Raw genomic sequence first — 288358 nt, forward strand, 5'->3', positions numbered from 1 at the left:
TCAGGGAGCAGGCTGATTGAGGCTCCCATATAACTCCCACCCAGGACCTGGTAACCTTGTGGAAGCAACAAGTCTATTCTCTGGCATGCATCCACGATCCTTCCTGATCTGCTTGAATTCCTTGGCACCTTGACCCTTTGGCTTTTGGACACTGACTTCTGATTCCAGTTTGTGATTTGTCTTTAGTGACTTGGCTCCTGCTTGACTTCCTGGACTTTGTCCTTGGACTGGCTTTGGACTCCTGCCTGCCTGCACCCTGAGAATGTGACAATAAAGGTGAAGGCTGGCAACCGGGAAAAGCCAGGGTAAGAAGTAGATGGAGGAGGGAGGCTGGACCTTTCTTAAGCACGGGAGGGAGAGCAAAGGACAGACAGCCCTGAGAGTGAGTTTCCACCCTCCTTTTATCACTTCCAGGAAGAGGCAGGGCTGAACCCTGATTGGAGCCACAGGGTCAGAGAGCGAGAGGGAGCGAGGGTGTGCTCACGCGAAGCGAAAGGAGAGAACCAGGGTGCCTGAACCCCCTTCTCCTTCCCAACCCATTCAGGATGGCAGAGGGTGGGTGAGCCAGAACAACAAAGGGGAAGAGCTGCATTTACTGAAAGAAAGGCTGTTTCCAGGAGACCTTCCTCTCCCCCACAACACACACCCTGTGAGGCAGGAAGGTCTGAGAGCTTAGAGAGAACTGTGACTGGTCCAAGGTCGCCCAGCTGGCTTCATGTGGTGAAGGAGTAGGGAATCAGACTCAGTTCTCCAGATCACAGTCTCTGACACTCTTAACCGCTATACCAAACTGACTTAACCACTACATTAAAAAAGGACTCATGATGCTGTCTTATTCTGAGTCAGACCACTGGTCTATCAAGGCCAGAAACGTCTATTCAGAATGGCAGGACCTCGCTAAGATTTCAGGTACCAGTCTCATTAGCCTGACCTGGATGGGCCAGGCTAGCCTGCTCTCATCAGATCTTGGAAGCTAAGCAGGGTCAGACCAGGTTATTAGTTGTATACGGGGTGGAATTCTAGCAGGAGCTCCTTTGCATATTAGGCCACACCCCACTGATGAAGCTAATCCTTGAAGAGTTTACAAAAAAAGAGCCCTGTAAGCTCTTGGAGGATTGGCTACATCAGGGGTGTGTGGCCTAATATGCAAAGAAGTTCCTGCTAGAATTCCACCCCTGTTTGTATAGGAGACCACCAAGGAGGTCTAGGGTCTCTACGCAGAGGCAGGGAATGGCAAACCACCTCTGAACATCTCTTGCCTTGAAAACCTTACAGGGTTGCTGCAAATCAGCTGTTAACTTAATGGGCGCTTTTCACCATCAATCTCATTTCCACAGTCAATAGCCCTTTAGGCCTAATAAAGCATGCAGGGATTGCTGCTGGCTTCCCTCTGTTCATTTCATCACTTTTCCTGAATAATCTGTTCTTAGTTTCAATGGATCTCAGACAGGCGATGGTGCAACTTGATGGCATCACAGCTGTTCCTTTCTTAACCTGGACTACTGCTGGGGGAGGGAAGTGTTTTAGAATACATATTAGTTCCCAAAAACTATTTTTCTGTTGTTTGAAGTAATATCCTAGCATCTAAACATGTGCACAGTGCCACAATGCAAGGAGGAGGAGGAGGAGGATATATTGGATTTATACTCCACCCTTCACTCTGAATCTCAGTCTCACAATCTTCTTTATCTTCCTCCCCCACAACAAACACCCTGTGAGGCAGATGGAGCTGAGAGAGCTCCCCCAGAAGCCACCCTTTCAAGGACAACTTCTGTGAGAACTATGGATGACCCATTCCAGCAGCTGCAAGTACAGGAGTGGAGAATCAAACCCGGTTCTCCCAGATAAGTGTCCACACACTTAACCACTACACCAAACTGGCTCTCAGTACTGGGCAGGGAAGGCCGGGTGGGAAAAAATGAAGGACATGCTGGGACTGAAAATATTCCTTCTAAGAGATCTGAGAATTAGTTTCCAGTGAGCATTGTGGGACCTTCAGGGTGTTGGGCATGAATCCCAAGGCTGCCATAAATGGCTGATATCAATCCCAAACTCTCCCTGGATGTTTTCTGCTCAGAAGGGCCTTGCTGACGTTTGTGCACGTCATGTCTGTCTCCTCTTGGCTGCCTGGAATCGTTCAGGTATGAATCAGTTCTGGAAAAGGCAAGATGATAACTCATGTTTAATAGCTCTTTCTTGGCTTGCACGGGCCATTCTGACTCCTGGCAATGTGGCAAGAAAGGCTCTCCCGGGCACTCTCCCTTAGCTGGCAGCCTGGAAAGGAAGAGGGGCTGTCCAAGGTTGCATTGGAGCAGGCATATCAAACAAGCGACCTGGGGGCCAAATCAGGCACCCGGAGGGCTCCTATCACGCCCCCAAGCAACTGGCTGTCATCTCTTCCTTCTCCCTCTCTCTTGCTTCATTCTGCATCATAGCTTGCTTTGCAAGGCTTGTTCAATCGCACAAAAGCTACAGAGCAAAGCTTCTAATTTCTCCATTCCACTCTCATTAAGACCTTGTATATATAATTTAAAACAAGTTGACTCATTGTCCCATGTTCTTCTTTACTGTCCCCTACATGATATTATACGTCTTAGGATTCTGGATCCAATTTTGTCCAATACGACAGGCTGCTCAGATGCTGTAAAGGTTTGTCGTCTTCTGAATGATTTGTCATCTGAAATAACTGAAAAGGTTGCTTTATTCTTGAGTTTGGAAATCAAGGATCAATTGTCCAATGAATAGCTGTATATGGTTGTTTTTGTTATTTCTGTAACTGTTAATTTATAATCTGATATATGCCAATAAAGGCTTTTGTTGTTGTAAATTAGTTTGACATCTCTACGTTGGAGTGTCTTCAGAAAAACAGGTTGCTTACCTGTAACTGATGATCTTCGAGTGGTCATCTGTGCATTCACACAGGTGGGATACAGCGCCTGCGCCGATCCCCGGATCGGTACCTAGAAAGCCTGAGGTTTTTCGCATCTAGCACCCCATGAGCATGCGCAGAAGCCCCAGTACGCTTGCTCACGAGGGCCAGCACGAGGATCCCACCAGTTCCTTCTGACCGTTGGAAGCCCCTATATCAGGGAGACCATCAGCAGTGGAGAAGGAGGACAGGTAGTGTGAATGCACAGATGACCACTCGAAGATCATCAGTTACAGGTAAGCAACCTGTTTATCTTCTTCGTGGTCTCTGTGCTTCACACTCATGGGAGATTAGCAAGCTAAACATACCTGGAGGCGGGAGCAGACAGTCAACCAGAAGAAACAGCTTGCAACACCACAGCTCCCAACCGAGTCCTCTGCTGCGTACGCACATCCAAGGCATAGTGCTTCATGACAGGATGAGGAGAGGACCATGTGGCCACCTTGCAGACATCCAGCAAGGAGACGGCCTTCAGGAATGCTGTCGATGTAGCCATAGCCCTAGTAGAATGCCCATAGATGGGTCCAGGCAATGGCTTCTTAGCTAACAGGTAGCAGAGTTTAATAGTCTCAGTGAGCCATTTGAAGTCTTTGAGAGGAAATTTTGCACCCCAACCTAGGGGCAGCATAAGACACAAAGAGATGCGGGTCCTATCCAAAACTCTTGGAATGACTCATGTAGAAGAGCAGCGCATGCTTGACATCTAGCGCTTGCAGACGCCACTCCTCCGCCAAGGTAGGGGTAGGGTAAAACGTGGGAAGCCATACCTCCAAGTTGAGGTGAAATTGAGAAACCACCTTAGGGAGAAAGGAAATGTCTGGGGCTAGGGATACACCAGACTCATGAAAAACTAAGTACGGGTGGTCACAACGCATAGCCATGAGTTCCTCCACCCGTCTGGCTGACGGGATCGCAACAAAAAATGCAGTCTTCCAGGATAGCAGTTGCAGGGAACTGGTCACCATAGGTTCAAATGGCCGTCTAGTCAGCCTATCCAAAACGAAGGGCAAGTCCCACAAAACTGGAGGCGCTTTAGATGGAGGATACAGTCTGAGAAGCCCTTTTAAAAATCATTTTGTTTGCAGGTGCACAAACACTGAGTGTCCCTCAATTGGCACATGCAGGGCAGATATAGCTGACAAATAAACCCTGACTGAGGAAAAGGTAAGGCCGACATCGATGAGAGACAAAAGAAAGTCAAAGATGTGAGGCAGGGTAGCCAATCGGGGCAGGCCTTCCTTTCCAGCCATAAACTTGACAAACCGTGCCCACTTCCTCTCATAGGAAAAGCAGGTAGACAACTTCCTACTGTTCAAGAGGACCTGTTGGACCCTGTCAGAAAAATCTAGGGGTCGATGAGCCAAGCCGTCAACTTGATAAGAGGTGTGTTGTGATGGAACACTTGACCTCCCTGAGCTGAAAGGAGGTCCGGCTCTACTGGAAAATGATGAAAGGTTCCTTGAGCGAGCTGGAGTAAAATTGGGAACCAATTCTGACGGGGCCACCACGGTGTTATCAGTATACATTTCAGCTGTTCCCTCTGAATCTTGTTAACTACCCTTGTCAGGAGAGGGAGAGGTGGGAACATGTAGAAAAAATGATCTGTCCAAGGGAACAGAAGTCCGTCTTCTAAGGAGGCTGGATCCCTCCCTCCTTTGGTGCAGAACTGACCGCACTTCTGATTCAGAGCAGTTGTGAAGACGTCAATGTGGGGATGCCCCTATTGCCGAAAGACTGGCTGAAGGTAATCCCATTTGATTTCCCATTCAGCTTGCAAGCTGAGAACTCCTGGGAGGTGGGAAGCCTTCACATAGATGTTGAAGTCTAGGCACTCCAGCCACATTTCAATAGCAAGGGCACAGAGTTTGTGAGATACTGTCCCACCCTGCCTATTGTTGACATAGCAGAGAGCTGTTGTATTGTCCGTAAGTACTACCACAGCTTTGCCTATTATTAAAGGATGAAAGGACCAGAGCGCAAAGTGGATCGCCAATAACTCCAGATAGTTTATATGGCAGAGAGTCAGTGGTTGAGGCCATGGCCCTCCCACACACAGGGAATCCAGGTGTGCACCCCACCCCCATAGGGAAGTGTCTGTAGTGATCGTGACTGTCATTGCAGGTAGGTGGAAGGGCGTTCCCTGACAGATGTCCTCCCACCCCACCACTCCAGAAACTGTAGTACTGAAGGGGGGATCCAGAATTTCTTCCAGGGTGAGTCCTGTAACAGGCGAAACCTTTTTAGGAACCAAACTTGGAGTGTTCACATGTGAAGTTTTGCAAACAGCAGTACATTGGTAGTTGCTGCCATCAGATCCAACAGCCTCTGCAACTGTTGCGCTGTGTCCCACTTTCTGAGTTGGAGAAGATGAATGAGAGCTATAACATCCATTGCTCTCTGGTGGACCAGGAAGGCACGATGCCGCTCTGTATCCAGGAGTGCCCCTATGAATTGAACTTTCCAGGAAGGAGCAAATGGGACTTTTTTGTGTTGACTTGCAGACCGAGGGTTTGGAGAAGTTGAAGTGTGGTAGAAAGGTGACCGGATAAACTATCTTCCGAATCTGCAATCAGCAGCCAATCGTCAATATATGGAAAAACGGTGATACCTTGGAGTCTGAGATGGGCGGCTACGACAATCATCTCCTTGGTAAATACCCTCGGTGTGGTACAAAGCCTGAAGGGGAGAGCTTTGTATTGAAAATGGGCACAATTGCAAACTGGAGGTACTGTCTGAAAGATGGGTGGATTCTGATATGAAAATAGCCATCCTTGAGGTCGGATGGGAGGGACAGTGGCTCAGTGGTAGAGCATTTGCTTGGTAAGCAGAAGGTCCCAGGTTCAATCCCCGCCATCTCCAACTGAAAAGGTCCAGGCCAATAGGTGTGAAAAACCTCAGCTGGAGACTCTGGAAAGCCACTGCCAGTCTGAGTAGACAATACTGACTTTGATGAACCCGGGGTCTGATTCAGTAGAAGGCAGCTTCATATGTTCACCACAGTAAGGGAAAGAGCTTGTGCCCTGCGCTTCACTAGATCCCCGTAGGATTTAAGGTTTTCCGACAGGGAAATAGGGAGGTCATCTGCAATATGAGGGTCAGGTGATGGTTTGATCTGTGTCTTGTCCAAGTCCTCATCACCAACCTCGAAGTCTGACGTCAAGGACACCTCTCTCATGTCAGAGTGCTCCGATAACTGCGGGGTCGAAGTGTGAACAGAGGAATGTGTCAAGTGTTGATGGTTTCACTTGGGGGTCTCCAAGCTTCTCCTTATGCCTGTCTGGGGGGTTCGATACCGACACCGAAGGTGTAAGGCGTGATGGCGAATGGCACAAAACCCTTGAGAAATGCAAAGCTGATCCCATTCCAACGGATCGGGGGGAGGGTACTATGGATATAGATTGATACAGGTAAGCCCCATAAGAGTATGGCCACGGGTGCTGTTCCCAAATAGGGGGTGGCAGAGGTCTACGGAGGAGAGCTCTCAATTACACCTCCCGTTCCTGCGAATGTCCTCTAATCGGTCGAAGTGGGACCAGCGGTTCTGTTGGAGCGGATGCATCGATTTCCAATACCGATCCGCTGTTGCTTTGTCGACAGGAACCCGACTGAGAGGAAGGTGTCTGTCGGGTTAGGTCAATTTCTTGCTCCAACCCTGAAAGGTGGATCGGTTGAGAGCCAAGTCTGCCCAACACCAATGGGCTTCTCCGATGGCTAGGCAAAGCTAGGAGCTTTCGCAGTGGAACAGTCTGCACCACCACCGGATCTAGCATCGAAGCGTCCTTGCATGGAGAAGGCGTGTGAGAGAGTCTATCTTGTCTCTTGCACTTTTCCTTAGACTTGTGTTTTTTTGGCAGCAGAAGCTTGGATTCTGAGTCATCCCAATGCTTTTTTGTCGGGGTGGATTCAGCTGGAGTCTCTACTGCCCGCTTCTCAGCACGATCACGATCGGCGGGAGTAGCTTCGGCTGAAGATCCCATTGAGGCTGTAATTATGGGCTGGGTGGACTCGCTCATTGGTACCGAAGGGCCCGACACCATTTTAGGCAGTCAAAGAGCCAATTCGACTAAGGTCGCCGACAACCTGGCCGCTCGATTTTTCCTTTTTTGTTTGGAAAATTTCGAGCAATGCGGGCACGAGAACACAGTGTCCCTTGCCCAGGCACAGAAGGCAGAGAGAGTGACTGTCCGGGGGTGCAATTTTGCTTCCACACTGCAAGCACTGTTTGGAAAAAACCCAACGTTTTTCCATAGACAACGGCAGGAGCAGGACGAGTCTGGGGGGGAACTGCCCCGAAGGGCAAAAGTCCAAAACTAAAGTCTTTTTTTTTTTAAGAGAACAAAGTTCAGGAAAAAAGGGGAAGCAGAGAAAACCAACGGACAGGGGAAAAAACCGAGAAAAAAACCGATAAGTACCGACCGGCGTACTGACGAGGAGATCCTTTCAGCGTGGCGGTCAAAAAGGAACTGGTGGGATCCTCGCACTGGCCATCGTGAGCATGTGTACTGGGGCTTCTGCGCATGCTCATGGGGTGCCAGGAGCGAAAAATCCCGGGCTTTCTAGGTACCGATCCAGGGATTGGCGCAGGCGCTCTATCCCACGAGTGTGAAGCACAGAGACCACGAAGAAGATTGTAGCCTTTCCTTCCTTCCCAAAGCACTCAAGAGCTCTGACTACACAGACACACACCCATGATCCCGAGTGCCTCTGGTGCTCTTTTCCACCAGTCTCCAGCTATACATCAGGAGCCTTAGGATGAGCTAACCGTACACAAGTCAAACCAAAGGTCCTTTCAGCTCCTCTTCCCATCTTCCATCAGTGACCGGTCGCATCCTGCAGACAGATTTGCAAGCTGGGGGCTCTGGTGAAATTCATACTCTGCTATTAGTCTCTAGAATCTGGCAGTCAGACTTACGACTTCTGCATATGGAAGTCATATATAGTCTTGTGTAGTGGGTGGCAAGCTAGAGACGTGTCTCCTCTTCTTAAAATAACAGCAGCCACTGCAATTCTCTGGGATCTACAGCTTATCATGTGATGGGTAAAGAAGTACTTTCTTTTCACCTTAAATAGAATCCCTACCAGGATTGCTGTTTTAGGATTTTTAGAGTTTCTCAAGCTTTTATATGGGAGGTCATTCCCCCCCCATACATTTTTTTCTACACCCTTCCCAAATTTATACCCTCTTATCATATAGGGTTGACAACTCAGACTTGGGTAATTCCCAGAGCTATGGGAATGGTGCTTTGAGAGGGCATAGTTCAAGGAAGGGACCAAGCTCAACAGGGATGCACAGGCCTTAGATTCTGCCATCCAAGGCTTTTCTTTTGTGACAAGACCTCCTTTGCATATTAGGCCACCCCCCAGATGTAGCCCATCCTCCAAGAGCTTACAGGACTCTTCTTACAGGGCCTACGGTAAGCTCTAGGAGGATTGGCTACATCAGGGGTGTGTGGCCTAAGGAGTTCCTGCTACAAAAAAAAGCCCTGCTGTCATCCAAAATCAACAGTTCCTCCAGAGGAACTGTTCCCTGTCATCTGGAGATCAGTTGTAATTCCAGAACTACTTATAATTTTTTATTTATACCCCGCCTTTCATCCCAGTGGGGGCCCAAAGTGGCTTTCATCCTTCGCCTCTCTTCCATTTTATCCTCACAACAACTCTGCAAGGTAGGCTAGGTTGAGAGTTGGTAGGCTGAGGTAGGCTAGGCAGCAAGCTTCCATGGCACAAGTGGGGATTCAAAGCTGGATTTCCCAGATCCTACTCCGACAATTCAACCACTACACCATGCCTGCTCCAGACCCCACTTAGAAGTTGTCTCCATCATGTTTCCTCCCTCAATCATCTTTCTGCTAAGGAAAAAAAAACAGCAAGGGTTTTAAGGATCTTTACAGGGAAAGTTATTCTTAGTACCTCACCTCATACATATTTTCCTTTCTTCCTTTCGTTCTTTCCTCTCTTCCTTTCTCTTTCCTTCCTTTCCAAATTATGCTCGTGCTTTCATTTTCTGTCATGGAGGCTCAACTAGTTTTGACTGGCAGAACCAAGGAAGGAGCAGGACCATACAGCATACCTGGATTTTGCTCAGAGGCTGGTGGCCTCTTCCTTGCCCTGAATTAAGTTCCAAGGTACGCAGCACAGGGAATTCCAGGGTTGGTAGTGTGGAGTTGAAGAACCTTGTAGCGCAGAGTTAGGCTGATTCCACACTCCCCTTGCTCCGGGGCAGCTAGAGATTTCGCACCAGCTGCTCCATGCCGCCATTTTGTCCCAGGGCAACCCACAATTTGCCGCACAGCAGCGTAAACCTGTTTTTTCAGGTTTACACTGCTGCACAGCAAATTGGGGGTTGCCCCAGGGCAAAATGGCGATGCGGAGCAGATGGTGCGAAATTGCCAGCTTGCTCCACACAGAAACGGAAGCCTGATCCGGAGCAAGACGAGTGCGGAATCAGCCTTAATGTGAACAGGGAGCTACTGCTGGGGGCGGGGGGGAAGTTGTAGTGGAAAGGCAAGACAAGGGTTGAACACACAAGTCTGAAGAGGGGCTGTGGCTCAGGGGCAGAGCATCTATCTGCTTGGGACCAGGCAGCAGGTGATACGAAAGAGACCCTGAAGAGCCGCTGACAATACTGACCTTGATAGACTGACGGTCTGATTCAGTATAAGGAAGTTTTGAGGAGGAGCTGTGGCTCAGTGGAAGACACCCTCCTTGGCATGCAGAAGGTCTCAAGTTCAACCCCTGGCATCTCTAGTTAAAAACGACCAAGTAGTAAGTGATGTAAAAGGCCTCAGCCTGAGACCCTGGACAGCTGCTACCAGTCTGAATAGACAACACTATCCTTGATGGACCAAGGGTCTGATTCAGTATAAAGCAACTTCATATATGTTCAAAGGCAACCGAACAGTTAGACCTCACCTAGAGAATTCTGTTCAGCATTGGGCACCGTGATTTAAGATGTATATACGGACAAGCTGGAACGTGTCCACAGGTAGGCAATGAAGATGGTGAGGGATCTGGAGACCAAGTCCTATGAGGACAGGCTGAAGGAGCTGGGTATGCTTACCCTGGAGAGATTACTGAGAAGTGATATGATCCCCATCTTCAAGTACTTGAAGGGCTGTCATATAGAGGATGGTGTGGAATTGTTTTCTAAGTTCTTAGAAGGTCTGACCAGAACCAGCAAGTTCAAATTAAATCTGAAGAGTTTTCAACTAAACAGGAGGAAGAACTTCCTGACAGAGTGGTTCCTCAGTGGAACAGGCTTCCTCGGAAGGTGGTAGGCTCTCATTCTTTGGACGTTTTTAAACAGGGGCTAGATGGCCACTTGAAAGCAATGCTGATTCTGTGAATGTAGATCATGAGAAAGAGGGCAGCAAGGGTTGCATCAGTGCTTAGTTCTTGTGGTTCTTTCTTACACACCCAAGGAATGCTATTTACCACATGGGGGGCAGGAAGCAATTTTTCTCCAGGCCAGTTTGGCCAGGGGTCCTGGAGGGTTTTTTTTTTTTTTTTGCCATCTTCTGGGCATGGAGCAGGGATCACTGGGGGGTGTGTGAGGGGAGGGATTTGAGAATTTCTGCATTGTGCAGGGGGTTGGGCTACATGACCCTGGAGGCCCCTTCCAACTCTATGATTCTATTAAACACACCTGACTGTGCACGTGTACATGGATCCTCCACTCCCTATGTCAACCATGAGGGATTTGATACATGCATGGACACGTAAAGTAGAACTTCAGCCTTATGGAAGACAAACTATAGGACACAATACCTTTTATTGTACCAAATGCCCCAATTCATAAAACTACTTGGAGTGACTTTTCAAGTCACACAGAACATTTCTTCAAGGCCTTCATCAGCAATAAAGAAAAGAAAGAGGGGAGCTGGTCCTGGTGATGCTGGTACCAAGCCCAAAAGGGAAAGATCAGAGAAAGTGTAAGGCATACGTTGCAAGTGATGGCACAAAAATTACACAATGCAAATTAAGATGAAAAAGGAGCATTAAAACATCGTAAGGAGACTCCAGATGATTAACTCAGTGTGCCTCTTCATCAGCTGCGTGTAAAAAAACATTATCACTTTATCCAGGATAATATTTCTGTACTGCAGGAGGTAACTGAAACCCCATCTAACATCTGCAGAAAATTACTGCAGGGGAATAGTCCCGAGACCATGAAGTCCTGCAGAACAGTTTTATCTTCAGATGGGTAAATTGCTGTTTAAACTCTGCGGCTAAGGTCACTGGAGAGAACAATTCTCTCAGCTTTTTATTAGACCAAACTGGTCCGTTTGTAAACTACTTGAAGCCAAGCACATTTTCAGTTGATGCCGAACATTTCTTCTTGCGTACAGGTAGGAGTTCCGGCTGATATTAATCCAGCAGAGTCTAGGGCTCTTCGGAACAATGCGGCAGAAAAGTGATGCAGGGGAATTTGTTAATTCTATAGCCTATTTTTGCTCAAAGGAATCAGGTTACGCTTACAAAAAAGAGCCTTGTAAGCCCTTGGAGGACTGGCTACATCAGGGGTGTGTGGCCTAATATGCAAAGGAGCTCCTGCTAGAATTCCATCCTTGCCCTTAACAAACAGGAGCAAAAAAAGGAGGAACAAGATGCTAGCGAGAATAGTTTATTTGACCTTTTAGATCAAATTTGGCTGTATTTGTCAAGGGGATGAATTAGAGGAGTTTCGGATTGAGATTCCCTGAAGAAGCTCATTGTGAAATGCGTCAGGATTTTAAAAGTCAAATAAACTATTCTCCCTGGCACCTTGTTCTTCTGTTGTTTCTCTCCTACTTACCGGGTGCAACCTCGTTTTCTTCCCAATTGCACTTCAAACATGCATGCACGCGCAGCTTTCATTAACGCTAATTCAGAACAGTGACAAATGTAAGCATTGAGTGAGTCAGAGCAGACAGGATTGGTGGCTAGCGCGATTATGGTTTTATTATCAATTTAATGCTATCAATGTTCATATTGCTCAAGTTTTTGTTTTGTTTTTTAAAAAAAGATATGTCATTGCCCTAAGGGGCACATTGCAGAGATTTTGACAGTGAGCAAAACAAAGGAAAGGGGGAAAGATGGAAGTGAGGATAACGGGAAGATGATGCATAAATGCGGTCTCGTGCATAGGGATGGGCACAAACTGCATTTTTGCAGTTTGATTCGTGACCAAACCATGAACCGATATGAACTGGGAGGTTGGTTTAGGAACCAAACCAGTTTGTACAGTTCATGAGCCATGTAAAGTTTTAACCTCTGCTTTCTTCTCCCTGAATAAAGGGGCAGGAAGTAGAAGATGGGGTTTAAATGGCTCCCTCCAGAGGTGGAATTTTTGCAGGAGCTCCTTTGCATATTTGGCCACACACCCCTGATGTAGCCAATCCTCCAAGAGCTTACAGGGCTCTTTTTTGTAAACTCTTCAAAGATTGGCTACAGATTGGGGTGTGTGGCCTAATATGCAAAGGCGCTCCTGCTAGAATTCCACCCCTGGTTCCCTCCATTACACACTCAGCTTTCTGCTTGCCTTTTGGCATTTTAACCTCCTGCTTTTCCAGGCGTTTCACTCCCAGATTTCTGCAGGCTATGAAGTCATGGCCAACAGAAATCTGGGGGTGAAATTCCTCCCAGCTATTTCAACTCCCAGTTTTTGGTGGCTGTGATAAGCTATGGCCAGCAGAAAGCTGGAGTTAAAAATGGTTCCAAGCTATTTAAACCAAACAACTGTTTGACTGTTTTTCATGAAGAGCAGAAGGCAGGGGTTTAAATGGCTCAGAGCCCATTAAATCCCTGCTTTCTGCTCCTCACGAACCACCACAAACTGCATCAAAATCCATGGAAGTGTAGTGGCTCTTCAGTTCACAAAAATTGCTTTGTGAACCACGAACCAGCCCGAATTCATGATGGACTTTAGTTTGTGAGCCGCTTCGTGCCCATCCCTACTTGGGTATTTTGGGTTAACTTCTGATGGAGGTAGAGACTAAAGTATTAAGCCAAAATGGGGCTTTGGGGCATTCTTTCCAAATAGAGCCAAGCAGTTTTGGGAAAGAATGTATGATGAGGACGGAAACCTGCAAAGAGGACATTTACAACATGCAGTCACATGGAAGCGCCAAAGAAAAGGGCTCCATTTTGGAAGCCAAAGAGGACAGGAAAAATTTCTGAATGGAAGTAGACTGAGACAAAAGAAGCCTTAATATAACTACCCACCATCCTACTTATCCGCCCTGCAAGGGGTGGGGGACAAATCCTGCATCTGTGCTCTGGATGAGCAAGCACAGCCCTTATCTTCAGGTTGAGAGGTGAAGAGAGAGGTGGGTCAGCGTGTGGGAAGACGGCTCAAGACAGAGGCCCGGGAGACTTCGCGGTAAGCATTACGCAGCAGCACATAAGGGAAGCAGGTCTCCAGCATGTCGGTGGTCAGGAAGGATGACTCCTCCACGAGCTAAGAGAGAGAGAGACCACACAGAGAGAAGGGGGTGGTTAAGGGGCTTGGAGGAAGTGTGCGCCTGGTGAGTATCTGGCATTTATCAGGCATGTCTCTTAGAGCTCTGTGCTCCAATAGGACAAGAACATCCAGATTCTGCATCAGGTAAATTCTGCACCCTGCCTGAAGATGGATCGTTCCGAGAGATTAAAATGGTTTGAAAGAGGATTGCCACCTGTGTACACTTGCCTCTGCTAAACACATTTTACAGATTTTTGTGCAGTGGGGACATGTGTATGTCGGGGCTGACGATTCCAAAACTGGGAAATTCCTGGCAAATGGAGGCCTGCTCGGTATTTTCTCTTGTTTGTAATCTCTGGGGAAAATAGATTCCACAGCTTGTCGAGTCAATTTCATCATTTCCAGAGCAGTCTGTGGGATCATCTTCCCCAGCCTGGGCAGATTGGGGAAGCGCAGCTTGCTGGTCCTTCGACCCAAGAACCACTGCGGTGGCTGGCGTGCAATAGACCAGCCAACCACCTGTGTTTCCGGGCCTGCCCTCACGTCTCAGCAGGACCCGTGCAAACGAACTGCCCCTTCCTGTCCTAGGACCAGCCTTTCCCCATCAACAGCAGCTGCTAGTACTCAAAAGGTGTGAGGAGGAGGGGTGGGGTCACACCTCCAAAATGGTATCTGTGAAACCACCTTGCCCCTCTGTGACAGGGGCAGGCAAGTGTGTGCCAACGCTGGCTGGCTGCTCGCATGGCCTGGAATGAAGCATTTTGCATTTAAATTGCTTTGCTACACAGAGCTGTTTGCCCGGCGAATATCAATCCGCTCGGGGGAAATCCAGGCCCTCCCCAACTCGGCCGTCTCCTCCCATCAGCCGAAGAATCAATAACCATCTCCTGTTGCCAAGGGTTGCTCTTAATGGAGATGTATCACCAGCGCCTGTTTCTGGCCCTGATGCGTACGGTCTTTAAGGCCGCTCTTCCCAGCGGGCAGAAAAGCCCAAGTCAAAAGGCATGCAGCAGGTGATCCCGGAACTGTCTGGGGAACAATAGTGTGGGTCTGGACTGATAGTATATCTCGCGTTTCCTTTCGCTGCTGAATCCACCCCAGGAATGGTCCAACTGCAGCAAAACTGGCCCACGTGAAATTAACATGGGGCTCATCCCCCTGTTCTCCACATATTAAGGTTCTGGAGCACTTGCCACCTACCCTACATCCCCCCCCCCCCCAACATGTAGCTTGACTCACGAGCTTGATCTAGAGGAGAATAAGTCCAGAAGAGGGCGACAAAGATGATGAGGGGGTCTGGAGACCAAGTCCTATGAAGAACGGTTGAAGGAGCTGGGAATGTTTAGCCTGGAGAGAAGGTGGCTGAGAGGTGATATGATCACCATCTTCAAGTACTTGAAGGCTGTCATATAGAGGATGGTGTGGAATTGTTTTCTGTGGCATCAGAAGGTAGGACCAGAACCAATGGGTTGAAATTAAATCAGAAGAGTTTCTGGCTCAACGTTAGAAAGAACTTCCTGACAGAGCGATTCCTCAGTGGAACAGGGTTCCCTGGGTGGTGGTGGGCTCTTCTTCCTTGGAGGTTTTTAAACAGAGGCTAGATGGCCATCTGAGAGCAATGCGGATCCTATGAATTTAGGGGGAGGTATTTGTGAGTTTCCTGCATTGTGCAGGGGATTGGACTAGATGACCCTGGGGGGGTCCCCTTCCAACTCTATGATTCTATGGTCTACATGAGCAGTCTTCTCTGCTGGTGGACTGCTGATGAACTGAGGTGGTGTAGTGTTGTATCAGGACAAGGAAGACCAGGGTTTCCAGGCCCTCACTCTGCCATGAAGCTCAATGGGAGACTTTGGGCTGGTCAGTTTGGCCTAGGCTTACCATCCGCAGCTGGGGGAGGGGGGAATCCCATTTTTGTCTGCCTCTGCCCACTACTGGCCAGCAGAAGGCAATCTTCCCCAACAATGTTATGCAATGTGCCTACATCACCTGGAAGTTAGTTGGGGCACACTGTGGGTAACACTCTGGTTTTGTGGCAAAACTGTATGGTTTGAGGGTGATTTTACCACAGAGTTTTGCCACAAAACCAGAGTGTAGCCCCTGACACGCCTACATCACTTCTGGGTGACATTGGCATGTCAGAGGTGATTCTTCTGGCTCCCAAAACTCCAAACACCCCCCCAAGTTTCACAACAGACCTGGCAATGCAAGCCTGGCCTTCTCCATGAATTTGTAGGGATGAGGTGGGGGTGGGGGAGCCATGTATGCTACTCAGAGGCTTGTTGGAGGAAGGGTGGAATCAGGGGCTGAATATGTAAAGCACTGAAAACACTCTGCATTGTGATTCCACCCAGGGCATTTCTTGTAGCAGAACTCCTTTGCATATTAGGCCACACACCCCTGATGTAGCCAATCCTCCAAGAGCTTGCAGGGCTCTTAGTACAGGGCCTACTGTAAGCTCCAGGAGGGATTGGCTACATCAGTGAGGTGTGGCCTAATATGCAAAGGAGTTCCTGCTACAAAAAAAAGCCCTGGGTGGAATCACAATGCAGAGTGTTTTCAGTGCTTTACATATTCAGCCCCCATTTAACCCCCCATCAACATCCTTACCTTTCAATTGTTATTATTATTTATTCAATTTATATTCTGCCCTTCCCACCAAAGCAGGCTCAGGCAGGTTCCAATAAGAGTTAAAGCAATTAGATAACAATAAATACAATAAAATAGATTAATATATCTTAAGATGCAACCATCTTAACTCGTCCCTGCTATAGAATCTGCTTTCCATTGTGGATTTTGTGAAGTTTCCTTCTACCCCCATCCAAAGAATATTTCCTATCATAAGTGGTGTGCAATCTGCAGAAGAGGGCAGTCCTTAAACATTAAGCGCTTCCTGAAACTTGGGGTTTAAGATACAAATCAGAGGGTGTCCCCTAGCCAGCCTCCGAGATCACTGTCTGGCAGCTTCCATCTGCGGCCTCATCAGAAAGCGGCTCCTTCACATAGTCTGGGAAGGCAGCCCAAAGGACTGTCTGATTTCTCTGACACAGCGTTTGTCAACTCCTTAATGATTCCCTGCAGCCCAATAAAATAGCTTCAGTGAAGAAAAAATAAGTATGGATCTTCCTGACTCTACAATAAAGACAGACATAATATGAGGAAAGTTCATTGCGTGTCCCTCAGCTGTGGGCCGTCTCTAGCTTTTTTAACTGAAATGACAGGTCTACCTAGGCATACCTCTCCCACATGCTTCAGGCAAGCACATTTAAAAAAATGTAAATATCTGTGGGGCAGTATAAATCCAAATAAAAACAATTCTTTTTTCCACTCACCAGTGTTTTCTTTGTTCTTTTGCTCCATCCCTGGTGTGGTCGTCTTCTCCTTCATGTTATCAAACATCACATCTTTTTACTGATCACTTTATTCTTTTAAAAAAAAAGATTCATATTTTTAAATGCGCGGCTCTGCTCTGGTGGGAAGTTTCTTGATGATCCCAGAGAAAGGGCAGTACCGTTTGGGTTCAACTTGCAAAACTGCTTCGAAGAAAAGCAAGGAAGGAAGGAAGGAAGGAAGGAAGGGAGAGAGAAAGAGAGAGAGAAAGAGAGGAGAGAAAGAGAGAAAGAGAGAGAGAAAGAGAGAGAGAAAGAGAGAAAGAGAGGAAAGAAAGAGAGAAAGAGAGAAAGAGAGAAAGAAAGAAAGAGAGAGAGAAAGAGAGAAAAAAGAGAGAAAGAGAGAGAAGAAAGAGAGAAAGAGAGAGAGAGAGAGAAAGAGAGAGAGAAAGAGAGAGAGAAAGAGAGAGAAAGAGAGAGAAAGAGAGAAAGAAAGAGAGAGAGAAAGAGAGAAAAAGAGAGAGAGAAAGAGAGAAAAAGAGAAAGAAAGAGAGAAAGAGAGAGAGAGAAAGAGAGAGAGAGAGAGAGAAAGAGAAAGAAAGAGAGAAAGAGAGAGAAAGAGAGAGAAAGAGAGAGAAAGAGAGAAAGAGAGAAAGAGAGAGAGAAAGAAAGAAAGAAAGAAAGAAAGAAAGAAAGAAAGAAAGAAGAAAGAAAGAAAGAAAGAAAGAAAGAAAGAAAGAAAGAAAGAAAGAAAGAAAGAAAGAAAGAAAGAAAGAAAGAAAGAAACTCTGGGCCTAGAGAGTAGAATGTACAGCCAGCTCCATAACTTTAAAAATGTACTTCTTGCACAAGCAATGCTACATAAACTTTAGTTGTAATCTGTGGCCTCAGGGTGTAATTGCAAGGAGAGCAGACGAGGACACACCTCTTTCCCACTTGAGAATGTGGTGATGCTTCATGCTGCTGTAAAAGCTTCTAGGTAGGCATTTATTTATTTATTTATTTTATTCTATAACTTATATCCCGCCCTTCCCATAAAATGGCTCAGGGCGGCTCACAGCAAATGATAAACAATAAAACAAAGTGCAAAATTATTACATTTAAAAAGTCAAAGCATTTAAAAATCTAAAAACCTTAAAATCTTAACATTAAACTATACAGTATATTTCACTGAAATCTGATAAGCTACCTTTATCTAGTCAGGCGTAGGCTAACCGGAAGAGGGTTGTCTTACAGGCCCTGCGGAACTGAGTAAGATCCCGCAGGGCCCTCACCTCTTCCGGCAGCTGGTTCCACCATGTGGCGGCCATTGTAGAGAAGGCCCTGTCTCTGGTTGTCTTGAGACGGACTTCCTTAGGCCCGGGGATGGTGAGAAGGTTTTGAGTCCTAGACCTCAGTACCCTCTGGGGAACATGTGGGGGGAGACGGTCCCTCAGGTAGGCAGGTCCCAGGCCATATAGGGCTTTAAAGGTAATAACCAGCACCTTGTACCAGACTCGGTATGTTATTGGAAGCCAGTGCAGGGCCCGAAGACCCGGCCGAATGTGCCCCCACCTTGGGAGGCCCAATAACAGCCGGGCCGCGGCATTCTGCACCAGCTGCAGTTCCAGGTCCGGCACATAGCCCAGGTTTGCCTGATCTCATCTTGCAGTTGCTGCAGTATTCAAATCTCTGAAGCAAAGCAGGGTTTGCCTGAATGGGAGACCACCAAGGAAGTCCAGACTTACTGTGCAGAGGAAGGCAATGGCAAACCACAGTTAGTCTCCTGCCTTGGGAACCACCCCCACCAAGGTTGCCAGAAGCCAACTGCAACTTGATGGCACTTTACACGGGCACACAAAACTCAAACCCTTTTTCATCAGCCCAGTTTTGGTGCTCAAACCATGCATAAGATGAGAATGTGCTACCTGCAATCTTCCTGATACATGAGGCAGCATGGCTGCCATTTTCTGTGAATGTGGTTATGAGTATTTCCCAGCTGCAAACAGCAAATCTAGATGTGTTGCGAGCATCGAAATACGTGCATTGCCCAATTCACACGAAATACCAAGCGTGTGTATCGGGAGGACGGCGGGAAGTGCAATCTCCCTGCCCATGTAGTTTGAGTGTTGGAAAAATAGGTACAACCCGAAAGAGTTTTTTGTTGGTTGATCCAAGTGGATGACAGCACTCTGCTCCTACCTGCAGACCTGCCTTAGTTCAAGCTTGACGTAGATGACGAAGTGCTCTCTCTATAGGAATGGGTGTGAAGTGACCCCGGTTAATTTTAAGTGCGCTGGAGGGGAAACACCTGTCCAAGCTATTTCTCCTTGAGGACACTCACCAAGTGCATCAGTAGCGAGATGGACTCCTTGTTCTTTGCTTTCATCTTGTCAATGTCTTGCCCGAGCTGCAAGAGGCTCACAGAGGCTAGCTGGAGGCAGAGAGAGAGAGAGAGAGAGGGAGAGAGAGATCAGTCCATTTTCTTGTGATTGACAACAGTTGGGGGCACAAGGTTTAATTGATGAAGAAGATGATGATTTATATACAGATTTATACCCTGCCCTTCTCTCTGAATCAGAGTGGCTTACAATCTCCTTTATCTTTCCCCCCTGCAACAGACACCCTGTGAGGTGGGTGGGGCTGAGAGAGCTCTAACAGAAGCTGCCCTTTCAAGGACAATCTCTGTCAGAGCTATGGCTGACCCAAGGCCATTCCAGCAGGTGCAAGTGGAGGAGTGGGGAATCAAACCCGGTTCTCTCAGATAAAAGTCTGCACACTTAACCACTACACCAAACTGGCTCTCACACAACTGCTACACCAAACTGGCTCTGATTTAACTTGTGCCCTTAAAAATCAGGGATTAGGCTGCAGTTCAATGAAACATCCAGCTTCAGCAGGTCCCCAGCTTTACAGAACAGGTCCTTTCCAAGTGAAAATTATGTGCCCAGAAGTACCCTTGTTTTGAGGAAAGGAGTACAAAGTCCAAAGGAAGACATCTTAGTGTCCCCTAGACGAGGCACACAATTTATGCCTGACTGTAGCCCCCGTTGAAAAACAAAACAAAAATAGCCATAGATAGGGTTGCCAGGTCCCCCGCCCCGGAGTAACCGTGGGGGACAGAGGGGGTAGGGGGTTGCCAGATCCAACTTGGAAAACCTCTGGAGTTTTGAGGGTGGAGCCTGGGGAGCACAGGGACCTCAGTGGGTACAATATCATACAGTCCCCCCCACTTTCTCCAGAGTAACTGATCCCTGCAATCTGGAGATGAGCTGTAATTTGGGGGGATCCCTAGGTCCCACCTGGAGGCTGGCATCCCTGAAAGGCTGCAGCCTTGAGTGGGTGGGAACAAGGTGCTTAACCCCTTAGAGCAAGGGTGGCCAAGGGTAGCTCTCCAGATGTTTTTTGCCTACAACTCCCATCAGCCCCAGCCAGCACGGCCAATGGCTGGGTCTGATGGGAGTTGTAGGCAAAAAAAATCTGGAGAGCTACCCTTGGCCACCCCTGCCTTAGAGCCATTTCCTCCATCTCCAAATTCCTTTTCTCTCCATGAGGAAATGATACAGAGCCGTAGCCAGGATTTCAAATTTGGTGGAGTCACAGGCAGGATTTTTTTAGGGGGGCCAGGCTCTCAGTGTCAACTCTCAAAATATCCTATGAATGCCCCTAAAAAACCCAAATGCCATATTATCTTTTTTATTATGCACAAGCTTTCACCTTCCCTTGCATTTTTAATCAGGCTGGAAAAGAAAGGGGTTAAGGCCTCTGGAACAGAGTGGCAGTGAGCAACAGGGGACTGATTGGTGGGGCCAGAAAGATCACGCAGGCTTTGATTGGTGGGACCTGGACCCCTAAGCTGCAAGCCTGAAATGATACAGGCCCTTATCAATACTCCCTCTAAGCTGTGGGGTCTTGTAAGCAAAAATTCTGCTTTGTGAGTTACTGGCATTAAAGTTGCGAGCAAGCAAATTTGGCTACTGCAAATTAGTTTGCTCTGGAACCATCCTTCCTGTGTTAAGACAAAAATGTGTGAGGCAGTCTAAAAAAACTGTGAGCCAGCTCATCCTAACTCAGCTTAGAGGGAACACTGGCCCTTATAACTGTTCCCTGGGTGGAAGAAAAAAACCAGAGGGTTGGGAAGAGGTTGATTTAGGCCGTTTTCGCACTTACCTTAAGCCGGAGCGACGTCCCTCTTCACCGCGCAGCGTCTGCACGGTTTTCGCACTAATTGCTGCGGAGCACCTGGAAGAGCCGCAAAGTCCCGCGGCTTTTGTGGCGCAAATGTAAACCACCAAAAACCGGTTTACATTTGCACCGCAAAAGCCGCGGGACTTTGCGGCTCTTCCAGGTGCTCCGCAGCAATTAGTGCGAAAACCGTGCAGACGCTGCGCGGTGAAGAGGGACGTCGCTCCGGCTTAAGGTAAGTGCAAAAACGCCCTTAGAAAAATAACCCAAGAGGGAAAGAACAAAGTAGAAGTCAGGTAGCACCTTTAAGACCAATAAGGTGTTATTCAGATTGTAAACTTTCATATGCATGCATATTTCTTCAGGCGAGAGAATGGGGTACAGTGAGCAGAACTAAATATAACTGGTGGGTAGTGGTTAAGAATGTCATACAAATTTAGGATCCAGTGGCAAAATAGTATAGTAAACAAACTTGAGAGGCCATTTGGTTTGGATAGCATTTATGTGGGAAACCAATAAAAGGTAATAAAAGTTGCCTGTGAATTGCTCTTGCTACAAGTCTGGGTGAAACAAAACGACCTATATTTCCTAGTTCAATTTCAATTTATTTACTATATTATTTTGCCATTGGATCCTAAATTTGTAGCACATTCTTAACCACTACCCACCAGTTATATGTAGCTCTGCTCACTGTACCCCATTCCCTCGTCTGAAGAAGTCTGCATGCACATGAAAGCTTACAATCTGAATTAACACCTTATTGGTCTTAAAGGTTCTACTGGACACCTACTTTGTTCTATTGCTTCAGACCATATATATCTACCAAAAGGGAAAGGTTATCCAGGCTTCCCCTTCCTTTCTGGCCTTCCATTCAAGATTCAGACTCCCAAGGCTGCTTTTTAAGTTAAACAAGATGAGATGGGGGAAGGGGAATGTATCTCATGTGTAGTTTGGCCCTCGGCTGCAACAGATCCCAAAGGAAAAAGATGATTGATGCTGCTGGTGTGGCAACAACAGACCTGGCAACCCTCTCTATGGCAGGGGCACCTGGCAATTCTATGTATGGCCAGGCAAGCCTCACCCTTTTGCCAGTGGTTAACTGGCTGGTGTGCTTGAAACAGCTGCTTCAGAACACTAGCTGACTGCAGAAACCAAACCACGGCACTATCCGCTCCAGTTGTTTTTGGAAGGCAGCACGTCAGACTTAACAGCTCTGAGAGGCTGGGATGCATTTGCCTGTTTCGACAAGTACGATGAAAATAAAAGAATTGCTCCTTTCCTTTAAACAAAAAGCACTTAAAGAGGGTGGAGGGGGGGAAAAAACCAATTACTGAATGTTAAACAGAAACTGGCACCCTTCCCGTGAATTTTCGAAAAGGCACCTTTTATTTTGAGCGATATGTAAATGTTAATCAGATCCGTCAAAAGCCAAGAAATCTTTTAACCGGTTGGCAATTAAAGCAATCAGCAGGTGTGCATCTACCACTGCACAGCAAAGTAACTATTTGTTTTTAAAAAGAAATTATTTGCTGACTTTTCGGCACAATGAGGGCACTAAAAACAGCTTCCACCTCACAACTTGTAGCAGCAATATCCTCTCCAAATAGAGGCTGCTAGCCCCGTGGCGCAGAGTGGTAAAGCTGCGTACTGCTGAGTCCTCTGCTCACGATCTGAGTTCGATCCCAGCAGAAGCTGGTTCAGGTAGCTGGCTCCAGGCTGACTCAGCCTTCCATCCTTCCGAGGTCGGTGTGAAAACGTTGTGAAAGCAATATCACCCCAGAGTCGGAAATGACTGGTGCTTGCGCAGGGGACTACCTTTACCTTTTTAGCCTTATTCTGTACAATCCCAGTAGTTGAATTCCTTTTGGGAATGTTCGGACACAGGAGACAAGAAGAGAACTTAAGGAGCTTATGTACCACTAAACAAACGAATTAGTAAACAAATTAAGTAAAAGGACAAATAAATAAGAAATATGACCTGCAAATTTTTAACTGGTATTATTAGGTATCTTACTGATTGCAATCAGGTCTTGAATTCAGCAGGCGCTCACAGGAGCACAGCTCCTGAACCTTTCTGAACCCCCCTCCTCCTCCCCACCTACCTACTTTGTCCACTGAATAGTAGGTGCAGCTGCATAACAATCCCTAGATGAGCTCCACCACTTATTTTTCTACAAAATGACCCCTGATTGTGATACTGGATAATCCGACTGCTCTATCTGTAAAAATGTATTTTATATGTTATGTACATATAATCCTCTTATCTGCTTATGACCGATTGGTCTGTAGACATTAAAAATGAATAATAAATGAGTACGTTCTGGCAGCAGGAATTCTGCTAACAACACCCTTTTCCTGTGACAGGGGAAAGCCGAACCAGTTGCATTGCTGCATGTTGTGAAGAAGAGAAGGTGGCACAATGACCTCGAAATTCATCTGTCCATCTCTGGTCTCGTCTACTAAGCTACTTCGGACACCTCCTTTGCAGCGAGCTGTAAGGAACCCGTTCCAACCGGCGAGATGGCGGCAGGGATGTTAACTGCCACTGCCCCTAACCGGCAGATCAATCACATCAGGCGGCCACAAGCCAGAAATAAGAAAGCGATGGTGCTTAGCGGTGCCTCTATCCATCACTCACAGCCAGCGGGATCAACTCTCCTTGGCGCCCACAATGGAACAACAGTTTTGCGAGATATGGGAGCTGTCTGATGTATATATATATATATATATATATCTGCAAGGAGAAAACTCTCTGCAAGATGTGAGATTGCAGGCCTGTGGTTGTTCTTTCCCCTACTTGAGCAGATGGGCACTTAAAAAGTCCGCGCAGGACCCAGCAGCAAATAGCACTCTCCTCCCATCTGCCGTCTCGGGGCTCCTGGGAGTGCTGTCTGCCAAGTCTCAAAGATCCAAAGCAGAGGATTCCGTCACACCTGTGAATTCTTTGTTTGTTTGCCAGGTAGCAGTCTTTGGAGGAGGAGGAGGTTGGCTTTATACCCTGCCTTTCACTACCTGAGGGAGTATCAGAGGCTTACGATCTTCTTTCCCTTCCTCTCCCCACAACCAGAGCTGGCGCATGGGAGTCGGCAAGCTAGGTGGCTGACTGGGGTGCCACCTTGCTGTGGGGGTGGAAGGTGGGGGCAGGCACCCTCTCCCCGTCCCGTCCCCACTTGTGCCAAGGAAGCTGGCTGGGCAATCTGGAATGGAGGAAGAAGCATGCAGGCGGCTGCTGCCCAGCCAGCTCCTTCTGAAGCGGAGGGTGGGGGGAGACTGCTGGGCGAGGGGCAGGCCAAGTGAGAATGCTTGGCCCATCCTTGCCCAGCCCTCTCCCCCCGTTCAGAGGGATCAGGCTAGGACAGCAGAGCGCACCATCGCGAAGACATCACTTCAGATGACGTCGTCTTGCTGCACGCACAAAGCACATGCGATTAGAGTCCGGAGGGCGGGCTGGAGTGTGGGGTTCTGCCTGGGGCTGCAGAATCCCTAGTGCTGGGCCTGCCCACAACAGACACCCTATGAGGTAAGTGGAGCTGAGAGAGCTCTTCTGAGAACTGTGACTGACCCAAGGTCACTCAGCAGCTGCAAGTGGAGGAGTGGGGAATCAAACCCGGTTCTCCCAGATTAGAGTCCACGCACTTCACCACTACACCAAGCTGTCTGTCTGTTTCTGGCCAGAAGGGACATTTCAGAAGAGGCTGTGCCCAAACCTCTGTTTCTAAAGGTCAGCTTCTTCTCTGCAGCAGGAAGCAGGGTAGGAATCTGATCCACAGAATCATAGAGTTAGAAGGGACCTCCAGGGTCATCTAGTCCAACCCCCTGCACAATGCAGGAAACTCACAAACACCTCCCCCTAAATTCACAGGATCTTCATTACTGTCAGATGGCCTCTGTTTAAAAACCTCCGAAGAAGGAGAGCCCACCACCTCCCGAGGAAGTCTGTTCCACTGAGGAATCGCTCTAACCGCCAGGAAGTTCTTCCTAATGTTGAACTGGAAACTCTTTTGATTTAATTTCAACCCGTTAGTTGCAGTCCGACCTTCTGAGGCCACAGAAAACAATTTGCACCATACTCTAGATGACAGCCCTTCAAGGACTTGAAGATGGTGATTGTTATGTATGTGGACTCAAGTGAAGACTTTGGGTGTGCCTGCCAGGCTCATTGGAGCCATACGGACTGAGCTTGGGGACTTGGGAACAAAGGGTTGCAGGATCCAAATCCTAGACCAATCACAAGCCCCCACCAGTTTGAATGACCCAATGATGTGCTAGCGCAAGAATCCAGAGATGTATATAAGTTGGGCCGGTAGGCCGCCATCCCGTCTTGTAATGTAGCCCTATCCTGTATCATGTCTATTAAAGAGCTTGTGATCACTCAGCTGGCAACTCCATGCACAGAACCCACTATATTATAGTGATCCTATCACCTCTCAGCCGCCTCCTTTCCAGGTAAACAGGCCCAGCTCCATCAACCTTTCTTCATAGGACTTGGTCTCCAGACCCCTCACCATCTTCGTCGCCCTCCTCTGGACCCATGCACCTAGTGAGGTTTCAAGGAGGCCAGGTTGCGTTTGACACGAGCCAGGGCCTTCTCGGTGGCAGCACCAGAATTATGGAATGCTCTCCCGGAGGCCATAAGGGCCCTGCGGGACCTCCCTACGTTCCGCAGGGCCTGTAAGACCGAATTGTTTCGACAGGCCTTCGATGTTTAACTGAGAGAGAGCTGCCACCTGACATCAGTTAGAGTACTCGGTGATCACCGTCCGAAAAGCAGAACCACAGAACCGCCAACATAGTAATGATACAGCACCATGAAATAGTTTTTAAAATATTTTAATTGTATTAACGTTGTATTGATTTATTGTTCTTGATTGTATAAATGAATGTTGTAAGCCGCCCTGAGTCTGCTTGCGGAGAGGGCGGGATAAAAGTTTAATGTAATAAATAAATAAGTAATAAGTTCTTAGCACAAGCCTGACCTTGTGGGCCTCCAGCTATTGGTCCCCCAGTCCCTTGATGCCTGAGCTGAAATGGATCTTTAGTGGAGCCACTTCAAGCTTCCTTCTCCCAGCTATGGAGGGCAGGAAAGGAATAAAAAAATCCCTCACCTTAATAGTGGTAGTGGTGGAGGAAGAGGAAGGGAGACAGCTCTTTCTGCAGAATAAAAAAGGTGACTCTGGCCCTAGATGGCTGTGCCCAACTTTCTTCTCCCAGTCAAAGAAGAAGACGACTGCAGATTTATACCCCGCCCTACTCTCTGAATCAGAGTCTCAGAGTGGCTTATAATCTCCTTAGTCTTCTTCCCCCACAACAGACACCCTGTGAGGTGGGTGAGGCTGAGAGAGCTCTCACAGCAGCTACCCCTTCAAGGACAACCTTTGCGAGAGCTATGGCTGACCCAAGGTCATTCCAGCAGCTGCAAATGAAACATGCTTAAAACATTAGCATGTGTTGGTCTTAAAGGTGGTTTCCTTTTATCTCTCCCAAGCAATCCAGGTTCTCTTAGTTGCAAAGCAGAGCTACTAAGCTCTCTTTCTTCCATTGGCTGAGGCTCCTCCCCCGCCTGATCCCCTGGGGAGGGAAGGAAAGAGCCAGAGCTTCCTTTGGAGCAAGCTATCCCTCCCCCTGCTTCCTCCCCAAGGAAGGAACCTCAGCTGATGGAGAAGACAGAGGCTTTGCACTGTAGCTCCTGTGCAATTGAGCAAGATGTGATACAAAAGGAAGTAAGAGAGGGAGAAGGAAGCAGATGACAGCCAGTTGCTTGGGGGCCTGACAGGAGCCCTCCAGGGGCCTGATTCAGCCGCCGGGCCGCATGTTTGACACCCCTGTTCTACCTGATCCTTTTAACCGGAGATGCTGAGGATTGAACCTGGCACCTTCTGCCTGCCAAGCAAATGCTCTGCCAGTGAGCCACAGCCCCTCAAATGTCATTTAAAGATTTTTTTAAAAGACCTACCAATGCTGAAATAAACATATGAGGCAAAAATTAAAACCAGCACGTCGCCTTAAAATAGCCTATATTGCACGCTTGTCCACATGCATTTGTCACTGTCTTTCCTGCGACAAAAGGGCACATATTCCTCAATAAACAACCTCTCCTCACTAACAAGTAAAAAATTACATTTTCTGTAAAATAGATGAGAAGGGGAAAAAGAGGAAGGTGCCGGGGAAAGAACTACCTTGTTCCTCTAAAAGGAAAACGTAATAGAGGGCAATCTTCCAGGACACCTGCACCACAAATGCAATGGCTTTGGTCATGCGTGGTGCTCCCCAAGCATCCCTACAGAATGGCAGAAAAGGCATTGCCAGAATCGGAAGGTTGTAAATATTCTCCTTCCTGGAAGGACACCGGACAAGTCATCAGCTGTGAGATCAGGGATGCAGTTTTTAAATTTCATAAGATCTTGCAGTTCATAGACATCCTTCTATCTCAGGGGTAGCCAGACTGTGGCTCAGGAGCCACATGTGGCTCTTTCACATATACTGTGCGGCTCTCAAAGCCCCCCTACCCCATCAGTTGGCTTGGAGAAGGCATTTACCTCCTTAAATCTCTTCTCCAAGCCAAGGTGCCTGAGAAAGAATGACCTCGTTCCTCCAAGCCAAGCATGGAGAATGCATTTAAAGTTGCTTTCTTTCTACCGCCCCATCTATCCATCTGTCCATTTATCTTCCTTCCTTCCTTCCCACTCTCAAAAATCTGATGTTCATGTCTTGCAGTTCTCAAACATCTGATGTTTATTATTTGTGGCTCTTACATTAAGCAAGTTTGGCCACCCCTCTTCTATCTGATTTTAGCAAACACAGGAAGTGAGCCTAAACAGGCCTGCTCAGATATAAGTCCCATTTTTTTCAGTGGGGTTTGTGCCAAGAAAAGCATTCTTCGGATTGCAGCCTCAATGAAATCCCGCTGAGCCAAATGGAATTTATTTCTGAGTATACCCAAGCTTAGGTCGGCACCGTTAGGTCGACCAAGCTTAGGTCGGCCACCCACAGAGGGTGGGTGGACAGGCTACGGAAAAATCTAAAAATGGTAGCAACAAAACGGAGTGGGTGAGGGGTTGCTTGCAACCAGCTCTCTCCTAGCTGCTGTGCTGGTTACAACTCCTTCTCCCTGTTCTGTTCTGCTTTCAGCTTAAGGAGAAGCCGAAGATCCATGATCAGGCAAGGTTTGCTGTGGAAAAGGAGGGCAAATCGGGTGGGGACCAATACTCCCTCTAAGCTGTGGAGTCTTGTGAGCAAAAATCCTACTTTGTGTGCTACTGGCATTAAAGTTGTGCGCTCCTGCATAAATTAGTTTGCCCTGGGGCCATTTTTCCTGAGCGAAGGCAAACGTGTGAGCTGGAGGCTAAAAAACTGTGAGCTAGCTCACAGTAACTCAGCTTAGAGGGAACATTGGTGGGGGCCATGGTGCTGGGGGAAGATGGATTTACAGTCCCACTGCAGGCAGATTTATGCCATTTGAAGTCCAATGAAATCAATGAGCTTAGAAGGATCCCACTTTGGGCTCAGGATAATTACAGAGGGTAGCCGTGCCGATCTGCTGTAGAAGATTCGAGTCCAGCGGCACCTCAAGAGACCAACAAAATATTTAGGAATAGATCCAGCTGTATTAGTCTGAGACAGCAGAACAAATTTTGACACCCTTAAGGTTTATAGGTTTATTGGATTTATATCCCGCCCTCCCCAATGAAGCAGGCTCAGGGCGGCTCACAACCAATGACCAACAAAGTTTTATTCAAGGTGTTAAGCTTTCTTGGGTGTGCACATGAAAGCTTACATCCAGGGCTATAGCCAGGATTTCATGTTCGGTGGGGTCCACATTTTTTGTTTGGGGGGGGCAGGGGGCCACCCAGTTTGGCCCTAAACACTTTCTCGGCTTCTCAATTAAAGTGACAGCCCCTCCCCCATTTGTCTAACTCAGTAAACCTTCCAGGGGGATCTGGCTACAACCAGGCTTCTGGGCTCTTTTTCTAGCAGGAGCTTTTCTGCATATTAGGCCATGCCCCCCCAATGTAACCAATCCTCCTGGAGCTTACAGTAGGCCCTGCACTAAGAGCCCTCTAAGCTCTTGGAGGATTGGCTACATCAGGGGGGCATGGCCTAAAATGCAGAGGAGCTCCTGTTAGAAAAAAGAGCCCTGGGCTTCTCCCCACCCACCCCCATGCTAACCTGAAGCCCCTCCTAGCTGGTCTCTCTGGCCAGGCAAAAGCGAAGCCTCCTTCCTGCCCTCCCAGAAGGAACAGCAGCACCCCTCAGATTGCAAGGCCCCCAGTACCTCTGGCTGCCAAGGATCCAGCTAGCACAAGGAAGATGCTCCAACCTCCAGCTGCAATACTGCAGTGTTAACCTCTGCTCACAACCTGAGTTCGATCCCAGTGGAAGCTGGGTTCAGGTAGCTGGCTCAAGGTTGACTCAGCCTTCCATCCTTCTGAGGTCGGTAAAATGAGTACCCAGCTTGCTTGGGGGAAAGTGTAGATGACTGGGGAAGGCAATGGCAAACCACCCCGTAAAAAGTCCGCCACGAAAACGTCATGATGCGACGTCACCCCAGAGTCAGAAACGACTGGTGCTTGCACAGGGAACTACCTTTACCTATGTACACTGTAATTACATATACCATTTAATCATTCTAGTTGCCCTTTTCTGGACTTTTTCCAATGCTAGAATATCTTTTTTGAGTTGCAGTGACCAGAATTATACATGGTATTCCAAATGAGGCTGCACCATCGATTTATACAGGGGCATTAGAATACAGCGAGAACAGGAGGAAACCAGGGCAAAGGTCCTGTGTAAGGAGTATTGGAGATTATACGGATGAAGGGCTTCACTCACCATGAGGAATTCCTTCAAGTGGCTCTCGATGTTCTTGTTGTAGATAGTGAAGAGGGCAGCTGAGACTTGGATGATGGCTTTAGCTAGGCAGTGGATGTTGTTGTTAAAACCTGGAAAAAGAGAGATCTGCATTAGTACCGACATTTGTAGAAACTGCGGCTTTGAACCCTGACTGTTGTGGATGTATGAAGGACTTAAAGCAAGGATGGAAAAAGTCAAGGTGACTTGAAAAAAAATGGATCCGTAATTGAAACACAGAGCTGGAAAGGGTCTCAAGGGTCATCTACTCCAGGGGTGGCCAAGCTTGCTTAACGTAAGAGCCAGGTAGAATAAACATCAGATGCTTGAGAGCTGCAGGACATGAACATCAGATGTTTGAGAGAAGGAAGGAAGGAAGGAAGGAAGGAAGGAAGGAAGGAAGGAAGGAAGGAAGGAAGGAAGGAAGGAAATAGATGGGGAGGGAGGGAGAGGTGGAAAGAAAGCAATTTTAACTTTGAATGCATTTTCCAAGTTGCCGGCTGGCTTGGCTTCAAGAAATGATTTAAAGAGAGAAATGCCTTCTCCAAGCCAGCTGATGGGGTGGTGGGGGCTTCAAGAGCCACATAGTATGTTTGAAAGAGCCACATGTGGCTCCTGAACCACAGTTTGACCACCCCGATCTAGCCCAACCCCATGCAAAACACAGGGAATTCACTGCTACCTGTCCTCACTCCCTCGGTGACCCCTGCTCTATGCCCAGAGGAACGCAAAAAAACCTCCAGGATCCCCCGGGGCAATCTGGCCTGGAGAAAAATTCCTTCCTGATCCCGAAGTGGTGATCAGCCTTCCCCTGGGTTTATAAGAAAGAGCCATGAGAGCTGGCACTGGCTCAAACCTTTCTGCCCTCCTTCTCACAGATTGGTGCCTGTGATTTCTGAAGGCTAAAGTAAGTTTGTTTCCTAGCATCTTTCAATTCAGTACTGTCTATGAGGACTGATTGATTGATTGATTTGCTTCGCTTATAGCAGTCTGCCTTTCTAGCTGAGACTCAAGTTGGGATTACAATTAAAAATAAGGCAGGAGAACCAGCAAACTGTAGCTCAATCCACACATGCACAAAAAAACCCACAATAGAATAATGCAGGGAATAAAAGCAAGCTTACAACACAGGAGAACAATACAATGAAGCATTATATGATGTGCATAATAAACAGCAAAATAACAGTACAATAAGAATCAAGTATGACATGCACAATGAAGACTGTCTTAACAGATCAGAAAGCACTACTGAGAAGAGAGTCTCTCTCCTGTCACCAATAAGGCTCGGTCCCTGTTTGCCTCTCCCTTTCCAAACTGGCTCCTGGAAAATCTTCCTGGCTCTGAAGCTGTTGCAGAAAACAAACAGACAAACCAAAAAAAGAGAGAACCCACTACTGGATGAAATATCTTTAGCAGATTCGCTCTCTCTATTCTCACACAATCGGAATCTATCTGAACAAGCGTGCTTGCACACGAAAGCTTATATCCAGAATTAAACGTTGTTGGTCTTAAGGTGGCATTGGACTTTGTTCTATAGTCAGAACAGCAATTATATTGGTCAGCCATACCGACCCCAAAGCTTGATGATACACCCGTCATGCAGCCAAGGTAGATGGCAACATATACTAAAGCCATCACCTGTTTGTGCAATGCTATCAATGCAAAGAGGAAGAGCCCCCTGGCGCAGAGTGGTAAAGCTGCAGTACTGCAATCCAAGCTCTGCTCATGACCTGAGTTCGATCCTGGCAGAAGCTGGGTTCAGGTAGCCGGCTCAAGTTTGACTCAGCCTTCCATCCTTCCGAGGTCGGTAAAATGAGTACCCAGCTTGCTGGGGGTAAAGTGTAGATGACTGCGGAAGGCAATGGCAAACCACCCTGTAAAAAGATCCAAGTGGGCAGCCGTGTTGGTCTGAAGCAGTAGAACAAAGTAGGAGTCAAGTGCAGCTTTTAAGACCAACAAAGTTTCATTCAGCTTACGTTCTGAATAAAACTTTGTTGGTCTTAAAGGTATACTTGACTCCTACTTTGTTCACCCTGTAAAATGTCTGCCGTGAAAACGCTGTGAAAGCAACGTCACCCCAGAGTTGGAAACAACTGGGGCTTGCACAGGGGACCACCTTTACCTTTTTCTCAATGCAAAATCAACATATGAGTTTGCAGTCTGGAGATGTTGTAATTCCAGGAGGTGTTCAGGCCCCACCTGGAGGTTGGAAACCCTACTTGAAATAGATACTGCTTCTGTTATCCTCACCACTGAATGAAGGGAGGCGCTAGGCTACAGGGTACAACCTCCTGCAGCTACCATGATAAACACTTGCAGGCACAGATGAAGCTGGGTAGCCACGTTAGTCTATCTGTAGCGGTAGAAAAGAATAACAGTCCAGCAGCAGCTTAAAGACCAGGGCTTTTTTTTGTGCAGGAACGCACAGGAATGCAGTTCCGGCTGGCTTGGGGTCAGGGGGTGTGGCCTAATATGCAAATGAGTCCCTGATGGGTTGTTTCTACAAAAAAAGCCCTATGTGGAACAATAGTGCCATCAGGGGGTGTGGCCTAATATGCAAATGAGTTCATGCTGGGCTTTTTCTACCAAAAAAGCCATATTAAAGACTAAAACCCTGCTGCAAATTTTGTTTGTCTTTAAGGTGCTGCTGGACTCTTACTCTTTTCTACTTGCAGGCATGTGGAGAGGACGCATGCACACCTGACAAGTAGATCAGAAAGGTGGGTTCGGGAAAGCTGAAAGGCTGTGTGCCTTGTATCTTACCGTTGATCGCAGAGGCATAGACAGAGGAAGGGTCAGTGGCCAGGAGTGGCAGAGACACAGCTACGAAGACCAACAGCAGACAGGCAACCTTGTATTCCTCCTCAGGGGATGAGCCGTCTGCAACCTTGTATTCCTCCTCAGGGGATGAGCCGTCTGTCAGGAAGGCAAAAGGAATGATGTACGGTGAGAGATCTCAGGAATAAGCTGGGTTTATGCTCTCGGTTCCTTTCCCCGGCTTGGTTGGCTTGGCAGACTCACCCCAAGAAAATGGTGGGGGGGGGAGAGTTCTAAAAAGCTGTAGCGGCTGTGACAGACCGATAAATTATCTGATGGATGGAGACAGCAGGCTGAACAGAGCTGACACCACTTGGCTCTGCTTGAATCAACAGGCATGTGCAGGGGAAAGAGGAAAAGAAAGGAAGTTCACTGCTAGAATTTGGGAGAGAAGGGTCCCAAACAGTCAGCATTCCAGGCATGTCCTGCTGCTGGGACTCTAGGCTACGCCTCCAAAGGCCCCCAAGTAGGGGGCAGTAGGTGCTGGAAGTCTTGGGGATCAGGGGAGGACTGTTGAACTCATTTGTTATGAGGGCTGGATCTGACATAAATGAGACCTTGTCAGGCTGGGCCATGTGTGTCAAAAGAACATAAGAGAAGCCATGTTGGATCAGGCCAATGGCCCATCCAGTCCAACACTCTGTGTCACACAGTGGCCAAAAAAACCCAGATGCCATCAGGAGGTCCATCAGTGAGGCCAGGACACTAGATGCCCTCCCACTGTTCCCCCCCCAACCCCCCCCCCCAAAAAAAATACAGAGCATCACTGCCCCAGAGAGTTCCAACAATACGCTGTGGCTACTAATGCACCTCTGATCCCTAAAATATGTCGTAAAATGTAATGGATCTCTGCATCATAAAATGTAACGCTGGGTAGTGAAAATATAAACTTTATAAAGGACACAGACAAACACAAAGTTTTTTTTTAAGCAGAAAATAAAACATGCTTAAAGTATTAGCACTGTTGCAATATTATGGTCAGTATCAAAGCAAGCCTCAGCCAATGAAGAAAATAGAGGCTTTGCTCCGTTGCTCTTGTGCGATTGAGAAAACCTGCCAAAGGAAGTGGTGATGCAGAAGGAAGCAAGAGAGAAGGAAGCAGACTTGCTTGTGGGCCTGATAGGAGCCCTCTGGGGGCCTGATCTGGCCCCTGGGCTCCACATCTGACACCCCTGCGAGAGGGTCAGAGAGAGGGATCAGCCAAGAAGAAGATGATGATGATATTGGATTTATATTCTGCCTTATACTCTGAATCTCCTTTACCTCCCCCCCCCCCCCCCGCCGCACAACAGACACCCTGTGAGGTGGGTAGGGCTGAGAGAGCTCTTACAGCAGCTGCCTTTTCAAGGAAAACTCCTACAAGAGCTATGGCTGACCCAAGGCCTTTCCAGCAGGTGCAAGTGGAGGAGTGGAGAAATCAAACCCAGTTCTCCCAGATAAAAGTCCTCACACTTGACCACTACACCAAACTGGCTCAGTATCCTTCTTCTCTTCTGGTGCTGTCCCTTTGATGCGTAGATTGCTACTCTCCAGGAATCTCCCCTGCTTGCCGCTGATACCTTCTCTCTCTGTCTTCTTCTCCATCTTTCCATCACCAGAGCAAGAAGGGCTCTCCTGAATCTCCATCCACCCTAGTTAGCTAGCTAGTTTAGAATACTGTCTCTACACTATCCTGTCTAGAATGGAGTTCCTCATAATAGAAGACTCTTTTTTTTACATTATCTGTAGCCTCCCTTCCTCAGTGAGACTCAAAGTGGATTACACAGAGTGAGTCAATACAATCAACAGGATGAGGTGCGTGATAAATGGTGAGATAGTATTTAGACTGTAGAAGCAACCAGAAATCTAAAAAAAACCAGAACTGAAGAAGATGATGATATTGGATTTATATCCTGCCCTAAACTCTGAAAGAGTCTCAGAGTAGTCACAATCTCCTTTACCTTCCTCTCCCCGACAACAGACACCCTGTGAGGTGCGTAGGGCTGAGAGAGCTTTTACAGCAGCTGCCCTTTCAAGGACAACTCCTGCGATCCAAGGCCGTTCCAGCAGCTGCAAGTGGAGAAGTGGGGAATCAAACCCGGTTCTCCCAGATAAGAGTCCGCGCAATTAACCACTACACCAAACTGGCTCTCTCAATGAGACTCAAAATGGATTACACAGAGTGAGTCAAAGCGTGTTGACATGGCACATTAAATGATGCAAAATTACATAGCAGGATCCAGCTTACAGCAAGCTATCACTGTAGTATCAACGACATTCCCTAATAATTTGTTCAAGTAACTCTGTGAATCATTTGGCACAGTATAGCCTGCACAGAAAAACCCTTTTGAATAATTTAGTTTTGCATAGTTTGTGGAAAGACAGGAGAGTAGGAGCTTCCCTGACCTCCTCAGGCAGGCTATTCCACAAGGTGGGGACTGCAACAGAGAAAGTGCATATTTGATTTTGCCCATCTTGGTTTACTAAGATAAAGATGACTCTCTCACGTACACACACACACATTCTATTGCATTAGGCATGCAACAGTACATTCCAAGGACATACCAGCAAACCCTCCCATGCAGGGCCATAGCTAGGATTTTCTAGGCGTGGGAGAGGGCTTTTTAAAAAGCCAGGGGGCACCTGAATTTTTAAGTCCCCTCCCACCAAAAAAAATCCCACCGCAGCCTCCTGGCCCCTGCCAGCAATTTAAATCAAGCAGGGCGGGCAGAAGCAGTCGTCCGGCTTCCCCTGCGATTTAAAGACCCCGTCAACCAGCTGGGATCTTCAAATGGTGCAGGAGGCATGTGGCTGTCTTCTGCCAGCCCTCCCGCATGATTTGAATCGCTGGTGGGGGCGGATCTCAAGCCCCTGCCCCCAATGGCGATCCAAATTGCACAGGAGAGGCTGCAGAAGCAGCTTCATGCCTCTCTGCATGATTTTAAGACCCTGCTAACCAGCTGGTCAGGGAGGCTGGTGGCTGCTTCTGTCACCTCTCCCACATGATTTGGATCACAGGGAGGGAGGAGGCTGTGGCAGGGAGCAAAGGCTGCCAGTTTAGGACCCCAAGTGGGGGGGGGGGCACCTAGAATAGGGCTGACAAGTTCCCGAGCCGGGTTTCCCCCACCCTGGAGGTTTCCAACCTGCCAGCCCCCATTGGGCCAGCGGGGGGGATCTTCCCCCGACATCGCCGGCGTGATGACATCACTCGCAGTGATATCATCATGCCATCAACATCGCACTCCAGCCACTCTACGAGCTTCCAGAAAACTCTATGGTTTCCTTGGATGCTCTAGCATCCTATTGTACCATAAGAGTTTTCCCTCCCAAATTGCTAAAGCATCCAGGAAAACCACAGAGTTTTCCTGGAAGCTCCTAGAGTGGCTGGAGGCTGTGTGGGACTTGGCAACACTAGCCTTGAAGTCAAGGGCAGGCCCCATAGGCTACGGGCCTGCTCCCACATACACCTCTCTTTTCCAATTTGGTTTGTGAACAACCTACCTACCCCCACCCTGCACCCCGAACCAAGTAGAACCAAGTGTTCCCTCTAAGTGATTTTTAGTTGCCAGTTCACAGATTTTTAGCTGCCAGATCACAGCCCCTTGATGCGAGCTCCTTCTTATGTGGTGGGGACTCTTAGGAAAAGGGGACCAGAAATCTTCAACAGTGGAGACTGTTCATTGATACCCTGCCTTTCTCCCCAGTGGGGCTTCTGTCATTCTCCCCTCCTCCGGTTTATCCTCACAACAACCCCGTATCAGTTAAACTGAAAGTAGGTGGCTGGCCCACGGTTACCCAGCAAGCCTCAATGGCAGAGCAAGACTTCATCCGTGGATCTCCCAGATCTTAGTCCAACGTTCTCAGCATTACGCCACCCAGGCTTTCACCTGCATTTATTTTTGCACCCCAAAATAAGCTTTGGATCACCACATATCATATATCCCACATTCAGGGGACTTCCAGGCAATGTTCCCTCTAAGCTGAAGAGTCTTGTGAGCAAAAATTCTACTTTCTGAACAGTGTTCCCTCTAAGCTGAGTTAGTGTGAGCTAGCTCAGTGATTTTTAGCTGCCAGCTCACAGATTTTTGTCTTAGCTCAGGAAGGATGACCCCAGAGCACAATAATTTACGCAGCAGCTCACTTTAATGCCAGCAGCTCACGAAGTAGAATTTTTGCTCACAAGACTCTGCAGCTTAGAGGGAACACTGTGAGCTATTGGCATTAAAGTGGTGAGTTACTGCATCAATTAGGGTGCTCTGGGGTCATCCCTCCTGAGCTAAGACAAAAATCTGTGAGCTGGCAGCTAAAAATATGTGAGCTAGCTCACACTAACTCAGCTTACGGGGAACACTGCTTCCAAGTAGACCCATGTTTCCTGGGTTTTGAGAAATGTCCTGCGCCACTAAGAAATGGCCAGCTTGTCCAGCACAGTGTGAATGAGAGTATTTATTTATTTGGTGAATTTATATTCCACCCTTTCCCAAAAGGGCTCAAGGTGGATTACAACCAGGTAAAACCAGTCAAATACAATAAAACAAATAAAATGCAATTAAAAACAAAGCAACGCAGTCCTATAACAGAGGTGGCTGGGCTTATAGTGTAGGTTAGAATATAATCAGTGGTCTAGATATAATAATTCAGATTATGGATCAATGTGGGGGAGGATAACAGATGGTACAGGCAATAAGGAAGACACCCGCTTGCCTCAACCAAACACCTGGTAGAACAGCTCCATCTTACAGGCCCTACAGAAAGGGAACAAATCAGGTAGGGCATGAATCAACATGGGGAGCTGATTCCACCAGTTGGAGCCAGGGCTGAAAAGGCCCTGGCCCAGACAAGACGGACATCCTTTGGGGCAGGGATGGCCAAAAGATGTTGGTTGGCAGATTGCAGCAACCTTCCGGGCTCATATGTACCAGAGCATTTTGTCTACAGAGAGACCTGCAGAGACACATCTCCACAGGCCTTATGAAAGGAATGAGTGGGCAGAGAAAGACAAGTGGGGGGTCAGAGGTTAAGACAAAGAGAGATATTCCTCTCAAGGAGATAACACTTATACATTCTTAGAGTGACACAGCGCCCCCTGATGTCCAGGCATGCTGTGTGGCTCACTCCAACTGTCGCCTGCAGATCAGTTTGTAATAGTGGGAGATCTCCAGCCACCACCTGGGGCTTGGCAACCTCACAGCCAATATTGATGCTGCCTATGGTAACCATTTGGATTTCAAGCCAAAATAAAGGAAAGAGAGGCAGGAAGCCGACAGCTTCCCTTGGGAGCTGCTCCCTGCCTGGGAGTGGATAGATGGTGCTTCAGTTAATGAGGGGTGGTAGGATCCTGGTGGAAGGAAGAGAAGCTTTGTAACTGCATGCAAGAAATCAGCGGCTGTCACTTCCAACCAAAGGAGGCTTTAAAAAGCAAGATCAAGGAAGCCGACATTCTTGGCGAAAGCCTGCGAGTGGGCCTTTAACACAAACAAACCAGTGAAAGCATCCAAGCAGTGACAGCTCCCCAGAGACAAGAGTTAAATATTTATTACCACTGAGACGACTCACAGCACTGGAAAGATTTCCCCCCTCCCGTGCAGTTCCCTGCCAAGTGAAGATTTCCTGATGCTCAAAGAGCTGCCATAAAGGGGGGCCTTGCATGGATATCTTTCAGTCCCTGCAGTTTTTGTTTTATTTCTTTTAAATATTTTTATGCCACCTTTCTATCTGCTCGGGGACCCCAAGAAGGTGACCATAAAACCATTAAAACATCTGGACCATTAAAAGCAGCATATAGACTGCAGATTTATGAAGACTGAAGGTTTATACCCCGCCCTTCTCTCTGAATCAGAGTCTCAGAATGGCTTACTATCTCCTATATCTTCTCCCCCACAACAGACACCCTGTGAGGTGGGCAGGGCTGAGAGGGCTCTCACAGCAGCTGCCCTTTCAAGGACAACTCCTAAGAGAGCTATGGCTGACCCAAGGCCATTCCAGCAGGTGCAAGTGGAGGAGTGGGGAATCAAACCTGATTCTCCCAGATAATAGTCCACACACTTAACCACTACACAAAACTGGCTCACCAAACTGGTAAAAGCAGTCAATAACAACACCCAGGGCTTTTTTGTAGCAGGAACTCATTTGCATATTAGGCCACATACCCCTGATATAGCCAATCCTCCTGGAGTTTACAGTAGATCCTGGACTACAAGCCCTGTAAGCTCCAGGAGGATTGGCTACATCAGGAGTGTGGCCTATTATGCAAAGGAGTTACTGCTACAAAAAAAGCCCTGCCTAAATGTACTGCACCAAAATCAGGGAGAAGGGCAATACCATTATGGGGGGAATATGCCAAATGAAACAACAACAGTCTTCCCTAGTTGGCAGAAGATACCGATAGAGGGACAGAGACAAATGTTCCAAAATTCTTGAGCCATGACCAAAAAAGGTCTTTCTCAGGTGGCCACTGTCTAGCCTCAGATGGTGGGGGCGACCAAAGCAGGTCCTCTGAAGATGACCAGAGTGAACAGGTAGGTTGATATGGGAAAAGGCAGTCCTTAATGTATATTGGCTCTAAAGGTCAATATCAGCATGACTTAAAATGCCACAGGAAAGTTCACAAGCTCGTTTCCTTACCTTTTTTCAGATTGGAGAAGGCAGTCACCAAGGCCGGATCGATATCACAGGGAGACCCAGCAGCTGTGGCCAGTTCGAAGATGCTCAAGGTGACCTAAAGGGAAGGTGACAAAGGGCTGAACTAGATGGTGCCAGAGACACAGAGCTGTCGCCAGGGGTGGAATTCTAGCAGAAGCTCCTTTGCATATTAGGCCACACCCCCTGATGTAGCCAAAAAAAGAGCCTTGTAAGCTCTTGGAGGATTGGCTACATCAGGGGTGTGTGGCCTAATATGCAAAGGAGCTCCTGCTAGAATTCCACCCCAAGTTATCACCAGTCCACATCATTTAGTTCTCCTTCTCCTATAATTTATACACTTCATTTATGCTTTGCGTTTCCCCGTGAAAACTCAAAGTGACTTACATCATTCTCTTCACCTCCATTTTATATTCACAGCTCTGGACAGCAGGTTGGGCAGAGAGTTTGTGACTGGCGAAAAGGCCACCCAGCCAGCTTCCATGCAGAGTGGGGGTTCATACCTGGGTTTCCCACATCCTAATCCAAAACTGTAGCCACTACACCACCCTGAATCTTGGTAATGTCTACTGCAATGTCTACTATGCCACCATGCATAACCTGAAGTACAGTTCTCCACAATGACCAAAAGGGACAGAGAGACTCATAGCATCATGATGTCATAGTGGATGTCACAAAGAACAGACAGCAATAAGATACAGAAGAGGCAGCTACCCGATTTTCATATGTTCCTGTCAAAACAGGTCTCATCATTTTAAACTGTGAACAGGGGAGCAAGACTGTTCAAAGCAGGGCTTTCTTTGTAGCAGGAACTCCTTTGCATATTAGGCCACACACTCCTGATGTAGCCAATCTTCCAAGAGCTTACAGGACTCTTTGTACAAGGCCCACTGTAAGCTCCAGGAGGATTGGCTACATCAGGGGTGTGTGGCCTAATATGCAAAGGAGTTCCTGCTACAAAAAAAGTCCTGGTTAAAAGTATGTATATAAACAAAAAATGCATGATTTCTTGATGCCCAGTTTTAAACACCTTGAGCAGATACTCTTATTGCGCCAACAACACATGGAGATGCATCAACAACTAGGCCAAAAATTCAGAGGATCCAAGCCCAAACTTAAAAACCAAACATAAACACAGAATGCACCCCTATATTAGCAGCACCAATTAAAAATATGTATCAGGAACTAGTCCCACTGACTACCTCTAAATAAATTGCTACCCCAATGTAGCCAATCCTCCTGGAGCTTACAGTACACCTGTGCTAAGAGCCCTGTAAGCTCTTGGAGGATTGGCTACATCAGGAGCGTGTGGCCTAATATGCAAAGGAGCTCCTGTTACAAAAAAAGCCCTGAGTGTCATCCTAAGCATAGCTAGAATCCAGTTCAATAAGCTCTGGCTTTTTCCTTCCTTCCCCAGGGGACCAGGAGGGGGAGGAGCCTCAGCCAATAGAAGGAAGAGGCTTGGCTCAGTAGCTCTGCTGTGCGATTGAGAGAGCCTGGCAAATCAAGCTCTGCCTCCCCCTTCCTTCCCAAGGGAGGACCCTCAATCAATGGAGAAATAAGAGATTTCGCTCTGTAGCTCCTGTGCAATTGAGCAAGCCTTGCAAAGCAAGCTGTTATGCAGAAGGAAGCAAGAGAGAGGGAGAAGGAAGAAGATGACAGCCAGTTGCTCAGGGGCCTAATAGGAGCCCTCCAGGGGCCTGATTTGGCCCCTGGGCTGCATGTTTGACACCCATGATTTAGATGCACTCACTGACAAAGGTGACAGGTTTGAAGTTTACCTGCAGACTCCTATAGCAGTCACAGCCACAAAGCCAAGGTTCCAAGGGTGAGTCAAAACCCTAACACAGAACACCAGCAAAGCAAAACCCTTAAAAAGCAAAGACAGCAGCAGCTCTGCCCTTCCCTTCCTTCTCTATCATCTGACAGCTTTTCTTCTGTATCAGACTGTCCTGGATCTGAGAGACCAGATGACTCCCTTGTGTTTCTGTTCCCCTGTGGCAGAGACAAACAAACACAATGTCAGTCAAGAGAACCAACACACAGGAGAAAAGAGACAAGTATGGCCAGCTAATAATATATTTTTTTTTAAAAAAGAAAGACTTCTGCTTTGACAGCAAATCACAGCTTGTTGTTAAGACTGATCCATGAGTGATGGGTAGCTTCCACTCTTCCTTGAAAATCATAATTCAGCCAGCATTTAGAAATCTGGCTTGTAAGGGAGACTGCCAGCCATGGTTTGTGGATTGAACTTTAACTGTGGTTTACCAGAAAGCAAATGTTGTTCTTTTGTTGTTGTTGTTCAGTCTCACAGTCCAGCTGTTTGGGACCCCATGGACCAAGTCACTCCAGGCCCTCCTGTCTTCCACCATCCTCCAAAGTCTGCTCAAATGTGTGTTTGTTACATCAGTAATGCTGTCCAGCCATCTCATCTTTTGCTGTCCCCTTCTTTTGCCTTCTGTCTTTCCCAGCATCAGGGTCTTCTCCAGGGAGTGCTCCCTTCTCATTGGGTGGCCAAAGTATTTGAGCTTCAGCTTCAGCATCTGACCTTCGAGGGAACAGTCAGGGTTGATTTCCCTTAGGACTGACTGATTGGATCTTCTTGCAGTCCAAGCGACTCTCAAGATTCTTCTCTAGCACCACAGCTCAAAAGCATCTATTCTTCTGCGCTCAGTCTTCCTCATGGTCCAGCTCTCACAGCCTTACATTACTACTGGGAATACCATCGCTTTGACTATACAGATTTTTGTTGGCAGGGTGATGTCTCTACTTTTTAGTATACTGCCTAGGTTTGCCATAGCTGTCCTCCCAAGGAGCAAACATCTTAATTTCATGGCTGCAGTCACCATCTGGAGTGATCTTGGATCCCAGGAATGTGAAGTCTGTCACTACTTCCATGTCTTCTATTTGCCAAGGTGTGATGGGGCCGGATGCCATGATCTTAGTTTTTTTGATGTTGAGTTTCAAGCCTACTTTTGTGCTCACCTCTTTGACCCTCAACAAGAGGTTCTTTAGGTCCTCTTCACTTTCTGCCATTAGAGTGGTGTCATCTGCATATCCTAAATTGTTGATGTTCGTTCTTTAGGTGGCAGCATATTGGGAGTAAGGTGGGGGGCAAAAGATCCTCAGAATCTCCCAGGATCACATGGACCAATGAAGCTGCCTTATACTGAATCAGACTTAGTATTGTCTAGTCAGATTGTTCATAGGTCTCCAAGGTTACAGATGGAGCCTGGAATTACAAACTGACCCCCAGATTACAGAGAACAATTCCCCTAGAGAAAATAGCTTGGAAGGTGACTTTATGGCATTATACCCTGCAAGGTCCTTCCCCTTCCCAAACCCCACCCTCCCTGGGTTCCACCCCCAAATCTCCAGGAATTTCCCAGCTAGAAGCTGACACACCCTTGTCTCTGGTAAAAGTCTCTCTCATCACTTGCTACATCATTCTTCAAACTGGAGATAGCAGGGATTGAAACTAGGATCTTCTGCATGCCCAGCAGATTCTCTACCACTGAGCCATGAAGGAAAAGGAGGAGGAGAAAGAGGAAATTGACTTTATACTCTGTCCTTCACTCAGAGTATCAGGAAAGGAAAGGTCCCCTGTGCAAGCACCAGTCGTTTCCGACTCTGGGGTGACGGTGCTTTCACAACGTTTTCACAGCAGACTTTTTTAATGAGGTGGTTTGCCATTGCCTTCTCCAGTCATCTACACTTTCCCCCAGTAAGCTGGGTGCTCATTTGACCGACCTTGGAAAGATGGAAGGCTGAGTCAACCTTGAGCCGGCTACCTGGACCCAGCTTCCACCGAGGATCGAACTCAGATCGTGAGCAGAGCTTAGGACTGCAGGACTGCAGCTTTAACACTTTGCACCACGGGGCTCAGAGTATCAGAACAGCTTACAATCTCTTTCCCTTCCTCTCCTCACAACAGACACTCCACAACAGAGCAATACTCCCTCTAAGCTGTGGAGTCTTGTGAGCAAAAATTCTACTTCACGAGCTACTGGCATTAAAGTTGTGAGCTACTGAATAAATTAGTTTGCTCTGGGGCCATTTTTCCTGAGCTAAGACAAAAATGTGTGAGCTGGAGGCTAAAAACCTGTGAGTTAGCTCACACTAACTCAGCTTAGAGGGACCACTGCCTGTGAGGCTGGTGGGGCTCAGAAAGCTCTCAGAGGACTGCTCGAGAGAACAGCTCTCTCTCAAACTTGTGGTTGACCCAAGGCCATACCAGCAGCTGCAAGTGGAGAAAGATTATTCACCCAGTGAAAATAAACAGGGTTGTTTTCAGCCTGAATCACAATTGTGACAGCCGAGGCAGGTACTCTGTGGAAAAACCCAAATGCCCAGACTGGCACGATTTCCTTTTTCTTTGAGAAGCTGGAGCCGCATGAATCAGGCCTCCACACGGGGCATTGATTTTGCACATTATACTCTGCCCGCAGGGTGCGATGGATGCCCATTGACCTTCAACACTGGCGTTGGCATCTGGCATCCAAGTTGTTTTCCTCCTTTTCGGCGGACTGGAGAGAGCGAGTCTCCTAGAGTGAGTGCTATGAGTTTCTGCTCTTCTGAGCGCCAAGGACGTTACCATGGACATCAGGAATTGGAGATAAGGCTATGAAGGAAGAACTGTACATGAGACGGAAAATTGGAGCTGAAAGAAGAGAGCCATAAGCTGGCAGGGCGAAGGAGGGGGAAAGGCTCCTATTTTTCTTCTGTAGATATGTGCTCATATTTTGTATATGAACAATTTAAATGTGTCTTTCTTAGACCCATTTTTTAATGGACAGGGCCATCTTGCAACAGTGGAGCATCAGTTTTTCATGAAGAAGGACCCAGGTTCAATCCCTGGCATCTCTGGCCAAAAGGATCAAATGAGGGGTGTCAAATGTGCAGCCCGGGAGCCGGATTAGGCCCCCAGGGGGCTCCTATCAAGTCTGCCTCCTTCTCCCTCTCTCTTGCTTCCTTCTGCATCACAGCTTGCTTTGCCAGGATTACTCAAGTGCAGGGAAGCTACAGAGCAAAGCCTCTATTCTCCCTATTGGCTGAGGCTCTTCCCTCAGGGAAGAAGGGGGAGGAGAGATTGATTTTATATTGATCACAATATTGCAATAGTGCTAATGCTTAAAAGCATGTTTTAAGGTGTTTTTTTAACTTTTTGTTTTTCTGTGTCCTTTATAAAGTTTAAATCTCCGTTGCGTGGCATTACATTTTATGACACACATAGCCCGGCCTGACAAGGTCTCATTTATGTCAGATCCACCCCTCATAACAAATGAGTTTGACACCCCTGGATCAAATAGTAGGCCATGTGAAAGCTCTCCACCTAAGACCCTAGAGCAACCTTAAAAGTACCTTATAAAAAGTCCCTCAAAGAATCTGCATGTTAAGATTTGATAACTTAAGGGTTATGACCAGGGCTTTTTTTGTAGCAGGAACTCCTTTAAATTAGGCTACACACCCCTGATGCCGCCCTGAGCCTGCCTCAGCGGGGAGGGCGGGATATAAATAAAAGGTATTATTATTATTATGATGTAGCCAATCCTCCAAGAGCTTACAGGGCTCTTCTTACAGGGCCCACTGTAAAGCTCCAGGAGGATTGGCTACATCAGGGAGGTGTGTGGCCTAATATGCAAAGGAGTTCCTGCTATTAAAAAAAAGCCCTGGTTATGACAGTAAAAAAGAATTTTAAAAGATTGATTTTATCCTTTAAACCATTTAAAAGGTCACTTTAAAATTTGTTAAAAGATTTGCAGTTTGAACACAAGAGAAGCCACGTTGGATCAGGCCAATGGCCCATCCAGTCCAACATTCTGTCACACAATGGCCAGAAAACGAGATGCCATCAGGAGGTTCATCGGTGGGGCCAGGACACTAGAAGCCCTCCCACTGTGCCCCCCCCCCCGGCAGCACCAAGAATACAGAGCATCACTGTTTTTGTCCTATTTGTCTCGCTTTCTGCGTTCCTTATAAACCTGGGAACAGAACCTACCCACCTGCTTTTATTATCCCAGACTGAATCTGTCCTCTCCCCAAGCCCGCCTTCCTCAGGCTCCACCCCTCAAATCTCCAGGTATTTCCCAGCCAGGAGCTGGTAGCCCTATCGCAACGGGCTCCATGAGACGGAAGGGAGGGAAGGTGACCCTTTTGCTCACCAGGCAAAGAGAACCCCTGGCCTACTAAATGTATGAACCAGCAGGTACCATCCAGGAAAGAGGAGGTGGGCTGAGAGTGAAGAGAAGAGAGCAATAAACAAAACTGCAAGCTTGATGCAGATTTCATGTAAACTGACAGCAAAGGCAGCTGAGGGAGGGAGCAAAAGTTTTAAACATTCATAGCTGTTAAAAACAGAAGGGACCAGCCTCTGTGGCTGCCTCCAGCCCACTCTTGCCGGCTCGCTGAGAGGCCTCCTGGCTGTGAGTGACAGGGAATCCGCCCCCCTCTCCAGGCCGCCTGTGCCAATTAATCACCCTCGCAGCTTAAACAGTGTCACGGCTCCTAAATATTTTCTGACTGTTAATTCCCGGCTGTTCCTTCCTTCGCATTCTGACTTCTCCAGCGACAACAAGATTCAAGAGATCTAGGAAGGCTCTCCTGGAGAGCTCCCAGAACCAGTGAAAGTGGCCTACCTGCTTCTCCTCAGAATATTCAAAAGAGAAGCAGGTAGACCACTTTCACTGGTTCTGGGAGCTCTCCAAATGAACAATGTATAAGTAGAAAAACTATACAATTTTAATTCATGTACCCTACCCTTTTCCCTTTCTTTCTATTTCCCTTTCCCATTGCTTTTCACCTAGAAATCTAATAAATCTATATAAATGACAAGAAGAAGAAGAAGAAAAGAAAGTGGTCTACCAGATCTTCTGGGAACCAAATTACACGTAATGCTATTCTCTCAAAGAGCTTGCAAATAGGAGGCTGAGTCTTTCTGGCCAAGTTTGGTCCTAAAAGAGGTGGTGGGGGAGACTGAGATGCAAAAGCAGAGTCAAGGTGTTGCACAGATGATAGACAGCAGGGCTTTTTTTGTAGCCGGAATGCCTTTGCATATTAGGCCACACCCCTAATGTAGCCAATCCTCCTGGAGCTTACAGTAGGCCATGGGCGTTTTCGCACTGACCTTTTACTGGCGCGACCACCCTCCTCACGCCGGCGGATCTGCAGGGATTTCGCACCAGAAGCGCCAGCGCAGCCAAAAGAGCCGGCTACTTCCGTTGCGAAACCCGCTCAAACGTTTTCCTGCTTCTTGGCGGTTTCCGTTTGAGCTGGTTTCGCGACAGAAGTTGCCGGCTCTTTTGGCTGCGCCGGCGCTTCTGGTGCGAAATCCCTGCAGATCCACCGGCGTGAGGAGGGTGGTCGCGCCAGTAAAAGGTCAGTGCGAAATCAGCCCCTGTACTAAGAGCCCTGTTAGCTCCTGGAAGATTGGCTACATCAGAGGTGTGTGGCCTAATATGCAAAGGAGTTCCTGCTACAAAAAAAAAAGCCCTGATAGACAGGACTGTAAGTATGCTTGAGGAGCAACTGAACTAGCATCACATTTAGCTCCTTTCATTTCTTGAGAAAATTAAAATTCTAGCCCTGATGGCTCAAACCAGGGCTTTTTTTTTTTTAGCAGGAACACACAGGAATGCAGTTCCGGCTGGCTTGACATCAGGGGGTGTGGCCCAACATGCAAATGAGTTCCTGCTGGGCTTTTTCTACAAAAACCTGTGTGAAATAATGGTGCCATCACGGGGTGTGGCCTAGTATGCAAATGAGTTCCTTCTGGGTTATTTCTACAAAAATAGCCCTGGCTGAAACCATGGGTTTGCAAATGTCTGGACCACCTCGCCTATCTACCTAATACATTCTTTACCCCACCTCTCCTCCAAAGACGCTCAGAGAGGCAAAGGCTGCTGAAGTTTCAGAAGCCAGAGGAGGTGGCTCAGTAAGGGCTCACTGGCTTGAGGTGGCATCCTAACCAGGTCCTTTCTCCCCTCCATGATTAGCAAAATCGGGAAAAAACTCTGAAAAACAGGAAAAGCTGCAGAAAGGATTGTTGAAAGTCAAAAATTATGAAAACTGCTCAATGTGCTGCATTTATACAGGCCACTGGAAAAGACAATAATGCTAGGAAACGTTGAAGGCACCAAGAAAAGAGGATGGATGAATTGTTTCGATAAAGGAAGCCGTGGCCTTTGGTTTGCAAGACTCGAGCAAGGCTGTTAATGACAGGATGTTTTGGAGGTGGTAAGGGTGGTGAAGACTTGGATTGATGCTTCACCCTTCACTCGAGTCTTAGAGTGGCTTACAATCGTCTTTCCTTCCTCTCTCTGCAACAGGCACCTTGTGAGGCAGGTGGGGCCGTGACTGACCCAAGGTCACCCAGTTGGCTTCATGTGGAGGAGCAGGAAATTAAACCTAGTTCTCCCAGATTAGCGTCTGCTACTCTTAACCACTACACCAAACTGGCTCTCCTAGGATTACCCTAAGTTGTTGGTACTTTATGGCACTTATGGGTTCAGTACCTCACTACAGGATTAGTAATGACTGGATGTGGGATTTTAATATTTCTTTTACTAAGGAGAAAGCACAGCCCTAGTTACACCTTTAGTGCTGCTTCCTCTCACTTGAAACCCTGTGCTGAACTTTATAGGAGTCACAACTTAAAACAAGTGACTCCTATCCTCAGGGGGGTTTTTGGTAGCAAGAACTCCTTTGCCTATTAGGCAACACACCCCTGATGTAGCCAATCCTCCTGGAGTTTACAGTAGGCCCTGTACTAAGAGCCCTGAAAGCTCTTGGAGGATTGGTCACATCAGGGGTGTGTGGCCTAATATGCAAAGGAGTTCCTGCTGCAAAAAAACCCCTTGGCCTTTGATCTCCTTTTCAGGGGCAACATTTCCATTGGTGCAACTGGGTTAGGCACTAGATCTAACACAAGGTTGGTCATGCAACACCAGTGAGAGTACACCAATCGCATCGGTTCAATGGCATGGATTTACAGCCACGCAGCTTGAATGCAACCACCTGCATACACACACAATGATATTTTCACTTCATTTCCATTCCAAGAGTAAATATCAGCAATGCTGACTGGCTCTTAATGGTAGAGCATCTGCTTGGTATGCAGAAGGTTCAGTCCCCGGCCTCTCCAGTTGAAGGGATCCCGCAGCAGACGATGTGGAAGACTTCAGCCGGAGACCTTGGGGAGTGGCTGTCCTTGAGTAGACAATACTGATCTAGATGAACCAGAAAAAAGGTCTGATCCAGTAGAAGGAAGCTTCCTATGTACGTGGACAGGGTAGGAATTTAGCATCTTTTAGACCCACTTTCTACCCCTGCTTTGGATTACAAAAGTACAAAGACTATTTATATGCGAACCACAGGGAAATTCTACTACAAATCCCATTCATCAACATGATCCAGGAGCAGATTCTCAGACTTTTAGCCTGTGTTGGATCTATGGCTCCCTTTCAAATTATCCTATTAAAATTTAATGGGACATTACACATGAAACAGGAAGCAAAAGTGAAAACCTTAATGCTGCATTACTTACCTAGCTTTGTTTCTGCCTTGCTTTTCTTCCCAATGGGAATCCAAAGCAGCTTACGTTGTTCTCCTCTCCTCCATTTCAACCTCACAACAGCCCTTTGCACTAGGTTGGACCACAAGTGTGTGACTGGCCCAAGGTCATCCAGCAAGCTGAGCAAGAGGGGATTCAGACGGGGTCTCCCACAGTGTTCTCTCTAAGCTGAGTTAGCGTGAGCTAGCTCATGGATTTTTAGCCTCCGGCTCACAAATTTTTGTCTTAGCTTGGGAAAAATAGTCCCAGAGCACACTAACTTATGCAGTAGCTCACAATTTTAATGCCACTAGCTCAGAATTTTAATGCTAGTAGCTCACAAAGTAGAATTTTTGCTCACAAGACTCTGCAGCTTAGAGGGAACATCTTCCACATCCTAGCCTCATACTCTAACCACTGCTACACCATGCTGGCATTAAAGATGACTTACCTCCTCAACAGGTCCAAAATAGCCACAGATCAAAGGACTTCTACATATTAGCTTTTCTTGGTGCTAAATTATACACACTCACCACACAGGGAGGACCAAAGTGACATAAGAACCCAAACCACATAAATAGCGATGGTTTCCATCTGCCTGGCACGCCTGTCTCTTGCCCTCCCCTACCCCAGGCAATGGCACACAGAATCTTTAACACATTCTACTTATTCCATTTCTACTGGTTTTAATTATGAATATATGTTTTTTATTGTTGTACACTGCCCTGAGCCCTGTTTAGCCCTGTCTAGAAACTGAAGTCAATTAAAAAAATATCAAATAAAGATGAGCAGGCAACAAGGTAACACACGCTTAACTCTCCAGGCATGCATTTTTGCATATTCAAGAAAGATAATCAGTTGAACAAGTTTCAAGAGTCCAAAGTGATGCCTCAGACAAGGTATCTTTCTACGTTACATCCTGACTTACAATTTCAAGTTAGTCTGCCGTATCCATCCTGATAGCAACAAATAAAGATAAAAATCTACTGCTCGTCCAAATAAGACTAAAGGCAAGTGCCCACCTGAGCAACGGATTTTTATGCAAACTTGTCAGACCAACGACTCTTAGCTGCACAGGAAAATAAAACCATGCTTGGTGCAGATATTTTTCCACAACAGTTCATTATTTGTGAACGATCAATAATAAACCACTTAGCAGCATACACACCACTGTTTTAGACAGGTATTACTATCAGAATTTTTTTTTTTTTAGGTGAAAGCTGATTGGGTTTCAGAGGTAAGAACAAAGCACTGGACACAAAAGTCATAAGAACATAAGAGAAGCCATGTTAGATCAGGACAATGACCCACCCAGTCCAACACTCTGTGTCACACAGTGGCAAACAAAACAAAACAAAACAGTGCCATCAGGAGGTCCAGGTTTCAAGACTCAGTTCTGCTCTCTCACAAGCCATTTTCTCTTGGTAAATAGTCTCCCATTTATAAAATGGAAGCTAAAGTGGTCTGCCTCACTGGGCTGTTTAAGATGAAGACAATAAAACCCTTGTAAATTAAATATATTGTAGAAGAGGTGGATCACACTGGAGTTAGGGGAAGCTAGGTTATGGATGGGAACAAATACTGGGAAGAGAGAGGTGCTAATTCCCTTTTCCCCATTCTGCTTGTGCATGAGTACTGCTTATTTTTTAATACCCTGCTGCTCTCCCTATGGGAGCCCAAAGGAGACTTCATTCTCTCCCTTCCTTCATTTTATCCTAACAGCCACCCTGTGAAGTAGGTTGGGCTGAGAAACAAAGTGACCGGTCCACGGTCATTGACCTGGCTTCCCTAGCAGAGCGAGGATTCAAACCTGTGCCTCCCAGACCTTCACCTGACTCTTTAACCACTACACCGCCCTGGCCATCATGGGGCGAGGGAGAGTTACAGTGCCCTCATAAGAACACAAGAAGAGCCCTGTTGGACCAATGGTCCATCAAATCCAGCATCCTATTTCACACAACGGCCAACCATGGATTCCACTGTTGGATGGCCATGTGCGACAGCACCACCTCGTGGTTGCCTTGTTATGACACGAGGCTTGGACGGGACATCCCACCGAAGAAAACACAGTTAAAACAGCCCCTTTCAACAGGGCGATCTTTGTTTGCTCCTTTCTTTTAAAAAAATTCTGGGTTGGAGGGAGGAAAAGGAAGGGAGATTAAGAAGCAGCTCGCTCTTCAAAAGGAAAAAAAGAAGAAGCCTGCACAGCCAGTTTTGCCTACATCCTTGGAGAGATGCTGCTTTGAAAGAAACCCAAAGAAGAGGTCATGTCTTGAAGCAGCTGAAAGGGGACTAAGTAGCAGAACGGCAGGGAAGCTCGGTGGTGCTGCATGTAGCTACGCAACGAGGGCATTAGTTCCTTCCAGCTGGTGACAGAGCTGGGCAACCGCACCTAGGCACGCAGCCCACCTGGGGTGCCTGAACATGTTGGACCAGCGAATAAACAGACTCCTGGAAGTCATCGTTGACACCGCAGTGCCGAGGGCTGGTGCCGCCGTACCTGCAGAGCTGGCCGGTGTTGGTAGCAGTGAGCAAGCGAGTGGACGCATAACGCACACGCACCTAAGTTAAAACGGCAGAATGGTTGCCAAGTAATACTTTCTAAATTTAGGCACTTGCGGGCTGCAGAAAAATCAGCGAGCGTTAAGAACTGGAAGCTTGAAAACCCAATTAGAATTTGGCCTCAAAGCAAACACAGAGACATGCAATAAGATATTTGACATCTTTGCACGTAGAGTTTTATTTAGGTGTTCGGGGCGCGTGGAGGCTCTGGAAGGGGGAAGAAAAAGCATTATACTGGATAGTGGGAATCGCAGCGGTGTGTAAGCTTAGGATCCAGCCAGCAACTAGGATAATTAGGGGGGCTGGCGTACCTTCACTTTGTGGAAAGACTGGAGGATCTGGGAAGAGATGAGAAAGGGGGGATATGATAGAAGTTTATGAAATTATGCATGGGGTGTTGACAAAGATCTTTTCCTTCCATCTTCCAAAATACTAGAGAGGATTCAATTAAACTGATGGGCATAAGATTCAGGACAAATAAAAGGAAACTGAAGAAGTGTGCATGCACAAAAAAAGCTTATACCGCGAATGAAGCTTTGTTAGTCTTAAAGGAGCCACTGGACTTAAAGTTTGTTCTATTTCTTTACACAGCAAGTGATTAAATGTAGAATTCACTGCCAAAGGACACACTGATGGCCACAGCCATTAGCAGTTCTAAAAGGAGATTAGACAGATTCATGAAGGAAAGTTCTATCAGTGGCTGCTAACCATGGTGATTAGAGGGAACCTCTGCATTCAGAGGCAGTCAGTCTCTGAATCCCAATGCCAGGAGGCAACATTAGGGGAAGGCCTCAGCTTCTACGCCCTGTTGCTGGCCCTCCAGAGTAGTTGGTGGCCACTGTGCGAGACAAGAAGCTGGACTAACTAGATGGACCATTGGTCTGATCCAGCAGGCCTCTTTAAAGGTTCTTATGACAACCAGTGTTCCCTCTAAGCTGAATTAGCGTGAGCTAGCTCACAGGTTTTTAGCCTTCAGCTCACACATTTTTGTCTTAGCTCAGGAAGGATGGCCCCAGAGCACACTAATTTGTGCAGTAACTCACAACTTTCATGCCAGTAGCTCACAAAGCAGAATTTTTGCGCACAAGACTCTGCAGCTTTGAGGGAACACTGATGAAAACCCAAAGGTGCCCTCACTGAGACAGATATAAACATTTCTTTATTTATTTGGCTTATATCCCACCCTCCCTGCTGAAGCAGGCTCAGGGCAGCTAACATGTCAGAAGAGCACTAGAAAATATCATCCAGTTATATCCAGTGTAACGTAACATATACTTTTCATGCAAAGTAGGTTTTGCTGGTGATTTATTGTTGTAATTTCTAAAAGAACTGTTAGCATTTGCATAGTAATGCATGGCCACGAAATCACAGAAAGCACAAAGCTAATATATCTGTTATATGCCACACGATCAGCAATCCAGGAAAGAGTGATTTGCTTATAATCCTACAGTGAGTCTTTTGTTGGTTTAATTAATGTAACTGCTCTTCCCCTCAAGAGACATTTCAGGCAGAAGATTATGGAGTTATAGACTGTGGGAGCATTCCTAAGCAGGTCTACCTGGAAGCAAGTCTCATTTCATTCAATAGGGCTTACTCCCTGGAAAAGTGTCCTTAAAATTGCTGCCTGTGCTGGCAAAAGTGTGGGACAAGTAATGGCAATTAATCAGTGCTTTAGCTATTAACATGGGAAAATTCCTGCCTGCGAATCCCTCTTCTCACATGATGCTGCCTTATACTGAATCAGACCACAGGTCTATCACAGTCACTACTGTCTACTCAGACGGGCAGTGGCTTTCTGCAATCTCCGGTCGAAGTCTTTCATATCAATTGCTAGAACAAAGTAGGAGTCCAGTAGCACCTTTAAGCCACCTTTAGGGGAGGGACGGTGGCTCAGTGGTAGAGCATCTGCTTGGTAAGCAGAAGGTCCCAGGTTCAATCCCTGGCATCTCCAAAAAAGGGTCCAGGCAAATAGGTATGAAAAACCTCAGCTTGAGATCCTGGAGAGCCACTGCCAGTCTGAGAAGACAATACTGACTTTGATGGACCAAGGGTCTGATTCAGTAGAAGGCAGCTTCATATGTTCATATGTTCAAGACCAACAAAGTTTTATTCAGAATGTAAGCTTTCGTATGCATGCGTACTGTCACGACTCAGGGGGTATTACCAATTGCTGCCACCACTCTAAGTTAAGAGTTCCCCTTGAGAAGGCCCAGAGTTCCCTCTCAAGCCCTTCAGGCCTTCTGCAGCTTAGCCAAATAATAGGCATGAGGACCAGACAGAGGGCACAACAACAACAACAAAAGGTTTATTTTAGTGCAATATAAATTAACAAGGCACATTAACCAGAAAAAGGGTGAAGGGAAAATAAACAAATGCCCTAACATGTCTATCTATACAGTCCCTACGTAATACCAACACTCACCCCTTGCCTTGGATGAGGGAGCTTTCTCCTGCTCAAGCTCTCCAGGCACAGCCTATCTCCAGCTCAGCCTTCCAGGGAAAGAACACCCAATTCCTGGGCTTGCCCTTTATATATTCTCTTCCCAGGCCCCACCCCTCTCTGGGCCTGTTTCCCTCCAAAACCCTCGCTACCCAATCAGAGGGACAATTAACAGACAGCTTTTATTATCTTTTATTTGTTTCCCAAGCAAATGCTATCCAGACCAAATGTTCTTTCAATTCCTTAATTACACTATTCTGCCATTAGATTTTAACTTTGTACCACTTTGCGTTCTAAACCACTGCCCACCAGCTATATGTAGCTCTGCTCACTGTACCTCATTCTATTGTCTGAAGAAGTAGGCATGCACATGAAAGCTTCCATTCTGAATAAAACTTTGCTGGTCTTAAAGGTGCTACTGGATGCCTACTTTGTTCTACTGCTTCAGACCAACATGGCGGCCCACCTGGATATATCAACTGCTAGTTCATCAAACAGGAGATGATGGGCATTGAACCTAGGACCTTCTGCGTGCCAAACAGATGCTCTACCACAGAGCTATGGCCCCTTCCTTCCCACACAGGCATTCATTACCTAATAACCCATAAAAGGTATGTATCTTTCTGTGTCCCAAGGGAAAAATACTCTGCATGTGCCCAGACTGTGCAGTTTTGGCATTCAAAACAGGATTTCATCTTGGCTGCTTCAAATTTATTTAGATGCTCCTGAAAACATTTGTGTTTCTGCACTGAGATGTCAAGAGACTTAAGACTGCCAACATATTGTCCCCTTTCCCCTGGTTCTTCTGCAGTGACATACTTCTTTTTTCTAAAGTGAGAGGTGCAATGGTTTAAGCATGCCTGAACGTTACACCCTCCTTTGACCCTAACCCCAGATTTTGGGAGAAAGGAGGGAGCAGGAGCTTGGCAGTAGTTCTCCACCGGTGAGTAAAAGGCATTCTGCACATGGTCAGTGGCACACATTATTTCACACGGGCAAAGCTGCTGCCAAGGGGCTCACAGTTATGGGCTAAAAACAGATACCTAGCTCATTGAAACAGCAGCTTTTTTTTTTTTTGCTCATCTCCCCCAACCCATAGCCCAACCTATATCTGAGGCAGATTTCACACTGCAAACTCAGGAGACAATACTAAGTAGTATAAATCTTTTGTTGGGATGTGGACATTCTTCCCCCAATGAACAACTGCCAGAGTAAGGGCAGATGCTGAAGACCAGAGCTTTTTTTGTAGCAGGAACTCTTTTGCATATTAGGCCACACTCTCTGATGTAGCCAGTCCTCCAAGAGCTTACAGTAAGCCCTGTACGAAGAGCCCTGTAAACTCTTGGAGGATTGGCTACATCAGTGGTGTATGGCCTAATATGCAAAGGAGTTCCTGCTACAAAAGAAGCCCTGCTGTCGACCAGCCAGTTGACATCTAGCAAAGACTCTTTAGGACTTCCAGACCCACTGTCCAGATACGTGATTGGTAATGCAGGGGAAAATTCTCTCAGGGCTGCCAAGCTGGCTAGTGGCACAGGGGTGGAGGAAAGAGGTGGCCTATGCCAGTCCAAGGCAATGGTTTGTGCTGGCTTTTTCTGACCTCAGGTGAGGGTGGTTCCCCTCATAAAAAGGTGAAGAATGGCAGGAAGGCAGGGGTTTTTTTGAGCAGGAACGCACAGAAACACAGTTCTGGTTGGCTTGGCTTCAGGGGGTGTGGCCTAATATGCAAATGAGTTCCTGCTGGGCTTTCTCTACAAAAAAAAAGCCCTCTGTGGAATAACTGTGACATCAGGGGGTTAGGTCTAACACAAATAAGTTCCTGCTGGGCTTTTCCTACAAAAAAAGCCACTCAACCTGCAAAACTGTCTTTAAAACCTGGAAAAGGACAGGCCAACAAGGAAGCTCTGTACATTCGCGGAGAGGAAGGCTCATCAGACGCTCCCTCCCCCAAACCCACTCCAAAATTCTGCCTAAATGTTCTGCCTGCTTATTGTCGCAGACAGAAAGACAGAAGCAAGCTAGAAGCAAAAGGCCGAGGCAGAAAAGAATACGGAACAACAACAACAACAACAAAATTTTATTTGTATCCCGCCCTCCCCGCCGGAGCAGGCTCAGGGCGGCTAACAACATAATTCAGGTTTAATTATACAAACAGATAAAATTACGTTTAAACATCATGAACATTTTAATTAAAAATCTGCTTAAGTTTTAAAAATTAAATTAAATTAGTAAAAGTGCTAATGCTATGTTTACTTTTTATGATGGCGGTTTCCTTAGCAATTTCCATTTTCATCAGCGAAAGCCAGTCGGAAGAGGATGGTCTTGCAGGCCCTGCGGAACTGTTCAAGGTCCCGCAGGGCCCGCATTTCCTCTGGGAGTTGGTTCCATAGGCTTGGAGCTTTGGAGGAGAAGGCCCGGTTATCGGTACATTGCAGCTTCACCTCTCTCGGTCCGGGAATAGTCAACAAGTTTTTCCCGGCTGACCTCAGTGCTCTCTGGGGTTCATATGGGGAGAGACGGTCCCTAAGGTAGACAGGTCCTCGACCATCTAGGGCTTTAAAGGTAATGACCAGCACTTTGTAACGAACCCGGTATATAACTGGCAGCCAGTGCAGTTCGCGCAGCCCAGGCTGTATGTGCTCCCATTTAGGAAGCCCCAGCAACAGTCTGGCCGCTGCATTCTGCACCAGCTGCAGCTTCCCGGTTCGGTACAGAGGCAGCCCCATGTAGAGGGCATTACAGTAATCCAGTCTCGAGGTGACCGTTGCATGAAGCACCATTGCCAGATCTTGGCGCTCTAGGAAGGGAGCCAACTGCTTTGCCCGCCTTAGATGGAAAAAGGCTGACTTGGCAGTGGCTGCAATCTGGGCCTCCATTGATAGTGCAGGCTCCAGTAAAACTCCCAGGCTCCTAATCCGGTGCAGATGAGAAACTCCCAGGCTCGTAGCCCGGAACAGAGCAGATGAGAATGAATTTGGCCAGGAAAGAGTTAACTGACCCATTCCTTCCCAGCTGAAGAAACTTTTAGATTTGACCATGTATCTCCACATCAAACACAGCTGCAGATTTTGTTCTTTAAATGCTGGGGATTCAGAAGGGAATGTGGCATTTTGGGGGGGATTCAGAAGGGAATGTGGCATGACAGGGCCGGACCTGGGGAGGGGTGGAGGGGACACTTCCCCTGGGCGCTGCCAGAGGGGGGGAGCACCAAATTGGGTATGGAGTCCATTCTATTCCATGGTCCCATAAGATAGAGTGGGCCCACAAGGGGGCATCATTTTTTAATCCCCCCCTCAAAAATCATGTTGATCCGGTCCTGCCCAATGACCCCTGTGGCTGTGGTGTAACACAAACAGGAACGAGTTAACTGACCCATTCCTTCCCAGGTTTGTTTGTTTTTATAACCTGCTTGCAGATCTGCCCATACATATCCACATCAAAAAAGGCTGCAGATTTGTTCTTTAAAAATGGGAATTCAGAAGGAGGAGTGGCACATTTCTAAGGGGGCACAGCTCTCCATGCCCCCTGTGGCTGTGGAGCTGGAAGGGTGCTTTTACATGGACGGTGTAGCATAAAGGGCAGCAGTAAGCATGCGGGAAGGCATATATAAAAGGGGGAGCGTTACAGGTAAGTGTGGGTGGTTGCTAGGTAGCCAAATTTATGCTCTGTACCATTCTCCCTTGATGAGACTTAGCTCAGAAAAGTGTCGAGAAAACAACCGCCGGGTCACCTGCACTAACAGACTCCTGTGTGGTCAATTTCTTACTGCAGCCCTGTTTTCCTACAAATCTGTCGGGCTGGATGTCTCCAGACCAGAGTCTGATTTGCGCCCCAATTGTCATTCCATGCAGGAGAGACGCTCACTAACTCTGACACCGTCCAATCCGTTTCCCCCTGCAAACCGGCTGAGGATGCAAATCAGGATTGCCCTATTTCTCTGCAGGACCTTACCGCTAATAATAATTGTAATTAACTCTGAGGCAGCGGGGAGGAGGAAGTGGGTTTAGGCGGAGAGGAGCGCTGCCCACACAGCCTTGGAATTAATCAGCCTCATCATTTACATTCTTCCCTCGCATCCTTTGCCTTCCAGGCTTGTCAAGGTAAGCTTAGGGATGGCAACGGGCTCCAGAGCCAGAACGGCGGTGAAGAGCTGCCCCTAGTGGCCAGACTCAGGAAGAGTTCAAAGAGCCGTACAGGTAGGAGACGACGTCAATGACCAAAAGCAGGAGTCTGCATCTGTTCATGGTTCTTCCTGGCAGGCCTCATTTTGGGCAGGAGCTCATAGGAGTGGAGCGCTGGAACCTCTAAATTTTTACTGTGGTCTTTCTTTCTTAAAAATACAAAGGTAGTCCCCTGTGCAAGCACCGAGCTGTTACTGACCCTTGGGGTGACATCACATCACGACATCTTCTTGCAGGCTTTTTACAGGTGGTTTGCCATTGCCTTCTCCCCCCCAAAACGCCCCCCGCAAATACTTGCTTCTGGGGTCCAACCCCCCTATGAGAATTTTGCTGAACTCTAAGATTGGACGAACTTTCTAATATCCCCCCCACACACACAAAAAGGGAAAATAACCAAAACATATAGAGCAGACAGGTAGAAATCTTCATCTTGCCACTGTGACCACACAGGAGAAAGTAATTTTAAAAGCATGATGGGAACAATGTTCCCTCTAAGCTGCAGGGCCTTGTGAGCAGAAATTCTACTTTGTGAGCTACTGGCATTAAAGCTGTGAGCTGCTGCATAAATTAGCGTGCTCTGGGGTCATCCTTCCTGAGTTAAGACAATATATATAATGGCTTTTGTTGATCAGTACATAATAAGTGCTCTTACTTGGATGGCCCAGGCTAGACTGATCTTGTCAGATCTCAGAAGCTAAGCAGCTGGAGGCTAAAAAATCTGTGAGCTAGCCCATGCTAACTCAGCTTAGAAGGAACACTGGATGGGAGTCAGGTTTTATTATGACAATTGTAATTCAAGAAGCATTTTAAGGTAGATGCTGAGCTGATATAATTTAGCACACCGTCCGGTGATGTCAGAAGTGTGTGGCATATGCAAATGAGTTATGCAAATGAGTTGTGCTAATGAGCTCTGGCACCTCTATTTCTACAAAATAACCCCTACTTCCTGCCCTTAATGCTGAATAGCAGAACAAAAAAAAACAGGTTGCTTTCCTGTAACTGATGATCTTCGAGTGGTCATTTGTGCAGTCACACACATGGGTTTTCCCGCTGGGACGAACCCGACCTCGGAGAATTCAAAGCTAGCCTAGGCGTTTATTTTGGTGTGCATTCCCTCCCGCTCTGGGAAGCAGGCATCCACTGCGCATGCCTGGAGCGAGGGGAAGGCGCTCCACTCACCCAGTTTCTTTCAAGCCACTGTATAGTAGCAGTATAAGTGTAGACTAAATTAAAGAAACCAGCAGCGGGGATGGATGGGTGGTCGTGTGTGACCGCACAGATGACCACTCAAAGATCATCATTTACAGGTAAGCAACCTGTTTATCTTCTTCATGGTCTCTGTGCAGTCCCACACATGGATGACTAATAAGCTGAACTGCACGGAGGTGGGTGCTGGTTCTGAAAAGAAACCTCAGAGGTTAAACATGCATATCAGTTAAAGACATCCAAGTAACACAATATAATTGCACTCACCGATGGAGAGACTGCGGGCTTCAATCAAAGATGGAGCGGAGTTCAGCCTGTCCAAAGGACGAGTCTCGCCGTGCACGAACATCTATTGCATAGTGCATGGCGAACGTCGATGTAGAAGACCAAACTGCAGCAGCACAGATGTCTTCCATAGGCACGCCTCTGGAGAAGGCAGAAGACGTAGAGAGAGCTCTTGTGGAATGGGCTCGTACATGTTCTGGGGCAGGTTGCTTAGCCAGTTGATAGCATAGTGCAATGACAGCCACCAGCCACTTAGAGAGTCTCTGGGTAGAAATTCTTTGTCCTTTTTTATGGGTTCCGTAAGCTACAAAAAGCCTCGAGTCTTTACGAAAGGATCCTGTCCTGTCTATATAATAAGCAAGGGCTCGACGTACATCAAGATTGTGTAGAGTTCTTTAGCCCCTGTCAGTAGGGTTTTGAAAGAAGGACGGTAGCGTGGTCGTTTTCCCTAAATGGAAGGGTGACACAACCTTTGGAAGAAAGGCAGGGTCAGGTCGAAGAACTATCCTGTCATGGTGGAAGACAGTGTAAGGAGGGTCTGCTCGAAAGGCGCATTTATCACTGGCCCTTTTGCCGGATGTAAGTGCCACTAGCAGTGCTGTTTTCCACGATAAAAGATGTAGTGGAATAGATGCCATTGGTTCGAAGGGAGGTTTCATTAGTTGACTTAGGACTAAAGATAAACTCCAGGTTGGGTGTAACTGATGGATTGATGGCTGGAGGTGTAGAATGCCCTTAAGGAATGATTTCGCAGCAGGATGGGAGAATACTGTGCGTCCTTCTATATGTGGATGGAAGGCCGAAATGGCTGCTAGATGAACATTCAGTGATGAATAGGTAAGGCCGGATTCTGAGAGGGAAAGGGTGTATGATAGGATTTGCAATATAGAAGATGATGTAGGATGGAATTTATGGTGAGTAGGGTAATCAGTGAACCACTTCCCCTTTAGGGCATAAGACTTCATAGTCGATGGTTTTCTGGCATTCAACAGGACGTGTCTAACTTTCTCAGGAAAGTCTAAAAACTGATCCTCCATGCCATCAGTCAGAGGCGACCTGGGTCGTGATGTAGGACCTTGCCACTCTGTTGTGAGAGGAGATCCCGAGCTTGAGGGAAGCAGGGGAATACGCTGTTGGAGAGGAGGAGGAACAAACACTGCGAATGGCCGTCGGATGATGGGATTTTCGCCCCGCAATGAGTACACTTCTTAAAAGTGATTTTAAGATCCTTTCCTTCCATACGCCCGGGGGGGGTGGGTGGGTAGGGAAGGAAAGTAAGACGACAGAAAAGCGGGAAAAGATTTATTTATTTTTTACGATACCAGTAGAAGAAGAAATGAAGAACAGAATCGAGATCGGACGGAGGTCAGTCATGGATAAGGTAAGGATGAGGTAAATAGGCTAGGTTGACGAAGGAGACGCAGCGAGGAAGGACTATCCCGGGCAGCGGTTAGAAAGAAACTGGGTGGGTGGAGCGCTTTCCCCTCGCTCCAGGCATGCGCAGTGGATGCCTGCTCCCCAGAGCGGAAGGGAATGCATGCCAAAATAAACGCCTAGGCTAGCTTCGAATTCTCCGAGGTTGGGTTCGTCCCAGCGGGAAAACCCATGTGTGGGACTGCACAGAGACCATGAAGAAGATCAATAATATCGCAAGCAAACAATGCAAGGGCAATCAGGGCTTTAAGATATATAATTGCTTTTGTTGATCAGTACATAACAAGTGCTCTTACTTGGATGGCCCAGGCTAGACTGATCTTGTCAGATCTCAGAAGCTAAGCGGGTTCCACCCTGGCTACTATTTGGATAGGAGACCACCAAGGAAGTCCGGGGTTGCTACACAGAGGCAGGCAAAAGCTAACTACCTCTGTTCATCTCATTGCCTTGGTACTCCACCTTCCTCCCCAAAGCAGCTTACACAATTCTCCTCTCCTCTGTTTCATCCTCAAGTACACCTGTGAGGGAGGTTCAGCTGAGACAGAGTGACAGGCCCATGGTGACCCAGCAAGCTTCATGCTACTGCTTCCCATCTGGGGTCCATCCACTGTAGGTTGCAGAGGTGCTTTCTCTGTCCGCCCCCCCACCTTAGACAGTGCTGACGGGGGAAGAGGAGGGCACTTGGGGCAACTCAAAAGCTTGCACTGGTCCTGCTGACATAACCCTTTGCAGTATTTACAACAGTGGTGGCCAAACTGAGGCTCAGGAGCCACATGTGGCTCCTTCACACATATAGTGTGGCTCTCAAAGCCCCAACCACCCCTCAGCTGGCTTGGAGAAGGCATTCATCTCTTTAAATCATTTTTCCATGTCAAGCCAGCCAATGGCTTGGAGAATGCATTTAAAGTTGCTTTTTTTCTATCTCTCCCTCCCTCCTCCTTCCCCATCTATTTTCCTTCCTCCCTTCCCTCCCCCCTTCCCTCTCTCCCTCCATCCCTTCCTTCCTCCCTTCCCTCCCTCCCCTTCCCTCCTCCCTCCCCTTCCCTCCTCCCTCCCCTCCTTCCTCCTTCCCCTCCCTTCCTTCCCTCCCTCCTCTCCCTCCCTTCTTTCTTTCCTCCCTCCCTCCCCTCCCTTCCTTCCCTCCCCTCCCTCCATCCCTTCCTTTCTCCCTCCCCTCCCTCCCTTCCTCACTTCCTTCTTCCCTCCCCCCCTCCCTTCCCTCCCCTCCTTCCTTTCTTCCTTCCTTCCTTGCTTCCTGTCTTGTGGCTTTCAAACATCTTATGTTTTTTCTATGCGGCTCTTACATTAAGCAAGTTTAGCCACCCCGATTTACAACACTTCAGTGTATTATCTCAAGAATCTATTTTCAACCCTGAAAAGGATATCTGGATCAAGGCCAGCATCAGGATATGGAGAAGCAGGGCAACTGCTAGGGCCTCGAGTTTCCAGCGCCCCCTGCCTTAGTAGTGCTCCACTACCACCGCCTTCCCTGCTGTACTCACTGGCCAGTGCCAGAGGGAAAGGTCTGCAGCTGCCAGCAGGGGCTGTGGCAGTACAGATGCTTGTGAGCAAACTAGATGGACCACTAGTCTGATCCAGCAGGGCTCTTCTGATGTTCCCGTGAAGGTCTCAGCCTCTCTGCCCTGTGGCTGGCCTTCCAGAGGAACTGGTTGGCCACTGTGTGAGGCAGGATGCTGGACTAGATGGACCACTAGTCTGATCCAGCAGGGCTCTTCTGATGTTCCCATGAAGGCCTCAGCCCCTCTGCCCTGTAGTTGGCCCTCCAGAGGAATCGGCTTGGCCACTGTGTGAGCCAGGATTCTGGACTAGATGGATTATTAGTCTGGTCCAGCAGGGCTCTTCTGATGTTCCCATGAAGGCCTCAGCCCCTCTGCCCTGTAGTTGGCCCTCCAGAGGAATCGGCTTGGCCACTGTGTGAGCCAGGATTCTGCACTAGATGGATTATTAGTCTGGTCCAGCAGGGCTCTTCTGATGTTCTTATATTCTGGGCAGGGGTGCTTGTGGCTGACACTGCACTGCACTGCAGAACGCCTTGCCTACATTTACATTCTGCAGCTGCTGGAAACAAAGCATACAACAAAAAATCAAGTCGAAGAAGGACTACTGCCGTCCCTAGTTTCCCAATGTTCTCTGATGGCTCATTCCTGCTAAACTGCAGAACCTTTTACCCCAATGCTCAGATTTCCCCCCCATAACTATCTCCTCTCTGCAGGGTCGGCAGTGGCGTATCACTCAGAGCTCAAAATACTCCAGAAATTCTCAAGGTCGTAGTATCAATGCCACGACAACATCAACCGGAGCAGAGCTGGATAAGTCACGCCGCGTCAAAGGATAATCGGCACTGTGGGAGACGAGCGAAAAGGCACCCCAATTCCTCGGCAGCGTGGAAAGAATCGAAATGGGATGGAGTCAGAGCTTTGCCACATTGGGGGTGGGGTGGAGGGACTCCAACATGCTCCAACTATCTCAGCTGATGCAAAGATACGAATCTGTTTCCTCTGCTTCCTGCCCCCCTGGCCGCCGTTTACTGCAATTGTGTGCCGATCCAGCCGTGCAGAGTATACACAATCAGAACGACGGCACAGCATACATCTTAAAGCTTGAGCCCTCGACACTGGGGACAGGAAAAGTTAACGTAAAGCAGCAAATTCCCCAAACTCCCATGCAGAACGTTCATTGCAACAGTAGTTCTAGACAGCCTTGTATACGGCTCCTCAGCAAGACTCACCTAAGCTTAAATCTGCAAGTGCCGCATCACAGAGCTTCGGTCACAGCAGCTCCAAGACAAGCAACGCTGCCCCATATCCATTCATTCAAGGTTAATGTGATTACATTTTAATTAGGATATCTGCAATTCTGTGCTACGGTTTTTAAAAAGACTCCCCCCCCCCCCAAATCTTCTGATGTTCTTATATTCTGGGCAGGGGTGCTTGTGGCTGACACTGCCCTGCAGAACGCCTTGCCTACATTTACATTCTGCAGCTGCTGGAAACAAAGCATACAACAAAAAAATCAAGTCATTGCTGTTGAGGGAAATGGACATCACAGGCTGAAGACAAAATACAGGACTCAGACAGCATGACAGTTTGTAAAGGAAGTCTTGCAAAAGAGGTCAAGCAGCACTGTTTTGACTTCCCTGAGCCACAACAGCGCCTGTACTGGACAGAAAAGTAGGACATCTGGTCTGTCTGTCTGTCTGTCAAGTAGGGATGCTGGTAAATTTCACAGCCCCCAACATTTCAGCTGGCAAGTCCCTGCTTTGAATCCACTCCCCCCCCCAATTGTATGAATTTTAACCCACAAGTCTTTATTCTGGTGACCTACTTTGTTTCCCCATATCGGTTTCCCCCACTCAGTTTACCGAGTTATAATGTACTTTTTGATGCATGAATTGTGTAACAAACAATCCCCTTCCCCTGTGAGGAAATCTCATCTCTTTCTCACACACACACACACACACACACACACACAAAGCTGCCTTATACTACATCAGACCCTTGGTCCATCAACACTCACATAGTCATCTCAGACTGGCAGCGACTCTCTGAGCTGTCAAGTAGAAGCATTTCATATTACCTACCACCTGCCCCTTTTAACTGGACATGCTGGGGACTGAATCTCAAGCCTTCTGCATATCGAGTAGATGTTCTACCACTGAGCTGTGGCCCCTTCCCTGTTGATACCCATTTCATCCCACTTTCATCCCCCCCCCCTCCACAACCCCCCTGTTTTCAACTCCCTCCTCTACCCACAAAACCACGCTATTTCCTCCCCCTCCCCATGAATCAACTGACTACCTGGATGAATTTTCTTACTTTTTGCTTGCTGTTGCTGTTTTTACTTTGTCCCTGCGGCATCTTGAGTTGCTAGGCAATCCATAATGTTTGCCACTTTTTGGGGGGGCGGGGACATCAATGCAGTCATTACTCATGAGAGTTTTAAAGCCACTCCCTCCTCCTGAGGTTTTTTAGTTATTTTCTGGCAACCTGAGGACTCCCTCAGTCTTACACAAAAATCTCCCAGTCTTATATGACCCCATTATGCATACTTTTTATCCACACATTGAGGGCTCAATCAGGCATTAGATCTATGAATGCAACATGTAGTGTAAATGGTGTTAGAACCAGCAGAAAAGAAACAAGTGAATTGAGATCAGCAATGAAAACAAGCTGAACAAACAATTCACAGTGACAACATGTGAAAGCAAAAAGAAGTTTTAAAAGGCATAATTCCTACATCCCTGCAAGGAAAGCTGTTCCTGCAACCACCGGTGTTCCCTCTGGCTGAGTTAGCATGAGCCAGCTCACAGCTTTCTCGCCTCCAGACATTTTTGTCTTAGCTCAGGAAGGATGACCCCAGAGCACAATAATTTATGCAGTAGCTCACAACTTTAATGCCAATAGCTCATAAAGTAAAATTTTTGCTCACAAGACTCTGCAGCTTAGAGGGAACATTGCCACCATCTCTGCCTACATAGCCAACAATGATAGCGTCCGGCTCACAGCCTTCCAATCCACATATCCTTTTGTATGTGGATGGTAACTTGCAATTGGGAAATCCATCTGTCCTTAAACTGATGTGATTGTTCAGCATGCTTGACATTCCTCCTACAGATCTTCAGATGTTCCTGGAGCCACCAACATCAGTGATTCTCAAATTGGCATAGACGTACCACAGTGCAAACGTGTGCACATCATGCCGAGGAGGCCCTGAGGTGTACCATTCACTGTCCATGATGCAGAACGGACCCCCACAACAGCAACTAATTATCTCACTCAAATATCATCTGCAATACTTGCAGCATGTCTCCAGTGTCTCAGCAAAGGTACTTCCTGCTGTCACTATCTGAAATCCTATAAATAAGGATGCTGCGGAACACGAGACTTTTCAAATGCACCACTAACAGTGCCGTCGTCGTAAGAGAGTTACACCCTTCTAAACTCAATGAAATCAATCAGCTTAAAAATGTGTAATCCCGTTTTTAAGATTGTTCTGTAACTTACAACTTCTCTTACTTTTACTTCGTCTCTTAAAAATACTGCTTCCCCTTCCCTACACTAGAACAAAGTAGGAGTCAAGTGCACCTTTAAGACCAACAAAGTTTTATTCTGAATGTAAGCTTTTGTTTGCATGCATACTTCTTCAGATGAGGGGAAATGTGTTTCTGGAATGCTATTGTTGTGGACCCGTGTTCCTGCCTGGCTCACTGGAGCCTTTAGGACTGAGCTTGGGGACTCAGGAACAATGGGCACTAGGATCCAAATCCCTGCTGCTGAGCTCCAGTCATAGCCCCCCCTGCTGGTTTAAATGATCCAATGGCATCCTAGCATGGGAACATTGAACTGTATATAGTTGGCCCCATTGGCCCAATTGAGTAGTCTTTGAGTTCAGCCGTTACTATGCTGTACTGAATAAAGAGAGCTAAATTCACTGCAACCGCGTCTCCTTCATGCGTTGAACCCACTATATTATAGCTACAATGCAGGATAATAGGTGCTGTTAAAGTTCAAGAGGGGAAGGGTCTCTGGGTACCACACAAAACAATTCCCATCATGTCATCAAATGAATTTTCCCGTACATGCCACCTGGACTAGGGAGTTTCCACTGCAGTTATAATTCAACAGTAAGCATTATGTATTCTCGCACCATCTGTGTTCTTACAACAATTTTTAAGTCTTTCATGCAGAACCAGCTGCTGCTATAACCTCATCAAATCTCAGAAAATCAAACATGAACTAAAGCAAATTTAAAAGGAGGAAGTGCTTATGTAGGTTTAAATGACATACCCCGTGAAAATGGAAAATATGCTTAGAATAATTGATTGTGCAGCTTCAAGACGAGCAAATTTACAAAGCAGTGCAATTGCTAGTGAAATATAATCAAGAATAATTTTGCTGGTGTGGTCTTGAGACTATAAAATGCATTAAACACATGTGCTTTATATAAGTACGTACATACACACAAAGAATATATACCAGAATACCACTTTGTGTTAAGAAGTATAATGCATCATGCGGCTTGTAGTCTTAATTTCATAAACATAATGAAATTTTAAGACTACTAGCCCCATGATGCATTGCACGTTTAAACCCAACTGTATGTAGACAAACAAACACCTGGGGCTTTGAACTAAAGTGAGAAACTGACATAGTACTGAAGGAATGGATAACAGAAATCATCTGAAATTTGAATTGGTTATCTAAAAGAAACATTCACCAGAAGGCAAAACAAACACACCGGTTTCGCACTCACCTTACGCAGCTCCCACGTTCCTCTTCTCAGCGGGGCTGCCTTCCAATTTCCCACTATCTGCCCTGGGGCTGCAGCTAGCATCGGCATTTTCACACAGCAAACAGAAACCTCTAAAAACCAGTTTCTGTTTGCCGCGCGAAAATGCCGATGTTACCTGCAGCCCCTGGGGCAGATAGTGTGAAATCGGAAGAAAGTCCCGCTGAGAACACGAGAGTGGCATAAGATGAGTGGGAAATCAGTGACACACACACACACACACACACAACAACAACACAGATGTCTTCAGATGTTTTTACACATAAGTTTCAAAATGTCAAAGTGAAGCTTATTGTACAATAACTACCTCATTATAATTAAACAATTCCATCCAACATGAACCTTAACTGGGTATGGTCAGGTTTCGAAAACCTGTTCATAGCTGCTGCATTTGTTTCTCTATGCAGAGAAATCACCAGAACTAAGAAACCTGAGAAGACAACAAGTTATATTCTAAATTGTTATCCTGGCAGTTTTCATAACAGCAAAGATGTACTGAATTTTACCTTTATATCCAAATCTGCGGTAACAAATTCCTTCAGGCATTCAATGGGGCCCATCAGAAAAGGGCAGTGATTGGTGAAGACCTACAGAAGTCACAATACAAGAGATATGTCATAATGCTGTATAACCTGCCCATTCCATTGCCTCCATTTTATTACATTTATATCCTGCCTTTCTGACATGGAACTCATCCACAGATTCCAGTAAGTCTCCTGCCAGGGATGCCAGCCTCCAGGTGGGACCTGGGGATCCCCTGGAATTACAGTTCATCTCTAGACTACAGAGGTCAGTTCCCCTGGAGAAAATGGATGCTTTGGAAGGTGAACTCTAAGGAACTGTACCTCACGGAGGTCCCTGTCCTCCCCAGGCTCCATGTCCAAATCTCTAACTATTCTACACCCCATCCCCCTCTGATGACACAGATGCAGGGGTGGAATTCTAGCAGGAGCTCCTTTGCATATTAGGCCACACTGCCTGATGTAGCTAATCCTCCAAGAGCTTACAAGGCTCTTTTTTGTAAGCTTTTGAAGGATTGGCTACATCACAGGGTGTGGCCTAATATGCAAAGGAGCACCTGCTAAAATTCCATCCCTGCGGAGAGTACCTGGCGATTCTATCACCTGCCCAGGATCTGACCAGCTTCAGAAAGCTTGCTGTAACAACCTCTCTGTTAATCTGCGCCTATCATCTTCTATCCAGCACCACCAAAAGAAAGCCACAGAAAGGAGTGCGTATGATCTCTGCATAAGTGTGACTGTGCACTCATGCGCAAAATACACGACTACTCACATCTTGAAGGCCCTCCTGAGCCAAAGACCGGAACCAGAGAATCTCCCCAACGATGGTCATCCTCTTCAACACATTTTCTATGGCTGGAGAGAAGAAAGGGTTGATGAATTTTAATCCTTTAAGCGCCACAAAGTTTGTCCTAAAGAATCATTTGGGGGTGGGGGGGAAGGGGAGGAGAAACCTGAATGGGTGTAAACATACTTCTGCAAGAATATCAACTCATGATGTTTAATGTAGTTGTGCTTTTATTTGTCCTATTTATTGTTCACCTTTTTCACTAAGACTTAAAGGCCGATTACGCAGGGTAAGTCAAACGCTATCAACAGGATGGGACATCCAATAAACAGTGCAATAAGGTTTGAACTGCAGGAATCTGAAAGCAAGCAGGAATCTGAAGCAGAGCTGAAAACAGCATTTAAATATAAAACGTTAAACGATGCAGAAATTACTTAGTAGGAGCATACTCAACACCAACAGAGAGGAAACAATAGTAAAAGTCTACCGTCCCTATCGCTTTACCAAAGCATCTTTCTGAACTGTTTCATTCTGTGGGGAGAGCAACATCTAGGACTCTCATGGCACGGCCTGTTCCTGTGGTTTAATGAACATATGCCAAGCTGCAATCCTTCCTTGTGTATCTGCAACAGCTTAATAGCTCTTTGTTGCTCTCCAGCAACAAAAGTTTTCCTTTCTCCAGTTGTTGCTTCAGATGTGATGTAAAATCACTCGCCCTGCATTCCTCCCCACCAATCAGAGGCCAGATTAACAATTAGGCCAAATAGGCACTGGCCTATGAGCCCCCATGCCTTTAGGGGCCCTGGGCTGACTTTTCATCCCATCCCCCCCTTGCAGCCCTCCCAGCTTGCACAAGCAGCCAGCAACTGAGCTGCTCTTTGCCTGACTTGCCAGGTGCGACTGCTGTTGGCGTTGTCGCCAAGTTTGCCTCTCTCCTGCAGCGTAGTAAAAAGGGCTTTTAAGAAGGTGCCGGCTGCAGCGGGGGCCATGGCTGTTGGGGCAGGCACTCAGACTCTGATATAATCTGTGAGGGGCCCCCAAGATTTTGACTGCCTAGGGGCCTCCACAGGGTTTAGTCTGGCACTGCCACCAATGGCCACTGGAGGGGAGAGCTATACACGACAAGACTGTAGGATAATTGTACTTACATGTGAGACGGGGCAGAAGCACTGCCATCTGCTCTGCCTGGTAGAAGTTAGAGCGGATCTGAACTAGGACATCCATGTTCTCAGTCACCAGTTTCTAGAAGAGGGAAATGTAATTATTATACATAGAAACTTTGAAAATGTAGCATAGAGATGGAGTCCCGACAAGACAGTTCACACCAGCAACAATTTGTCAAACTACAGCAAGCTTTAAGCATCTTACCAAACACTTCATGGGAGTTCTGTGGGGTTATCCCAGAGCTCCCAGGGGTTATCTAAAGTCAAGGCTTTTTTTGTAGCAGGAACTCCCTTTGCATATTAGGCCACACCTCCCTGATGCAGCCAATCCTCCTGGAGCTTCCAGTAGGCCCTGTAAGAAGAGCCCTGTAAGCTCTCGGAGGATTGGCAACATCAGGGGTGTGTGGCCTAATATGCAAAGGAGTTCCTGCTACAAAAAAAGCCGTCTAAATGTGACTCTTCAAACATGCTGGGCCCTGGGTTTAAGTCACCACCGCGCCATGTCATTTGCCCGACTTAAAACAGCCATGGGGAGCCCCAGTTTGGCCCTAAATGTGAATTAAAATTAAGGTTTGTTTAAAAAAAAACACCTCCCTAGTCAGTGTTTGAGCAAGAGACCACCATGAAAGTTCAAATCCAGAATCACTGCACAGAAGCAGGCAATAGCAAACCACCTCTGAATTTCTCTTGCCTTGAAAACCCCATCAGCTGTGATTTGACAGCTAAAACAAAACAAAACAAAAAAACAGAGGTTTACTACCTCTGAATGTGGTGGTTCCTGATAACTAGTAGCCACTGATAACCCATGAATCTGTTGAATCCCTCTTTTAAGGCTTTCTCTGCTCATGGCCATCACTACAACTACTGGCAGTGACCTCCACAATTTCATTACTAGTTGAGTAAAGGCGGCTTTCCTTTCATCAGTCCCCAGTCTATGTGCCCAACGACTTCATTAGATTCAGGAAGGACAAAAGGGAAATCCTTCTTTATTCTCACCCATGTCCTGTTCTGCTAATCTCAGTACATTTATTTATGTTATTTATAGTCCACCTTTCTCACAGGGACTCGAAGTGGATTACACATAGTGAGCCAGTACAATTACAGAAATGGGACATTTAAGAACCAAAAGCATTCTTGAACAGTTTTGTTGTGCATAGTTTGCAGAAAGCCAGGAGAGTGTTGAGGTTGAACTGATAGACCCAGAGTCAAGGAAAAGACAAGTAGAGTTCAAGATCTTTATTCCAGCTTCATGGGCATACACACGCGTTGGAACTGACCTTCCTGCCAGTCCCTCCAACTTATAAACCTTTGCCCTGACGGTTATAATTCAAGCCAAAGCCTACCAAGCTAAAGCGGGGGTTTTACCCAGGGTTTTTAATAAACTCTCATCACCACAGATGTCGATATCAGTTCCTGGGTCGCATCTCCTCCAGTCCTCAGCCTTGGTTACATAGCAACTAACCAGCTCCCAGACATACCATCCTCCCTTTAGATAAGTAGCAAGCAACGGCCTACATCAAAGCAGCATAACTAGCACAAGCATAGCGTATAATTGCATACATATGACAAGAGGAACAAAATGGAGTGACTCTTGACATGGATTAGATGACCCTGGAGTTCCCTTCCAGCTCAATGATTCTATGAGACTGGGAGCTTCCCTGATCTCCTCAGGATGGCCATTCCACAAGGTGGAAGCCACATGCCTAGGATGATCCACCAGAAAGCAACTCTTTTTACCTTTAGCTCCACCATTTGTGAGGTGATATGCCACATGAGGTTATCGCTGAGGAACTTCATCCCATAGGGCCCGAGGAGTCCGGCTAAGGCACGCATCTCTGCATAGGGGGAAAAGCAGCCATCAGTTGGCCCTCTTTCCAGTACTGTAAGACACTGCTGTGTTAAGTCAAGTTCTGGCTCTTCCCTTTGATTATGGAAGCAGAAATCTCAGATCACTGAATGAACAGAAAGGCATGAATTGTCCTTTGATCTGGGCCGCATTTCTTTGCCTCCAGCAGAAGTACTTGGGCTCTCTGCTCTGACTGACTGAAAACATACCCTCAGACTTCTGTCTGACCAAGACTCATATATGTAATTTCCTTTCTTTTTAAAGCAGGGGTCCCCAAACTTTTTTGATCCTGCAGGTACCTTTGGAATTCTGACACAAGGTGGTGAGTACAGCCACAAAAAGGGTACTGCAAGAAGTGGAGCCAGACACAAAATGGCTGCCATAGTTTTCCTTCAGTCACGCAGCAAAGATCCTTGTGTTTATGGCGGCAGCTGCTGCCATAGCAACGCCTCTGCATAGCCAATCAGATCTCTAGTGGCCAACCAGAAGACCTTCTGGGCAAAAGCCCCATATAACCCTGGCCCACCTAGCAGGCACCAGGAAAAGTATCCCCACGGGCACCAGATTGGGGATCTTTCTTTTAAAGGATATGTCAAATCCCAATCCTGAATATTTTTCTGGAGACCATCACCAGCCAGGCAAAACTACGGGACGCCTCTCCGCCTGACTTGACTTCCCAAGCCTCAGCTATCATCTTGCCTTCCTTTCACCCCTCTACTATACACTGCCTTGCTGAATTTCATCACCTGCTACAACCTGAGAACTCAGAATTCATTTCAGCCCACATGGATTCCACACCCTTCCATGGGACAGCAAGGCCCAAGAACCTCTTGGGGGAATATATCTGCTCATTGGCTTGATGATGGGTGTGATTCCAAGTCAAGAGATCCTTGAGCAAGAGCAATATCTACCAGAGACATCAGAGTACTCTTCTGCACTGAAGGTCGGCTCTCCCTCTTTGGGCAAATTGACAAAAGCACGCATGCCGGGGGAGAAGACAATGCTACCCATGCTTGCTTGGCGTAGGAGTGACTCCAAATACCTGGGAAGAGAGACAGAAAAGGATAAAATGTATGCTGCCCTGAACATTTCCAGCTTCCGCCTGTCCACATTAAAAAAATTTATTTAAAACATCTGTACCCCACCTTTCTCCCCAGTGGACTCAAATCTTGCAATCCTACATCTGGAATCATAGGAAGCAGAGGCCTGAGTTTTACAGCACAAATGTCTTGTACGAAACACAAACCATTGTACATGTAAGTAATAAAAAAAATGCATGTACACATGTTGGTAGCTGTGACACCCGTCTTCTGGGCTCAAGTTTTTCTGGGAAGGCTTTCTTGTTGACACCTCCTCTTCTTTCCCTTGCCAGTTTGGTGTAGTGGTTAAGTGTGTGGACTCGTATCTGGCAGAACCAGGTTTGATTCCCCACTTCTCCACCTGCACCTGCTGGAATGGCCTTGGGTCCTTGAAAGGGCAGCTGCTGTGAGAGCCCTCTCAGTCCCACCCACCTCACAGGGTGTCTGTTGTGGGGGGAGAAGATAAAGAAGATTGTAAGCCACTCTGAGTTTCCAATCCAGAGAGAAGAGTGGGGTATAAATCTGCAGTCTTGCCCCTGTTGGTCTTTGTGTGTGCTTGTGTGTTAACTGCCCTCAAGTCGCTTCTGCCTTATGGTGACCCTATGAGTTAATGATCTCCCAGTCATTCTGTCTTTAACAGCCTTGCTCAGGTCTTGCAAACTGGTTTAAGGGACTACTGGACTCAGATCTTGTTCTTCTACCAACCAACATGGCTACCCATCTGCAACTATCTAGATTTATGTCTGTAACTGCTCCTTGGCTGGGGGAAAGCACTCTGCACTTACTCAGAAAAACTCTCTAATGCCATGAGGGCTGACCTTTAGTGTTTAGAAGAGGTAGTGAGGTGGAACCTGAGGTCACATATTCCTTCCCATGGTCACAGAAAACTGTCCCTATAAACCAAGGGTCCCCAACGTTTTTGATCCTGTAGGCACCTTTGGAAGTCTGATGCATGATGGTGGGCACAGTCACAAAATGGCAGCCACAGGAAGTGAAGTCAGCTGCAAAATGGCTGCTGCAGCTTACCTTCCAGTAAGATCTTAAAAAAAAAAAATTCACACAGCCAATCAAATCTCCAATGGCCAATCAGAAACCTTGCTCAGCAAAAGCCCCACCAATTTTCTAAAGACACTTGGTGGGCTGGGCACCAGGAAAGATGCTGGTGGACACCATGGCTCTCACAGGTACCACACTGAGGACCCCTGCAATAACCCTTGCCATTTCCCCCCCCTTCTATCAACCATGCCTTGACACATACCAATTTGTATAGAGCGTGGTGAGGGTCTGTTCACCAGCAGCATCCAGGGGCTGGGTCTGTTGCAGAAGCACGTTACGGAGCAGGCGCCCGGTGTCCAGTCCCAAGCGATGCATCAGGGAGACCAGGAATGTTGCATATGCTTGTACGCCTGCCAACACTTCGGAGGGGCGCGCTAACTCTGTAGAACCTGGGCTTGCCTGCGCCAGTCGCACCAGGGCCCTGGAGGAGAAAAGAAGTAGATGCTGGAGGGTATACATCTGAACGGCAGCTCCTGTCAATTTCCCAATTCAACATGTATCTATCATGATCTACCTGTTCTGGTAAGACCTCACCTGGAGTATTGTGTTCAGTTTTGGGCACCACATTTAAAGGATATAGACAAGCTGCAACGGGTCCAGAGGAGGGTGACGAAGATGGTGAGGGGTCTGGAGACCAAGTCCTATGAGGAAAGGTTGAAGGAGCTGGGGATGTTTAGCCTGGAGAGGGGGTGGCTGAGAGGTGATATGATCACCATCTTCAAGTACGTGAAGGGCTGTCATCTAGAGGATGGTATGGGATTTTCTGTGGCCCCGGAAGGCAGGACCAGAACCAGTGGGTTGAAATTAAATCAAAAGAGTTTCCGGCTCAACATTAGGAAGAACTTCGTAACTGTTAGAGTGGTTTCTCAGTGGAACAGGCTTCCTCAGGAGGTGGTGGGCTCTCCTTCCTTGGAGGTTTTTAAACAGAGGCTAGATGGCCATCTGACAGCAATGAAGATCCTGTGAATTTGGGGTAGGTATTTGTGGGTTTCCTGCATTCTGCAGGGGGTTGGACTAGATGACCCTGGAGGTCCCTTCCAACTCTGTGATTCTATGATTCTATCAGCATTCACCCCAAAGAAAAAAAAAACAGTTCCCCAGCTGTGTTATACTGCATCATTTAAAGGTAATTTCCAACTCTTATTCCCCTCACTCTCTCAGTTGCTGGAAACTAATCCCCACGTCTTGCCCGCAGCCCCCCAACAGGGGCAAACAATAAAGTCAGGTCAAGTTTGGCCCCTGGGCAGATGCCCTCCTGATTCTGAAATACGACCTCATGACTCCACTTTTGTGTCAGCTGGTTCCAACTTCCTTGGCATTTTTTCTAAATAATAACAAAATCACAGAAACATCAAGATGAAAGGAGCCCAGCAAGCCGCTGAACACAACTGCCTGCCCTGGAAATTAATCTCTCCTGACATTTAGGCATCCAAGGATTGAGCTGATGAGAATAAAGCCGAAGCACTTCAGCTGTTGAAGTGCTTTGCAATTTAGCCTGCCCTTAAAGTGGGGGCTCGGATCCTCTTCAAGATGATTTAATGCATAAAATATTGATTTGCGATGATCCTGCAGTTTCAGCTCTTGGATCCTTGACCTTTCTAAAACTGTTGCTACAGGAGAACAGAGGCCTTTTAACAAACATGGCAAAGTAAGAGAGAGAGAGCTCAGATTTAAGGTTTTTGAAAGGAGACCTGGAAAAGGTGTCATCGCTGGGACATAAGCACTTAGCCATTACAAGGATCAGGACAAGATAGGACAGGTGGTAACACCAGCAGGTGGGTAACTGCCTGCCCTTTAACACATTAAGTAAGACCTACAAGCACTTAAATAAAGATGGGAGTGAATTCTTGGCAGCTGCGATGTTCCATTTTCTCTCTCCTATACACAGTTCTTCCTGCCCACCCCACATGACTAAGCCAGATATTAAAGCAGGGGTGGCCAAACTGTGTCACAGGCGCCACATGTGGCTCTTTCAGACATATTGTGTGGCTCTTGAAATCCCCACTACCCTGTTGGCCAGCTTGGAGAAGGCATCTGTCTCTTCAAATCATTTCTCCAACATAAGCCAGCCGGTGGCTTGGGGAATGCATTTAAAGTTGAAGTTGCTTTCTTTCCACCTTTCCCTCCCTTCCAATCTATTTGCCTTCCTGCCTACCTTCCGGCTCTCAGACATCTGACATTCCTGTCTTGTGGCACTCAGACACCTGACATTTAATCTATGTGGCTCTTTCATTAAACAAGTTTAGCCACCCCTGTATTATAACAATATATTTATAACCAGTGTTCCCTCTAAGCTACAGTTAGTGTGCGCTCACAGCTTTTTAGCCTCCAGCTCACACCTTTTAGTCCAAGCTCAGGAAGGATGGCCCCAGAGCACAATAATTTTTGTAGTAGCCAAATCACTCACTCACAACTTTAATGTCAGCAGCTCATAAAGTAGGATTTTTGCTCACAAGACTTCATAGCTTAGAGGGAGCATTGTTTATAACGCATTGTTTTAAAATATTATTGTTTTTATCTCTAAAACTGATCAGAGTTTATTCTGTGCCTGTTACCCACATCACTCAGGAGAAAGGCAAGCGTACAAATATTTAATATGAATGAATGAACGAACGAACTAATGAATGAATCATTTGGAGCACTGCTTGTGGCTTCAGGTCAGAACCACTGTTACTTCTTGACACATCCTGGACTTCCTGTACCTGCAGAGACGCGTCTCCAGCTGGCTGCTGAGGTACTCCGCTGGGGTCACTGTGTGCTCGAAGACCAGGAAACTCGGCACATAGTTCAGGGTCCAACAGAGCTCAGTCAGCATCAGGTGCAGTTTGTCCAGACTGGGCAAAGAAAAGGTTAATGGTCAGGAAGCCACTGATAGCAACTGCCGAGTGCGGCGGGATAAAGGACAGCACTGCAGGCAGAGTGGACCAAGCAAAAGCCTGTTAAATCCAGAGAAGCAGTGATATTCTCTGTTAGAGTTGCCAGTCCGGGTTAAGAAATACCTGGAGATTTTGGGGGTGGAGCCTGGGGAAGGCAGAGTTTGGGGAGAGACTTCAGTGGGGTATAATGCCACACAGTCCATCCTCCAAATCAGCTATTTTTTCCAGGGGAACCGACCTTGATTGTCTAGAGATCAATTGTAATAGCAGGAGATCTTCAGGTGCCATCTGGAGGTTGGCAACCCTTCTTCCAAAGTAGCCACCCATCGGAACTGATCTCCATAGCCTGAAGACCAGTTGCCATTCTGGCACTTCTGCCACAGCTTGGAGACTGGCAACCCTATGGCATCAATACCCTTGGTTCATGTAGCACCACAATCGTCGTTAAATGTCTTCTGCTTTTTTCATTGTTTGACCCTACTCTGTCCTAGAAGCTTTGGGTAGTCTGCAAAGACATGGGGGGGGGGGGGGGGGGCATTATCCTTGAAATGTAAGAAAATTGAAAATATTGTATTATTATCCCAAAGGATATTACCGTTGTTATATTAGGGTTGCAAGAGCCAGCATGGTGGCAGGTGACTGTAACATGGTGCCAGGGGAAAGGGGGAATCAAGGTACTCACCAATGCCTTTTCTGATACCGTTTTTAGAAAGTGGGCGGGGCCTGTTGCAGCTCTTGCCAATCAGAGTTTCTTCACAAGCCACTTTGAGTGCTCATTGGGAAGAAAAGCAGGATATAAATCATCTTAGCCAAAATACACTCCAGGGGCCTTACTTGGTGACCAAGCTGCGGTCCTTCCGGTGGCTCTCTGCACCCGGCTTGTCCCTCTCCGGCTCTCCCTTCTTGGACACTGCTTTACGGGCTCGCTTGTTCCGGGCCTTGCTGATGGTGGCAGCACAGTGCTTAGGCAAGAGCTGGCGAATACCAAAGATGCAAGGGTGGTGAGTGACAGACCAATGAGACGGGCTGGGTTCCAAAGGACAATGGCAGCAGGGGAGAAACATGTCAGGGACCTACCCTACTTCATTTGCAAGAGCAGAAGCAATTGAGCCAAATTGCTGTAAACTGCACTGAGCCTTGTGCAAGCAGGAAACGTCAATTTTTTAAAAAAAATCTAATGAATATATATAAAATCTAATAAATAAATAGAAATAAAATATCATGCTTCTGGGATGGGGGCAGACAAGAACAGGAGCAGAAGGAACAATAAGTCATTAATACCTCCCCTCCCTCCCCAGACTGGCTTGTTTCATCTAGATAACAGAGCCTATAAACAGAGAGCACTGTGCCAAGGTAATTTGTCTTTGCAGGTGATTCAAGTCAGCCATGGACAGTTTAAGGCAGTGACCCCCAAAATGACTCCCAGGGGCATCATTACACTTGCTGCTGTGTCTTCCGGCACTCAGCCGCTTCTTCAACCAACTATCTCTTTCCCAAAGCGACTATCTCTTTCCTCGCTTTAGCAGGAGCTACTTCTGAAGAGTTCAGGAGGTATCACATGAACATCTGACGGGAGCACCCATTCAGAATCAGTTGCCTCCCTCTTAGGCAAGGAACCTCCAAACATATTGTGATTGGTCTTGCCTCCCAGGACAATCGTTTTAAGGTGGCACCTGCCCCCTTCCACTCAAAATCCCCAAATGCCCAGAGAGTCAACAAATTCGGGAGGGGGGGGGGACTGTTGTACATCTGCCATCATCTAAAGGGGGCTATAGTCTCTGGTACCCCTTTGTCATGACGACAAACCAACCATTCTTCAGTTTAACTGCCAGTTCAGGGAAAGAGGCTGGCAGAAAGATCGATTCTCTCCATTCCCACCTCTACTTGTTTGCATGCTAGAATTTCTGCAACAGCAATACTTGCATTTCTAATAGGCTGCACCGTACTGAACTTTCCAGACGTTCTGCCCCTCTCCCCCTCTTTCTCTTCCCACTCTCAATATGCCTCCTACGTCTGCCCTCCAGCATCCCCCCCCCCCCAAAAAAGGTTTGGCTTCTCACCTGTTCGCTCAGGTTACGCTGTTCGGCGCAAGTATCCAAGATACATGAAGAAGTCTGCTGGGCTATCTCTTCCAGGAACTTGTTACACAGGCCCAAGGCACAGTTCTGCAAGTGAGGGTACTGGGAGGGGGAAAGGGAAGTCAGAAATGCTATTTATTGCCTTCCTAGGAAGCTTGCTCCTGCACCGATCCCTTTGTTGACAAAGGCACTGTTCTAGTCTATTATCACAGCACAGGGACAAGAAGATGTTCTTCGAAAGGAACACTTTTGCAGCAGTCCCTGGCAAAAGTGATCCATGCATTGACTAAAGGGCTAACGACCCTTTAGAGATGTAGTAGAAGGCAATGGATTCCCTGGACATAAAGGCAGAAAGATATCTACTGTATTTACCATGCTGATCTACAGTCCAAGTCAATGGACTTAGAAGGGCTTAAGTCTGCATAGGAAAGAAGTGAGAAGAAGACGACCATAGATGTATACCCCACCTTTCTCTCTGAATCAGTCTCAGAGAAGCTTACAATCTCCTTTACCTTCCTCCCCCACAACAGACACTCTATGGGGTAGGTGGGGCTGAGTGAGCTCTCCCAAAAGCTCTCTCTACGAGAGCTATGGCTCACCCAAGTCCATTCCAGTGGCTGCAAGTGGAGGAGTGGGGAATCAAACCTAGTTCTCCCAGAGTCCACACACCTAACCACTATACCAAACTGGCACCATTAAATTTAGAGTGGCCAGATCCCTCCTCACCACTGGAAGGGAATTTGTGGGGGCGGGGGGCATGAGGAGGGTGGCTAGGTCCAGGTTGGGAAACTCCTGGCGATTTGAGGATGTAGCCTGGGGAGAACAGGGACCTCAGTGGAGTACAATGCCACAGCCCACCATCTAAAGCAGAGGTTCCCAAACTTATTTGGCCTAATGCCCCCTTTTCAGAAAAAAAAATTACTCAGCAGCCCCCCTGGAAATCTACCTTCAAGAAGTGAACTAAAAGGGCTTCCGGGGTTGGAAAGATGGGGAACTGACGCATCTCCCTTTCGTGGAGTGGACCAACGCCTTTGTTCTGGGCATAAAAGGTGTTTTTATCACCTGCTGCCTTCCCAGTTATGGGAAGAGTCCAAGACATGCTTGCAAGATTTTGAGGACTTTAACTTTGGCTGGCGAGGAGTCCCGCTGGGGCTCCTTTTCAGCTTTGAAGAATCTCCCGTGAAAAATCACATAACAACGTCTACAAAGGCTTTTTGGAGTAATTAAGTTGACATAAGTTCACCCAACCCCAACTTTTGATGGACTATAGAATACTGAAGATTGGAACAATCGGTGCAAGGAAGTTTTGGACACTTGATAAGGTACAATTCTTATCTTTCATTCTGGGACTAAAAGAACGTTTTTAAACTAAAGAAACAAAGATTTGGAACTATTTGCAAAGAAGTAAAGCTGTGTTACAGAGGCTGGGGGTGAAATCGTGGCTTTGGGACTTTAATAGGCGCTGTAAAATTTAAAAAAACCAAGATTTGTTTACCTTTGTGGCTTCTGCAAAAAAAATCCCCCGTCATAACAAAGCCTTGGCTTGCAACTGGGAAACAGGAAGTGACAATCAAACTATCGCGAGAGGGGAACGGGACTTCATTTCCAGAGAGTCAGGAAACAGCGCTGGGAGAAGAGGGACACATCCTAGACCTCCAGGCCTACTCTAGCCTAAAAAATCATAGAGTTGGGGCCTGAAAAAGTTGTGGCCGCCATTTTGAATGTTTACAAAACTTTAAATATTAATATCCTGGTCCAGGAAGTTCTGAGGACAGCGATTTTGGGCTTGCTGAAGAGTGCATGCTCTAATCTATTAAACCCTGTTATCGGTTTGTAGTTTGGTGAGGTCAGCTTGGGGTCTATTATATGCTATGGGAAGACTGATGTCTGATCCAAAATACGAACTAAGAACGTGTGGAAGAGCTGGCTCAGTAGAGGGCAAAATGTCTAAGATTGCCCAAGAACAGCTGGATGCTATGGAGGCCAGATTAACAAAGGCAATGAAAGATTTGATAACTACAAGTGAGAAAAAGTTGACTAAAGAGACTAAAGAAATAACGAAAGAGATAACTAAGGAACTAACAAAAGAAATAAATTCCAGTGCTGAAGCTGTAAAGAAAAAGATCAAGAAAGAAATTGAAGATCTGAGGAAGGAGTCACAAGCAGCAACACAGAAGATGCAAGAGGTGGAAAATAGAGTTACAAATCAAGATATTACAATAAAGAAGATTCAGGAAAAAGTTCTACTACAAGACTGTAAGCTGATGGAGAACTTTGTACGTCTGAGGGGGGTGCCAGAAAACAATCAAGAGGACTTAAAGAAATATATCATGACTATTATTGCTGAATATTTGGGTGAAGATCCAGAGAAGACTGAAGATCAATGTGATTACGTGTACAGGGTCAATTCAGAGTTTGCCAGAAGGCATAAATTGCCAAGAGACACAGTAATTAAATTTACTACTAGAGATATAGTGGGAAGGATCTTGAGCCAACAATTTGCAAAAGAATTGGTGGTGGAGGAGAGCAGAGTCAGAATAATGAAGGAACTACCAAGGAAGGTCATCAGTGACAGAAGACAATTTAAACCTTTGATGGATAAATTAGGGGCAAAAGGTACAAGATATAGATGGATTTTACCAGCCGGACTTACTTTTGAGTATAAAGGGCTGAAGTATTCTATAATATTCAAGGCATGGAGGGGTTTTTGGTGGACAATAAGGATTTTGGGGACACAGCTTAATTGAAGAATCATTATGGATTACAAATTAATTTCTTGGAATGTTAATGGCCTAAATTCGCCGCAGAAACAAAGAGCGACATTTATTGGATTACAAAACAAAAATGTAATATAATTTGTTTACAAGAAGTACACATTAGACAATTGGATTACAAATTTTTATGTAACAAATTTTTAGGGGAAGAATTTGGTTCATTGGCTAAAGAAAAAAAAAGGGGAGTGATTTTTTACATAAAGAAGGAGCTGGAGCCAAAACTGATTTTTAAAGATAATGAAGGTAGATATTTGGCAGTAAAAGTTTTTATGTATGGCAAAAAGACTCTGTTGTTAGGACTTTATGCTCCTAATGGGGCTAAGAGTGACTTTTTTCAATGATATTATGAAACTACTGGATCAAGTAACATACGATCAGATAATGCTTATGGGTGACTTTAATGGAACTATCCAGAACTCCTTAGATAGATCTGGGGGGGGAAATGCAGATGGGAAACTACTTAAAGCATTTTTTGAACTAATCAAACAAGAGAGCTTAGAAGATGTGTGGAGAAAATTCAACCCCAGGGTACGAGACTATACTTTTTTTTCAGCCAGACATAATACCTTTTCTAGGATTGATTTTTTTATTGGCTACAAAAGAGTTGGGGTTGATCACAAAAAAAGTAGAGATTCTTCTGAAAATAAGTGCAGACCATAACCCGTTGATGTGGTTGGCTAAAGGGAGGAAAAAAGAGAGGAGGTGGAGAATAAATGATGACTTATTATAGAAAGTGGAGGTAGTGGCATCTCTAAAAAAAGAAACTAAAGCTTTTTTCCAAATAAATGACAACCAAGAGGTACAATTTTAAACGGTTTGGCATGCCTATAAGGCTGTGATGAGAGGAACATTAATTACATTGAATAACAAGGACAGAAGGGCAAATGAAAAGCAATTGTTGTACTTACAAAAGGAAATAAGAAAAAAGAAATTGAATTAAGAAAGAGACTGGGGGAAAAGAAAATTTTGCAAGAAATTACAATTTTACAGAGTCAGTTAAGTCATTTACTGAATAAAGAGGTGGAGTGGAATTTGAAAAGACTCCAACAAAAATCTTTTGAAGGGGCAAACAAACCTGGAAAGTATTTGGTGTGCGAAATGAAGAAAAGAAGGGAAAATAAATACATAAACAAGATTAAAACCAGTGGCAAAGAAATTGTAGACCGGGAGGGCATTAAAACGGAATTCTACAAGTACTATGCTAACTTGTTTAAAGGCCAGCGAGTTGATAAAGAAAGAATAGAAGCTTATTTACAAAATGTGAAGGTAAATCCAACAACAGAAATGATGAAAGAAACATTGAATGATCCAATTGAAAAAAGTGAAATAGAAGCTGCAATCAGTTCAATGAAAATAGGGAAAGCAGCAGGACCGGATGACTTTTCAATAAAATTTTACAAAGTTCTTATAAATATATTAGTTCCAATGCTCCAAAAATTGATGAATAATATCCGTTTGGATGGGCAAGTGCCAAATACTTGGAAAGAAGTAGTTATTTCATTGTTACCAAAAGAAGACAGAGATGCTACAAATGTGAAAAATTATAGACCGATTTCATTGCTTAACAATGAGTACAAAATCTTTGCAAAAATTTTGGCAGAAAGGCTAAAACAATACCTGCATAGGTTTATCTGTGAGGAGCAAGCAAGCTTTCTCCCGAAGAGGCAAATTAGAGACAATATCAGAATAGTGGTGGACATTGTACAGTATTATGAAAAACATCCGGAAAAAGAAGTGGAACTCCTTTTTGCTGATGCAGAGAAAGCCTTTGACAATCTTAACTGGGACTTTTTGTTTGCTGTGATGGAAAAAGTAGAGTTGGGAAAAGACTTTATAAGAATGGGAAAACGAAATATACTGAACAGCGAGCTAAGCTATGTGTTAATTCAGATTTAACGGAGCAAATGTTTGTCAGCAAAGGTACAAGACAAGGTTGCCCTTTATCCCCATTGCTATTTGTAATGACTCTAGAGATTTTGTTGTTGCAAATAACAGAAGATAAGGAAATAGAGGGGCTAAAGTTGAAAGGATGGAATTATAAATATAGAGCCTTTGCAGATGAAATGATGTTTATTACTGAAAATCCAATACAAGTATTACCATTGTTATTGGAAAAAATTAGAGAATATGGTGACCTTGCTGGGTTTTACATAAATAAAGAAAAATCACAAATTTTAAGTAAAAATGTATTATTGTGCAAACAGAAAGAACTTCAAAATGCAACTGGATGTGAAATCACCTCAAAAGTAAGATATTTGGGTGTAGAGATCACGATGAAAAATATAGATCTGTTTAAAAATAACTATGATAAACTTTGGCGTAAAATTGAAGCCGATATGTTGAAATGGAATAAACTGGTCTCTTTGGGGCAGGATAGCTGCTGTGAAAATGAATCTCTTACCAGGAATGTTGTTCCTCTTTCAAACAATTCCAATTGGAAAATGTTAAACAATTCAATAGATGGCAAAAAAAGATTTCTGAATTTGTATGGGCAGGGAAAAAAACAAGAATCAAAAGGAAAATACTAATTGATGCAAAAGAATGAGGAGGCTTTCAACTGCCGGATCTTAAATTATATCATGAAGCAGTATGTTTAGTATGGCTCAAGGACTGGATAACTTTATCCAACCAGAAGTTATTGGCGTTAGAAGGTCATTGAAATCTATTTGGTTGGCATGCATATTTGTATTATGGGAAGGAGAAGATGGATGGTTTTTTCCAGCATCATTTTATAAGAAGAAGTTTGTTGAATACTTGGAAAAAATATTTTAAATATGGTGATGAGAGGAAACCACTCTGGATTGTACCAATGGAAGTTATAAAATGGATTTCTGACTCACAGGAAGACAAATGGGCTACATACAAACAATTGCTAAAAATTAAGGGTGGCAAAGTAGAATTAAAAGTGGAGGAAGAACTGCAAGACAAATTTAATTGGTTCCAGGTGCTACAAATTAAAAGTTTAGTGGATAAAGATATCAGGACTACAGGTATAAGGCAAGATCAGACAGAAATGGAAAAAGTGCTATTAGGGGAAGATGAAAAGTTGATTGCAAAGATGTATAAATTGTTATTGAAATGGTCTACAGAAGATGAAGTAGTAAAATCTCAAATGATTAAATGGGCAATAAATATGAATAAAGAAATTTCAGTGGAGACATGGGAATACCTAAGGAAGAACTCTATGAAAATATCGACATGTAATAATATAAAAGAAAACTGTTTGAAAATGCAATACAGGTGGTATATGACACCTAAGAAGTTAGCAAAAATGAACAAGCAGGCATCTGATCGGTGTTGGAAATGTAAAAAGCATGAAGGCTCTTTTTACCATATGTGGTGGACATGTGAAAAAGTGAGACAATTTTGGCAAATGATTCAACAAGAGATGTCGAAGGTTTTGGGATTTGCAGTTAAAAGGGCACCAGATACCTGTTTGGTAGGATTACAAATGGAAAGTTTTCCGAAGCAAGACAGAACTTTGGTGTGGTATATGTTGTCAGCTGCAAGAACATTGTTTGAACAAAGGTGGAAGCAAGTTGAAATACCAGATAAATGGGACTGGATTTTAAAAACTTTACATTGGAGTGAAATGGATAGACTTACTAGAATCTTGAAAGACAGTGATGCAGAAAAATTTAAAGATGAATGGAAGAAGTTTCAGGACTATATTGAAAAGCAATGGAGAGTTAAGAGACATTTGGTTGTTTCTGAAAGTATAAACTGAAATTGGGGAAAATGGAGGAGACAGATGATTAGAAAGAATTTTTTGAATCAATATACAATAGCTCCTTTTAATAGCAGTTAGAAAATATAGTGATAATTACAACAAACAGCTATAATTGATGTGATAATAGAGTGATGAAAGATAAGTGTAATACTTAAAAAGATTTAAATAGCTATAACTGGTGTGATAATAGATGAAAGATAAGTGTAATACTATGGGTGAACTAAAAGGTTAAGGTGATATGATTTAGTATATTAAAATAAATAAGTTCAGGATGTGCTAACAATGTCCTGAAGGAAAGCTAGAAGACCGAATTATAAATAGAGATACAGAGATGTTATTAGATTTTATGTAAGTTTTATAGTGCAAGATTCTAAATCGGATGGTACCTTAATTGTTTTTTCTCAATAGCTTGAAGCAGTGATGGAGGTCAAAGAAAAGAGGTGGGGAAGTGAGAAAAAAAAGAAAATGTGTAATGTATTGATAAGGATTGAAATATTGCTTTTTTTCTTTTTTTATTATTTGAAATGCATTTCAATATATTGCAAAAATTTAATAAATTTGGTTAACCCAAGAAATGGACTAAAAGATGCAGTGACATATTTGCACACAAACAAAGATGTTGTAAAGAAGACACTTTGAAGTGTGAAATTCTAAAATTATTTTATAAAATCAACTATAGTAACATTCGTATTCACAGAGAATTTTTGAAATTTCAATTCCAACGCACAGGAGGCCATCTAGTTTGACAGGTATTTGACAGGAGAAGATTTAGATGGGCCCAGCTAAATTGGTTGTTTTGTACCAATGACTGGTTCCACAATTCTAACACTTTGACAGCCAGTCAGGGATATAAGTGGATAAGTAAAATATCAAAACTCAGGAAGAGAAGACCAGCACCAGTGCTCGGGGTTCTACCATCCTAGGCAGAACGCCACGCCCCCCCCATGTGCTCCTAAGGGGGGATTTTCTTCGCATGCCGGTGATGATGCCATCAAGCCAGCAAGCAGGCAAGCCCAGAGCCCCAGGTAGTGCACACAAGTGCTGCCGCAATGCCACTTTTCTTCACAGGGCAAAGGTTGTCTGTGCTTGTCAGAGCCTTCAAAGAAAGCCTCCGAAGAGTGCCGAGTTTTACTGCTGCCTGCTGCTTTTGGATTGAAAGCAATTGGGTGGGTGGCACCTTCCCATTGCGTTCATCAGCTCCAACTAGTGCAATGGGAAGGTGCCGCCACGCAGCCACTTTTAACCAGAAAGCGGCAGGCAGCAGTAAAATGGGGCGCTCTTCAGATGCTTCCTTGGAAGCCTTCGACAAGCCAGGGCAGGCAACGTTTGCCCTGTGAAGAAAACCGCCCAGGGCTCTCAGCTTGCCTGCTGGCTAGCACAATTGTGCCACGTGGGAAGGGGGAGTAAGGGGGCACCCAGCAGTGCCTCCTGGTAGGGTGGCACCCTAGGTGGTGCCTACCAGGCCTACTCCCATGCTCTGTTCCTGAAGAAGACACTGTGTCTGGGGCACTGCAGTTGGCTGAAATCAACAAGCAATCAACTGGTAACCAGAGGACAGTAAGAAGTTTGACGCTCTGCAGAAAACTTTGTAAGGAGAAAGCCACAGGTTGGAAATCTTCAGAGAGGTTTGTGCAATTGCCTCAGTGCTTCCACTGTCCTGATTTAAACTGTATTGCTGAGAAAGAAACTGCAAGCAACCTTGAGAAGCTGCTAACTGTAACAAGTATTGGTTAGGATAGACTAGTAAGGTTTTTTGTTTCTGTGTTTCTTGTTTGTCTGTACATCTCTATTTTTTAGTCTGTCTTTTAAATAAACTGCATCCTTCTTATATTTTAATTGGACATGGTTCTGGTCCTCATTACTAGTCTAACTGGGTGAATTCACACTAAGTAGCAGACAAAAAGGAACCCTTTTTTTGTTAATTGGAATTTTTCTCTAAATTAGAAATTCTGGACCCAGAAACGTGATGTTTTGACACCTCCCACCCTCTTCTCTTCTTCCTTTATGCTTCCACCGTCCCCTTATTTTTATTCACCGCCCCACAATTGCACCCAAGGCTACCACTGCCCTCCTGGATTGTTCCAACACCCCCAGGGGGCAATATCGCCCACTTTGAGAAACACAGCTCTAAAGCATCAATTTTTCCCCCAGAGGGACTGATCTCTGTAGTCTGGAGAAGAGCAATAATTCCAGGGGATCCCCAGGTCCCCCTGGAGGTTGACAACCCTGGTTACATTACTCAAGACCAGGATCCGGGCAGCCCACATATCAAACAATTCTAAGCCTCAACCACACCAGCCACAAGTGCAAACTTCCATCGGACAGCAATGCTGATTCTGAATTAGGCAGATCACGAGAAGGAAGGCGGGAAAGGTTGCATCAATGCTTAGATCTTGTGGCCCTGTCTTACCTGCCTAGGGAAATGTTGATTGACACTTTGGGGTCAGTTTTCTCCAGGCCGGTTTAGCAAGGGATCTAGAGATTTTGCTGTCTTCTGGGCATGAGGCAGGGTTCACTGGGGATGTATGTGTGTGGAGGAAGTGTTTGTGAAGTTCCTGGACTAGATGGCCATGGAGGGTTGGACTAAATGACCGTGGAGGTCCCTTCCAACTCTGCGATTCCTTTTGCAATCTGATTCTGCCTAAGAACTCCTCCACGCTTTGCTCTACCCAACATGAACAAGCACGACCTGAAAAGGCAGGGTTGCTCACTTTGCCACCAGCTCCAGTCGCCGTGCTGTTAACAGCAGTCAGATGTGCAAAACGTTAATAAGGGATAAAGGTTGCCTCCCCGTGGAGAAAAAAACGTTGCCTGTTGTTTACTGAAGATCAAGCAAAGGCACTACCGGCATTTTGCCAGGAATCTGAGTTTTTTGTTTTTTTCTGGTCAGTTGGAACTTGGAAGCTTTGCCTGAACGACTGGTGGAAATTCTGAAGCTGTAATAATCTGTGGGGATATACTTATGACAATGATCATCCATCTTCCCCTGACGTCCTAATAAGAAGGGCAAAGTCCACCCCCTGCTTACCAGGACTTCACTTTTGCTCTTTCCACTTCCTCCCTGAGCTATGCTGCTTAGGTAATGATCATTATGGCTCTGCAGGGGGCTATCTGATACCTTCTTTCATTCCAATTATAGATAGGCCGCCAGTTCTCTTGCCTTTTTGCTAAGGACACTGTCTGCACAAAATGTCCTTGACTTGCAGCCACCCTATGGTGACCTCAGCAAGGGGCTCTCAAAGCAACTGAGAAGCAGAGGTGGTTTGCCACTGCTTTCGTCTGCAGAGCCTTCCTTGGCGATCTCCCTTCCAAGTACTGACCCAACTTAGCTTCCAAGATCTGATGAGACTGGACTAGACCAGGGGTGCCAAAACTGCTTAACGTAAAAGCCACACAGAATAAACGTCAGATGTTTGAGAGCCACAAGACGTGAACGTCAGACGTTTGAGAGCCGCAATACATGAATGTCAGATGGTTGAGATCTGGAAGGAAAGCAGGCAGGCAAAAAGATGGGGAGGTTGTACTGGGTGAAGCACCTGGTGTCAGGATGATTTTATCTTTCTTTTTCATTTTTTTCATTTTACAGGTTTTATTAAGTTTTACAGAGAAAACTGGGGAATTGGGGGAAGGATCAGGGATAGGGTACAGAAAATAAAATACTAGATTGCAGTTATTACTACAAAAAAAAACAAAAGAAAAAGGATAATTAATTATACCTGCAAGAATTAGTACACAGATATACCTTTGAATTCTACAAACGTTTTATGATCTTCTGATATTACTATAAAATCCTACTGTTTTACAAACCATTTAGTGGCAAATTCCAGATTCTTATCTTTCATGTCCATGATCATACAAAACCAAAACGGTATTATCTTTAATCTACATAAAACAACAAAAGAAAGAAGGAAAAGAAGATTCTGGTCTTCAGTACACGTTTATTAACCGAAAGTTCAGTATAGAGCGACAGCAGCTCTATTTCTCTATCTAAGTTGCAGAGGAATCATTTTTAAAAACAGACAGTGAAAGCAAGCTTGGAAGTGTGCAGCCCACTGAAATCTCAGAAACCAGCCAACTGAATCTTCCAGCAGTCCAGAGACAGCTTTTAAAGCCCTGCACGGCTCTTTCCCCCTCTTGTGACCAACAAGAAAGCGGACTAAATTAGGTGAAAAGAGTACATGAAACCCCACAGAATAAATCATTTAAAATAAGCTGAAATTATGGACATTTGGTTTCTTTACATAATGTATGCCATTTATAATTTATGCCGCTCTGAGTACAGTGTTTTGGGATTGCTCTTGGAAGGGGGGTGAATTTTTATGGGGGGGTGAATGCTCATTAAACAAAACTGAAACAACACAGAAAGGCAGAAAAGTCTAATTCAGAGATGGCCAAACTGACTCAGGAGCCACATGTGGCTCTTTCACACAGATTATGTGGCTCTCGAAGCCCCCACTCCATCGGTCGGCTTGGAGAAGGCATTTCTCCTTTTAAATCATTTCGCCAAGCCAAGCCAGTCAACAGCTTGGAGGGTGCATTTAACATTAAAATTGCTTTCTTTCCACCTCCACCTCCCTCCTCCCGCCTGCCATCTATTTGTTTTCTTTCCACCTTTCCTTCCCTCCTGTCTTGAGGCTTTCAAACATCTGACGCTTATTCTATGTAGTTCAAACATCTGGTGCTTATTCTATGTAGCTCTTACGTTAAGCAAGTTTGGCCACCCCTGGTCTAGTTGATGTAGCTCAGGAAGGGCTTCTCAGTGGAGTTCTACCCTGGTCCGTTCACAGGGGTCATTTTGTAGGGAAAAAGGTGCAGCTCAGTGGTATATCTCATTTGCATATGCCCCGGGATCTGTGGGCAGCAGGGAGAGAACTCCCCACTGCATGCAGACCCTGGCTGGAGGTTCAGCTCTCATGAGCTCCTGCTGAATTCAAGCCCTGTCCATTCATACCCATCATTCACTCCTCTACCCATTCCCCATCAGGGCCCACTATATACACACCTCTTCAGGGCACAAAGAATGGGTGGCATGGCTAAAGTCAGCACAAAGAAGCGGGAACGCAACAGAATAGCGCAGCATGGAAGGTTCCTCCATAGTGGATGCAAAGAGCTTCTCCAAGAGATGCACATAGAAGCTGTCAAAGGAATAGACATATCAGCAACCAGGGAACAAGCGGACATCCTCTTAGACTGAGAAACACTAGTATTTTGAACATATCTGCTGCCGGCATATGCAACACCTAGTGCAGCGATCTCCAATCTATTTGAGCCTGTGGGCACCTTGGGAATTCTGATGCAGCACAGTGGGCATAGCAACAAAATGACTGCCGCAGGAGTAAAACAGTAGATCCTTGTGCTGTGGAGGCAGCTGCTGCCAAAGCAATATTTTTTTTGAAAAATCTACACAGTCAATCAAAGGGAAAGGAAAGGTAACCCTGTGCAAGCACCAGTCGTTTCTGACTCTGGGGTGACGTTGCTTTCACAATGTTTTCACAGCAGACTTTTTTTTTTTAACGGGGTCTTTTGCCATTGCCTTCCCCAGTCTTTTACACTCCCCCCCCCCCGCAAGCTGGGTACTCATTTTACCGACCTCGGAAGGATGGAAGGCTGAGTCAACCACAAGCCAGCTACCTGAAAACTCAGCTTCCACCGGGGATCGAAGTCAGGTCATGAGCAGAGCTTAGGACTGCAGTACTGCAGCTTTAACACTCTGCGCCACGGGGCTCTTCAAGTCAATCAAAGATCCAGTAGTTAATCAGTGGCTTTACTGGGCAAAAAAACCAAATCTAGCCTCACCTATTACCTAAAAATACTTAAGGACACCAGAAAAGGTGTTGGTGGGCACCATGTTGCCCATGGGCACTATGTTGGGAGCCTCTGATCTAATGTATAAGAGAAGCTCCTACAAGGGATGACAGATGGGAAAGCTAGTCAGATAATGATACCTTCTTCCCTCTGCTAAATGGCATTTCCTGGATTGTCCCCAGAATGGAATTCTTTAGTTTCCCCTCCTGCTTCCTCTTGCATTCTTTGTCTCTCCCCTTCTTCACCAGACATATAGTTAGGTTGCTTACTTATCTCTTCTTCTTCTATGCAGTCAGCAATGTTAGTTCCTAAAATAAACCTTTCTCTTATTCAATTGCCTCCTGCTTCTCTGTACACTAAATAGTGATTCTGCAGATGCTATGAATGTACATTTGACCCAATGTTTAACCTAATCCTCTATCTGGCAGCAGCTCTCCAAGTCTTAAGCATGGGTGGGGTGGGGTGGGGAGTCTTTCTCAGCCCCACTGCTTTAGATAACGAGAGATGCCAGAGTATGAAATTGGGACCTTTTCAATGCAAAGCGTGAGCTATCCCTCTTCCCGGGCTCCCTGTTTCCTCAGAGTTAAAAGACTCTTTGCGTGTGCAAAACAGCCTCTGCTTTGTGGCTTGCCTCCCCTTCTCCTTCCCCAAGCACTTACCAGAAAATGGAGAGGTCAGATGTCTCCAGTAACAGTTCTTCTAGAGAGTCGAGCATCCTGGTGTGAAAGACTATAAGGTTCATCACTTTGGCCACATCAGGATTCTCCCGTAGTTGCAAGGGGGCCTTGTTGACACTGGTATATGCCTGGAAAGAGGGGTGGGGTTGACAATGAAAACCACTTGGGAGAAAGAAACTAATTCTTTACCCTGAATGCTCTGGAGAGGACAATGTTCCTCTGAATTATGGGGTCGTATATTCAGGGCTGCATGATGCATCACACACATGTTGATTACTCAGAACTCAAAAGGCTTTGAATGTGTGATTCTCAGTTTAAGTGCAAGTAGGATCCCGTAAAAAATCTGCCGTGAAAACATTGTGAAAGCAACATCACCCCAGAGTCGAAAATGGCTGGTGCTTGCACAGGGGACTACCTTTACCTTTTTAGGATCCTGCTATGTGATTTCTGGGTACTCATTTTACTGACCTCGGAAGGATGGAAGGCTGAGTTCACCTGGAGCCGGCTACCTGAACCAGCTTCTGCTGGGATCTAACTCAAGTCGTGAGCAGATGGCTCCAACTGCAGTACCGCAGCTTTACCACTCTGTGCCCAGGGGCTTGCTGGGGGGAAAGTTTAGATGACTGGGGAAGGCAATGGCAAACCACCCTGTAAAAAGTCTGCCGTGAAAAGGTTGTGAAAGCAACGTCACCCCAGAGTCGAAAACAACTGGTGCTTGCACAGGGGACTACCTTTACCTTTTTATGTGATTTCTACGTCATTTAAAGTGTTGCTGTACTAGTACATGTGCTTTGCTTCAGTTCTGTTAGATTTCTGGGTGGTTCTAGATTCTGCAATCCTAGTCCTATTTCACTGTTTATTTGATGTCCCATCCTGTTGATTAGATTGATTCACACTGTGCGATCTACCTCAAGTCCCATGAGAAAGGCAGGCTATACAAGATGTGTATACTGGTAGCTTGAAATGAAGACCCTTTGTTGGAGAGGCTCCCTGCAGCTGCATTCAGATTGGCTGCCCTTGCTGAACCAGCCAGTCAGGTAATATCCATTTGAATAAAGCCCATTGTTTGAGAGGCTCCCTGCAGCTCCATTCAGAGTGGCTGCCCTTGCTGAGTCAGCCAATCAGGTAAACTCCATTTGAATTAAGCCCATGCAAATGAAGGTTCCAAGCACCTGTTTTTCTATTGGGCTGTTTATTGCTTGAGGTGTTTTGGGTGGAGTTTCTGTGTATATAGTTGCGGCTGGCCATGTGTGTTTTCAGCTGGGTTTTCACTAATAAAAGAGCCATGCTGGAATCACTATAGTATCTGACCCACTACTTTTCAAGACGTAAACGATAAATAAATCATTTAACATAATACTGCTAAACTTTGAGTTGTCATTGATATGAAAGTTTACCTAGCTGAAGGCTGCCTTTCTCTCTAATGGGGACCCACAACAGTATATGACTGTCACCCTCCCCTCCTTCATTTTATCCCCACAACAATCCTTTGAGGCAAAGGCAGCAACTGAAAGTGACTGACCCAAGATCAACACACAGACTACCACGGGAGAGGAGGGATTTGAACCCGTCTCCCAGCTGGAAGTCCAACATTGTACTCACTATGCTGTGGTGGCTACTTGTGCCAACTCACTTCTGCGAACTCATTCACAGACCTGCAAATGAGCTCTCAGACTAGAAAACTACAGCCAATGGTTGGTGAATATTCAGGAGTGAACTGTCTCTCAGTGTTGGAATATTCAGCTAAGTAGCAAAGGCAGCCACACATGTGCATTAGTTTAAGGCAGCGGTGGCCAAACTGTGGCTTGGGTGCCACATGTGGTTCTTTCATATATATTGTGTGGCTCTCGAAGCCCACCCCGCCTCGTCGGCGAGCTTGGAGAAGGCATCTTTCTCTTTAAATCACTTCTCCAAATCAAGACAGCTGGTGGCTTGGAGAATATATTTAAAGTTGCTTTCTTTCCACCTCTCCCTCCCTATCTATTTCCTTTCCTCCCACCCTTCCTTCTAACATCTGACGTTCATGTCTTGCAGCTCTCAAACATCTGACATTTATTCTATGTGGCTGTTATGTTAAGCAAGTTTGGCCACCCCTGGCTTAAGGAAATTACTATATAAAGGAGAAAAAGGGTTACATTTGGAAGTAAAACAACAAACATCCTGTCTAACTAGTTCTAAGTTCCATGTTGACTGTTTGGATGCTAAACCTTGTGTGTGAGAGAAAACGAAAGAAATAATATTCCCTAACAGTCCCCTGCCCCCGCTTCCTGTGGACCGAGGTGCCCAAACAGACATAGCACCCCAATAAAACATGATCAGCCAACAGACAATGTACAGCTCTATTCATTAGGAATATTATCATCTTCTCTCTGGTGGGAACTATTGTGTAAGAGCTATTTAGCCCTAAGCTAAATGGCTAGCACCAGCATGCATACATAATCAAGTTAACTCTTTTATGACTGAAGGATGAACTTGCAAGCTCCAACACTCAGGTTAACTGAGAACTTCAAAAGTAATACTTTGCAAAGAGACAGCTACCACTGGGATGGCCTCTTCCTCGGAGGTTTCCAAACAAAGACAGGGCAGACTTATGAAAGCAATGTTTGGGTACAGGAACCTTGGCTGGAGACCCCAGAACACTGATCTTGCTAAATGATGCCTCCTCCAGTGAAAACAAAGATGCAAGCAAATGGCTCTTCAGTTCCTCCCACCCTAGTGTGAGCATCCAGGTGGGCAGCCGTGTTCAGGGCCGGCGCTACAGGTTCTGCTGCTCCAGGCAGACCCCTGCGTTGTGCCCCCCTGTGTCACGCCCCCTCCCGCACATGCTCCCCTAAGGAATCCATTTCTTGCGCACGCAGCGCAATGACGTCACTAGTGACATCATCGTGCAGGGCAGCATGTGGGGAGAGAGCGACTGGCGGTGCACAAGAGTGCTGCCATGCCACCGCTTTCCCTCTGCGCCGCCTGGTCGCTTTCAACCCGAAAGCAGCCAGCGGCACTAAAACACTGCGGTATTCAGAGGCTTCCAAGGAAGCCTTCGGAGGGTGCGGCGGTTGCTTTCGGCTTGAAAGAGGCCGGGCAGCACTAAAATACCACGCTCTTTGGAGGCTGCCTCCGAAGAGTGCAGTGGCCGAGTAGCACCTTGGGAAGGGGAGTAAGGGGGTGCCTGGTGGCACCCCTAGGCGGGGTAGTGCCATAGGCAGCCACCTACCCCACCTACTCCCACACGCCGGCCCTGGCCGCGTTGGTCTTAATTTTCATTTTCAAGGAGTTTATCACATCAGATTTCTTTGCCTATGTGCCTCTCAGGGCTGTCTGCCACATGACACTAGCAGTGAACGCAGGAGGAGATCACAATCACACCAGGAAAATGCTGCTAACCACCTCTCTGTGTCCATTTTTTTTTTACTTCCTCTTATCTCTCTTGTTAGCAAGTCATTTTCCCAGCTTGTTGCCTCCTCAATCACTAGCAGAAATTAGCTGCTATGGAGACAAACAAGCAGAGACGGGAAAAACTGACCTCTAGTTTCTCCTCCTCCAAGCATTTGACAGCTTCTCTCCAGTTTTGGGGGTTTTTTTGTTACTTGGTTTATTTATAGTCCACCTTTCTTAACTGGGACTCAAGGCAGGTTACACAGTATAAGGGAGGTGGTGAACTCCCTCTCACTGACAGTCTTTAAACAGTGGCTGAACAAACATTTGTCAGAGATGCTTTAGGCTAATCCTGTATTGTTTTATTATTATTATTATTGTTATTGTTATTCTATCCCGCCCTCTCCGCAAGTGGACTCAGGGCGCTAACAATCAGATCAAAACTTCACACAATAAATACAATTAAACAGTTTAAAACTTCAAAACTTTTGAGCATGGGGTTGGACTAGATGGCCTGCATGCCCCCTTCTAACTCTGTGATTATATGTCAAGTACAGTAACCAAGATGGGGCACCCAGTGAACAGTACAATAGGGTTTGGACTACAGAAATGTAAAACAGAGCTGAAACAAACCCAAAAGAAAACATAAGCATTTAAATGTGATATGCCAAATCAGGGGTGTCAAACATCACGCCTGTGGGCCAGAATTGGCCTGACCAGGGCTCTAAAAGCAACTGGTCATTACCTTTATCACCAGATGGCCAAGGTGGTTCATTATGTCCCTTTATTACAGGGGTGGCCAAACTTGCTTAACGTAAGAGACACATTAAATAAACGCCAGATGTTTAAGAGCCGCAAGATAGAAAGGAAGGCGTATGGATGGGGAAGAGAGGGAGAGGTGGAAATAAAGCAATTTTAACTTTGAATGCATTCTCCAAGCCGCCAGCTGGCTTGGCGATTTAAAGAGAGAAATGCTTTCTGTAAGCTGGCCGATGGGACAGTGGGGCTTCAAGAGCCACATGTGTGTGAAAGAGCCACAGTTTGGCCACCCCCACTTTATACTGTCCCAGAGTAACGAGTGGTGGAAGTGGGAGGGTGGGCATCAGGGAGATGCTTTAAGGAAATACTGTAAGAATGCCAATGTTTTAAGCACGTTTGTATTTTTAATTTAAAAAAATAACGGTATGAATTGGGTTTGCCTGTGTCCTCTATAAAGTTCATATCTCCTGTACCTGGCATTACACATGGCCTGGCCTGACAAAGTGACATTTATGTCAGATCCAGACTCCAACATATTTCAGCACCTCTGTGCTAAGTGGTGCAGAAACTACCTAGTGTGAAGCCCACTTACAGTGAGAGGCAGCAATATAATATAATCATACAGACCACAGCCTCTATACCTTTAACCAGGGCTACTGTGTGAATTATTTCACGACAGTGCAGTCCTGTTTACCTGGGCAAAAAAAAGCCCTCTTGAATAATTCCACTTTGCATAGTTTTTGCATTACACACTGGCCAAGAGGCTGCTCGCACACAGAAGATGGGATCTGTATTGGCTGATGCAGTTAAACAGGCCGCATGAAACAACCAAGCAGGTTTTAAGGGAAGCTGTATAGATAGTAGGGTTGCCAAGTCCAATTTAAGAAATATCTGGGGACTTTGGGGGTGGAGCCAGGAGACATTGGGGGTGGAGCCAGGAGCAAGGGTGTGACAAGCATAATTGAACTCCAAATGTGACCATCACATTTAAAGGGACCGCACACCTTTTTTAAATGCCTTCCTTCCATAGGAAATAATGAAGGATAGGGGCACCTTTTGGGGGGGGTCATAGAATTGGACCCCCTAGTCCAATCATTTTAAAACTTGGGGGGTATTTTGGAGAGAGGCACTGGATGCTATATGGAAAATTTGGTGCCTCTACCTCAAAAAACAGCCCCCCCAGAGCCCCAGATACCCGCAGATCAATTCTCCGTTATTTCCTATGGAATAAGCCTCCATAGGGAATAACAGAGTTCCCAGCAGACATTTCTCTCCCCACCCCCTTTCTGATGACCTTGAAGTAGGGGGAGGGCCTTCAAACTGGGGGATCCCCTGCCCCCCACCTGGGGATTGGCACCCTAATAGACAGGGGGAAGGAGAAGAAGAGATGGTAAGACTAAACTGTGGCCTTACCTGTAACCTGAACCAATCCAATCTCAGCCCAGAAAATTCAAATTTTGTCTTTTCATCGACTGCAGGGTGAAAAAAAAATCAACAGAGGGTAAAACAACTGGGGAGGGAGAGGGAAGTGCTGGAACATCTCTCATGACCTGGACCTCACACAAGGGAAAAACCAGAGTGAGCTGAAGTGGGGAAACAAACTTCACATTCTAAGAGGTATCATTTGCTTCTGAACAGCTATCTTTAGATAAATTGGAAGTTTTACCCCATAGAAGTAGTGGGCTCTACAGGTATATACAACACGCTGGCCTTATATGCACACACACAAAGAGGTCTTGCTCAAGACTCAGCAGCGTCTATTCCAGTGCGCACACACCCTTGAAAATGTGCAAGGACTGCAGGGTCAAATCTCAGAAGCTAGAGGAGACCAGATCAGAGCTTCCTTTGGGTGGGGCACTGTGTCCCTTCCCCAATAGCAGACTTTCCCCAACCCCTTCCAATTGCAGCTGACCACAGGGATTTCAAGGCTAGAGGCATTCAGAGGTGATGTGCCATCGCCTGCCTCTACCTAGTGACTCCGGGATTCCTGGATGGTCTCCCATCCACATACTAACCAGGGCCCACCCTGCTTAGCTTCAGAGATCTGATGAGGTTGGGCTACCTAGACCATCAAGGCCAGGGCTTAGCAGAAAACAAAAACAATCTATACACAACTTTCATAATATATTGGAATTATAGCAAATGAAAACTTTTGTTAGTTCATCATGTGAACAATCCTTTGCACAGGGAGGATTAAACAGGTGCTCTACAGATACCCCTCCTCAGGGCTTTTTTTGTAGCAGGAATTCCTCTGCATATTAGGCTACACACCCCTGATTTAACCAATCCTCCTGGAGCTTACAGTAGGCTCTGTACTAAGAGCCCTGTAAGCTTTTGGAGGGTTGGCTACATTAGGGGGGTATAGCCTAATATGCAAAGGAGTTTCTCTACAAAAAAAGCCCTGCTCCTCTTCCCGGCCTCTATTCCCCCAAGCAGTGCTGCATTATGGCTTTTGTGGGTCCTAGGAACTTTGCGTTTATGGGCCCGCCCACCATAATAATATCAATATTGAAAATTATTTCAGATATAACTTCAATACTTCAACATTTTATTATTATTTATTATACTTCAACATTTTATTGTTTTAATTTAAATATTTTTGTGGGCCCCTAAAAGTATAATGGGCTCTAGGTACTGTGCCTACTGGTCTTAATGAATAAGTTGGCCCTGCCCCAAAGTTACCTTGTTTGACAGACAGGGCTGAGAGTGAGCTGACAAACGATGACATGATCACTGACTCTTCTTCAGGGCACACGGTCAGGTCCTGCAAGCGGGCACACACACAAAGGGGCGATCGTTATTTTGGATGGTGTGATTAATGAGGGAGCAGTGCTTTGGGTTTTAACATAGTACGTAGTCTCAGATGCGTTTGGGAAAAGAAGCAACCCAGAAACACAAGAAAAAGAAAGAAAATAAAAGAAGAAAAGAGAAACTTCACAGAAAGGAAATTATCCCAGACTCCCCCTTCCCCATTTTGATCTGTTTGCCAGTCCCTGACTTCCAAGAGTCTTCTGTCATATTGTGTCACAGCAGTAGCCTTGCCTTCCTCTCTATATTTCCTCTTTCCCATCTTGCTTCTTCCTCCAAAACTTCCACAGAATCCATAGCTGCAGTACATTTTAAATTCCATCATTCCCACGGGGAGTTCTTGGAGGCATATAGGCTTCTCTCCTCTTTGGTTTTACCCACAGAACAAGCTTATGAGGTAAGTCAATCTGAGGGCGATTCTTGTGAGGTGGCCATCCAGGGAGCTTTGTGAGAAAGTGGAGAGCTGAACCTGGGTCTCCTAGATCCTAGTCATACACCCCCACCCACCCCCCCAAAAAACCATTGGTGGCTACAAATTAGGGTTGCCAATCCCTAGGTGGGGGCAGGGAATCCCCTGGATTAGAGGCCCTCCCCCCACTTCAGGGTCATCAGAAAGCAGGGGGGGAGGAGGGAAATATCTGCTGGGAACTCTATTATTCCCTATGGAGACTTATTTCCATAGGAAATAATGGAGAATTGATCTGCGGATAGCTGGGGCTCTGGGGGGGGTTGTTTTTTTTTAGGTAGAGGCACCAGATTTTCAGTATAGCATCCAGTGCCTCTCCCCAAAATGCCCCCCAGGTTTCAAAACGATTGGACCACAAGGTCCAATTCTACCAGCCCCAAAAGAAGGTGCCCCTATCCTTCATTATTTCCTATGGAAAGAAAGCATTTAAAACGTGTGCAGTCCCTTTTATATGTGATGGCCAGAACTCCCTTTGGAGTTCAATTATGCTTGTCACACCCTTGCTCCTGGCTCCACCCCAATGTCTCATGGCTCCACCCCCAAAGTCCCCAGATATTTCTTGAATTGGACTTGGCAACCCTACTACAAATTGATGGGTTTTATGCACCTCTTGCTCCTCAGATGGCTACTGACAGCCAGCGAAGGAGAGTTGTATATTTTTATCAGCCTAAGGAGGAAATCTTAGCTTCCAGATTTCTCCCTCAGGCTCTTAAGAAGGAATCAAAACTTAATATTAAGGAACTGGCTGGCTGCCCTCTGGCCCTTGTGTCTCACTGAATGTATGCCCATGATCTGTATATTGTATGCAAACAGTTAATGCTACAGTTAAAATTCTAGAAGACGGGGCAGTTTTACTTTAACCGAATAAGAGGACATCATGATACATGAATGGTTTTCTCATATGTGTCTGTTAAGTAAAAAAGGCTATTTAAAAACAGTTAAGAGGCTTGAAACTCAAGGAAGGGGCCTAGAACAGCCCTGGAGGGTGAGCACCTCTTCTTTCTAGTATAAACTCTGGAAGTGTGAAATAACGAAATACAGCAGCCTGAGGCGTTAATTAAATAGCGAAATTCTTCAAAGCATTCTACCTTAGCTTCAAAGAAAACCTGACTAATCTAATACAAGAATGGCCTCTGCTGGCTCTTCATCCAGGGTCTGAAGCTACACTCAAGAAGTCTCCTGTGGTTTCTATACTCCCACAGAGAGGAGGCCAAAAGAACAGAATCCTCTTGAACTAGAAGTTACTTGCTAGAAAGTTCTGCCTGGATGTTGCTTGGATGGGACCATCTCCTCACCGGGTGTCCTTGGCCCAGTTACCCTCTCTTAGGACTGCTTCACACATCATAAAACTGCTCATGGTCGCCATAAGGACTTTCAAGAAGGAATTTCTGTCCTCAGGAATGAATTCAGAAGCATGCACAGGCCCAGTTTGGATTAGGACCTTGGAATGTCAAGAAGAAGAGGTTTAAACCTCCCCTCCCCCTGTGCCATTTTCCTAATCTGGAATGGTCCTGGAGAACCACTACTTGTCCCTTTGGGGAAACCAACACATTGATGGCTAATATGTAAGTTTCAAATGGAACAAGTACTTATTGGAGCCCTTTCAGATCAAGAAAGCAGCATGAGGGGAGTGGGGGTAGAACTTAAGTCTCCTTTGCCTGTAGTCCCAATGTTTGGTGTAGTGGTTAAGTATGCGGACTCATATCTGGAAGAACCAGATTTGATTACCCACTCCTCCACTTGCACCTGCTGGAATGGCCTTGGGTCAGCCATAGCTCCCGTTGAATTGTCCTTGAAAGGGCAGCTTCTGGGAGAGCTCTCTCAGCCCCACCCACCTCACAGGATGTTTGTTGTGAGGGAGGAAGGTAAAGGAGATTGTGAGCCACTCTGAGATTCTGAGTGGAGGTCAGGATACAAATCCAATGTTGTTATCTTCTTCTCAAAGTGGCTTACAATTGCCTTCCCTTCCTCTTCCCACAACAGACACCTTGTGAGCAGTGTTCCCTCTAACCTGAGTTAGCGTGAGCTAGCTCACAGACTTTTAGCCTTCAGCTCACACATTTTGTTTAGCTCAGGAAGGATGACCCCAAAGCTCACTAATTTATGCGGTAGCTCACAAAGTAGAATTTTTGCTCACAAGACTGCAACCTAGAGGGAACATTGCCTGTGAGGTAGGTGGGACTGAGAGAGTTCGGAGACAACCACATAAGAGTCCAGTAGCACTTTGAAGTCCAACAAAAACTGTGGCAGAGTATACGAGTCACTGCTCACTTCTTTAGATACAGCTAGAATGTGACTCCATCTCCCCTTATATCTTGGAGAGTGGAAGTGATTTCAGGTGCTGAATGATAATAGCAGGTGTGATATACAGAGGGGAAGTAGGCATGCAGAGAGCACTATTGGTAACAGGGCAGGATACCAAGGTTTTGATTCAGTCCAGGAGGATGCATTGTCTTGAGCTTCGTTATCAGCTGCAATTCAGCAGTCTCTTTTTCTCATCTCCCTTTGAAAGTCCTTGGTAAGAGAACTGCTAATCTTAGGTCAGCAGCTGAGAGAACTGTGAGTGGTTCAAGGTCACCCAGCAGGCTTCATGTGGAGGAGTGAGGAATCAAACCCGGTTCTCCAGATTAAGAGTCCACCACTCTTGATCACTAAACCTTGCTGACCCTTGTAGGAGAACCCTTCCCTTCTTCCTCCTCACTGCCATTTTCCATACCTGGATGATGTCGCTGAGCACCAAGGCATCGAAGCGGGACAGATACTGGACGTAGTAGCGCTGGAGGAGGCTCTGGTAACGGCGAACCAGGCGGCGGAGCTCTTCCATCAAGAACAGAAGCTCAGCCAGATGGCTGTGGGAGGAACAGATGGGATTCAGGACGGAGTGAGACCACCGGGCATGTGCCTGTTTGTGTGAGAGGGTTCATATTTCCTGCTCCAAGGCTGACTTACCTAATTTCCTCACATCTGTGCCACACCTGCCTGGATTTGGCTAAAACACTTTCCTCCATCCTAGGAGAATTCACCTTCTTGTCAGCAGGGCTTTTCTGGTAGCAGGAACTCCTTCGCATATTAGGCCACACACCCCTCATGTAGCCAATCCTCCTGGAGCTTGCAGTAGGCCCTGTATGAAGAGCTCTGTAAGCTCCTGGAGGATTGGCTACATGTGTGTGTGGCCTAATATGCAAAGGAGTTCCTGCTATAAAAAAATCCCTGCTTGTCAGAGAAGAAGACGAGCTCCTGGGGAGCATTTTTAAGACAAGGGAAAGCAAGGTGGGATTATCCACGGGATAGCAAATTTTGTGAAACGCTGCATTCCTTGGCCCTCATGCCGGCACAGACAAAGGGAGGGAAAAAGGAAGAGTGGAGTTATATAGGATTGTAGCTTTTTAAAAGGTGCTCTAGGACCTTAAAAGAAATCAAAATAGCCTCCATTAACAAACAAACAAAAAGCAAGGTGGCTGATTGGCTTTCAGCTCTGTCAGTCAGCTCAATGCATGGGAAATACTGATTCTGTTGTTCCACATAGCCATTTACGCTGCATGACATCCACTAGCATTCTGCATGGTCATAGGGACTCCAATCAGACAACACAGACTGCTAGAGAGACTTCTATGAAGATGGACGGGCCTATGCCGGGGTGACGAACTTGCTTAGTATAAGAGCCAGATAGAATAAACATCAGATGTTTGAGAGCTGCAAGACAGGAATGTCAGATGTTTCAGAGCCACAAGACAGGAAGGAAGGAAAATAGATGGGGGAGGGAAAGCAACTTTAACCTTAAAAGCCTTCTCCAAGACACCGGCTAGCTTGATAAAGTGATTTAAAGAGACAAAGCCAGCCGACATGGTTGGGGGGGGGGGCTTCAAGAGCTGTACGATGTGCGTGAAGGAACCACATGTGGTTCCCAAGCCACAGTTTGACCACCCCTGAACAATACCTTTTGGCCCTATTCGATGTACAGCAATAAGCATACCTGAAGGATTCAGGGGGGGAAATCACACCTTCCTTGCTTGGGCCTCCTTTTGAATATCCATTTGAGGCCTCAGATTTTGCTTCAAGGCCCAATGGATTGGTCCGAATCAGAAGAAAAGGCCAAACTGGTCCTTGACCAGCTTTTGCCTTCCACTCAGACATGAGAATCCAGTCCTCTAGAACCATCTAAATGCACAAAGACTTCCTTGCACCACACTGAATCTGGATCTCTATGTGTTCTCATTGTGCAGTCTGAGAGGTGGACGTGCATGCCTTGGAGTGACGTTCTTTAGGATGATCAGATACCAAAGAGGACATGCCTCTTGTATCTTTAACAGAAGAAGGAATTTCGGTAACTGCCTCTCACCACGCATGGGTAAGCAAAGCTGAACTGGCATCAGATTAATAAAGAGTGTCACATGAGACTGCCCACAGTAAAGCCACCTCCCCCCCTAGCAGTACCTGCCACCTCCAACTACAGCCACTGCTGCCCCACAGCTCATCCCAGTTGCCACTGCCTGGAACAACTAATGCTGCTTCTCTTCTGGTTTTCCACTGTGCGAGATGGAATGTTGGACAAGATGGACCACTGGTCTGATCCAGCAGAGCTCTTTAGATGGTGCCCAGGCATCCTTAAGCACGGAGCAACAAGCTGTCTTTGCCCAACACAACTTGCTGAACTCTCATGAAGCTCTACTGGGCACATGTGTTTTGCTGCCCTGTGTTTTAAGATGCCCGCAGAAGCAGGAAGGGATGCAGCACTGGTATTTTGGATCCTGGGCAGAGATTGACACAGCAAGGTAACAAGTTGATATGATGTGACAGGGAGGGGAGGGGGGGCAGATGATGGAGGCTGCTACCCCCCAAAACTCACCACCTGAGGCCACCATCTCACCTTGCCTCACTATGAGCTGTCCTCGATAAAACATCTTCTTTGGCAAAACTATGAACAACACAGAAACTCTGACTGATTTCCCACTAGCACTGCTCCACCCCCAGGCTTCTGTTTCCCTAGGAACAAGAGATAGATTTTTCACTAGTTGCTCTGCGGGTGCATTCGGATCTGTGGCAACCTCCAATTCTAGGCACGGCAACATAACCCTGAAAACACAGCATGTAAAAACGGCGCAGGAAACTGCAGGTTGCTGCAGCTCAAAAATGCGCTCACAGAGCAACGGATGGGAAATTGATCACATGAGCCAGGTGAAAACATCAGACTCGAGGCAGAGCAACACGAGAGGGAAATCGGTCTCTGCGTGGTTCCAGACTGGACAGTGGTTGCTTCTGCACTCAGAATATTGGCTAACAGGGCTGGCATCAGCATACCATGTGGCAGGGCACTGCCTTTGACCCTCACCCATCTCCGCTACTACCTGCCTGCATGCCCTTCCCCCACCTGCTTGATTTAACAGTTCCACCCCCTGTGCTTTCAGCTGCCCGACATCATTGGGGAAGGGCGTGTGGGTAGTGTGCAGGTGACAGGGCTTGTTTTTGTGATATTATTTTAATGGAATAGGGAAGGGAATAAATCCAAAATTAAATTAAAATTAAATTACTCTTGTCCGTGGTGTTGGGGAAAGGGTGTACAGGTGGCACATATGAAGCTGCCTTATATCGAATCAGACCATCAGTTCAGTATTAACTCAGACCGACAGCAGCTCTCTGGGGTCTCGGGCAAAGGTCTTTCACATCACTTCCTGCCTGGTCCTGTCAACTGGAGACACCAGGGATTGAACCTGGGACCCTCTGCATGCCAAGCAGATGCTCTACCACTGAGCCAATGGCCCTGCCCTAATTATGAGCACACATGAAACTGCCTTATACTGAGACAGGAGACTGGTCTATCAAGGTCAGTCTTGTCTGCTCGGACTGGCAGTAGCTCTCTGGAGGTCTTTCACATTACCTACTGCCTGATCCGCTAAACTGGACAGAACCCGAGGAGGTGCTACCAGAGGGGTTGTGAGCAGGAGAAAGGTGCGCAGGCAGGTGGGACACATGCAGGTGGGGGGAAGAAAGAAGGCATGAGGGGGTACCCGGTAGCAGGCAGCGAGTGGCCCCTGCCCACTGACTGTCCCCAATAAACCTGGAACCAGCCCTGTTAGCCAGCATCTTCTCCACCGTGGTTCTTATTCTTAATTTGTCCATCATCATCAATACCTGTCAGAAAAGTCTTCTGGGTTCTTGCCCTTGCTGACGTGCTCGCTGTGGCGGCAAAGCCAGGTCACCTCGTCCCGGCAGAACGACAGCGCCATGAAGACATAAACAACCTAGTGAGGTGGAACGAGAGAGAACTCCAGGTCAAGATACTTTCTCAGCTGGCAGGCAATGCAGTCGGTTTGCCTGGCTCCTGAAAAAGGCCCTCCAGGAAGGCCCGGGGAGTCTGTTATCCAACTACCAGTTTTTGTTCCGGTCTTTAAACTTTTTCTCTTTCAAAGTTGTCAAAATTTTCTGGTTTAACACTGGCCTGGGGCATGCAGCCTCTTTCCTTTTTTATCTTTAAGCACTTACAATACAATCCAGACTCCATATAATGAGTTTTGCCTTACCATGGGCTTGGGGTGGAAGGCATTTGGGATCAGATGGGGAACAGGCCCTCCATAGAAAGAGTTTGGGGGATAGCAGGTTTAATTTTTCTCTGGTTTAAAGAGGAATGGCGGGAGCCAGGCTGAGATGAGCTAACTGAGCTGCTTTTTCAAGTGATGTTTGCAAGAGGGGTCTTCTTTTGTTTCGGAATTTTTCATCTGCATTTCCTGCATCGCTAAAACAACCGGAAAACCTACGTTGTAACATGTATTCCACTTAAAAACCAACCTGCTGTGAGGTCTGCAATGGATTAACAACATTCAAGAGCAACACCTAAGAGGTTAAAAGGTATTCTTCAGGACAAACCACGTGCAATAAGAACAAATATTTCCCCCCCTGGCTGGGCTCCAATACCGGAACGAAGTCCCCACGAGGGGAAAAGCAGCTTGTGGGGATAAGTTGGAGAGACAAGAAGCAGTCTGTCTGCAATGAAGCATGCAGGCTATGTTGAGGGCTCACCCGGCTGCAGATAAAATAACATCTGGTTAATCTAAGGACATTTTTATAATTGATACAAAGGACCAACTGTGTGTGACATTGCCAGACTTCTATCTTTTAACCAAGGTCAGCCCCAACCATGTGTAAAGCAGGCAGCGCTGGTTTTTTTGAGCAGGAACGCAGTTACGGCTGGCTTGGCCAGTGTTCAAAGGGTGTGATGTTTACCCATGCAGGGCTGGGGTTCTGGTGTGCTGAGGCTCGTTCCCTCACCCTCCCACTTCTTGCCACGTGTGTGTGGCCCGATGATGTCACTGGAAGTGACGTCATCAGGTTGCGCAAGCTATACGCGAGCGCTCAGCCTGGCCTTCCTCTGCTTCAAAGGGAGCTGGCTAGCTCCCTTTGAAGCAGGGGTGGACCAGCCTGAGCACTTCCGGGGAGCGTCTTCGGGTGCAGGGAGGCAGGCGCGGGAAGGCGGGTGGCACAGAGAGGCGGATGGCAGCAGACGCAGGGGAACAGACGGCAGCGGGCACGGGGAGAAGGGGTGCCTCATAGCGCCCCTAGGCCAAGTGGTGCCCAAAGCGGCCACCTACTTGGCCTACTCCCACGTGCTGGCCCTGTACCAATGCTAGTTGTCACATTGACATTCCTGCTTGGCTTGAGGGTAATGGCAGGGCACAGTGTCTGTCCCAAGGGCCATCAAACACTACACTTTCATGATAAAAAAAATCAGAAGCTTCTCTTCCAGGGGGGAGGAGGGAAGATTCTATAAAAATCCTTGTTTACAGGGCTTTTTTTTTAAGCAGGAATGCAGTTTCGGCTGGCTTGGCATGAGGGGTGTGTGTCTTAACATGCAAATGAGTTCTGCTGGGCTTTTTCTACAAAAAAAGCCCTGAAAGCAGGTATGCTTTTCATCTCTACTCTATATTTGATTGGGGCAGACATGACTTGAAATATACAGGTCCGTTGATGCCACACTTAGCTTCTCCCTTTGTATCAAATGTGAATATCCTCTTAGACTAGCGAGACCCATGTTTATCTGCAGCCAGGGGAGCTGAAAATGTGCTTGCTTGTTGGTTTGTTTTTAAAAGCTGGATCACAAGTCTCAATGTTTTGAGAGTGTACACACAAACTGCCATTATTTTTAGGTTCCTTCTGCTGAGTGCTGCACACACAGTATCAAACAATATAGGCGATGGGAACCACATACATATTATTTATTTATTTATTTCCTTAAATTTCTCTCCTGCCCTCTCTGCAGGTGGACTCAGGGCAGCTAACAGTCAGTTCAGACGTTTATATTTACAATTTAAAACCAATAAAATAGTTACAATTAAAGCCATTCCATGGTGCTGTACCATTTCACTTCTCCCCTACTACCTGCATGCATATGGAGCAAGTCAAACACATGGGTCAGTACAGGCAATACACACATGCCATAGAATTACAGAGCTGGAAGGGACATCCAGGGTCATCTAGTCCAACCCCCTGCACATTGCAGGAAATTTACAAATATCTCACACACACACACACACACAGTGACCCCTGCTCCATGCCCAAGAGGTGGCAAAACCCCCTTCCAGGATCCCTGGCCAAACTTGCTTTCACAACGTTTTCACGGCAGACTTTTTACGGGGTGGTTTGCCACTCACCCCCAAGTGATGATCAGCGTTTCCCTGGGAGTGTAAGAAAGGGCCACGAGAACTAAGCCCTGATGCAACTCATCCTGCCCTCCTTCTTGTGATCTGCCTAATTCACAGAATCAGCATTGCTGTCAGATGGCCATCTAGCCTCTGTTTGAAAACCTCCAAAGGAGGACAGCCCACCACTTCCTGAGGAAGCCCGTCCCACTGAGGAACTGCTCTGTCAGGAAGTTCTTCCTAACGTTTAGCCAAAACCTCTTTTGATTGAATTTCAACCTGCTGGTTCTGGTCCAACCTTCTGGCCATGCTCACATTCAGGCTCCCACGCATACAGACAGAGGTAGATATACCCACCCATGCTTGCACACATACACTTGTGCATTCATACAACTGATGTACAGCATGAATATTGGTGCACTTGCAGAGAGTCTTGTTGCACAGACACCGCACTTCCCTCTTGCTCATTTCCACTTGCCTTTGGCCCCAGCAGCCCTGGTTCATTAGCCAGGATGGCCTCCATCTCCCGCACAGCGTTCCGCAGGAAATTACGCCGGCCCCGATGCAGCTGCCCGCTGTGAAGACATCGGCTTTAGGGTTGGAGGTTCCAGTAAACTCACACACTCCCCTTCCCCAAATCTATGCCATAAATGTGTACCAGAGACAGGGAAACAACACGGCTCGTGGGATATGCTTTGCAGGTCTTATCCAGGCAAACAAAGAGAGCCAGTGTGGTGCAGCAGCCATTAGACTAAGATCTGGGAGACCCAGGTTTGAATCCCCCCTCTGCCATGCAGCTTTCTGGATGGCCTTCAGCCAGCAATGAGAGGTGCAGCCCAAACTGGACCAGAAAGAGGGAAGGGATGGACATTTATACCTCTGTGTCAGAGCGTGTTCTTTGCATTCCTTGATATCAGCTATACGTTTCCCATAGCTGCAGAAAGAGAGAAACAAGAACTTAAAAAAATTAGCCCTGCTGGATCAAGAGTGAGTCATCTAGCTCAGGGGTACCAAACCCCGGGCCGTAGACTGGTACCGGTCTGCGGCCTGTTAGCAACCGGGCCATGCAGCCTCACCACCCCCACCACCCCCCATGGCACCACGCAGCTTCGCCGCCCCCCACCCCACAGCACCTCCTCTCCCTTCCGTCTTCACAATTTTTAAGGCTTGGGAAGGGGCAGTGAAGCGCCTCCTGGGTTCTTTAAAGGCCAATGCCCCCTCACTGATCAGCTGATCGGCGGGGAAAACTGCAGCGGTGGCAGCATCGAATGACCTGCTGAAATAGTGGTGCTACTCTTGCCTCCTCCCATGCCCGGAAAGGAAGTGGGGAGGAGGCAAGGGCACCACGGCTATTTCAGTGGGTCGCTCGCCACAGCTGTGAGAGCCCTCTCAGTCCCACCCACCTCACAGGGTGTCTGTTGTGGGGGAGGAAGGTAAAGGAGATTGTGAGCCGCTCTGAGACTCTGAGATTTGGAGTGGAGGGCGGGATAATAATCCAATATCATCTTCCTCTCCTTCTTGCTGCCGTGGATCAGCTGATTGGGGGGGGGGCGCCAGCCTTTAAAGAGCCCTTGAGGCGCTTCACTGCCCCTTCTCAAGCCTTAAAATTGTGAAAATGGAGGGAGGAGGAGGTGCCACCAGGGGGGCCAAATTTGGTGCCCCCACCCTGTCGGTCCTGGGGCCAATGTGGGCAGGCCAGCCCTGGAGCCGGTCCCTGGTGCCAAAAAGGTTGGGGGCCACCGATCTAGCTCAGTAACTTGTTTCACACTGTGATCAAAAACAGTTGCCTGGGAAAGTGAAGAAACAGGGCTCAGAGGCTGAGACTAAGGATGCCAATCTCCAGGTGGAGCTTGGAGATCTCCCACTATTACTCTGTCCAGAAAACAGGGATCGATTCCCCTGGAGAAAATGGCTGCTTTGGCGGGTAGACTCTATGGCATTGTACCTTGCTGAGGATGGTCTCACCTCTCCCACAATCCTGTCCTCCCAAGACTCCACCCCCAAAAATCTCCAGGTGTTTCCCAACCCAGAGCTGGTGACCCTAGCTGAGATCTTCCCTTGCTGTTGTCTCCAAGTACTGGTATTTGGAGTGTTACTACCTCTGAATTTAGTACCCACAGAAAGACCCATCCTCCATAAATCTGTTTAATCTCCCTTTTAAAGGTGTCTATGGCCAGGGTCATGATGCTGATGCAACCAATGGCAAACCACTTCTGAACGTCTCTTGCCTTGAAAACCCCAACAGGGTCACCACAAGTCAGCTGTGTCCTGATGGCACTTCCCAGCACCACCTTGCCTGTGGCCATCACCAATGTTCCCTTTAAGTTGCAGAGTCTTGTGAGCAAAAATTCTACTTTGTGAGTTACTGGCATTAAAGTTGTGAGCTACTGACATTAATTAGCTACCACATAATTAATTAATATTTTAATTAATATTGTTATTAATTAACTAGCTATTGCATACTGTGAGCTACAAATTAGTGTGCTCTGGGGTGATCCTTCCTGAGCTAAGACAAAAATGTGTGAGCTGGAGGCTAAAAATCTGTGAGTTAGCTCACACTAACTCAGTTTAGAGGGAATACTGGCCATCACTACATTTTCTGGCAGCGAATCCTATATTTTAGTCATTCATCGAGTAAAGCAGAATAGTAAATACAGAAGTACAATTCAGTAAATTAGAACAAGAAGACAGAAAGATTGAGGCCACGGCATCAGATTCACAACATTGTATTTTGCATGCTGCTTTACTCATTTGGAATGCAGAGGCACACACAAGTGGAAGTCCTTGGTCCACACAATGTTTCAACTAAAACTTCAGGTCAGGGTTGTAGCCAGTGGGGGGCGGGGGGATGGCACACAGGGGCAGTGCCCCTCATACAATCTGCAGCACCCCCAGCTAATATTTCCCTTCCCATAAAAGAGAAGACTGGGTGGGGGAGCTGCAGATTCTATAGGGGACACCACCAATGTCCCTTCTAAGCTGAGTTAGCGTGAGCTAGCTCACAGATTTTTAGCCTCCAGCTCACACATTTTTGTCCTCGCTCAGGAAGGGTGATCCCAGAGCACAATAATTTATGCAGTAGCTCACAACTTTAATGCCAGTAGCTCACAAAGTAGAATTTTTGCTCACAAGACTCTGCAGCTTAGCGGGAACATTGGACACCACCCCGTCCCCCACTGGCTATGGCCCAGCTTCATTTTCTCTTGCAGCATATGGGGTGACCGGATGCAAGAAGGACAACATGCTTATATTTTTAGCAGGATTTTCATGATTTGTCTCTTCTGCAAAACTATTTAGAAGGTGGGGATTCTTTGCTGGGAAGGGGGGCAGGAAAGGTGCATAACGTAACCCTTTCAGCAATTACTGTATAGATATGGTCCTCCCCTCTGCACCTTACCCTTTGACACTGCCAAAGGCTTCCTCGGTGACTTTGTGAATTGGAAGGATTTCATCTCGTACGAGAGTGATGTACAGTGAGCCCCGGAGAGCTGCCCGCCACAGATCCAGGCAGCTCTGGGTGGAGCCCAGGCAGCTGTGGCACAGCAAGAACCCAACTGAGGAAGTGGAAGACAATCAACCGTAAGAGGAGGAACACAAGAGACTAGTCCTCAAGATGCTGAATTAACATTAGACATTTTGGGGAAATCTAGGTCCCACATCAGCTCCAAGGAGAGCTGCCAGATCTTCACCTGGAGGCTGTGCTAGGGTGGCGGGCCATGTGTGTTCGTGTGCCAGATTAAGCTCTCCCCACATGACTTCAAATAGAAAAACAATTATTTGCATTAGGAAGAACTTTCTGACAGTTAGAGTGGTTCCTCAGTGGAACAGGTTTTCTTGAGAGGTGGTGGACTCTCCTTCTTTGGAGGTTTTTCAACAGAGGTTAGATGGTCATCTGACAGCAATGCTGATCCTGTGAACTTAGGGGAAGATATTTGTGAACTTCCTGAATTGTGTAGGGGTTGGACTAGATGACCCTGGGGGCCCCTTCCAACTCTATGATTCTATGAATAGCTGCTAAAGGGGTCTGAGGCTGGGGAAAGGGTGTCAATGCGGGCAAGACTGGACAGATGCAGACTTTCCTGTCCACATGAGTGCCACCCCAGTTTTACTATGATTTTCTCCAAAACATCATAGCAAAGCAGGTTTTGGGATGATCACAGGAAACGCATGGAAAAGTCAGGAAGTGCATGGAAGCACCACTAAGGCTGTGGAGACTGGAAAAAGGCCAGCTTCTCAACAGTATCAGAGCCAAGACAAACAACCCATGACCATAGTCCCACTGAAACCTATGAAAACAGCTTCAGACGCTTTAATCAATTTCAGGCTACATAAAGACAAATGCCCAGATGGGAGAACTACTATTTTCTACCTAAGATGACAAGCTTAAGATCTGGCTGGGATCCACTCTAGCCCAAGCATAAGACCGACATGGCAGAAAAAGGCAACTTACTCACAATCCATCGCTCAAGAGACTCCAGAGAAAGGTATTCACAGGCCATCTGGGAAGGGGGGAAAAATTAAAATGTGCTTTTATGCCTGCGTAGATCCATAGTGTCTCACCCCAAGTATTTAGAACAGAATTGGGATATCTACAACCTCACCCCACCCTCCCACCCAAGAACTTTTGACGCAACAACTTTTCCCGGGCCATCTAGAGTTATGAGCCTTTGAGGCGTGCTCATGCATCTCAAACCACTGTTCACCATCCTAGCTCAAAGGCTCAGAGAATTAGAACCTGACTATGAGTACAGTGCTGACATCACATCCTTTTGGCGCAGATCAGTGAGGACGTAACTAGAACATTACAGATCTTGAGAGAAATCTGAGGATATGTTCCCCTGTAATAATTAAGTTGAAGAATTTGGGGATATAGGTCTGAATTCATCCCAGGGTCCTTAAAATGCACCATATTAGTGTCATAATAAACTTTACCAGAGCATTGTTATCTGTATTTTTAAGGTGGTTCCTTCATGGAGAGTGTTTTTGCTAGCAATGAGATGGAAGGCTTTGCACATGTTCCTGCACTACATACAGCTCAACAAGAAGAAGACATTGACAATACTGATGAAGCGGCAACACGAAATGCGTCTATTATTGTAACTAGTGAATTGGATGCTGTATGACTAAATAACAATGAGCTCTGTTGTAAATTGAAAATTGTTTCTTTCTGTCTATTTTGGTGAAATTCTTAAGTAAAAGTGAAAGTCTATATATATCACATGTTTTGTGTTTCTTGTAGTGTATTTCAACTGTGATTCCATAATTATTTTTTAAAATGCTGAAATCTCCCACTGAACGACATGTTCTACATTCTCAGGAGGAGGAGAAAGAAAAGAAGGAGAAGAAGGAGGAGGAGGAGAAGGAAGAGGAGAAGAAGAGGAGGAGGAGATTGGATTTATACCCTGCCTTTCACTACTCAAAGGAGTCACAGAGTGGCTCACAATCTCCTTTCCCTTCCCCTCCCCACAACAGACACCCTGTGAGGTAGATGGGGCTGAGAGAGTTCTGACAGAAACTGCAACTGTGACAGGCAAAAGCCTGCAGTTGTCAGCCCCTCCTGCCCCCCCAAGAAAGATACTGTGGACAGCAGGGCCTGAAGGTGTTGGAGAGGCAGGCACAAAGTGTCTTTGTCCTATGTGCTCCATACTTACTGTGTCTGAATTGGCGGGAGCTAGCATGCCTGCAGGGTTGCTGATCAGACTGAAGAGCTGGTCACTTCGCCACTGGTCAGCAGTGTGGTTTCGACGGGCAAAAAGGAAGTGCAGTGAAAGGAGGGCATTGCTCACAGCCTGGCGAGAGAGAGAGAAGAGACAGCTGGTAGAGGCACTGTAGGCAAAATAACACGTGACCTTGGCTAATGCATCTTCCCCATTTTTTTTCTTTTTGAGATAATTCAGGGTGGGAAGCATTTGACAAGGAAAATGGCAAAATATAGGAAGGAGTGTGTAATGCCTCCTGCCCCCCTACTTAAATAGTTCACATCTTGAGTGGAATAGAACTGCTGTAATCTTAAAATGGGCAATGGACGTGGCTCTAGATTGCTGCTGAGTGGGGCTTCCTGAGTTAATGAGTGGTCACTCACATGCACAGCTTAAAGGGAACACTGCATCAATGCTTCTTGTAGATTCAGTCTACAAGGCAGGGATCCCAACATGGCGCCAAGCAGGGGTGGAATTCTAGTAGGAGCTCCTTTGCATATTAGGCCATATCCCCTGATGTAGCCAATCCTCCAAGAGCTTACAAGGGTCTTTTTTGTAAGCTCTTGGAAGACTGGCTACATCAGGGATGTGTGGCCTAATATGCAAAGGAGCTTCGGCTAGAATTCTGCCCCTGGTGCCAAGTGTTTTGAGAAAGTGGGCAGGGCCAGGTGTGGCTCAAGAAGAGTTGTTCACTGACATTTAAGGTCTCCACAGGCACTTTCTGATCACACCAGACCAGGGAATTACGCACTCCTCAGAGATAACTCGCCCTGTTTGACTGAGTAGGGAACCTTCTCTCTCTAGAAGATCTATCCCCTTTCATTTGGCCTGAATTGGAGTTTTTCTCTACTACCTAAATTTCCTCTCCAAACTTTTCCCCGGTTCTCTGTGTTCAAACTGCTCTCAGCTAATGCTGAATTCAGATTGCATTTAGTCAAGGCCAGAAATTATTAGCATTAATCCTTTTTCTGTCAGGACTATTCCCAGATGGTCTCTGTACAGGTCTGTTCTCAGTTAAGGCGGGAACCTGACTGAATCTCCTCAGCAGCCAGCTTTCTCAAGACTTTTTTTTGCTCAGCTGACACTAACCGATCAGATTGCTTAGAGCAGCCTGTCAGGAAAGGCTCTCTGGCTCTGCGAAGAATTAAGGCATTCACAGTCCTGTAGTTGTTGGTACAGCACTACTAAGCCTCTTTAAAAGTGCAGTCCGTCACAATCAGTCAAAAATGAAAGCCAAAAACAGCTGAAAACTAAAAAGGAGAAAAAAACCAAAGCTGAACAGAGGCTGGCTAATATAAAAACAATCAGGGGAAAGCCTGTTGAAAAAAACTCAATTTTACACGGCTGGAAGAAATTACCCATGTCTGCTAAGAAGTTTCCTGAGCCATTTGCATGGAAATGTTTTTGAACAGGGACAGATAAGCAGGGCTTTTTTTTTAGCAGAAACACACAAGATCACAGTTCCGGATGGCTAGGCATGGTGTGGTGCCTAGGGGCGTGGCCTAACATGCAAATGAATTCCTGCTGAGCTTTTTCTTTTAGGAAAAGCCCTTCAGATAAGCCTCCACTGGCCAGTGTTTCCTAGTGAATAAACAACCCTCCAAATGCTCCTGCTTGTTCATACCAACTGTACATGCATGATCTGTACAACCTCACAACCATGTAGACTGTGTTACCGTGCATATTTTTGCAGTGGATGGACCAGAGGTGCCAAACCCAGAGTCTAAAAGAAGAACATCTGCTGGTGCCACAGCAGTGTCTCACCTTGGTGTGCGGCCCAAACTCCTCCATCAGCTTGCGCAATGGATTCTCATACTCCAGTATCATCTGACCCAAGCGAGGGAAACTGGAATCGCTGTAGCCAGAAGAGGGGGGGAAAATCAGAGCTGCTAGCCAACAGCAGGAGCTGTGCTTTCTGTTTTTCTGACACTGGCCCAGTATTTCTGCACAAGAGCATCTCCAGAGCCCTCCAAGGTCTGCTTCTGAAGCTCCAAGTTAGAGTTTGCACATTTCCCTTATGCAGAACCTTAATGAGCCTTTCCAGACAACAAAAAAGCAGGCTATTTTCTTTAGGACAAGTGCTGCTAGCTGGGATGCAGCGCAGCAGGGGGGTAACCTTGCTGGATAGCCAAGCTACAAGGATAACTGACTGCAACTGTGGATACATGTGGATTTCAGTGGCAAAAAACGAAGGGAGCGCATAGCTTTAAACAAAGGGAGCAAAATAGGCGATCGCTGTGCTGTGGAGGAGGATGTAGTATAGTGTAGTGACCTCCATTGATCCCCAGTCACAACTGAACTGTAAAATAGGTTAGGCTGACCAACAGTCAGGGCCAGCCCTAGACCATCTGCAACCCTAGGCAAGGCTAACTTCTGCCCCACCCCCCGCACTGATAACCCCACTGAGTCACATGGGGGCACCCAATTTGGTGACCCCAGAAGTCTGGCACCCTAGGTAATTGCCTAGTCTGCCCAGTGGCAGGGCCAGCCTGCCCCGGCCAACAGTGACTACCAAAGGCCACCAATAAGCTCTTACAGCCGAGCGTGGGCTCCTAGAGTCCAACACTTGAATTATTACACCACAATAGTTCTCTATGATGTCACAAGGAGCCAGTGACATTGCACATTCAAAACAGTGTTCCAAACTAAAATAGACAGTGCTAGTAGAGAAGAACTGCATTTTTCCCCTTGACCAAATACTGAAATTTATTGTTTGGGGGGAGGGGAGTGATCATAAGGGGAAAAGGCATTTAATATCTTGCCTCCAAAGCACCTCGCATGTGACTCTCAAAGCCCCCCACCCCGGTTTCACCAGCTTTGAGAAGTCATTTGTCTCCTTAAATCACTTCTCCAAGGCAAGCCAGCTGGCAGCTTGGAAAATGCATGTAAAGTTAAAGTTGAACATAAGAACATAAGAGAAGCCATGTTGGATCAGGCCAACGGCCCATCAAGTCCAACACTCTGTGTCACACAGTGGCAAAAAATTTTATATACACACATACACTGTGGCTAATAGCCACTGATGAACCTGTGCTCCATATTTTTATCTAAACCCCTCTTGAAGGTGGCTATACTTGTGGCCGCCACCACCTCCTGTGGCAGTGAATTCCACATGTTAATCACCCTTTGGGTGAAGAAGTACTTCCTTTTATCCGTTTTAACCTTTCTGCTCAGCAATTTCATCGAATGCCCACGAGTTCTTGTATTGTGAGAAAGGGAGAAAAGTACTTCTTTCTCTACTTTCTCCATCCCATGCATTATCTTGTAAACCTCTATCATGTCACCCCGCAGTCGACGTTTCTCCAAGCTAAAGAGTCCCAAGCGTTTCAACCTTTCTTCATAGGGAAAGTGCTCCAGCCCTTTAATCATTCTAGTTGCCCTTCTCTGGACTTTCTCCAATGCTATAATATCCTTTTTGAGGTGCGGCGACCAGAACTGCACACAGTACTCCAAATGAGACCGCACCATCGATTTATACAGGGGCATTATGATACTGGCTGATTTGTTTTCAATTCCCTTCCTAATAATTCCCAGCATGGCGTTGGCCTTTTTTATTGCAGACGCACACTGTCTTGACATTTTCAGTGAGTTATCTACCACGACCCCAAGATCTCTCTCTTGGTCAGTCTCTGCCAGTTCACACCCCATCAACTTGTATTTGTAGCTGGGATTTTGCCCCAATGTGCATGACTTTCACTTGGCCACATTGAACCGCATCTGCCACGTTGACGTCCACTCACCCAGCCTCAACAGATCCCTTTGGAGTTCCTCACAATCCTCTCTGGTTCTCACCACCCTGAACAATTTAGTGTCATCCGCAAACTTGGCCACTTCACTGCTCACTCCCAACTCTAAATCATTTATGAACAAGTTAAAGAGCATGGGACCCAGTACCGAGCCCTGCGGCACCCCACTGCTTACCGTCCTCCACTGCGAAGACTGCCCATTTATATTGACTCTCTGCTTCCTATTACTAAGCCAGTTTTTGATCCACAAGAGGACCTGTCCTTTTACTCCATGACTCTCAAGTTTTCTAAGGAGCCTTTGATGAGGAACTTTATCAAAAGCTTTCTGGAAGTCAAGGTAAACAACATCTATCGGGTCGCCTTTGTCCACATGTTTGTTCACCCCCTCAAAGAAATGTAACAGGTTAGTGAGGCAAGATCTTCCCTTGCAGAACCCATGCTGAGTCTTCCTCAGTAACCCGTGTTCATCAATGTGCCTACTCATTCTGTCCTTGATAATGGTTTCTACCAACTTTCCCGGTATTGAAGTCAGACTGACTGGCCTGTAATTTCCCGGATCTCCTCTGGAACCCTTTTTAAAGATGTGGGTAACATTTGCTACCTTCCAGTCCTCAGGAACGGAGGCAGATTTCAATGAAAGATTACAGATTTTTGTTAGAAGATCCACAAGTTCAACTTTGAGTTCTTTCCACCTCTCCCACCCCATCTATCTTCCTTCCTTCCTTCCTTCCTTCCTTCCTTCCTTCCTTCCTTCCTTCCTTCCTTCCTTCCTTCCTTCCTTCCTTCCTTCTGTCTTGAGGCTCTCAAACATCTGACTTTTATTCTGTGTGGCTCTTAAGCAAGTTTGGCCACCCCTGCACTACACTATGATGGCTCTACACACCTGGGAAACCTCATACCGTTAGGACCAGAATGACCACACTGTCATGCAGATGTTTTCTTGAAATATGGAGGTTTCTTGCTCTCCTTGCAGGAAAAATCCCCTTGTGGAAGAGCCCCAAATGTCTTATGGGAAGGCATAAAACAATAGGAACCTCCTCTTATCTGTGGCAGAATTCAATCTTTGTGTGGCCTGGTTCAAGGAAAGACCAGACAAGAATTTGATGAAGTGCTTGAGGTCCCAGCGAGGCAACCTTAGGAGAAGGGCGTTTGAACTAGATGGGCCCCTACCTTGTTCCATGGATCATCTCATGGGTATAGTTGTACAATCCAGCCAGGACCTTGCGGTCGTCAATACGGCAAAGGAGCAAGATGACTGATGCATAGGTGACAATCAGGTCCAGGTAGTTCTTTGTGAAGTCATAATTTATATGCTGCAGGAAACAACAGAGAGGGGGAAGCGAGTCAGAAGTGAGTCATCTATCAATTTAAAATGCACATTTTTATTCTGCCCTTTGAGATCCTCAGGGAAGGTTCGTGACTCAATGGTAGAAGATCCATTTGGCATGCAGAGATCAGATAGTTGTTGCCATAAAACTTGATTTCCATTCTGTGAGTTGAGACCCAACAATGGGTCACAGCTCACTTCTTCAGATACCTGAGCTTTTCGTGATAGCTGAAGAAGTGAGCCGTGACTCATGAAAGCTCATCCCTGGCCACGAATTTAGCTAGTCTTTAAGGTGCTACTGGACTTTAGTATGTCTTTAAGATGTTACTGGACAGAGTGTTGGACTGAATGGGCCACTGGCCTGATCCAACATGGCTTTCTCTTATGTTCACATGACTCTTGATCTTTTCTGCTGCTACAGACAGACTAACACAGCTAGCCACCTTGATCCATTTGAACTGACACACTGAGAAAAAGGGGGGAGGCTCCTTCTAAGGGAAAACGATGCACTGCTGGCAATATTTTCCATAGCCAACTAGCTCAGGCCTCTTCAGAAAGGGAGAATAACAACTTTTCGAATTCAGAAGTTTAGATCTATCTGGGCCCCGATTTTAAATTTTATGTCAGAACAACGTATTCTTCCTTCCAACTGCACTTATCATTCTTGGCTTCATTTTTAGTTGTTTAAGGTCTGAGAGGTGCATTTCTGGGTGTTTTATTTGGTTGACTTGTATTTAGTTATTATTTCTCTGTTCATGCTGTTTTATGCAGCATTTCTTTTGACTATTTTTTGCAATGCAATTGAATGATATAGTTTTATGCTCCTCTTATGCATTTGTAAGTCAAAGATCTTTGTTTTTAATAAAGATTTATTTATTTATTTATTTATTTTAAAAAAAGAAAAAGAAGGGAGAATGACAGCAATGATCTTGAAGTTTCAAGACTGATGGGGTTACTGAAGAGGTCTGTACTTCTTGGACGAGAACCTGATTCTTGCCCTATTATGCACAGGTATTTTCCCTTGCTTCACTGTGTATGTCTGTCAACTTTTCTTAGTCATTCTTCCTCCCTTCATCACTCAGTTTGCTTTCTGGTAACCGTTTCTCCAGGTTTTCTCAGAGTGCTTTTGTACTGACTTTCCTCTTGTTTTGCTTACAAGCCAAAGATGATTCAAAAGCATACAAATTCCCTTGGGTTCCCCCCCACACACTCTTTTTCTGTCCCTTTAAGGTCCCTTGTCCACCCATACCCAGATCTGCCCACTCTGCAACTTCTACCATCCTCCCCCCCACCTTCATCAGTGTACAAGTTTCATTGATTACTTTTTCCCTTGCTGTTTTAAATCTTTTTTTTTTAACTGCAAGCAGCATGAGTCTAGCTATATGAGACTATCGCTAGTCTCAGACAGTTGAATAACTAAAAATTAAAATGACTGGGGGGGGTGTTAAAAGGACCTGTGCAAGATTTAGTTCCTTGCAGGTATTGATTTGAAAGGAAGGGGGGTCAGAGAGGAAGCAAACGATGGCGTCCCCAGTGCAAAAAAAATACAAAAGGATTTTTGTGCTGCATGGGAACAAAATAAAGGGGGGGATTGTCAGCTTGGAATGAAATTGACTTGAGAGAGAAAGAGAGAGAGAGAGAGAGAGAGAAGCAGGCAGGCAGACACTGGGATGGGAAGCTTAAAGCTCTGAAAACCAGGGCTTTTTTGTAGAAAAAGCCCAGCAGATTATTTGCACATTAGGCCACACCCCCAACACCAAGCCAGCCAGAACTGTGTTCCTGCTCAAAAAAAGCCCTGCTGAAAACATGTCTCCCTTTAATGCATTGTGAACTACGGGGTTTTGGGGGGGTGGGGAAACCATTTTGGCAGTTTTTAGAAGCCTAACATTAAAATGGCAGCTGAGCCACATGGACCTTCTGCAAACTGGCAGGCTTAAGAATCACTTTGGATCAATCCATTTGGACAAAAGAGTGCAATAGGAACAGGAGAGACTTTTAAAAACTGTCAAGATCAGGACCAGTGTTCTGGATCAAATTAAAGGTAAAAGTAGTCCCCTGTGCAAGCACCTGCCGTATCCGATGCTGGGGTGACGATGTTTTCACAGCAGACTTTTTATGGAGTGGTTTGCCATTGCCTTCCCCAGTCATCTACACTTTCCCCCCAGCAAGCTGGGTACTCATTTTCCCAGTCTTGGAAGGATGGAAGGCTTAGTCAACAACTTCTCCCGGGCCATCTAAAGCCCAGCAAGAACTCATTTGCATATCAGACCACACCCCGATACAAAGCCAGCCGGAACTGCGTTCCTGTGCATTCCTGCTCAACAAACGCCCCACTCTTTCCAATTTTTCACAGTAGCTGATAATAACACAGCAGATAATCCCTTAGTGCTTGACAATATGGAAATGGGGTTTTTCAGCTGCTTGTCAATTGCAGCACTGGGTTTTCCGCTTTGCCTGTGTTCCTTTCTATTCCCTTTCATTCAGTGAACCGATGTTAAAATGCATGCACAAAACCTGAACCACGAGGATTTAAATGGAAGACGCTTGCTGTACACTACTGCACAGCTGCCAATAGGGCAACTGCATAATTTTCTTTTGAAAAAAAAATTGGGGGGATACCATCCCTCACATGTCACAAGTTATGTTCCCACCACGCCTCATTTGGGTCAGGAGCTCACAGGAGCTCCTGAATCTATATATTTTATTGTGCTTGTTCTTTCTTAACCCCCTCCCCCCAAAAATACTTGCTTGTGGGCTCCATTGTTCAAACCCTCTGTGAGAATTTTGTTGAACTCTAACATTTGACAAACTTTCTAATATTTTCACCACAAAAAATGGGAAAATAACCAAAACACATAAAGCAGACAGATGGAAATTTTCATCATATCACTGTGGCCACACAGAAGAAAGTAAATTTAAAAGTATGATGTGAGTAAGGTTTTACTATTGCAATTATAATTCAAGAAGCCTTTTAAGGTAGATGCTGAGCTGATATAATTTAGTACACCTTCTAGTGATGTCAGGGGTATGTGACATATGCAAATGAGTTATGCTAATGAGTTGTGCTAATGAGCTCCAACACATCTTTTTCTATGAAATGAACCCTGGCTCTGATCTAGAAAAGTGAGGGTTTGTTTTAAATTATAGCTGTAGAATAAGTACACTGGAGAAAAAAGAATGGTGCATGAGGCGGTGACAGAATCCAAAGTCAGGCTTAAAGACTTACTTGCTCAGAAAATCTACAGTAAAATGTGCATGCTTTATGGGCCTTGGAGTCAGAAAAAAAAAGCTGCAGTTCTTGTACTTGCAAACAGAAAATTCACTCCATACATAAAAGGATCCCAGAAGAAAAGAAAGGGAGCAATCATTCACACTGCTGAGAGAACAAATGGGATCTGAGAGAACAAATTGGCAGGCAGGCTCCAAGTATATGGCATAAAAATGACTCCACTGTAAAATCAGTTCAACCATGGAACAAGAAGCTTTGGAATGCTATGGAATGCAACATCCTTCCGTGGAAGCTTCTAAGAAAAGGATTATTTAATTTAATTTTTCGATTTATACCCCCTACCCTATGCCACAAGCAGACTCTGGGTGGCTTACAACATTAAAAACCTTACAGAAACATTAAAAAACCCACATCCAGACTAGATAATATCATAATTACAGAATTATCTTTTAATTGGGACCCAAGCCCTTTTGCCTCAAACTCTCGGAGGGCAAATTCATACATTATAAAATCCACATAGAATCACAGAATTATAGAATTGGAAGGGACCTCCAGGGCCTGTAGTCCAACCCCCTGACCAATGCAGGAAATTCAGATACATCTCCCTAAATTCACAGGATCAGCATTGCTGTCAGATGCCCATATAGCCTCTGTTTAAAAACATCCAGGGAAGGAGAGCCCACCACCTCCTAAGGAAGCCTGTTCCAATGAAAACACTCGAACTATCAGGAAGTTCTTCCTAATGTTGAGCCGGAAACTTAATATCAACCCATTGATTCTGGTCCTACTTTCTGGGGCAACAGAAAATGACTCCTCACCATCCTCTATATGACAGCCCTTCAAGTACTTGAAGATGGTGGTCCTATCACCTCTCAGCTGCCTCCTCTCCCAGCTAAACATACCCAGCTCCTTCAACCTTTCCTCATAGGACTTGGTTTTCAGACCTCTCACCATCTTCGTCGCCCTCCTCTGGACCCTTCCCAGCTTCTTTATATCCTTCTTAAAATGTGATGCCCAAAACTGAACATAATAATACTCCAGGTGAGGTCTTACCAGAGCAGAGTAAAGCAATACTATCACTTCACGTGATCTGGACACTGTACTTCTGTTGATACAGCCCCAAATTGCATTTCCCTTTTTAGTCACCGCATCACACTGCTGACTCATATTCAGTGTATGGTCCACTAAGACCCCTAGATCCTCCACACTGCCAAGGCAAGTCTCCCCCATCCTATAACTATGCATTGGATTTGGATTTTTCTAAATGCAGAACTTTACATCTACATGACAAACATGTGGACTGTCAACAGACGTGGCTAGGAGATCCATGATGAGAACTTCATTCTCAGGAACGCATTGGCCTGACTATGCAGCATGAGGAGAGGGGACTGCAGCCTTCCCCTCCGACCATTTTCCTTATGTGAAACACACACACCCAGTATAAGTAGGGCTCCCCAGTAGGTCAAGTAGCAGCTCCCTGGGGCTGTTTCATTTTGAGAAAACAGTGTGAGGAAGGCTGAAGCCCCTCTCCTCACACTTCATGGTCCTGATCCAAATCAGCTCCACGTGTGATTGGGAATTAAGTTCCCGGCATGGACTGTGTTTGTAGGCAGTCTACATGTCTGCCACATGGATTTTTTAAGTACCCTTATTGCACTCAGAGAGTGGCTAGAATCTCTTTAAGAATACTTCACAGATGCCTCTCCATAAATTCACAAGATCATCAGCACTGCTGTCAGATGGTCATCTAGCCTCTGTTTAGAAACACAGACATTTTAAGAAGGATATAGACAAGATGGAACAGGTCCAGAGGAGGACAACAAAGATGAGGAGGAGTCTGGAGACCAAGCCCTATGAGGAAAGGCTGAAGGAGCTGGGTATGTTTAGCCTGAAGAGGAGGCAGCTGAGAGGTGATAGGAAGCCAACAACAATTCCTTATTCCGAAGATACTCACAATGTCGAAGTAGCACTGGCTGGCATCGATGGAGTTCAACAATTCATACACATGGTCCTAAAACATAAAAATGGGCATTGATTTAACAACTATAACAGTAGCCAGCATTTTCTTCTACCTCATTGGTATTACCCCTGTGTTTTATGCTGTATGACACCCTGGGCCCCCCCAGGCTTCTGTTTTAGAAGTCCCTGCCAAAATCAGGGCTGAATGAGGGCCTAAACTACATGTTGCATTTCCCCTGGGATGTAAGTGGGTTACATGCAGAGCTATGTTCTGAGGTTCTGAGCTCTGCAGGTGTGTATGGGTCCAATTCAGTTCAGGACTACAGCATGCAAAGGGCAGGGAGGGGTTTGACATTTCCTACATATTATTTCCCTGACCTGAAATGGCAGAAACATAATCTGTTCGTCTTCAATACAAAATGCACCCTCCAGGACCATTTCAAAGCGGGAAACAGCAGGAGGGGGAGTCTAAGCCCCCTCTATTTGCATGCCATAGTCCCTACCCAAATTGGACCCACACAGCCCTGAAGAGCATGGAATTTCAGAATCCACTTGGCAATTCACTTGACTCATGGTGTCCCCAAGGAAAACATAACCTTCAGGGCTTTTTGGGGAAGGGGGGGCAGGAAAGGTTCATAAATGCAGGCCTTTTTTTGTAGCAGGAGCTCCTTTGCATATTAGGACACATACCTCTGAGGTAGCCAATCCTCCAAGAGCTTACAGGGCTCTTAGTACAGGGCCTACTGTAAGCTCCAGGAGGATTGGGTACATCAGTGGGGTGTGGCCTAATATGCAAATGAGTTTCTGCTACAAAAAAAGCCCTGATAACCCTAATTAGGCTTTTATGCAGCAGGTCAAATACATTTAAGCCAGCACAACTAAGAATCACAAGTCAGATCCTTCCTGCTAGGATGAACTTCTTCACAACTCTTCTGTCTTTTTTTTCTGTTCAGTTGAGAGGTTTTTTTGACAGAAGCCAGTTTTTTTAAAAAAAATTACTTTATTTAAGCTTATACAACACATACACTACTGAGGCAATACAAGTAAAAAAGTAATGTCTGGGCATTGAATCAAGATACCAATTAGGAGTGACGTATATTAGAAACACAGCAAATCACTTTAACTACATTGTTAGGAACTACATTTTGCTGAGTTAAATAAGATACAACTGGAAACCATACTGCTATAATTTTTTCCTGATAATTTTCCAAGTTTGGCATGAGGTGATGGCTTGTCGTTTTGTCATTTCTTTGCCCCCACAACAAATCTTGGTTTCCCACCATGATTCTGTTCACACAACCATATGGAAAGAGGGTGAATTTATGGTGCACCAGAAACTTTCTCTTGCACTGCAACTTAAAAAGAAAGGGTGTGTGAAGTTCCTTAGGAAGGTGTGCCAGTGTCCAAAAACATATGGGGCTTGGTAGCCACCAAAAAGAGACAGATTTGAGGTTCAGGTCAAGGTATTTGCGTCCAGAGCGTGAGAATAAGCACAGAGACAGAAATGCCCTTCAGTTTCCAGTTGGATTTGTGAAACTTAACAACATCTACCTGTGACCAGCAGGAAAATATGGTATGTTACAGTGGGTGGCACTACCCAGGACGGGTAGTAAACTAGGAATGCCAATTCTGGATTTGAAAATACCTGAAGTTTTTCTTTTTGGGGGAGTGGGGTAACAACCTGAGGAGGGTGGTGTTTGAGTAGGGACTTCAATGGGCTATAATATCATACACTCCACCAGGGCTTGTTTTGTAGAAAAAGCCCAGCAGGAACTCCTAACACCAAGCCAGCCAGAACTGCATTCCTGTGCGTTCCTGCTAAAAAGAAAAGCCCTGCACTCCACTTTCCAAAGCAGCCATTTTCTCCAAGTGAACTGATATTTGTCATAGAATCAGAGTTGGAAGGGACCTCCAGGGTCATCTAGTCCAACCCCCTGCATAATGCAGGAAACTCACAAATACCTCCCCCTAAATTCACAGGATCTTCATTGCTGTTAGATGGTAATCTAGCCTCTGTTTAAAAACATCCAAGGAAGGAGAGCCCACTACCACCCGAGGAAAACTGTTCCACTGAGGAATTGCTCTAACTGTCAGGAAGTTCTTCCTAATGTTGAGCCGGAAACTCTTGATTTAGTTTCAACCCACTGGTTCTGGTCCTACCTTCTGGGACAACAGAAAACAATTCCACACCATTCTCTATATGACAGCCCTTCAGGTACTTGAAGATGATCATATCACTTCTCAGTTGCCTCCTCTCCAGGCTAAACACACCCAACTCCTTCAACCTTTCTTCATAGGACTTGGTCTCCAGATCCCTCAACATCTTTGTCACCCTCCTCTGGACCCGTCCCAGCTTGTCTATATCCTTCTTAAAATGTGGTGCCCAAAACTGAACACAATACTCCAGGTGAGGTCTTACCAGAGCAGAGTAAAGCAATACCATCACTTCATGTGATCTGGACACTATACCTGGAGATTAGCTGTAATCCCAGGAGATCTCCAGCTGCCACCTGGAGATTGGCAACCCTAAAAAGCACTGTAAGTTTCACAGTGCAAGGGCACTGTTCTGCCTGCATATTACTTACTATCCCATCCTGACTGAAATATATATATCTAACAGAATAAAACATCTTTTCCTCCATACCCCTTAACAAGCAGCCTGAATCAGCCCAAGATAGCTTTGAAGACAGTGACAAATGTTTGTGTTTCTGTCCTTGGACATTAAAGATCTATCTCATTATACATTTGGCTGTAAACTCTGTGTAGCATTAAGACAGAAATGAACACTTCATCTTTCTCCTTCTTAAAAAAAAATAGTCCCTTCAGTTCCTGAGAAGCTGGCTTTCTTATTAGGCACGAAAGTGTCAAGATTATTTATCTAGATGCTATCTTTGTTCCTCTGGCAAATGCATTCTGTACACAAATGAGACTTTACATTCTCATTTTAATTCTATTTTAGCACACCTGCATTTATATTCTGTTTTTTGTTTTGTTCTGACTTAGGTGCTACATTGGAGGGGGGGAGAAGGGGATTATATTGTTCTGATTTTATTTTATAGCACAAACTAGTTGAGGTGGTTGTTTTTTAAGCAGAAAGATCTAAACCACATTGCATTGGATTGCCTTTGCCCCGGGCTGTCCAATAAACTAATGACAGGCTGGGGATTTGATAAGTAGTCTAAGCAGGATGTTGTTCCAGGGGAATCATGATCTGCAGAAACAGAAGACTCCTATCTTGCTTTGCAGTTTATGACACCTAATTTGGAGAGGTGCAAACCTGGCTGTTCCTCCATAATGCGCAAGAGGCTATCCTTCTGTGATGAACCTCCCCCCTCCCCAACTCACTCTGTATTTTAAAAGTGTGTGACTTTTCCTTTCCTTTAGAAGTAGCAGCCACTGTGGCCGGATCTGCCTGTCCTGCATTGGTCTTGTCAGCCACCAGCGAGCCTGCAGCAGACGTGGACTACTGCACCCTTCTTAAATCTTCGTTCGCGAAGTCAAGCCGAGAGAAGTAGCAGGAAGCCAGTCTCAATGGCCTGCTAGTTCACAACTATACATATGCTAATAGCTGGGTAGAAAATCTACCTGAGGAATTCGGTGCTAGGAAGCTTCCAGGTGATCCCTGGAGATTTTCCAGAATGCCTTCCAGAGCCAGTTTGGTGTAGGGTGTGGACTCTTATCTGGGAGAACCAGGTTTGATTCCTCACTCCAGTTTGATTCCCCAGAGCCAGTTTTGTGTAGTGGTTAAGTGTACAGACTCTTATCTGGGAGAACCGGGTTTGATTCCCCACTCCTCCACTTGCACCTGCTGGAATGGCCTTGGGTCAGCCATAGCTTTCACAGGAGTTGTCCTTGAAAGGGCAGCTGGTGTAAAAAGCTCTGTCAGCCCCACCTACCTCACAGGGTGTCTGTTGTGGGGGGAAAGGTAAAGAAGATTGTGACAACTCTGAGATTCAGAGTATAGGATGGGATTTAAATCCAATATCATTTTCTTCTTCCTCCATTTGCAGCTGCTGGAATGGCCTTGGGTCAGCCATAGCTCTGGCAGAGTTGTCCTTGAAAAGGGCAGCTTCTGTGAAAGTTCTCTCAGCCCCACCCACCTCACAGGGTGTCTGTTATGAGGGAGGGAGGTAAAGGAGACTGTGAGCCACTTTGAGATTTGAAGTAGAGGACAGGCTATAAAACCAATATCATCTTCTTTTTCAAGGGCACCCAGAATGTACCTTGTGACCTGGGCAGATTGAGTCAAAGGGGTGGAGAGAGTGATGTAAAGTGGGTGAAAACAGGGAATTAGCAAAATTTTCCTGCAAGGGGAGGGTAGTCTCTCTTTTTCCTCGGGATGCTGAGCCAGGGACATCTCTGGCCTCTGGTTTGCCAATAGGTGTCCATCTTTTCCAGACCATGCGGCTGCCCAGATAAATGGAACAACCAGGGAACAATCCTGCAACTGGGTAAGCTTTTAAATGCCTGCTCTAGTCCTTGTCACATCGAGCTAGGGCAGGAATCATGGAAAGAAGGATGTGTTTCTAACCAATTTTCCATTGTTCTTCCATTTGCTAATCTGGTGCTGAGCTACAGTATGCTTGTAACTTTTCCTTTTTCAATAAATATTTTAATCTTTTGATGCTGGTAGTGGATCTCTGTACCACATAGTTTCCCCAAACACTTTTTGGACGTGTTATTTTGCAAGGGGGATCCACAGGGAGGAGAGAAGTGGTCAGTGTGCAAGTGGCCAGCTCTCCAGGGGAGCCCCAAAGCAGCATTTGATCTCTGTGGTAACCAGGTACTGGGCAGCAGGAGACCTTGAGACCAGGTCTTTGAACTAGGAACTGAGAGTCCTGTTCCTCTCAGCAGGAACCCCTAAAATAGGCAGGTGGTGGCACTGAATACTCTAAGGAAGAAGAATAGCTCCCTCCAAGAGGTGGCAACCCAAAGGAGGGAGTGGGCAGCAAAATGTCTGCAAGTCAGACAGGCCTGTTCTGTCACACTTTGTCCAAGAACCAAACAGCAGTAGCACAGGAAATAGCAGAGCTCATACCAGTGTTCCTTAACCCAGTGTTTCCCAACCCGTCGATTGGGACCCCAAAGTGTATCATGAAGTCTGTGAAAATGGGTTGTGAGCGGGGCTGGCCCTAGACTATTTGGCACCCCAGGCAAGGCTAACTTCTGGCACCCCCTCCCCCTGCACTGATAACCATTTTTGAAAAAAAGATTACTTGTGGGAAAAATAAAAAGCACAAAACTTGAAATTGCTCCCTAACCTGGATAGCCGAGGCAAGCCTGATCTTGTCAGATCTCAGAAGCTGAGCAGGACCAACTCTGGCAAGTATTTGGATGGGAGACCTCCTTCATTGAGTCACATGGGGGCACCCAATTTGTCACACCCGGAAGGCAAGCACCCTAGGCAATTGCCTAGTTTGCCTCGTGGCAGGGTCGGTCCTGGTTGTGAGCCAATCTTCCCTTAAAGCCATCCCTGCCCTTTCCACTGGTCTCTTTTGTATTTTCGGAACCAAGTTCTGACCCTGAAAACAGTATTTTGTATGTCATTCATTAGCTGGAATGTTTTCGTCACTGCATACACACATTGCTCATGTGAATGGAGGAAGAGAGGGTGGTCAAAGGCTGGAACGCAACCTCCACATGCAAAGGCTATTGGAATGTTGGAATGCCTCTTCCTTGGGGCTCATAGTGGGAGCAGCTTATGGATCTCTGTAGCAGAAAGGCTGGGAATCGTTGCCTTAACTCAAGCATACAATGATGAGTTTTGCAAATACTATAAATCAGTAGTGTAGTATGTAGAATATAGCCTTAGACCAGAAAGATCAGGGCTCAGATCCCAACAAATGCCACAGGATAGGAGGGTTGCCAGGTGGTGGCTGGAGAGCTCCCACTATTACAACTGATCTCAAGGTGACAGAGATCAGGTTCACTTGGAGAAAATGGCTGATTTTGAGGGTGGGCTCTATGGCATTGTATCCCAATGAAGTCTAGAGTTGGCAGAAATATTCAAGAAATATATGGGGACTTTGGGGATGGAGCCAGGAGCTTTTAGGGGTGGAGCCAGGAGCCACTGGGGGTGGAGCCAGGAGCAAGGTTGTGACAAGCATAATTGAACTCTGAAGGAAGTTCTGCCCATCATATTTAAAGGAACTGCACACCTCTTAAATGTCTTCCCTCCACTGGAAATAATGAAGGATAAGGGCACCTTCTTTTGGGGCTCATAGAACTGGACCCCCTGGTCTAATCTTTTTGAAACTTGGAGGGTATTTTGAGGGGAGGCACTGAATATTATGCTGCAAATTTAGTGCCTCTAACTCAAAAAACAGCCCACCCTAGAGCCCTAGATACTTGCTGATCAATTCTCCATTATACCCCATGGGAATTGGTCTCCATAGGGAATAATGCAGTGCTCAGCAGACATTTCCCTCCCCCCCTTTCTAATGACCCTGAAGTAGGGGGAGGGCCTTCAAACCAGGGGATCCCCTGCCTCCAACTGGGAAATCTAACAGACATGTTCTGAACCTTGTTGGTCTCCTGTGAATGTACTGTAAAGATTGGGTTCCAGTGATAAATAAGCCTCCAAACTGAAGAAAGATGGATTTTGGAAGGGCTTATTTTAGCAGGTTTTTTATTTACATAGCTGTATGCTAAGATCCTATGGTTTTGCTCCAACTGGGGATTGGCAACCCTACTGAAGTCCCCCCCCCCCCTTCCTCAAATCCTGCCATGCTCAGGTTGTGTTGGAAAAGGCAAGGGGGCAGCAAGAAGACAATTAGATAAGATAGTGAGGTCAGCACCTTCTCTCTCCAGTTAAGTGTTATTCATTGTCTGTCTTCAGATTGCTACCCTAAGGGCAATTTGCCCCTTCTTCTCAGAACTGCCACACTAAGTTTTATCCTCTCAGCTAGGGATGTACGGTAGTTAAGAACCTATCTCTGTCTCTCCTCTCTCCTATCAAGTATATTAATTCCTAAATAAACCTTTATCTACTCTTTAGTCTGGTTCTGCAGCCTTGCTGTGTTTATTGCTCAAAGGCTCCACCCCCAAAATCTCCAGGTATTTCCCAACCCAGAGCTGGCAACCCTGCCATCTAACTTGGGAAGGAGAAAGCAAAAAGAAAAGAGATCCAGTGTGACTGAACAGAACCATTTCTGAAACCCAGAAGGAAACAAGAAACTTCACTGGGCAACTGACAAACAGCACATTTGCTCACCTCTTGACCCTAATCTGTAACCCCTTTTGCTCCCATGACATCTGGCTGTCCCAATCCATCCAAAATGGGGTTTATGGCATTCTGGAGCAGTGCACCATTCAACAGGGGCAGTTTTCCCAATCAAAATTAACACACAGAGTGACAGACGCTGTACCTGGAGAATTTCTGCCTTCCTTCAAGCTATTCTCAGATGGAACAAGGTACATTGAAAGCAGTGCCATTCAAGAAAACCCCAGCCCTTGCTGACACTCACCCGGAATTCCAGCACATCCACGAAGGTCTGATAATAGGCAGTGAGTGCCCGGAAGATATCTGCTTTCTCTTTGTGGACCGGCCCCAGGTGTTGCTGTAAGGACAAACAGGGAGTAAGTAGAACTGACCTTTCAGAAAACAGCACAGCTGTAAAAGGCTAGGGTTGCCAGGTCCCCCCTGGCCATTGGTGGGTGATGGGAAATAGGGTTGCCAGATCCAGGTTGGGAAACTCCTAGAGATTTGGGGGTGGAGCCTGGGGAGGACAGGGACTTCAGAAGGGTACAGTGCCATAGCCCACCCATCACAGAAGCCATTTTTCTCCAGGGGAACTGATCTCTGTAGTCTGCTGTAATTCTGGGAGATCCCCAGACTCCATCTGCAGGCTTAGGCAAAAAAACCCCCAACCAATAGGCTATGGTGACTGAAATTACTATAAATTATAACACACTACAGTGTTAATGTTCATAAAATTTAGAGTCCCAATAGACAGGAAGTTGACTTGAGCTGTTCTGAGCATACAGCCTTGAGCCATTCTGAGCAAATGCCAGTTTAAAGCTTGTGGTAGAGACTTCGTGACCTTGTTAGATGTATATTAAGAATCCACCTGAATATTTTGACAATTTTGGAATGCTGAAGAAGTGTTGAGACTTAGTTCATTGAAGCTTTTTCATAAGAGATATAAACAGTGGAGTATCCCTTGCTGGAAGAATATTTGAAGCAGGAGCATCAAGTCGACTTCCAGGGGAGAGTGGTAAACTGAAGTACTGCAATCCAAGCTCTGCTCATGACCTGAGTTTGATCCCGGCGGAAGCTGGGTTCAGGTAGCAGGCTCAAGGCTGACTTAGCCTTCCATCCTTCCGAGGTTAGTAAAATGAGTACCCAGCTTGCTGGGGGGGAAGTGTAGATGACTGGTGAAGGCAATGGCAAAACCACCCCATAAAAAATCTGTTGGGAAAACGTCATGATGCAACGTCACCCCAGAGTCAGAAAGGACTGGTGCTTGCACAGGGAACTACCTTTACCTTTAAATGGGGAAGATGGAGTTTGAGAAAAGGAGTTCCATGGGGACGTGATGTCCTCTGAAGCTGCCATTTCCTCCAAGGAAACTAGTCTCTGTAATCTGGAAATCAGTTGTAATTCCAGGAGAATCACAGAATCATAGAGTTGGGTGTTGGGGTTTTGCAAGTTCCCTTCCTGAAGTCATGAGATAATTAACCTGGGCTTTTTTTTTTTTTTAGCAGAAACACACAGGAATGCAACTCTGGCTAGCGTGGCATCAGGGTGTGTGACCTAATATGCAAATGAGTTCCTGCTGAGTTTTTTCTACAAAAAAGCCTTGTAACTAACTGTTTATGCATGCTGATGTCTTAGCTAGCTTAAGGTTACAGACCAGTAGAATAAGAACATAAGAACATAAGAGAAGCCATGTTGGATCAGGCCAACGGCCCATCAAGTCCTACACTCTGTGTCACACAGTGGCAAAAAAATTTTATATACACACATACACTGTGGCTAATAGCCACTGATGGACCTGTGCTCCATATTTTTATCTAAACCCCTCTTGAAGGTGGCTATACTTGTGGCCGCCACCACCTCCTGTGGCAGTGAATTCCACATGTTAATCACCCTTTGGGTGAAGAAGTACTTCCTTTTATCCGTTTTAACCTTTCTGCTCAGCAATTTCATCGAATGCCCACGAGTTCTTGTATTGTGAGAAAGGGAGAAAAGTACTTCTTTCTCTACTTTCTCCATCCCATGCATTATCTTGTAAACCTCTATCATGTCACCCCGCAGTCGACATTTCTCCAAGCTAAAGAGTCCCAAGCGTTTCAACCTTTCTTCATAGGGAAAGTGCTCCAGCCCTTTAATCATTCTAGTTGCCCTTCTCTGGACTTTCTCCAATGCTATAATATCCTTTTTGAGGTGCGGCGACCAGAACTGCACACAGTACTCCAAATGAGACCGCACCATCGATTTATACAGGGGCATTATGATACTGGCTGATTTGTTTTCAATTCCCTTCCTAATAATTCCCAGCATGGCGTTGGCCTTTTTTATTGCAGACGCACACTGTCTTGACATTTTCAGTGAGTTATCTACCATGACCCCAAGATCTCTCTCTTGGTCAGTCTCTGCCAGTTCACACCCCATCAACTTGTATTTGTAGCTGGGATTCTTGGCCCCAATGTGCATTACTTTGCACTTGGCCACATTGAACCGCATCTGCCACGTTGACACCCACTCACCCAGCCTCAACAGATCCCTTTGGAGTTCCTCACAATCCTCTCTGGTTCTCACCACCCTGAACAATTTAGTGTCATCCGCAAACTTGGCCACTTCACTGCTCACTCCCAACTCTAAATCATTTATGAACAAGTTAAAGAGCATGGGACCCAGTACCGAGCCCTGCGGCACCCCACTGCTTACCGTCCTCCACTGCGAAGACTGCCCATTTATACTGACTCTCTGCTTCCTATTAATTAGCCGGTTTTTGATCCACAAGAGGACCTGTCCTTTTACTCCATGACTCTCAAGTTTTCTAAGGAGCCTTTGATGAGGAACTTTATCAAAAGCTTTCTGGAAGTCAAGGTAAACAACATCTATCGGGTCGCCTTTGTCCACATGTTTGTTCACCCCCTCAAAGAAATGTAACAGGTTAGTGAGGCAAGATCTTCCCTTGCAGAACCCATGCTGAGTCTTCCTCAATAACCCGTGTTCATCAATGTGCCTACTCATTCTGTCCTTGATAATGGTTTCTACCAACTTTCCTGGTATTGAAGTCAGACTGACTGGCCTGTAATTTCCCGGATCTCCTCTGGAACCCTTTTTAAAGATGGGGGTGACATTTGCTACCTTCCAGTCCTCAGGAACGGAGGCAGATTTCAATGAAAGATTACAGATTTTTGTTAGAAGATCCACAAGTTCAACTTTGAGTTCTTTCAGAACTCTCGGATGTATGCCATCCGGACCCGGTGACTTATTAGTTTTTAATTTGTCTATCAGTTGTAGGACCTCCTCTTTTGTCACCTCAATCTGACTCAGGTCTTTCAACACCCCTTCCAAAATTAGTGGTTCTGGGGCGGGCAAAAAGTTCTCGTCTTCCACAGTGAAGACGGAGGCAAAGAATTCATTTAGCTTCTCAGCCATTTCCCTATCCTCCTTCAGTAATCCTTTTACCCCATGGTCATCCAAGGGCCCCACTGCCTCCCTGGCTGGTTTCCTACTTCTAATATATTTGAAGAAATTTTTATTGTTGGTCTTTATGTTTTTTGCAATATGCTCCTCATAGTCCCTTTTTGCCTGCCTGATCACAGTCTTGCATTTGATTTGCCACAGCCTGTGTTCCCTTTTACTAATCTCACTTGGACTGGTTTTCCACCGCTTAAAGGAGTCCTTCTTACCTTTTACAGCTTCCATTACTTTGTTTGTTAACCATGCAGGCCTTTTCTTATGCCTGTTTGTGCCTTTCCTAACTTGTGGTATGTATTTTATCTGAGCTTCTAGGATTATAGTTTTAAATAGCGTCCAAGCTTCCCCAAGGGTTTTGACCGTATGTACCTTTCCTTTCAGTTTCCTCCTCACATGCCTCCTCATCTCATTGTATAGTCTGCATGTATTCGCCTCTAGAACTAGGTGCATAATTAGCCAGTATTGGGATGCTTCAGTTGGGTAATCAATACATTGGGGTTGGCCTGGACAGTAAGGATTGAGTTTCAGTCTATGGCCCTTTGTGAATCTCTGTTTCCTCACATGAGGTTTAGAAGTCTCTGAGTAAACAGGTAGGTTAGAGTAGACAGGCAGGATGTTTTCCTATATTATTTTCCAGCACCCAGTAAATCCTCCCTTTATTAGAAAGTAAAGTATCTTTTAAAGCGAATACCTTTGCTCAGGGCTTTTTTGGTAGAAAAAGCCCAGCCGGAATTCATTTGCATATAAGGCCACACCCCTGACATCAGCATTGTTTCGCGTGGGGCTTTTTTGTAGAAAAAACCAGCATGACCTTATTTGCATATTAGGCCACACCCACTGATGCCAAGCCAGCCGGAACTCCGTTCCTGTGCATTCCTGCTCAAAAAAGACCTGCCTTTGCTTCACTGCATTTTATCTCTTGCTACATTTACATATACCTAACAGTTGGAAAGGACATCTAGTCCAACCCCCCTGCACAATGCAAGAAGCTCAAAGCCCTACCTGGAAGTTGGAAACCCGAAGCCTGATTCTGTAAAAAGGCAGCTGCAAGAGTTGGCAACTCCAGGTTGGGAAATACCTAGAGCAGGGGTGTCGAACTCATTTGTTATGAAGGCCAAATCTGACATAAATGAGATCTTGTTGGGCCGAGCCATGTTGGGTCGGGCTGGGCCATGTGTGTACCTATTTAAGATTAGGTAGCAGAGATATAAATTTTATAAAGGACACAGGCAAACACATTTAAAGATTTTTTTAAAAAGCAATACCTTAAAACATTAATACTCATTGGTTTTAAAGGCGCTTTCTTTGTATTTCTCCCATGGGGTCCAGGAAACTGGGCAAAGGAAGCTCTGGCTTTTCCTTCCTTCCCCAGGGACCAGGAAAGGGAAGAGCTTTGGCCAATAGAAGGAAGACAGGTTTGGCTTAGTAGCTCTGCTGTGTGATTGAGAGAGCCTGGCAAAGTAAGCTATTCCTCTCCCCTTCCTCTCCAAGGGAGGAGCCTCAGCCAATGGAGAAAATAGAGTCTTTGCTCTGTAGCTCCTGTGGAATTGAGCATGCCTGGCAAAGCAAGCTGTGACACAGACGGAAGCAAGAGAGAGGGAGAAGGAAGGAGATGACAGCCAGTTGTTCAAGGGCCTGATAGGAGCCTTCCGGGGGCCGAGCCACATGTTTGACACCCCTAACCCATAGATTTTGGGTGTGGAGCCTGGGGAGGGTGGAATTTGGGGATGTGTCTCAGTGTCCAGATACAATGCCATAGAGTCTACCCTTCAAAATTGCCATTTTACAAGATCCCCAGGCACCACCTAGAGGTTGGCAACCCTAGCAGCTGTATCATGGAGTGTCACGGAAGCCCCAGAATAAATCCAGCATCCATTTTTGCTTATCTGGAAAGGTCGTCTTTGGATGCAACTCTGCACCCTTAAGCTGCAACTGTGCATGCCAAATGCTGCTCTTATTGAAGCCATGATACAGCCAGTTCTAGGAAGAGAGCTCTCATGTTGCCAGGAGCACAGCAGATCTGACTTCCCCACCCCAGCTCCAAAGGTCTCACCGTGCTGCTCCGCATGTCCATATTGGGGAACTTCTTGTTGACATATTTGATGCAAGGCTCCATGGTCTTCTCGGTGAAGAAGGGCGGCTTGGATCGGGGATCGGTGCATGTCTGCAAAAGTGAGCAAAAGTGTCAGTCATTCACTGTCTTGTGTGAATGGTTACCAAAGTCACAGCCTCATCTCTCAAAAGCGGGCCCAGCTCAGACCTGGGATAATCTTTTCCCTTAATGAAAAAAATGATGGATAGCAGGGGGTAAAGACTGCAGCAGGGCTGCCAGTTCCCCCTTGGCCACCAGAAGGGGATGGGAGGGGGGGCAGGCCTTGAATTCAGCAGGAGCTCACAGGAGCACAGCTCCTGAACCTTTCTGAGGGTTCCTCCTCCTCCCAACCTACCTACCTTGTCCATTGAAGAGTAGGTGCAGCTGCATAATCCCTGGATTAGGAGAGTGACCAGCCAGCCAGCCACCAGGGGCTCTGCCACACCCCCAGCAGCCCTCATTAACCCCTGGAGAAGCCCACACCACCCTTTCTCCACTTCTTATGTGATTCTGGGCAGCAGGTGGCTTGCTGACCTTTTGACTGTGGGGAGGGGGTGTTAGGGAGGGGGAGGGGGATCTCTAGCCAGCCCAAGCAGGCCTCACTCTCCTGAGGCTCTCCTTTCTTGTGTTGGGTTGCTTTTGGCTGGTGGGATAGGCTAATGAATTATGCTAATTCATTATGCTAATGAGCTCCCCCACCTATTTTTTTACAAAATGACCCCAGGGGTGGTTTAGAACTTCCATATCCAGGCTGAGGAACCCCTGGAAATTTAGGGCTGCAGCCTGGGAGGCCTCCCTAAACACTGCTGGTTTTGGTATCAGAGTTGGCTTGGGGAGCATGAAGAGATGTTCTCAGAAGGTACCATAAAACTGCAATACAGCAGAGGTGTCAAACTCATGCCCCGCGGCTCAGAAGAACCGCCCAGCCAAGGGCTTTAATCAGGCCTGTGGCTCTCTTCCCCCCACTCCCGCCCCTGCCTGTCCTCATCCCTTCAAGTTCAAGCTGCAGGAAGCAGAGGACAGGGCTGCCTTTGTGGTCGCTGGCTTCTCTGGACTCCATAGAAAAAAACAGAAAAAGTTGTAACCAAAAGCAAAAAAGGCACACAGCCAATTGATGCTGCAAAAACTTAAAGAAAAAACTTTCTATAAGTTTTTGCAGCATTGTTTGGCTGTGTGCCTTTTTGGCTTGAGGTTTTGAGCCAGCTTGTCTCTTCTGAATGGACCTGAGAAAGGTGCCTGAGTGGTACTCTAACCTGAGAACCCACAGTCAAAGCTTCTGCACCTGGAGAACAGATTCTTTGAGTGGATGTGGGGAGGGGGGGAGAAAGAAGCTTGCAGTGCCCAGTCACTTCATGGCTCAGAGCATTATATATTTTTAGTATACATTTTTAGTTTCTGCTGCGATCTTTGTGTTTTTTCTTGATGTTTTATTTTTTTAAAAATTGCATTGCCAAATTCCACTATTCCCCCACCTCTCCATTTTAGACAACATCTTTTATGGTTTGGTGGGGAGGTGTGAAACCAACAACAGTTAAAATATAGAGTTCTGCAAACTCAAGGAACTCCAATTTTGCAGAGAAATATTAGTTTCAACACATATAGCCTCCTAATACAGGGCTCCAATGGGAACAAGTGCTGAAGAGGACAACCAAAATTATATCTCAAACCAACCTGTAAAAAAACCCTGAAACCCCAGAGAGCTACAGCCACTCTGAGTAGACTGGGCCCAGCCATTTCATATTTCCCTAGGCTCAGACCATTTTATATTTTTAATTTATATTTTTAGTTTCTGCTATGCTTTTTCTTGATGTTGTGTTTTAAAAATTGCATTGTCAAATCCTATTATTCCCCCACCTTTTAAGGGCGGAATGGTTTGGAAGGTGTCAGTTATCAAAGACGATTAAATAAACAAAATATAGCAAGAGTGTTATTGTTTTAAGCATGTTTGTGTTTTAAGTTTTAAAATAATATATTTTTATTGTGTTTGTTTATGTCCTTTATAAAGTTTATGTCTCCACTACCTGGCATTACATTTTCTGAAACACTTGGCCTGGCCTGACAAAGTCCCATTTATGTCAGATCCGGCCCTCATAACAAATGAGTTTGACACCACTGCTACAGAGGCATTCGCGTGAGCTACATGGAAAGAACCAGGGGGGGGGGTTGGTAGAAAAAGCCCAACAGGAACTCATTTGCATATTGGGCCACACCCTCTGATATCACCACTGTTTCACATAGGGCTTTTTGTAGAAAAAGCCCAGCCGGAATTCATTTGCATACTAGGCCACACGCCCTGACACCAAGCCAGTCGGAACTGCGTTCCTGTGCATTCCTGCTCAAAGAAAGCTCTGGAAAGAGCAATCACTTGAATAAACAAGAGAAATGTGGTGAGTGTGTGAATGCATACTGTATGCACCCATCTTTTAAATGAATATTCTATTGCCCCTATTTTGAGCAATGGGAAATTGGGACCTTCACATCAGATTTTGAGGCAATTTGCAACGGTTATTATTATAATCAAACTAGCGCTCGGAAGTCTGTCCAAGTGAGGGGGAAGGGGAAAGAAAGCACTGACGCAACAATTTTCATTTTAGGCAGCAATGAGATCACGCTGCTGCTATCGTGAATGAGGAAGCCTCACTGACTCCTTGGCCTACACCCTGCACTTAAAAACAGGAAACTGCTGGTGGTGGCATCTCTTTCTTTGCTCACAAGGCCCAAAGGGGTACAAGGCCTCAGTCAGTTGCGTTTCTGTTTCCTTCCCCTCAGGCCTTCTTTAGTCTCCAGATAAGGAGAAGCCAAGCCAACAAGCCAGGAGCAAGTGGTGTGGCGGAGCCAGCCTCAGCCTAGGACCAGTGAAGCAGGATTCAAATAGATCAAGATGGGTAGCCGTGTTAATGTCTGTAACAGGAGAAAAGAGCAAAATTCCAGTAGCACCTTAAAGACTAACAACATTTGTGGCAGGGTAGGAGCTTTTTTGAGTCCTTGCTCAATTAGAAGTGAGCAAGGACTCACGATGCTCTGACCCTTCCATAAATGTTGTTAGTCTTTAAGGCAGGGGTGTTAAACACGTGGCCCAGGGCTGAATCAGGCCCTCGGAGGGCTCCTATCAGGCCCCCAAACAACTGGCTGTTGTCTGCTTCCTTCTCCCTCTCTCTTGCTTCCTTCTGGATTACAGTTTGCTTTGCAAGGCTTGCAAAAACACTTATTTTCTCCATTGGCTGAGGCTCCTCCCTTGGGGAGAGGCAGAGCTTGCTTTGCTAGGCGCTCTCAATCGCACAGCAGTGCTACTGAATCAGTCCTCTCTTCCTTCTATTGGCTGAGGCTCCTCTCTCCCCTGGTCCCCTGGGGAAGGAAGGAAAGAGCCAGAGCTTCCTTTGCCCAGTCCCCTGGATCTCATGGGAGAGATACAAAGAAAGCACCTTTAAGACCAATGAGTGTTAATGTTTTAAGCATGCTTTATTTTAAGGGTTTATAAAAAAAAAATCTTTGTGTTTCTCTGTGTTTATATCTCTGCTACCTAATCTTAAATAGATACACGCATGGCCCGGCCCAACATGGTTTCATTTATGTCAGTTCCGGCCCTCATAACAAATGAGTTTGACACCCCTGGTTTAAGGTGATACTGGACACTTGCTTTTTCCTACTGGATTCAAACGCTCATGCTGCCATGAGTATCACCGGATAACTTTGGACAAGTTTCTCTGAAAGTGCCTCACATAGTTATGGGGGACCAAAAAGAGAAAGCCACGTAAGCATTTCTGAGCACCTCAGAGGAAGAAGGTGGGGTCCTAATGTGACAAGCATAATAAATGTGCAGCTGCTGTTGCATTATTTACTGCCTGCCTCTTTGGTGCCAGCAGTGCTACATGCTACAGAGAGCACAGGAAAGGATCCCTGAAGAGAGGTAGAATTTTATTCAGATAGTTATGCCACAATTTTGTCCCCAGTGGGGATACAGAGTAGTGTCCAACAACTCCCTTCTTACAATTCTCATCTCTTCCATTTTACTCTCCTGTAAATCATGTAAGATAGGTTGAGCAGACAAGAAAGTGAGTAGCCAAAGGGCTTCCATAGCATATTAGGGTTGCCAGGTCTAATTGGGAAAATACCTGGTGACTTTGGGGGTGGATCCAGGAGAGGGCGGGGTTTAGGGAGGGGAGGGCCTCAGAATGGTCCAATGCCTTAGAGTCCACCCTTCAAAGCAGCCATTTTCTCCAGGGAAGTTGATCTCTGCCAGCTAAAGATCAGTTGTAAAAGTGGGAGATCTCCAGGTCCCACCTGGAGGCTGGCAACCCTAGATGGGGTTTAAACCTCGGCCTCCCACACCCCAGTACAACTACTATGAGAAGGCTCTTCCAAGTTGGAGACAGCATAGCAAAAAGGAAGGAGATAAGATCTATCAGAGTAATTAAGTAGGAGGACAGGAAGAAAGGATAAACATGTCTTCCTCCGGAAGAATCTGTGAGGTTCTTCTCTTATTCAGAAGAAAAATCCCTCCCACCTACAAGTGTAAGGTGGGTCTCCTCCAAAGAAAACCAAACAACAGCTCATTCAAGGGAGGATGGAACTATCTTATTAGATATTCCCAACCCATTTTCTGAGGTTGAAGGGAGAGGTTCCACTTGTCCCAAAACCGGGGTCAAAGCAAGTATTGTGCCTTTTGGTTGATAAAGCCCAGTTTCCACCTACTGCTCCCTCAAACTGGGAAGAGTAACCAAGAACCTGTTAGGGCCAGGTTCACAGCTCCTGGCTCTAACAACCACCCATTCTATCTCAGCCCGAATAATGACAGAACAGGAAACATGCCCCACCTTTCAATCAACCAGACTCCACAGCTTTCTTCCCCATTGGCTATGCATGGATTTGCCTCCCATGAATGTCCTCAAAAATATAAAGACCTGCAATGGGTCACATCAGTTCCTACCTTTTTGATATTGTACAAACGGATGAGAACCCCTTTGCCCCTCTCATTGAGGATTGTCAGTTTCTCAGCGAACTTGTGCTGGTACACGGAAGGAAGAGTCATCTCCCCACAAAACCGGCCACTGGGCCCCCCGCGCTCTTCACAGAGATGCCAGTCCCCAAAAGCAGAATACCGCAACAAGTCCAAAAGTCACTGGGAGGGGGGCTGTGCCCAATGACACAGGGAGCCGCACAGCTTCTGAGTCAGTGTTGGTGCCCCAGCTGCATATCAACTTCTCTTTAACATTTCCTTTTTGACAAGTGGTAAACGCAGTTTCCCTTCTGAGGCTGAGACTTCCTGTAGCCAGGGTGCAGCATATCCATCTCGGAGCAAAAGTTCTGTGGGTTATGTTAGCTATGGCTCATTGCAGCAATCCCAAAAACAAAATCCATTTAACCCCTTTTGTTAGGCCTGTCCAAACAGATACAAAACATTGTGCAAGCTTTCAAGCTCACCAGAATTCTTCATCAGGTTGACAAAGAGTGTGTGTGGGGGGGGGGGGAGTATTTCTGTATTTTTATATATGCATGTGTGCACCTGGAAGATCAGTTGTAAAACCTCTGGTGACTGACCCCTACTGGGGGCCTGGAGGTTATTTAGGGAGGTGGTTGAATAAAGCCTGCCCCTGCCTACCGGCTCCTGGTATTCCTTGGAGGTCTCCCTCCTAAGTACTTGCCAGAGTCGACCCTGCTTTAGCTTCCAAGATCTGATGAGATTGGGCTTGCCTGGGCTATCCAGGTCAGGGGAAGGTGATGAAGAGGTTGAAAGCTTGCACAATGTTTTGTGTCAATTTGGGTGGTCCTAACAAAAGGTGATTGCTTGGATTTTGTTCTTGTTTGGGGATTTTGCATGGATCATTGTGACTGTCCCTTAAACATATGCTAAATTTAGCATGTACCGTCGTTCAGTATTTCTGGGAAGAAGTTGTTACTCATATCAATTTTGCATTGCAATTGCTCATTGATTTTTGAGGATTTTATATACTATTAAACCATCTGCCTATTGATGCACCTATGACAGCTAAAAGACTTATTACAACAATGGAAAGATAAATGCCTACCTCTGGTAAATCAATGGATTGAGGGTTTGAGAACTCTGTCAATATCTGAATGCATGACATATAGACAGCAATGCCATCTGGACTTATTTTTAAATATTTGGAAACCATTTATAGAATCTTACGTGTAGGTCCTCCACCAGTGTTGTCATATTTTTGTCTTTATACTTTTTTTCTCCTTTTTAATATTTTAATCGCTGGAACTTGGTTTTTTTTCTCCTTTTTTAAAATAATGTTTAAAAACTGTTTTCTACAACTTCTGTTGCTGCAAGCTTTCTTCTTAATGGGCAGATAGACATAACACAAACCCCCCCCACAGATATCCACCACAGATGTACCATATCTACTGTAAATATTAAGATTGCCACATTCCCCCCAGTAGGTCCCTATGACCTTTTAAAGCTGCATGGAAGTCAGGCAGAAATTCTACAGGTAAAGAAAGGCAAATTCTACAGGGAAAGGCCAACTACTTCATTTCTATTACAGCTAGCCTTCCCTGAGAAAAAGGAAATCATCCTACACTTTTTTTTCTCAATGTATACCGTACTCTTCTTCCAAGGAATTCTAGACTGCAAATGTGTAAGTTGCTTGATTTAGTTTTCATAACTACTCTGTGAAATAGCTTAGGCCAGAGACACTGACTGATCCAAGGCCACCCACTGAACTTCATGGCTAAGGCTTAAACCCAGGTCTCACCAGACTGGCAGCAATTTGGGGACACTTCAAGAACAAGCATAAGCTGGTCTACTCAGAATCATACAATCTAATTCAATGAGACTTGCTGCCAGGAAAATGTTCTTAGGATTGCACTGTTTATCTGTGAGCATACCTCATTGGAATTCTGTAGGAGTTCATGCTGGAATCAAACCACCGCTTCAAGACTTACGCTATTACACGGTTCTCGTAAAAACGAACCTCTGTCAAGAAGCTCAAGCATGAACATAGCGGGGCCCCAGGGCTGTTGTACACAAGCAACCAAACTGGTGTTTATTTTTTAAAAATAAATTTATCAAATTTATTTCAATTATAATCTGTATAAGAATATACTCTACAGCCAAGTATATGCTCATGCAGCGAGAAAACCAATAAGCTAACTCAACTGTCTTAACACAGGGGTGGCCAAACTGTGGCTCCTTCACACATATTATGTGACTCGGGAAGCCCCGACCACCCTATAAATTGGCTTTGAGAAAGCATTTAAAGTCTCTTCAAATCACTTTTCCAAACCAAGCAAGCTGACAGCTTGGAGAATATATTTAAAGTTGAAGTTGTTTTCTTTCCACCTCCACCTCCCCCCTAACTATTTGCCTGTCTGTTTTCTGCTCTCAAGAACTCCATGGCGCAGAGTGGTGAAGACTATAGTCCTAAGCTCTGCTCACGACCTGAGTTTGATCCCGGCGGAAGCTGGATTCAGGTAGCCGGTTTAAGGTTGACTCAGCCTTCCATCCTTCCGAGGTCAGTAAAATGAGTACCCAGCTTGCTGGGGGTAAAGTGTAGATGACGGGGGAAGGCAATGGCAAACCACCCCCAAAAAGTCTACTGTGAAAATGTTGTGAAAGGAACGTCACCCTGGAGTTGGAAACGACGACTACCTTTACCTTTTTTACTTTCTACTCTCAAACATCTGATGTTCATGTCTTGCAGCTCTCACACATCTGATGTTTATATTTTATATGGCTCTTATATTAAGCAAGTCTGGCCACCCCCTGGTCTAACATTTTGTGTAGTCACATTAGATGGGACAAACCTTAACTTCTAAAGTCAAAGGCCAAGGTCCGATCAGGCATTCTCTCTGTTGCTAGCAATTGCAATTAAAGCAGATCATAGTTCAGGCTTCTGTAAGGTTATCAGCTCTGGGTTGGAAAAGTCCTGGAAAGGGTGGGGTAGGGTTTGGAGAGGAATCATAGAATCAGAGTCGGAAGGAACTTCCAGGGTCATCTAGTCCAACCCCTGCACAATGCAGGAAACTCACAAAAAATACCTCTCCCTAAATTCACAGGGTCTTCATTGCTGTAAAAACCTCCAAGGAAGGTTCTATATAACAGGGGTGGCCAACAGTAGCTCTCCAGATGCTTTTTGCCTCCAGCTCCCATCAGCCCCAGCCATTGGCCATGGTGGCTGGGGCTCTCAGCTAATGTCTGTTCCCCTGGGCATTAGCTGAATTATCATTTTTGGCCCAGTGACATCAGGTGAGGATGGCATCTAATCTGAGCTTGTTCTTTAGAGAGGCTTTTAGAAAAATTGCATCACCCTTAGTCTGCCCTGCCCCCTCCTATGGGCTCTCATGAGAAGCTACTCCTTCATCTGAACCTATTAGTAACATACATGCAGGATGAACTGGGCCTCCTTACTAACATAAACCCTTTGAAAGGAGGCCGGGGTGTTTTGCCTCACAACCACTATTCCCATCATCATCTTGAGTGTGTGGGTGGTAGGTGGTATCATGCAGAAGTAGGGCTGCCAATCCCCAGATGGGAGGCCCTCGGTTTGGAGGCCCTCCCCCCGCTTCAGGGCAATTGGAAAACGGGGGTGGGGGGGAGGGAAATGCCTGCTAGACATTCCATTATTCCCTATGGAGACCAATTCCTATATAGGGTATAATGGAAAATTGATCCATGGGTATCTGGGGCTCTGGAGTGGTTGTTTTTTTGAGGTAGAGTCATATAAGGCTATTTACAATAACTGAGCACATATAATACTTAAGGAGACTCAAATTCCCACAATAAAGTGCTGAGTGCAAAAGGTGCTTGCATACTAAATTAATCGAAAGTTCATTTATTGTGGGAATTTGATTCTCCTGAAGTATTATATGTGCTCAGTTATTGCAAATAGCCTTATATGGCTGTGTGAATTACTGACCTTGTAAAAAAACGTAAATTGTGCTAACATCACTATATTTAAGAAAAAACTTTTTGATAAAGTGGGTTTATTATAGTTTAATGGTTTTTGTTATTATATCACGATATTCTGTCTGGTTTGCTATCTCCCCGTGATTCTCCCGTGTATATTATATACCACCTGGAGACTGGCAAACCTAGGATTTAATGGCATTGAGGGGTGAAATTAACACCACAGTCCTGAGTGGGGGCTCTCAAAGTGGAATAGTAAGGTCGCCAGCCTCCAGGTAGGACTGGGTGTTCTGCTTGTATTACTTCTGACCTCCAGATTACAGAGACCCAATCCCCTGGGTTAGAAGAAACAGCTTCAGATCTGTGCCATCACATCCTTCCCCCATGCTCCATCCCAAAACTGTCTATCCTCCCCAAGAAGGAGTTTGCCAAATCCCTCTTGGCCACAAGGTTGCCAGATTCAGGTTGGGAAACTCCTGGAGATTTGGGGGTGGAGCCTGGGGAGGACAGAGACTTCCGTGGGGTACAATCCCATAGAATCCACCTTCAAAAGCAGCCATTTTCTCCAGGGAACTGGTCTCTGTTTCCTGGAGATGAGTTCTAATACCAGGGGATCTTCAGGACCCACCTGGAGGCTGGCATCTTTACGAGGACCTGTTCCCAAGTCTCCATGAATTACCCAAGATTTGAGACGATGAGAGGTCCTCATCCCCTTGGTAACAATGTCATAAAATCCCTGAAAATGTCGCCATGCTAAGTCAGCACATAAACAGTTACATTGATCCTTGAGAAATAATTTGAATGTTGCAGTTTGAACAGGGCCCTTAACCAAGTAAGAATTAGTTGAGCTAGCCAGCAGAGACCCTTTGTTTTTAATGCCTGCAAGTAAAATGAGGAAGGCTTTTGTTAATGTTAAAAATGAAATCAAGCCCTATCCACTAATTGGTGGGTTTTAGGAGAAGGTGGAAGCATATAAGTATAAAAGACTCACTCAATTAAGACTGAGTTATTATTCGAGCAGTCCTCTGACCCTGTAATGAATTAGGGGGGAAATATGGGTATATGCCTAAAGGCAAGGCTCTCTGTTTTAATCCTGCTAGTTTGAGCTGGGGTTGGAACTTTAAAAAATGTAGATCATTGAAAAAAATTTAAAAAAAAATCCTTCTTTCATGATTTAAAAAGGAATAATGTAGTGTTTTTTTTGTTAATTCTATGACGTGTGGAATAATTGTTCTGTTTTCTAATGAAGTGTGTTATTTTAACAATTACTGGTTTCTCTAGGTATCAAGCAAAGTCTTCTTTGAATCGGTTTGCTGTGTGGTTGTATCATTTTTATGCTGTTTGTGAATTTTTTTAGTTATTTATACCAATTCATTTATTGAAGGGGACCCACACCAATTTATTTATGACCTCATTATTTCCGCCTCTGTCTTATCCTTACAACAACCTTGCAAGGTAGGTCAGGCTTAAAGAGAAGCTCACCCAATGAGCTTCGGTGGCAGAATGAGGCTTTCAACTTGGGTCTCTTGGCTCCTAACTCACCACTCTAACCACTATGTGGGGCTGCCAGGAGAGGTTACAAGGGCCTGGAAGCTGGACAAACCAGAATAATTAGTAACGTATTACATAAAATGGGGAAATAAGGCTACCAGAATCACTAGGCCAGGGGTCCCCAACCATTTTGAGCCTGTGAGTGCATTTGGAATTCTGGCACAGCGTGGTGGTTGTTAACAAAATGGCTACTGGAGGAGGTGAAGCCAGCAAGAAAAATGGCTGCTGCAGCTTAGCTTCAGTCAAACAGCAAAGACTCTTGTGCAATTAATGTTTTTAAGGATCTATAAAAGTCAAGCAAATCTCCAGTGGTTAATCAGAAACCTTTGGTGTTACCAGGTCCAACTCAGGAAGTATTTGGGGACTTTGGGAGTGGAGCCAGAAGCAAGGTTGTGACAAGCATGGCTGAACTTTTTGGCCATCATATTTAAAGGGACCGCCCTTCTTTCAAATGCCTTCGTTTCATTGGAAATAATGGAAGACTGGGGCGCCTTCTTTTGGGGCTCATAAAACCCCTTGGTCCAATCTTTTTTAAAACTTGGGGAGTTTTTTGAGGAGAGGCACCAGATGCTATGCTAAAAATTTGGTGCCTCTACTTAAAAAACCAGCCCACCTGAGCTCCAGATCCCCATGGCTAGATTCTCCATTGTACCCTATGGGGACTGGTCTCTATAGGGTATAATGGAGTGCCCAGCATTAAACACACCCACCCACCCCACTTTCTGATAACCCTGAAGTGGGTGGAGGGCCTCCAAACCAGCAGATCCCCTTCCCCCAATTGGGGACTGGAAACCCAAGAAGCCTTGCTAGACAAAACCCGGCTCTCCTGCCTTTCTAAAACACTTGTCAGGCACCAGGAAAGATATTGGCAAGCGCATTGGGAATGCTTGCTCTAGGCCTTCAGAAGGCTCTGTGGATCTTTCAAGATACAAAGTGGACTCAAACTTCGTTCTGCTGCTTCAGATGGCTACCCCACTTGAATCTACTTTCAAGATATAATATTCCACTTTGAGTTCTTGCTTTCTGTGGGTTTTAAACCTTGAGAGTCTCCTTCGTATCTTAAATGGTTGTAGAAAGACTTCACCTACCCTAATGAATGAACAAACAGGCTTTGCCAAGTTCCTTTATTCAAAAGGAGGATATCCGATATAACACGGGGACACTTGGGCATGTTATGATTTGGAAATAAGTTATAGAGGCTAGATGGCATCCACTGCCTAAAAAGACCAACCTCTAAAGGGCTGTATACTATTATGTTTAACTGGAATATGGGAATAAACACATTTTGTATAATTGTTTACGTGCATACATACGTACAAGCGTGCACACACACATGCCGGGAATTCATTGCCTTTTCTGATGAAGGTTTGGGGTTCAGTAAAAGACAACTGAGAGAAACTAACTTTAGAGTGTCAGATTAGAGCTGGGGAGATCCAAGTTTAAATCCTCCACTTTCTCAATAAAGTACAGAGCAAGATTTTAGGACAGGGGTGGGAATAGGCTTCCCACCCACCCCCCACCCCGCCCTGGTGGGGGACTCCCGAATTTATAGCCTCCTCCCCCGCTCTTCAAAAGTCCAGAAGGGGGGGGGGAGTCAATTTCATGCCACTCTCCCGGAGAGAGCCTGCCTGATTCCCTGCACCCACCGAAGGCTCGGCACTGGAGTCCAGTCATCACCCAGGCATGCTAAGAAAGAGCCTAAAAAGAAGGGAAGGGAGGGGGGGTGTCTGTCCTGTCCTGTTAGTAAGGAAGATTTGTAGAGCCTGCGCACGATTTGTAGATCTCATTGCTCAAACAGTGGTTGGTGTGTAAATAAACATTCTTTCCAGGCACCAAGAGAGGGGAGATCATACTGGAGATCAGCAAGAGCTGAAAGAGAAGGGAGGGGAGGGGGGTGTCCTGTCCTGTTAGTAAGGAAGATTTGTGGAGGTGGTTGGTGTGTAAATAAACATTCCTTCCAGGCACAGAGAGAGGGGAGATCTAGCAAACATTTTCTCCTTACACAAACCTGCCCTGTGCCTTCACTACAGAACAGAAAGGTATGAGATTTTGAATAATGCATGAACTGATAAACTGCCTTGCCCTCAACCTGTCAGCAGCAACTTCTGCAGAACTTTGCAGTAGAATACTTGAGAACTTTTGGGGTTGCTTTGCCTTTAAGAAGAAAAGCCTCTCTTCCAGAACAGGAATTGCAGTGGGCGTGTGTAAAGTACTGGGGTCGGCGCAGTAAGAGACCAGAGTCGGAGAGTGATTTCAGCAAGCTTTACTTCAGGAACACCAACACAGACTGAGCTCTATTCAAACCTCCCGCTCCTTTATACAATTCTTGCCCCCTTCTGATTGGACCTTAACTATGTACATGGATTGGCTATTTACAGAGGCCTACGGGCCTATCAGGGTACAGTATGAGCCTAGATGTTGATTGGCTACTTATGTTTCAATCCTTCCCCTGATTGGGCACGCTTAGGCCTTCTCTGGAACCCTGGTGTGGAGTACAAGCTTGGCTTGTTCAGCTTCCCTCCAAAGGTAACAGTTCCCTCCAAAAGTAACAGTTCTCCATTTGAACCTAGGACACAACACCCCTCCCCCCATAGTTCCAGCTATCAGGTGACATAGTCCTGGAGATATGCCGGAGGGCGGCGGTCTCGTGTCGAGCGTCGGAGCTCCGAGGGGACTGGGCGTTCCGACTCGGTTGGTGGTTCCGCAGAGCTGGAGACATCTGGGACGGCGGCCCCGGAAGACCTGGGTTCAGCTGCGCGGTCGAGGGTCTCCTCCTGCTGGGCCGAAGCGGGCTCTACGGAACCCTGTTCTGTGTCAGGCTCACGGGGACTTACATTGTCCGGATCTGGAGCCTCTGACCTTGGCTCCCCGGCAGGCAGGCGACCTCAGAGTTGGTCGATGTGCCGCCTCAGGAGATGTCCACCCTCCAAGGCCACTGCATAGGAGACCGGTCCGGTGACGTGGTCCACCTTTCCAGGGAGCCAGGCAGGGCCAGTGGTGGCATAGTTCCGTGCCCACACTGTCTCACCTGGGTAGACCCCTCTGGGGGCTTTAAGGTGTTCCGGCACCGGTCGCCTGTCTGGGGCTCGGTCAGGGTGCAGCTTGTCCAGCAGGGTGGTGATGCAGCGGCCCATGAGGAGTTCGGCTGGACTGCGACCTGTGGAGGCGGTGGGTGTGGTCCGGTAGGCCATTAGGAAACACGCCATGTCTTTTGGCCAGTCTGAGGGGCCCAGACAGTTCAAGGCCTCCTTTGCCATGTGCACCATCCGCTCTGCCTGGCCGTTGGTGGCTGGATGAAACGGGGCAGAGCGAATGTGCCTGATGAGGTTCCTGGCCAAGAAGTCCTGGAACACTGCGGACGTGAATGCTGTGCCGTTGTCGGTGACAATGGTCTCCGGCAACCCGTGGGTTGCAAAGATGGCCCTCAGAGCTGTGATGGTCGCCTGCGACGATGGCGAGGGCACCTGGACCACCTCCAACCACTTGGAGTATGAATCCACTAGTATGAGTAGAGTCCGCCCATGGAAAGGGCCAGCAAAGTCCATATGCAGTCTTGACCAGGGGTTTTTGGTGGATTCCCATGATTGCACTGGGCCACGAAGGGGGTCAGGCCTTGACACCTGGCATGTTGGGCACCTTTTAACCCAAGCCTCAATTTCTGCATCGAGGCCGGGCCACCAGACATAGCTCCGTGCGAGAGCCTTCATGCGGACTATGCCCGGGTGTGCCTTGTGCTGGGCTCTCAGCACTTGGTCTTGCAAGGGTTTGGGGATGACGACTCTGTTGCCCCATAGTAGGCAGCCTTTATGGGTGGATAGTTCGTCTTTCCGGGCTGCAAACGGAGTAAATTCCGGCCCAGTCGAGCCCTTGGGCCACCCCCTCCCCACCCAGTCCAAGATACGGGAGAGGACTGGATCACGAGCGGAGCGGGCAGCAACGTCGCGGGCGAGCAATGGCCTGTCCGGAAGCATGTCCATCAGTAGGATCTGATGAGCCGGGGCTGGATCAGGATCCACGTCAGGCAAGGGCAAGCGGCTCAGGGCGTCAGCATGGCCCATTGCCTTGCCCGGGCGATGCACTAGGGTGTAGGTGTAGCCGGCTAGAAAAATGGACCAACGGAGGACCCGTGGGGACAACACCTGAGGGGTCTGCCGGTCCGATGCAAAGAGGCCCAAGAGGGGTTTGTGGTCCGTATAGAGGGTAAAGGGCCGGCCGTAGATGTAATCATGAAATTTTTTGACGCCGGCCACGACTGCCAACCCTTCTTTGTCGATTTGGGCGTAGTTCCACTCCGCCGACGAGAGAGTCCGCGAGTAGTACACGATAGGGACTTCGGTCCCATCAGGGAGTTGGTGGCCCAGAACTGCCCCCACGCCATAAGGGGATGCGTCGCATGCAAGGACCAAGGGCAGGGTCTCGTCGAAATGGGCAAGGACAGAGTTGGACATCAGGAGGCCCTTGATATCCTGGAAGGCTTTAGCGTGCTGGCGGCCCCACGCCCAGGGTCAGTTCTTGTCTAGAAGCCGGTGCAGGGGTTCGGCCACCGCTGCCTTGTGGGGGAGAAAAGCATGATAAAAGTTTAGGAGGCCAAGGAAGGCCTGGAGTTCTTGCTTGTTGGTGGGCGCTGGAGCATCTCTGACGGCACGCAGCTTGGCATCGGAGGGATGGACCCCCTGGGCATCGATGGAGAACCCCAGGAATTCCACCAGATCCACACCCAGGAGGCACTTCTCCCGTTTGACCTTGAGGCCGGCTGTTTCAAAACGTTGTAGGACTCCTCTAAGGCGGGCGGCGAATTCTTCAGGCGAGGCTGCCGCGATCAGCACATCATCAAAGAATGGAGTGACTCCGGGAAGTCCTTTTAAAAGAGAGTCCATGAGTTCCTGGAACAACCCCGGAGCCACACTCACGCCAAATTGCAACCACTTTACTCTAAAGGCCCCCCAGTGGGTCACAATTGTTTGGGCGTTGGCCGTGGCCTCATCCACCGGCAGCTGTTGGTAAGCTTGGGCCAAGTCCAACTTGCCAAAAATTTTTGCGCCGGCTAGGGTGGCTAAAACGTGGCTGACGATGGGCACAGGGTATGCGTGGGCCTGAAGAGCCTTGTTGAGGGTGCACTTATAGTCTGCACAAATCCGCACTTCCCCACTGGGCTTGACTGGAGTCACGATGGGAGTTTCCCAGGTTGCGTGGGTGACAGGCTCTAGTATTCCCTGTGCAATCAGTTTATCCAGTTCCTCCTCAATTTTAGGCTTGAGCGCAAATGGAACTCGCTGCGCTTTAAGCCTAATAGGCCGCACTGTGGGGTCAAGGTGTAGTGTAACCGGGGGACCCGTGTAGCAGCCCAAGGTGCCATCGAAAACGGCCGGGAACTCTTCACAAACCTTGTTAAAGTCCACTCCGACAGTCTTATTGACCCCCCTGATCTCTATTCCCAGGGGCTTGAACCAGTGAGACCCCAAAGGTTTGTAAGGTGGTTCTTGACCACTAGCACTTGTAGCTGGCCCTTGAACCCCTTGTATTGGACTGGGACCGGGCCCACTCCCAAGATAGGCACCTTATTCTTCTGGAAGTCCACTAAGGTAAACCCCGGGTCCCTGAGACAAGGCCTCAGCCTGGTGGGGATTTTAAAAAATGTCTCTGCCGCTATAATAGATGATGCTGACCCAGAGTCCACCTCCATTTGGCAGGGCACCCCCCTGATCCCTACATTGACCCGGATTTTGGAGGGCCTGACTGGCGAGGGTAGGTACTGTACCGGGTATGGGTGGGCGTGGAGAGCGTCGGTCTCGAAGTCTGGCTGGCCTTCGGAGTGCGCAGATCTTTGCGGGACGCGTGCTCGGGATGTGGATCTGCAGGCACAGGCGATGTGGCCTTCCTTGTTGTAGAGTCGACAGGTGGCATTCCGGAATCGGCAGGTCTTTCGCTTGTGCTGGCCCCCGCAGCTTGCACATGCAGGTGGTGTCTTGTGTCTCATGCCCTGTGGGGCATGGGTGGTCTTCCTTCCTGCTGAACGATAGCCGGTTTGTAGAGCTTTGTCCTCGTCTGAGTCCTCTGTAGATGGTTCAGGGTTGATCTGGTGTGCCGCAGCCTGTCTTGTCAGCCGTGGCTCTGCTGATCTGCCCTTCTCCCAGCTGGTGGCCACATCGATTGCCTTTGTTAGGTCGCACTCGGAGAGGGACAGGAGTTTCTGTACTAGTTTTTCGTCCCTCAAGCCCCATACAAACTGGTCGAGAAGGGCTTTGTTGAGGTCTGCGAAACTGCATCGGCTTGCCACCCGGCGCAGGCTTGTCAAGAACGCCATCGTGGTTTCGCCTGCCTTCTGTGTCCTTTGTCGGAAGTCCCAGTGCCGGGTGAGCTTGGTTGGCTGGGGCTGGAAATACTTCTCCAGAGCGCTGATGATGTCGTCCACCAGCGTCTCTGAGAGCTTCCTGGGTTGGAGAAGAGCCCTGGCTAAGTCCACGGTCTCCGTGCCACACGTACTGATAAGCAGAGCTCTCTGCATGGTAGTCTCTGTAATCTTCCGGAAGGTCAGGTATGACTGGAAGCCTTCAACCCACGAGTCCCACAACTCGGGGCGATCAATGCTAAAGGGCTGTAGGAGGTTGGCTGGAGCCTCCATTCTTGGCAGCGTGTCTGGGTGGCTTGCGAGCTGGGGTGTGTGCAGAGCGGAGGTGCAGACCCAGATGGCTTGGATTTAGCCACCTTTCCGTGTTCCTGGTTCTGTTGCTGGTTCTTACTGGCAACCCATCCTCGTCGCCAGTGTAAAGTACTGGGGTCAGCGCAGTAAGAGACCAGTCGGAGAGTGATTTCAGCAAGCTTTACTTCAGGAACACCAACACAGACTGAGCTCTATTCAAACCTCCCGCTCCTTTATACAATTCTTGCCCCCTTCTGATTGGACCTTAACTATGTACATGGATTGGCTATTTACAGAGGCCTAAGGGCCTATCAGGGTACAGTATGAGCCTAGATGTTGATTGGCTACTTATGTTTCAATCCTTCCCCTGATTGGGCACGCTTAGGCCTTCTCTGGAACCCTGGTGTGGAGTACAAGCTTGGCTTGTTCAGCTTCCCTCCAAAAGTAACAGTTCTCCATTTGAACCTAGGACACAACAGCGTGTGTGCAGGCAAGGAGTAGTCTTCTGACGTTGTTTTGCTATGCGACTAAGGTGCTTTGATTTTAAATGATTTAAGGTATTGGTTTAGAGTGCTTAAGTTTTCGTTTTATGTGCTTTTCAGCCGGGCTGGGCTAAGCGCAGTCCCAGCCTTGTGTTCTTGTGGAGACTGTTTATTTTTTCATTGTCTTATCTGATTTATTGCCTCCTCTGCTTTTATTGCCTTTGGCTACCCCATGTTCAGCTTAACTTTAGTATATGCTGGCCCGGGTGTCTAACATTCTGAAGAAATTTGTCTTAATTTTTAAAACCTTGCTAAAACTTTGAACCCAGTGGCACCTTTAAGACCAACAAAGTTTAATTCAAGGTATATTTTTTCATGTGCAAGCATACTTATTCAACTCATTTCCAGATTACGGAAGTCATTTTCACTTAAGAAAATGGGTGTTAAAACTAACCTATTTTTATTTGCTAGCATTGTTTAGCTGAGTTAATTATCTTGCTCTCCTTCCCCCCCCCCCCTTAAGATATAGCAGGGTTTTTTTATCACAACAAACACACCAAACAAACCAATCCTATAACAACTGGGGGGAGGGATTTTCCAGGTAAAGATCAGCTAGTTTGACAGGAATTGTATTTTTTGTGAAAAAGAAGCAATATAGTTTATTGCATTATGAATATGTTCGTTCTAGATGACATTTAAACATATTTTTGAGCAATGTTTCCTCTAAGCTGAGTTAGTGTGAGCTAGTTCAGTTTTTAGTCTCCAGCTCACACATTTTTGTCTTAGCTCAGGAAAAATGGCTCCACATGAAACTAATTTATGCAGGAGCTCATGACTTCAATGCCAGTAGCTCACAAAGTAGATTTTTTGCTCACATGACCCCACAGCTTAGAGGGAACATTGCTTCTGAGTCTCAGGTGTTCTAAATGCAGTACTGCAGATATTGTTTTGATATTGTGTTCTTTTCTAATCCCACTAAATGGAAAGACGAATAACTGATACTTGAAAGTATTTCCTGGAATTATGGCATATCTCCAGATTGCAAAGTCAATTTCTACTGGAGAAAATGGATGCTTTGGAGGGTGGACTTTGGGAGCATTGTAATCCACTGAGTTCTGTGTCCTCCCCAGGCTCCACCTCCAAGTCTCCAGGAATACCCCAACCTGGAGCTGGCAACCCGACTCCTGCCTCTGGTCAGTGACAGGTCCTGGCAACCCTAGAGCTATTCTATTACATGATGGTAACCAGAGCTGCTTATTAGGATTTTTGGTAGGGGTGATATATGCAAACCTCCACTCCCAATTGCTAGACATAGAGGAGGACATAATATGCTCTAGTGTGCATATAAGAATTTTCTCTGGTATGAATTATCTTAAGCTTCCAAATTGCCAAGTTCCTGAAGCATAAAGAGCTACAAATTCTTTTTTGTGGCAAAGGGAATGCAACTGAGAAATACCTGACCACAGAATTACCAGAGGTATGATAGAGCTACTTAGGCTTGTAATTGTGTTTGAGCTGAGAAGGTTGGGAATGGCTTCCACTGTTTAAGGGGGAAGCCCATATCTGTTTTGAATTAAGTGACATTATTTAGCAAGCTTTCATCCAAATTTGTCAATTAGAATCTTATCATTTGAATTGAGTCTAGCACTAAAGTCTCTCCCCCCCCCTTTAGAATCAGGTGTGCTGGAGTATCTAATAAAAGTTCTTCAATAAAAAATTCAGATTAATTACAGCACCTTGCTATATCTGATCATTTTTGCTGGGGAGGGATATATACATTTAGTATTAGAAGAGACCCCATTTTGAAGTGTAGAAGGATAGCCATTGCCCATGGGTTTGAATTTTTTAGATGGACACATTCAATTTAATTGATGTAGAAATTAGGATTCCTAAACCCCCGTGAAGGGTTTTAGAGGTGGTGTTTGATGCAGTGTGCTGGAAGTGATATAGAGGAGTGAAGCTCAGGAAGTGACATCACTTGACCTTTGACTTGGAAGTGATGTCACTTCCTTGCTCCTGGCTCCACCCCCAAAGTCTCCTGGCTCCACCCCCAAAGTCCCCAGATATTTCTTAAATTGGACTTGGCAACCCTAGGTGGGAAACCTCCGTCCCAAGGGCCGTATACGGCTCTCGAGGTCACTTGGTGTGGCCCTCGGGGATTTAGGGTTGCCAAGTCCAATTAAAGAAAAATCTGGGGACTTTGGGGGCGGAGCCAGGAGACTTTGGGGGTGGAGCCAGGAGACCTTGGGGGTGGAGCCAGGAACAAGGATGTGACAAGCATAATTGAACTCCAAGGGAGTTCTGGCCATCACATTTAAAGGGACAGCTCACCTTTTTAAATGCCTTTCTTCCATAGGAAATAATTAAGGATAGGGGCACCATCTTTTGGGGCTCATAGAATTGGACCCTCTGGTCCAATCGTTTTGAAACTTGGGGGGTATTTTGGGGAGAGGCACTAGATGCTATACTAAAAATTTGGTGCCTCTACCTCAAAAAATAGCCCCCCCAGAGCCCTCAATACCCACGGATCAATTCCCTATTATTCCCTATGGGAATTGTTCTCCATAGGGAATAATAGAGTGCCTAGTAGACATTTCCCTCCCCCCCCACGCTTTCTAAAGGAAGGGGGAGGGCCTCCATACCAGGGAATTCCCCCCTCCCTGCCCCCTCCCTCTCTCACACACACAAACAAACACTTACCGCACTTGGTCTTCTTCCCTCTGCCTGCTCTGAAAACGAAAGCAAAGAAAGGGCGGGGCCGTTCTCCGAAGCCCTTCCTGTTTCCTCCTTCCTGCCCAGCCTTAAAGGGGCAGAAATTTTACAAACTGCTCAGGACTCAGGAGCTCTACACCAACATGAACGCTTCAGGTATGTTCTCCCCCCCCCTCCACCCCCCCACCCCCCCGCTTCCTGATTTCTGGAGACCGGGGGATGAAGCTGGGAACCCAGGAGCCTCCCGGAAAAGCGGGGGGATTGGGAAGCCTACGGGGATTGCAGGGCCAAACCGAGCCATGTGGCAGCCTCTCTGGGGCCTGGCTGGCCAGCGAGGATTGTGGGGCCCAGCCATGCTGTGCAGCAGCCTCCCCAGGCCAGGCAGGAATCACAGGGCCCAGATGTTCTGTGTGGCAGCCTCCCTGGGGCCTGGCTGGCCGCCCAGAATTGCTGCAGGGCCTGGAAAAGTAACTGTCACAGTTCAGTTGCACTTGATTATCCCAGATGGCGGGCCTAATATGCAAATGAGTGTGTAACCTGTTATGCTAATATTAGGGGATGTGGTCTAATATGCTACTGAGTTCCTTTTGGGCTTTTTCTACAAAAAAGCCCTGGACCTACGCATTTGCCTAGGGCAGTGGGCTGGGTGTGTGCGTGTGCGCACGCGTGTGCGCATGCGCATGCCAAATTAGGCTTTCCCCTCTTGAGTTCAAATAGAAAAACAATTATTTGCATTAATTTTGCTGGCCTGAATCATTCTCCCTCGGCGGAGCACGGTTTTTTAAGTTGATCATTTTTATGGCCCACGAATGATGTTATAAATATCCATTATGGCCCTTGGCAGAAAAAAGGTTCCCCACCCCTGCTTTAGGACCATCATCTGGGTTGCCAACAGTCTGGAGGAAAACGCTCTGCCCCTTTAACATAGACTTACTATGTGGAAATGGGCAGCTGATGCTCATTGTGCCCTAAACAACATCACCTGGTAGATAACAGCTCTTTCAGCAGGACACTTTTCTCCCTCTAGGCTGCTAGCAACTCTTCCATCACCCTTTCTGCCTGCCATACTTTGGAAAGCTGTCGTGTGGATAAAACTGAAGAAGAAACACGTACACTGCTCTGAGTTTCTAGCAACCTTGGACTTGAAGATCCTGTGAATTTGGGGTAGGTATTTGTGGGTTTCCTGCATTGTGCAGGGGGTTGGACTAGATGACCCTGAAGATCCCTTCCAACTCTATGATTCTATTACTTCTGGGCGGTCTCCCTTTGAAGTACTAACCAGGGCTGTTCCTGCCTTACATCCAAGATCTGCTGACATCAAACTTGGCTGCACTAACCAGGTGAGAGCATGTTCCCTCTGCATGTGTGTTAAGACAGCGGTCCCCAACCCCCAGGCCATGGACTGGTACCGGTCCATGGCCTGTTAGCAACCGGGCTGTGAGTTGTATAATTATTTCATTACATATTACAATGTAGTAGTAATAATAATAAGAAAACTTTGGATTTATATTCTGCCCTCCACTTTGAATTTCAGAGTCTTAGAGTGGCTCACAATCTCCTTTTCCTTCCTCTCCCACAACAGGCACCCTGTGAGGTGGGTGGGGCTGAGAGAGCTCTCCCCAGAAGCTGTTCTTTCAAAGACAACTCTGCCAGAGCTATGGCTGACCCAAGACCATTCCAGCAGCTGCAAGTGGAGGAGTGGGAAATCAAACCTGGTTCTCCCACATAAGAGTCCGCACACTTAACCACTACACCAAACTAATAGAAATAAACAATTGTATCTTCCTGAAACCATTGCGTCCCCCCCCCACCCACCCACGGTCCCTGGAAAAACTGTCTTCCACAAAACCGGAGCCCAAAAAGGTTGGGGACCACTGTGTTAAGAGATGTCGAGTCACTTCCAGCTTATGGTGACCCTATGAATTAATGATAGGGTTGCCAATCTCCAGTTGGGGGCAGGGAATCCCCTGGTTTGGAGGCCCTCCCCCTGCTTCAGGGTCATCAGAAAGCCGGGGAGGGGGGGAGGAAAATGTCTGCTGGGCACTCTATTATTCCCTATAGAGACCAATTCCCATAGGGTACAGGAAAATTGATCCACGGGTATCTGGCGGGGCTGTTTTTTGAGGTAGAGGCACCAAATTTGCAGCATAGCATCCAGTGCCTCTCCTCAAAACATCCTCCACGTTTTGAAAATATTGGACCAGGAGGTCCCATTCTATGAGCCCCAAAAGAAGGTGCCCCTATTCATTATTTCCAGTGGAGGGAAGGCATTTAAAAGGTGTGCGGTCCCTTTAAATGTGATCTCCAGAACTCCCTTTGGAGTTCAGTTATGCTTGTCACAACCTTGCTTGTGGCTCCACCCCCAAAGTCCCCAAATATTTCTTGAACTGGACTTGGCAACCCTAATTAATGATCTTAAAATGCCCTATCATTAACAGCCTTGCTCAGGTCTTGCAAACTTGTCAGGCGATGGAGACTCAAGGCCGTGTTCATTGATAAAAATGGACACTTTATTGGAAACTCATTGCAAGATACAGAAATTGAGACTAATGTCAGAGACTAGGGGTCCCAGGGTCTTATGGGATTCTACATCAAAGTATTATCTAAACAAAGTGATTCTCATAACAAAAGAAACTGAAGGTGCAAACTTTCACATGAGAGCTCCCCCTTATCTCTTTGCCTAAGGGAGGATGCTGGCCGGACATGGGGACATGGTATCTATTAACGGCCACATTCTTTTACTCCTTTCGTACTCTGCACAAGGTTAACACTTCAAACAGTCTCTCTTTGATATGCATACTAGCTACAACACAGCAAAGGCTTTTGGGGTTAGTATGAAGAGTCCATTTGGTTAATAGTATATGGCTTTTTGGTGTAGTGGTTAAGTGTGCGGACTCTTATCTGGGAGAACCGGGTTTGATTCCCCCCTCCTCCACTTGCACCTACTGGAATGGCCTTGGGTCAGCCATAGCCCTGGCAGAGGTTGTCCTTGAAAGGGCAGCTGCTGTGAGAGCCCTCTCCAGCCCCACCCACCTCACAGGGTGTCTGTTGTGGGGGAGGAAGGTAAAGGAGATTGTGAGCCGCTCTGAGACTCTTCGGAGTGGAGGGCGGGATATAAATCCAATATCTTCTTCTTCTTTTATCATAGGAAAGTTACAGAGCCTGACAAAACTAAGGGCCATGGTGTCCTTGATTGAATCCATCCATTTTATATTGGGTCTTCCATTTCTCCTACTGCTTTCAAGTTTGCCTAGTATTATTATTTTTTCCAGTGAGTCATATTTTCATGCAGTCTCAGTAGAGGCAGGGCTCTATTTGTAGAAAAAGCCCAGCAGGAACTCATTTACATGTTAGGCTTCTCACACCAAGACAGTCGGAACTACGTTCCTTTGCATTCCTGCTCAGATAAAGCCCTGGAAACAAGGATTTTTTATAGTTTTTTCCCCTTCTCCCCAAGTTGAAGCGTTTGAATTTTTTATCATCAAAACACAGTGTTTGATGGCCCTTTGGGACAGACATTGTACCATGCCATTGCCCTCAAGCCAAGCAGAAATGCAAATGTGACCCTTAGCATGGATAGACATCACAACCTTTGAACCCTGGCCAAGTCAGCCAGAACCCTAGCCAAGCCAGTCAGAATTGTGTTCCTGTGCGTTCTTGCTAAAAAAAAGTCCTGCTCAGAGGGCAGCCATGTTTGGTCCATAAGTTTTTGTTGTTGTTTAGTCGCACAGTCAAGTTTAATTCTTGCAACTCCATGGACCAGGTCACACCAGGCCCTCCTGTCTTCCACCAAAGTCCGCTCAAATTCCGCTCAAATTCATGTTAGTCACATCTGTAACGCTGTCCAGCCATCTCATCTTTTGCCATCCCTTTCTTCTTTTGCCTTCTGTCTTTCCCAGCATCAGGGTCTTCCCCAGGGAGTGCTCCCTTCTCTTTGGGTGGCCAAAGTATTTGAGCTTCAGATTCAGCATCTGACTTTCCAGGGAACAGTCAGGGTTAAGGAACAGTTAGATTTGTAGCACCATAGAGACCCACAAAACTTTCAGGGTTTAAGCTTGCACGAGTCTGTGTCTGACAAAGGGAGCTTTGATTCTTGAAAGCTTACACTCTGAAATCTCTTGCTCATCTCTAAAGTGCTACTGGACTCAAATCTAATGTCTTCTCATATTGTGACCAAATGTTCCCACTACAAGGTTAAAATTGTACCGCTTTTTGACTGTAAGGTTCACGAAAGCCTTGAGGAGCCCCCAAGCCCTTTGTAAAACAAAAGATGGGATGTGTCTTGTGTACCTGATTATAGTCCAGAGGGTCTTTAAAGATCCCCCAAGGCCCCAGCCCTTTTCAGAGGAGTATATAGTGTTGTAAGGGAAACTGCATCTTCAATTAGGCTTTTGTGTAGGAATATTGCTTTGGAATGTTCCCTGCAGAGTACAGTTGTCCTGATCAGTAGGAAGCCCAAATCCAGAGATAACCACTGTGTTTTCAGGTTGTGCATGTGGAAAGATAAGTAGCTAGCAAATGTTTCTTGCCAGAAAATTGCCTTTTTAACCTCCAGATGACCTTCTTGCACATTCACAACAGATAACAAATTCTAAGCTCCATTGGTCTCATTCTCATACAGTATTTAAAATCAGCTGTTCTTTTTTTTTCCCCCTTGCACTGATGTGTCTTACAGTACTAACTAATTTAAAGTTCACAAAATCTCAAAGCTCAGCTGCCCTGAGCCCATTAGGGGAGGGTGGGGTATAAATCTGATTGATTAAATAAATAAATAAGAAATTAGTGTTCAAACTGTGAAATTGGCTCTGTTCTGGCCTGGGCAGTTTTCTTTGAAACAAAAATGGTGAGAACAGGTAGCAAATGAAACTGGAGCTTTGGACTAGGAAATCCAAGGAAAATGCCTCTTGTTTGTCCCTCACAAACAAACAAAAACATTTTGTGTTGGAGACCTGGTTGAATGAAGGTACAGCTGTGAGCAACTAATTGAGCAACTCACCACCTACAGCGAGCCTGTTTGGTGTAGTGGTTAAATGCATGGACTCTTATCTGGTAGAACCAAGTTTGATTCCCCACTCCTCCACATACATCTGCTGATGTGCTCCTGGGCCAGCCACAAGTTCTCTCAAAGCTGTTTTGCTCAAGGGTAGTTCTGGGAGAGTTCTCTCAGCCCCACCTAGCTCACAGGGTGTGTTATGGGGAGGGGAAGGAGATTTGTAAGCCACTCTGAGATTCCTTGGGGTAGCAGAAGACAGGATATAAATTCAATCTCTTCTTCTTCTCTACATGCTGAATAGGGTGACCAGCCTTAAGGTAGGGCCCTCCCAAAATGGCAACTGATCCCCAAATTAGAGATGAATGCCTAACATGAAATGGCACCTTCAGAGGAGTGAAGTCCTAGAGAGGCTACAGAGGGTGAGGTGTTCTAGGACATCTGTTTCTCCTATGGGAGAAATATCCCTGCTGTGCTCTTTTCCCTCCCCAAGCACTGTTCTCATATCTCCAGAAGTTTCCTAAAATGGAGTTGGCAGTCTTCTGAATCTCTGGCATCTCTTCTGCTTATTGCGGGAGATTGTAGGGCACTCTGAGATTCAAAGTGAAGGACAGGGTATAAATCCAGTATCTATCTTTCTTCTCTTCAACTCTCATCAGATCACAACTCTGGCTTCTCCTCCATGTCATGTGGCTTCTTTTCTCATATTTGCAGTTCTGTGGACCCTACGCAGCTGCCGAGGGGTTAAAGATGGGTTTTGGCTACTGAATTAATGATTTGGTTATTAAAGTTCGCTGCTTCCCTGCCAACTGTCTGTTCTTAGTAGGGGCTCCTCCTACTACTACTACTGAGAGAGCCACTTTGGTTAAGTGTGTGGACTTCTGGGAGAATGGGGTTTGATTCCCCACTCCTCCACATGAACCTGCTGGTATGACCTTTGGTCAGCCACAGTTCTCTCAGAGCTGTTCCTCCGGGAAAGTTCTCTCAGCTCCACCTACCTCATAAGGTGTCCGTTGTGGCGAGGGGAAGGGAAAGGAGATTGTAAAGTGCTCTGAGACTCCAAGTGAAGGGTGGGGTATAAATCCAATCTCTTCTTCTTCAGTTTGGGGGGTGGGGTTGATGGTGACATGATGTGCCTGAATTACAGGACTTAGTGTTGCCAGTCTCCAGGTGGGGCGTGGAGATCTCCAGCTGACAGAGATCAGCTCCCCTAAAGAAAACAGCTCCTTTGAAAGGTTGACTCTATGGCACTGTACCACGCTGAGGTCCCTCCCCAAACTCAGCTGTCTCCCAGATCCACCCCCAAAGTCTCCAGGTATTTTTCCTGGCAACCCTAGTAGGATTTGGGAATGAATGAGGTTCACCGAAATTGTCTGAATGAGGTAGGAAGCACCAAGACATCGCCTGAAAGCTCATGTGTTGTCTTCCTTGGGGTTAAGTAACTTCTCATTCTTTTTCACCCTTATCGGAGTATTCTAGGAGTACAATTCTGCATCAGTTTTGCCAACTTTGTGACTGTCTTCCATGGACCCTGAACGGCTCATCCAGTGTCCCTACGATAAGAACCACCAGATCAGAGCCTGCAGGTTCCCCTACCATTTGGTGAAGTGTAGAGAGGTAAGAGAAAAATGCAAATGGTAATTGAGATGGGAACTGCAAATACACACTTAGGGTTGCCAGGTCTGATTCAAGAAATATCTGGGGACTTTGGGGGTGGAGCCAGGAGCAAGGGTGTGAGAAGCACGCTTAAACTCTGAAGAGAGTTCTGACCATCAGATTTAAAGGGACAACCCACCTTTTAAATGCCTTTCCTCCATTTGGAAATAATGGATAGGGGCACCTTCTTTTGGGGCTCATAGAATTGGACCTCGTGGTCCAATCTTTTTGAAACCTGGGGGGATGTTTTGAGGAGAGGCTCCAGATGCTATGCTGAAAATTTGATGCATCTACCTCAAAAAAACAGCCCTGCAGATAATTTCCCTATGGGAATCGGTCTCCATAGGGAATAATGGAGTGCCCAGCAGACATTCCCCCCCCCCCCGCTTTCTAATGACCCTGAAACAGGAGGAGGGCCTCCAAACCGGGAGATCCCCTGCCCCCCAACTGGGGATTGGCAACCTACTTAACTCCGCCCCCCAGCAAGCTGAGTACTCATTTTACCAACCTTGGAAAGATGGAAGGCTGAGTCAACCGCCTACCTGAACCCTGCTTCCGTTGGGATCGAGCTCAAGTCTGTGAGCAGGGCTTGGACTGCAGTACTGCAGCTTACCACTCTGCACCACAGGGCTGGGCTCTCTTAGGGTCATGTAACCTGCTGCAATTGGCTTCTGGCTTTTTTTCCAGAACAACAAGAAAATTGCCAAGGAATTAGTAATGTGCCCATACAATGCTCGTCACAGAATCCCTAAGCAGGAGCTTAACTTACACATGTCCAGCTGTGAAAGCAAAACATCTCAGGAGTTGGAGGAAAGTAAGTGAACGTGATTCTTTAAACTTCCCTGCCTAAATGGGGTGTGTATGTGTGTAGCCAAACACAAACTTGCACAACAAAATCTCAGAAGTTTTCCCTATATGAATGTAACAGAACTGGATTAAGGAACATTGTGACTGTAAGACATTTTGTCTGCAGCCAGTTGTACTGAACTTAGACTGAGACCCAGTGATCTGGATCCATCATACATGATGAAAAGGATAAGGTTTCTTTAGGAATGGGGTTATTAATTCTGAATAGGCTTCAGTGTAAGGGTGTCAAACATGTGGCCCGGGGGCCAAATCAGGCCCCCAGATGGATCCAGCAGGCCCCTGAGCAACTGGCTATCATCTGCTTCCTTCTCCCTCTGTTTTACTTCCTTCTGCATCACAGCTTGCTTTGCCAGGCTTGCTCAGTCACACAGGAGCTACAGAGCAAAGCCTCTATTTTCTCTATTGGCTGAGGCGCCTCCCTCGGGGAGGAAGGGGGGGAGATAGCATGCTTCAAAAGAAGCTCTGGCTCTTTCCTTCCTTCCCCATGGGACCAGAAGGAGGGGAATTATCAGCCAATAGAAGGAAGAGAGGCTTTGCTCAGTAGCTTTGCTGTGCAATTGAGAGAGCCTAGATTACATGGGAGAGAGATACAAAGAAAGCACCTTTAAGACCAACAAGTGCTAACGTTTTAATCTTGTTTTATTTTCAGCTTTTTAAAAAATCTTTGTGTTTGTCTGTGTACTTTTATAAAGTTTATATCTCTGCTATCTGGCATTACATTTTATGAAACACATAGCCTGGCCCGGCAAGGTCTCATTTATGTCAGATCCAGCCCTCATAACAATTGAGTTCGACGCCTCTGCTTTAGTGAGTCTGTTCGAGAAGCTTATCAGGGCTTGGGGAGGCTCCCCACCTTGGCTGACGGCAAGGACAGCTTATGACATGGTTTCGATTTTGAATGCTGGGAGAAACAGAAGACTAGCTGTGAGTTGGCTGAAACATCTGGGGGGAGAGGGCAGGATCTCTTGCTTACACACACACACCATGGTCTGATGTGAGGTGGCAGATGTGCTGCTCTACAGGAGTGTCTCTGTGGACCTAACGGAGCATAATATTATCCTTGCATCCTTCCCAGGTCAGCCACAAAGCCTTTCAATCAGATGTGCCTTTTGAGTTCCATGCTTGGAACTAAGTTCAATTAAGGCTTTGAACTTCCAAGCATGGAACTCAAAAGGCACATCTGATTGAAAGGCTTTGTGGGACACATGTATCTTCGGGATCGTCTCCTCTGGTATGTCCCTGAAGAGTTTTACGCTCTGCTGAGAACAACCTACTAGTGATCCCTAGCCCAAAAGAAATCTGGCTGTCCTCGATTTTTCAGTCCTGGCTTCTACCAGGTGGAACTCTGCCAAACAACATCTGAGCCCTGTGAGACCTAATGCAGTTCCACAGGGCTTGCAAGGCAGAGATGATTCAAAGGGTTTTGGGTTAAGAACTGTAATGGGCAGGGCTTTTTTTGTAGCAGGAACTTCTTGCTTATTAGGCCACGTCCCCCGATGTAGCCAATCCTCCTGGAGCTTACAGTAGGCCTTGTATACTCTTGGAGGATTGGCTACACCAGGGGTGTGTGGTCTAATACGGAAAGGAGTTCCTGCTACAAAAAAAGCCCTGGTGATGGATACCACCTTACTGGCACTCCCACTTCCTCCCCTCTTCCCTCTTCTTTTTCTTCCTGCATCTCTTCCATCTTTTTGTGGGGCAGGGACATAATTAGAATCTGATATGTTAAACACCATCTGAGAACGTTTTATTTATGTATTATTTATATTCTAAGTAACATTTATGAATGTTTTTATGGTTATGTTGTTCACCACCCTGAGCCGTGTGCACACAAGGGGTATGGTACCATACAGTCTTACAGCAAATCCTAGAGTGTCCTCAGAGTGACGCTCTAGGATTCATAGTACCATAGAGTTTCACCATGAATCCTAGAGAATCCGTGGCACGACATGCCCGGCGCGATGACCTCTGAAGCAGTGGAAGGACTTGGCAACCTTAGGGGAGATATGGCATAGCATTTGAGCTTCAGAGTCTGCAAAGAGATGTAGGAAGGGAAGGGGGAGAGGGAAATAGCTGAAGAACATCCAAGATGCACATTTGACCTAAGAGAAGATAAGTCAATGTCCAATATGCATGGCAAGGTCATATAAATGTTATGGCAAAGAGGCAGGGCAAGCATTGTAATCCCTCTCCCCTACCTCCTGAGACTACGCTGGGGGCAGGCTTCACACCTTCATATGGGAAAGCAACTTTTATTTTTAAAAAGTCTGATTTTTACTGCCCAAATCCCTGTATCCAGTAACAAAATTCCACATTTGCACAGCAGAACACGTAGTGCCCTCCTGAACAGGGGCTGTATCAAAGTTATTTTCCTGAGTAGTACTCAACACACTTGCTTAGCACTTGTAAGTGGCGGCCTTGACTGAAACAGCAGAGTGTTTGCTAGACAGAGAAGACTTGCTGGACAAACAGATTCCAAATCACTGGAAGCCCTAGAACAACTACGTGCCGCAACTGTTAATCAAAGGGACAGGGATTGAAGGGTTCCAGCTGTAACAAAGGCCGCCTAAGAATGCACTGTGCTGGAATTCTGCAGTGCAAAAGAAACTGCCAAAGAGAATGCAGCACTTGGTAGAAGATTCAGCTTCCCTGGGAATATTTTCAACAATCCATTCGTAGCCCTCGTGACTTGAAAGATAGGATAGAAACAAAATCCTCAAAAGCCAAAGGGGCTACTGAATGAGATGGGGCTTGCGGTGCTCTCTTGCCTCTCTCTCTCCACAACGGCAAAAAAAAATCCCACCCGCTACTAATTTGTGCAGCTCATCTGTCCAAAACAAGAAAAAAAAATGGAGGGGGGGGGGAGGGAGATGAAGGTTCCTTGAATTGCCTGACTTAAAGGCTTTGTGCTTGTCTTGGCACATAATTTCTTTTTTTTTTTCATAGTGAACACAGCCCTGACCTGCGATTGCAATGGGAATCTGTTAGGAAAAGCTTAATACAAACCGTGTTCTGTGGAAACGAGGCTGTGAAAGCATCTGTTGCCAGAAGATCAGCTTATTTTAAGGAACAGTCTGGGTCTTGGAGTTCATTTTGATTCTACAATCCCCCAATCGTTATTAAATGCTTTCTCGGGTGCTGGGAATTGGTTGGAATCCCTAGTGCACAATATGTGACTTTTAAAAGACAAGGATATGGTGGCTTGCATGCCAGTTCAACCTATGTTTTATCTGAAAATTGGGTCACTCTTTTTACGGACAGCTGATACACTATCACTAGCTAGTTATGTATAAAATGGGTGCGTGTCAGTGTCCTGCACTTGGGCGGTGGGGGGGAGGAATTCAAGCCTCAATCTGATGTTATTAACCTCAGCAATAAAGACAACTCTTTCCCTCCTTTTATTCTTTTTCCCCCCCTTGCTGCAGTCCCTAGTTCTAAGAGCAAAACCAAAGAGGTCCATGACTTCCAGGGTCCTCCAGCCCAGGAGAACTGGGAGGCAGGTGAGCTAAATGCAAGAACACACTACACTTGTGTCATACCGCTGTCAGCTTGAGACTTGCAAGAGTTGGATCCTATGAAAAAAACTGTTTTTAGATCAGGGGTGTGTGGCCTAATATGCAAAGGAGCTCCTGCTAGAATTCCACTACGGACCAGGAGAATGCTACTGCAAGGTCAACAGAAGCTGCAAAACTATGTGCATTTCAGAATAAACTTGTCGCTTCTGTTGGAAGTTTGTGAAAGCTTTCATAGGACTGTAGGTAAAAATGCAACACTGCTGGACTGCCAGCTTAGCCTAATCTGTCTGCCTCTTTTTTTTTAAACCTACCTTCCCTGCACCCCAGATGCTGAGGAGGTTCCTGGTCGCCTTTTTGTGTTTGGAACTGGGTAAGTCAATTTTCTCCTTCTGAAGCACTGGCAGGTAAATGGCACTTGTCCATCCGTGGATGGAGCCCAGCTGCTTGTAAAAGAGGCACTAGGTCCCCCTGCGGTCTCTTAGCAACCCACAACGGCATTGCACTGTTCTGTACAGTAAGCATTGCTTGGATCCTGGCGCTTAGGGTAGCATTTACTTCGAGTAAAGGAAGAACTGCTTCTGTGCAGTTAACTTCACAGTTGATTCAAGGAGGATTTAGAGAAGGCCAGGCAAACCCAATCTCATCAGATCACAAAGCTAAGTAGAGTTGATTCTGGCAAGTACTGGGATGGGAGACATTGAAATATCAGAGCTGGGAGGTAGGGGCAGGCTTTACTCAACTGTCTCTCTGAATATCCTCCATGCCTCTGCTTGGGATCAGTCACCGGAGGATACCATGACTTCCAGGTGCACACACACACACAAATACGAAAGAAGAGGAGGAAAAATGGAAACAAAGACGAGGTGGGGGCAGATCTTTAACATACAGTCTGATCCACTGTTAAATTATGTCACAGGCTGGATCCAGACTAAATTTTTAATGCAAATAGAAATTTTCCTCTGTCCTCCAATCTCCACAAAATGGCCTCCTTGGGAGAACAGGGGTAGGGTCTGCAGCAAGAAAGGATAATTGGACAAAACTGCCATTTAGTCTGGAATAGATCTATCCTATAATATCCAGTTTCTCAGTGACCCTATGCAGGGTTACCCCACTCTGAACTGCTCAAAATCAACAGAGTGGAATAATGCTACATTGGATTGCACTGTAAAGCTTCCACCTCTCCTAGTTGTAGAGATGTATTGGAATATATATATATTTATATACCTGCTTCCTTCTGTCTTGCTTCCTTCTGCATAACAGTTTGCTTTGCCAGACTTGCTCAATCGCACAGGAGTTACAGAGCAAAGCCTCTATTGGCTGAGGCTCCAGAGAGACAGTTTGGTTTAATGGTTAAGTGTGCAAACTCTTATCTGAGAGAACCGGGTTTTATTCCCCACTCCTCTTCTTCCCCCACAACAGACACCCCTTCAAGGACAACTCTAGCGAGAGCTATGGCTAACCCAAGGCTATTCCAGCAGGTGCAAGTGGAGGATTAGGAAATCAAACTCTGTTCTCCCAGATAAGAGTCCACACACTTAACCTCTACACCAAAGGAAAATGCTACATCTTGCTGAAGCAGAACTCCACTAAAGCCTGTTTGCTTCTGCTCGCACAATGCTGGATCCCAGCAGTCTTGGGGAAGAGGTTTTTCATGCATGCAGACATTTGCATGTTGCATTAGGAGCATAAATGCTCACAAGACCAGTCTGATGCTCACAACAGTTTGGTGCTGAGTTCACATGCACATCTTGGCTCCTTCTACTGGTCTTACAAGTACAGGCATATGAGTTAACTAGAGTTATTTTCTCCCTACACCACGGGCTGAGTGGGGCCCCTGGAGGGCTCCTATCTGGCCCCCCAAGCAACTGGCTGTTGTCTGCTTCCTCCTTCCTCTCCCTTGCTCCTTTCAGCATCACAGCTTATGTTTCCAGGCTTGCTCAACTGCACAGGAGCTACAGAGCAAAACCTCTATTTTCTCAGTTGGCTGAGACTCCTCCCTTGGGAAGGAAAGGGGAAAGGCAGAGCTTACTTTGCTAGCCTCTCCCAATTGCACAGCAGAGCTACTGAGCTAAACCTCTCTTCCTTCTACTGGCTAAGGCTCCTCCCCCTCGTCTCTTGGGGAAGGAAGGAAAGAGCCAGAGCTTCCTTTGCCCAGTTCTCTGGATCCCATGGGAGAAATATATTAAAAAAGCATCTTTAAGACCAACGAGTGCTAATGTTTTAAGCATGTTTTATTTTAAGGTTTTTTTTAAAAAAAATCTTTAATTGTGTTTGTCTGTGTCCTTTATAAACTTTGTATCTCTGCTACCCAATCTTAAATAGGAACACACACAGCACAACATGGCCCGGCCCGACAAGGTCTCATTTATGTCAGATCCGTCTCTCATAAGAAACGAGTTTGACACCCCTGCCACCATCACTCCTGGATTAGAAAATGAATCTAGGTTAATATGTGTGCCTGTGCTCCTATTGCTCACAGGGTTGGTATTCAGTGTGACACATGAGGGGAGGAGCAAGCTGCGCCAACCAGGCAACAAGCTGGGTTTGTGTTCATTTTTCCTTGTGTTGTGTAACCAAACTCACCTGACTGCAACCGTGTACAGTGTTAGCAATTCTGTATATCTTGGTAACGTTGAGTTTTACTCTTATAGGAGGCAGCAGGATCAGAGGCTGGCCAATAACTTTAATCTAGTAAGATAAAATGCTGCTACTGCTCGTGCACCGGGACTTGTTGAATGACTTTAGCTAGGGAGACCCTCAGTTAATACCGGCTGAAGAAAAAAGAAAAGAGACCTCTTTTGCTGGAATATACAAGAACTGGTTATTTAAAAAAAAAAAAAAAAACAGATATGCTTTTTTTCTTTTGTAGCTACGTACATGAGGGGAAACAAGATATGAACTATTCTTCTTCCAGAGGTATGAGCACTATCTACAACAGAAGGGAACATGTGAGAAAACTTGGGGGGGGGGATTTAGTTTACCTATTATATGCCACTTTGGGGTCAGTTTAACAATTTTTCTCCAGGCCAGTTTGGCCAAGGATCCTGGAGGGTTTTTTTTTTTTTGCCAGCTTCTGAGCATGGAGCAGGTATCACAGGGAGGTATGGGGGGGGGGGGAGGTATTTGTGGATTTCCTGCATTGGACTAGATGACTCTGGAGACCCCTTCCAACTCTATGATTCTGTGATTAACAAGGTGGGCTTTAAAACTTAAGCTGCTGGTTTGGGATATTTAGCTTTCGGGGCAGCATACACACCTAACCCACAAGCAGAAGTAGGTGCATAGGAACATAAGAGAAGCCCTGTTGGTTCAGGCCAATGGCCCATCCGGTCCGTGTCACACAGTGGCCAAAACCCAGGTGCCATCAGAAGGCCCACCAGCAGGGGCAGCTGTATGTCTTTGGCTTCAGGGTGAGCTTTTATCCCTCCTCCCCCAACACACACCTCAGTACATTCAGTGCGGCATATACTGCTTCAACAATGATTACCAGTTGCCTCTAAATCCATATTCCCCACACAAATGCTTCAAGCAGACTGGTGGCTTTTTAAAAGTTCCTTTTAAAAACAGTTATGCTGGGATGGGGAAAACTGCCTGCTGAAGCAATAAAGGAGTTGCATTTTTTGTGGGGAGGGGGATTGGATGGCTCTCATGCCAATCAGCTCCTGTGTGGCTACATCTCAGTAGCTCATGTTTCCTTGGAGTCCATTCTAGTGTTAGAGTGGTAGCAGAACTCAAGCACTTGGCTGGTGAATGCGGGCAAACCTGCTAAATAACATGTGAATTCACATTTGACCATATAGGGACAGGAACATATGAAGCTGCCTTATACTGAATTAGACCCTCGGGCCCATCAAAGTCAATATTGTCTACTCAGACTGGCAGCAGCTCTCCAGGGTCTCAAGCTGAGGTTTTTCACGCCTATTTGACTGGACTCTTTTTAGTTGGAGATGCCAGGGATTGAACCTGGGACCTTCTGCTTATCAAGCAGATGCTCTACCACTGAGCCACCATCCCTCCCCAAACATTGGACCGGGCAATGCAATAACAGACTCAGGAGGGTGAGGCTTTGATTTGGAATGCCTGAACCTTCTTACTTACTTCCAGTGTTCCCTCTAAACTGAGTTAGTGTAAGCTAGCTCACAGATTTTTAGCCTCCAGGTCACATATTTTTGTCTTAGCTCAGGCAGGATGACTCCAGAGCACACTAATTTATGCAGTAGCTCACAACTTTAATGCCAGTAGCTCACAAAGTAGAATTTTTGCTCACAAGACTCTGCAGCTTAGAGGGAACATTGCTTACTCCCTTCCCCCCATTACAAATCCTCATTGGGGAGGGAGAGGCAGTTGTTTAAATAATACATAATCTAGTGGTTGGGGGGGTTCTGGTGTATTATGCTTGGTAAGTGCAGTGAAGGAAGGGGAGAAATTGAGCGGAAGATAACTTGAGAGCCCTGATTAGTTTCTCCATAACATTCTTTTGTGCTCTGGGGTGGTTGAAGATTAACAATAGGGAAGACACTCTCCACCCTCCACACAATGCATGCTTTATTGTATTGGGGACGACAGATCACAATCTGTATTTGACAAAAGCCTGTCAATACTAATGCTTTCTAAATAACTTTACATAGCATTTGCATTGGCCCTTGCCTGTCTTCTGGGTCCTGATCCTTCTTGTCTGTGACTAGTTGGATAACGATGCAGTCAACTTGCTATTGTAGAAACAGGGATAGAGCAAAAAGATGAATCTCTGCTCGGCCTTGGGGTGACTTTGAGAGCAAACGAATTGGTAGGTGAGTGGGCGGGTGTCCTTAAAATGCAAACCAATTACCCCAGCAAACAAATCTCCGATCAAACCTGTCTGTGCAAAAAAGGGTTTACATCTGCGTTTACACAGAAGGAAGATAATAGGCGGGAATGCAATTGGATGGTACAGAAGCCAACTGAATCTAGAAGCTTGTCTTGTGGTACTTTCTATAGCAGGGATGGCCAAACTGAATGTAGGAGCCACACAGAATAAACATCGGATGCTTGAGAGCCGCAGGGAGGGAGGGAAGGAAGGGAGGAAGGGTCAAAGCTCCCTTCCTCATACAAGAAGGAATGGAGATCTCCATTCCTACTTGCATCTGATGTGGGGCGCTTTGACGGTCAATCTTTTAAGGTGCTGCTGGATTTGAATCTAGCTCTTCTGCTGCAAGCCAATATGGCTGCTCTCTGAAAGACCCTGTAGAAGAGAACCAGCCACTGACGCTGACTCAGTTCTTGCTGTCGTAAGGGAATGTTGTTCATGATCTTTGACTCGGATAAAGCTCCCCTATAATGCCCACCCGTACAAACCTCTCTTGTGATACTGGGGCAACTCAGGCAGCTTTAGCAAGGATCCTTCTGCTGCCTGGATTCAATATCCCTTTCTGGATGAACTAAAAGGAAATTGTGGGCTTCTAATTCTATACCAGGGGTGGCCAAACTTGCTGAACATAAGAGCCATATAGAATAAACATCAGATGTTGAGAGCCCCAAGGCACGAATGTCAGATCTTTTAGAGCAGAAGGAAGGAAAGGTGAAAAGAAAGCAAATAGATGGGGGGAGGAAGGCAGAGGTGGAAAGAAAGCAACTTTAATGTTAATTGCATTCTCCAAGCTGCTGGCTGGCTTGGCTTAGTGAAATGATTTAAAGAGACAAATGCCTTCTCCAAGCTAGCTGATGTGGTGGTGAGAGCTTTGAGAGGCGCACACAATATGTGTGAAAGAGCCACATGTGGCTCCTGAGCCACAGTTTGGCCGCCCCTGTTCTATACTAAAAGGGCATCCTAGCCCTGTTCACAAGTTACAATGAATGCCTGCATAATCCTTGTAGAGCATACACCTGAGATTTCTTTACATGTCTGTTGAATAATTTTCATGGTACATTCAATCAATGCATGTACAGCTGAACATGTAACCCCGTGTGTGTTTGTATCTTCAAGGTACTGTTCCCTGTTTTTTTGTTTTGGTAAAGTGAATGCTCATTGGCTCGCTCTTACAGATGTATGCACACAGAACTTTTTTTGAGTAGGAACGCAGTTCTGGCTGGCTTGACATCAGGGGATGTGGCCTGATATGCAAATGAGTTCCTGCTGGACGTTTTCTACAAAAAAGCCCTGTGTAAAACAATGATGTCAGGGGTGTGGCCTAATATGCAAATGAGTTCATCTATCCACTTGTAACCAAAAAGGGTGTGTATGTATTCACTTGTAACATGTGAATGGGTTTTCTGAGTTCAGATTACAATTTTTTTTTTAAATGGACAGAATGGGAGCCCCTAAAGGTCTAGTAAATAGAGCAAACCTCGAGTTTAGCAAATGTTGGTTTTCTTGTATCCATCACAGATTGTACCATGCGAAAACTGGTCATCCCATGACACCTCAACCAGATCAAGGGCTGAAAGGCCAGTGACATCAACTCTGCCCAATACCTTTGTCACGATGCAAGGAAAGGAGCAGTGGCCAACAGAGGCTTTGGTAGAGCTTCTGCACTTCACTTGGTCACCTGCACGGACACACCAGGCCAACAGAAGGGAAACTCTGATAAGCTTTTGGGCTGGTCTCTGCTTAGAGGAAAGAGGCTCTGAAGAGACAAACTGTATAAGAGTGAAGGGAAGAGTAGCTTTGGGATCAGTTTGGCAGCGTTTTTTTTTTTTTGTAGGAAAAAGCCCAGCAGGTACTCCTTTGCATATTAGGCCACACACCCCAATGCTAAGCTAGCTGGAACTGTGTTCCTGTGCGTTCCTGCTTTTTTTTTTTTTTTAAAGCAAGCTTTGATGCAAGGGCTGCTGGCAGGCATGGAGAAAAATGTCCTTTCCTTTTAAATAGAGGTTTAATGTGTGAAAGTAAGCAGGTGAACCTTTCCATGACATGGGAATAAATCTCTGTTGAAAGGACAGGATGTTCTTCTCCAGGCATGTTGGCAACCTTAATTAAGGGGCTTGCTCATTTTTCATATGTCTTGTTTATTTGCAGCCTTTTTCTCAGGAGGTGGGGAGGGATCAGTTGCCAATCTCTGGTTTGTTGTCTGAACAACAGGGATGTACAGTTTTGTTATATATGGGCTGTGGTCTCACATGCTAAATAATGCAGTTTTGATCCACTTTCAATGCACTTTCAAACTGGGTTTTGCCAATTCACACAGTAAAATCTGATTAGAAAGTGGATTGAGACTGCATTATTGTGTGATCGCAGCCATGATGCTGTCTCTTCTTTCATCTTCCTTGAAGCAGGAACACTGGACACCAGTATGAGCAGAATGTGTTCAGCGCTGTTTCTTCCACTTGAGAGCCTTTAATTACTGGCATTAGAGAGATCTTGAGAAGCACCATGGGCCGTCTTGATTGGGTAGCACATAATCTAATCCTTTCCTCTGAATGCCATTTACAGGTTCTAAGTGAGGACTGACCAGCAGCAGCCGGAACCTCTCCAAGTACATGAACTGTTTTAAATAATCCTGAATCAGTTTTTAATGTTTTAAAATCAAATTTGGAATATTTTAATCTGCTTTTTAAATAGTGAGTTCCTGTTTGTACTTTTTAAATAAATGGAACTGCATTCTCTTTTTGGGAGTGTTTGCTGACTTGAGTGGGTTGAGAAGAGAGCTTCTAAGGCAGGGGTGTCCAACATGCGGCCCAGGAGCTGAAGCAGGCCTCCAAGCAACTGGCTGTCATCTGCTTCCTTCTCCCTCTCTTGCTTCCTTCTGCATCACAGCTTGTTTTGCAAGGCTTGCTCAATCACACAGGAGGTACAGAGCAAAGCCTCTATTTTCTCCATTGGCTGAGGCTCCTCCCTTGAGGAAGAAGGGGGGAGGGAGAGTTGGTATGTTGGCAACCTTAACTAAGGGGCTTGCTCGTTTTTCATACGTCTTGTTTATTTGCAGCCTTTTCCTCAGGAGGTGGGGAGGGATCAGTTGCACAGCAGAGCTACTGAGCCAAGCCTCTCTTTCTTGGCTGAGGCCCCCTCCTGGCCCCCTAGAGAAGGAAGGAAAGGGCCAGCGCTTCCTCTGTCTAGTTCCCTGGATCGCATGGGAGAGATACAAAGAAAAAACCTTTAGGACCAATGAGTGCTAACGTTTTAAGCATGTTTCATTTTAGGGTTTTTTTTAAAAAAAAATCTTTAATTGTGTTTGTGTCCTTTAGGTAGCAGAGATACAAACTTTATAATCTAAAATAGCTACACCTACGGCCTGGTCTGACATGGCTTGGCCCAACAAGGCCTCATTTATGTCAGATCCGGCCCTCATGAGTTCAACAGCCCTGTTCTAAGGGGTGTATTACAAAAGCCCCTCTGCTATGAACATCAACATCACTGCAAGTTGAGGAAGTCTATTTATTCTACATGTAGAATTGGGTGACCAAATGACAAGGAAGGTGTTGACTGTGTATAACTGGGGAGAAAAGGGAATGGGGTAGCTAAGGCTTCTTGAAGATGCAACCCTCTAAAACAGGGATGGTCAAACTGGCTTAACATAAGAGCCACATAGAATAAACATCAGATGTTTGAGAGCTGCAAGATATGAAGATAAGATGAGAGGGAGGAAGATGGATGGGGGAGGGGAGAGAGGGAGAGGTGGAAAGAAAGAAACTTTAACTTAAAACAGCTTGGATAAGTGATTTAAAGAGACAAATGCCTTCTCCATGCCGGCTGATGGGGCAGGGGACAGGCTTCGAGAGCCACACAATATACGTGAAAGAGCCACATGGGGCTGCCAAGCTGCAGTTTGGCCACCCCTGCTCTAAAACCTTCTCCAGAAGCGTGCCATGGAAGGGAGGATGCACACAATGCTGTCTTATACTGAATCATATCACTGATCCCATCAGGGTCTGTGTTGTCAATTCAGACTGGCAGTGGCTCTCCGGTAGAGGTCTTTCACATATGGCCTGGTCCTTCTAAATGGAGAAGCCAGGGATTGAATTTGGGATCTTCTGCATGCAAAGCGGAGGCTCTTCCACTGAGCCACAGCCCCTCTTGACCTCAGGTCATACCTCCACACACACATGTCCCTAATGGAACAAAGATTGGAAGCCAGGACCATTGACTCTGTCCACTAACTTTCTCACAGATAATGTGGTTTTTTTTTGAGGGGGGAGAGATTAATCACTTGGGGTAGAGAACTTTGGTGCCAGGATCAAGAAGGCCCTTTCTCAGTTTGCCACCCATCTAGTCTCATATGACAGAAGACGACTAAGTCAGGAGTGTCAAACATGTGGCCCATGGGTGGAATCAGGCCCCTGGAAGGTTCCTATCAGGCCCATGAGCAACTCACTTTTGTCTGCTTCCTTCTGTATCACAGCTTGCTTTGCCAGATTTGCTCAGTCAAGCTATAGAACAAAGCCTCTATTTTCTCCATTGGCTGACCAGCTCATGAAAAAAATTATGTACAAAACCTCACAATGCCCAGCCATTTAATATTTTCTTCTGGGTCTTAGGCTCAGAGCATTGACCTTGAGATTTCTGTAATGAATGTCAGTAAATCAAAGGTAGGTTTGCAACTTACAGATACACAGATACTGAAGAGCATACTCAAGATTGCTACAGCACAGACATTGTCTCCAGATTTTCATGCAGTAATTCAGAGCAAGATGTGTCAGTTATCAGAGATAAATAAAACATTGCAAGAGTGCTAATCTTTTAAGTATGTTTTAAATTTAAAAATAACATTGTGTTTGTCTGTGTCCTTTCTAAAGTTTATATCTCTGCTCCCTGGCATTACATTTTATGACACACATGGCCCAGCCTGACAAGGTCTCATTTATGTCAGATCCGGCCCTCATAACAAATGAGTCTGACACCCCTGGAAATGGTCAGGTAGGCTCATATGGGAGTAGGCTTCCCTTAACCTATGCTGGTTCCAAGATGTACAGGGATTTAAAGGTCAGTAATAGCACCCTGAATTGGGTCTGGAAGCAAATCTGGAGTGTAGCTGGAACAAGACTGGAGGGAAATGGTACCTAGAATTTGCTCCAGTCACAGCTCTGTGGCATTTAGAGATCCAAAGAACACTGCAGTAGCTCAATCTAGATATTACATCAAGGCATCAAGAGTGATAGGATCTATTTTACCTGGTAAAGGCCGCCGATGGCTGACCAGCCAAACCTGGAGAAAGGTGCTCTTGACTACCATCTGCTTATCTAACAGGAGGCCTGGGGTTTAGCATGCCCCCAAGCTCACAGCTATTTTGTAGAAAAAGCCCAGCAGGATCTCATTTGCATATTAGACAACAGCAACAACAACAACAACAAAATTTTATTTGTATCCCGCCCTCCCCGCCGGAGCAGGCTCAGGGCGGCTAACAACATAATTCAGATTTAATTATACAAACAGATAAAATTACGTTTAAAGTGTACAAATTACTTTTACAATGGGCTACAGAAGATGAAGTAGTGAAATCTCAAATGATAAAATGGGCAATTAATGTAAATAAAGAAATAAAGATGGAATCTTGGGAATATCTGTGGAAAAATTCCATGAAACTCGCAACATGTCATAGTATTAAAGAGAACTGTTTTAAGATGATGTATAGATGGTATATGACTCCAAAAAAATTAGCAAAGATGAACAATAAGATGCCAGATAGGTGCTGGAAATGTAAAAAGCATGAAGGTTCTTTCTACCATATGTGGTGGACTTGTGAAAGAGCTAAAATGTTTTGGCAAATGATTCAACAAGAGATATCTAAGATCCTGGGATATGAATTCAATAAAGAGGCAGAGACTTTTCTGCTGGGATTACAAATGGAAAAATTTCCAAAAGAAGATAGAACATTAATATGGTACTTGCTCTCAGCTGCTAGGACATTGTATGCGCAGTTGTGGAAGCAAGAAAAAATACCAGAAAAATGGGACTGGATTATGAAAGTTATGTCATGGAGTGAAATGGACAAATTAACAAGAAAATTAAGAGACTGTGATTTAGAACTTTTTAACCAAGAGTGGAAGAAATTCAGAAGATATGTAGAGAAAGAGTGGAAAATAAAAGGACATTGGACAATTTTTGAGGATTAAGATTTTTAAGATAACAATATAACTCTTGAAGGGGGTTCTTCTTCCCTATGTTTCTTTTTTGTTTCGTTTTTTTTCTTGATAGTTAAGGGTACCTTTAATATCTGTTTTTTTAAAGAAAATAACACTGGCGGGGGTCAAGTAATTGGGGGAGGGGTGGGAGAAAGTAAGATGTGGGGTAGAATGATGGTCTTTTTCTTAATATATATTAAGCTTTTTATAAGTTGTAGTTATAGTTCTACTACCATATGTTACTAATAAAATTGTTTATTCACTAACATCATGAACATTTTAATTAAAAATCTGCTTAAGTTTTAAAAATTAAATTAAATTAGTAAAAGTGCTAATGCTATGTTTGCTTTTTATGATGGCGGTTTCCTTAGCAATTTCCATTTTCATCAGCGAAAGCCAGTCGGAAGAGGAAGGTCTTGCAGGCCCTGCAGAACTGTTCAAGGTCCCGCAGGGCCCGCATTTCCTCTGGAAGTTGGTTCCATAGGCTCAGGGCTATAGAGGAGAAGGCCTGGTTACGGGTACATTGCAGCTTCACCTCTCTCGGTCCGGGAATAGTCAACAAGTTTTTCCCGGCTGACCTCAGTGCTCTCTGGGGTTCATATGGGGAAAGACGGTCCCTAAGGTAGACAGGTCCTCGACCATATAGGGCTTTAAAGGTAATGACCAGCACTTTGTAACGAACCCGGTATATAACTGGCAGCCAGTGCAGTTCGCGCAGCCCAGGCTGTATGTGCTCCCATTTAGGAAGCCCCAGCAACAGTCTGGCCGCTGCATTCTGCACCAGCTGCAGCTTCCGGGTTCAGTACAGAGGCAGCCCCATGTAGAGGGCATTACAGTAATCCAGTCTCGAGGTGACCGTTGCATGAAGCACCACTGCCAGATCTTGGCGCTCTAGGAAGGGAGCCAACTGCTTTGCCCACCTTAGATGGAAAAAGGCTGACTTGGCAGTGGCTGCAATCTGGGCCTCCATAGATAGTGCAGGCTCCAGTAAAACTCCCAGGCTCCTAACCCGGTGCGCCGCTTTCAGTGGCGCCCCATCGAAGACAGGGAGAGGTATTTCCCCTCCCCGAGCGCCCCGACCTAGACAAAGGACTTCAGTCTTCGCTGGATTCAGTTTCAGCCCGCTCCTCCTCAACCAGGTTGCCAAATCCTGCAGGGCCCGGTCTAAATTCTCTGGGACGCAGTCAGGCCGGCCGTCCATTAGCAGATAGAGTTGGGTGTCATCTGCATATTGATGGCACCCAAGTCCATGTCTCCTGGCAATCTGGGCAAGGGGGCGCATATAGATATTAAATAACATTGGTGAGAGAACTGCCCCCTGAGGCACTCCACAGTCCAGTGTGCGCCTCTGGGACCGCTCGCCCCCAATTGCCACCCTTTGTCCCCGATCCTCGAGGAAGGAGGAGAGCCATTGTAAGGCAGACCCCCTCACCCCTACATCGGCGAGGCGGCGGGTCAGTAGCCGATGGTCGACCGTGTCAAACGCAGCCGACAGGTCCAGCAACATCAGCACCGCCACACCGCCCCGATCCAGATGCCACCTGACCACACCACCTGATGTGTCACATGGCTCTTTTGCAGAAAAAGTCCAGCAGGAACTCATTTGCATATTAGGCCATGCCCCCTGGTGCCAAGCCAGCCAGGACTGAGTTCCTGTGCATTCCTGCTCAAAAAAGCCCCACCCAAGCTATGAATCTGTTCTTTCAGGAGAATGTAACTGCATTCGGAACAGCAGATACCTCAGTTTCTCAGTCTTTTACCCATCAGTAGCTCAGCTGGTCCTTCCTCTTACCCATCAGTAGCACGTCTGTGTGATGCGAAGAAGTTTTGGCTTGTCAGCCCTCATCCATTCCAAAATTGCTTCCAGGCACCAGTCCAGATTCTACAGCTTTCCAGGGATCTGCTGGAAACAAGGCAGAGCTGAGCATCAGCTACATATAGGTGATCATCCAAGCCCAGATCTCCAGATGACCTCTCCAAATGGCTTCATGTAGATTGGGGTGGCCAAACATGTCTCAGGAGCCACACATGTCTCTTTCATGCATATTGTGTAGCTCTTAAAGCCCCCACTGCCCCATCGGCTGGTTTGGAGAAAGCATTTGTCTCTTTAAATCAGTTCTCCAAGCCAGCCGATGGCTTGAAAAATGCATTCAAAATGGCTTCCTTTCTACCTCTCCCACCCTCCTCCCTCCCATCTATTTTCCTTCCTTCCTGTCTTGTGGCTCTCAAACTTCTGACATTTATTCTGTGTGACTCCAACATTAAGCAAGTTCACATCATATACTGAATCAAACCATTTGACTATCAAGGTCAGTACTGTCTGACTGGCAGTAGCTCTCCAGGGTCTCGGCTAGAGGACTTTCACATCACCTCCTATCTGATCCTTGAGATGTCTGGGATTGAACCTGGGACCTTCTGCACACACCAAGCAGATGCACTACCATTGAGCTACAGCCTCCTCATCTCAATAAGATGGAATTTTGCAGGACCTTAGCAGCCCTTTCCAGGCCTCATATTGCAGCAGGAGCTTACAGGAGCACAGCTCCTGAATCTTTCTGACAGCCCCCCCCTTCTCCCCACCAGTGTTGCCTCTAAGCTGAGTTAGCATGAACTAGCTCATAGATTTTTAGCCTCCAGCTCACACATTTTTGTCTTTGCTCAGGAAGAATGACCCCAGAGCACAATAATTTATGCAGTAGCTCACAACCTGAATGCCAGTAGCTCACAACTAATACCAGTAGTTCACAATGTAGAATTTTTGCCCACAAGATTCTGCAGCTTAGAGGGAACTTTGCTCCCCACCTACCTTGTCCAATGAATAGTAGGTGCAGCTGCATAACAATCCCTGGATTAGGGGAGCAGCCAGCCAGCCACCAGGGGCTTTGCCACACCCCCAGCAGCCCTCATTAACCCCTAAAGAAGCCCCCACCATCCTTTCTCCACTTCTTGTGTGATTTTGGTTGGAAGGCTTGCTGGCCTTTTGACTGGGGAGTGGGGGGTGTTGGAAAGCCCAGGCGAGCACTTATGTGGTGAGAGAAAGGATTTTCAAACAGTAATTGTGGCACAATAGCACTCCAGCACACCCTACATTCAATGCTGCTGGGCTGGTTCACCAATCATACAGCTACCCAACACTCCCTCTAAGCTGTGAAGTCTTGCGAGCAAAAATTCTCCTTCGTGAGCTACTGGCATCAAAGTTGTGAGTGGGCAATTTGGCTACTGCATAAATGAGTTTGCTCTGGAGCCATCCTTCCTGAGCTAAGACAAAAATATGTGAGCCAGAGGCTAAAAAACTGTGAGCTACCTCATGCTAACTCAGCGTAATGGGTACATTGCTTGGGACACCAAACTGGTGGGTGAGAAGGTGGGTAAGACAAGAAGCACCTAGGAAGACTTGTACCTGTTTTCACCTCCTATGCTGGTACCACCTGGGTGGCTCATGGTGGGCTGCCGAGGTCCTTCCATCACTGCCTGCCTCGAATCCCCCTGGCAGTACAGGAGGACATAAAATCATAGAGTTGGAAGGGACCTCCAGGGTCATCTAGTCCAACCCCCTGCACAATGCAGAAACCTCACAAATACCTCTCCCTAAATTCATAGGATCTTCATTGCTGTCAGATGGCCATCTAGCCTCTGTTTAAAAAGCTCCAAGGAAGGAGAGCCCACCACCTACTGAGGAAGCCTGTTCCACTGAGGAACCGCTCTAACAGTCAGGAAGTTCTTCCTAATGTTGAGCCGGAAACTCTTCTGATTTAATTTCAACCCATTGGTTCTGGTCCTACCTTCTGATTCCACAGAAAACAATTCCATGCCATCCTCTATATGACAACCCTTCAAATACTTGAAGATGGTGATCATATCACCTCTCAGCCGCCTCCTCTCCAGGCTAAACATGGGATAGCTCGGTTGCCTGAGCTGCTCCTGCCTCCTCCCTTTTAGCTTCTCAGCTTGAGCTTCAGCCTATACCTTTATAATTCTCGAGCTCTTACTGTGCTTATTAAAATGTGGGTGGCAATTTCCCTCCCTGCTTAGCTGCTACCTCTCAGTTACAAAAAAAGCTAAAATCTCCATATTTATTGAAGGATGGATCATCTTCGCTATTCTTTTCCCCCCGTTTTGGAGGGTACTGTAGTTTACCACTGTTGAGTCTTTGAGTGTTAAGGGCTTAAAGAAGCTTGCAGGCACCCTTTTTTCTACCCAGTTTTCAGTCAGTTTTTTGAGAAGGAATGCACAAGAACGCAGTTCTGGTTGGCTTGGCATCAGAGGGTGGGGCCTAATATGCAAATGATTCCCTGCTGGGCTTTTTCTACAAAAAAGCCCTGTGAAACAATGGTGGCGTCAGGGGTGTGTGACCTAATATCAGAGCCGGATGAACAAATAGGCCAAGTAGGCACTGGCCTATGGGCCCCCACACCTTTTAGGGCCCCAGGCCAGCTTTTTCTCATGGTTTCCCCCCTTCTTGCAGCCCTCCTAGCCTGCACGTGCAGCCAGCAACTGAGCTGCTCTTTGCCCGACATGCCTGATGTAGCTACTGCTGGCATTGTCACCAAGTTTGCCTCTCTCTCCCTCTCCCCTGCAGTTTTGTCAAAGGGGCTTTTAAGAAGGTGTCTGCAGGCTGCAGCGGGGGCCATGGGCAGTGGGGCAGACGCGCAGACTTTGAGATAATTTGCAAGGGCCCCCCCCCCCAAGATTTCAATTGCCTAGGGGCCTCCACAGGGTTTAATCCAGCACTGCCTAATATGCAAATGAGCTCCTGCTGGGCTTTTTCTACAAAAAAAGCCCTGCTTTCAGTCCTTGGCTAGTAGGCCGTCGTCCTCAGCTACAGTGTAGAAAAAGGGACAAAGTTTAATTGAGTTTGCCCAGTCTCTAGACAATACTCCCACCATGCGGTCAGAAGAGGCCAGCTGGTTGGCAATTAATCTCAGCTGTCCAACCTAATTCAAGCCCATTCTCTAGAACTCTGAGACTTTGGTATAAAACGTGACTCCTCTTTCAAAGTCTTCCCTGCCAGGCATTTGCATTTTTTGAATTACACCAGCATGCAGGCTCTCTGTGAGAGAGATGGAACATTTTTAAACCTAGTGATGTGGAAAAGAGGGAAATTACTGCATGCAGACAAGCAGCCTCCCCCGCGCCCCATAATTTTATTTTGACATCAGCCTGTCAAGGTTTCTCTGCCGCCCCTGCTTCAGGTTTTGTGAAATTGCAAGACAGATCTGAGGCAAAGTGCATTCCAGCAAGAAAGCCGTTTGCTTTCCAAGTCCCCCCTCCTCTTCTTTTGTTCAGGGGATTTATGCTGTTCTCAAGGAAGCTAACCTTGAGAAGGTCAAAACAAGAATGCCTCTAGGACAGGAGGAGGGCTTGCACCTTTTCTTATGGAGCTGCTGAACACAATACAAGAATCTTCTTCCTCAAATCATGAAGAAAGTCCAGGCTGTAGGTTTTGCTCAAAGAGACATATTTTCCCACTCACCCCACTCCCTTTTAATAGTCGCAGCACAGTGGAAAATTTGAAACAGTTGAGCAGCCAATTTGCTAAACGGTGTGGAAACGCATTAGTTTTGTTACAAATAGCCATCCTATCTGTTTTACAAAAACCTCTTGAAAGGTTTTTTTAAAAAACCTATTTTTACCTATTGAAAGGTGGGCCAGGGGGATGAGAAGTTGGGCAGAGCTGGGTTCTAAGTGTGCTGTATCCTGTCTGGGCAAACTGAATCTCTCAGGCTTGGTATAGTAATAAAGCATGGGCAGGAGTCATTCTGTAGAAAAAAAGGTGCCGGAGTTCATTAGCAAAACTTATTTGCATATGCCACACATCCTTGGACATCACCAGAAAATATACTAAACTATCAGCTCAGCATCCACCTTAAAATGTTTGTTGAATTATAATTACTTATTAAATTCCTTCCTCCTATGTGGCCACGCCACAGTGGCATGATGAAGATTTCCATCTGCCTGCTTTATGCGTTTTGGTTATTTTCCCATTTTTTGTGGGGGAGAAATATTAGAAAGTTTGTCAAAATTCTCACAGAGATTTGACTTATGGAGCCCAGAAACAGTTGCTGTTTTTTTTTTTTTTTTGCAGGAGGGGGTTAAGAAAAAAAGAGCACAAAATGTATAGGTCCCAGAGCTCCGCTCCTGTGAGCTCCTGCCCAAAATGAGGCCTGGGCATGCGGTACAAGTTCAAGTGTCAGACAAGAATCTGGGAGACCCACATTTGAATCCCTATTCTGCTGCGGAATTTTGCTGGGTGACCGTGGGCCAGTAGCGCTCTCTCTGCCTGCCTAACCACCCCTGTAGGGTTGTTGTGAGGATAAAATGGAGGAAACGAAAACAATATAGGCTGCTTTAAGTTTCTGTGAGGAGAAAGGTGGAGTAAAAGATCTAAATAAGCAATAGGGTTGCCACTCTGTGTTGGAAAATGCCTGGGGACTTTGGGGGTGGAGGCAGGAGAGGGTGGGGTTTGGGGAGGGGCCTCAGCAGGGGACAAAGTCATAGGGTCCACCCTTCAAAGCAGCCATTTTCTCCATGGAAATGATCTCTGCCAACTGGAGCTCAGTTGTAAAAATGGGAGATCTCTAGGCTCTACCAGGAGACTGGCAATGTTCCCTCTAAGTTGCAGTCTTGTGAGCAAAAATTCTACTTTGTGAGCTACTGGCATTAAAGTTGTGAGCTACTGCATAAATTAGTTTGCTCTGGGGCCATTTTTCCTGAGCTAAGAGAAAAATATGTGAGCTGGAAGCTAAAAATCTGGGAGCCAGCACATGCTATCTCAGCTTAGAGGGACACTGCTGGCAACCCTAATTGATGGTCTGTCTCACACAGCTATAGTGATGCAGAAACCTGTACTGAAGAGGGACCCCTGAATAATTAATGACTACCTCAATAATAATAATAATAATAATGGATGTGGAGAAACGCCGTCTTAGTTAATAGTGGTGCTTGGTTGGGAGGGAACATGAAGCTGCTAAGGCAGGCTTTGTGGCCTAGCCTTCCCTTCATTCCCTTCTCCCTTCCGGAGTTAAACCATCACCTCTAGGGGGAAAGCCTCCTAGAGGGGCAGGAAGTTCTTTTTTTTTATTGGAGTGAGGCGGGAAAAGTTCAGTTCTCGGCTGGCACTCAAGGAGAGAGGTTGTCAGTCTGTGGGGTCCTGACTGTGGGAGAGGAGGAGTGGACTCCAGGCAGTCAGACCGAGGAAGTCATCCACAAGGCAGGGCAAGTTTAGACCAGGGACGGGAGGATGCGTTTAAATCCACCTTGTTATTTGTCCTTCTGGTTGCTGTTTAGGTGCTGTGCTAAACTTTAGCATGTAACTGTTTTCTTTTTGTTTTTTTTCCTTATTAAACATTTTTACTGTTTTGAATGCTGGCAGTCAAACTTTGTACCACATAGATCTCCAACCGCTTTAGACCACGCTGCTTATTGAAGGGGGCCCCGGGGAAGGGGGGAAGGCATGTAGTTGGATAAGGTGCCAATCCTCCAGGGGTTCCCCGAAGAAGTGCTGTGGCCTCTGTGATACCCAAGTACAGGGTGGCAGAGGACCTTGAGGCCTGGCCTCAGAGCTGGAGAGGGGGATTGGGAGTCCTGTTCCTCTCAATCCAAACCCTTGGGCTGAGCAGGTGGTGGCAGCGAGCCCAAGTGGCCGGAGGAGAAATAGCTCCCTCCAAAAAGGGGGGGGGGCTCGGGGAACAGGGTCTGGTAGGCAGACTGGGGCCGTTCCTTCACAATGGAAAATATGGTTGTGCCTTCAAAAGAGAATGTCTGATGCAACATTTAGAGTGACTGTTAAGAGGCCTCTCAGAGGAGCTTCTGCTAAACTGTTAAAACCAGGCAGGCTAAGGGCGTGAATCCAAGATAACAGGGGCCCTGCAGAGAAGAAGCTTCTTGCTGATAACACCGAGGGACAGAGCAGGGGAAAACTACAAAAAATTACTGGAAGGAAAGCAGGAGGTGGAGCATTTGAATTAGATAAGAGGGGGCTTGTCTGCTTGTTTTGGGGATGAATAAAAATGGTCAGAAGGCTGATTTTAACTTAGTCATTTTGAGCTTATGCTGACAAGTTCTACTCTGATGTCAAAGAAAAACACCTCGCTTCAAACCAAGCAATGTGTGGGGCTTCGTTATTTACCTGCTACAGTACTATACTTTGATTTTTTAAAAACTAGTTAAATATTTATAGACTGCTTTTATCCGTAGTGGCCACGCAAAGCATCTTACAATATCTCTGGCTACCACCTGGAGGATGGCAACCCTATTCCATGGGCAACCCTACAACTCACAAGGACAAAATTGGCCTCTGTACATCTTATTTTAATAATAAAGCAAGAAGTATGCATGTTCCTTGCTGAACAACCAACACCTTTAACCTCCTAACGTATCTCTTCATGCATCCCGTCCAAGCTAAACTAGCTCAGGGGCCACTGCTGATATGCTTCAGGCAGGCCTTGAATTCAGCAGGAGCTCACAGGAGGGCAGCTCCTGGACCTTTTTGATGCCCCCCTACCCCCACCTACCTTGTCCATTAAATAGTAGGTGCAGCTGTATAACAATCCCTGGATTAGGAGAGTGGGCAGCCAGCCAGCCACCAGGGGCTTTGCCATACCCCCAGCAGCCCTCATTAACCCCTGGAGAAGCCTGCACCACCCTTTCTCCACTTCTTATGTGATTTGGGTAACTTGCTGCCCTTTTGACTGGGGGTGGTGGTGGCCCAGAAGAGCCCCAGGCAAGTGAGGCCTGCTTGGGCTGGCTGGATCTCTAGCCAGCCCAAGCAGGCCTTACTCACCCAGGGCTCTTCTTTCTTTTATTGGGTTGCTTTTGGCGGGGGGGGGGGCGGCATATGCTAATGAGTCATGCTAATGAGCTCAGCCACTTATTTTCTACAAATGACCCCTGCTCAGGCAAATGGCAAACTGCAACCCCACTGGTGTTTTCAGCATTTTACTTTAATGCTCTTTAGATTCTGCTTTGTTCGTTTCGTATGCATGATGGAAGAAGTGATCGTTCAAAAGCTGGGAAACCGTGAACGCAACCAGCTTACTGAGATCCACGTTTGAGTTATTAGGCGCACTTGTTTGTGATGAACAAGGATCTTTTACAGCTTCCACAGAGGCCGCTGACCATACACTGCACAAGATTCACTGTATCAAAAAGAGCATATATTTATTACAAAAATATGAAGTCGATCAAACTTCCAAGTAGCATAAGGAACGTGTCCCCAAGCAGCCAGTTCCTACTTCTTCAACAATTGAATGTTAGTGATTTCAAGGAATCTTGGGTCAACGTGTTAATTATGCATTTAAGTCCAATATCTTGAATATCTGCAGACAGCAATCCATAAGGCGACGGGACTGTACTTGTGCCCCTGTTTCGCAATAAGCTTCTTCAAGCGGCATACAAATAATTTCAGAATTAATATAAAACACTAAAATGTTAACCATGTATATACAGACAATGTAGTAAAAAGCATACCTTTTCACAGACTATTTTCAACACCAGGTAAGAACGCCAAACGTTTACAACAGTAGATAACACTTCTATGGTGATGAAATCACAGCTACTCCTAGGCTATATATACACAGGTGTACATACTGTATTTAATCACATCTGCCTTATGCCAATAGAGGTGTATGTATGTAATCACATCTGCACCCCAGTCTTGTGCACAGCCAGACATGTCCATGAGCTTTGTGATTAGGATACTACAAACAGCTTCTGCCACAGAGGGGTGATGATGCCTGAGAATGACCTTGGGCCCAGCAAGGTAGTTCAATAATATATAGCGCAATGCTACACAAAGTTACTCCAGTCCAATCTAAGCCCACAAAGTCAATGGACTCAAACTGGATTACCTTTGCTGGATTACCTTTGCATAGGTTTGCACTGTCAGGCTCTAAGCTTACCAGTCTTAAACTTTCCTCACACAAATTGGTAAATGTAACTCATCAAATGGGAACTACCTCACCACCTCCAAAATAAACACCTGGTGGTACAGAATCATAGAGTGGGAAGGGACACCCAGGGTCATCCAGTCTGACCCCTTGCACAAAGCAGGAATTTCAGCAATACCCCTAAATTCACAGGATCAGCATTGCTGTCAGATGGCCATCTAGCCTCTGTTTAAAAACCTCCAATGAAGGAGAGCCCACAACCTCCTGAGGAAGCCTGTTCCACTGAGGAACCACTCTATCAGGAAGTTTTCCTAATGCTGAGCTGGAAACTTAATTTCAACCCATTGGTTCTGGTCCAACCTTCTGAGACAACAGAAAAGAATTCCGCACCATCCTCTACATGACAGCCCTTCAAGTACTTGAAGATGGTGATTATATCACCTCTCAGCCGCCTCCTCTCCAGGCTAAATATGTCCAGCTCCTTCATCCTTTCTTCATAGGAGTCTCCAGACCCCTCACCATCTTCGTCACCCTCCTCTGGACCCGTTCCAGCTGGTCTATATTCTTCTCAAAATGTAGTGCCCCCAAACTGAATACAATACTCCAGGTGAGGCCTTACCAGAGCAGAGTATAACCAGACCCTGGGCATATTTGCTTAGAAGTTAAGTCCCACTATTTTCAAATAGGATTTATCCCAAAATATATGTGTGCAAAGGGATTGTAAAATGAGAAATCTCAGCCCTAGCAGGCAAACTAAAGTCTGGTTCACCTCATCCTCCACTCCCAGCCACATGTATTGGGTTCTGCTCTGCTCCTTCCTTGGCTCCAGTCCAAAATGTGAAAATTATCTCTGCTGCCCAGTAAAATTTTCTGTTTTGGGCCCTGGTCTGCAGCTCTGCAAACTGCATTTTCCTCAGCATCTTAAGATATGCCTGTCCCAGCTCCAGCATACAAACATACATACATAAGACATGTGCATACGGTGGGAGGGAGGAAATACACACAACTTATAACCTGCATCCCAGGGGCCCCTTGCTGAGCCAAGACTCTTCCACCCCAAAATCTGGCCAAGCTGACCAAGCTGACCTGTACCCCATACAGGGGTACAGGGGTCATTTCATAGAAAAAGAGGTACTATCACTCATTAGCAAAACTCATTTGCATATGCCACACACCCCTGACATCACCAGAAGGTGTACGAAATTATATCAGCTCAGCACCTACCTTAAAATGCTTCTTGAATTACAATTGTCATAATAAAACCTTACTCCCATCATACTTTTCAAATTACTTTCTCCTATGTGGCCACAGTGACAAGAAGAAGAAGAAGAATTCCATCTGTCTGCTTTATATGTTTTGGTTATTTTCCCATTTTTTGGTGGGGGGAAATATTAGAGTTTGTCAAATCTTAGAATTCAGCAAAATTCCCACAGGAGGTTTGAACAATGGAGCCCAGAACAGAAGCAAGTTTGGGGGGTTTTTTGCCAGGGAGGGAAAAAGGTAAGAAAGAAGGAGCACAATAACATTTAAGAGGTTTCAGAGCTCTGCTCCTATGAGCTCCAGCCCAAAATGAGGCCTGCCTATCTTACATCTAGTGGCAATCAAAGTCGGGACCACGGAGGTTACTGTGAAAGAAAACACCTCAAAGCCTCTCCATGTAACAAAAATTAAACAATACTCCTTATTGTTCCTACTTATCCAGTATTTACTAACAACACTGCTTACAGTGATAACCAAACATAATATAAACAAACATATTGGGAGGGACGGTAGCTCAGTAGTAGAGCATCTGCTTGGTAAGCAGAAGGTCCCAGGTTCAATCCCTGGCATCTCCAACTAAAGTCTGGAGAGCAGGGGTGGTCAAACTGTGGCTTGGGAGCCACATGCAGCTGTTCCACATGTATTGTGTGGCTCCCGGAGGTCAAGGAGAAACTTAATGCAGGCTTACTCTAAGTAAGCATGGCTAGCATCAGGACCTCAGTCAGCCTTTGAGCTATTTCTGCCATGTGTGGAGCGGGGAAGAAGGGGAAAATAGGCAGGCTTGCAAGCTCTTCTCTTCCACCACAGAGGTCACTCAGAGACCTAGAGTGGGGAAAGAGTGCAAGAGCCAAGGGAACCACTGGAAGGAGGAATGGAATTAAAGAGGGCGGCGCAGGGTTTCCCGTTAGTTTAATAACTTCTGTAGGAGCTGTATTTACTCAACTTGGTGTCAAGGCAAAGAGAGATGCATAATGATGCAAACGCCATTCAGTTAGATCCTTTTGTTAAACCTTTCTCCTTGAATCGCCTCAATGAAAAGGGCTAGAGACAAACGTTTAAAAAAGAAAAGAAAGAAAGCTGTGATTTTAGAGAACGTGATACACAGACTGTTATAACATTATGATTTCAATTGCAAATTTAAAAATAAACCAGTGGTGGGAGAAGGAGGAATGAATGTGGCAGGGTCTGGGAAAATCTGAATTTTCCCATCCACATGGCAGCCAGCCAGCCAGACTTTGCTTCAATCTCTCCCAAAACTTTGCAGCAAAGCAGATTTGCGTGAACATGCCACAATGTGTGTGTGTGTGGGGGGGGGGCGCGGATGTGATCAAAACTCACTTCCAAATAGCATTGACTCTAGAATAAACAATCTTGAGTAGAAAATATTCTGAACTACGTGTATAGCAGAATAAAATACTTGAGTTCTGAGGCCTGGAGATGTCTGGCTTTTACAACTGATTTCCAACTGGCAGAGATCAGCCTTCCCTAGAGAAAATGGCTACTTTGAAGAGTGGACTCTATGGCACTCTACCATGCTGAGGCCTCTCCCCCCTCAAACCCCTCCCTCTCCAGGCTGCACCCCCCAAATCTCCAGGTATTTTCCAACACAGACCCAGCAACCCTAGAATAGTTGGTATTGATGAAGAGGATGCACTGAGCTGTTGGAAGCAGAAAACCAACATACGAAAGAGTAGTTGGCCTATAAATCTGTGTTTTGATGCATTATTTTTTCTGTCACTGTCAGCTCTTTAAACACTCCAAGATGCCACCAACTGAACACGCACACCCCTTTGTAGGCTGAAGTCTATCACCTCATTCTGCATTTATATCCAGGCATTAGACTGATAAATGTAACAATATTGATTTTAATCACTCAGTATCTCCATATAATCTTTGCATGTTTCCTATACAAACAGATTTCTTTTTTTCTCTGGAACTGTGGCCCTGGATTGTTGACATTTCCGCCCCTTAAGGAATGCAGGCTTTGCATAATTCCCTCTCATCTCCCATGATCTTGCATGCATTTGATAAAGTATTCTGGAGGGAAAAATGGCAGGGGAGGGATCAGGAAAGAGGGCTTGACTGTATTCGCTAGGCTTAACTGCTAAAAGGCATTAAAAATTGATATAACTGCATGAATTCGCTGCAAAAGGGTTTTTTTCACAGCCCCCCAAAATCCAATTATGAAGTCCAACAGAGGGAATAATGACCAGGAAAGGATCGGCAGCCTGCAGGAGACTTTAATCTCCAGAGCCATCGCTTAAAAGCTTGTACCTTTTGTTTTTTAATTATTACATCTATATTCCCCCTTATCACCCAGTAGGCCAGCGATCATCAAAGTGGTGTCTACAGGCAGCATGGCACCCACTGATGTCTTTTTTTGGTGCCAACTTGCTCCTCATCAAAGCAAAGAGCTCATTCTGGATTTTTCCCCCCTCAACAGCAGTAGTAGAAGATGCTTCATGAAGAGACCATGAGGCATCGCCTTTGAATATGCAGAGAGCACCCATCCAGAAATGACTGGCGCCACCTAACATTTGGTGGAACCTCACATTTTGTAGGGCTCCCAATACCCAGTTGGGGGCAGGGGAGCCCCTGATTTGGAGGCCCTCCCCTCACTTCAGGGTTATCAGAAAGAAAAATGCTCACTGGGCACTCCATTATACCCTATGGAGACTGGTTCTCATAGGGTATAATGGAGAATCAATCCATGGGTAGGCTGCTTTTTGAAGGCAGAGGTATCAAATTTTCAGAATAGCATCTGGTGCTTCTCCTCAAAATACCCCCAAAGTTTCAAAAATACTGGCCCAGGGCAGGGGGGGGGGGGTTCCTAGAAAAAGCCCAGCAGGAACTCATTTGCATATTAGGCCACACCCCTGGTGCCAAGGCAGCTGGAACTGTGTTCCTGCTTTAAAAACAAACAACCCCCCCCCCCCAAAAAAAAGCCCTGGACAAGAGGGTCCAATTCTATGAGCCCCAAAAGAAGGTGCCCTTAGCCATTATTTCCAAATGGAGCAAAAGCATTTAAAAAGAGTATGGTCCCTTTCAGCGCTGGCTCAGGCAGGCTCCCTGCCCCACCACTACCCCCCCCCACTGCCACCCTCCCTCCCTTTGCGGTGCTGCCTGAAACTGGAAGTGAGGGGGAGCAAAGTCTCCTCTCATGTCACGGGCTGTTCAAAGAAGTCGAAGCCACGCCAGCTGCATCAAAGTGAGTAAGGATTAGTTTCAGTCCAGCGTAGCATGGTGCATGGGGGGGGGGGGGTGGCGATGGAGCCGAATTAAGTACCCCCCACCTCCCGACACCCTAGGCAACCGCCTAGTTTGCCTAGTGGGCAAGCCCAGGCTAGCCCAGTCTCATCAGATCTCATAAATGAAGCAGGGTTGGTGCTCGTTAAGGTTGTCACCCTCCAGGTGGTAGCTGGAGATCTCCTGGGATTACAACTGATCTCCAGGCCACTTATGACAGCTTTGGAAGGTAGACTCTATGGCACTGTAACCTGATAAGGTCCCTCTCCTCCCCAAACCCCGCCCTCCTCAGCCTCCACCCCAAAAATCTCCAGGTATTTCCTAACCCAGAGCTGGCAACCTAGTGCTGGTTATTACTTAGATGGGGGATCACCAAAGAAGTCCAAGGTTGCTGCGCAGAGTCAGGCAATGGCAAACCACCTCTGTTCATCTCTTGCTTTGGAAACTCCATGAAGGATCACCACGTCAGCAATAACGTGCTGGCAAGTTCCACCGGGGTCACCAATGTCCCCCAGTTTTAACAAAGTTGGCAACCAATTCAACTGGCCCACCCTGAACTGTTAAGTTAAAACAAAAATCTACAAAATGGATAATAAATAATTACAATAAACACTACTAAAAATTCCAATTCATGCAACAATCAAATAGATTAACAACTGATTAGCCTACCAGCATTTATCTGCCAAAGGTCGTACTGAAAAAGAGCTTACCAACCATCCAAATATCCTTGCAAGGGGAGAACTCCAACCACTACCAACTTCAGCTAACATACAACATTGGAAACTGAAATAAGTGCTCCACCCAAGACGCCCAAACTAAATCACACAAATATTAGGGGAGAAACAGACTGTTCCATTACATACATATATATATAGTAACTATACCACAAACTAGGGTTGGCACTTGGAAGGGAGACCATCAAGGAAGACTCTGTAGAGGAAAACAATGACAAAACATCTCCTGCTTCTCACTTGTCTTGAAAGCCCTTTGAAGGGGTCACCATAAGTTGTTTTATGACTTCACAGTACTTAACACACACGCACCATGATAAGATGGTGTATCAGGGGAAAAAAATTGGGGGAGTTGAGCTTGTCCAGACATGATCAGAACAAGGCAAGCCACAATACCCACCTCTCAGGAGTGTGTAGTTCTAGGTGGTGATATTGGCCTATAGTGAGGGGGTGGGCCAAGGGTTACTGGCCTTACCAATCAAATCTCTTTGAAATCATTGGGGGGGGGGGCTTTCAGTACCCACACCTTGCAAGAGATGTTTTGCATGTGTTTGATGCTGCTTTGAAAGACAGTAAACTTGTCTCTGGTGCAATAAACACATGCAAAAGAAATACAATCCTTATCTATAAGCTTTGAAGGCTAGAGACTCAATCTCAAGTCAGTGTGAAAAAGAGAGGCGAGGAAGAGGAAGGAGGGAATCGGACAAGAGGGAGGCTGGGAAAGAAGAGGAATTAAAGCATTTCATGAATTCACCAAGAACATTTGAACTGCCTGCAAGAAACCTACAGTGTCAGTTGCCAGCCAACTGGTGGGACATTTTTACTTGTCTTCCTTATATTTGTAAGTGGGCAGCTGGTCGGCACTTCGCAGTCTGCACTGGCTGCCCATTGAGTACCAGTTTTAGTGTTTAGTGTCCAAGTTTTAGTGTTAACATTTAAAGCCTTATGTGGCCTGGGACCAACATACCTGCAGGACCGTCTCCTCCCATATATGCCCGGGAGGTCGTTACGTTCGGCCTCCCAACATCTATTGGCTGTCCCAAGTCCAAGAAACACCTGCCTTGCTTCAACTAGGGCCAGGGCTTTTTCAGTCCTAGCCCGGACCTGGTGGAATCAGCTCCCTACAGGGATCCGGGCCCTACCTGGCTTATTAGCCTTCCATAGGGCCTGTAAAACGGAGCTGTTCTGCCAGGCTTTTAGTTGAGGCTACAGACATCTAGTCTTGATCTGGTTGGCCTTCCTTGCCGGCACTGTCACCTGTGCTATAAAATGGAATAATATCAGCCATCTCTATTGGTTAACATCTTATCACGATGTGAGACGGCCAGGCTGGGCAATAGGTGACGATACGGAAAAATTTCTGAGTGCTGTTGAGTTGCTTGTTTATAAAATGTTTTTATTGTATTTTATTGTTTTATCATATGTTGTACTCCGCCCTGAGCCCTACGGGGAATGGGCGGAATAGAAATATACTAAAATAAAGAAATAAAAATAATGGTTAGTGTCTTGGTGATACAGCAGAAATATATAAAAAAAACTTCAAACATCTTTTGAGTGATAAATGACTTGTCTGCATTATTTATTAATTATTTTAGGTATAATATATTTAAACCAAAAATGTGCCTCCCTAAATGAAAATCCTGGCTGTGGGCCCCCCCCAATGAAAAACGCTGGCTAAGGGCCTGGACATTAGTCCTAGCTGTTGCCTTCTCCTATACTTCTGGTCAGTGCTTTGACAGATTAGGCAGAGATGTGGCTTTGGTGCCAAGCCAAACATTCCAGTAAGCCACTGCCAGTACGCATGCCAAGGGCTGCCTACCCTGACTGAAGCTCTTGTATATGAAAGCTCTCATGATAAACAACAGAACATGATGTGATGCTTTTTGTCATTCATGCTGATACAGATGAACTAATTTATGGGCACTTCCATGGAAATAATTAAGAAAAAAGAGCAGAGTGTACTAATTATATACTATTTTAAAAATTGCCACCTAGCTATCTAAGGCAGAAGGATGATTTATTGATCTGTCTAACCTTGAGCTCAGGTTTTCTCCAGCAAGGTTCCTTGTGCTGTTCAACCGCTGAAGAGAAGGTAAAAATAATTCAAAAGTGCTGCTTATTACAGCATGAAGAGGATGGCACCAGTTTCAGGATCTGCTTGTCACGTTAAAAGTATAATAATTGAACAGCGGGGAGAGTGGTGGACATTCCAGCTAGACTGCTGAATGTCAATATGCTGAAAGCACCTTTTAGCTATGCCTGCTGAATGACGGTCAGTTTAAAAACACATAGAAAAGAAACTACTCAATTGAACAACCTGAAGAACTGTGCCATTTGTGTTTTCAGGTGGTTTCGCCTTCCACTGATTGTTTTCAAAGGACCAAATGGAACAGATTGCTCACATAGCAGTGAACCCAGCCCCATCCCCATCACAAAATGAAGGTAATGAATGAAGATGGACTTCAGGTTGTTTTCTTAGATGGCTCTATCATTTCTTTGATTGAAAATTCTATCTGCTTGAGACCTGAGTTAATGACATTTACGGGTCACCACATAACAGCCCAACCAATTTTACTGTGATTATTGTAGCTTTACAATCTGAAAATGGATCGGACATTTTGATACATGTGGAACAAACAGGAGGAAAGGATATTCTATCCAAAATGTTCAGAGATTGGACATGGAATAAGTTAGCAGGACAGTAGTTGGTTAACTTCATCCACTGCAGATTGACTTTAAAGAAACGGCTGGTTAGAGAACTAGAATAGCTGCTTTGCCATTATTTATTTACTTGCTTCATTTATAGTTTGCCTTTTTCACTGACTCCAGGCAGATGACCAGAGATGCAAGTGCAAAAGAACTGTCCCAAGTGTTCAACAACTTCGTTTTTTGTTATTTTCTGAGCTCCTGTTGACTTATATCCTGATTTTAACCATCTTTACTCAAAATTATTGAGCATTCCCAAATAAGCACACAAAGTTTCAAAAGTGATCTCAGCATGCTTCATTGACTACACTCCCAGAAAGCCTCACTCATACTGTCACACTCTAAGAATGGCTGAGTTTTTGCCTATTCAGAAACGTATGTGACTAAGGGAAGCAGAGCATTCAGTGACTCATGAACAAAGGTTGAGGAATTCTGGGAGTGCAGTCACAAAACCAGGCATTCTAGGAGTGTGGTCAAGGTATAAAGAATCTGGGAGTGCAGCCACAGGAGAGCTAGGCATTCTGGAGTGATGTCAAGATGCGAGGGACTTCAAGAGTGTGGCCACAGGAGAGCCACGCATTCTGGGACTGTGGTCAAGATGTAAGTAATTCTGGGAGTGTGGCCACAGAAGAGCCAAGCATCCTGGGAGAGTGGGCAAAGGGTGAGGGAGTCTTGGAGAGTGGCCATTGAAGAGCCAGGCATTCTGGGAGAGTGATCAAGGTGTGAGGGATTCTGGGAGAGTGACCATAAGAGAGCCAAGCATTCTGGGAGTGTGGTCAAGGTGTGAGCGATTCTAGGAGGGCAGCCACAGGAGAATCAGATTTTCTGGGAGAATCAGCAAAGTGTGAGGGAATCTGGGAACATGGCCATAGGAGAGCTAGGCATTCTGGGAGTACGGCTGAGCCATCTTTGTATTTGTTTAGTCTGAAATCCCCTCAATGATTCCTCCTTCCTAATGTTTTGATTGTTGTTTTTTATGTCTTTGTAAGTATTTGAGCTGTGGTTTCAGCTGCTTTAATTAGCCTTTTAATCAGTTTTAATTATTTTAAAGTATGTTTATTATGCATGTTTTGTTGGCTGCCGCCTTGTTAGTCCTTCTGAGGGCAAAAAGGCAGGATATGAATTCTGTAAAATAAAATAAATCTGAGGGAAGGTGTCCACAGGAAAACAGGGCATTCTGGGAGTGGCCAAGAGAGGGAAGTATTATGGGAGTACAGCCACAGAAAGCAGGGCATTCCTGGCGCATAGTCTCATTTGGTGTGTTGGTGGGTGTGTGGCTAAGGCTGGCTAAGGAGAGCGAGGCATTCTGGGAGTGTGTGTGTAAATGTGGTCAAGGGCATGACAGAGTGGGACAGTCGGGTCAGAGAAAGGGGTTATGTCAGTGTAGCCCAGGGTGCGAAGAAGTGGGAGTGCCCGAAAGTCTGAAAATGGCATTCTGAGGGAATGACAACGAAACAGAGGGGTATTATTACTATGGCGCTGCGTCCACAAGCTGTTCTAACCGTCAAAGCTCGCCTGTTCCCGTTCACATTCACGAGCTGAGCAGAGACCCCCACGCCGACAAAGGGAGGAGTCGCTGGCTTTTGAAGGCTGGGCTAGAGAAGAGGCGGCGGGGAGGGAGAACGAAGAGTTTTGCAAATTAGACCTGCTGGGAAAAGAGCCTCGTTTCAGGACGGAAACTTTAAAAAGAACTGCGAGAGGCGGTAAAACGGTAGTTTTTGCCCGTTCTCCGAAGTAGTCCGAGGGCTCTTTTCTAGGTAAACAGAACAGGGATTTGGGCACTACGATTCTTCCTATACGATCCGGCCTCTCTGCCACCCTTTCAGCCTTTTTCTTCTATTTAGCAGTAACTTTGCTCAATGTCTTCTCGCTTAATGCCTCCCCCTCCCATTCAACATTTTTTCCTTTTTTGATTTGTCTTGGGGAGTGGTGCTGGGTTTCATTGGTGGCATTTGGGCTAGCTGTACATACATGCAAGATTTCTCTTTCTCAAATCTACTTTCAGAGTGGTTGTGAGGGCAAAGGGAAAAGGAAAGTTGCATATACCCCTTTCAGCTGCTTGGCGTTGGGTTGGGAAATTTTTGGAGATTGGGAGAGATGAGATCTGAGGGGTAGGGCAGGGATGGGGAAAGGCCAATATTCCCTCTAAGCTGCAGAGTCTTGTGAGCAAAAATTCTTTGTGAGCTACTGGTATTAAAGTTGTGAGCTACTGCGTAAATCAGTGTGCTCTGGGGCCATCCTTCCGGAGCTAAGACAAAAATGTGTGAGCTGGAGGCTAAAAATCTGTGAGCTAGCTCACGCTGACTCAGTTTAGAGGGAACACTGGAAAGGAACCTCAGTTTTTCCCTGTGGAACTGATCTCTGTTAAGTCTGGAAATTAGCCCAACAGATCTTTGGGTTCTACCTGGAGGCTGGCAATCTTCCTTTAAGGCAGGCCTCAGATTCAGCAGGAGCTCACAGGAGCACAGCTCCCGAACCTTTCTGAGAATTCCGCCTCCGCCTTCCCACCTTGTCCATTGAATAGTAGGTGCAGCTGCATAACAATACTGGATGAGCTCCACCTATTTTTCTACAAAACGACCCCTGCTTTAAGGTAAGGGGAGTGGGTAGGGGTGCCAACCTCCAGGAGGGGCCCAGAACTCTCCCAGAAGGGCAAAAGAGCTTTTCTGGCCTGCCCAGGAAGACTGTCCACCATTGAGAAAACTCTAGAGCCAGCTGATGAGGATCTAATCTGCTTATGTGAGCAGGCCTCCCTTTGATTGTTCCATCAGGAGTATGGTGGGAGAGACAGTCTGGGTAGGAGAGCTAATATCTGATCTCTTTGCCTTGTAAACCTGCTGCAAACTGCCTTTCAGATGTACCCAAAGTTTCAAATATATGCAATACAATTCAGACATCATTTTTAATTCTTGAAGGGTAGTCACGTTAAATTGTGTGTGTAAAGTGCTGTCGCAATGCAGCCAGCATGGCAATTCTTTAGGGTTTTCAAGGTGAGAGACACAGGTAGTTTGCTATTGCTTGCTGCCCTCTATGTAGCATTCCTGGATTTTGTTGGTGGTCTTCCATCCAAATACTAGCCAGGGCCGACCCCGCTTAGCTTCTAAGATTGGATGAGATTGGGCTAACAGTCAGTTTACTGTGGCAAAATATTTTCAGTTTCTAGACTAACTTTGTGCTGTGAGCTTTATTAAGCAAGACACTAATTTAGAGTGATGATTGGAGCAGTTCATTATATTTAAAAAGCAAAAGCTAGTCCCCTCTGCAAGCACCAGTCATTTCTGACTCTGGGGTGACATCCAGACTTTTTACAGGGTGGTTTGGCATTGCCTTCCCCAATCATCTGCACTTTCCCCCCAGCAAGTTGGGTACTCCTTTTGCCAACAGCAGAAGGATGGATGGCTGAAGTGATATCACCATCTTCAAGTACTTGAAGGGCTGTCATCTAGAGGATGATGTGGAATTATTTTCTGTGGCCCCGGAAGGTAGGACCAGAACCAATGGGTTGAAATTAAATCAAAGGAGTTTCCGGCTCAACATTAGGAAGAACTTCCTGACCGCTGGAGCAGTTCCTCAGTGGAACAGGCTTTCTCGGGAGGTGGTGGGCTCTCCTTCCTTGGAGGTTTTTAAACAGAGGCTAGATGGCCATCTGACAGCAATGAAGATCCTATGAATTTAAGGGGAGGTGTTTGTGAGTTTCCTGCATTGTGTAGGGGGTTGAACTAGATGACCCTAGAGGACCCTTCCAATTCTATGATTCTATGAGTCAACCTTGAGTCAGCTACCTGAACCCAGCTTCTGCCGGGATTGAACTCAGGTCATTAGCTGGGCTTGGATTGCAGTACTGCAGCTTACCACTCTGTGCCACGGGGCTCCTTCATTATATTTGGAAACTGCAGCTTACCACTCTGTATGTGTGTCTGCCCCCCCACCTTTCAAAGGATAATTGGGGAGGGTGATCTGTTTATCTACCTAGACCTCAGGGATTGACATTTTTGTCTTTCAGGAGAATAGTGTATACTCTGTGTTAGTGAGATATTGGTGGGTTAGTTCTTTAGGAATAAAACATTAGAAGCTCTTTATCATCTGGTTTCTTCTGTCCTGTGTCTCAATACTGTATGTTGTGAGTGTATTAAATATTATTTAGAGAGTAACTTTGGAATAGGTTAGGACCTAGAAAATTTTATTATGCTGTTTTTCTGGAGTCCAAATAATTTTTGTGCTCCTTTTGAAGATAAATGAACATAATAGTTATCTCCCTAGGTGTCCTCTTAATGGTATTTTAGTAATATCTTAGTGGAGTTTTTAGAAACAGATTAAATGAGGTTGTTTTTAATAGGCATAGGGAGAAGGCAGCACATTCTTGTGAGGCATTTACTGTCCCATTTGGGCAGCCAACCAAGGAAGTATGTGGCTATGTCTAGAAACTAGGGTTCAATAACTGGGGACTGTGAAATGACTAATTTTACAAATACATGGCTACCCTTTTTTAATTCACTGGGAAATCTAAGCCACAATTTTTTTTTTTAAAAGGCTTTGAGATATGGATCTATCTAAGTAGTCAAAACTAGAGTGTTTAAAGTATTTAGGGTAGGGATCAGTTGGAGAACTGCACTCAAAGTAGATGTCAGTGGCATTTCATCTGAATGGAGGGAGGTGTCCAGTGAGGTGCCACAGGGCTCAGTTCTGGCCTGGTACTTTTCAGTATTTTTATAAATGATGAGGGTGTGGAGGGGCCACTCATTAAATCTGCAGATGATACCAAATTGGGAGGAGCAGCAAACCAACCAAAAGAAAGAGATAGGATCCAATGTGATCTGAACATGCTGGAAAAGTGTGGCCTAATATGCAAGTGAGTTCCTGCTGGGCCTTTTCTACAAAAAAGTCCTGTGAGACTATGGTGATGTCAGGGGGTGTGGCCTAACATGCAAATGAGTTCCTGCTGGGCCTTTTCCTACCAAAAAAAGCCCTGTTTGAAGGGCTTTCTCTTAGAGGAGGAACAAATTTCCTGTTGGCAGCAGAGAACAGGAGGGTACCAGCTGGATATTAGGAGAAACTTTTTTTACAGTAAGAGTTTTTCAACAGTAAAATCAGCTACTTGGGCTGATCCTACATTGAGCAGTGTGTTGTACTAGATGCCTGTCTGGCCCCTTCTGTGACTCTGAGACTTCCCTGAGCTCCCAAATCCTATATGATATGACTGCATAATGCTCACTGATCCAAGTAAGTGTAGTTTGGAAACACCACTGGTTATTTCTAGTGTTGTTGGTCATTCCTTTATAGGTAATAAACCATTTTATTCATGTTCTTTATACTGTGTTATTACTGCCATGTTGTTGGTATTATTATCCATCGCTATTGCCAATAGTAGTGGTTTTGAAAAAAAAAACATGTTGTGGGTGATAAGAAATAGTTCCTCTGCTGTTTGGGGAAAGAGAAACCAAAACGTTTAAGTTGGCGTGCACCATGAGGATTACATTTTTTGTTTTTTCTGTTCCATCTTGTATGCTTTTCTGAGCTCCTTTTAACTTTTCTAAAAACGCTCTGCCTTTTTTAAAAAACAGTAGCACTAGTCGAATGTTTCAAAGACCAACTGACTTGCAACCAAGAGAAAATTCAAAGGTGTTAATGAAATTTTTTCCCATGTGCAAGATTGCTTTGTAGCTGCATGATGCCTCTATGATCCAGTGGACTTGTGAACCACAATAATTGTCCTTCTGATTGCTGGTCTTTAGGGTAGGCAGGCATTACTTCGACCTACACAAGGCCAGAGGCAGAGGAGCTGTGATCTCCACGATATCAGCTTCTGTGAAGTGGATATGGCTGACAACTACAGTGAGTCCTGTTTCTATTTGTTTATTTGCCTTGTAAAGCAGAGGGCATCTGAAAGAGAGCAAGAACACACACACATCTCTGTGGAGCAGCTTCTAGTCTGTGAAACTTTATGCTAAAATAAATCTTTTGAGTCCCATAGCACCTGTAAGACCAGCAAGTTTTATTCTGAATGTAAATTTTCATGTGCATGCACACTTCTCCAGATACATTCACATGAAAGCTTATGTCCAGAACAAAGCTTTGTTGGTCTTAAAAGTGCCACTTTGTTTTGCTGCTTCAGACCAACGTGATTAAAATAAATCTGTTAGTCTTCCTATTTGTTTGGGGGTTTTTTTGCTGCAACACACTAATGTGCTTACCTCTCTAGAATTTGTTACCATAGCTATAAGGTTCTGGAACTGTGTAGTTTGAATTAATCTTTTAAATTGTCACAAATGAGTTTTCAGAGGAAGAATCTACTATTGTTAATGTGTCGTGGCAACATTATCATCCTCTGCTTAAAAATTAAGTTGTTGGGGGTTTTTTGCATTGAAGTGCATCTGATTATAGGAACCTTACTAAAAAGTTGTATTTTGACTTGGTCTGAATGAGAAATCTCCTTGGAAACTCTGTGCATGCTTAGGCTCCCTAGAAGAAAGGTGGGATATACACAGGCCCTTTAAACATGGTGCATATCACCCCCACTGCAAGAAACCATAACTGGATTAGGTCTTGGAATTGTATGTGCACCACTGTAGCCATACAAATTGCTGTTCCTTTAGAATTTAAACTTGGGGACTTGAATCTGATGTGTTCATAGTAGCTCAACAGAATCTGAATGGAAAATTTGGCTCAATCCTTTCTCAGCTGTAAAACTCCCTAGAGATTGAATGGAGTCAAGGATGTATTGCAATCCACAATGAGGCTTTAGGGGGAAAACCTGAATGTGATGTGTACAGAAGCACACAATTCTTAATGAGGATCATAAGACCAGAAGTTTGTAACACATGTGTGATTCCATTATCTCTGCTGCAAGGATTGGAGGGAGAAACATTCTGCAATTAAAATGGTGCCTATTTCAGAAAAACATAAGCTTATTTAGTATGTTTTATAATGGCCTTGTGATGTGTGCGCATTTGTGTATGTTAGTCATTGGTGGAAAGGCTGGTTTGCACAGAATATTGGCCAGGGCCGTGGAATAATTACATAAATGATCAGAAATGACATGTTGGACTGATGCTACATAAATAATAATAATAATAAAATTTTATTTATACCCCGCCCTCCCCGCCGAGGCAGGCTCAGTATCAACTACAGAACTTTAAAAAGCCACCCTTTCCCCACCTGGCTCTGACACATACCATTACCATACTCTTCAGCAGATCTTTAATCACCATGAAAGCTAGAAACTTACATTTTATTTATTTTTATTTATTTATTTAGAATTTATATCCCACCCTTCCCACAAGTGGCTCATTTTATGAAATGAAAATATAGTAGATTCTGCAAGATGATCATGCTGCATAGCAGTTGACCTCCATAGCTCAGTGAAAAAACACTCAAACCAAGGGTACCGGTACTTGTCTTATGGGACCAGTGGGAACAATGGAGCCATTCCTCTTCCATTTCTTTCAATAATACTTTAAACTGGACTGTGTAATTGAGCAGCTTCAGAGATTAAGTTTCTCTACAGCTTTCTGTTTATTTCATAAATGTCCTCATTAAGATCCACAGCACTGTCTCGCACTACTGACTACATTCTCTTTATTTAGTATCTTAATCGCCTAAATCTCGTGAGTGAATTTAATTAGCCCCCTAAACTTTAAAAGTAATTTTACGATTATGGAATTCTAAGAGCTGATAGCTTTTCTTGCTTATCCGATTAACTCTGGTATGTTAGTATGTTTCCGCATTTTAATTGCGGAGAGAATACTATAAATTCTAATCAGTATCTCTCAAAAACATATCCTGATTCTTTTCTCTCTCTCTCTTTCTGTTAGCTGATGGTTTGGATCCAGATAAACTAATGCAATGCCCATATGACAAGAATCACCAAATAAGAGCATGTAGGTTCCCTTACCACCTTGTCAAATGCCGCAAGGTAAGATATGTGAAAACTATTGTTTCGTTAAGTGTGTAACATGTATTGCTGTCTGTTACCTAATATGATTTCATCATTTGGGCCATGACAATGCTAGTTCAAAATGAGTTTTATGATGTAATGGTTGGCTTTAAAATAAGGAGTATCTAGCATGGTACGGCTGTGTAGAGATTCACCCATCCTCCCTTGCAAGTATATGTGTATACCGTTCATCTGCTCTGATGCCTAGCCAATGTGATAAGGAAAATGGCTTAGCAGTCAACTCAGTTATTGAATGCAGGAACTTCTCATCCATATATGTAGAAAGATCTGCTAAAAACATGTGAAGTCTTAGATTTCCATTTTTAAAAAAAATAAGGCTTCTTGCTTGAAGGAGAATGGTGAGGAATATAGACAACAAGCTGGCTCGACTGACTTACAGCAGACCAGGTTCTGCATTGTTTGCACCTCGGTCTTCCCCTCAAGGGTTAATGTGAACAGCAACAGTCCTGATCTATCCTGCAGATTTTACTAATTGGTTTCTTGGCCTGCACAGTTCTTATCTTCAAGGTCAAAGATGGAAGTGGGGCGATTAGCTTCTCATGAGAACCTGCTGTCCTTGTGTGGGGAGGGAGAGAACTGGGGGTGAAGAGGTAATCTTCTGCGTGCTTCGCCTAGAAAGATGTTCTGATTGGACGTCATCCTCATGTAATGTTGCCGGGCCCAAAAACTATAACTGAGCTAAGGCCCTGGAGAGACTAGCTGGGATTTTTTTGAGTCTAGTGGCAGGTGTGACTGGACTCAAACTGTTCTACTGCTTCAGACCAACATGGCTGCCCACTTGGAATTTTGACAAAGGCCTGAACTATCACCCTATTGAATTTGCAATTGTTAGCAATTTAGAGAACCTCTGAGCTTTGGCCTTTGACTCTTGAATTTAAGGTATGTGCAGGGTTGGAATTCTAGCAGGAGCTCCTTTGCATATTAGGCCACACACCCCTGATGTAGCCAATCCTCCAAGAGTTTACAGGGCTGTTACTACAGGGCCTACTGTAAGCTCCAGGAGGATTGGCTACATCAGGGACGTGTGGCCTAATTTGCAAAGGAACTCCTGCTAGAATTCTACTCCTGGGTATGTGCCAACTAGCACAAGTTCTGAAAAGTGTTAGATAATTTAAGGTAGTGTTCTTGCTTTCTTGCCGAATGATTTTAGAGTGATGTGTTGGCTACAGAATAAATTTTCATATTGATAGAATTGAAATAAACTTAACAAATCTTTTTTAAAAAAAATTAAACAATGGTCTGGTTACTTGTGCACATCTGCTCTGGAGACCCACGGGATCAGCTTAGACTTCCTTGATACACATATTGGCCCAAAAGCCAATACTTGTGTTTTGGGGCATCTCAGACCTTCATGAATGCAGCTCTTAAGCATGTTGGAAATGTAACACTAAAAGCAATCTCTCTCATTGCTGACAACTGTAATTTGATGTGCAGATTGGAAGCAGCATGCCCTGCTCTAATTCATCATGGTGTTTCACTGTCGTTTTGAATATAAATTTGTCCTAAAAGGTTTTCTCTTGTCCTTGCTGCCTTACAATGATTTATTCCTCTTGGGGTGGTGCAGCGTTACATTAACAGTATAGCCACCCTCTGTTCTTTGATCTCTCCTGCCTTCAGGTGATCTGGGGCTCGCACCAGGAGCTAGGGATGCCAGCCTCCACCTGGGGATCTCCTGGAATTACAGCTCATCTCCAGACTGCAGAGATCAGTTCCCAAGGGGGAAATGGAAGCTTTGGAGAGTGGACTTTATGGCATTGCTCCCCCCCTGCCCCCACTGAGGTCCCTGTCCTCCTCAGGCTCCATCCCCAAATCTCCAGGAGTTACTCAGCCTGGATCTGGCAACCCTACCCCTTCATCCCCCACCAGTGTCTGGGGGCCCCTGGCAACCCTAGCAGGAGAGCATGGATTATAATTAAGAGCTCTCAGTGTGCACAGACTGCACATTCTCCTTACCACAGCCATAAATAAAATAAATTTGCAAATTTTAGGTTAGATAAGGTAGTCTTTAGTCTTCAAATGCATCTGCACCATATAGGGCTCCCAGATCACTTAGAGCTCATAAATGAGCAAACCATATGCATTGTGTAGGGAGTTGCACAGCCAATACACAGTTGTTCTACAGTAGGGTTCCTCAGTCTTTTTGAGCCTGCAGACAACTGTGGAATTCTGACACAGTGTGATAGGCACATCCACAAAATGTCTACTGCAGGAGATGGAGCCAGCCACTAAATGGCTACCACAGCTTACCTTCAGTCAATGAAGATCCTTGTGTTGTGGTAGCAACACAATGCAAGTATTTTTGTATATTTGTTGTTATCTGCTAATTTTTAAATTAACAATATTATTTGTTTATGGTTTCTTAACCTTTCGGTATTTAATGTTATTTGGCAAGGCGCATGCGACAGACTCCTGTGGAGTCAAAATTTGGGTTGATGCATTATATACCTCAGCTGATGCTGTTCTTGTGCTTTTGCAGGCATCAGACTTTGTACCAGTATGGCCAAATTTTGCTATGTTTGTTGAGACCTGAGTTGCTTTTTTCCCAGGAAACCTGCTCATTGCTTTTTGGGCATGTCCTTAATAAGGATTATACTGAAGTAATGTGTGGATTGCAGAACTTTTTAACTCCAGAAATAAACCTGAACCCAAACTTGTGTGCAGGTTACTCATCAGTGTCTGTAAAACTGGGGTAACTTATAGCATATGCCATCTTGTTTCTCTAGAACCACCCTGATATTGTGCAGCAGCTGGTGACATGCCCCTTTAACGCCCGTCACCAGGTCCCCAAAACAGAGATCAGCCAACACATATCCAGCTGTGACGACAAAAGATTCATTGAGCAAGACATTGGTAAGAAATCAGACTCTGTGAATTGACTATTGGCAGCTGTTCGCTGCAGTTTATCTTTGCTGTTCGTATTTCCAATAGATAGTTGAATCCATAGTTAGCCAACTCTTCTTTTCAGAGTCTATCTTTCTTAGAACTCTCTGTGCTATGATTTGTAGTGGCACAGAGGAAAAACTCTTGCTTTATATCAGTCAATTTGTAAGCACTCTGAGCACCTGGTATCATAAACCAGTGACTTTTATTATTATTGGAGGCTATAGCATAAATTGCAGACATTAAAATGAAGGCACCTTGGCAAGTCCGAGTTATTGCCGAGAGGCAGTTGGCGATACTGCCAACAGAGGGAAATAACAGTAGTAAAAAAACAGATCTTGGCACAGCTCTCCTCTCCAGATCGTGAATGAGAAGCAGTCAGGGACCGATATCTGCTGTCTTCTGAACTTAATGAATGCTGACCCTGTCCTTGGCCCAAAGGCATGTCTGTCAGCTGGGCGGCCTGAACGGTGGCTTCATGCCTTACGTTAACTGGCTTTATCCAACTGTGAGGTTCTTCAGTTGGTGTACAGTTACTGAACCAAGTCCTCTGCCTGGGTTTGTAACTTAGCTTGATTTACAAGACCAGACACCAGCATTATTTAGTGCCAGCCTTGCACCTGCTTCCAGTACATTTGAGTACTCTTGTAGCACTCAGCACTGTGTTTGATCTCCTCTCCAGTAGGTGTTTGGCCGTGCCAAGATGCACGAAAGTCTTAAAGCCCATGAAGGCTTGAGCGTGGTGCCCGCTGATGGTGAGAGACCTAGGGTTCCAATTCATGGTCCCAGTCATGAAATTGGAGTGTATCCTTAGGTGGTGGTGTTCATGTCACAGAACCAACAGAAATATTTTTAGGGTTCATGCTAACTCAGGAGTGGAAACTGGTTTCAGATGCTGACTGAAAGGGAACCCTTGGTAACCGTAACAATGATTAACGTTGCTGCTGATGTGTTGCTTAACCTAGGTTAGGGCCAACATTGGGAAAAGTTTCTATGTCTTGTTCATAACATGTGAACAGGGGACCTATGTTCTGTCTGCATTGGGCCTCAGGATAACTGTGAGGCTGGCCCCATGTGCTGAGGTCCTTTCATGATCTGTGCTGTGCTATGAGAGAGAGGCCTAGGGAGCCTGTGAGGCCTGTGTCTCAGTAGGAAGAGACAGCCTACAACCCCAGAATGCTTGGCACTGGTTTCAGCCAATCGGCGTCCAAGTAGGCTCTGAGGGGAATAGTTTAAAAGCTCTCTCAGGAGACAGACGCTGTTCTTTCCTCCTGAGAGGTCAAGCAGGCAGGACAGCTGCTTTCTAGGAGGAAGACCCTCACTCTGAGGGAGAGAGTGAGCAGGCCGAGGCCTGGGACCTAACAGACAAGGGACAGTTAAATTCAGTCACGTTAGGGACTTTATATTTATTTTCCTTCACCCACATTACCGTAGTTTCAAAGCACCTTATCTTTCACTTCCCGTTTATTGATTTTCCTGTTTAAAATAAACTTTTTTGTTTTTGTTACTCTGCCTGGTCTACACGCCTATTTTCTTGGTCACAGCAAGGGATTTGAAGGGCTTGGGAGGGGGCTCTGGCCTTCCCAAGGGACCCTAATTCCAGAGTGGTGGCAGCGTCAGGTGGCACCCCTATTTGGGTTATGACAGATGCTATTCCCTATTCTATTTATTAGCATCATAAGCTCCTTTCCCCCAGGCTACTGTATTCCTGTGACGTTCCTGCATCCCATTTCTGCCTCTCCAAGTGGCCAGGTTGATGCCTCCATTTGTTGCTGACCTTCTGCCAGCTGGGGCTACCAACTGGCATTGCCCTCAGGTGCCTCCTTCTCTCTTAAGCTGCCTATCACTGTTGGGATCCAGCTGTTCTGGACAGATGCTGTACAGTTGGTCCACTTCACTTGTTTCCCTGCTGCATACTGCAGCTCTGTGGTTGGGGGTGGGATAGGAAGGATCCCGCCAGGCATGGGGCCTGTTGCCATGGCATTCCTAGCTGAGCGGTATTTGATCACTGCATTTGATCTGGGTCTCTGGCTTTGTGGTAGAGCAATAGATCTGAGTATCTGGCCCCTTTGATTAACCAGCCACCCTCATTCTCCATAGGTGTTAGATAACAAAACTTTCATTCTACACTGTAAGCAGCATAGAATTTCAGTTTAGATTTTCAAATATGGCAGAACTAATTGAATCTCTTTTCGATCCTGGCCCCAACCTGATGGAACACTCTGCCAGATGACATCAGGGCCCTCTGGGACCTTATGCAATTCTGCATTGCCTGTAAGGCAGAGATGTTCTGCCAGGCTTTTGGTTGAGGGCAGTAATGGTTTATTATCTGGCTGGCACCGTCTTTTCCCATTCCCCCCCTTTTCCCATGCCTTTTAAGAGTCCCCGCACACACATCATACCCTGGCAGTCCAGACAGTAGAAAAACTTATAGGGCACCATCTGATAATTTTATAATTTTAATTACCCTGTGTTGTTTTTAATGTATGTTTTACATCAGGGGTCCTCAACCCCCAGGCCGTGGACTGGTCCCAGTCCGTGGCCTGTTAGCAACTGGGCCGTGAGTTGTATAATTATTTCATTATATATTACAATGTAATAATAATAAGACATTGGATTTATATCCTGCCCTCCATTCCGAATCTCAGAGCGGCTTACAATCTCTTTTATTTTCCTCCCCCACAGAAGACACCCTGTGAGGTGAGTGGGGTTGAGAGAGCTCTCCCAGAAGCTGCCCTTTCAAGGGCAGCTCTGCAAGAGCTATGGCTGACCCAAGGCCATTCCAGCAGCTGCAAATGGAGGAGTGGGGAATAAAGCCCAGTTCTCCCAAATAAGAGTCTACACACTTAACCACCACACCAAAATATCATCCCAAAACCATCCCCCGCCCCCCGCCCCGGTTTGTGGAAAAATTGTCTTCCACAAAACTGGTCCCTGGTGCCGAAAAGTTTGGGGACCATTGTTGTACATGGAGTGGAGTGAGCCGGATAGGGCAATTAATCAAGTCTAAGAAATCAAATCAGATTTTGGAAATTTATGTTTGTTGTATTGAATTTAAAAACACAGAACAAGAAAAATCTCTGATCACTTTCTAGAAACAATTTCCACAGTACTGTTCTTCCTCTGTCGATGGATAAACAAAAAAGTAGAAACCTGGCTAGAGTGGGGGCCTCAAACTTGGAAAGCCTATGAGCATTATAAAGACATCAAGACATAATAGCAATGATTAGAATCAATGGAGGGGGGTTTTTTAAGCTCTGGTATATTTACTTTGCTTATGTTTGAAAATCATGGTCTACCTTAATATTTATTATTCATTTTTCAATATTGTTTATAATAGATAATCAAACTTACGAATGCAAGGTCATTCAACTAATGAAGATGGAAGTCTTGATGTTTGCACTGTTTAGTTTTGAAATCTTGTCTTCCAGATTGATTGTAAAAGGTTTTCTACAACCGATGAAGATTCAATCCATAACAAGAGTATATCTGACATCCTGTCTGTTTCTTACAACACAATTCCATAGCAGTTTTTTTGCAATTGCAAGGATTTTAACACTTGTTATTGCAATTGTTAATGTGTGTAATTGCTGATGTTGTAAAAGAATATTTATTACTGTGATTATAATCATTGCTGTTGTGACACACGTTGATGTCTTCATAATTTTGTAATTACAACCAATTTTCATTTTTTTTTTGCAATTTTATAGTTGTAATGTGTTCTCTATACATGCACCTTTAATACCTTCTACACAAACAGTATTAGACCACTGGTACTTCGTATCTGCCACCTTTTTTTCCCCCCAGTTAAAGGATTCCTATTTTTTTGTTAGCTTTGTTTTTTAAGGTATATCAACAGAGGCATAAAGATGCCAGCCTCCAGGTGGGACCTGAGGATCCCCTGGAGTTACAGCTCACCTCCAGACTACAGAGATCAATTCTCCTCGAGAAAATGGATGTTTTGGAAGGTGGATTCTATGGAGCCATACCGCACAGAGGTCCCTGTTCTCCCCAGGATCATAAGAACATAAGAGAAGCCATGTTGGATCAGGCCAATGGCCCATCCAGTCAAACACTCTGGCCGTTTTCGCACTAGCGTTTGCTCCGGCGTAGCGCCCCATTTACCTCCGGATCTTCTCTTGGATTTCGCACATGTTGCTCCGGCGCTGCGGTTTGCTCCGGCGCTTCAGGGATTTTACGCCGGAGTATGTTTTTCAGCATGCTGCCGGAGTTTCCGAAAACCTCCGGATCCACTCAGCGGAGTTTGCTGTGCGAAATCCATCCACGCCGGATCGACTGCTTTGTGGGCGTCACCCTCTCCCTTTCCGTCCTCCCACCCCATCCACCCGCTTGGCCAATCATCAGCCTTTCGCGGCGCTTCCCCAAAGTGCCGGCACGGCCATTTTTTTTTTTAAAAACTTCACAGTTTTGCGTAATAGCGATATTTCGAAATTAACAAATAGAAAAAAAAAACCCTCCTGGAATAGCCTCAATTGCCACTTCAATTGGTTTCGTTAGAATTTTTTTTATTATTATTTACTTTAGTTGCGTTATTTCGCTGTTGCGTTACCTCGATAATGCGAAAACGACCATTGTTGGGGGGGGGAATCTAGTGCCGGTGCGGGCCAAAGCGTTCATGTGTGTGTGTTTTAAAAAGGGAATGCCTCCCTCAGCTGTGCCACCAGGATTTCTGGACCTGCACAAAATCGCCATGTATAAAATGGGAAGTTGGAGTCCTGCATTCTTCTCCCTGGCTACATTCCGCTCGGTTAGAAAATAGACGCGAGCTCGCTCTTCACACGCGCCACAGAAGGGGAAGGAGAGAATGGAGCGGGGGGGGGGAGCTCTGGCAGCAGGAATCAGTCAGGTCCCCGTTGCAAGCGGCAGCCGGGGAGGGGAAAGAGAGCGGAGGAAATTTGTGGGGGGGGATCTAGTGCTTCAGAATTTGGGGGGGGAATCTAGTGCTAGGATTCTCCACTGTGAATGCTTCCGTTAATACATAAAGGCCTGTGGAGGATTCTACAGCTGCAGCCAATCCATAAGCAGCAGCAGCACACGTGATGCGGTTTGTCCAAGAAAAGAAGGGGAGGGAACAGCTCGATGTTACGTTAGTATGTTAGTACGTCATTACGCAACCAGACTTGCGCTTAAAAAAAAAATGATTGACAGGGCATTGAACTCAAGTCGATGCCAGTGGGAAAACGATTTGAGCCGGGGCTTCAGGGAAGGCGACTCCGCAAAGAGTCACTAGTGGGAAAACGAGAAAAATGATCCGGACATAATTGCGCCGCGGAAAAAGGGGAGCAAACGCTAAGTGCGAAAACGGCCTCTGTGTCACACAATGGGAAAAAAAACCAAGTGTCATCAGGAGGTCCACCAGTGGGGCTAGAAGCCCTCCCACTGGTCAGGCCATGCCTGGAATACTATGTGCAGCTCTGGAGGGCTCCCTTCCAAAGGGATGTGAAGAGAATGAAGTGGGTGCAGAAGAGAGTGATGAAGATAATCAAAAGCCTGAAAATCAAGCCCTACAAGGAAAGGTTGAAGAAGAGGAGGTTAAGGGGGGCATGATTGCTGTCTTTAAGTATTTGAAGGGCTGTCGCTTAGAGGAGGGGCAGGAAGCTGTTTCTATTGGCAGCAGAGGATAGGATTCACAATAATGGGTTTAAATTACAGGCAGAGAGAAAACAGCCGGACATTAGGCATGAAAGACAATTTTCTACTGCAGTTGTTGCAAAAAGTGTTAAATGTGGTCCACACAGTGAATTCTTTAAAGAATTGGGCAATTAGAGTAGAGAATAGAAGCACCATTAACTCCAGCAAAACAACAGAGCACTTCCAAAGAATGCATGCACTGTGTAACAGCACCCTTCCTCACAAAACGTCTTTTATTTGTTCTAGGGAGTCAGTTGGGCCACTACAGAAAAGAACCCAATGTGGTGAGCATGTGGCAGTCTCCTCCATGTGAAGAAGACTGGGACAAAGGTGAGAGCCGTCTGGTTGGTCTTCCGACAGCCCTGCTGCCATCTCAAGAGCTCAGCCTCTCAAAACTATAATGTTTTGCCTGAAGATGTACTCCTACCTAACATATGTTCTTCTCCCATTCTTTTTCTTCCACCACCTGCACTGTGAAGAAAACGAAATGTTATCCATTTCAAGGTTATAAACTGTTACATGCCCTCAATTAATTTTCTGGTTTTACAGCCAATTCTCTCTGTTTTATTTTCCTCACCACACACAAAAAAAGCGAAGAGTTTATTTTCTGTTCTTCTGATTTATCATGCAAACAGTAGCTACACTAATGTGTTTGCTTGCCTTGGCAGATTTAGGAGACGAATCAAAGCCTGTCTTCATCTGGGGCGTAAGCCACTGCGAGACAAACAGGTAAAAAAAGAAAGAAAACTCTTGTACCTGGTGTTTGCTTTTCTTTTCCTTGTGCATACCCCTTATTATTGTGCAGAGAAGAGCTGTTCTCAAAAATTTTGTATTGGGGAGGCTTGCTGTAATTAATGTTACAAATTTCCCAAGACATAAACAGAACAAATAGGTTTTCTACTAGTAGCTTCTGCAGATCTAATGAGAAAAAAGAGCTTGTGCTGTGTGTTATACCAGCAGCTCCCAATCTTTTTGAGCCTGTGGGCACCTTTGGAATTCTGACATGGCATGGTGGGTGCAGTGACAAAATGCCTGCCATAGGCAGCGGATCCAGCTGCAAAATGATTGCCACAACTTAACTGCAGTAACACAATGTTCTTGTGCTGTGGTGGCCAGCTGCTGCCAAAACAAAAATCTACACAGCCAATCAAATCTCCAATAGTCAGGGCTTTTTTTGTAGCAGGAACTCCTTTGCACATTAGGCCACACACCCCTGATGTAGCCAGTCCTCCTGAAGACTTACAGTAGGCCCTGTACTAAGAGCTCTGTAAGCTCTTGGAGGACTGGCTACATCAGAGGGGTGTAGCCTAATATGCAAAGGAGTTCCCTTAAAAAAAAAAAAAGCTCTGCCAGTAGTGAATCAGAAGCCTTCCTAAAAATCCTTACTCCCATGGCACTACGTTGGGGATACTTGTCTCACATCTTTCTGTATTTTTTTAAAAAAACAGTGATGTACCATTCTAGCAGGATTAAAAAGAATTCTTTATATAATGTAAACATGGAACAGAGCAATCCACTCTTTTGGTGGAGGAGGTCATTCTGAGATGTGCATGGGAAAGGCAACCTCTCTGGAGACAGGATTTCTAGAGTCTGTTCTAGAATGTACAATGATCTTCCTAGGGATTTTAAAAGATGGTTGTTTTTGTCTTTCTTTCCCCCTCACCCTACTTATCTAGCTGGGGGTGGGAGGAGCGCTACCTGTCAAGCATTTTGTCCAGCCCACAAGCAGCATGAAGGTGCAAGTACCAAAGCTGTTCACTAAAAGTTGTTTCTTGTGTCTTCCCCAGTGGCTGATTTCACATGGCAGGGAGAACACTTATAGTGCAAGCCTAGGTATTTACTCAAAAGTAAACCCCAGTTTGGCCAATGGGGCCTTCAGCCACAGTTTAAAAAGGTAAAGGTAGTCCCCTGTGCAAACACCAGTCGTTTCCGACTCTGGAGTGACGTTGCTTTCATAATGTTTTCATGGCAGACTTTTTACGGGGTGGTTTGCCATTGCCTTCCCCAGTCATCTACACTTCTCCCCCCCAGCAAGCTGGGTACTCATTTCACTGACCTCAGAAGGATGGAAGGATGAGTCAGCTTCGAGCCAGCTATCTGAATCCAGCTTCCGCCGGGATCGAACTCAGGTTGTGAGCACAGCTTAGGACTGCAGTACTGCAGCTTTATCACTCTGCACCATGGGGCTTTTGACAGCCACATTGATCTTTTTTTTTTTTTTTAGTTCTACTGAAGCTGATCCTTTGACAATGGGAGACTCATCAACCGTTTAGTAAAACCACCAAAAACATAGTCAGAAAACTTGATACTGTTGATAACCAGCAAAGGCGCACAACCTGATAAGAACATAAGAGAAGCCATGTTGGATCAGGCCAATGGCCCATCCAGTCCAACACTCTGTATCACACAGTGGCCAAAATTTTTGTGTGTGTGTGTGTGTATACACACACACACACACACACTGTGGCTAATAGCCACTGATGGACCTCTGCTCCATATTTTTATCTAACCCCCTCTTGAAGCTGGCTATGCTTGTAGCCGCCACCACCTCCTGTGGCAGTGAATTCCACATCTTAATCACCCTTTGGGTGAAGAAGTACCTCCTTTTATCCGTTCTAACCTGACTGCTCAGCAATTTCATTGAATGCCCACGAGTTCTTGTATTGTGAGAAAGGGAGAAAAGTACTTCTTTCTCTACCTTCTCCATCCCATGCATAATCTTGTAAACCTCTATCATGTCACCCCGCAGTCGACGTTTCTCCAAGCTAAAGAGCCCCAAGTGTTTTAACCTTTCTTCATAGGGAGAGTGTTCCAAACCTTTAATCATTCTAGTTGCCCTTTTCTGGACTTTTTCCAATGCTATAATATCCTTTTTGAGGTGCGGTGACCAGAATTGTACACAGTATTCCAAATGAGACCGCACCATCGATTTATACAGGGGCATTATGATACTGGCTGATTTGTTTTCAGTTCTCTTCCTAATAATTCCCAGCATGGTGTTTGCCCTTTTTATTGCAATCGCAAACTGTCTTGACATTTTCAGTGAGTTATCTACCACGACCCCAAGATCTCTCTCTTGGTCAGTCTCTGCCAGTTCACACCCCATCAACTTATATTTGTAGCTGGGATTCTTGGCCCCAATGTGCGTTACTTTGCACTTGGTCACATTGAACATCATCTGCCATGTTGATGCCCACTCACCCAGCCTCAACATATCCTTTTGGAGTTCCTCACAATCCTCTCTGGTTCTTACCACCCTGAACAATTTAGTGTCATCTGCAAACTTGGCCACTTCACTGCCTACTCTCTACTCCAAATCATTTATGAACAAGTTAAAGATCATGGGACCCAGTACTGAGCCCTGCGGCACTCCATTGCTTACCGTCCTCCCCTGCGAAGACTGCCCATTTATACTCACTGTCTTTTTCCTATTAATTAGCCGGTTTTTGACTCTCGAGCTTACTAAAGAGCCTTTGATGAGGAATTTTATCAAAAGCTTTCTGGAAGTCAAGGTAAACAATATCTATCGGGTCTTCTTTGTCCACATGTTTGTTCACCCCCCAAAGAAATGTAACAGGTTAGTGAGGCAAGCTCTTCCTTTACAGAACCCATGCTGAGACTTCCTCAATAACTCGTGTTCATCAATGTGCCTACTCATTCTGTCCTTGATAATGGTTTCTACCAACTTTCCCGGTATTGAAGTCAGACTGACTGGCTTGTAGTTACCTGGATCTCCTCTGGAACCCTTTTTAAAAATGGGGGTGACATTTGATTAAAGTGTAGATTCAGCTTTATTCAGGAACTAACATACTTGATAGTGAAGAAAGACAAAGGCAGATTCCTAGCTGCATCACTAGCTGAGAGAAGGAGAGACACTGAGTGTGGAACTTCCAAGAAGAAGCAGGATTTCCCCTGAGAATAGCAATCTGGGGACAGACAAGGAATGACACTTAACAAGAGTGGAGGTGCTAAGCATGTCTGACTTCTTGCTGCCCCACCCCTGCACATGGTCTTCCCTCTTCTTTGTCCACCTGACACTGTCTTTTCCAATAGATTCCAATCCTAATTATGGACACCACTTATCTGTTTCTGAGAAACACTGACTTGGATACAAAAAGTGTAATAATTACCATTTAACAACATTATGCCAGGTTTCTATATATGTGAATGGTGTGCTAATCCGTTCTCTTCAGCTTTTATTCCCGGACCACTCCAGCCAGCCAACATTCACAAAATTTTAAAACAAATAAAATCAGAAATAAAGCAAAGTAACAGTTATCGTTAAGAAGAAATGCCATTTTAAGGTGCTGTAAGTGGGAATGAGACTTCGTTTTTGCTGCTGCAGCCTGACATAGTCGTTCTCTCTGGAATTTTCAAGTAACCATGATTGTGTTGCAGTGTTCGGTATTTGTGCAAACACTACAGCCAATTCAGCATTTTGGGCCAATCAAAAGACATACAACTGGTCCTCAAAGCAAGTATGAGCTTCCGTAAAAACTGATGGTTACAGGGTCCTTGCTGATTCCTAACATTTACCTGCTCCAGTGCCTAGTAAAAAAGTAAAAAGGTTATTCCTTAGACATTGGCTGTTGGTACTGAAGGTCTTAATAGCCTGTAGGAGGGAAATCCCTGTATGTGACCTTTTTTTAGCATCACCTCAATTGCAGTACCAAAAGACATCTGCCATTGGACTGCTCTTAAAAAGCACCATGGGGTTAGGTTTAATCATTCATGACCCATCGCAAATAGCTGCTTAACAACTGGGACTCTGTAGGCAATAGTGCTCAGAGTTGGAAATAATCTCACCACCTGCAAAGTGTAATCACAGTTTGAGGGCAGGAAATTAAATATCATGTCTGAGCCTTGTAAGACAAGGGCACTTCCTCCATATTATCTGTGGATGTGCAGTAAGTGTCTCTTATCCATGACCTACTTAATCCCATAATGATGACTTGGCTTGAACCCCGATTCAACCCTGTTTACTCTTCTAAACCGTGATACTTAGAGATGACCAGGCTTTTTCCCCTGTTTTTTGTGCCTTATCTTTGCACTTAACACACAGGCGTGTAATGCCAGATAATCAGTGTAATGGCTCAGCATCTCCTGTGATTTGAAAAACGCTTTCTCTTCCTCTCCCTCATAGCTCAGCTCTGAACTCACTGGTTACTCCTGGGCCCTTGAGAAATCACATAACTGTATATCCCAGCTGTGATAAGGGGCAAAAAACTAGCTTTAGCTTTCAGAGTCTCCCAGTATGACTTGGAAATAAGACAGTTTAAAATTAAGTAGTAGTAGATGCCACTAAAAAATCAGAGTGCAATTATGTTTCATGTGTGCTTGGAAAAAATGGGTTCCATAAGTGCAGTATGCACTATGAGACTTGAAGGTGCTTGAGGTTTGGTTTTCTTAATGGTTCGTATTTCTGTGAGCAGTGTTCCCTCTAAGCGGAGTTAGCATGAGCTAGCTCACAGATTTTTAGCCTCCAGCTCACACATTTTTGTCTTAGCTCAGGAAGGATGACCCCAAAACACACTAATTTATGCAGTAGCTCACAACTTTAATGTCAGTAGCTTACAAACTAGAATTTTTGCTCACAAGACTTGGAGGAAACATTGGTGGAGAGATGGAGAAACACTCCGAGGCACATTAATTTTTTGTTTTTATTCACAGTTTTGGATCAAACGCAACCATGGAACCGAAGAACCATCTGCCTTCAGGTCTGCGAGTCCCTAGGTCATTGCCACCTGTGCTACCATGGAAGAGCAATCCAGGTGGGTTCCTGTTTTTGTCTAAAGTGGCAGGACAAAGTTTGAGTCTGGTGGCACCTTTAAGACCAGCAAAGTTTAATTCTGGGTAGAAGGTTTTGTGTGCAAGATGCACAGTTCCTCAGATACACTAAAATAAATTTCCTCAAGCATTACATGAAGGTGGGAGATGTTAGTTGATAAAGGTAAAAAGGTAGTCCCCTGTGCAAACACAGAGTCATTACCGACCCATGGGGTGATGTCACATCATGATGTTTTATTGGCAGACTTTTTATGGGGTGGTTTGCCATTGCCTTTCCCAGTCATCTACCCCAACCTCAGAATGATGGAAGGCTGAGTCAACCTTGAGCCGGCTACCTGAACCCAGCTTCTGCTGGAATTGAACTTAAGGTCGTGAGCAGAGCTTGAACTTACCACTCTGTGTTAGTTGATAGGAAGGGCTAGTTTCTCTCTCTCTCTCTCTCTCGGCTTGGCTTCGCGAACGAAGATTTAAGAAGGGTGCAATAGTCCACGTTTGCTGCAGGCTCGCTGGTGGCTGACAAGACCAATGTGGGACAGGCAGGTCCGGCCACAGCGGCTGGGTTCTCTCTGCAAGCTTGGTCCACCACTCGTTCTGAATGTCTCGAAGCTTGCGCTGGAGGTTGCTACATGATAGGAAGGGCTAGTTAGTCAAGTTTTTATTCACAGACATTACCAACTGTGTTATTCCCATCTTAGCTGTACTTATGTATCTTGGACTCTAATCAGTTCTTCCTAGCAACTAAACCCCCACACTGAGGGCTTTTTTTGTAGCAGGAACTCCTTTGCATATTAGGCCACACTCACTGATGTAGTCAATCCTCCAAGAGTTTACAGGGTCTACTGTAAGCTCTAGGAGAATCAGCTACATCAGGGGTGTATGGCCTAATATGCAAAGGAGTTCCTGCTACAAAAAAAGCCCTGCCCACACTTATATGTAATGCTTAAGGAAATCTATTTTAATGTATCCAAGGAACTGTGCATCTACACACACTGAGTTCTGAGTTCTCACTTATACCCAGAATTAACTTAATTCTTCATGGAGGTGCCACTGAAATCAAACTCAGTTCTCACATCTTTTGTTAAACATTGTATTTGTATGCTAATTTGCTGCCATTCAAGTCTTACCAACTGCTTTAATCCAATCTCAGCTATACTTATCACCCAGTTATGCATCTCAACCCTAACTAGCTCTTCCCAGCACCTAACCCCGCCCACACCTATATGTAAGGTTTGAGGAAAACTTTCAGTGTCTCTGATGAAGTGTGCATGCACACAAAAGCTTATATCCAGAATTAAACATTGTGGGTCTTAAAAGGTGCCACTGGACTCAAACTTTGTTCCATGGAAAAGCAGTAGGTCTTGATTGTTATTGATTGATGTTTAGATACTCCTGTTGTACACATTACGATATGTAAGCTTAGATACCTTTCTTCTTTTGTTTTGTTTGTTGTCCCATTAGAAGGGCTATAGCAGCGAAGTCTGGTGCTGTTAGAAGTCCGACATCAGGGGGATAGCTCGGGAGCTACCTCAGAACGCGTCCGCCATGAGCCAGCGACGCTCCGCCCCCCCCAGATACCTTTAAAGTAATTCATTTTTTTTATTTTCTGTATTTGTGAATAGAAAATTCAATAAAAACTTTAGATCAGAAACAAAATTGCCTTTTCCTTCCCATACTTTACATTGTCATATGTGCACAAAACCCTGCCATTTTCATGCTGTGCACCAGCTCTTGTTAGAACCTCCGCCCTCAATTTTTTTTTTAAAAAATTAAATTACAGTTAGAGCATATGATGGTTGCAACAAAGACTAGGGCGAGCGTTCATTTGCTATTTGTTTGGGAGGGGCAACAGGGTGAGGGCTTCTAGTGTCCTGACCCCACTGATCGACCTCCTGATGGCATCTGTTTTTTGGGGGGGGGGGGTTGGCCACTGTGTGACACAGAGTGTTGGACTGGATGGGCCATTGGCCTGATCCAACATGGCTTCTCTTATGTTCTTATGTTATGCTGCTGTTCCTCAATACTGTTTAGTTCTGTTAGGAGAATTAATATGATCCAGGGCTCGTTTGCCACAGTTCATAGTTGCTGAGCATAGGTGGATGTGTCCAGTTATGCGTTTGCTAGTTGCCATGCTCCCATAACTGGTAGTTCGCTGCAGTAGTCAAAGGTAAGATATTGGCAGTATATAATCGCTTGTGGCAATTAGCTTGTTACACCACCACTGTTTTAACTTCTGCAAATGCAGCATGCTCCCCACTGATGCTGCCGTTCATTATTGGCAGTATACTGTGAGCGGTGATCTTGTTTTTTTGTTTTATGTACTTTTACCATGTCTGTCTTCTGATGGGGACCCGAAGCAGCTTATATCATTCTGCTCTCCTCCATTTTTTAGCCTCACTGCAGCCTCCTTGTGAGGTATTTTAGGCTGGGAGTACATGACTGACCCAAGGTTACTCAGCAGGCTTCCATGGCAGAGTGGCAATTTGGCCTGGGTCTGCCAGAGACCTAGTCCAGCATTGTAATCACAGCGCCATACTAGTTCTTTCCGAAAGCTCTTTTCCTGGCTGTCATGTGTATATGACCACCTGGTCCTTGTACAGTAACGTTTAAATGTCCAAAAATATTTCCCACTTCAAGAAGAACAACTTTAGCTTCACATCTGCCATTTGACTGAAGGGTATAGAATTAACACTTTGAACTAGCCCTGGCTTTGGAGCTTGGGAATGTGTGTCCTGCTATAACTCTGTGCAGGCTTAACTGAATAAGCTTGTATGTTTCCTTCAGTGTTACCCCTTGATCAGTCACAAAGCCCTGGCTTGCTTTGACTCCCTGTTCTCTTGTTCTCCATATTCAGTCCTCTGTCAGGTTGTAGAGGAAGGATCTGCTCAGAATCATAAACATACAGTACTTACTCCATGCTCCTTGACAGAAACCCTAGTTCATGCTTGCCGGGAAGATGGGCAGCTACCCTTGGTCGTCTGGTGACCAGACTTGTGGAAGTCTGCTTGCAGCCATTACAGCCTTCTTCTCTCTGACTCTTCTGTTGTACATTTTTCACCTTCCTCTCAGTCCACTTCTTAAATTCTTACTCTGACTTCCTGAACATTCCTGTATCCAGCATTGAGCCTTCTGTGGCTTTCTGTCTTTCTTTATATCCCCAAATATCTCTATCCTGGAACTTACTCCTCCAGCTCTACCACTCTCTCACCTACACTAAAGGTCTTATGGTTGTAAAGGGCAAGACCCTTTCTGCTCTTGCTGCTGCTTATTTCCAGAATTCCTTCTGGAACATCTGTATCAAATCTGAACAGAATCAGCACAGTATACAGGTTAATTGTCAGACTAGGATCTGGGAAACCCAGTTGGAATCCCCGCTCTGCCTTGGAAGCCTGCTGCGTGATCTTGGGCATACTCTTTGCCTAACCTGCATCACTTCATTGTGCTGAGTGCCAAGGAGCTGAGGCCCTTGCATAGTTCCTTGTTCTTTCAAACACTGGTTCAGTCTTGGTTTTCTGCCTGGCCGCAAACTGAGTTGAAAAGTTTAAGTGGGGACATAACTGTTGCTGGGAAGATTCCGTAAAGCTGACCTCATGATTAGATAACAGCCAGGTGCAAGGAGGGAAGCTTCTATCTCTTACTCCCTTCCAAGGATGAAACCAGGATGCCATGGTAACCAGTGAGCCACGTTCCATTCAACTTAGACATCATGATTCTCACCAGTGGGAAATGGTCGGACTAGTCTGCAGATAGTTCCCCACATTTCATCCTTAGGGCCACATGCTTAGTAACTGGTCATATCAGCACTGCCATCATGAGCCAAGGTTCTGATTGCTTTACGGGCCCAAAACATGTTGGGTCCTTTAATCTTAGCCATTAGCCTTTTCAATTAGCAATTAACAACCGGCAATGCATGAGCAGTCTCTTGTTCCTTGGTTTTGGATGTGTTATTTGAAACCTTGTTTGACAGGGGTCAGACACTCTTGCCTGTGCAGACTCTGGAGAGTGTTGGACTTTGCTTGCTGAGCGGCTTTGGAATAGTGACATCTTGCAACTCAAATCTTGTTCTGAGCCATTGTCTTACTGCATAGTTAGTATCTCATAATTAGCTTTATGTTTTTTGATTCCTCACTGCTTATTCTCTTTTGAAATGTTCTTGCACACTTTTAATAAATTTATTTTTAATTATATTTGTGGGTTTCTTGAGGGTTGAGACTTCCGTCCCAATTTCAGTTCCTACACCAAGCACTTGCCTTCCAGCTTAACTGTTTTGTGGAAACTCGTTTCTTCAAGTGTCTGACCTTGCAGGGCTGACTTTCTTGTTTAATCCTGGGAAGGTTAGAAGCTTGGAACCCCGTGGCGCAGAGTGATAAAGCTGCAGTACTGCAGCCTGAGCTCTCTGCTCACGACCTGAGTTCGGTCCCGGCAGAAACTGGGTTCAGGTAGCCGGCTCAAGGTTGACAGCCTCCCATCCTTCCGAGGTGGGTAAAATGAGTCCCCAGCTTGCTGGGGGAAAGTAGATGACTGGGGAAGGCAATGGCAAACCACCCGTAAAAACGTCTGCCGTGAAAATGTCGTGAGGTGACATCACCTCAGAGTCGGAACCCCGTGGCGCAGAGTGGTAAAGCTGCAGTACTTGCAGCCTGAGCTCTCTGCTCACGACCTGAGTTCGGTCCCGGCAGAAACTGGGTTCAGGTAGCCGGCTCAAGGTTGACAGCCTTCCATCCTTCCGAGGTAGGTAAAATGAGTCCCCAGCTTGCTGGGGGGAAAGTAGATGACTGGGGAAGGCAATGGCAAACCACCCGTAAAAACGTCTGCCGTGAAAATGTTGTGAGGTGACATCACCTCAGAGTCGGAAACGACTGATGCTCGCACAGGGGACTACTTTTACCTTTTTAGGCCAGGCACTCGCCTACCATCTTAACTGTTTTGTGAAAACTCATGTCTTCAAGCATCCGACCATGCAGGGCTGACTTTCTTGTTTAGTCCCGGGAAGGTTAGAAGCTTGCCTCTTGGCTTCTGACTGTTGGGATAGTAAAAGGGGGTGGTGGCAGCTTACAAGACTGGTTTGTGAAGGTTCACATTGCCAGGGTTTTGTGATTTTGTGTTCTGCAGCCCCATAATGCAAACAGCCTTGGACTAGGGGGTTGTGACAGTGAGGATAAAATGGAGAGGAGAATGACGTAAGCTGCTTTGGAGAGAAAGGTGAGATATAAGTAAAGTAAATAGGACGATCTGAAAAAGATGATTAAACTTCTTAAGGTATGTTGGGAGTATATAGGTGGGACACTAGAAGAACCAACAATGCTAAGAGAAGTTAGGCAAAGATTTTTTTGAGACTGAAGTGCTTCTTAAAGATGCCGAAAGGGAAATGATAGAGGTGAGCCATTGCCAAGAATGCAAGTGCAAACCATGTGCAGATTTAGGCCAAGAATTCAAGAGTGAACCGTGCACAGATTTATGTCAATGCATTTTAAAAACAAAAACTGGAAGTTCCTGAATACGTTTACCATTTACTGTGTACTGGTTGTTAATAAACAACTCACAGCAAGCAGTGTTTGGGCTGGTGAAGCTCTATGGTGGTATGATGTCAGTCTGTGACATTAAGTTGTGTACTTTTAGTTAGGCAAACTGAATGTCTTCCTCTTTATTGATCCCTTGCTCTGAATGTTGTTGGTTGGTTCTGCAATTGTAAAAATGGCAGACCCCCTGGCCCATGTTCCCTCTAAGCTGCAGAGTCTTGTGAGCAAAAATTCTACTTTGTGAGCTATTGGCATTAAAGTTGTGAGCTCCTGCATAACTTAGTGTACTCTGGGGTCATCCTTCCTGAGCTAAGACAAAAATGTGTGAGCTGGAGGCTAAAAATCTGTGAGCTAGCTCATGCTAATTCAGCTTAGTGGGAACACTGCCCCTGGCCTATGTGAGGCCATCTCTTCTGTGAGACTTCTGATGTAACTCCTTATTCTTCATCCCCTTCTGAAACTCATGACATGAAAGTAGGTTTGTATTTTTCCCTTGTTCTCTCTTCTTGGTTTTTTTCCCCCTCTCCCTTTCTTTTGTTGAAATTTTGACTGTAATCTCCCCTGGCCAGGTGGCCCTGCATCACATGACTTAATGTTGTTTTTGTGCATACTGCCAGTGCTTTATCATGGCAAAAGGAACAAATTTTGCTGGCCTCTCATTTTGTTCAACTCTAATGTCTCTGGACAAGAGAGGGCACTGTTTTGCCTCTGCCTTTCCCGCCAGCAGCTGCCTTGGCTTGAACTGAAATACCAGTTGAGCATGGCTTTGTCTGCAAGCATAAATAGTCTCTGGCGTTTAACTCTGCCTGAAACAGTTGCAGGGTTTTGCGGTATTAAAACCTCCAGTTTTAAATTAGGTGGGGAGTTCTGTGGCTAACAGCTGCACCGAGGTTGGTTTGCAAAGGCTCTTTAGATCTTGTGTGCTGGTGCAGTTGGGAATGAGTTTGCATGGAGTTTATTCTTGTCTTGGGTGGGGAGCACAGAAAAATAACTTGCACTCGGCCTTCTTTCTCTTGCTTGGCCTATCTTTGAGGTGACAGAATACCTTTCCCCTCTCCCAGGATTATGAAATGTTATGAGAATTCTTTCTAGGCTTCTGTTTCTGGCCTTCAGCTTCTTTTCTGTGGGATATGCTCATGTAACTTTAATGCGAAACTTAATTGGTATGGAATTGGCTCCCGAAAGACTAGTTGCAGAAGCTAAAGCTGGTGGTAGCATTGCTGTAATGTCCTGCGATGGCTTAGTAAGCTTTTCCCCCTTCTGTGCCAGGATTCCATCCATACAAAAAAAAGAGGGAACCATTATTTCGTATGTGTGTGTCTTAAAATGACTCCCTTGAATTTCCATCCTCTTCAGGAAAGCCCCTTGGGATTGTATATTGGGTTGGTTCTGACTTTTGGAAAATCCTGCTTTTGTGCCTAGGGATACAACTAGAAATGTTACCTTTTGTGTTAGCCAGAAAGTAGTTCCCTTTGGACGGATACGGTTCTTAACAGTGCAACAAAATGAACTCTGCTGCTAGTTCTTATTAGTGTCTGCGGAGTTCAGGTACCCCTATTAGAATCTGCAATGATCTGTATTGTATTGGAGTTGTGATGGCAAAACAAATCTGTCAGGGTGTTTGTAGCTCATCTTTTTTTGTGGGAGAGGAAATTTTCTTTTTTGTTTTACTAACATCTATCAGTACAAATGGACAGAGCCCAATGGTGCAGAGTGGTAAGCTGCAGTATTGCAGTCCAAGCTCTGCTCACGACCTGAGTTCGATCCCATCAGAAGCCGGGTTCAGGTAGCCAGCTCAAAGTTGACTCAGCCTTCCATCCTTCCAAGGTCGGTAAAATGAGTACCCAGCTTGCTTGGGGGTAAAGCGTAGATGACTGGGGAAGGCAATGGCAAACCACCCCATTAAAAGTCTTTTGTAAAAACGTCGTGATGTGACATCACCCCAGAGTCAGAAACGACTGGTGGTTGCATAGGCAGCCATGCAGCAGCTGAATAAAAGGGACTAGAACTTGTGACTAGGGCTGGTGCCAGGTTTGGAGATGCTCTGGGGTAGAGTGCCTGCTACCAGGCCTCCCTTCTTGTCTGCCTACCCACATACCCCATATGCCCTCTTTGGTGACCTCCCACTACCTGCGGTTACAACTGCCCATACCACCTGCATGCCCATTCCCCTGATAGTGCTGGTGAGTGGGTGCAACTGGGAGTACTATTACTATAACCACTAGGACACTTTTGCTGGTTGCATCACCTGTATGCCCTTCCCTGGCAGTGCCAAATGCCTGGGATCATGGGTGACAAAGCACGGGTAGGCAGGCAAAGAACTTGACTGTGAATGTCAGCAGTTGTGGGCCCCACCAGAAACCCTGGGCCTTGGCAGCTGCCCCAACTCAGTATATTCTGACACATGCCCTGCATGTAAATTACTAAAATCATAGGAGAAAGTCTGCCTGGAGCATGCAATACTGGAGGCCAAATGAGTGTCTCCCAGACAGACATTTCATGAAATAGGGAGCTACCACCAACAAGGCCCTGTCTTTGGATGCCTTCAGCTTCATTTCCGAAGGCAGATATATCTGGAACAGAGCGCCTCAGTGGATCGCTTAAAAACAGGAAACATGGGGACCAGGGAATTGTAAAGTTCTGTAAGTGGGAAAACAAAACCACACACTGAATTGTAGCTGTTAATCACTGTAGATGAGATTTAAATATATAGGCCCCTGGGACAGCAGTTGCTTTAGGGAAGGTCCTGAAGACTGAGGAGAAGAAATGTAAGAAAACAAATGTGTGAAGGGTGTTCAGAGGCAAGGTAGTTACAAGTGACATGCAGGAGCTAAAAACAAGGAATCTTGATGGGAAAGGAGCAGAAGAGAAAAGGATCTGTAATCTAACCTGCCAGTTATGTGATCAGTGCTTTCTACCATAAATCAGGATACCTTTATTTAGTTATGGGAACAGTTAGCAATCCAGTTGCATGCATCGTCTTTGTAACTTGCACGTAGCCAGTGCTCAGCATGCCTCTGCGTACTTGGTATGCATCTGGCATCACTCTTATTTACAGGTGGTTGCTGATGTAAATCACCACCGACAAGCTATTGCTGTAGTACAGAGATAAGCCCTTAACTGCCACCCAGTAGCCGGCAGACCCAGGAGCATCTGTTTATTCCTTCCAGCAGGAATGATGCACAATTTGGTCAAACGCTTTCTCCCTCGCTAGCTCAAAATACTTCTCATCTTTCCTTAGAGCATTTAACCCCCATGAGTCTGTGAGAAGGGTAGAGTGTGGTTTTGTCTGAAGCTCAGTCCCAGAACCTCTGGTGGCAGGGCTGCAAAATAGCTGTATGAGAGCTCTTTAGAAAGAGCAGACTGAGAATTTGAACCATGATCTCCAGAGTCCCAGATCCTAAACTGCCATGCTGACTGCTGCAGCATACTGGCTCTAGAGGGAAGTCAAGATCCACATGATGTTAAAAGGTACCGAATCAACGTATGAACAAGGAGAAACCAACAAGATAAATCTGCCCAAAGCCTTGGAGATGATTTCTTCAATGTCTGGACATCACCCTTCTTAGACTGGGGGGGCCCAGGAAGCAAGGCCTCTGACAAAAAACTGCAGTTGTCGGGCAGGTTGATATAGGAGCTGATCGTCCCTTGATTCCCAGGACCTATATGCCTTTAACCAGCACTTTGAATTGTGCCTTAAAGCAAATAGGCAGCTCATCCAGATGTTCTTTTAAGACTGCCTACCCACATGCCCCATATGCCCTCTGTGGTCTTGCTCCAGTCTTCTTGTGGCCTTATGTATCAACTGACACTTCAAATGATCTTTAGAAAGCCCACATAGCATACATTACAGCCATCCAGTCTGGTGGTGAACAGAACTTGCCTAATTGAGGCCAGATCTTGCTTGGCTAGGAATGGCTGGACAGGGCCAAATTAACAATTAGGCCAAGTAGGCACTGGCCTATGGGTCCCCCTGCCTTTAGGGGCCCTGGGCTGGCTTCTCCCCCCAATTTCCCCCCTGCTTGCAGCCTTCCCAGCTTGCACGTGCAGCCAGCAACTAAGCTGCTCTTTGCCCAGCTTGCCTGGTGTGGCTGATGCTGGCATCATCGCTAAGTTTGCCTCTCTCTGCCTCTCCCCCGCAGCTTTGTCAAAGGGGCTTTTGAGAAGGTGCCTGCAGGCTGCAGCAGGGACCACAAGCAGTGGGGTGGGTCACTCCAACTCTGAGATAATTTGCAAGGGGGCCCCTGAGATTTTGACTGCCTAGGGGCCTCCACAGGGTTTAATCTGGCCCTGCAGCTGGAGCAAGGCACAGATTCTGTCCCTTCATCAGTCAGACCTCAAGCTGCAGTCTTGCGCTTCCTTCCCCATGGAGAACAAGCTGGCTCATTTATTCCTGGTGAGCTGCTTTGCTGCCAATAGCCCCTTAGTTTCATATGGATAATGGTGGTGCTCCATCTAGTTTCTCACCACCTCTAACTGCCAGTTCAGACTCTGTTGCTAAAGAGGAATAGAGCTGTGTGTTGCTATTATGCTGATGGCAACTCACAGCAGGCCTCTATCTAGACAACCTCTTGCCATGGCTTTTTCATGAAACTGTAATAAAACATTAGAAATGAGAGGGAGCCTGGAAGGGATCCTCTGTGCCCAGGGTAGGAACAGCTGTTTCGCAGCACATCCGAATTCTTATCTTGGCCAACCAGGTCAAAAGGATACTTCATAGTGTCAGAAATTACCGAGAGAGTCAGCATGGCCTGCGGTTTCCAGTCTGCCTCCTGGCAAAAGGGGCAGTCAACTCAGTTTCAGTTCTGAAACCAGACTGCAATGAATCAAGGTACCCACGTCATCCAAGGGAATCTGGTCCTCTGCAGCTAGCCAGCCAGCCCCTTTCCCCCTCTTGAGCACCTTGCTAGACAAGGGAATGCTTCCCAGTGGCCCAGTCACCTAAATCATTTCAGTTCAGGAGGGAGCCTGCTGACTTCAAGGTGCTCAGAACCACCCCTTCCCATAACAAAGCATTAACTCTTTGTTATCGAGAGCCAGTTTGATGTAGTGGTTAAGTGCGTGGATTTTGCCATTGCTGCTTAGAACATCCTTTTTTAGAGAGACTCCATTAAGGAAGCAGAAATAAGAGAAACTCTAGGATAGCTTCCTTCTAGGACTTCCTAAGTAAGATCCACCAGCTTGGTGTAGTGGTTAAGTCTGCGGACTCTTATTTGGGAGAACTGGGTTTGATTCCCCACTCCTCCACTTGCAGCTGCTGGAATGGCCTTGGGGTAGCCATAGCTATCACAGGAGTTGTCCTTGAAAGGGCAGCTGCTGTGAGAGCCCTCTCAGCCCCACCCACCTCACAGGGTGTCTGTTGTGGGGGGGAGAAGATTTAAGAGATTGTAAGCCGCTCTGAGTCTCTGATTCAGGGAGAAGGGCGGGGTATAAATCTGCAGTTCTCCTTCTTCTTAACTATATGGGAATAGGCAGTCCTCCACTGGCTAGAAATAATAAGCCCTGATGGACAAGACAGAGCATAGAGAGGGCAGGGCACCCCTGTCCAAACACAGTGATGATGGAAACGAGAGAGAACTTTTACTCTTTTCCAGGGTGCATTGTCACTAGTGCTTGAAGAGGTATGGCCTACCTTCTCAGTGGCAAATCTTAGGGGTCCCCCCAGCATGGTATTCATGGGTGCCATGCCTGCAGTCACCTTTTTCCTGGCACCTGCCAAGTGTGTTTAGAATACGGGTGGGGCTTTTGTCCAGCAAGTCTTCTAATTGGCCATTGGAGATGTGATTGGCTCTGGAGGTTTTTAAAAACAATGCTTTGACAGCAACTGCCACCTCAGCACAAGTGCCTTGACTTGGGTGACTGAAGGCAAGCTGAGGCAACCATTTGGAAGCTGGCTACATCTACTGCAGCAGCCGGTTTATAGCGCCCACCATGCTGTGACAAAATTCCAAGGGTGCCCACAGGCTTTAAGGGGTTCAGTAGATCAGTAACCTTTATTGGCATGATAGCCAACATAACAAGGAACCAATCTATCCAGCAAATGGCAGTTTGCAAATACATTAATCGCCTCCTAGATGCTAAACAGATGCTGATCAATCTTGTCCATCGTCACTTGTTACTTTTAATTGGTGTGGGGAGAGTGAATTCCTGCCTTGAGGAGGGTGAGAAGACCTTTGGATGTTTCCATCTTTCTCCCATTGGAGGAAGTCCAACGGGAGTCTCTCACCACCCCATTGGAGGAAGGTGGTGGATCTTAGGAAGAAGACCGCAGATTTTATACCCCATCCTTCTCTCTGAATCAGAAACTCAGAGCAGCTTACAATCTGCTATATCTTCTCCCCCCACAACAGACACCCTGTGAGGTGGGTGGGGCTGAGAGGGCTCTCACAGCAGCTGCCCTTTCAAGGACAACTCCTGCGATAGCTATGGCTACCCCAAGGCCATTCCAGCAGCTGCAAGTGGAGGAGTGAGGAATCGAACCCGGTTCTCCCAGATAAGAGTCCGCAGACTTAACCACTACACCAAGCTGGTGGATCTTACTTAGGAAGTCCTAGAAGAAAGATATCCTAGAGTTTCTCTTATTTCTGCTTCCTTAATTGAAGTCTCTCTAAAAAAGGATGTTCTAAGCAGCAATAGCAAAATGCATTCTATAGTAACAGCCTTATAAGCAGACATTTTGAGGAAGGTTGGACTCTCCTGCAACACAGCAAACCATGTTCCAGGAGCATGTGTGTTCTGCTTAACAAGTGTTCACATGTTAATGCATCATGGGGTCTTGGTGGCTCCTTAAAAGTCCTAACATTTATTGCGGCCTTATGTTTGTGGCCTGGGGGCCATTTCATCAGATGCAGAGGTGAAAAGAAATGATGAATTGTCGAAAGACAATCAAGATGTAAGAGGCAGGACCTACGGTCTACGCAAACTTTCCTGAATGGGGTACAGGGTTAACACCAGCATTGTTGATATCAATTGCAGAGCAAAGTGCTATAAATGCAAGTGAGGGTGTGGAATACAAGAGGGGTGCTTTAGTGGCCCTGACCTGGATAGCCCAGGCTAGTCCCAACTCTTCAGATCTCAGAAGCTAAGCAGCGTTGGGACTGGCTAGTATTTGGATGGGAGACCTCCAGGCGAGACCAGGGTGGTGGTGACATGGAGACAGGCAATGGCATTGGCAAACGACCTCTGAACATACCTGACCTTGAAAATCCCATGGGAGTCGCCATAAGTCAGCTGTGACTTTATGGCACTTTCCACCCCCACCACCCTTTGGCAAAATGGACAGAGAAATTTCCCTCCTGCCTTTTAGGTTGTATGGATATACATAAAAGGGAGTCTTGAAAGGGGAAGGAAAGTAACGCTGGGCATAAACCGGTAACCTGTTTCCTTGGGAGCACTAAAACGCTGTAGGAAGATTGATCTCAAGCTGGGCAAATGGGTGAAATTGAAAATCAGCTGGGTCTCTTTGTTGACTGTCAGGTTTCTTTTCTAATGCACTGCTAGTGTTGAGGTGGTTTTAAAGTGCAGTTCAATTAATCTTGCTGGTGAGAGAGAGAAAGAGGCGTGTGTGTGTGCAAGCCGCCATCCCCTTTAATGTGCACAGAGCCAGAATACTGGAATAGAGTAAAGGGAAGGTCGTGCAGCCTGCGTGGAGGCAATCAATCAGATAAGGAAGCATATAAGCGGCTGGGCTGGATTGAGTCAGGGTTGCCGCCACAGAGCTGGCTCTGTGCTTTTGAAATGCCTCATTAAGCACTGTGTTTTCAGAACAGCAGCCCAAACTCTTTTTTCCCCCCTTTCTTTTTTCCTGTTAATCCGTCTAATTGAAGCCATGTAAAGATGATTGCTTAGTGGGAGTTCTGCATATCAAAACCGGTTCATGTTCTTTAGGCAAGAACAGGATGTGCTGACGCTCTTGATGTATTCAGTTGCCCTTGAAGCATTAGATGGCTATTCAGTACTAACAAGTGGGGGACCTACAAGAACTTGTAGGGGGCGTATCGGTTTCTCCTCCCCCACTGTTTCCTTTTTCCCTTCCCTAAAAGTCCCCATAGCAACTTCCCTTTTCCTGCTTTCTCCTCTCCTTCCCACCTACCCATCTCCCTTTATTTTCTCCCTACCTTCAGCTTTCCCACCTCCTAGCAGACTCTCCCGTGAGGACATTCATTGCTTAAAGCTACAGGTGCTGCTTCTGTCGTTTTGCATGGTTTTAACACCCCCTTTTTTTAACATGCGGATTTTTCCGTAATCCTGGTGCTTTTCTTAGGTTTGTAGGCAGATATGTCTTGTCTGTTCATAGCCCTCATATCTGTATGAAGATATGAATATATGAAGCTGCTTTCTACTGAATCAGACCCTCAATCCATCAAAGTCAGTATTGTCTACTCAGACTGGCAGCAGCTCTCCGGGTCTCAAGCTGAGGTTTTTCACGCCTACTTGCCTGGACCCTTTTTAGTTGGAGATGTCAGGGATTGAACCTGGGACCTTCTGCTTACCAAGCAGATGCTCTACCACTGAGCCACTGTCCCTCCCTAAGTATCCATAGATATGGCCATTAGGGGTGTACAGTTTTTTTTGTTTTTGAACTGGTGTTTTTTCGTTCAGGTCTACTGGATAAAAAAAATATATGGTATTTCCAAAAAACTCAGATCCCAATACCAGTACAGTGGTTGAATCCAGGATTTTTCAGACATCTCTAATTTTTTGGGGGGCCCACTAGACCCAAGAAGAAAAATGCCAGTTAAAAAAAAACAAAAACAGCCTGATCCTGGGTCTGGCTTGGCTTCTGCTGCAGCCTGATTTAAACTGTGCTGCAGAAAGAAACCAACCCCAGGATCTGGATACCATGGGGATATCATGCCCTGCAGCAGGCATCTCTTGCCTGAGATGGTTTCTTCTGCAGTCCGATTTAAACTGCTCCTGGTGGTAGGCAGATCCTGGCTGGGGCAGGTTTTTCTGCAAGCCAGTTAAAACCGCACTGCAGGAGAAGACCACCCCAGGATCTGCTGTGCCATGGCTAGTGGATTGCACCCCATGGCACAGCAGATCTTGGGAATGGTTTCTCTGGAGCTAAACAGGCTGCAAAAGGTTGCCCCCCCCCCCCCGGCATACCTGATCCTCTCAGGCTATCTTTTGCAGTCCCTTTAAACATTAAAGGGACTGCAGTAGAAGCCTAACAAACAGCTGAGAGATGGGAAGAGTTTGCTACTGCCGCTGCCATTTTTAGGATATACTGGTGATTCCCAAATATATCCAAGACTTTTTCAGTAATTTTTGTTTGTTTTCTCAAGAAAATACAGATTTGGGAAGCCGAAATATACCTGAAAATTACAGTTGTAAGATAATTTCCCAGGTATACTTTTGGTACTGTTATATCCAAATGCAAGCCCCTAGTGGCCATGTTGAGATTAGATATACTGATAAAGGGTGGCATGATTCTATGTCCTGTTAGTCTGTGCTTTGTAATAACAGAAACAGTAGTTTCTGAGTGTGCTTAGACTTCCAGTTCCAGTTGTTGAGGAAGTCTCTTTAGGATACTGCTAGCTGAACAATGTGGCAAAGTTCAGAGATAATGGCATGCACATTAATGAGTTGTAAATGCTTCTGCTTGATACTTTCCTTTTCCTTTGCACATGGATAATCATGGCTGCTGGTCTGCTGTCTAAAACTGTTTGCTTTTAATTTAATTGCAGGTGCAGGAAACTGAAGGCCACAGACAAGAACTGTCTGCTCCAGTGCCACTATCAAAAGCTCATTATACACCCTTTGAAGGATTAGAGAGCCAGCGAAGAGACTCCAGACTAAACTGTGCTCCTGTTTGGGTTGGCTGGCGTAAACAACCTCTGAAAGCTTAGAATTCTCAATTTAGGATTTAATTTAGCATTAACATAGTTAACGAGTGTGTTACTGAAGGAGCGTTGTGCACTAGGAATTTCTTCTTTTAAAAGCCTGTTGAATCAAAAGAGGCCTTAACAGATGAAGAGCAGGGGGAATTCTGCCTTCTGTGAAAATTGTTACTGTTTGAGACCAGGATCCAGAAGGCATCCTTTATGGGGAGGGGCAATTGGCTTCTTTGCAGATGGAGAACAGGTGCTGGAGCTGTGAGTTGCATTTAAAATAGTTGTGGCTTTTTCCCCCTGGTTTTATGTTGTTCAAGATTTGCCTACTACAGGAATGGCCAGGCCAGCTCAAAGCAGGCAGCTTCTTTCACAGTGGTAGCGGCAAACAGCACACAGGAGCCTTCAGGAGCACATCAACAGCCTTTTGACCTCACTTGGCTTGCTGTCTCCATCGGCAAACCCTGTTCCTTTTCCTCCCCTAGCTGCATCACTGCAGAACAGCAGGCATGACCCTCGCACCTAGATTCAAGAGGCTGCCCCCCTCCAAACCCTGCCTTTCTTATTTTCGTTGCCAATTCACACTGTCAGTCCATAATATAGATTGGAAGGGAGACTGAAGAAAACCCTTTAAAGGGCTAAAAGGGAAGCACTGTCTTGGAAGGGTCGCTTAACTCTGCCGCCCCTCCAGGAGTGGTGATAGAGGGGAGCAGGGCTTTTTTTGTGGCAGGAACTCTTTTGCATATTAGGCCACACATCGCTAATGTGGCCAACCCTCTAAGAGCTTACAGGGCTACATTGGCTACATCAGGGGTGCATGGCCTAGTAGGCAAAGGAGTTCTTGATACAAAAAAAAAGCCCTGGAGGAGAGCTTATTCATGGACACAGACTAGGGCTGCTAAGCCCCCTGTCTGGGCGGGGGTTCCCCTACCCAGGAGCTTCCCAACCCACAGGCCCACTCTGGGCCGGAGGGGGGAACCTCCCCCTACGTTGCCAGCACGATGATGTCACCCAGAAGTGACGCTATCGCACAAGCGACATCACGCAGCAGCCACTCTAGGTGTTTCCCAGAAAACTCTATGGTTTTCTCAGAAACACCTAGAGCGGCTGCTCGCGACATCCCCCACTCCAGAACACCGGGGACTTGGCAACCCTAACATAGACACATGCTCACACACACCACTCCGCAGATTCCCCTTTAAACTGGAGAAAAACAGGCTGGGGGGGGGGTGTTTCTGGATTAAAGGGGAGAGTCGTAGGAATATCATGCGCCATGTTGAGAATGAAAATGACGTGGATATTTTCGCCCCTTGAGTCCTGATGGCTTCTTGTTTTCCAAGCAGGGAAAATTCAGTGTGTGGAAGTAACCATAGATGAGGGTCATCCATGTCTAACTAAGCCTTTAGTCCCTATTGTGCTGCTATCCTTTAAGCAGCACTCTTAACTGAAGAATCTTGATTGTGAGTGCAGTCTGAGAGAGCCTATCTCTGTGCTTGAAATGGGGTCTTGAGCAGGCTGAAGCATGACTGGAGGTACTATTGAGGCTGCTCTATCTATCCCCAACGGCGTCTTTGATTCCAGCAGCTGGAGAAGAGGGTTAGAAATCCTGTACAGCTGGCGATGTCCGTGCCAACAAAAAATAGCATTTTCCTCTTACTAATCTGGCCTCAACTGCTTCATTAGGGCCGAGGGTGAAAGCCTCTTTTGGCATAGCAAGGAGGGACTGGAAGCACTTCACTGCTGGTTTTGAAGAAGTGGTTTCAGTTTTCCAGGGCAAGCCCATGTGGGAAATTGGTATAAGCTACCAAGACAAGCTGACCAGGCATCCATGTTCACAGACTCCAGATAACACCAGGTATCAGAGGTGAGGTGAGCAGCCCAGATGTCTTCAGTCCATTTCCTGTTATCCATAAAGAGTTAACAGGAACCAGTCTTCTGCTGTTTGCTGTCAGAGTTCACTCATCTTTCCCCTTTCATTAGCACCTAGCAGATGTTAGATGGATAACCATAAAGCTAAAGCGCTGGGTTTGGATTTGGTTTTTTGAGATGTTGCAGTGCTAAATGCCCAGCCGTGCTTTCGATCCTCCAGTATGTCTGACAAGCTGATAGTTCCTTTAACCTAGGAAAGTTATGGGATCTGTTACGTCTGTGGAAGGGGAGTCTTTCAGTAATGATGGGGTGGGAGGTGGTTGCTTTTGAAAAAATTTAACCTCTACCTCAGATGGTTTGGTGGCCTCTAAATGCTTCCCTTGAGCACTTTCTTTTTTAGCAAGCTGTTTTCTGTTGGCATGAGAATTCCAGACACTGAAGTGGTTCCATTGATTTCCAATGAACAATTAAATTTGTCCTCTTTTCTGGACTCTGTTTCTATCAAAACTCACCTTTAACTTCAGTTTAAAGCAGAGTTATTAATTTAGTTGGTAACCTGAGTTGTGTTGCTGAGTATTGTTCAAAAAGAGCAATTTACAATTAACACTTCCTTATTCTTCCGCCCATTCCTCGCTGATGGTTATCTTAGATGCAAGTCCATACTTTTCTGTCTGTTGGCGCAGATGTTCTTGCAAGGTTACCTAGAATCCCTAGGGCATTTATTTCCTGCAGAAGGGAAAAGAAACTCAGAGAACAGCTGCATGTTTTAGTTCAGCTCCATGTAGTTACTGTGACTGTTTGAAGTAAAAATTTTAGATTTTGTTGACTAGAGTCCCTAGCCTTTTTTTTTTTTCTTTTGTCAATTCTTTGGGATTTGTTACGAAATAACAAAGCTTCCATACTTTTTTCGTTTGTTTGTTCTGGTTATATTATCATTTTCTAAGGGCCAAGTTAGAGACTGATTTGTAAAAAGCATGCAGCCTCCACTCTCGAGCACCTTTGAAGAAAGTCTGCTCTGCAGAACTGCTCTGTCCTTGTAATATGCAGAGTGGCAGCTGCCTTCAGAAGGGGGCCTTGCAACAGCTTCTGAGAAGAGCCAGCCTGCTTTTTAATGCAAAAGCAGTCTCTGCTTTGATGGAAGGTGCTTGCTTTCTGCATCCCCCCTTGCCCCCCCTCGCTTTGATTGACTTCCTTTTGTGTTTATCCTGTGCCAGATAAAACCAGAAACAATGAGTCACACAGAGGTAGTTAAAAGAGTTCATTTGCAAGAGAGAACTCCCCCAGTTCCCTGCTTGCCCTTGGCACTTAGATTCCAGCAGGGTAGCTCTGTTAGTCTGCAACAGCCAAAATTACCAGTAGCCCCTTGAGAGATCAACAAGGGATTCAGGGTATAAGATTGATCCAAGCGGCAGCCTCGTTGGGCTGAAGCAGTTGAACAAAGCAGGAGTCAAGTGGCACCTTTAAGACCAATTTTTATTTAGAACGTAAGCTTTCGTGTGCTTTTAAGCACACATCAGATGAGGTATAAGCTTGTGAGAGTCAAAGCTCTGTTCTACTGCAGAGCCGACACAGCTACCCTCTGAAACTTATCCTCAAGGTCTCAAAAGTGCCACAAGACTGATTTTTGGCTCATTTTTGAAAGTGACCACAGTGCTGCCCTATGCAAATGATTCTGTCCAATGCTTGCTAGAAGGGCAAAAGGCTCTTGTTGGCTTGACAGAGTTCTCTCTGGATCAGAGCTCACAAGAGGAGATGATGATGATGATGATGGATTTATATCCCACCCTCCACTTTGAATCTCAGAGCGTCTCACAATCTCCTTTACTTCCCCCCTCCCCCACAACAGACACCCTGTGAGATGGGTGGGGCTGAGAGAGCTCTCCCAGAAGCTACCCTTTTAAGGACAGCTCTGCAAGAGCTATGGCTGACCCAAGGCCATTCCAGCAGCTGCAAGTGGAGGAGTGGGGAATCAAACCTGGTTCTCCCAGATAAGAGTCCGCACACTTAACCACTGCACCACACTGGCTATGTAGTATTTTATTTAAAGATATCTAAGCAGAGCACAAGTGAAGGCAGAGAAGGCATTCCCATGGAGCAGCTAGTCCCATTACCCTGCTTCATCCCCCAAGAGGTCTTGAACCCTAATACCATCTGTTTCTGTCCAAAGTCAAACTCTTATCCCTTCCATTCATTCACATCTCCCCATTAACCACAAAGGGTTACCTCTCCAACTCTTCTTGAGTACCTGGCCATAGCCCTGACCTGGATGGCCGAAACTAGCCGGCACTTTCCAGACGTTGGAAGGTCTACAGGGTCTGCCCTGGTTAGTAGTTGGATGGGAGACCAGCAATCAAGTCCAGGGTTGCTACAAGGAGGCAAGCCATTTCAAGCCACCTTTGTGATTCTCTTGCCTTGAAGTCCTCATTGGATTGGTGCCAACTTGCCAGCACTTTCCACCTGAACAGAGCGGGAAGATGACCTAATGATATGTGCCTGTTGAAGGATGTTAGCAGCTTAGAGTGGTTAATTAACCAAGGAAGAGTCAGCCAGCAGCCAAGCCACCAGTTCTGAGATGTACAGTCTCCTCTGTCATGTGAAACGAGAGCTTCTAATTTCGTGCTGATAATAGTCTATCTCGGGTGGCCAAACTTGCTTAACATAAGAGCTACATAGAATAAATGTCAGATGCTTGAGAGCCGAAAGGAAGGAAAAATAGATGGAGGGGGGAAGAGGTGGAAAGAAAGCAACTTAAACTTCAAATGCATCCTCCAAGCTGCCGACTGGCTTGGCTTGGAGAAGTGATTGCGGCTTGAGAAGGCCCCCTTTATCTGATAAGCTGGCTCAAATAATGCAAGTCCATGTGAAGTCTCTCAGCCAAATAATCCTGCTGCTTTCCAAGACAGGTTTGGCTTTCGTGATTTCATACATAGGACTGAGCTTTACTTTTTCTACTTAGGGAGGCTCTTGTCAAAATAATTCAAGACTCCTACCCCCACCCCGTTTATGCATGCTTACTAGCAGAAATAATGTTTCAGAAACATAACAGGACCCAAAACCATTTGGAAGAACTTAAAGTAATATTTGCTGCAAGACTCGGTTTTTTTCTTTTGCCAGAGGTTCTTTCCAAATCCAAAAGCTGCAATTCCCTTCGGCTATAGAGTTTGTTACCAACATGGTGGGCAGGTGCAGTTTTACGGGAGTTCAAAATATTTTTTGGTCCTGTTACGTTTCTAAAACATTCTTTCAGCATGGGGGTGTAGAAATCATACCGCTAGAGTCCTGTTTTGGGATACTGCTAGACGAACACCACATGAGCTTTATCCAGAATGCTTGAGAAACTGGTCCTGAAGCAATAAACAAATGGCCATTGGCCCTTTTCCAGTTTTATTTGAAATTTTCAGCTGTGTGTCGTTCCTTGCACGCACACACACACACTTCAGTTCATGAATACACAGACCTGGGTGCTTTTGCCATGACTTCATTGCTTGGGCTGGCTGTCCATTAATACAGCTTTTGTACCTTTTTTTGTGGGGAGGGTGCTCCATTTTACAAGTCTCACCTGTAGTATGTAACTGACAGCCCGTTAGGCTCCTGCCTCTCAAGAGCTCAGCCTCAAACAGCATGTAGTAATTGAAGTGGAGGAATTCATGCCTTCCCCACCCCCAGCCCTGGTTAGTATCTGGATGGGAGACCACCAAGGGAGTCCAGGGTTGTAAAGCAGAGAAATGGTGCAGTTTTACAAGAGCGTTGGATTCAACTTGGGCCTGGAAATCATACTGCTAGAGTTCTGTTTTGGGGCTGAATGTGTCTTGCCTAGAAAACCCAAAGGGGTCACCATAAATCATCCGTGACTTGATGGCATTCTGCCACCAGATAGTAGGAACTCAGGAGTGAATACATCACATAGTCGCGGTGATCATAACAGAAACTTTTCAGTTGGACAAAAGCTACCTCTGTGAGTGGGGTGGCTTTTTTCTGCTAGATCATAGCCAAAGGAAGGCCTGGTCCACCTTATAGAAACCTGATCCTTTTGCCTTGAACTTGCAGCTTTCATCTTCTTTTTAAAGTGCCTCCACTTCATTTATTTAAGAAGCTATAAGGGAGAATGCACCAGCACTACCACCTAATTGCTCATTAAGATGTAAATCTGTTCCCACCTTTCACAGTTCCGGGTGATGAGAACAAAGGCAGTGTGATGATTGACAAGGACTCAGCACTGACTTTGAAACTTTATATACATCTTATTTAATGCAAGATGGGTAGCCGTGTTAGTCTGTGTGTAGTAGAAAAGAGCAAGAGTCCAATAGCACCTTAAGGACTAACAACAATTCTGGCAGAATATGAACTTTCGTGAGTCAGCGCCCACTTCTTCAGATACAGCTAGATTGTGAGTCCACCTGTCCTTATATCTTGTAGAGTGGAGTGCTTTTAGATGCCAAATGACAAAGCAGGTAAAAGACAGTAGCAGGCTTGATTGGGTTTTAATGCAGTTAGCCTTAAAAGATATATTTCCCTTAGTCCTTTCCCTCCCCTTTTTAAATTGCTACACTTTTTGGACAAAACATAGCCCATTCCTAGAGCCACTCACAATAGAAGATGAAGATGATGATGAATTTATATCTTGCCCTTTGCTCAGAATCTCAACGTCTCAGAGTGGCACATCGCCCTATAATCATCCTCATCTGGGTTCGCTGTGACTTAAAAAAAAAAAACGACATTCCAAGACAGTGTGGTGTCGACTCGGATTGCAGCTGGAATCCCCACTCTGCTGTGGATGCATACAGAGTGACCTCTGCTCAGCCGCACGTTCTCACCCTAACACACATCACAGAGTTGATGTTAAGATAAAATGGAGGGGAGAAGGGTTGCGGGAAGATAGCTGTGTTAGTCTGCAGAGAGCCAGTTTGGTGTAGTGGTTAAGAGCGGTGGACTCTAATCGGAGAGAACGGGGTCTGATTCCCCACACTTCCACATGCAGCCAGCGGAGTGATCTTGGGTCAGTCCCAGTTCTCTCAGAGCTGTCCTCTCGAGAGCAATTCTCTCAGAGGTTTCTCAGCCCCATCTACCTCACAGGGTGTCTGTTGTGGGGAGGGAAAGGGAAAGGACATTATAAGTCATTCTGAGACGCCTGAGTGAAGGGCAGGGTATAAATCCAACTCATCTCCTCCTCCTGTGGCACCTTAAAAGACCAATAAGATTTTCAGGACATAAACTTTCAAGAGTCAAAGCCCCCTTCTTCAGGCACCAGGTGGAGAACAGCTTTGGGCCCCATTAGAGAGAAATAGGGTTGCCAGTTTCCAGTTGGGGACAGGGGATCCCCTGGTTTGGAGGCCCTCCCCCTGGTTCAGGGTCATCAGAAAGCGGGGCGGGGGATGTCTGCTGGGCACTCCATTATTTCCTGTAGAGACTGATTCCCATAGGGTATAATGGAAAATTGATCTACAGGTATCTCAGGCTCGGGGGGGGGGGCGGGTTGGTTTTTGAGGGAGATGCACAAAATTTTCAGCATAGCATCCAGTGCCTCTCCTCAAAACACCTTCCAAGTTTCAAAATGATTGGACTGGGAGTCCAATTCTCTGAGTCCCAAAAGAAGGTGGAGGGAAGGTATTTAAAAGGTGTGCAGTTCCTTTAAATGTGATGGCCAGAACTCCCTTTGGAGTTCAGTCCTGCTTGTCACAACCTTGCTCCTGGCTCCACCCCCCAAATCCCCCAGATATTTCTTGAATTGGATGTGGCAACTCTAGAGTGGAAGTGAACTAACTAAATATGCATGTCAGCATGCTGTCTGGACAGACAGGTGCATTTCTCAAAAGTCCTGCCCTGCTCGGTGCCATTTCTTTCCATCAAGGTTGTACCACAGGAGGGCTCTTTTTGTAAAAATAAATCTATGATAGCTCTAGCAATTACCAATTTCTTTTTTAAAGCCCTGCAGTATGACAGCTGTTGGAACAAAGCTTGCAGAAAACTCCTGTGACTGCTCTGTTCCCAGTGTGAATTAGGGGCCTGATTAGACCAGGGGTTTCCAACATGGCGCCCATGGGCATCATGGCATCCACTGACACTTTCCCTGGTGCCCAAGTATGTTTTTAGAAAGTGGGTGGGGCCAGGAGGGGTTTCTGCCCAGCAAGGCTTCTGATTGGCATATGGAGAGTTTTTTGGCTGTGCAGACATATTTAAAAAGTGTTGCTTTTCCGTCAGCTTCCACCACAGCACAAGGATCTTTACTGTTTGAGTGAAGGTAAGCTGGACAGCCATTTTATCTCTGTCTCCACCTCCTGTGGCAGCCATTTTGTGTCTGCGCCCACAGCACCATGTTTGAACTCCCAAGGTGCCTGCAAGCTCAAAAGGTTGGGGTCCCTTGGATTAGACGACATGCTAAACATTGGGGGAGATCCTAAGGTGTCTTGCATTTTCCATATTACGTGAGACACACCTTAAACAGATCAACTCCTGAGCACAATGGAGCAGCAGGAGGGGCTTCAGTATTGTGTACTTCCCTGATTCTGTCTAGTAGCAGAACATGGCCATTAGGGGTGGGCTCCCCGCTGCTACATGTTCCTAAGGCCTGGACAGACACGTGGAACCAGCATGAGACAAATATCCTTGGCCATTCTCCTCCTGCAACCAACTCATTGTTTAATCCAAGGGTGTCAAACATGCGGCCTGGAGGCCGAATCAGGCCCCCAGAGGGCTGCTTTCAGGCCCCTGGCTGTCATCTGCTTCCTTCTCCCTCTCTCTCACTTCCTTCTGCATCACAGCTTACTTTGCCAGGCTTGCTCAATAGCACAGCAGAGCAAAGCCTCTATTTTCTCCATTTGGCTGGGAAGGAAGGGAGGAGGGATAGCTTGCTTCAAAGGAAGCTTCCTTCCTTCCCCAGGGAACCAGGAGGGGGCAGAGCCTCAACCAATAGAAAGAAGAGAGGCTTGGCTTAGTAGCTCTGCACAGGAGAGATACAAAGAAACAATCTTTTAAGTTTTTAAAAATCTGTTTGCATCTCTGCTGCCTGGCATTACATTTTATGACACATGGTCCAGCAAGATCTCTGTCAGCTCTGGCCGTCATAATGAATGAGTTTGACATTCCTGGTTTAATCAAACCCTATACCTTCATTCACAACAGCAATGTATGCAGAACAGAGAATGCTCACCCTGTGGGAGCAGCAAGTGTGTGATCTTGGAAATGTGTTGCTGCTCAGTCATTGACCTACTGAGTGGGTTCTGTGCCTCAGTTTCCGCTATGCTGGAGACAAAAGAGAAGCCATGTTGGATCAGGCCAATGGCCCATCCAGTCCAACACTCTGTGTCACACAGTGGCCAACAAACCAAGTGCCTGATACACAGAGGATAATGGTTATCTTGTATGAGCCATCCACCCTGCAATGATTGAGGGAGAGGGCTGCTGAGTATAATAGATCACAGTAGGCCGATCGTTCATTTTCAACCCAAAATACTTCTGTTGAGTTATTTTGGAAGTAAGTCTTGCAACGGGATTAATAATGAATGTATTAATAGCAGCAAGGATGGAAGTTCTAAATGGAGAAAGACCCTGTTTGTTGGCAGCTGGTCGGGAACGGCTTGGAATAGGTTTTTGACTTTAGTGGTATATTTAGTAGGATGGAAAATGAAAGGAGGAGCCCTGACCTGGATAGCCCAGGCAAGTCCAATCTCATCAGATCTCGGAAACTGAGTAGGGTTGACTCTGGCAGGAGACCTCTTTGGAATACCAGGAGTTAGGAGAACATATGAAGCTGCCTTCTGCTGAATCAGACCCTGGGTCCATCAAAATCAGTATTGTCTGCTCAGACTGGCAGCGGCTCTCCAGGGTCTCAAGCTGAGGTTTTTTACGCCTACTTGCCTGGACCCTTTTTAGTTGGAGATGCCAAGGACTGAACCTGGGACCTTCTGCTTACCAAGCAGATGCTCTATCACTGAGCCACTCTCCCTCCCCAAAGGGAGGCAGGGGCTGGTATGGCTGGTCCTGCCACTAGGCAAACTAGTTGATTGTCTAGGGCGCCGGCCTTCTGGGGGTACCAAATTGGGCACCCCCATGTGACTTGGTGACGTTATTGGTGCAGGGAGGGGCACCAGAAGTTAGCCTTGCCGAGAGTGTCAGACAGTCTAGGGCTGGCCCTGGGGGCAGGCTTTATTTGGCCACCTCCCTGAATGTCCTCCAGGCCCCCAGTAAGGGTTAATCACCAGAGGCTGCCATGACCAATGTTCCCTCTAAGCTGCAGAGTCATGTGAGCAAAACTTCTACTTTGCAAGCTACTGGCATTAAAGTGGTGAGCGAGCGATTTGCCTACTGCATAAATCAATTTGCTCTGGGGCCATCCTTCCTGAGCTAAACCAAAAATGTGTGAGCTGGAGGCTAAAAAGCTCTGAGCTAGCTCACAGTGACCAACTCAGCTTAGAACACTGTCCATGACTCCCAGGTGTGCACACACGTACGCACGCATGCACATATAAATAAAAAGGCGGGGGCGGGGAGGAGGGGAAGTGCCCCTCTGATCAGTTGTGAATGGATGGTGATAATCCAAACCCGAATTACAGTTTGATTCAAATATTCCACTGTTCTATGGAAAACGTAGAACAAATTTAAATTAAGCTTGTTATAACTGCTTTGGCAGTCAACAAGCTTCACAAATTAACCTGACCCGAAGCACGGACGAAATATGAGACCGAGCTGACATTGCATTTTCAAACAAGGGCACTAACAGGCCCATCCTAAAAAGCGTTTCATCCTTCTAAATCCACAGAAGTCGATAGCCTGTTTAGGATTGCACTGTTAACTGGCTGACGGAGCACACCACAACCAATGGGAGTGCTGGATATGAATAAACTATCTTTTTAGAACAACAATCATCACCAGGACTTCCTAATCTTTGTTTCTTTCTTTCTGCCTGCCTCGCTCCCTCCCTCCCTTCTAACATCTGACATTTGTGTCTTGTGGCTCTCAAACATCTGACGTTTCTTCTGTGTGGCTCTTACATTAAGCAAGTTTGGCCACCCCTGGTACATTCCTAAAGACACAAGAGTCCTCCTGTATCAGATCAGTAGTAAGGTACATTGAATCCAGAATCTTGGTTTCCATGGTGATCACCTCCATGCCTCTGGAAAAGTTGCACCAAGAAGGCAATAAGATGATTTATTGCTTATTCTCTAATACCATATATAGCAGAGAGGCAGCCCCGTGGCACAGAGTGGTAAAGCTGCAGTACTGCAGTCTGAACTCTCTGCTCACGACCTGAGTTCGATCCCGGCAGAAGCTGAGTTCAGGTAGCCGGATCAAGGTTGACTCAGCCTTCCATCCTTCTGAGGTCGGTAAAATGAGTACCCAGCTTGCTGGGGGGAAAGTGTAGATGACTGGGGAAGGCAATGGCAAACCACCCCGTAAAAAGTCTGCCGTGAAAACGTTGTGATGTGACGTCACCCCAGAGTCGGAAACGACTGGTGCTTGCACAGGGGACTGCCTTTCCATTCCACTGATGGAAAATTTAGTCCGGATCCAACCCCTATTGTGTAGTAGTGGAAAGTACTGTCAAGAAGGAGCCAACTTATGGCGATCCCAAAGAGGGCAAGAGATGAACAGAGGTGGTTTGCTGTTGGCTTGCCTCCACACAGCCCCCCTAGACTTCCTTGGTGGTCTCCCATTCAAGTACTAACCAGGGCTGACCCTGCTTGGCTTTGGAGATTTGCCAGGCTCAGGCAAGGCCAACCATCCGGCTCAGAACTGCTATTGTGTAGCATTCCCAGAAAGGAAGTCAACATACTGCATCTTCAACATATTATTTAGCATCTCTGTTTGTTCCCATATACTGGTGCAGTCCTGCTGCCGAAGTTACCAACCATTAACTCAGTCTGCTGGGTCAACACTGTGATAATTGCATTGGTTTTCCGCATCGGTAGGTTGACACTGTGCATTCAATTTCCACTTGGCAGTGCTTGATCAACATGTATCGCTCATGCACACTTGACTGCCTTCCGCACCTTTTAAGCATACAGCGTTTCCTTTGCCCAGCTTTGTAAAGGAGGGAGGGAGGCAGGGGTGCCCTTAAGAAGGTTGCAGGCAGGCACACGCTGGTTTTGAGAAGGATTCCTCCCCTTCCCTTACTGGAATCAAAAAGGATTCCGAAATATGTCTCGGTTTCCACAAAGAGCAATTGGTGCGGGGGGTGGGACAAGAAATCCTGTTAGGCTGAAGCTACCAAACTGTCTCAAGAAGAAGAAGACCGCAGATTTATACCCCGCCCTTCATTCTGAATCTCAGAGTGGCTCACAATCTCCTTTACCTTCCTCCCCTACAACAGAAATCCTGTGAGGTAGGTGGGGCTGAGAGAGCTCTCCCAGAAGCTGCCCTTTCAAGGACAGCTCTGCAAGAGCTATGGCTAACCCAAGGCCATTCCAGCAGCTGCAAGTGGAAGAGTGGGGAATCAAACCTGGTTCTTAACCACTACACCATACTGGCTTAGCCTTGAAACATTTGTGCCTACTGTGTTGAGGATTTTTTGTTTTTTTTGCATGGCTGCCCTTGGCAGATAGATACATCTTCCATTGGACTGTGAATGTAGCCACCCTGCTGGAAGCCTCCATTCAACTGCCCTCCACTGGTGTTGGAAAAGTCATTTTGCTGTAGAGAACATTTGTCCATTATTTCCTTTTCAGTACAGTAGCCCCAGTGGGACAGAAAGATACTGCTTTTTCTCTTCTCCTAGTTCCTCCCTCCCTTCAGCCAGACAGTGTGCTGTAGCTGTGAAAGTGGTTGGATACATGAAGCCAAGGCACCATTGTTTCACATAGGGCTTTTTGGCAGGAAGAAAAGCCCAGAAGGAACTCATTTACATATTAGGCCACACCCCTGGCACCAAGCCAGCCGGAACTGCGTTCCTGCTCAAAAAAAGCCCTGCATGAAGCCAAGATTCTTATCCCTATTCAGCTGTGAAACTTCCCGGAAGGTAGACCTTGATAAATCAGTCAGAATGCCTACCCAGTTTCAGGTCACAGTTCTTCCTTACTTCTCTCGAACATCTGATGTTCCTGTCTTGTGGCTCTCAAACATCTGACATTTATTCTATGTGGCTCTTACGTCAAGCAAGTTGGGCTACCTCCGTGCTACTCTATGCTGGCTTTCAGTGTGTTCCTTGATTGTAGGTCATTGAAGGATAGCTTACTGAGGGTAGTGTCACTCACAGAGGTACAACAAACAGTGCCTGGCACTATGGCTGCCATATAGCACTGCTTATTTATGTCTTTATTTAACATTGATACCTTGCCTTTCCTCGTGGTTCAAGACAACTTGGGAACTTCCTGTCAGCTGGAGAGGCTTATATAACTAGCTCATGGCTGCCCTTTGAATGGATGACAAAGACCATTAGGATGAAGAAGGCCTTTTACCTTCCCCTGATTCAGGCCACCAGGAACTCAAAATCCCAGTCCTTGGCTTCTCTGTTGGTTGTGTTTCGTGTCTCTTAATGTTATGCACAAGTGGGGTGTAATGGTTAGTGGCAGACAAGGAGGAGGAGGAGAAGATGATGATGATATTGGATTTATATCCTGCCCTATACCCTGAATCTCAGCGTCTCAGACCGATCACAATCTCCTTTACCCCCCCCCCCCAACAGACACCCTGTAAAGTGGGTGGGGCTGAGAGAGCTCTTACAACAGCTGCCATTTCAATAACTCCTACAAGAGTTATTGAAGGAGTGGGGAATAAAACCTGGTTCTCCCAGATAAGAGTCCACACACTTAACCAATACACCAAACTGGTGAAGAAGAAGAAGAGTTTAATAACCATAACCTAAAGTCATTTCTGTGCAGCAGAAATGAGGGTGGGGTGCAGGTAAGATTGCCAGACCCCCACCAGGGGCGCAGGGCAGGGCTGGTGCTAGGTTATCTGGCACCCTAGGCAAATCACCCACTAGCGCCCCCCATTGTTAAAAAATATAGGGAAATTGAAGAGCTCTAAACTTGAAACTTTTCACATTTTTAATTTACTGATTTTTAAATTTTTTTTAAGTGATGTTATCAAAAAATTGTGAGAATAAGTGCTTGCCGGCCATGTCAGGAAGGAGGGTGGCAGGACAGGATGAAGTGGGAGACCAAATCACACATTGGGGAGAGGGGGGTGGCTTGGCTTTGTTGAGGGCAGCTTGGTGATGGGAGAGGACAAGGTGACAGTGGTCAGGAGTCAGAGTCATGCGTCAGGGAGGGGGCGCCCAGTGGTGTCCCATAGGCCAGGTGGCGCTCTAGGCGACTGCCTACTTTGCCTACTCCCACGAACTGGCCCTGCAGGAAACCCCACTTTTGTGGGGCACTTCCCCACCACCAGCCAGCTGGCTGCCAGAGGGATCCTGGAAAAGACCTGGCAACCCTAGGTGGTGATGGTGGGGGGCGGAATTGCCTTTGCTTTTGTGTCATCTGTCTGCATAGTGTAGTACCGGAGGATGCCATTAGATGGCAGTGCAGCACTAGAATCTTTCTAGACTGACAGGAATGCTATTGTTAGGAAGTCAAAAGACAGATGAGAAATATATTGTGAAAATAGGAATAAAACCAGTTGTGGAGAACAATACAACAGGCTCTAGAAAGAGGCTCTGGGCAAGTGCCCACCCCCTGCTGTATTCCCATCCACGCACCCAAATCAAGGCATTCCCTCCACCCACCCTTGGTTTCTTCCCATCCCCCCCATCCTAATACCTTCCACCCGAAAATCATGTCTTCCTCTCAACTACTCTCACACCCTTGGTACCCCCCAGCTGGTACCCCTCAACTACTCTCACTACCCCCCCCCCCCAGCTGTGACAATCATTCACCCACACCCTTGCTGTCTTCCCACCCACCCTGCAACTGAAACAGATGCTGACTCTCCCCCCATGTGTCCCCGTGTCTACAGTGGCTGAAAGCTATGAAAGAGGCTCAGAATTTTGGCAGCCTTTGGAGGCTGCGTGGACTGAGAGGTCGTATGTGTGGGTTGTTGATGGGATGGAGGAGGTCTGTTGCCACGGGTGGCCATAATGCCTTCCGTGAGGCCACAGTACAGCGGGAGGTCTTTCTGAGGCCGATTGACAAAAAAGACACAAGCATCGGAGATGCGTCTATCTCTGAGGTAAGACTGTTTTAGCAGTTTGTTCAGCATTTCTGGGCCTGCAGTAGGCGGGGCAGGGGAGTTAGCCAATGAGAGGCCAGAGATGGTGACAGACAGTTCATGAGCCAATAGTTCATGCAGAAAAGTTCCAACCAATGATTCTGCCCCCACCAGAAGGGAATCATGTATGAAGGATGCTTCTCAATTTTTTTTTAATCGGACCTGCTTCTAAACTTTACTGTGCTTTTTGAGGATCCACTTGCAAATAATCCCATGTTTCTTTTTCCACCCCCAAACCTAAAATTCTGACATAAGTTAACAGTAAATTCAGGTGCACAGCCGTGTTGGTCAGCAATCAAACAAAGTTTAAGTCTGGGGCACCTTTTAAGACCAACAAAGTGTAATTCTGTGTGCCAGGTTTCATGTGCATGCACACATCTTCACTTCTGAAGAAGTATGCACGCAAACGAAAATTAAACTTGTTAGTCTTAAAAGTGTCACTGGACTCAAACTTTGTTCTACTAGTTAACAATGAATGAGTTTTATCATTTTTCTGTTTAGTATTTCTAACCATATAACATAACTGAGCAACAAGTCTTTTTCATAGCCATTTCACAAACAGTGTGGAAGAAAATGCAAATTTATTATTGAGCTGCATTCTCCTAGGTAACTCACCTTCCATGTCACATCGAATTGTGTCCCACTTTGGGGTCCAAACCCACAGCTTAAGAACTACTGCTTTATGCTGTTCAGGTGTGTATCTGACATTCATTACATTAATCTCATGGTCAATGCTTTAAGCCTAAGACCAAAAAGAAAATATGAAATGGCTGGGCATTGTGAGCTTTTGTACATAAGTAGCTTCATGTGCTGGTCAGCCACTGGAGAAAATAGAGGCTCTGTAGCTTGATTAAGCAAGCCTAGCAAAGCAAACTGTGATGCAGAAGGAAGCAAGAGAAGGAGAAGGAAGCAGTGAGTTGTTTGCGGGCCTGATAGGAGCCCTCCAGGGGCCTGATCCATCCCACAGATTGAATGTTTAACACCACTGCACTAAGATCACTCAGAAAGCTTCATGGAACAATAAGGAGCTGATTAGCCTTCCGGACTCATAGTCAAACTCATAAGAACATAAGAGAAGCCATGTTAGATCAGGCCAATGGCCCATCCAGTCCAACATTCTGTGTCACACAGCGGCCAAATATATATATATATATATATATATATATATATATACATACACACACACACACACACACACACACACACATACACACTGTGGCTAATAGCCACTGATGGACCTCTGCTCCATATTTTTATCTAACCCCCTCTTGAAGGTGGCCATGCTTGTGGCCGCCACCACCTCCTGTGGCAGTGAATTCCACATGTTAATCACCCTTTGGGTGAAGAAGTACTTCCTTTTATCCGTTTTAACCTGTCTGCTCAGCAATTTCATCGAATGCCCACGAGTTCTCGTATTGTGAGAAAGGGAGAAAAGTACTTCTTTCTCTACTTTCTCCATCCCATGCATTATCTTGTAAACCTCTATCATGTCACCCCTCAGTCAACGTTTCTCCAAGCTAAAGAGCCCTAAGCGTTTCAACCTTTCTTCATAAGGAAGGTGTTCCAGCCCTTTAATCATTCTAGTTGCCCTTTTCTGAACTTTCTCCAATGCTATAATATCCTTTTTGAGGTGCGGCGACCAGAACTGCACACAGTACTCCAAACTCTTGAATAGCTGTACCAGACTGGCTCTCTAAATAACCAGTGCTAAATTTTTACTGTACTGTAAAGCTAAAAGGGCTTTTAAAAACAAGCCTCTCCCTTTCCGCCAAAAGACTTTCCATGTACAAGATGTTTGGGACGGGGACTAATTAATGGTGTTTTTACATTCAGTTTGATCCAGAGTTTTAGAATCTTCAAATCGCCTGCCACCATTCCACTTTAATTATTTTCCTTTTACATTTGTGGATTTGCTCTGCTCATTTTGCTTAGCCAGACTTCTATATTGCCTTCTGAAAGCGTTTCAGTTGTTTTTGGGGGTTTTTTTTTTGGGGGGGGGGGGCTCTGATCAGAGGGTAGCCAGAATACCAGTGCTTAGTTAAATGTATACAATTGCTTGGAAATCGTGTCAACACTGCAAAAACAATTTAAATTTAAATTACAAGATGAGGCAAGCAATGATATGTAAAAATTTCAAGTGCAAATTACTGTTGGCAAGGAGTCTTTTAAAATGCATGGAAACTTCTACAAGTTTGAAACGCCTGTAGAGAAATGACCGGATCAAAACTAGTTTCAAGAAAATTGTTGTAGCAGCAGCACCGGAACCCATCTCACCAAAACAAATGTAGATGCTTTGGGCAGCAACGATGCAAAACAGTTGTGAAAACGTTAGGTAGTGCAAAAGGTGAGTTTCCAATGGGATGATAGAGAGTCACAAACTATCAGTGTAAAAACACCCGATGTCTTGCGGGGCAATCCGCTCATGCTCAGATCTATTCTTGTCGCCTATTCTGCAAGTTCGTCCTGGCAGTGGGAGAAAATAGAGTCAAATCACTTGCTCCAGTTAATCCCTAAACAGTGAAGCAGAAACTCTGTGGCATCCTCTTCTCCTTGGGTCAGGGTGGGGGAGAGAAATGAGGCTCAGCACTTGGTACTTGCTACCTTTAAGAGACTGGCCCTCTGCAAAGGCCAGCTGTGAACAGCTGCTTTATGGGAAGGTGAATTTAATCCATGTCAATGTAATGGCAAAGAGCTCTGCACTGCTTGAAGAGCACAAGGGGAGAAAGGGGATAGCTCTTGCAGCAGTCTAGTGGATGAAGTCTGGATTAGTATACATTGTGCCCATGAGACGCTTGGTGGATTTGGCTGGAGTATTACCACCTTGGTTTTTGGAACAGGGGAGAGAGATTGAGAGAGGGGATACATGCTTCACCTGACTATTATTTTGGGGTTATTTATTACAGACGGCTGCTGGCGGGTTTCCCAAACCATTCCATCCCCACCTGCTTCTTTGCTTTAAAAAGGTAAAGGTAGTCCCCCTGTGCAAGCACCAGTCGTTTCCGACTCTGGGATGATGTTGCTTTCACAACGTTTTCACGGCAGACTTTTTAATGGAGTGGTTTGCCATTGCCTTCCCCAGTCATCTACACTCCCCCCCAGCAAGCTGGGTACTCATTTTACCTACCTCGGAAGGATGGAAGGCTGAGTCAACCTCGAGCCGGCCACCTGCCTTTTCCTATATCCTTCACTAGGGAGCCCCGTGACACAGAGTGGTAAGCTGCAGTACTGCAGTCCAAGCTCTGCTCATGTCCTGAGTTTGATCCCGGTGGAAGCTGGGCTCAGGTAGCCAGCTCAAGGTTGACTCAGCCGTCCATCCTTCCGAGGTCAGTAAAATGAGTACCCAGCTTGCTGGGGGTCAAGTGTAGATGACTGGGGAAGGCAATGGCAAACCACCCCACAAAAAGTCTGCCAATAAAACACTGTGATGTGATGCCACCCCGTTCATCAGTAATAACTCAGTGCTTGCCCAGGGGACTACTTTTACCTTTATATCCTTCACTCCCTACAGGGAAGTTAGAGGGCATTCTATAGGAGCTGGGAGAAGGTGGGCATGGCTAAGGGGAATTATTTTATCAGGGTCCGAGACTGGAGGTCTAATGTTGCCAACCTCCAGGTGAGGCCTGGGGTTCTCCTGGGATTACAATTGATCTCCAGACTGCAGCGATCAGTTCCCCCGGAGGAAATGCCGGCTTCAGAGGGGGTGGACTCTGTCTCCACTGACTCCCTCTAGGGTTGCCAGCTCTGGGTTAGGAACTACTTGGGGATTTGGAGGGTGGAACCTGAGAGGGGCAGGGTCTGGGGAAAGGTGAGAGCAGGGCTTTTTTTTTGGTAGCAGGAACTCCTTTGCATATTAGGCCACACACCCCTGATGTAGCCAATTCTGGAATTACACATGATCTCCAGGTGAAAGAGATGAGTTCACCTGGAAGAAGTGGCTGCTTTGGAAGCTAGATTCTATGGTATACCACAGTGAAGTCCCTCCCCTCTCCAAACCCCACCCTCCTCAGGCTCCACCCCCCAAACCTCCAGGTATTTCCCAACCCAGACCTGGCAGCCCTAATGAACACACATGAAGCTGCCTTATACTGAACCTTGGGGCATCAAGGTCAGTCTTGTCTACTCAGACCGGCAGCAGCTCTCCAGGGTCTCAGGCTGAGGTTTTTTACATCACCTACAACCTGATCCTTCTAACTGGAGATGCCCCCGGGGCCTTTGGCATGCAAAGCAGAGGCTCTTTTTTTGAGCCAAATGCCTTGGTTCTTTCTAACATAAAGAAGTGATTGCTAAGTGCAAGAGACGTCTGGGTTCAGTTCAGTGTTCCCTCTAAGCTGAGTTAGCCTGAGCTAGCTCACCCATTTATAGCCTCCAGCTCACACATTTTTCTTAGCTCACAAAGGATGACCCCAGAGCACACTAATTTATGCAGTAACTCACAACTTTAATGCTGGTAGCTCACAAAGTAGAATTTTTGCTCACAAGACTCTGCAGCCTAGAGGGAACATTGGACTCCAGTCCCTTTGGGAAGATTTCTAGCTGCCTGAAAAATTTCCAAGAGCATTTCATTTGTAAATTGTATCTTCTCTCCCCCCTCCTTTCCAAAATGAACAAAGACTTAGAATTCTTTGGTCCTTATAAGCACCACCTGCCTTTAGTCCAACCTGTCATTAAAAAGCTAAACAAAGCCGGAGAGAGAGAGCCAGCCTCTGCTATTGCAAATGGACTCTGGACTAAGTACTTGCTTACATTTGAATTTTACATAATCACATTTCATGCAGTACTGCTTGTATTTTATGGCCCTTTGGTCCAGCTGTTTGTTTCTAACTCCAAAACCTTATATACAAATGTCTGCCTAGTGAGGGCTCTCACACCACATGCACCCGATGAAGTGGCCCCTACAGTAGCTGAGATTTAACAAGATTTCCTTGTGAAAGATTTCAGTTTATTAGCTGGAATAAACAGACATCTTGTGGCATCTTGAAGTTGTAACAAGATTTGTTTCATCAGCTTTCGAGGAGTAGAGAACCTGTTCCTCAAAAGCCGACGTCTGAAGGGAATCTTGTTAAATTTTCCAGATGCCACAAGACGTTGACAACAGGTTATTGGATCGCTGATAAGTCTGGGCTAGGCTGGACGACAATCTGGAGGGGGGGAATGTCCTGTGTAGGGTCTGCAGGGGTTGTGAAATTCCTGGAGATTTGGAAGGAGGAGCAGGGGGAGGGTGTCATGTGGGGAGGGACTTCTGTCGGGTGCAATGCCATACAGTCGACCTTCCAAACTAGCCACTTTATCCAGGGGAGCAGATCTCTTTTTACCTGGAGACCAGTTGTGATTCCAGGAGATCTCCAGCCACCACCTGGAGACTGGCAACCCTAGTTCCTGTTCAATTAACAGGGGCTGAATGTAGGGTTGCCAGGTCTTACCTGGCTGCTGGCAGGGAGACTGTCCTCATGCATGGCGTGATGATGTCACCTGGAAGTGACATAATCATGAAGGACACTCTAGCATTTTGATTAAAAACTCTACGGTGCCATAGAGGTTTTTTTAACCAAAATGCTAGAGCAACTCTGTACAACGTGCCCAACTCACATCATTTCCATCACAGCTGGCATGTCGGATGGCGATGGAACTTCCGGAGGCAGTACTCCCCCGCCAGCCAATCCTGTGCCAGTGGGTTAGAGGCTCCAAAATCAGGGGAACCCTAGCTGAATACAATCTTGGGCTGTATCAATAGAAGTATAGCGTCCAGATTACGTGATGTGATGGTATCGCTTTACTCTGCTCTGGTAAGACCTCACCTGGAGTATTGTGTTCAATTTTGGGCACCACATTTTAAGAAGGATATAGACAAGCTGGAAGGGGTCCAGAGGAGGGCAATGAAGATGGTGAGGGGTCTGGAGACCAAGTCCTATGAGGAAAGGTTGAAGGAGCTGGGGATGTTTAGCTTGGAGAGGAGGAGGCTGAGAGATGTTATGATCACCATGCTCAAGTACTTGAACGGCTGTCATATAGAGGATGTTTTTTGTGGCCCCAGAAGGTAGGACCAGAACCAATGGGTTGAAATTAAATCAAAAGAGTTTTCGGCTCAACATTAGGAAGAGGTTCCTGACCGTTAGAGCGATTCCTCAGTGGAAAAGGCTTCCTCAGGAGGTGGTGGGCTCTCCTTCCTTGGAGATTTTTAAACAGAGGCTAGAGGGGCATCTGACAGCAATGAAGATCCTGTGAATTCAGGGGGAGGTATTTGTGAGTTTCCTGCATTGTGCAGAGGGTTGGACTAGATGACCCTGGAGGTCCCTTCCAACTCTATGATTCTGTTTCTATGACAGTGAAAACAACCAAAATGAGGGGGAGAGGAGAGAAAAATTTCAACCCAGAGCAAACCAGGTAACCAAAAAGGTGGGGAGAGGGAAGAAAACCCTTTGCATATGAAAGTATCTGTGTCAACTACAAAGAGAGCTAAAATCATATTAAATACAATTGCACTGCAAAGTTGTGTGCGACATCCCCTGTGTATAAGTGCAATTTTACTTAAAAAGTGGGTTTTTTTACAACTAGGGGAAGGTGACATATATGCAACCCAAATTGATGCATTTTGATGCACAGTTTTTAATATTTACTATTTGATTGACGTTTTTGTGAATTTGATATAATTTTAGCTTTGGCATTGATGTTTTCATGTACAGTTTTTCTCCCCTCTCCCAACCTTTTGGGTTACCTGAGCTGTTCTTTGCCTCATGATGTTATTTATACCATTTATACTGGTTATTTATGCTGCTATTTATACTGGACACGGAGGAGTGGCCACTGGGGATGTGGGGGGGGAGGTATCTGTAAATTTCCTGCATTGTGCAGGGGGTTGGACTAGATGACCTTCGAGGTCCCTTCCAACTGTATGATTCTATGAATATCACCTACCTATTTTCATAAGTTAAGCCTCTCTTAAAGGGACAGGACATTTTTCTCCAGGGTTTTGACAACCCTAATCTGGGTCCTTGGGGAAAAGGAGGCATCTCGGTACATTTTTTAAAAATTTATACCCTACTTTTCTCCCGAGTTGGGAAGTCAAAGCAGCTTATTGCTTCAATCTGTCCTTCTCTGTTTTAACCTCACAATAACCCTGTGAGGTAGCTTAGGCTGAACGAGTATGACTGGCCCAACATCAACTCACTGAGCTGCTGGGAAGAGCAGGGATCCAAGCCCAGTTCTTCCAGCAGTTTCTTCCTCCCAGGTCCTAGTATGACCACGCTGGCATCCCAAGCCTCTGGAACTTATGAGTCTCACATGTCAAAATAGCTGGGAGCAGCTGCTGTGCCGCTCAAGACTGCCCTGCCAAACACTGAGAGGAAAATGCAGACACCAGATATACAACCCAACGCAGCTCTTGTCTTAAGCCCTGTCAAGGGCTCTCAGTTGGGTGTCTCTTAGAAGCTGGCAGGGATACCAGCTGGCACCATCCACCAAATTGGCAGCCTTCCAACTTGGATTGTCCAGGCTAGCTTGATCTTGTCAAATCTTGGAAGCTAAACAGAGTCAGCCCTGGCTAGTGTTTGGATGGGAGACCTCCAGGGAAGTCTAGAGTAGGGATGGGCATAGAACAAGAAAATGCCGGTTTGTTTCGTAGTTCTCTAGCTTGCCCAATTCGGTGGTTCAGTTTGTGTTTTTTAATTTTCTGAAGGAATCCGGGTTCTGGTTCATTTGGTTCGGGAAGGTGTGGAACAGCCCCTGAGAGGGCTAGAAAGCGCCAGCATACTGAGGCGCACCCGGCACAATGACGCCATCCAGAAGTGACATTATTGCACTGGGCATGTTGCCAGGGGAACACTTTATCACTTTGGGGGGTGGAACTCTATGATAACCATAGACTTTCCCAAGTGATAGAGCATCCCTTGGTGACATGCCTGGTGCAATAACATCATTTCCGGGTGATGTCATTTCCCTGGATGCACCACAAAGAAGATCCCCCACCGGGAGCCAGGTAGGACCTGGCAACCCTAGGCTAGTTCCTGCTGGGCTTTTTCTACCAAAAAAGTCCTGTGTGAAACAATGGTGATGTCAGGGGGTGTGGCCTAATATGCAAATGAGTTCCTGCTGGGCTTTTTCTCCAAAAAAAGCCCTGATGCAAGTACTTCCTACTTCAGTATCATTTGCAAGCTCCTTGGAGAAGGGGCTGTGAACCACTTAGGACCAAGCTGAGCATCGTGTAGGACAGGGGTCTCCAACACAGTGCCCGTAGACACCCAGGGGCACCTTTCTTAGTGCCTACCAACTGTTTTTGGAAAGTGGGTGGGCCATGTGGGGTTCTTGCCCAACCACACTTGATTGGCCACTGGAGATCTAATTGGCTGTACCCATTTTTTTAAAAGTTGCTTTGCCAGCAGCTGTTCCTCCACCACCACAGTGCAATGATCTTCACTGTGTGGTTGAAGTTAAGCCACAAGTACGCCAGAAGAAGTTTTTAAACAATACGTTCTTCTTTAAAAGGCATTCTGTGAACTAAGCTTCTGCCTAAAACCTTGAAGAATTGCTACAGAAGTCCTGCATGACCTCATTCTCTGACGTTTTGTGGTTGGTTCTTGTGGCAACTCTTCTGGGTTGTGCCACGTCCCCCATGGCCACTGGTAGTGGCGGGGTTGCCAGATCCAGGCTGGGAAATTCCTGGAGATTTGAGGAGCTGAGCCTAAGGAGGACAAGGATTCCAGTGGGGCACAATGCCACAGAGTTCACCCTCCAAGGTATCCGTTTTCTCCAGGGGAACTGATATCTATAGCCTGGAGATGAGCTGTAATTTCAGGAGATCCCCAGGTCCCACCTGGAAGTTGAGATCCCTAGAACCAGGGCTTTTTAAAAGTAGGAACGCACAGGAATGCAGTTCCGGCTGGTTTGGCACCAGGGTGTGTCTTAATATGCAAATGAGTCCCTGCTGGGCCTTTCCCACAAAAAACCCTATATGAAACAATGTGACACCAGGGGGTGTGGCCTAAAATGCAAATGAGTTCCTGCTGGGCTTTTTCTATCAAAAAAGCTCTGCCTAGAACTTTGTACCCACCACATTGTGTCAGTATTCCAAAGGTGCCTGCAGGCTTTAAAAGGCTGGGATCCCCATTGTAGGGGATCTTTGTTCAGATTCTTCAGTGTGTGTGATTTAGCTAGAAGACATATCCACTAGAGGCATATAGATTAGTCCAGGAATGGCCAAACTGTGGCTTTTTCACGTGTGGCTCTTGAAGCCCCTACTGCCCCACTGGCTGGCTTGAGAGGGCATTTCTCTCTTTAAATCACTTTTCCAAGCCAGAGCGTGTGGCTCTGAAACATATGATGATTATCTATGTGCAGGGCTTTTTTGGGTAGAAAAGCCCAGCAGGAACTAATTTGCATATTAGACCACACCCCCTGATGTCACCATTGATTCACATTTTTGTAGAAATGCCCAGCAGGAGCTCATTTGCATGTCAGGCCACACCTCCTGACACCAAGCCAGCCAGAATTGTGTTCCTGTGAATTCCTGCTCAAAAAAAGTCCCGTCTATGTGGTTCCTATCTTAAGCAAGTTTGGCCACCCCTGGATTAATCACATGATATTCAGGATCTAATTCTTATTCTCCCTGCCCAGTTTCCCTGATCCAATGTCCCCCACCCAGCTGCCATACCTGTCTTTTTTTAACCTACCAAGGCTTAAATCTGCTGGGGAAAGGGTGTGAGCATTTTTTAATTGGGAAAATAGGCTGGGAGGCAAGATTTTTGTGTGGGTTTTTTTTGTATTTAGGGGTGTGTATGTGTGTCTTCACCTGGAAGTCATGTCAACCTCTGGAGACTGTCCCCTACTGGGTGCGTGGAGGATATTCAGAAATGTGGCTGAATAAAGCCTGCCTCTGCCTCCAGCTCTGGTATTCCAAGGAGGTCTTCCATCCAAGTACTTGTCAGAGTTGACCCTGCTCAGCTTCTGAGAGCTGATGAGATCTGGCTTGCCTGGGCTATCCAGGTCAGGGTAGGAGGCAGGATTTTTTTTAAAAAAAGAAATGCCCAATCCCATGAGACATATCCATAAAGCTCTCCCCCAACCCCCGGCTTTAGGTTGCTAGCTCTGGGTTCAGAAAAACCTGGAGATCAAGAATGGAACCTGAGAGAGTGGGGTTCAGGGATGGGAGGGAGATTGGTAGGGTATAATGCCATACAGACCACCTTCCAAAGCAGTCATCTTCTCCAGGAAAAGTGGACTGAACACTTTTAACAAGTAATCTGTTTATGTAGTCTGGGAATTGGTCACAATTCCAGGAGATCTCTCCCGCCGCTGCCTGGAGATTGCCAGCCCTTCCACGGCTGCGGGCAATCCGGTGTCAGATGTCTAACACCTCCCTGTCCTTTGGACTTCAGAATCAGCTATCACATCATAAAGTGCATCCTCTGATGTACGACTCCCTTGCTTCCTGTTCATCTGTCCAAGCCAACAGCAGTGCCTGTGAAGAGAACAAGGATGCTTTGTTAATTGGCGTTCGGGAGGCCATCTGTGCTGGTGAGCTAATCTGGCTAGGCCTGGCCAGGGAAGTTGGTGTAAACAGTGGAGAGGAAAGCTGCCCTGTGCCTCTGCTGGAGAACCAGAAACTGGTTTATAAGTCCTTCTCAAGGGCTGTCTACGTCCCCTGAACTCTGAGACTGGATTCCACACTAGACCTTTAATCCTGGTTCGACCCTGTCCCCAAACTGACATTCTAAGCTAGAATCACAGGATTACAAAAACCAGCTCTATGAGTCTATGATTCCAGTGTAGAAAATCAGTTTGGGGACAGAGATGTTAGCATCCCTATAGGAACATGGCCTCCACATTGCCCAAGGAAAGAGGTTCAGAGAATGGCTGAATGGAGCCAGTGGGGTGCTTATTGAGCTCTGAAGGAATGACCACGAGAGCCCTTGGTCTGAAGCCAAGACCCACCTCTAGCCAGCCTAGTCTGGTGCGGTAGGAAATAATGATGATACCTCAAGGGGGGAATGTCTGACTTAACTGAAGTGGCCAGATTGTGGGCCACCTTGGTTTTTTTCTTTCTCACCAGAGCGGAATAACCAGGAGATTTTCACATTCACTCACAATAGGGTGGAATATATTTTCCTCACGCTCAAGAAAAATTAAAAGGTCAAAAGTGTGAGTCAGGAGAATTAAAACTGGGCCAAGTAAAGGGATTTTTTAATTTACCTCTTAAAATTCAAATGCAAAATCCATGGAATAAAACCAACCCAATACGGCGTGCCAGCTTTCAAGTTCTCCAGAGCTCTTCCTCAGGCTGGATATTAAAGGGGGGTGAGGAGAGGGGGGGGGGAAGTGTTTCAAGCTGTGATCTTGAGGTTGTTTATGTCTGGGAGGTGTTGAGACAGAGTTGCCAGATCTGGTTTGGGAAATACCTGGAGATTTGGGGGGGGAGGGTGGAGCTTGGGGAGGGAGGCGATCCCAGCAGGGTACAGTGCCCTAGAGTCCACCTGACCCTTCAATAGGGTTGCCAAGTCTGACTCAAGAAATATCTGGGGACTTTGGGGGTGGAGGCAGGACCAAGGATGTGATGAGCATGACTGAACTCCAAAGGGAGTTCTAGCCATCACATTTAAAGGGACCTCACACTTTTTAAATGCCTTCCCTCCATTTGGAAATAATGAAGGATAGGGGCGCCTTCTTTTGGGGCTCATAGTATTGGACCCCTTGGTCCAATCTTTTTGAAACTTGGGGAGTGTTTTGAGGAGAGGCACCAAATCCCTGCCTTTCATTATTTTCAAACAGAGTGAAGGCATTTAAAAGATGCACCGTCCCTTTAAATGCGATGGCCAGAACTCCTTTCAGAGTTCAGTTGTGCTTGTCACACCCTTGCTCCTGGTTCCACCCCCAAAGTCCTCAGATATTTGGACCTGGCAACACTACCAGGAATTTCTCTCCCAGGAACCGGCAACTCTACCCAGCTATTCCAGTAACCTCCCTGCCTGTCTTCAGAGTTTTTCCTCCATCCCTCTCTCTCTTCCCACCTCCATTTGGCCTTTTTGTTCCAACATTTTGTAAAGGACTCCAGGGAGGGAGCAGAACGGAATGGAAGGAAGAGTCCAACCAGGCGGCCCCAGAAGGAAACGGATCACACCTCTGTGTTCTTTTCCATTAAGCCACTGAATTTCCTAGTCTTGAAGAGTGGGGTGCAAATAACAACACAGCCGCCCTGTATGCACACAGGCTCACTTGTGCCAGTATCTGTCATGGTCATGAAGGAACTCTCATGGCTGTGGGGTCAGGATGCATGCGCTCCTTCTCCCCCTTGGGCTCGGTCAGCCTCGTGTGCATGAGGGAAGGGTCAGCTTTGAACGAGTGAGCGGTCTGATCTATCCCTTTTGTTGTCACTGGCTATTTTGTTTCCCTGAGAACCAGGAAGGGAAGAACACCCTGGGAATAAACTCCAATTACAAGAAAGGAGAGACTTGGCAGCCCAGGGCTTTGGCTGAAGGGCTATAACCGGGCAGAACATGGAATTCAAGGGCCTCCTCCCTCATGATCGTTTGGTTGTGTAATAATTTCCCCATCGCCAAAGTCCTCCCTATGTGACAATAACACACAGCCCCTGCTTAGGACTACTGTGAGATGCCCCTGCTTCAATTTCCAAGTCTTTCTTGGCCCCTTCTCACCTCAGACGCCCTGTTTCTTCGCCCATGGTTCCTTTTGGTCCCTGCTTTTGCAAGCCTCTGCTTACTCTGCTCAACTTAACATAAGAACATCAGAACAGCCCTGCTGGATCAGGCCAGTGGTCCATTTAGTCTAACTGGCCAAGGTTCTTCTGGAGGGTCAACAACAGGGCAGAGAGGCTGAGGCCTTCCCCTCATAAAAAGAGCCCTGCTGGATCAGACCAGTGGTCCATCTGGTCCAGCATCCTGTCTCACACAGTGGCCAACCACTTCCTATGGAAGATGAACGACAGGGCATAGAGACCAAGGCCCTCTCCTAATGTTGCCTCCTGGCTCTGGGGTTCAGAGGATTGGTGCCTCTGAATCTGGAGGTTCCCCTTAGTCACCATCGCTAATAGCCACTGATAAACTTACTCTCCATGAATCTATGTAATTCCCTTTTAAAGCTGTTGTTTCTTGTGGACATCACTACAACTGGGCAGTGAATCCCATATTTTAACCCCCCTCTGTGTAAAGTATTTCTTTTTTTCTGTCCTGAACCTACTGCCCATCAGCTTCATCAGAAGGTCTAGTCTTCTGGGAAAGGAAGAGAAATTTGTTTTTGTCAACACTCTCCATTCTGTGCATAATTTTACTTCTTTCAGCCACCCTGAACCTTGGCCTTTGTCCTGCTCAGGAAAAAAAAATCTTTGTTCGGTGAGGTGGGGGCTTTGGGGTCGATTGCCCCCCAAACAACAGAGTTCCCATCCTCCAGGTTGATCCTGGAGACCTCCCAGAATTACAACAGATCTCCAGACTACAGAGATCAGGTCCCCTGGGCCCGGAGGAAAGGTAGCTTTGGAGGGTGGATTTTGTGACATCACGTTTCTGCTGAATTCCCTCCCCACCCCACACTTTGCCCCCAAATCTCCAGGAATTTCCCAAGCCTGGGGAGGGTTAGGCCATACCCCTGGCATCACCATTGTTTCATATAGTTTTTGTTGTTGGAAAAGTCCAGCAGGAACTCATTTGCATATTAGGCCACACACCCTGATGCCAAGCCAGCCAGAACTGTGTTCCTGCTCAAAAAAAGCCCTGCAACTGAACACTAAAGATAGCTTTGGAGGATAGAGTTGCCAATCCCCAGGTGGGGGCAGGGGATCCCCCGATTTGGAGGCTCTCCCCCCGCTTCAGGGTCATCAGAAAGTGGGAGGGGAGAGGGAAATGTCTGCTGGGCACTCCATTGTTCCCTATGGAAACCGATTCCCATAGGGAATTTTACTTCTTTCAGCCACCCTGAACCTTGGCCTTTGTCCTGCTCAGGAAAAAAAAAACTTTGTTAGGTGAGGTGGGGCCTTTGGGGTCGATTTGTAGAATTGATCTGTGAGTATCTGGGGCTCTTGGGGGAGTTGTTTTTGAGGTAGTGGCACCAAGTTTTCAGCTTAGTATCCAGTGCCTTTCCCAAAAATACCCTTAAACTTTCAAAAGGATTGGACTGGGGGTCCAATTCCATGAGCCCCAAAAGAAGGTGCCCCTGTCCTTCTTTATTTCCAATGGAGAGAAGGCATTTAAAAGGTGTGTGGTCCCTTTAAATGTGATGGCCAGAACTCCCTTTGGAATTCAGTCATGCTTTCACTACATCACTCCTGGCTCCACCCCCAAAGTCCCCAGATCTTTCTTGAATTGGACTTGGCAACCCTATTGAAGGCAACCCTATTGAAGGGTCAACAATTAAAGAGGCAGACAAAGGAGGAGCTGTTGTCATCATGAACACATCAGACTACATCAAGGAGGCTCAAAGACAACTCTCAAATACTTCATTTTACAAACCACTGGACGCAAACCCCACATAGGAATATAAAAAAGAACTAAAGAAGATTACAAAGGAATTACCACTGAGTATTCAGGAACAGATCCTGTCAGACACATCACAGGAATCTTGACCAGGTACTTTTTATCTTCTACCCCAAATACACAAACTAGGCAACCTGGGACGTCCCATTGTGTCAGGGATAGGCACCATCACTGAGGGGGTATCTGGGTATATGGTCTCTATTCTAAGACCCTATGCCACCAGTACTCCCAGTTATGTTCATGATACTACAGATTTTCTGAGGAAAATACAATCCTTGAACAACCTTCCAGAGAACACTATCTTAGCCACCATGGATGTGGAATCTTTATATACCAAAACATCCCACACCAAGATGGATTACAAACTGTAAATAATACAATCTCTGATAAAAACACAGCTGACTTTGCCACCAAACTGTGCCATTTTGTTCTCACCCATAACTACTTCAGATTTGGCAATGAACTTTTCCTACAGATCAATGGTACAGCCATGGGCACCCATATGGCCCCACAATATGCTAACATCTTCATGGCTGACTTGGAGCTACGCTTCCTAGACTCCCATCCACTCCTACCTACCTTATACCTGCGTTACATTGATGACATTTTTATGGTCTGGACACATGGTAAAGAAGCCCTGGATACATTTTACCAGGCATTCAATGACTTCCACTCCACCATCAACCTGACAATGAACCAATCTACACAAGAAATACATTTTCTGGACACCACTGTTAAAATACACAATGGATGCAGACACTACCTTATACCGGAAACCTACTGACCAACAAACATACCTGCATGCCTCCAGCTACCATCCCAAACATACCAAACGATCCATTGTATACAGCCGGGCTCTACGCTACAGCCGCATTTGCTCCAATCCTGCTGACAGAGATTCTCACCCGAGGGATCTACAACAAACCTTTTTGGAACTAAAGTACCCACCTGATGAAATCAGGAAACAGATTAACAAAGCTAGAATGATACCCAGAGAAAACCTGTTACAAAACAAACCCCAAAAAGACGATAACAAAACACCTCTAGTGGTCACACACAGCTCTCAACTGAAAACAGTTCAACGTATCACCAACAACTTACAATTTCTATTGAATAGTGACAGCTCTCTTTCAAAAGTACTGGGAGGTAAACCTTTTCTTGCACACAGACAGCCCCCTAATCTCAAATAACCCACAACAATACAACATCTCATCTGAGCATGGACACTGATACCAGAGCTTGCAATAAACCCAAGTGTCAACTTTGCTGCCACATGCACCCAGACAACACAATCACTGGACCTAACAGCATTAACTACACCATCTCAGGCTCATTCACTTGCTCATCTTCCAACATTATATATGCCATTAAATGCCAACAATGCCCTTCAGTTCTCCACATAGGGCAAACAGGACAAACCCTCCGCCAAAGGATAAATGGACACAAATCTGACATCAGGAATTACAGAACTGAGAAATCTGTGGGGGAACACTTTCACCTTCCAATGCATTCAATGGGTGACCTCAAAGTAGCTGTTTTACTGCAAAGGAACTTCAAGAACAGAATGGAGAGAGAAACTGCTGAATTACAAATTATTATGAAACTTGGAACAAACACCTCCCCAGGTCTGAACAGGGATATTGGGTTTTTTAAATCTCATTACAGATGCTAAACCCACTCTCAGAACTTCAAGAACAGAATGGAGAAAGGAATTGCTGAATTACAAACTGTTATGAAACTTGGAACAAACATCTCCCCAGGACTGAACAGAGATTTTTTTTTTTTAACTCATTACATATGCTAAACCCACTTTCACCAAGTAGGGCGATATATCCACAGTATTCCAATGTTTTTCTCTTTTAGGATAGTGTATCAGAATAATGCTTTTGTATTGACATACTCAAACTAGGGATATTGGCTGTTTATCTCATTACATATATTAAACCCATATTCTACTATATTTTAATGTATTTTTTCCTAATGGCAAACTAGAATGATGTATATATTTATGTTATATGTTAAAAGGTAAATTAGTTGGACAGGAAAAACTTCTGGGAAAGAAATGCCTTCTTTTTGACCCATTATTAGCAATAGAATAATTAACAGGCATTCTCACATTTTGACATGTTACTGTTTTATGGTTTCCCACGCTAATTCAACCCAGATCAAAGGTTTTCTAAATTTGTTAATTTTACTATTCTGCTATTGGTTTTTAACTTTGTACCACTTGGCATTCCAAACCCCACCAGCTATATGTGGCTCTGCTTACTGTACCTCATTCCTCGTCTGAAGAAGCGTGCATGCACACGAAAGCTTACGTTCTGAATAAAACTAAGTTGGTCTTAAAGGTGCAATTGACTCCTATTTTGTTCTACATATTATCCACGTACAGCGTACAATCAATTTTTCTTTCTACGTGCATTGAGTAATTCTCATGTAACATTCAGTGTATGTCCAGTTGCACATAGGATTTAAATCCCACATTCACCCAGGTTCTGGTCTATTTCTTTTAAAATATACTAGCATTGGCTATAAAGCTGCAAACTCTAGTTTGGCAAATTCCAGGAAATTTGGGAATGGGGGCAGTCAAAGTGGGAGGATGAGTATCAGGAAAATACCATAAGAATGTTAATGTTTTAAGCATGTTTGTTTCATGAGTAAAAAATGCTATTGTTAATTGGGTTTTTCCTGTCTCCTTAAGGCACAAAGATCAATGTTTACAAAGCGGTTGTGATGACAACCCTCATCTACGGCTCCGAATCGTGGGTTTTATACCGTCATCACCTGCGACTCCTTGAGTGCTTTCATCAGCGCTGCCTTCGCACCATCCTCAACATCCACTGGAGTGACTTTGTGACCAACACTGAAGTCCTCAAGAGGGCGGAGGTTACAAGCATCGAGGCACTGCTGTTGAAGACGCAGCTGCGCTGGGCAGGGCATATTTCTAGGATGGAAAACCACCGCCTTCCCAAGATTGCTCTGTATGGCGAACTTTCCACCGGCCATCGAAATAGAGGGGCACCAAAGAAGAGGTACAAGGACTCCTTGAAGAAATCCCTTGGCACCTGTCGCATCAACCATCACCAGTGGTCTGACCTAGCCTCAGATCGCAAAGCATGGAGGCACAGACACCATCCACCAGGCTGTCTCTTCCTTTGAGAATGCATGCATAGCTGGTCTTGAGGACAAAAGGAGATTGAGGAAGAATCGCACTGCTACAGCACCAACCCCAAATCAGACTTTTCCCTGCAGCCACTGCCTGTCCCGCATTGGTCTTGTAAGCCACCAGCGAGCCTGCAGCAGACGTGGACTACTGCACCCTTCTTAAATCTTCGTTCACGAAGTCAAGCCGAGAGAGAGAGTATAAAGTTGTATCTCCCATACCTGACATTACAGTTTATGGCACACATGGCCCAGCCCAACAAAGTGACATTTATGTCAGATCCAGCCTTCATTAACAAATGAGTTCCACACCTTCTGACTATTCTAACAAACCCATAGGATAGAATGCGCCTTTTATAGTGCTATCTTTCATTTGGGAGAAATACAGGGAATCCTTTGATTTGAGACTTTCCCTTTTTTGTCTTCCTTACCCTGAATTCGCATTTTGCTCTGTGTGGGAAAAAACTAAAGTGGGTCACACACACTTTAGAGCAAGGTTTTTAAAAAGGGATAAATGAGGAAGAATGATGAGCATTGTAGAACAAAGATATAAATGCGCGGCAAGTAAAATGGCTGCAGAATTTTCAAGTTTAGGGATTGTTATATCTATTCAAAATAGAGATAAACTAAACAAAAAACTTTAACAATGTTTAAAGATATTTTTTGTGAACATCAAGACAAGCTGCTGCTATAGCTATATTTGGGGCTTTTTTTGTAGCAGGAACTCCTTTGCACATCATGCCACACACCCATAATGTAGCCAATCCTCCAAGAGCTTACAGGACTCTTCTTACAGGACCTACTGTAAGCTCCAGGGGGATTGGCTACATCAGGGGTGTGTGACCTAATATACAAAGGAGTTCCTGCTACAAAAAAAGCCCTGCCTATATTCCATATTTTTGGGACTGGATGAGAAAAACAAAAAGAGATGACATTTGAGTCCTAATTGACAGAGGCGGTGTGGAGGGGCAGAAATAAGGGTTGCCAGCTCTGAGTTGAGAAATATCTGGAGATTTTGGGGGTGGAGCCTGGGGAGGGTGAGGTGGGACTAAGTTGTGCATAATGCCATAAGAGTCCGCCTTCCAAAGCTACCATTTTTTCCAGGGGAACTGATCTCTGTCAATCGGAGACCAGGATCACCTGATATTTCACCTTTTCCTCACCTGGTCCAAAATTACAATTTAAAGAAGAACAGAGCATGTTTCCCCTTACATTTCTTTCAAGTGTTTCTTTGCCGATCTCTTCACATCCCACACACACAAACACCCTCGACACACACTTGACCAGTGACTCTCTGGCCCCTGCTGCTCCACCAAACCGACTGATTTTTTAATGGACGGGGGAGAGGGAAGGAGGGATGCCAACCTACAGGTGGGACTGGCAGGGGATCCCCTCTCCAGAACTACTGCAGAGATGGTCACCTTTCTTCTTCCCGTTGAGGAAATTTGGGCTCCTTCCTTTGGAACCAGGCAGACTCTGTGGCACTGGATCCTGCTCTCCACCCCCCCCCATCCCTGTTGACACGGGGGGGGGAGAGTGAGAGAGCTGCTCCCTCAGTTATTTGAGCATCTTAATTCTTTGGGGTCCCACATGTATCTGAGTGAAATTCTTCAGGTCTTGCATGGATCTGAGGATCTCACCACACACCTTTGAAAACTCCTATTTGATTGGCTTTCAACACAAGTCGGTGAGCAGTGAGTGATTTCAGCAGGGCTTTGTTGGGCAGTATGAAACAACATGTGGCCTGTTTTGGACGAGGGTTGCCAACTTCCAGGTGGGAGGGCAACAATGCAACACCGCGGTTAATCACAAATGCCACATACACAGTTTGATGCTTCTCTTATTATGTCTCATATGCTTCATGCTTCAAAACAATGTCATTATCATGCATAGGTGCATTAAATAGTTCATGAATGAAGTCCATACATATAGCCCAAACTCCAAGCTTGAAAGACCAAAAGTGCTTGTGGTAGAAATTGTAGTGTTCACATCTCCAAACGAAAAACAAAAAAGGGCTTGCATGTGCTCACATGTCCACTTTCCAAAGGGTAAGGAACTTCTCAAAACCTCCTCCTCCGGAATTTCCAGCCTCAATAATCCTCCGTTTCAAAGAGGTCTTTTTCAGGGGGAGTAGGGTTTGAGAAGGGACCTGAAACGCCTACATAAGACAATACATTACATGATAACAACCACTGTCAATCCATCATACAAAAATTTTCATACAAGAATTTTCACTCCCCAATCTGTAAGCCTGCATGTCAAAAAAATGCAATGGAATTGTTATTGGAGGGTCCTGAACGTTTAATGTTAGGATGAAACTATTAAGCCAGTTGATGAAAGGCTGTGCAAACTTGTTCATCTTGGACTATGACAAACTGATCATTGATGAAAGCTTTGTAGACATAAATTTTAACACACACAAAAAAGGTTAGTGGCCTCATTGCAAATATATTGTTCTTTGATCCTCACAGTAAAAGGTAGTCCCCTGTGCAAGCACCAGTTGTTTCCAACTCTGGGGTGACGTTGCACCACAATGTTTTTCCCCTTAAACCAGGTAGAAGAAATCTTTCTCAAATCTGAAAAAAATTGTCCTCAAAAATAATGTCAACTAAATCCATAAGAAAATGGGTTGGTGGATTGGGGGGGGGGGTCTTCTCGTGAGCCTAATACATCCTGGATTTATTTTTTACTTTAGATTTATACGCCGCGCACTCCGCGAGCGGACTCTGGGTGGCTAACAGTCATAATAAAACAATGTAAATACATTTATAAAAAATAGAACAGATATAAAAAATGTAAAACTACATTATTAGGTGCTATAAAAAGAATTCATAACAAAGGCGGCTTCTCCATATCTCAGCTCTCTGTTCTTTATATTACTCTATTGGTGGTCTTGCAGATGATATTGTTCTGCAACATAACAGTGGCAGCCTCCTCCTACATCAGTTGTTTGTAGGCCTGACAGAAAAGTTTGGTTTTACAAGCCCTGCAGAACTGGGAGAGGTCCCGCAGGGCTATCGTAGCCTTTGTAAGATAACACTATGGGCTTCATCCAAAGGGATGCTACTGCATGAAGATGAAATGCCTAGTGTTAATAACATGGAAGAAAAGGGAAGATCCATTCCTTCAAACTTAGAAATAAAGTCTCCACTATCCCTAATGTAGGTCAGCATCTGCCTCAAAAAAAAAAAAAGAAAGCATCCAATCTAGAATAATAATAATAATAATAATAATAATAATAATAATAATAATAATAATAATAATAATAATAATAATAATAATAATAATACTTTTTATTTATATCCCGCCCTCCCTGCACAAGCAGGCTCAGGGCGGCTCACAACATACAAATGCAATACAATAAAATCATACATAGAAGTAAAATCATCATAAATCAATTTACAGATTATATTAAAATTAACATTATGGTGCTATAATAGGTCTTTCATAAGTTCAATGGCAGAAAAAAACATATCCAGTGGCACTTTCTTAGCTCGGTATTAGGCGAAGGCTATTTTGAAGAGGTAGGTCTTACAGGCCCTGCGGAATTGGTCTATACATCGCAGGGCCCGTACCTCCTCCGGGAGTTGATTCCACAGCAGTGGAGCCGCAATGGAGAAGGCCTGATCCCGGGTGGTCTTCAATCTGGCCTCCCTTGGCTCAGGGATATTCAGCTGGTTCTTTCCAGCTGACCTCAGCACTCTCTGGGGCTCATATGGGGAGAGATGGTCCCTCAGGTAGGTAGGTCCTCGGCCATATAGGGCTTTAAAGGTAATGACCAGCACCTTGTAACGGACTCGGTACACCACTGGCAGCCAGTGCAGTCCGCGCAGCCCCGGCTGCATGTGCTCCCATCTTGGGAGCCCCAATAGCAGCCTAGCTGCCACGTTCTGCACCAGCTGCAACCGCTGAGTTCGGCACAAGGGCAGCCCCATGTAGAGGGCATTGCAGTAGTCCAGTCTCGAGGTGACCGTAGCAGGTCCCGGCGCTCCAGGTGGTCTGAGGAGCTGCTTGGTCTGAGCCACAGCAAACGGATCCAGCTCTGGCAATTCTTTACCTCTGGCAGCTCTTTGCCTTCACACAAAGCATCCCTGTTGTCATGGCAATCCCAAGCATTGTAGTTATGGCCACATTGAAAGGTGGACTTTCTCTCCCCAAACCCTGCCCTCCTCAGACTCCACCCCCAAACTCCAGGTATTTCCCAATCAATCTAGAGCTGGCTAACCTATTTGGAGTCCCAATTTCCACTAGATTTGGATACCTGGGATTCACTCTGGCCAAAGAATGGGGAGGAATGGTTAGGGGATGGTATCCAGAAGGCCCTGTTTTCAGAAGAGCTCTCCCCGCTCCATTCAATATACCAGCCCAGCAGATGGCTGTTTGAAACACCTATTGGTTCATGGAAAATCATAAGATAACAAAATGTAAGTCTAGGAGCACCTTAAAGACCAGCAAAAATTTCCAGGGTATACCAGCTTTCGTGAGGAAAGGAAGGAAGGCTCTAAGTGGCACAGGCATGGCCCCTCTACTTTCACCTGCTGGGATCTGTGCAGGCAAAAGCAGTGCTGTGCCATGCAGGCAGCGAGGTTTTTTTGCCTGTGGCTGTAGAACTCCTAGCACTGGCCCTGCCAGCATCTCTACTTATTTATTTGTTTGCTTATTGTGAAAAGACCTCTGCAGAAGAGCCTGCTGCCTGTCTGAGTAGACAAGACTGACCTTGAAGCCTTCAGTATAAGGCAGATTCATGTCTTCAACATAGCATTAAAACTAGGCTTGCCAATCCCCAGGTCCCAGCGGGGGTTCTTCCGCTTTCCCAGGCTCCTTCCCTCCCCCAGTCAGCTGGCCGACGGGGGGAAGCCCCACCCCCAAAGCCACCATGTGACTTCCCCCCTCCGGAGGCTCCAGTCTCCAATTGGAAAGGCTTCCTCTTGGGATGGGGTGTCTGTGTTACTTGGAAGAAGCTGGATGCAACCCATGAGTAGAGAGGCCAATCCCTCACTTCAGAGTCGCCAGAAATGGGGGTGGGAGAGAACGTCTGCTGAGCACTTCATTATTCCCTATGTGGAGATGGATTCTCATAGGGTATAATGGGGAATTGATCTGGAGGTTTCGGGGACTCTGGGGGAGCTGTTTTTTGAGGTAGAGGCACCAAATTTTCCGTATAGTATCTAGTGCCTCTCCCCAAAGTACCCCCCAGGTTTCAAAACGATTGGACTTGGGGTTCCAATTCTATGAGCCCCAAAAGAAGGTGCCTCTATCCTTCATTATTTCCTATTGAAGGAAGACATTTAAAAAGGTGTGCTGTCCCTTTAAATGTGATGGCCAGAACTCCCTTGGAATTCAATTATGCTTGTCACACCCTTGTTCCTGGCTCCGCCCCAATGTCTCCTGGCTCCACCCCCAAAGTATCCTGGCTCCACCCCCAAAGTCCCCAGATATTTCTTGAATTGGACTTGGCAACCCTAATTAAAACAGCCCCATCCAGGAGGTCTGAACATCAGTAATGCTAGCTCTCTGTGTGTGGGGGGGGGAGTGTCTGTGTGTGAGACATTGTCCCATGCTTAGAATAGATAGGGCACCTGGATATAGATGTAACCATCTATGTTCCCTCTAGCTCAGGGGATTTGGGGCAGGACAGGAATTAAACACCATCAAGGCACAGCCAGCTTCGGGGGTTTACAAGGCAAGAGACGAACGGAAGTGGTTTGCCATTCTCTGCCTTGCGACCCTGAACAGAAGGCAGAGGGTGGCCCTGAGGGTGGGCTGGCCTGCTGTAACCCACTTGCAGTGGCTCCGTGGAGACCCATTTTGGGTTCCCAACCCACAGGCTGGGAAACACTGCTGTTGGAGATGGCTCACTGGATCAGACCAGTGTATCTTCTTCTAAATTACAGGGCCCATCTTCCAGGCTAGGATCCCCATCAGGTAGGGTTGCCAATCCCCAGGTGGGGGCAGGGGATCCCCCGGTTTGGAGGCCCTCCCCCCGCTTCAGGGTCGCCAGAAAGCGGGGGGAGGGGAGGGAAATGTCTGCTGGGAACTCTGTTATTCCCTATGGAGATTTATTCCCATAGAAAATCATGGAGAATAGATCTGCGGGTATCTGGGGCTCTGGGGGGGCTGTTTTTTGGGGTAGAGGCAACAAATTTTCAGTGTAGCATCTAGTGCCTCTCCCTAAAATACCCCCCAAGTTTCAAAAAGATTGGACCAGGGGGTCCAATTCTATGAGCCCCCAAAGAAGGTGCCCCTATCCTTCATTAGTTCCTATGGAAGGAAGGCATTGAAGAGGTGTCCCTTTAAATGTGATGGCCAGAACTCCCTTTGAAGTTCAATTATGCTTGTCACAGCCTTGATCTTGGCTCCACCCCAGTGTCTCCTGGTTCCACCCCCAAAGTCTCCTGGCTCCACCTCTAAAGTCCCCAGATATTTCTTGAATTGGACTTGGCAACCCTACCTTCAGGAATACTGAGAAATAGGGTTACCAGCCTCCGGGTCCCAGTAGGGGATCCACTGGTTTTGGATCCACCCTCTTCCCTGCAGATCAGCTGGCTGGCAGGGGAAACACCTCCCCTCAACAGGGATGCCACCATGCGACATCCTTGACATGATGATGTCACCCAGAAGTGATGTCATTGGGTTGGGGATGCTCTGGTTCTTGGGCACACTCTATGGTTTAAGCCCAATTCTGTTCTTCTACAAAGTGCTAATGGAGAAAAGCTCTGACTTGGATGGCCCAGGGTAGCCCAGTCTCAGCAGATTTTGGAAGCTAAGCAGGGTCAGCCCTGGCCAGTATCTGGATGGGCAGCCTCCAAGGAATACCAGGGTTGTGATGCAGAGGCAGACGATGGCAAATCACCTCTGTCTGTTAGTCTCTTGCCCTGAAAACCTCACAGGGATTGCCATAAATGGACTCTGATTTGATGGCAAAAAAAAGGGGGAAAGAAACCTCAGTTTTGTATGGTAATGAGTACTATTTGCTACAGTTTAGAAATAGTAATATAATGAAGATTTGATTCTATTTATCTATTTTACACAATTTATAACCTCACTTTCTATCCTCACAAGGGCCACCAAAGAGGTTAATAAATTAAAAAACACATGATAAAATTGCAAGTTAAAACCACTAAAACCAACACCCCCCCTCAAAAAAACCCCCCTCACACACATAATTTTGGGCAGAAAAAGCCCAGTAGGAACTAATTTGCATATTAGGCCACACCCCTGATGTCAGCATTGCTTCACACAGGGTTTTTCCCTAGAAAAAGCCCAGCAGGAACTTATTTGCATATTAGGCCACATCTCCTGACACCAAGCCAGCTGGAATTGTGTTCCTGTGCATTTTTGCTCCAAAAAAGCCCTGATTAAAACAATTAAGAGCAGAGATAAAATATGTACAAAGCCGTAAAAAATAGCAATTAAAAACATTCTTGGAGGAAGAAAGTGTCACTGAGGGAATGTCAAAAGAAACAAAAAAGCCTTCATAAGTGAAAATTACTTCTCTCAGTGCCTCTAAGTATCAGCAGTTTCTTTTTCCTTTATGCTATTGTACATTTGCAGCTCTTTCAGAGAGCTTAATTACAAGAGGGGAAGGGTTAACCATAAGGTTTCTTTTCATGCCTGTTCATGAAATACTAATTGAAAAAATTCAAAACCACACAGGGCTGATGGGTTGAAGTTAAGCAGGTTTTTTAATCTCGCTTTTCCATTCGGTCTCTTCGAGATATTTCTGTCCTCCTTTGCTTATTTTCATTGGCCTGCGCAACAACATCAGCATGCTGATCTGATTACTGCCAACCATCTTCAGTCTATATCGTGCAAGTTATGTTAACCACAGACAGCTATAGAAAGCGCACAGTGTCCTAGAGCAGTGCCGTCTGCTGTCTTTGTCATGCTCCTCCGAGAGAACCAGTATGGTGTGTAGTAGCTACGGTGCCTGACTAGGACCCAGAAGCCCACAGTTCAAATCCCTGCTCTGTGCCAAACCAGATGAGATGGACGTTCCTCAGGGAAGTAGTGCTATTTTAAAGAATGAGTCTCCGCCTGGGAACTCCGCTCAGCTGACTGATGGGGGGAAATAGCACAAAAATCAGCATCCTGATGCGCTGACATCACTTCCCATGAGCCAGGAAGTGATGTCAGCACATCACTAGAGGATGCTCCATCTTAAACCATAGAGTTTCCCCAAATGACAGAGTGTCCCCAGTTTTGCCATCAATGTCTTGATGTCACTTCTGGTAGGGTTGCCAATCCCCAGGTGGGGGCAGGGGATCCCCCGGTTTGGAGACCCTCCCCCCGCTTCAGGGTCATCAGAAAGCGGGGGGAGGGGAGGGAAATGGCTGCTGGGAACTCTGTTATTCCCTATGGAGATTTATTCCCATAGAAAATCATGGAGAATTGATCCACGGGTATCTGGGGCTCTGGAGGGGCTGTTGTTTGAGGTAGAGGCGTCAAATTTTCAGTATAGCATGCAGTGCCTCTCCCCCAAATACCCCCCAAGTTTCAAAAAGATTGGACCAGGGGGTCCAATTCTATGAACCCCAAAAGAAGGTGCCCCTATCCTTCATTATTTCATATGGAAGGAAGGCATTTAAAAGGTGTGCCGTCCCTTTAAATGTGATGGCCAGAACTCCCTTTGGAGTTCAATGATGCTTGTCACAGCCTTGCTCCTGGCTCCACCCCCAAAGTCCCCAGATATTTCTTGAATTGGACTTGCCAACCCTAACTTCTGGTGTGCACAGGAAGTGATGTCAACATGCTGCTGGTGACATCAGCGTATTGCATACGGAGCCCCCCATCACCTGCTAAGTCCCCCCTCCCCACCCCTCACTGGTTGTCAGGGAGAAACTGGTAGCTGTAGGTCAAGCCCAGGATTGGACTGAGATGTTAAAATTAATGGGCAGTAGGTTTAGAATAGATAAAAAGAAGTCTTTCTTCACCCAATGGGTAATTAATATGTGGAATTCACTGCCATGGGAAGTGGCGGCAGCTACAAGCATAGAAAACTTGAAGAGGGGCAGGGCTTTTTTTGAGCAGGAACACAGTTCCGGCTAGCTTGGTGTCAGGGGGTGTAGCTTAATATACAAATGAGTTCCTGCTGGACTTTTTTCTACAAAAAAGCTCTATGTTAAACAATGGTGACATCAGGAGGTGTGGCCTAATATGCAAATGAGCTCCTGCTGGTTTTTTCCTACCAAAAAAGCCCTGAAGAGGGGATTGGATAAACAGCAGAGGTCCAACAGTGGCTATTAGCCAGAAGGTATATATAGGGTTGCCAGGCCCTACCCGGCTGCCAGTGGGGGACTCCAAGGTCTATTCATGCGTGCATCATGATGACATCACCCAGAAGTGATGTCATCACATTGCTGATGTGGGGGTGATGCTCTACTTGTTGGGCAAAACTCTATAGTTTGAGCCCAATTTTATCACAGTTTTGCCCCCAAACTTGAGTGTCATCCCCCACATCTGCAATGTGATATCACTTCAGGATGACATCATTACATCACATTCAGGGGCATTTGCGGGCTTCATTTTCTCCTGCCAGCCAGCTGGCTGGTACAAAAGGCCCCACAAAAGTGGGGGAGCCCTAGGCCCGAACCAGGGGCCTGGCAACTCTAAAGGTACAGTTGGAACACTCTGTCTGGGACAGTGATGCTCTGTAGCCTTGGTGCTTGGGGGAAATAGTGGGAGGGCTTCAGGAGTTCTGGCCCCACTGATGGACATCCTAATAGCACTGTGTTTTGGGCACTGTGTGACACAGAGTATCGGACTAGATGGGCCATTGGCCTGATCCAACATGGCTTTTCTTATGTTCTTAAAAGAGCCATGCAGCAACCCAAGCTGAGTGGCTCCTATAGCCACTAAAATCTCAAAGCAGAGCACCAAACTGCAGCTGCAAAGAGAAAGAAGAGAGGTTCCCTAAATACATGTCCATGTGCTGGGGAAGGAGGGAGGGTGGGTGGGCGGGAGCGAGAGAGCGTTCCAACTTAAACACTGGAAACCACATGACACAACCGTACTGAGGGACTCCAAGTCCTGGCGTCCAGCCCCAAACATCAGAGCGCATGAGGGAAAAGTTATCCTGGACGGAAGATGCAATAGACACCAGATTCGGCTGGCAAGGCTGGGGAGAATTTAAGCCAAGTAAACAGAAAATAAAGCCAGATGATCCAAGAGGAGGGGGGGGGTGGAAATCTTACTAGGGCCCTTCCAAGATTTACACAAAGCAGTCCAACCCGGAAATCTCACACAAGAACAAAACAACACCATTAGGAAAAGAATGACTCTTAAGAAAAACACCAAAACACCGTTAGAGAGAAACAACTGAACCCTGCTAGGGACACATTTTTAGACAATAAGTGGCCCAGAGGTGAAATCTGGCTTTGAAATGGAAAATTGGGGCACAAGAACATCAGAAGAGCCCTGCTGGATTAGAGCAGTGAGGGTCCATCTAGTCCAGCATCCTGTCTCACACAGTGGCCAAGCAGTTCCTCTGGAGAGCCAACAACAGGGCATAGAGCCTGAGGCCTTCCCCTCGTAAAAAAAGCCTTGCTGGATCAGACCAGTGGTCCATCTACTGGTAGTTCAGCATCCCGTCTCACACAGTGACCAACCAATTCCTCTGGAGGGCCAACAACAGGGCATAGAGGCTGAGGCCTTCCCTTCATAAGAAGAGCCCTGCTGGATCGGACCAGTGGTCCATCTAGTCCAGCATCCCGTCTCACACAGTGGCTAACCAGTTCCTTTGGAGGGCCAACAACAGGGCATAGATGTTGAGGCCTTCCTCTCATAAGAAGAGCCTTCCTGGATCAGGCCAGTGGTCCATCTAGTCCAACATCCTGTCTCACACAGTGGCCAACCAGTTCCTTTGGAGCACCGACAACAGGGCATAGAGGCCGAGGCCGTCCTCTGTTGTTGCCTCCTGGCTCTGGTATTCAGAAGCTGACTGCCTCTGAACGTGGAGACTCCCCATCCACGTTAGATGAGAGTCAAACATTTGGTCAGCTAGGGTGGTGAAATAACCATATGGGCTGTGTTATTATTAACTATGCCCTGTTTTTCTTCCTAGTGAGGGCCAGAAGTAACCAGCAACATTTTCCCCTCCTCTGTTTTATCCTGACAACAACAATCTTGTGAGGTAAGTTAGGCTGAGAGAAAGCAAGTGGCCCAAGGTCACCCCACAAGCTCCCATAGGGGTTTGAACCTAGATCTTCCAGAGCCTAGTCCAGGGGTGGCCAAACTTGCTTAACATAACAGTCACATAGAATAAATGTCAGATGTTTGAGAGCTGCAAGACAGAAGGAAGGAAGGCAGGCATATGGATGGGGGGAGAGGTGGAAAGAAAGCAACTTTAACTTTGAATGCATTCTCCAAGCCACCAGCTGACTTGGATAAGTGATTTAAAGAGAGAACTGCCTTCTCCAAGCCCACCAGTGGGGACAGTAGGGGCTTCAAGAGCCACACAATATGTGTGAAAGAGCCACATGTGGCTCCCAAGCTGCAGGTCAGTCACTCCCAGGCTAGTCCATCACTGACCACAATACCATGCTGGCCCTCAGGAATACCCTTTGAGAAAACAATTTGATCTGACATGCCTGCAAGCTACTGCTGGCTGGGGCTGATGGGAGTTGTAGGCAAAAAACATCTGGAGAGCTACCATTGGCCACCCCTGAGCTACTGGACTCCTGGCCTTGCAAGAAGTTCTCTTTGCAAGCATGTGGATTAAAGAACTGTGACCTAGCAGGTAGCAGCATTGTAACGGTGGAAGTTTAGATCAGGGATCCCCAGTGTGGTGCCCGGGGGTAACAGTGGCGCCTGCTGACACCTTTCCTGAGATCCGCCAATTGGTTTTAGAAAGTGGGTAGGGCTGGGTAAGCAGGGCTTCTGATTGGCTGCGCAGATTAAAAGGCAAACAGAGCACGTTCCTGAAATGTTAAAGAGTTACAGACAGGGGCTTTTGGAATGCACAGGAATGCCTTTCTGGCTGGCATGGTGGCAGGGTGTGTGGCCTAACATGCAAATGAGTTCCTGCTGGTCACTGTTATAGAGAACATTGCTCCCTGACATTTTGTGGCTAGCTCCGCCTCCTGTGACAACCATTTTCTGGTTGCACTCACCACCCTTCCTCGGAATTCCAAAGGTACCTGCAGGCTCAGAAAGGTTAGAGACCTCGACTTAGATCTATTCTCTCTATTACTGCTCCATTACTGTGGAACCAACTCCCTGAGGAGGTGAGGGCCCTACGATGTTTAGAGGGATTCCGTAGGGCCTGTAAGACCCACCTTTTCAAGATGGCCTTCAACTAGCGAAAAACTGTGACAAATCTAGATATGCTGCTAGAAATGCTTTTATTCCTGAAATGTTTTTACTTCTGAAATTTATTGAAACCTGCCATACTGTTATGTTAATTTTAATATTCTGTAATTGTTTTAACTATTTTATAAGTATAATTGATGTAATGTGTGTTTTATGTTGTGAGCCGCCCTGAGCCTGCCCCGGCGGGGAGGGCGGGATAGAAATAAAAAAATTATTAATTATTATTATTTAGTTCAGCCATGAATTCACTGTGTGTCCTGGGAGCAGCCACTAACTTTCAGCCCACTTTCTATAGAATAGGTAGGACTCTTGTCAGGTCAGTGTACATCACTTCTGATATGCTGGATGGGGGTGCATGTGTGCAAGGTCTGTTTGTTTCTGGAGTCTCCCTTTTAAGGTCCTTCAGTGGAGAACAGTGACTTTCAGGTCAACAGTAGAACTCTCTCCTGCCAGCTTGCAAATGCCGCCGTTTTTGTTGATCTCCATGTTTTCATTTACATAGTTTGTATTAAGTACACAGCAGAAAGGATTGCTTACAGATGATGGCTTAGATCATGTTGGGAAAAGAGGAGGCAGATGAATCTGATGATTTGGCTCAATTAAACAAGAGCCGGGTAGCCCCTTAAAAGACAAACAACATTTATTCCAGGTGGTTAGCTGTGTTGGTCTGAAGCAATAGAACAGGGGTGGCCAAACTTGCTTAACATAAGAGCCACATAGAATAAGCATCAGATGTTTGAGAGCCACAAGACAGGAAGGAAGGAAAGCAAATAGATGAGGAGAGGGAGAGAAGAAGATATTGGATTTATATCCTGCCCTCCACTCCGAAGAGTCTCAGAGCGGCTCACAATCTCCTTTACCTTCCTCCCCCACAAGAAACACCCTGTGAGGTGGGTGGGGCTGGAGAGGGCTCTCACAGCAGCTGCCCTTTCAAGGACAACCTCTGCCAGAGCTATGGCTGACCCAAGGCCATGCTAGCAGGTGCAAGTGGAGGAGTGGGGAATCAAACCCAGTTCTCCCAGATAAGAGTCTGCACACTTAACTACTACACCAAACTGGCTCTTTGAGGTGGAAAGAAAGTGACTTTAATTTTAAAAGCACTCTCCAAGCTGCCAGCTTGTTTGGCTTGGAGAAGTGCTTTAAAGAGACAAATGCCTTCTCCAAGCTAGCTGACAAGGCAGTGGGGGCTTCAAGAGCTCCACAATATATGTGAAAGAGCCACATGTGGCTCCTGAGCCACAGTTTGGCCACCCCTGCAATAGAACAAAGTTGAGGTTCAGTGTCACCTTTAAGACCAACAAAGTTTAATTCTGGGCATACTTTTTCGTGCGCATGCACACTTCTATTGTGCATGTGCACGAAAGCTTATTCCCAGAATTAAGCTTTGTTGGTTTTAAAAGAGCCACTGGACTCAAACATTGTTCTAACATTTATTCCAGCAAGATGCTACAAAACAAATCCTTGCATGGCATCGTGTGTGGAATAGTCAGGAGATCCCGAAGGATCAATTGGCTGCCTGAAGCTGCAGTTCTTTCCTTGGCACCACTAGGTGGCGAGGTATGCTTATTTTGTTAGTCAGAGCTCACTTCATCAGATGTGTGGTGCATACACCCCAAAAAGGCAAATTTATACTAAGGGGGGGGGGGAGCAGGAATGGGGAACAAGTGATACAAACAAGGGGCTTCCGGTTTGTCAGCAGACGAAGATGGCTGCTTGCCTGCGTTCTCTGTGAGGATTTATCTTTTTTCTTTCTTTTCCTTGATTGAGACAAGGCAGTGCAAAACAAGAGCCAATCAAAGAGTAATTGATCTATTACGAATGGATGAGCACCATTTCCAAATGATGATGATAGTACAATGCAACTAGACATGTTAAGCAAATTCAGTAGGGCAGTACAGAGACCATAGAAAGATATGGTTGGGTTAACTAGCGTCTGTAAAGGGTGGGTCATACTGAGACCATAGCACCCGTAGTGAGTGAAATGAAATAAGGAATTCAGTGGCATCTTGGCAGTGGTAGAAAGTGCCATCATGTCTCAGCTGACTCGCAGAACTGGGCAAGGTCCCACAAGGCTCTGACCTTCTCAGGTAGTTGGTTCCACCAATGGGGGATAGAGATTGAGAAGGCTCTTTCTCTGGTTGATTTCAGTCTTGCCTGCCTCGGCCCGAGGACTGATAGTAAGTTTTGCGTTCCAGATCTAAGTTCCCTCTGGGGAACGTGTGGGGAGAGACAGTCCCTAAGGTAGGCAGATCCTCGGCCATGTTCTTTCTTAATTTTGGGAATAAAATTATTTTGGCTGGAGGAGATGATAATCTGACGTAAAGATGCTAGCTGTTAAAAAGGGCACCTCTATCTGTTGCTTTCATTTATCAGACAGTGTGATTTTGGCTCCTTGCTTTGAAAAGCTTCCACTGCCCCTTTCTGCATATTAATCCTTTGTTCAAGGGACAGAACTTCCCCCTCCCCTTGCTGGTTGGCAACCATGTGATTTCACCACAATACAAGGAAACGGAGGCCGTGCCAGTAGAGGGTGTTATTGCTCTAATCAGCAGAGTCCCCCATTCTTCTCCACCTCCCCAGTAGGAAATGAGCCAAATTCTTCAACAACAAGATCTGAAATTTGCATGCCAAAATTTCTCTGGGGAATACTATCTCCACCCACACTACGTAAACAGAACATGCACACACACCCATGCCTCTCCAAAGTCAGGGAAGGGGGGATTCTTGGTTAAAACTCCAAATGCCAGATTTGACCTTCCACTGTCAAAATCCTGATAGATAAATCCAAGTGGGCAGCCGTGTAGAACAAAGTAGGAGTCAAGTGGCACCTTTAAGACCAACAAAGTTTTATTCCGAAGGTAAGCTTTCGTGTGCTGTAAGCACACTTCATCAGAAAAGGAATCAGGTACAGTGAGCAGAGCTACTTATAGCTGGTAGGCAGTGGTTTAGAATGCAAACTGGTACAAATTTAAGATCCAATGACTGAATAGTAAAATTAACAATTTGCACAAACCTTTGATCTGGGTAGCATGAGCATGAGAAAGCAATAAAACAGTAACATGTCAAAATGTGAGAATGTCTGTTAATCACTATTGTTATAAGCCTGGGCCAAAAAGAGGGCATTTCTTTCTCAGAAGTTTTTCTTGATAGATTCCTCACATTACAAACTGAGAACCTGTCCAAATTCAAAGGGGGAGATCTCTTCCTCCCCCACAAGTTCACCTAGCTTGAGCACCTGGGCACAGCCCAGCGGAAGCGTTTCCCTGTGTTGTGCGTGGATATATAGAGCACAGAGGAATACAATGAGTGACGCAAAGAGTCCTATTATACAGGCACATACCCAGCATACATACTCTAGCTCCGGGCCCGTTGCTGGAGATGGAATGTCGATTGCAGGAAACACCTTGTTCCTGGAAAGCAGCATGGCCTGGGTCACCCCTGAGGCCTCTTCCTTCTCCAGCATTGTTTACAGCCCAGCAGCTGGGGGCTTCCTTTTCCGCTCTCCAGCTGGGACTGGGAGCCTGGAGCAAATGGAAGGTGCAGGAGCCTCCATAAAAGAAGTGTGCTTCCTTGGGAGTCAGCCACATTGGTGGGACTTAACTGCTAAGTAATCATACCTAGAATAGGGTTGCCAGGTCTGTGTTGGAAAATACCTGGAGCCTTTGGGGGTGGAGCAGGGAGAGGGCGGGGTTTGGGGAGGGGAGGGTCTGAGCATAGTACAATGCCACAAAGTCCACCAGAGTGGCCATTTTCTCTAGGGGAGCTGATCTCTGCCAGCTGGAGATCAGTTATAAAAGCGGGAGATCTCCAGGCCCCACTTGGCGGTTAGCAACCCTAACCTAGAATCTGATTGCAAGTTTATTCATGACATATACTGTGGGGGTCCCCAGCATGGTGCCTGTGGGCACCATGACTCCCTCTGAGACCTTTTCTGCCACCCACCGAGTGATTTTAGAAAGTGGGTGGGGTCACATAGGGCTTCTGCCCGGTAACAGTTTTGAATGGCTACTGGAGATTTGATTGGCTGTGCATTTTTTTTAAATGTTGCTTAGGCAGCGGCTGTCACCACAGCACAAGAACCTTTGCTGTGTGACTGAAGCCATTTTGTGGCTGCCCATACCATGCTGTGTCAGAATTACATAGATGCCCACAGGCTCAAAAAGGATGAGGACTTTACTGAACTTGTACCCCACCTTTTCTCTCCCCCACCCCGCAAAGGGATCCAAAGGCAATTGACAGATACTCTAACCTCTCCACTCCACCCCACCACTCTGAACCCTTTCAGCCAGTTCAGAGGGAGAAAACCTTCTGAATCCCAGTGCCAGGAAGCCACAACAGGGGTAGGCCTTGGCTTCTCTGCCCTGTTGTTGGCCCTTCAGAATACCTGGCTGCCTACTGTGTGAGATGGAAGAGGAGGAGATTGGATTTATACCCCACACTTTACTACCCAAAGGAGTCTCAGAGCAGCTTACGATCTCCTTCCCCTCCCCACAACAGACACCCTGTGAGCAGTGTACCCTCTAAGCTGAGTTAGTGTGAGCTAGCTCACACTTTTTTAGCTTCCAGCTCACACATTTTTGTCTTAGTTCAGGAAAAATAGCCCTAGGGCAAACTAATCTATGCAGTAGCTCACAACTTTAATGCCAGTAGCTCACAACGTAGAATTTTTGCTCACAAGACTCCACAGCTTAGAGGGAACATTGCCTGTGAGCAATGTTCCCTCTAAACTGCAGAGCCTTGTGAGCAAAAATTCTACTTTGTGAGCTACTGGCATCGAGGTTGTGAGCTACTGCATAAATTAGTATGCTCTGAGGTCATCTTTCCTGAACTAAAATGTGTGAGCTGGAGGCTAAAAATCTGTGAGCTAGCTCACACTAACTCAGCTTAGAGGGAACACTGCCTGTGAGATAGGTGGGGCTCTCCAAGAACTGCTGTTGAGAAAACAGCTCTGACATAATTATGACTGACCCATGGTCATTCCAGCAGCTGCAAGTGAAGAAGTGGGGAATCAATAGGGTTGCCAAGTCCAATTCAAGAAATATCTGGGGACTTTGGGGGTGGAGCCAGGAGACTTTGGGGGTGGAGCAAGGAGACATTAGGGGCAGAGCCAGGAGCAAGGGTGTGACAAGCATAAATGAACTCCAAGGGAGTTCTGGCCATCACATTTAAAGGGACGGCACACCTTTTCAATTCCTTCCTTTCATAGGAAATAATGAAGGATAGGAGCACCTTCTTTTGGGGCTCATAGAATTGGACCCCCTGGTCCAATCTTTTTGAAACTTGGGGGGTATTTTGGGGAGAGGAACTAGATGCTATACTGAAAATTCGGTGCCTCTATCCCAAAAAACAGCCCCCCCCAGAGCCCCAGATACCCGTGGATCAATTCTCCATGATTTTCTATGGGAATAAATATCCATACGGAATAATAGAGTTCCCAGCAGACATTTCCCTCCCCTCCCCCCGCTTTCTGACAACCCTGAAGCGGGGGGAGGGTCTCCAAACCGGGGGATCCCCTGCCCCCACCTGGGGATTGGCAACCCTAGGAATCAAATCCAGTTCTCCAATATAAGAGTCCACACACTTAACTACTATACCAAACTGGCTCTTGATGCTGAACTAGATGGACCAGCAATCTAATCCAGCAGGGATCTGCTGATGTTTCTAAGTCACACACACACACACTGCTACCAAATGGTCAATACAAAGCATTACTCTTGAAGAATTATAGAGTTAGAAGGGACCTCCTGGATCATCTAGTCCAGCCCTGTACACGATGTAGGAAATTCACAAATACCTCCCCCCACCCACTCCAGTGACCCCTGCTGCATGCCCAGAAGATGGCAAAAACCTCCAGGATCCCTGGCCAAACTGTCTTGGAGAAAATTTGCTGCCTGACTCCAAAGCGGTAAACAGAATACCGACGGTAGCCATGCTGGCCTGCAGCTGAGGAGCAAGATTCAAGTCCAACAGTGCCTTCAAGACCAACAAGTTTTCCATGAGCTTTTGAGAGTTAAAACTTCCTTCCTCAGACACAAGGACAGATGGACTGGTATATAAGGACTCAGGGATCTCCATTCCTACTTGAACCTGACAAAGGAAGCTTTAACTCTCAAAAACAGGGTTGCCAATTCCCTGTTGAGGGCAGGGCATCCCCTGGTTCAGAGGCCCTCCCCCTGCTTTAGGCTTATCAGAAAGTGGGGGGAGGGGGACTGAATCTCTCCTGGGCACATAGGGTATAATGGAGAATTGATCTGTGAGTGGGGGCTCGGGGGGAGGGAGGGCTATTTCTTGAACTTAGGGTTGCCAATCCCCAGGTGGGGGCAGGGGATCTCCCGGTTTGGAGACCCTCCCCCCGCTTCAGGGTTATCAGAAAGCGGGGGGAGGGGAGAGAAGGGAAATGTCTGCTGGGAACTCTGTTAATTCCCCATGGAGATTTATTCCCCTAGAAAATCATGGAGAATTGATGCGCAGGTATTTGGGGCTCCAGGGGGGCTGTTTTTTGAGGTAGAGGCACCAAAGTTTAAGTACAGCATCTAGTGCCTATCCCCAAAATACCCCTCAAGTTTCAAAACGATTGGACCAGGGGGTCCAATTCTATGAGCCCCCAAAGAAGGTGCCCCTATCCTTCATTATTTCCTATGGAACGAAGGCATTGAAAAGGTGTGCTGTCCCTTTAAATGTGATGGCCAGAACTCCCTTTGGAGTTCAGTTATGCTTGTCACAGCCTTGATCTTGGCTCCACCCCAATGTCTCCTGGCTCCACCCCCAAAGTCCCCAGATATTTCTTGAATTGGACTTGGCAACCCTACTTGAAGTAGAGGCACCAAATTTTCTGCACAGCATCCGGTGGCTCTCCTCAAAAATCCTCCCAAGTTTCAAAGTGATGGGACCAGGGGGTCCAATTCTGTGAGCCGCAAAAGAAGGTTCCCCCTCTTCCATTATTTTCAATGAAGAGAAGGCATTTAGAAGGAGCATGTGATGGCCAGAACTCCCTTCGGAGATCAATCATGCTTGTCACAGCCTTGATTCTGGCTCCACCCTTGAAGAAGACTGTAGATTTATACCCCGTCCTTCTTTCTGAATCAGAGACTCAGAGTGGCTTACAATCTCATATATCTTCTCCCCCACAACAGACACTCTGTGAGGTGGGTGGGGCTGAGAGGGCTCTCACAGCAGCTGCCCTTTCAAGGACAACTCCTGCGAGAGCTATGGCTGACCCAAGGCCATTCCAGCAGTTGCAAGTGGAGGAGTGGGGAATCAAACCCGGTTCTCCCAGATAAGAGTCCACCCACTTAACCACTACACCAAACTGGCTCTCCGGTCCCCAAATGCTTCCTGAGTCAGACCTGGCAACTGTACAAGATGCAACTTGACTCAAAGCTTGCTCTTGTAGAGGTCATAAATTTGTTGGCATCAGTGCAAAAGGAAACTAGCTGTGATTTCTTCCTCCCGCCTCCCCATCACCACCTGACACCTCCAGCTGGGCTTCCATTGTGTGTCTGGGACTTTGAAATGCTAATGACCTGGCCTCCTGGCTTCTCCTTCTCGCTTTGATCGTTCCCTGCACATCCGTGAGTTTAAGAGCTCATCTATAGCTTTGCTTGGAGACTGTTCCAAACAGACAGATCCAGGGGGACTGCAATAGTTGAGTCCAGTATCACCTTTAAGACCAACAAAGTTTTATTCAGAAGGTTTGCTTTTGTGTGCATGCACACTTCATCAGACAACGAAATGGGGTATGGTGAGCAGAGTTACATATAACTCGTGGGCAGTGGTCAAGCATACAAAATAGTAGCAAGTTAGAATCTATGGCAAAATAGTGCAGTTAACAAATTGAAAAAACAATCAGTGTGGTTGAGGTACCATTTGTTGTGCTGGAAAACAGCAGTCAATAAACATGACAGAATTGAAGAGTGATGGTGAGAGCGTCACAAGGCAATAAATGCAGTCTGTTAATTGCTCTCTCTGGCACAAAGTGGTAAAGCTGCAGTATTGCAGTCCTAAACTCTGCTCACAACCTGAGTTCAATCCCGGTGGAAGCTGGGTTCAGGTAGCAGACTCAAGGTTGACTCAGCCTTCCATCCTTCCGAGGTCAGTAAAATGAGTACTCAGCCTGCTGAGGGAGAAGTGTAGATGACTGGGGATGGCAAGGAAGGAAAGGAAAGGTCCCCTGTGCAAGCACCAGTCGTTTCCGACTCTGGGGTGGCATTGCTTTCACAACATTTTCACGGCAGACTTTTTACGGGGTGGTTTGCTATTGCCTTCCCCAGCCATCTACACTTTCCCCTCAGCAAGCTGGGTACTCATTTTACTGACCTCAGAAGAATGGAAGGCTGAGTCAACCTGGAGCCGGCTACCTGAAAACCCAGCTCCTGCTGGGGATTGAACTCAGGTCTTGAGCAGAGCTTAGGACTGCAGCCCTGCAGCTTTAACACTCTGCGCTGTGGTGCTCTTTGGGGATGGCAAACCATCCTGTAAAAAGTCTGCCTTGAAAACGTTGTGAAAGCAATGTCACCCCAGAGTTGGCTTGGAGAACAGATTTAAAGATAGAAATGCCATTTCCAAGACAGTCGATGTGATAGTGGGGGCTTCGAGAGCCACACAATATGTGTGAAAGAGCCACAATTTGGCCACCCCTCCTCTAGATTAATCCAATTACCGACATTCCAGCCATTGATCCTACCAGTGAAGCAGAAGGAATGGGCTATCACAGACCTCACTGCAGCCACAAAAGACTCCTGGGTACCTAGGCACACTGCACTGATCCTTGTAACTCTGGATTTTAAATCCTGCCTCCACAAACCACGCCACGAATGCCTGACAGTCATTACAGATAGATTAGTTCAGTGCCCAGAGCAGGGATGACAAGCTGGAGGGACTGTGCTACCAAATGCCTCCCCTCCATTCATTTCCTCTTCCTGTTCTGCCTCTTTCCTCCTTTCCAAAACTCTTCCTTTTTCTATGTATGGTGAAGATGCCTCCTGAAAGAGGAGCTGTTCAAAAGGATTGTGGGCAGGGTACAATGCTTCATTTTACCCAGGGCTTTTGGAGTATGAAAAGCCCAGGAGGAACTCATTTGCATATTAGGCCACACCTCCAACACCAAGCCCGCTGGAACCGTGTTCCTGCTCAAAAAAAGCCCTGATCTTACCTAAGCCAGTGTGTTGGGCAGGCTTCCCCAGGCCCTTTGGAGGCCATGATAATAAATTAGGGTTGCCAATCCGCAGGTAGAGGCAGGGGACCCCCAGTTTGGAGGCCCTCCCCCTGCTTCAGGGTCATCAAAAAGCAAGGGGGGGGGAATGTCTGCTGGGAACTTCATTGGTCTTTATGGAGACCGATTCCCCTTAGGGTATAATGGAGAATAGATCCATGGGTATCTGGGGCTCTGGGGGGC

At 46.1% G+C, this 288358-nt stretch overlaps 3 protein-coding genes and 1 non-coding gene across 9 annotated transcripts; 2 read left to right on the forward strand and 2 right to left on the reverse strand.

Moving 5' to 3' along the window:
* Positions 1-11843: 11843 nt before the first annotated feature.
* On the reverse strand, positions 11844-141329 carry NCKAP1L (NCK associated protein 1 like). Its single transcript, XM_060252162.1, has 31 exons — positions 141170-141329; positions 136204-136314; positions 130963-131055; positions 123492-123548; positions 118152-118294; positions 115000-115090; positions 113188-113325; positions 111987-112035; positions 110934-111090; positions 108414-108470; positions 108015-108111; positions 105036-105145; positions 101623-101755; positions 98315-98396; positions 97046-97104; positions 91484-91629; positions 90022-90154; positions 78498-78617; positions 77272-77411; positions 76264-76395; positions 73764-73982; positions 72338-72468; positions 71318-71415; positions 69566-69659; positions 68403-68485; positions 67616-67696; positions 39131-39224; positions 32474-32590; positions 29693-29802; positions 19023-19112; positions 11844-13367 (listed from the first exon to the last, which is right to left on the reverse strand). Exons 1-31 carry the CDS (start codon positions 141269-141271, stop codon positions 13242-13244), a joined length of 3393 nt encoding a protein of 1130 aa, XP_060108145.1. The 5' UTR covers positions 141272-141329; the 3' UTR covers positions 11844-13241.
* Positions 141330-144332: 3003 nt separating this feature from the next.
* Positions 144333-175108, forward strand: LOC132581100 (gametocyte-specific factor 1-like). 5 transcript variants are annotated; one of them, XM_060252154.1, is made up of 9 exons: positions 149120-149197; positions 153737-153837; positions 157527-157663; positions 162961-163106; positions 163833-163959; positions 167438-167512; positions 167855-167897; positions 170397-170443; positions 174936-175108. In XM_060252154.1, exons 4-9 carry the CDS (start codon positions 163014-163016, stop codon positions 174944-174946), a joined length of 396 nt encoding a protein of 131 aa, XP_060108137.1. In that variant the 5' UTR covers positions 149120-149197; positions 153737-153837; positions 157527-157663; positions 162961-163013; the 3' UTR covers positions 174947-175108. The 5 variants fall into 5 exon arrangements, with proteins under 5 accessions (XP_060108136.1, XP_060108137.1, XP_060108135.1 ...); XM_060252153.1 differs by lacking the exons at positions 149120-149197; positions 153737-153837 and adding an exon at positions 144333-144454 and having other exon boundaries at positions 162969-163106; XM_060252152.1 differs by lacking the exon at positions 149120-149197 and having other exon boundaries at positions 153644-153837; positions 162969-163106.
* Positions 171470-171544, reverse strand: TRNAI-GAU (transfer RNA isoleucine (anticodon GAU)). The gene has a single exon. It is a non-coding gene; the product is annotated as a tRNA-Ile (tRNA).
* A 22837-nt stretch (positions 175109-197945) lies between the features above and the next one.
* On the forward strand, positions 197946-236713 carry LOC132581098 (gametocyte-specific factor 1-like). Of its 2 annotated transcripts, none has more exons than XM_060252150.1 (8): positions 197946-198148; positions 202124-202223; positions 204203-204303; positions 207069-207195; positions 213124-213207; positions 213546-213606; positions 218548-218648; positions 233870-236713. In XM_060252150.1, exons 2-8 carry the CDS (start codon positions 202208-202210, stop codon positions 233881-233883), a joined length of 504 nt encoding a protein of 167 aa, XP_060108133.1. In that variant the 5' UTR covers positions 197946-198148; positions 202124-202207; the 3' UTR covers positions 233884-236713. The 2 variants fall into 2 exon arrangements, with proteins under 2 accessions (XP_060108133.1, XP_060108134.1); XM_060252151.1 differs by lacking the exon at positions 233870-236713 and adding an exon at positions 220123-220317.
* Positions 236714-288358: the final 51645 nt, after the last annotated feature.

This window comes from Heteronotia binoei, chromosome 13 (genome assembly GCF_032191835.1).
Source record: "Heteronotia binoei isolate CCM8104 ecotype False Entrance Well chromosome 13, APGP_CSIRO_Hbin_v1, whole genome shotgun sequence".
In the NCBI taxonomy this organism is placed as follows: Eukaryota; Metazoa; Chordata; class Lepidosauria; order Squamata; family Gekkonidae; genus Heteronotia; species Heteronotia binoei.

What these genes read in the sequence shown, in the direction of transcription:
- LOC132581100 (XM_060252153.1), top strand. Translation starts at nt 163,014, where the DNA reads ATGGACCCTGAACGGCTCATCCAGTGTCCCTACGATAAGAACCACCAG. An exon ending in ATTTGGTGAAGTGTAGAGAG is followed by an intron (nt 163,107 to 163,832) that starts GTAAGAGAAAAA and finishes CTTTTTTTCCAG; the next exon opens with AACAACAAGAAAATTGCCAA. An exon ending in CTTTTTGTGTTTGGAACTGG is followed by an intron (nt 167,898 to 170,396) that starts GTAAGTCAATTT and finishes TTTCTTTTGTAG; the next exon opens with CTACGTACATGAGGGGAAAC.
- NCKAP1L (XM_060252162.1), bottom strand. Translation starts at nt 141,271, where the DNA reads ATGACTCTTCCTTCCGTGTACCAGCACAAGTTCGCTGAGAAACTGACA. An exon ending in GCCAGTGCTACTTCGACATT is followed by an intron (nt 118,295 to 123,491) that starts GTGAGTATCTTC and finishes TGTTTCCTGCAG; the next exon opens with CATATAAATTATGACTTCAC. An exon ending in CTGGAGACGCGTCTCTGCAG is followed by an intron (nt 73,983 to 76,263) that starts GTACAGGAAGTC and finishes TTTCTCCTCCAG; the next exon opens with GGCCCTGGTGCGACTGGCGC.
- LOC132581098 (XM_060252150.1), top strand. An exon ending in ACCTTGTCAAATGCCGCAAG is followed by an intron (nt 204,304 to 207,068) that starts GTAAGATATGTG and finishes TTGTTTCTCTAG; the next exon opens with AACCACCCTGATATTGTGCA. An exon ending in ATTCATTGAGCAAGACATTG is followed by an intron (nt 207,196 to 213,123) that starts GTAAGAAATCAG and finishes TATTTGTTCTAG; the next exon opens with GGAGTCAGTTGGGCCACTAC.